At 37.1% G+C, this 255,623-nt stretch overlaps 2 protein-coding genes and 1 pseudogene across 10 annotated transcripts; 1 reads left to right on the top strand and 2 right to left on the bottom strand.

Moving 5' to 3' along the window:
* Positions 1–800: 800 nt before the first annotated feature.
* HEPACAM2 (HEPACAM family member 2) lies at positions 801–56,565 on the bottom strand. 9 transcript variants are annotated; one of them, XM_047753516.1, is made up of 10 exons: positions 49,132–49,277; positions 40,981–41,331; positions 36,662–36,946; positions 24,026–24,322; positions 9,353–9,478; positions 9,240–9,264; positions 9,110–9,147; positions 7,484–7,557; positions 4,180–4,289; positions 801–1,469 (listed from the first exon to the last, which is right to left on the bottom strand). In XM_047753516.1, exons 1-10 carry the CDS (start codon positions 49,208–49,210, stop codon positions 1,466–1,468), a joined length of 1,389 nt encoding a protein of 462 aa, XP_047609472.1. In that variant the 5' UTR covers positions 49,211–49,277; the 3' UTR covers positions 801–1,465. The 9 variants fall into 9 exon arrangements, with proteins under 9 accessions (XP_047609472.1, XP_047609471.1, XP_047609479.1 ...); XM_047753520.1 differs by lacking the exons at positions 801–1,469; positions 49,132–49,277 and adding exons at positions 2,928–3,728; positions 56,521–56,565; XM_047753519.1 differs by lacking the exons at positions 801–1,469; positions 49,132–49,277 and adding exons at positions 2,928–3,728; positions 56,337–56,508.
* A 40-nt stretch (positions 56,566–56,605) lies between these two features.
* Positions 56,606–194,374, top strand: VPS50 (VPS50 subunit of EARP/GARPII complex). Its single transcript, XM_047752045.1, is given in 29 exon segments — positions 56,606–56,759; positions 63,392–63,460; positions 76,258–76,380; positions 77,486–77,557; positions 79,686–79,739; positions 80,809–80,879; positions 81,903–82,020; positions 82,104–82,139; positions 83,598–83,680; positions 102,367–102,409; positions 104,101–104,199; positions 106,318–106,458; positions 125,138–125,270; positions 128,106–128,197; positions 134,923–135,017; positions 135,335–135,433; positions 143,500–143,590; positions 144,542–144,718; positions 147,528–147,646; positions 151,034–151,140; positions 169,206–169,304; positions 169,307–169,326; positions 176,850–176,930; positions 182,528–182,676; positions 183,750–183,846; positions 184,910–185,068; positions 188,546–188,667; positions 190,979–191,168; positions 193,649–194,374. Coding segments are annotated over 29 exon segments (2,952 nt in total). The 5' UTR covers positions 56,606–56,666; the 3' UTR covers positions 193,769–194,374.
* On the bottom strand, positions 135,871–135,947 carry LOC125112243 (uncharacterized; annotated as a pseudogene).
* Positions 194,375–255,623: the final 61,249 nt, after the last annotated feature.

Genomic DNA, 255,623 nt, shown 5'->3' on the forward strand with positions numbered 1-255,623 from the left:
TATTTATGGTAAGACTGACTGACTTTTCTAGCAGAAAAATATGTAAGAGTGGAAGAGAAAAAAGACCAGGAAAGAAGAAAGGGTAGGTTGTAGGACTTATTTAATTATCCTTTCACCATATTTTATGAAAATATGGGAGGTATATATAAATATAGTGGTTCATTTGAAATAATTTAAAAAAGAAATGCTATTCTTTCATTTTCTTTCTTCTGTAATAAGAGGCCATGAGACATAGTTTTAGAGACAGAAAATACAGTCATTTCTTCTTTTTTAATAGTTGCAAGGTTAGCCATTGTATGGACCTAATGTCATTAATGTCATTTTAAAATCTCCCATTGGTGTGTATTTGGGTTGTTTCTACCTTTATTTGGCCAGGATGGAATCCTAAAGAGCAGCATTGCCAGGTCAGTGTCTGTATGCAATGTCAATAGACATAAATAACTTGTCTTTGGTCTTCAAGATCTGTCCCCTCTCCCTGGGCCTCACTGAGTCCTGAAAGGTTGCCTTGTGCCAATGTGTTTACCTGCTTCTCTTAGGCCTCAGACCAACTTCCCCCCACAGAGTTTCTGCAATCTAACTTTTGGTCATCTAGTAGTTTTATGTGGTACCTTTCCCAGAATCCACATTTCAATACAGCAAAAATTTCAACCATGAAAAGTAAATACCCAGATGAGAGCAAGGTTCTTATTTCAGTAGCTCTCTATAAGCTACACGCTATTGTTCACTGGAAAATAAAGATAAAAAATTCTAGTCTTTTACATAAAACTTTTCTCAATAAGACAAAGAATCAAGGCCACATAAAAGCAGAAAGAGAATAATTTATTTGAATCTTTCCTTGAACAAAAATAAAAATAAGTCATTTCCTTCGACATTTAACAAGTCTTTTCAAAAACAGCACTGGTAATTGACAACCTAGGAGAAGGCACAGTCTTGCTTTTGTGACAATCATCTTTATTACTCTGTGGTACAAATAGCAAGAAGGAAACTTGGGAATGAAATAAAAAGTAAATACAGCAATCTTAACAGTTATGAGAATTTAATAAAACAAAGGCTGCTGAAAATTTTAAAACATGTATGGTTTCCACATTGATAGGTTAGATAGTCAGTGCAGATGAAAGGGAAAGTATAGATTAGCACTAATTGAGCTTTGTAGGAAATTTGATACAAAAAAAGTAAATGGAAAGTCCCGTCCTTTTCTTCCTACCATTGGCATGATAAAGACTGTCCACTGAGAACTTTCTCCATGACGCTTACTCAACTCTGTAGCACAATGCATTGTGTGTCTGCTGGAAAATCTGCCATCCGATTTTTATAAATGACTCTATTCTGCATTAAAAGGAGTGATGAGTAAGAGGTATTGGGCTTGATGTCTTCACTGATTCCAGATGAATATACATTTCCACTGTTTTCCCTCAAAATGTGCTTTTGTGATTTTACTCCAACACATTGCTTTGCCCATGAATGCTCACCTGGTGGAGATATGTAAATTGTTCTATAGATTCCCAGTTCCACAAGTCAAAGAACCTTAAATTCTTTTATTCCTTTCCATAGCTGCAAGTAATATGAGTGTTTTGAAGCAGTTCAAGAAAATTACACTTACAAATTACATTTATACTTATACATTTAAGTATAGAGTAAGCCATCGCTAAATTCTGCAGATAATTTCCTTTTGAAACTAAAAGGTTTACTTACTTGAATGTCCTGTGAGCAAGTCTTGGGTTCAAAACAAACCATGCCAAGAGCATATAATGAAGTCAACAGACAGTATTAAATAAATGCAGCTGTAAGTTAATAAACAAATAACTGGGCCAAGTACTAGAATATGACCACAGGCCAACTTATCAATTTGTTAAATAGCAGTTTGTTTAGGTAATAGATACCTGGAGTAACGAAAACAACACAGCTATGATAGTCTAAGAGCCAAAGAAAAACTATTTTGGCTGTCTTTCCTATCTCAGAACCAACTGTCAAACAGAGGTAAAAGAAAGCAGTATAAGTCATAGTTCTTTACCCAGAGCAGGCACATTTACTTTGGGAATGCGGGGTAGAAGAGATTCACTAACCACTTGTAATACTGCATTATTTATTAAATTGATCTTTGAATTTAATTGGACCTAGAGAGTAAAACCATAGGCTATCAGCAAAGAAAAATGGTCTCTGCATGTTTAGGGAAAGTTTATTCTACTGAGGAATATTTATTCTACTAAGGACCACTGACTTTTAGCTAAACTAAGCAGACAGGAGCCCACTAAGCTTTGAAGTCCTTAAAAGACTGAGGCTCATTTAATCTTTTTCCCCAGCACATGGTTAATGACCTGGAAATGTTTGTGAATTGATTATAAATAAAACAAGTGCAAAAGAGTTTCTGATGGAATGAAAAGGAGACAATGACACACTCAAAGGGCAGCTCCCTCAGAAGGTGGAGAAGGAGGTGAGAAGAGAGAGGCCAAAGGAATGGGGGAGGGGAGGCACTGGGGCTGGGAGTGTGAGTGGGTGTTTTTGGGTGGACTGCCCTTAAGGAGCACACCCTCAACAGTAGGTAGATAGTCCTTTATGTGCTTGAAAAAGAGCTTTTCTGCTTTATTTATCACCTTCAAAGTTTACTTCTGAAATCAAGTTTCATATTTCCAAGAAAGTCTATAGACTGACAGCAGCCTAGTTTCAGAGAGTTATTTTTTTCCTTACTTTAGGGAATCACTTTTTTTTTTTCACATGCAAACCCTTCCTAATTACTTTATTTTGTGTTCTGAAATTAGGGCTGCCATATTCCACAGGTTAACAATCAGCATTTATTTCATGATTGGGAGTCTTAAAAGATCAATCAAAAGTTTTCCTTTAGTTTGCTTGCAGTCTAACTGTAAAAATAGATATATAGATAAAGGACATAGAGGAAAAAATAAGGTAATTTTATTTAATTGGACAAATTAGGAAGCAGATGTACTCTCATAATTCTTCCTATTCCTAATTTTTGACAAAGAAAAAGAATCCCTTCATTTTCTAGAAAGTAAAGAAGGTATGTATCATTTTAGAGATTTTTTTTGACTGTTATGGAATAATATCCCACTATTGTGTTCTACTAGATTAATAACAGCTATAAAGCAATTTTCTTTTCTTTTCAAACCAGAAGTTAGCTCTGTAAGGTCTGCACCTGATTCACCTGACTCCCTTTTCTCCAGGCTCCCTGAGACAAGAAGGAATGCACGGATGGGGTCCTCAGAGGTGCTCTGGCCATTATTTAGGCCCTAAATGACTGTACAGTCATCCCTCCACCTGCCCCCTACCTCAGGACTGCGTATCCTCCCCTTCCGACCATTTCCCATGCACTCAGCCACTACTAGCTGTTATTTTTGGTAGTTACCCAGAAGTGTGCATGAATTACTTTGCTAGAACTGTTTCTTTTGCCAAAGGGGAAGTTCCTGTGTGTGGTTATTGATGTTCTTCTCAAAGTCAATAAATGACAAATAAAGAAATGATGGAAGATGATTTGTGGCAGTTACACCTGCAGGCAGCTAGAGACCACAAAAAAGGGAAGTTCATTTTATGATTTCAAAAGACTGGAGGCTTAGTTTTTCCATGACTGGGAAGGGAAGGCGACTCCTTGGTGTCAGCCCCGAGGTTAACTGGATAAGTAGTTCCCTTGCTTTGGCCTCAGCTCAAGATTTACTTCTCTGGGTGAGAGGCCAATCCTTGCTGTGGTTCTGTTCACTTTGGAGTAGACAGCTTTGAATCTAGGAGAGGTGGGCATTTGATGGGGTCAGTGTTGGGCACAATTTGCAGGGTCTGTTTTTTCCTGGTTCTATTTGTATTGATAGGTCATTGGCTCTAAAAACCACCATAGCCACTGGAAAATCATCAAGATAACCAAGACGGTTTGAGAACTGGCCTAAGGAACCCTTTCTTACCCAGATGTGGATTTGCTGAGGGAAATGCTTGATCCTATAGCTCTGCTTCTGGTCCACTGGCCCAAGTACATGGCCTCTGAAGATACTTGTGTTAGCCTACTTTATTTCTGAAACACTTTTTTTTTTTTCCAGGTGGGAAAGTGTGTTCAAATGTACAGGAGCCATAATTTCCTGTTTTAATAGTTTTCTTCTGAGGCTTTCAATAAACTCTGGGGACAGCAGGGGCTGAATGCCGAGCTCTTTCAACATAGCATCATCAATGCAAGTTCATACTTACTCTGGATGGTCTTGCTGTTGGGCAGGGATATGTTGAATAACTTCGTAAATTGTACTGTGCAAATCTTGCCCTGGTACACCATCAGAGGCTTGGGTGGACCTAGTTGGCATCTAGAAAATGTGGCACATTAAAAGAACAGTAGACTAGTAAGCAGTATTTCCACTATGCTGCATAGCTGAAAATGACTGGAAGTGGTAAAGATTAGAGAATTAGAACATTTTAACTTCTCTTCAATGTTCATTTCCTCCTTGCTACAGTTCCCTGCACTTACCCTACTTCTGCAGAGGCATAGCCATGAGGTCAGAAGAGGATTAGTAGGACAAACTAACACTTTTTTTCTCCATTTAAGAAAACTGTTGGCAGTACTGAAAAGGAAATACAAAAAAAAAAAAAGAAAAAATAGCAAAAGAGAAGATATCAGGACAGCTTAGAATCAGACAGCATATATCATTATTTCTTATATTACATTTCAGTCTTACCTTTTTGACAGTATTTGCCAATCATGGGTGCAAGAGTGGTTTAGAAGAAAGAATAATGTACATCCAAAAGCCCTCATCACATCTCAAGTCAGTAGACAGCACCAAGAAATACAGAACACACAAAGGAAGATATTTTGGTTTGAATGCAGTACAGCAAACGAAAGACTTGGATGAATGTAGAAAGTTCAGTAGCATATTTCTGTCTGGTTAAAACCAACATGTATTTTATTGAAACTGGCATTCATGTTTCATTAACTCCTATTCCTTATAGTTGATATTGTTTTTCTTGTAAACACTGCTTTCCAAATACTTAGCTAAAGTCTGGTTCCTTCCTTATCCTAAACTTTTCCCATTTTCATCATACTTCTAACCACTTATAGTCCTTCAGATTTACACACAGCCCTTGATAAATTATGTGAAGAGTTCTTCATCTTATCCCAATTTGACCTGCCAGGTTACACTGGAACATCTTAGCTTTAGGTTTTGTTGGAAATTGCTTGTTTCCATTCCACTTGTTAAAGCTCTTATGGGCAGTCCTAGGCTATGTGATTCATCCTATCATTTTTGTGTCAAGGGGATTTCTGGCTTAGGGTTTTTACTTAAGATCTTTTTATTTTTTTAAAATTTAATTAAATTTTTTTGGCCATACCTGTGCCATGTAGAAGTTTCCAGGTCAGGGACTGAACCCATGCCACAGCAGCAACCCAAGCCACTACAGTGACAACGCTGGATCCTTAACCCACTGTACCACAAAGGAACTCCTGTGATTTTCTTAGGTATAGAAGTGTTCAGGGGCTATGATAAAATAAATCTATTGGTAACGACTAATTTACTCACCTAGCCTAATATTAGAGCTGTTATAAATTAATCTAGCTGTTCATTTCAGTAATGAACACTGCATTTCACAAAGCAATAGTGTTTGCAATGCAGTTTTGCCCTTCATCTGTGAGGATATAGGAGAAAATGTCCCAATAAAAATGTAGAAAGGAGAGACCCCGGCCATGATGACTAAGCAAAGTCCAGCCAACTGCCCCAACCACCCCTCCCCACGCATCTGCTTCTGTAAATTTGTTTCCGCATCTACCACCTTGCCTGACATCACTCCGGTCCAACTAGCCAAGCATGGACCCGGAAGAAGTAGCCTATAAAAGCCTTGTGAAACCCTTCTTCCGGGCTCAGACTCTCAGACTCTGGGGATCCATCTCCTCTGAGCCCGCCGGCGTAATAAACCTGAGTTCTCAACTCTCCGAGTGCTCGCCTGGTTTCTCGCCGGGTAAAAGAGCTGATCCACTGCAGCCACAGAGCTGCTGGAGCTAGTACGCTATAGCCACAGGGCTGTCGCCAGAGCAGATATGCTGCAGCGCAGGGCTGCTGGTAGCTGCCCTAACAAGGATGCAGGCACTGATGCTATGACACACTCATGGGAGGATGAAATCCCCTCTGTTACTCACGTGACATTTGAGAAATAAAGCTTGTGGCCAGGTAACTTACTGGATGAACCTTAGAACATTATTATTATTTTATTTTTTTGTCTTGTAGCTCCTCACCCTAAAAAGTGGCATATGGAGGTTCCCAGGCTAGGGTTCTAATAGGAGCTGCAGTTGCTGGCCTACGCCACAGCCACAGCAACGCCAGATTCAAGTAGTGTCTGTGACCTACACCACAGCTCACGGCAACACTGGATCCTTAACCCACCGAGCAAGGCCAGGGATTGAACCTGCAACCTCATGGTTCCTAGCTGGATTCGTTTCCACTCTGCCACGACGGGAACTCCAAACCTTAGAACTTCAGATAGAATGTTCTGAACGAGGGAGGTAACCAATTCCTAACAACAAATATTTCTTTTTAAAAAAGGAAATGTAAATGCCTGGAGGCAAGAAGTCATTTCTGACCCCTTCCTTAAATGAACTACCATAGGGAATAAGGAAGCAGAGGAAAGATCAGTGGTACACACATCTATAAAAATGTTAATGGTTGGAGTTCCCGTCGTGGCACAGTGGTTAACGAATCCGACTAGGAACCATGAGGTTGCGGGTTCGGTCCCTGCCCTTGCTCAGTGGGTTAATGATCCGACGTTGCCGTGAGCTGTGGTGTAGGTTGCAGACGCGGCTCGGATCCCGAGTTGCTGTGGCTCTGGCGTAGGCCGATAGCTACAGCTCTGATTCGACCCCTAGCCTGAGAACCTCCATATGCCTCGGGAGCGGTCCAAGAAATAGCAGCAACAACAACAACAACAACAAAAATGTTAATGGGCTGATTAGCTTGGAGAAACAGCCTACATGTCCGGTAAATAAAACTGACTGCTTAAAAGACCCTGTCTGTGCAGACTGAAAAAAATGGCTCCAATTGTATAAAAGTTTCCCCTCTCATATCTCATTCACCTTTAGGATTAAAATAAAGATATGCACCTGCATACTTTTATATGGTACCTTTCTTCTGAAGGTATAATCGCTTGTCTTCGCAATGTCCTCAGGAGATATGAGGGAGAAATGAAGGGGAAACTGGGCAAGAGAAAGTCAGTGAAGTGACAGGCTGCAATCATCAAAGTGATAAAGAATGATTTAAATCAGGGTCTCTCAGTACCCTATTTATTCATTTTTCTTGACCTTCAACCTTGTTAGTTCTTGCTTCACTGACCTTACTAGGTGAAGAATGTTTACGAATTAGTGTAACTTCCTTGTTTGTGTTAGTCTTATTGATAGAGGCTGAGAAAGATGCTTTAGATCCCCAGATCCGGCAATGTCATTCATTACAGAGTGAATAAACACTGCTGAGGGTAATGCAGCCATTTGCCACAGTGCTAATCAGCCAATAGGAAAACCAACCCTGGGAACACCAGAAGCATCTGGAAAAGCAACAAATTCATAAATTCCAAAGTCATCCAGAGCATCTTCATGGCCTGAAATGGAAAACAAATACAACTTACAAACCAAATGCCTCAAATTGCTGTGTGTGTTTTTTTTTCTAAAAAACCTTTATAAAACTTATCTTTATTGATTACTTCAAGTTATATGAATATAAAACCAATTTAACATTTCCTAATCCCCTATAGTCATTTCCAAATCCCCTATAGCAGTGTTGGAAATCACTCCTTTTGAGCTAAGAATTGAAACTGAATTGGGACAATTATTCTTTTTTTTTTTTTTTGTCTTTTTGCTATTTCTTGGGCCGCTTCCACGGCATATGGAGGTTCCCAGGCTAGGGGTCCAATCGGAGCTGCAGCCACCGGCCTACGCCAGAGCCACAGCAACGCGGGATCCGAGCCGCGTCTGCAACCTACACCACAGCTCACGGCAATGCCGGATCGTTAACCCACTGAGCAAGGGCAGGGATCGAACCCGCAACCTCATGGTTCCTAGTCGGATTCGTTAACCACTGCGCCACCACGGGAACTCCAGGGACAATTATTCTTAAAGTCTAATGTGGCATCAGTGTATTATATATTCAGATAAACATATGTGAGAAGGCTTGTCTTTTGTAATTCTAAGTTACCAGAGACTTAAGGACACCAAGGCTTCAATCTGGACCCTGTTAGATCTAACAGAGACCACCAGGGCTAACAAGAAGAAATGCGCAACTACAGCTGCCCATACATACAAAATATAGTACAAATCCAAGATCACCTATACTCTCATCTGTAAAATGACAGTGGTGGGGAGCTTGGAAGGAACCATATGTTCTCTGGGGCTTTTCTAATCTCTGATACTCTATCATTTGCGAGAAAGGACTAGATAAAAGGAAGAAGACCCACATTTACTAAGTATCCAGGCATCATATTAGGCACCCCGCCTACATCATTGTATTGAATTCTCAGAGCAACCCTAAGGGGAAGTTATGATCTCTACTGTATAGATGAGTTGAGGTCAGAAAAAATAATTAGTTTTCCCAAGGTGACACCGGGGAAAAGTGGCAGAGATATGAGACAGAAGCCCAGCTCCTGTGACTGAAATGCCTGAGCAAAAGACCCATTGTTAACTTATAATAACTCAGTAGGGAGTCAGAAGAGATGGCAATAAGGGGACCGCTGGGGACAAAGAAACAGGCTTTCTTCTTTCCCTGGGATGGAACTGCCAGTATTGTATCTGCTTTAGGAACTGACACAGTGTGAGAACCCTTGGGTGTTTTCAAAATAATAAGAGGATCAATGGAATAGGATTCAGCTGAACCCAGTGATGGTGGGCAAGTGACAGTCTCTCTGAGTCTTAGTTCTCTTGCCTGTAAAAGGGAGTTGAAAGCGTCTTTCAGGTTTAACTTATAAATCTGTGTTACTTAAATAAAACTAATACAAAGGATAGCATTCTGTGAAGGCAGCAATCCTGGGAAGGGATCGTTAATATTATCTCATGAATTCTCTTATATCTCTTATGTACATTCTATGTAATAATTAATAGCAACAATATTAATTCATATACATTAACACTGATAATAACCCCTTTCAGCTCAGCCATTACCTGAAAATGTTTGAGGTTTCCTGTATTCTGTTTCTGGCCTGAAAAGAAAAATGGGCATTTCTGTTAGTCTTAATCACTGAGAAAAGAGGATTCTATAAAAAAATTATTGTTATAGACACATATACATTACCTGCCTTCTAGTTTCTGTTTTATAACTAAACCGAGAAAGCAAAAACATCGTAAGACACTTTTTAGTATATATATAAAATCATTCAAAGAAATTTTTCCCCCAATTTAACATACCTTTGTAGGGTTGATATTTTTTCCATAGGAGGAGAAGACCCATGGATAGAATCAAAAAAAGTGATATTCCAGTTATACTTGCTAAAGGGGACAATGATTTCCCTTTTTGTGCAAGCTTCTCTATTCCTAAATAAAAAGGCAAATATATATATATTTAATATTTTTATTAAAGATCAATAATATATAGTTTTACTTTATGCTTTATCTGAAATGGTACACTACTGCAAAAATCTATCTATCTATCTATCTATCTACCTATCGAGAAGAGAATCTGAGAGACCAAACAGAAGGGATGTACTTGTTTTAGAATCTATATTAAATTCTCTAAGGATATTAGTGATTAGAAACGTGGTGAGCTGTCCAGAATGATATTGATATGTTGTACCAGATGTAGCAAATAACTCACACCATACTTTTTAATAGTGTTGGTGAGTATTTAACTTAGATTTGTTTGACCTCATTGTGTAAAATGTCCCCAGATGCTAGGTTGTTTTCTCTCTCTCTCCTTTAATCTCACTATTTTAGCATAATTCAAGTATGTATTTTCCAGGGAGGTGGTATGTGATTAAGGTGTGTGAAGGAAGGTATAAATTTCAAATATACCTTACCATTTTTAGACCAATAGAGAAATTTTTTTTTTGTCTTTTTGTCTTTTTGCTATTTCTTGGGCCGCTCCCGCAGCATACGGAGGTGCCCAGGCTAGGGGTTGAATCGGAGCTGCAGCCACCAGCCTACGCCAGAGCCATAGCAACACGGGATCCGAGCCGCGTCTGCAACCTACACCACAGCTCAGGCAATGCTGAATCATTAACCCACTGAGCAAGGGCAGGGCCCGAACCCTCAACCTCATGGTTCCTAGTCGGATTCGTTAACCACTGCGCCACAATGGGAACTCCCCAAAAGAGAAATTTTAATCTTTAAACTAGAATGTGCATGTAATTGCCAATAAAATACTGAAAGCCCCACCTTGTGACTACAATTCACTTTGTTTTGCAAGTCATTCCTTTTGTTAACATTCCTACATAAGATATAGTGTTAACAGCTAACACCTACTGAGCATTTATAATATGGTGGGCTTTGTTTTAAGAGAGCATGATACATACTAACCCACAGAATGTTCACAACAATGTTATTAGGGAGGTATTATTGTTATTATCCCCTCTTATAGATAGGGAATCTGAGGCATGCTCAAGATCACTCAGGCAGTAAGTGGCAGAGTCCAGATAGGACCCCAGGCTCTTGACAAAATTGCCTCACTTTGATGCTGTTTGAACACAACTTTTTTTTTTTTTCTTCTGCTTTTTAGGGCTGCACCTGTGGCACATGGAGGTTCCCAGGCTAGGGGTTGAATCGGAGCTACAGCTGCCGGCCTACACCACAGCCACAACAACACTGGATCCTTAACCCACTGAGCAAAGCCAGGGATCGAACCCTCAACTTCATGGTTCCTAGTTGGATTTGTTTCCGCTGCACCATGATGGGAACTCCTGAACACAACTTATTAAGTATGGCAATGTTAACACCAAACGTCCTTAATCAAAGACGTTCCTATAAAGTGGAAGTTGTTGGGACTTCCAACAAAAAGCGAGTAACAGATGTCTTCCCTATTATTGTGTGAATAAGATACTGATGTGGAGATGAATTGTGGCAGTTGCCCGTCCCTTTCCAGCTTACTGTGCAAGTGAAAGTCATGGGATGTGACTTCTCTTCCAGCTTGGTGGAGAACAGCTTGGAGCATCCAGGTGTCGTGAAAAACGTGGTGGGCATTCAGCTCTGCAATAAATATCCAGCCTGCACCCTGCTGTCTTCCACCATGAAGCCTCTGCTGAGGTCTCCAGGGCCATTACAGTAATGAAACATTAAATCTGTCCTTTCTTTCCTTGTGCACCTGTACATATTCTCTCTTGGCTCTTCTACCTATAGGTACGTTCGCTTTTTAATCTTCCCAGAATCTTTTCATGATGTAGCGTAAATCACGTATGTTAAATTCCAGTTAAAAAGTCATGGAAATCATGATATTGCCTCTAATTTTTCCATGTAATGCTGTCCTTTAAGTACTTAAGAGTTTAAGCAAATTGTTTTTCATCACCCAAAATCTTTATAATCTCAGGTGGGACGTGTATACATTTCTGATATGCATTCAAAGAATTGTGTTCCTAAAATGTTCTTTTTATGGGGTTATAATAGCATGTGATATTTATGCCTTTAAACAGATTTTATTTTATTTTATTTTACTGTCTTTTTTTAAGGCCGCACCTGCGGCATGTGCACATTCCCAGGCTAGGGGTCTAATCGGAGCTACGGCTGCCAGCCTACACCACAGCCACAACAACGCCAGATCCAAGCCATGTCTGCGACCTACCCCACAGCTCACTGGCAATGCTGGATCCTTAATCCACTGAGAGAGGCCAGAGATCAAACCTCAACCTCATGTTTCCTAGCTGGATTCATTTCCACTGTGCCATGACTGAAACTCCTAAACAGATTTTAAATTAAACTCTTTTCAACTTTGGGTTGAACAAATAAATGCAAGGTAGTATAAATGGACTAGAATGGCAATTTATTATTTCTGATCTAGACTATAACATGACAAAACTTATTAAAATATTAATTTTCCTCCTTTTATCTGCTAATAATTTGTAGAATAATTAGTATTTTCCCACTGTTAGAAAGCTGATCTTTTAATTTGGAACTACTTTAGCACTTTGATGATCTCTCTGTGGGCTCTTAGCCTTTCTTTAGATACTGTGCTCTTACTTCGTTCTCTTTAAAGAGCTGGGCAAATCTGGGTGAGCTATGACTCTAATGGTCTGGATTTTCACATTAGTAAAATGATGAGGTTAGAGTTAATTGCCTTTAAGTGCTCTTATTGCTCTGATTTTTTTTTTAGGCAGCCAGAAAGTTTTACATGAAGTTTATTACGTAAATAGGATACTATACCCAACAGGCATGCTAATAACTGAGTATCCCAAAAAATTGTATGCACATATACATATAAAAGCTATAAATTTTACTGATACAAAGGATGTGTAGCATGTAATTTAGAATTAATAATAAACTGGAGTTCCTGTCGTGGCGCAGTGGTTAACGAATCCGACTAGGAACCATGAGGTTGCGGGTTCGGTCCCTGCCCTTGCTCAGTGGGTTAACGATCCGGCATTGCCGTGAGCTGTGGTGTAGGTTGCAGACGCGGCTCGGATCCCGCGTTGCTGTGGCTCTGGCGTAGGCCGGTGGCTACAGCTCCGATTCGACCCCTAGCCTGGGAACCTCCATATGCCGCAGAAGCGGCCCAAAGAAATAGCAAAAAGACAAAAAAAAAAATTAAAAAAAAATAAACTATGCAATACTCTTCACTATTAATTTCTTTTCTTTCTTTTTTTTTTTTTTGCTTTTTATGGCCATACCTGAGGCATATGGAATTTCCCAGGCTAGGGGTCGAATCAGAACTGCAGCTGCCGACTTACACCACAGTCACAGCAAGGCCGATCCAGTTTTTCTTATGAAATGTCCATTTTTAATCTAAAGCAATACTTATCTTAAGAAATTTATCTAATTCTTAATTTCTCTCATACTAGTCTGGCTACATCAGCTTTCTTTTGACTGTATGGTTTACTGTTCATCCTTTCACTTTCAACTTCTCAGTATCCTTAAATGTAAGGTGTATCTCTTACAAGTATTAAATAATTTTAAAATCCAGTTTGATATTTGTCTTTCAGTTGGAATATTTAGTTCATTAATATGTTTTATATTAGATTTCATTTTGTTTTCATTTGCACCTTAACTATAAAATGAGATGGCAGAAACATGTATTGAAAGAGCAAATGTTGGAGCTCCCGTCATGGCTCAGTGGTTAATGAACCCGACTAGTATCCATGAGGACGTGGGTTCTATCCCTGGCCTTGCTCAGTGGGTTAAGGATCCGGTATTGCTGTGAGCTGTGGTGGAGGTCATAGATGTGGCTCAGATCTGGTCTTGCTGTGGCTGTGGTGTAGGCTGGCAGCTGTAGCTCCAATTCACCTCCTAGCCTGGGAACCTCCATATGCCATGGGTACAGCCCTAAAAAAACAAAAAGACACACACACAAAAAAAGAGCAAATGTAATTATTTCAACATAGTAAAAACTATGACAAACCCACAGACAACATAATACTCAACAGTGAAAAGCTGAAAGTCTTTCCACTACAATATGAAACAAGACAAGGATGCTCACTCTCACTATTTCTATTCAACATGGTATTGGGAGTCCTAACTGCAGAAATAAATATATAAAAAAACATAAAAAAGATGAATGGATTAGTAAGATGTGGTACATATATACAATGGACTACTACTCAGCCATAAAAAGAACAAAATAATGCCATTTGCATGCAGCTACAGAGTCTCATACCAAATGAAGTTAGTCAGAAAGACAAATGCCACATATCACTTATATGTGGAATCTAAAATATGGCACAAATGAACCTATCTACAAAACAGAAAGAGACTCACAGACCTAAGAGAGCAAATGAATAAGCAAAGAGGTCTTGCTGTATAGCATAGGGAACTATAGCCAATCACTTGTGACAGAATATGTGGAAGATAGTATGAGAACAAGTATATATATATATATATAAACACACACACACACACACACACACACGACCAAGTCACTTTGCTGTATTGAAGAAATCAACAGAACATTGTAAATCAACCATACTTCAATTAAAAAAAAAAAAAAAGATGTAGAGAACAGACTTGTAGTTGCCAAGGGGGAGGGGGAGGAAGTGGGAAGGACAGAGTGTTTGGGTGGTAGATGCAAACTATTACATGTAAAATGGATAAGCAATGAGGTCCTATTATACAGCATAGGGAACTATATCCAATCTCCTGGGACAGAACATGATGTAAGACTGTATGAGAAAAAGAACATATATATATATATATATATATATATATATATATATATGTATGACTGGGTCACTATGCAGTACAGCAGAAATTGACACACCACTGTAAATCAATTTTACTTTAATAAAAATAAAATAAAATGTAATTATTGAATGTTGGCAAAAAATTTAAAAAGGCAATAAAAAGAAATAAAAGTTATCTAAATTGGAAGGAAAGAGGTCAAACTGCCATTATTTGCTGATGAATGATATTATATCTAGAAAACCCTAAAGACTCCACACCAAAACTACTAGAACTGATAAATAAATCAGAAGGTAGCAGAATACAAGATTAACATACGATATATGTTGCATTTCTTTTTTTTGTCTTTTTGCTATTTCTTGGGCCACTCCCGTGGCATATGGAGGTTCCCAGGCTAGGGGTCGAATCGGAGCTGTAGCTGCCAGCCTACGCCAGAGCCACAGCAATGCGGGATCCGAGCCGTGTCTGCAACCTACACCATAGCTCATGGCAAGGCCGGATCATAAACCCACTGAGCAAGGCCAGGGATCGAACCCACAACCTCATGGTTCCTAGGGATTCGTTAACTGCTGCTGTGCCACGACGGGAACTCCCATATGTTGCACTTCTTTACACTAACAATGAAATATCAGAAAGGGAAAACTAAAAAAAAAATCCCTTTTAAAAATTTAACCAAAAAAATACTCAGGAATAAACCTGAGGAAAGAGGTAAAAGACTTATATGATAACTATAAAATAAAACACTGGTAATGGAAACTGATGATGATTCAAAGAAATGGAAAGATATCCCAGACACTTGGATTGGAAGAATTAATATTGTTTAAATGCTACCCAAGGCAATCTACAGATACAATGCAATCCCTATCAAATCATTTTTCACAGAATTAGAACAAGTAATCCTAAAATTTATATGGAACCGTAAAAGATCCAGAATTGCCAAAGCCATCCTGAGGAAAAATAACAATGGAAGCATAACCTTCCCAGACTTCAGACAATACCACAAAGCTACTGTAACAACTGAAAAAAAAAATGCATTGGCACAAAAACAGACATATGGATCAATGGATCAACTAATCTTTGACGAAGGAGGCAAGAATATAAAATGGGAAAAAGGCAGTCTCTTTAGCAAATGGTGTTGGGAAAGCTGGACATCCTCATGTAAATCCATGAAGTTAGAACACACTCTCACATAATACACAAAACAAACTCAGAATGGCTTAATGACTTAAACATAAGACAAAACACCGTAAAACTCCTAGAAGAGAATGTGGGTAAAATATTCTCTTACATAAATTGTACCAATGTTTTCTTAGGTTAATCTTCCAAAGCAATAGAAATAAAACCAAAAATAACAAATAGGACCTAATAAAATTTATAAGCTTCTGCACAGCAAAGGAAGCCATAAATAAACAAAAAACAACCTATGGACTGGGAGAAAATATTTGCAAATGATGTGTCCAACAAGGACCTAATTTCCAAAGTATATAGACAGTTCATGCAACTCAAAATCAAAATCACAAACAACCCAATCAAAAAAAAAAAAAAAAAAAGCACAGAAGACTTAAACAGACATTTCTGCAGAGAAAACATATAGATGGCCAACAGGCACATGAAATGATAATCAAAACTTAAGCCACTATGGAGAACAGTATGGAGCTCCCTTAAAAAAAAACTGAAAATAGAGCTACCATATGATCTAGCAATCTCACTCTTGGGCATATATTTGGAAAAGAAGAAAACTCTAATTTGAAAAGTTACATGCACCTGAATGTTCATTGTTGCACTACTTACAATAGCCAAGGCAGGGAAGCAATTTAAGTGTCCTTTAACGGATGAACACACACACATATACATATATACACAATGGAATATTACTCAGCCATAAAAAAGAATGAAATAATGCCATTTGCAGCAAAATGGATGGGCCCAGAAATCATCATACTAAGTGAAGTAAGTCAGAGAAATATAAATATATGATATTACTTATATATGAAATCTAAAAAAATAATACAAGTGAACTTATTTATAAAATAGGAACAGACTCACAAAGATAGAAAACAAACATATGGTTACCAGAGGGGAAAGGAGGTGGGGAAGGATAAATTAGGGGTATGAGGTTAACAGATAAATACTACTGTATATAAAATAGATGAACAACAAGGATTCGGTATATAGCACAAGGAACTATATCCAATATCTTGTAATAGTTATGAGATACACATATACATACATAATTTTTCAGATTCTTTGGATAGCAAAGTGGTTTCACACAATATTGTAAATCAACTATACTTCAATTTTTAAAAGTAATAACTTTTACCACCTACTACCTCCACTGTTCCACAATGCAATAATAACTTCCCTATTAAAGATGGGAAAGCTAAGATTCTAGTACAAGACTCAAATATAAATTAGTAGTGATGACTACAGTTCTATGCTTTTTCTACCATTCCTGCCTGACCATTATACAAGAAATAGAAATCCTTCAAATCATTAAGCCCAAATGTATTTGGTTCTACCATCTGGAAGTACAACAAATAAATCGAATCCTTTCTCTGCATGATGTCATCCCAATTGCTTGCTATATATCTCACTGCTCCCCTGAGAATTCTCTTGTTCAGATTTAACATCCCCAGATGGTTTTGTTGTTCTTTATATGACTGATTTTCACATTCTCTACCATCCTAGAGGTACAATTTTGCAAGTGCAAGAAAAGCCAGTCATTTTTACTTCTAAAGTGTAAATTCAAAAGGACCATACTCTGGTGCGGTTATCAATAAGATAAAGGCAAACAGAATGCTCTCTTGGGATTTACCAGTGATACAAAAGCAAAGTAATAAAGAAGAAAAATGGATAAGAAATACTAAGTAATAAAATGGGGCATGATTTAAGATGCAGTTTATGATTTGGGTGCCACTTTTAGCAAGTGAATTCTCTATTTCTTCATTTTAGATCCAATATTAAAATCAAACTGGCCAATTTTCAAATATGCATAATTATATGTATGTGCATTATATGTATGTAAAACCAGATGTACATTTGTCTCCCACTTGTTTGGTATAGATGTGTCCTATCAGTAATAATGAAAATAATAAAGAAATTTAAAGTGTCATTTGCAGGTACAGATAAATAATCTCAGAGATACAAAAATATTTCCCACAGTCAGTAAGTCCTCGAACTGAGACTGGAACATAGGTTTCTTTTCCTGATTGCAAATTTAATTTTTTGCTGTTAACCTTGGGCAAAGAATGGTCTTCATAATTCGCAGATAGACTTCTATGTATTTGGTTTTTCCTCTAACCTTTTCTAACACCAGATTCGATGTGATCTGACTCACTTCTTGATAGCCAGACTGCCTTCACCAAAATTCAATAACTCCCCTAATGTATTTTAGTGTAGTCCTAGCTGTTTTTTCCCCTTAAACTTGAAAATATTCTAATAATTATTTTCAGAGTATTTTTCATTCTAATGCTGAAGTTACACTCTGGCATACATCAGCTCTTTGCCAGGCACTTCCATGATCCTGATGCCTGATGTAGGTTTAACATACAAGGACTGGATGACTTACACTAGATAAGACATATCTCCTCCCCATCCTTCATTTTTAACTTTTTGTCCCTTTTACTTTGCATTTTCTAAAATGACTGAATTTGTACATTCTGTCCTACAGAGGATTCAAATCATTCCCTTTACCATTACTTCCTTATTTCTTCAAACTACTTCCTCATTGCCCTCTTCCCTCTCTCCCCCTTGGCCTCTATTAGCGCTTCACCCGAGAACCACCCTCAAGTGACCAGCCCCTGTCAGCCCCAAACCTTGGCAATGACAAAGGCCAAGTGTCTTTTCCCTGGAAAATAAAGAATAGGGGTAGTCTTTCTTCTCAGAACAAATGATCTTCCCTGTTGGGTCCCCTTCTCCTCAAGAGTATCCTGACTTTCTATCCTCAACACTGCTTTTCTATCCCAGGACATACACTATTTATTATGTCCAGTATTTCATTTTATTTTTTTGGCCAGGCTTGTGGCATGTGGAAGTTCCCAGGCCAGGGATCGAACCAAGGCCACTGCAGTGATGACACCATATTCTTAACCCGCTGTGTCACAAGGGAACTCCCAGGTCCAGTATTTGAAATTGACAAGATAAAAAATGCCAAACATGTCTATGATCAAATCAAGGGGCACAGTAGCTGTGGTCTCAGCTCTAGGCAAGTGGATTTCCAGACCCAACTTGAAAATAAGACAACAGGGAAATTCTGACCCTACTGCCACAAAGAATGTACAGGGATCCCAAGTGCAGTTCTGAACATTGGCGGGAGCCCCATTCTTTCTCCTTTCAGAGAGTTTTCTACTCTTTAGCACATAGCATGCCATTCTCCCCATTATTTAAACATGATTGACTCACTTACCAAAGCCCTAGTGCAAATGCTATTTGACCCCTCCCTAGGCAAACAAATAAAATGAAATAACATATTAACTGCAAATATGGGCAAGAGGTGTGGTATCCATGGTATCATAGCCCTGCTGTTTGAGAGACTGCACCTAAAACAGGACAGCCATATGCTACCAGTCAGTGTGTCTATTTCTAGATCAGAATGGAGTATTGAGAGCTCTCCCGGTTGGTCTGTTAGCTGAGTATGGCCACTGATTCACGTTCCTTGGAAATGAGGGTGCTACACTGTTGGCCATGCTATTTCTACACTTTATCCTGGTTCCACCTGACAGACACAGTTATTCTGTGTTAGATGCTCATGGGATGTCACCTAAGGTTTCAGGGTCTGGATGTCAGGGCTGCAGTTTATCTCAGTTGTTGTCTCCCATGGTCCAAAGTAAAATACATCTCCTGGAGATGTTAACAAGAGTAATTTCTAGGTGGATAGAAGAAATCAATAAATTCATTATCCTTCCTTGGAGTAGCGTCATTTCCCTATTCTCTTCCTTATGAAAAGATGTGCAATAGAAATAAATATTTAAAATTACAGATTTCTGGAGTTCCTGTCATAGAGCAGTGGTTAACGAATCCGACTAGGAACCATGAGGTTGCGGGTTCGATCCCTGCCCTTGCTCAGTGGGTTAAAGGATCTGGCATTGCCGTGAGCTGTGGTGTAGGTTGCAGACGCGGCTCGGATCCCATGTTGCTGTGGCTCTGGTGTAGGCCAGTGGCTACAGCTCCGATTCGACCCCTAGCCTGGGAACCTCCATATGCCGCGGGAGTGGCCCTAGGAAAGGCAAAAAGACAAAAATAAATAAATAAATAAATAAAATAAAATAAAATAAAATAAAATTACAGATTTCTCAGGATCATGTACAAATTCAAAATACTTCACTTATGACTAAATCTTAAACTATTGCCATGTGGCCACTGAGAACACTAATAATTTATACACTGGAATGTTTCATTAAATGTGGACGTTTGGGAGTTCCCGTCGTGGCGCAGTGGTTAACGAATCCGACTAGGAGCCATGAGGTTGCGGGTTTGGTCCCTGCCCTTGCTCAGTGGGTTAACAATCCGGCATTGCCGTGAGCTGTGGTGTAGGTTGCAGACTCGGATCCCGCGTTGCTATGGCTCTGGCATAGGCCAGAGGCTACAGCTCCAATTCCACCCCTAGCCTGGGAACCTCCATATGCGGCAGGAGCGGCCCAAAGAAATAGCAAAAAAAAAAAAAAAAAAGACAAAAAAAATGTGGACATTTGAATTCTGATCATAAACATTTTCATTTTATACATATTGCATATCACAGTAGTAATTAAGGCTCAGTTAAATTTTAAAGTAGGGTCACCTGCATTCAAGGAAGTGTTTAATTAAGGTAATAAAATCATTCTTTTTTTCAAACTATGAATGCTTATTTTTTTGGCTCTGCCCATGGCATGGGATCGAATCCGTGCCACATCAGTGACCCAGGACACTGCAGTGACAGTGCCGGATCCTTACCCTCCTGTGCCACAAGGAACGCCTATGAAAGCTTATTTATTACTTTAATTGCTATTCTCTTCTTGAAACTTATATACTAGATATTCTAAGTTTCTCACTAACATGAAAGTGTACACATGTCTGGACAAACCAAAGTATCTGTTTGTATGTAGCATAAAATTAGTAAAGTTGATAAGAAAATACACACTATCTTGTACCTATATGTGACATATCTTGTATACATTTGTGACATTTCTTTTAGATAGCTCATTGATATTCTTGGTCAAGAACATCAAGAGAGAGTTTATTTTTAAAAAGGGTTTTAAATTCAAATATTATTTTATTACTTATTAGCTGTGTGACTTTGCCTATTTTCCTTGTTTTCTTTAGGCTATCTCCACTAAGATACAGAAAGGTCAACTGATATTGCAAATTAGATGTGAATCACAGCTCACAGAGGTGGAAGGCACCATCTGGTCTAGTCTTACACAGAGCTAATTGTCATATTCTCTAGCCTTCCTCTCCCCAACTGAAAAGCCCTATTAAAACTTTTGATTATTTCTGGACCTTGTTATTTTCTTTCCATAATCATGACCTTGGAGTTATCTTTGACGCCTTTTTCCTTTCCTTCCTACTTCTTATTGCTGAGACTTTTTGGTTGGCCATATTCTTTGCCTCATTAAAAAAAAAAGATGTTTGTCTATTTCTTACAACTAGACTCTGGTTATGCCAAAGATGACTTGGTTTCGAAAATATCTCAAAGGCAGGCATCTTATTCCTCTAAAGTATTTCAGATTCTCCATCAATACTAATATAGGTTGCTCATCAGGGTGGATGGTCAATGAGTGCTCAATTGATAGTTACAAGTGATGTCTTTTTTTTCGCTGAAGGTTTGTGTACCCTTAATCTGCATTGCAGATATTCATTCATTTGAAACTTCTAAAAAAATCAAAATGCTTAAAACACATTGATACCACTCCTTTTCTTTGACATCTGCCTCTGTTTAAGTTCTGCGGACATTTGGGGGTTGGAAAATAGCTCTAAAAACTACAAAGAGGTCACAAATGTTGATAACCCTGAATCCCTCTGAAAAACATGCACCTGCTCCTCTTATTTACAATAATAACAAATGCCTGGGCTTCATACAGGTCAAACAGGTTTTTTTACATTTTGCAAAAGGCAATTATTTGATATTAAGACTGTAGCTGTCTTTGGACCTTGGTAATAAGATCTTAATTAAATATTGGGGGCTTCTGTGTTATAACAATACCTTGGCTAAATATTAATGGAGAAAGCTTAGGTAGTGGGAAAGGCTTCACGGCAGTATACATCTACATAGTATAGCATGTTTTCACTTGCGATGAGCATGACATCCAGATTGCTACAGAATTATTTTATATACTGAATTATGGTGTGTTTCAAAATTATATTTCAGTTAGCCACTGAGGTAGAAAGCTGGCTAAACCTATTAAAAATTTAGAAAAATAGAAAGCAAAAGATGCTGTTTACAAACCATACAGCCTAATATGTGTATGCCTGCCACACATACTAGGTTGTAAGAAGCATCTTGTTAGCAGGAATAATTTTTTCAAATGGCATTCCCAATGCCTATCCTAGTATTTGGCACATAATTGGTGTTAAATAATGAATGAATGAGTGTCTGATTTATATAACTCTAAACACATATGCTTTGGGGACCTATAAAAGAAATGTATTCTTATCTATTGCCCACATGAGGCACAATTCATGTAAAAATTCTAGAGCTGATTATCAATAGAGTAGCCACCAGACATATGTGGCTATTTACATTAATATTAAAATTAAAAGAGATAAAAGTTTCAGTCCTTCAGCTGCATAACCATATTTTAAGTGATCAAAGGCCAAATGAGGCTAGGGGCTACCATACTGGATAGAGCAGATATCAAACTTTTCTTTCATTGCAGAAAGTTCCACTGGATAGCACTCTTCTAGAGAGTGTGGTATTTTCTTCACATGAGAAAAAAAACAAAACCACCATACCAATATGTAAATTCCAGTGTACTTGGATGATTTTGCAATATGAATACCCTCAACTTTAAGGAGTTTAGGGAAGACCTCACTCACCATATATTTATCAATATGTAGATTTATTATAGTCTTATAATTCTCAATGACTCCTGAAGTGTTTTTAAATAAATTCAGGAGATCCCACACGGCTCGGATCTGATGTTGCTGTGGCTGTGGTGCAGGCCAGCAGCTGCAGCTCCAATTTGACCCCTAGCCTGGGAACTTCCACATGTTGCACGTGTAGCCCTAAAAAGCAAAAAAAAAAAAAAAAAACAAACACAAAGAGTTTTTAAATAAATTCAAAAGGCTATGGAGCAAAAGAACACCTTAAACAAGGGGTGTTACACTTGTGTTAGCTTAATACTCAGATCCAAGACCCTAGGTGCCAGGTCCTGATCTGACAGGTCAGAGGTGTCTTAATGAAAATACATTATTAGACCTCTTCAAATGATTTAGATGCATGTGGTGCAAGGGCTACTTTCTGAAAAATTTAACCTAAGAATCACAAGGATTATATTATTGCTTTTTTAAATTGAAAAACAAAAAACACATGCACCGACTCTATGTAATGCACCCTATTCTGGGGACCAGGGCTACAGAGACAGAGGAAGAGAAGACATTAATGGAGAAGATATTAATGAGTGCTACCTTTTGCGAACTTGCTCCTCCACCAATCACTGGCACCCTGACCACCACTTCCTGCCCAAACCTGTCCCCAGGTTTTCCCCCAAGTGGAATCTGGCTTGTCTTTGTATGCAAAGATGAGTCCAAGAAGGACTTGATAGTAGAAGTAGTAGCAGTAGAAGCAAAAGAAAAAGGTGGAAGAGGAGGAGAAAGGAGATGAGAGGGAAGGGAGGGGAAAAGGGAGAAGAAGAAAAGAAAGAAAGAAGGAAGGAGAGAAGAGAATGGGCTTGAGAGATTGGAAGGAAGGAGAATGGACAAACTTGACTAGATATTGAGCAGGGCAACAAGGAAGAATCTGGGATGGGCATTTGGCTTTCTAGCTCAGGTTGGTAGATACCAGAGTCATTCACTTAAACAGGGAATGCAGAAAGAATGGAAAGAAGATGGTTCATTTTTAATATATTGGACCTGTATGCTGCCTCTGGTAGTTCAAAGTAGAAGGTAACTGGGTATACCATTTTAGAGCTTTAAAGATAAAGATTTGGGTTGTAACCAGTGTCACATGAAGCCATGGGAATGAATGAAATCACACTGTAGAGAGAGATGAGAAAGCTAGAAAGCTGGTAATTTGGTGGACATAAATATTTTAGGAAATTATTCTTAACTATTTGTGCACTGATGACTTTTCTGAAAATCAGATGATTTCTAGAAAATGCCAAACTTCACAGATTAACAAAATTTTGTACTTTCCAAGATGTTAGGAACCATGTTGAGAACTTCTACAGAGTTCAAGTTTTCAATAGCAAAAGAAGAGGAAGGTAGGAAAACCAGATTTCTAACTCATGGAGATTTATTCATTGGACCTAATGCAACAGCAGATATAAACCTTTTAAAGGAGTAGCTTGCTTCTCTTACATTCCTGTTTGTAAAATTAGAAAAAAAAGAATGCACATTTGGAAGTAATTTATTGAATTGGCTTTTTCTTTAGAGTTAGCAGTTGAATACTCTCTCCATTATTCTTCCTTTAACTTTAGAAACCATGGCTTAGTTAACTCAGAAAAGTGTTTCTTAGAGTAGATGAATAATCTCACAATGATATTCTCTTCCACATAGCTGTAAGGTAGGGCAGGGGAAGGCCAGCATGCATTTTTGTTTCATTGGGATCTCTGCCTTTTATGTTACACTTACCTACAGATGTGATGATGACTGTGAAATGAGCTTCATCTCGCCTTCCAGTTACATTGTTGTAAGCACAGCACATATAGTCAGTTGTCTTCTGGGCTATTTTCTCTGATGCAACTTCTAAGTGAGGCCCATGCTTAATGACATATGTGGTATTGTCAGTCTTCTGGATCCAGGAGTACGTGTTAGGAGGATAAGAATCAGCAGAGCAATCAAACAAGATGGCTTCTCCAATATCCACAGTAAACACTTCTCCAACTTTTAGTCCTTTATCAGAATTAACTCGAAGTCCATAAGGTCCATCTGCATTAATTGAAAAAAAGAAATCAAGGGGTGACATAATCAAAATACACTGGAGTTCCTGTCGTGGCTCGGTGGAAACAAATCTGACTAGTATCCATGAGGACGCAGGTTCAATCCCTGGCCTTGCTCAATGGGTTGAGAATCCAGGGTTGCCATGAGCTGTGGTGTAAGTCACAGATGAGGCTAGAATCTGGCATTGCTGTGGCTGTGGTGTAGGACAGTGGCTACAGCTCCAATTTGACTGCTAGCCTGGGAACCTCTATATGCCTCGGATGCAGCCCTAAAAAGACACACACACACACACACACACACACACACACACACACAAATTACAATATAGTTTTTGAATTTGAGAGAGCTTAGCAGTATTTTGTTTTTCATGAGAGACTTTGTGTTAAACTTGGGCAAATGGGCCCTCATTTAGATTCCCATTAAATGTTAAGGATCTAAAGATGTTTTATTCTGATACTAATGGAAATGAAAATAACTTGAAATGTGATTGAATTTCTTTGAAATAGTGAAAGCCTTGAAACTTAGGATATAATTTTATAGACACTGTCATTGTAATTGTGGTGCTAAGCTTTTAAGTCGTGTATTGACAAATCTGCAATCTTGTTAGACAAATTCCATCTTTCTGAAACTGTAATTGCACTTGAAAGCATTTTGAAAATAGATTATGGCCACTATGTTCTCTTTCACAACCGTTCCTTGAATATTATTTATTTTTCTTCTAAGTGCTAGGATAGTTTATGCAAATATTTAAGTTGCATAGTTTTACATGGAGCACAAAGTTGTGTAAATAGATATAGGAGTGTTCCATATTTTCATGAAATTTTAAGAAAGAATTTAAAAATTTCTCCCCACAAATTAAGGTTAGATTCAATTTGGAAAAAATACCTCTTCATTACCATCAACAAATATTCACTGATCATCAATAAACTACTTAATCACGGATACCCCATGGTGTTTCTCCTCACAGAGCAATATTCCTGTACCATTTTGCTATTTCTATGGCACGAGACTGCCTGCAGATGAAGACCCATTTCCCATTGATTTCTTCAAAGAATAAATTATAAGAGATTTTTAAAATATTCCCCAGCTATACCAATTCTTCTCATTCAGTTTCTATCCTGATTAAAAACTTTAAGGTATAAGCACTATTGTGGTCCTTTTTCAGCTGATCATAGACAATGTTTGTTGGATATCTGCCATCTGAATGCACTTTCAGTACTTATGCAGACAACCACATTTAATCTTTAAAGCAACCACATGAGTCAAATATTATTATTTCCATTGTAAGATGAAGGAAGAGATATTTAAAACATTAGTTTTCCCAAGGTCACAAAGCTAGTAAACAGCATATCTGGAACTCTAAAATATGTGTATTTAATTATTCATATTACCTCTCTAAAAATATTATTAAGTGGTATAACTTTCTTTTTTTCCTTTTTTTTTGGCTGCACCTTTGGCCTGTGGAAGTTCCCCGGGCCAGGGATCAAACCTGCACCATAGCAGTGACCTAAGCTGCTGCAGTAACAATGCTGGATCCTTAACTCATTGCGCCACAGGAAAACTCTGATATAACTCTCTGTATCAAAATAGTTGTTGGTTTTTCTAACTATATATTATTCATTCTATAAAAAATTATTGTCTAATTATATATTAATTTTGTACTTAATCAAGTAATCAAATATACTTGTTTGAGATTCACTAAGTGTAAGATAATATATTTGATGTGTAGGAGATTAAAAATGTGTGAGACACAGTTCCTATTCTCAAGGAATATATCAACTGGATAAGGCTATGTATAGTTTGCTCAAAATAACCTAATCTCCAAAGATTCTGATTACAAAAAAGTAATGACAGTTCATCTCTCACTGTGTGGAATAATATAATGTAGTATAACTAGGTTAAGTCCTGATTTTGTCAATGATTAGCCAAGTGTTCTTCAAAAGTCATTTACACTTTCAAGGTCTCACTTTCCTCATCTTTACTATAAAAATACTGACTGGATAACTGGTGTGAATCTTGCTACCTTCAAAACCCCATAATTCATGCCATGTTAAAGTTATTTTGCAAACTTGCAAGCCAAGATCAAATTTGCAGATTCCCGGAGTGGTTCTCTCTTATGCAAACATTTTCTGACCAATCTGCAATTGGGGAAACAAATTTCCTAAGATACAAGAGAAACTAAAGGTGCAAAACAATAAATCGTATTTAGCTAGGGAGTGTACACTTTACACATATTAGCTTTCTAAATACACAGAGGCATCCAGAGGAAACCTATAGACTTACATTAATATGAATACATGAGATGATCCTACTTTCAGAAAACAGACATAGAAGTTATTACCTTCAAATTGAAGTAATCAGGAACTGGAGATGGAAGATTAAAGTGAAGAGAAATGAATGCCCCTTTTTTTTGACTGCACTAGAACACTGTCATACTGTTCTCTCATTTCAGGCTGTGATATGGTCTCGGGGGAAACTAGTTTTAGAACTGTGTGTTGTAAAATGGAAACCTCTTACCCTGAATTCAACTGAATAGTAAGTTGTATAATGAGAATGAAAAGTGGTTTTCACTCACTCAAGCAAAATCAATATTGAGATGCTACTGTGTGCATGATATTGTTCCAGGTATTCTAAGGGGATCTGAGATTTCACATATATGGTTCCTGTCATTATTAGTTCAGATTGAGCGCAGGAGCAGGATCCCTGCAAGTTGTCAGCATCGACAGAATATTAGAGAAGCAAAGGCCATAGACTGGTGGGCAATGGTTACAGTTCACATAGTAGGAAACCAACGGGAGGAATCAACAGAGATTTGGAGCAGCAAAACACCTGAGTCTGTCATAAAAGCTAAAATCTGAGAGCATTTTTGAGGGCAGAGCAAGGCAGGCTTGATAGAGAAGTGTGGTCATTCAGAACAAGTTTCTCTCTTCCCACTTGTATTCTTGGTTTACAGAAGGTGAATAGAAACTGTTTAACAACTTAATGCATGAAAATGAGAAATACTGCTTTTAAAGTGTGTTGACATTACCCAAAACTTTTTTGGAAATTCCCCATTTGGAATTGTTTTCAGACCTTGCAACATAATAGAGTATTATCAAAAGCAGTAATCTTCCATTGTGGAGAGTGGGTTTGATTTGCAGAGGAAGCCCGCTGTAATTTAGAGCCAAGGCTGGTGAATAAGATGGATTATCTAATTTAATAATCACTCTAGTTTAAAATAAAACATGTTTCTAAAGAAAGGAATACTATTGTCTTAGTTCATCTTCCCTACATTCATGTTTACTTTGATTCTGCTACTTTCCCATCTGTTGGATTTTATGATTGGCATGATCTTTTCTGTCTTAATTATATGCTGTACCTAGTTCTTTGGAGTCAGCCTTAAATACCTCAAGCTCCCCTGGTCCCCACACAGGCATCTCTTCCAGGTCTTAGAACTTAACACCTTCAAGAATTTAAGTTCCATGCTTCTGATATTATTTCTTAAAATATAGCATATTTTACCTGATTATATAAGATATACATGTTCATTGCAAAAATTCTAAAATTCCAGAGAAGCATGAAGATAACTCATTTTTTTTCTTTTTTTGCTTTTCTAGGACTGCTTCCTGCAGCATATGGAGGTTCCCAGGCTAGGGATCTAATCAGAGCAGTAGCCACCAGCCTACGCCACAGCCACAGCAACCCAGGATCCGAGCCACGTCTATGACCTACACACAGCTCACAGCAACGCAGGATCCTTAACCCACTGAGCAAGGCCAGGGATCAAACCGGCAACCTCATGGTTCCTAGTCGGATTCGTTAACTACTGTGCCACGACGGGAACTCCAAAACTCATTTGTTTTCATCTCAAAGAAAGAATATCCATATTTGAGTGTATGATCTTTGTCATTATTTTCTCTCTCTCTCACACACACACACACATGCACACACACATGCACGTGCAATTTTTATCACTTAGAGCACTTCCCTGCAGCAATGCCATATGTTGCACACAAAATGCAGTGGTTACTGGGTTATTATTTACAACAGAGCCGGAAGGCGTATACATTTCATTAACTGCAAGTAGGTATTTGCCTGAATCTCTGGCTTGACACTGTATTCCACCAAGGTCAGTACAAGATTATGACATCATAACCTCATAAATATAGGTCAGTCTTTGATTTTGCTAGACTTTTTTTGCCAAAATAAAAAATAATTCCTGCTTTCATGAAGGAAATTGTCGTAGAATCAGCACCTGAAGAAAACTGTAGAGATAATTCTTGCTGAAATTCTAAATTTCACACAGATCAATTGATTATCTATCTAGCTATCTATTACACTCTATTTACTATTTACAATCTATTTTCTTCTTACTACACTACGATGTTACTTCCTTTTTCATTAGTACTTCAGGCTAACCATCCTTTACTTTGGAGTGAAGTCTAGTATATTATTCATGGGAATGAGCAATCATATTGAAGACACTTGGAGTGATTCACTAGTGTGGCCTCTGACATTGAAGATAAAAGTAGAAGGATAATTCTATTTTGACTTTGGATTATGGTTCGGTTTTTTGCCCTTGGCAGAGAACTCCCAATAGAAATGAACTCCTTGCCTCAGGAATGGCTGTTTACTAAGTGACTTGTAAATCACATATCATCTGCTCTGTTTAACAATTTATGGCTGGGCGGGAACAGTACCTAAATTTCCATCATGATGCTGCTTGCCACCCTGCTTGGGAGCAGATGGTAGGTATTTACTGTGAATGACCTTTTTTTCTTTAATTTTTATCACTTAGAGCACTTCCCTGCAGCAATGCCATATGTTGCACACAAAATGCAGTGGTTACTGGGTTATTATTTACAACAGAGCCGGAAGGCGTATACATTTCATTAACTGCAAGTAGGTATTTGCCTGAATCTCTGGCTTGACACTGTATTCCACCAAGGTCAGTACAAGATTATGACATCATAACCTCATAAATATAGGTCAGTCTTTGATTTTGCTAGACTTTTTTTGCCAAAATAAAAAATAATTCCTGCTTTCATGAAGGAAATTGTCGTAGAATCAGCACCTGAAGAAAACTGTAGAGATAATTCTTGCTGAAATTCTAAATTATGATGTGGCCCTCTATGAGGGATTATTGGAATATAACATTTACTACGTTACTTTGGAACTTTGCTAAAGATCAGAAAAAACTGCTAAAGATTAGAAAAGATAAAAACAAAAGCAAAACAATGAAGGGCCAAAGCACTATTACTAAGAAGCTTTTATAATGGTAATTGAGCTTTTCTGCAATTTCATTGTTCAATTAACACTGGAATCTGAAAGGGATATGAAGAAAGATAATCTGGTCCATTTTAGCCAAGTTCAAGAAAACTTTTGAACTTATATACAAAATAAAAACACACCCACAGACATAGAAAATAAACTTATTATTACTAAAGGTGAAAGGAGGGGAGGGATAAAATTAGGAGTTTGGGATCAACATATACATACTACTATACAGAACATAGATAATCAACAAGGACCTACTACATTAGCACAAGGAACTCTACTCAATATTTTGTAATAACCTATAAGGGAAAAGAATCTGAAAAAAAAATAATCTGCATCACTCTGTTGTACACTTGAAAGAAACACAACATTGTAAACTAGCTATACTTCAATTAAAAAAAAAGGAAACCTCTATTAAGTTCTGAATCTTTGTCAAGTATTGCCCTAGAGATACATAGATGAATATAACACAGCTCCTGTTTTAGCCTGGGGTAATTATGAGTGGAAGAGACTCAAGGAAACATAATGCAGTGAGTTCCAGAGAACAGATGTGCATGGGAGCTGCAGAGGCACAGCAAACCTCTTAGAGACCTGAGAAGGTGAGAAAAAGAGGGGGGCAGGTGAGCCTTTTTGGGGTAAGACGATATTGTGATGGAAGAGGAGGGTGCAACCACGTGAACAGGGAGAAGCAGGAACAATCAACCAAGGCACATATTCCCAGTTTGCATGGAATGACAAAGACTGCAAGCATGCTGATGCCATGTCAATAGGATAAATGATACATCTTCAGATTATATATTTAATTTAATTCTTGGAACCATGAACCCAAACCAAAACAAAATAAAACAAAAATAAACGACAAAACAGGGCTAAAATAGTGATAGTAAGAAAGACAATAAATTAATGAATTTGGGTTGTGTTTATGTACGTTACACGACAACTAATAATTGCTTAGCACACACAAGACCATGATGATTGATTTTTTTTCATTTTCTTTTTTCTTTTTGGCCATGGCTGCAGCATGCAGAGGTTCCTGGGCCAGGGAATGAACCCATGTCATAGATGCAAACTGAGCCACAGTGGCAACAACATCAGATCCTTAACTTGCAGATCTACCAGGGAACTCCACTGATTTCCGAATCAAATCAAATATTGAGTGAATGAGTAAATGAATGAATGAAGATAAATAAAATAATTATAAAATTATAATAATAATTTATTATTATTAATAAATAATTATTAATCATCAATTATTTTGATGATTAATAATCTATTCACAATTACCACATATAAGAATAAAAAAGTCTTAAATCATCTAGATAATTCATTTTTTTTTTTGGTCTTTTTGCTATTTCTTGGGCCGCTCCCGTGACATATGGAGGTTCCCAGGCTAGGGGTCGAATCGGAGCTGTAGCCACCAGCCTACGCCAGAGCCACAGCAACGCGGGATCCGAGCCGCGTCTGCAACCTACACCACAGCTCACGGCAATGCCGGATCGTTAACCCACTGAGCAAGGGCGGGGACCGAACCGCAACCTCATGGTTCCTAGTTGGATTCGTTAACCACTGCGCCACGACGGGAACTCCTAGATAATTCATTTTTTACTATATGTAAATGGAGCCCGCATTTAAAAATTTTCTAAATGTTCTTCTTTCTCCTATCCACCATTAGTCTTCACTCATGAGGTTTCTCTGTGAGATTTCCATAGGCTATGTCTAAAAGTGTAAAGAAAAAAGTTCAGGCTAAAAATAGAGAAGATATGTTCTGTGAAATCTGAATTTATTCAGATGGGGGTATTTTAATTCTTTCAAATAACACAGAAAAATAAAGAAGATTTAGGATTTTAAAGCATAATATTCAACATTTACAGGTGTGATTATGGTTTTACTCCCGTCTTAATACTTTACACACATTGTGTATCAACATATTGAGAATGGGGCATGAAGCTGCATATGTCGAAAGAAAGACCTTATTTTCATGTTGCCAGATTAAACTATTCAGCCAAACAAAAGTGTATTTTAAGATGCAAATGATATTTTTCTGTACCTATAATTGTTTATGCAATTTCTCCCAGGAATTTTTCACTTAAATCTATGGCTAAAGTTTAAAGACAGGTAAAAGATGGTGAGATAAATAGATAATAAGAAAGAATTGATGTAAGAAAATATTTTAAAGTAGAAAAATAAAGTGTGTTTAATAATGACAATGTCTGGGGAATAATAAAATTCTTTTCAAAGTATTCTTTCTGTTTTCTCTTTACAGGTATCTTCTAAATTACCCAGGCTCTCATTAACTTCTTGTTGTCACATTGCCAATTATGTCAGCATAGTTTTGGCCCCAAGGGAAAAAAAATAAGAAAGAAAAACAAAAAAGGAGGAAAAGCAAAAGAGCGAACATGGTTGAGTTCTCCCTATGTGCCACTCATTGCTTTCTTTATACATAATCTCACTTAATTCCCCCCATCCTTCTTGAGATAGGTACTAGCCTTACACTGGGACAGTCTAGATAAGGAGGTGATGAAACTGATGACAGAGTGATAATGGCAGAACCAGGGCTTTAACCCTGGCAGTTTGGATTGACAGCTTAGGTTCATAACACTGCTATCCACTGAATCTCCACAGGGCATGACGTTTACTAGGGCACACGGTTGAAAACAAATATTATCAGGTTTTTTTCAGTTAACAAAGAATGTTCCAACACAATCTTACTTCTGCTACCTCTTACCACACTAAACAATGGTTTGTCTGGATTAATATTCAGTGGGTGGTATCTGGCTCGTTTAAAATCTTGTTTTGCATTTCGTATCTTTTCTATGTGAATGAATGTGAATCATTTTTACCAAACAATAGAGACTACTGTAAGGATGAGTCTATATAACTCCAGATTTGTTCCATTTTTCTGCTCACATTTTTTTTTTTCTCCACTGTGTTCAAGGAACTTGAATGCTTAGGTCTGCGCTACCTGGAGTTGAATGGAATTTTTAATTCATGTCAGAATACTCTTAATCAAATAGTCAAGAATATGATTACACTTAGATTACCCCAAATCTAAAATTTTCACTCCAGTTCAATGCTAGTCGTGCAGATAGTCACAATTTATACTTTGTAAATCTCTTTCTCAGCCTGTGCTTTAAAGCAAACAGAATATTTTCATAATGTTATCTGAATATAAGGTTACGTAAAACTACTATAAAATATAGCTAAAGTTCAGCTATAAAAACAATTCCGTTGTTTAACACAATATAACTAATGATTGCAGTAAATCATAAAATTTGTAGTGAATGGTATTTTGGTATTTGTTTGGTGAAAAAGTATAATTTCCTTCTTCTCTGGCACTCTAATTTTTTCTGTTTCTTCATGGTGACTGGTTCTTCTTTAAGATATTGAATTCTGACTAGGTTAGACTAGCAGACTAGGTTGGCAGTTAATCCTCTTTGCATTCCCCTACACCAAAGCTGAATTATATGATCAATGAATGAAGTTTTTTCTATTTTTATGCAAACAGTATTTTTCAGAAAAAAATGCTTTCGAATTGCTCTTAGACATGTTTAATCACTGTATGTTGTTCAAAATTTGTGATTTTTTTCTCCATACCCCAGGTTAATAAAATATACCCTACTTCCCTTTTCTCCTTTCCTATATATACTTTCTATAATTCTATGACATTTGTGATCTATTTTGAAAACGTGCTGTCCTGACAAACATTTCTTGATTTAGTCTAGAATATTTGTGTGTGTTTATAAAACATTCTCTAGTCTTTTTATTTGGACACTTGTTTAAAAAATAACTTTTCTCATTGTTTACCAAATAAAGCCTGGCGTTCAAAGCTCCCCATAATCTAATTCAAATGTACAGGTATCTTCTATTTTTCAAAACTTTGCTTCATGTCATTTTGCTTTTACAAAAGATCTACATTAGTATCTGTTTTAGTGGGCTGAAAGGAATCTTTACAGGATTTTTACTTTCGGGAAAAAAGGTGAGAAATAGCATTCAGCATTTGTTTTGCAGGAACCGTCATAGAGGCAGCTTGAACCTCAGCAACGAGAGTGGCCAAGCTCCTTCTCAGGGAACTACAACTCAGCATCAAGCCTCCATGGATTTGAACTGTCTATGAGTATCTGTGATTTATCTTGATTTATTTTGTGCATTGATTGGCAAGACATGTCCTAAGGTTTGCTTTACACAATTTTGGTTTACACAAGGTTTCAAAGGAATGCTCTACTTTCTGATAAGAAGGGAGAAAGGGAGTGGGGAACCTGTAACTATTCCTCACTGTATCCTACACACTAACCAAACTGGACCATTTGCCAAATACTCTGACCTCTGCTTAGTATCTGTGCCTGCTGTCCCTATTGCCTGAAATGGTTTTTCCAGACAATGACACTTGCCCAATCATACCCATTGTTCAAGGTTCATCTCAAATGTAACTTTCTGCAATAAGTCTTCTTTCCAGTTATAAGGAATGTTTTCCTTTTCTGAATTCTCTTAGACTCATAATATTATAATGATAATAATGGTCAACAGCTACATAGTATTTACTATGGGTCAGTCACTGTTCTAAGCAATTTACATATAGTAACAGATTTAATCCTAATAATAACTCTATGAAGTCGATACTATCATTATCACCATTTCTTTATACAGATGAAGAAACTGAGGCACAAGAGAAGTAAGGTAATAGAGGCAGGGTCTGAGGCCAGGCCTTCTGGTTTCGAAGGTCTGGTTACCATGCTCCTTTGTATGCTTCCCTACGGTATCTATGACATTTTACCTCATACATTTTATTGTCACACTTTCTCACTTCTGCTAAAATACAGGATAGCTTCCAGTTTCAAGATTCAGTGGTTCCATTTTTCTTAGCTTAAATTTTGATGGTTTTGCACTGAGGTTCCTGAACTTCTTTACAAAAGCCACTCTACTCTCTTCTACAGTAACACTCTGTATGTCTGCAGATGTACCCCTTGTTGTAGAGTATAAGATTGCTGATATGGGACATTTAAAGTACTATTTGACTCCCAAGATTGAGGAGGAAGAAGGATCTTAGGCACTGTATACCTAAATAGCTGTATACCATATTGTATATCTGTATCACAGTAATGCATTCCACTTCCTAGAAGTTGCTTTTCCTGCCCCATTTCTAGAGCTCAGTTTTATTGCTAAGCTTGATCTAGTTGAAAAATACCCTACATTTTATACACATGCTGGTGCTTTTTACCAAAGAGTTAATAACACACTTTCTCAAGAAGATTCTCTCAATTTTCGATTGAAGAAAATAGAATATAGGAGTTCCTGTCCTGGTGCAGCGGAAACGAATCCTATTAGGAACAATGAGGTTGGGGGTTTGATCTCTGGCCTTTCTCAGCATGTTAAGGATCTGCTGTTGCTGTGGGCTGTGATGCAGGTTGCAGACCTGGCTTGGATCTGGCATTGCTGTGGCTGTGGTGTAGGCTGGCAGCTATAGCTCCGATTAGACCCCTAGCCTGGGAAGCTCCATATGCTGCGGGTGCAGCCCTAAAAAGACAAAAAGACAAAAAAAAAAAGAAAGAAAAAGAAAAAAAGAAAAGAAAATAGAATACAGATGTACCGATAATACCAACTGTCTTGATTAACTCAATGCTTGCTTGATGTCAGTCACTGGCTGTTTTTCAAACAGTACTTAATTTAACCACAGCAATGTGGTGAAGTAGTTTCAACAATCTCCATTTTACAGGTAAAGCTCAGAAAGGTCACGTGAGTAATGACAGAACTGGTTTCTCTTAAGGGGCTTCTTAAGGTCACGTGAGTAATGACAGAACTGGTTTCTCACTTAGGTCTGTCTACTCCTAAGCCCTTAAACCCTAGGCTTTAGGGCCTTTTTGAGCATTATGCAGATATATTTGATGAGTGAATAGATATTTTTACAAAGCTTAATTCTACCCTTGTGGTTTAATCAGCTGAAACCTCCACCCTCACCTCATGGGGTGAGAAGTTTTCCTTTGTCATGCCTTACTTATTTTGTTACATGCGGCTAAGCTTCAATGGTAACTGATCAGATGACTTCCTAGTGTAATAAGCCATTGGCTCAAATAGGGGAGATTTTGCATACTCTTTCCTCTGCATTCAGGGACATATGGCCATGCCCAGAGACATTTTTAGTTGTCACAACTGGAGGGGAAGGTGTTTACTGGCATGTTGACCAGGGATGCTGTTAAAAATCCTATAATGCACAGGACAAGTCCACACAACAAAGAGTTGTCCAGCCAAAATGTCATTAGTGGGGAGGCTGAGAAATCCTGTGAAAAGCTGAAGTTAGAATGAAGCGTTAAACATATTAGAGGTGGTGCTATGACGTAGAAGGGGCTGGGGAAAATAATACAATAAACAAAGAGAGATCTTGCTTGGGTTAGTGATGATAATATGACATGAACTAAAACATCTGGTGAGCTTAACTTTGAGATTAAACAACAACAATAACAATAGCAACTCTAGCAACAGCAAAAAGAACCAAAGAAAATTTAAATCTGAAATAATTACTGATTCTCTGGGAACTTGAAATCCTCATGCATACATTTTCTCTGTGCTCTTCTCTGCACCCTGCCTCTAAAAACGGAGCTGAGAAAATGGGCAGAGAGAACAGCCATGCCCTGCGCTGCACTACCCATACATAACCTGAGAACATTCTTTCTCCCTGTGACATCAGCTACAGAGCACAGCCCTCTCCCAGTTTATGATAAACAACGCTTTCTTCTTGGAGGTGAACAAATCAGTGTCTTCTGCATGGTTCTGGATTCTTGAAATTGAGATTTTACTTTGCACTGGAAATAAAGTCATCCAGTGTTCTAGGTCAGAGAACGTATCCTAAAAGGCCCCTGACCTGTATCTCAACTTAATTTTCAAGAAACAGGGCTGTTCAAGTAACTACATTTCATGACAAGATAGTGCCTAGGAAGTATAATCACTACTAGTACAGCATCATAATAATGGTAAAAACCAAATAACATCTGGTGTTGATATTCTCTGCGACAACTTTCATGAAGCCTTCCCAGAAGAAAACACATGCACATGTATATTTAAAAAACCTCCACAACTTACAATATATGGTAGGCATAATGATGTCACTTTCCATCTCACTGACAGGGTTCTTGACCAGGCAACTGTAATTCCCAATGTCTTCTTTCGTCACTGGAGCAATATGAAGGGTGTTGTTTTGGAGAGAAAAGGAAGCAGTGGAGCTGGTGTGAACAGGCCTCCCATTTTTTAGCCACTGGTAAACCAGCCGGGTGCCCCTTTCCACGAGGCATGTCAGGGTCATGTTTCCCACATGCTCCACAGCCCCAGAGGAAGGCTGAGTCTGCACCACTGGTTTCGTGACAGGATCTGCAACATTACAAGAGATAGAAATGGGGAGTTCCCATTGTGGTGCAGTGGAAATGAATCCGACTAGTGTCCATGAGGATATGGGTTCAATCCTTGGCCTTGCTCAGTGGGTTAAGGATCTGGTGTTGCCATGAGCTGTGGTATAGGTCGAAGACGCAGCTCGGATCCTGTGTGGCTATGCCTGTGGCTGGCAGCTGTAGCTTGGATTCAACCCCTAGCCTGGGAACTTTCATATGCTGCAGGTGCAGCCCTAAAAAGCAAAAAAAAGAGAGAGATAGAAATGATTTTTGTCACCAAGGATAATAATAATAGTATTTAAAAAAAATGTCTATGAGGTCTTTCAAATATTAAATCCTAAGGAAATGATTCCAAAGTTTCGCACTTTGTAAATGTAGACAGTTTAATGGTAATTAATGAAGAGAATAAAGAAGTCATGGCAAGGAGTTCCTGTCATGGCGCAGCGGAAATGAATCTTGAGGTTGCGGGTTTGATCCCTGGCCTTGCTCAGTGGGTTAAGGATCTGGTGTTTCCGTGAGCTGTGGTGTAGGTCGCAGATGTGGCTCGGATCTGGTGTTGCTGTGGCTCTGGCATAGGCTGGCAGCAACAGCTCTGATTAGACCCCTAGGCTGGGAACCTCCATATGCTGAAGGTGTGGCTCTAAAAAGACAAAAACAAAACAAAACAAAACAAAAGTCATGGCAAATACAAAATGATAAAATATAAAAATTGATTGCAGAGATAACTGATTCTAGAACTTCCTCTTCAAGGGTTTTCTAATGAAAACCTTTACTTTATAGATAATGTGATTAGTGGTAGAGAACATCAGCTTCCTTATCTCTTCCTGTTCATCGGGCTTTCTCTCCACCATAAAGGTATACTCTCAAAGGCCAAATTCACATAATTATTTCCCTCTATTGATTCATCCTAATATCCCAAGAGCAGCTGGTTGAGATTGATGTGGTGAGCTCAAATACCCAGCCACCATCTTCAAAATACAAAGCTCATATATATTATACTTTTGGGGGAGTGAGAGAAAGTTTTAGAGAATCACATTTGCACCATTTATTTTCCCTTCTATGTAAGTGAACTAATTATATGTTTTAATTGCTGTGCATTTGTACTGCAACATTACGTTAGTCACTGTACCATGTTAGTCACTTTAACAAACCAAAGCCTGTGATAATCTCCTACGCATGATTACAGGACACACACAGAGTGAGATGAGTAACAGACAGCTGGCTCCAATTTTAGCTTTCAATTTCCTATCAAGTTTTAATTGGGGTTTAAGATGCAAACTTTAATTTGCATCTTCTCAGGTAAATCTGTCTTGATTCATCTCACATTTTTTTTTTTACACCAGAAAACATGCATTAGAGCATCAAATAAAGACCTAATCCTTCATCCCAGAGAAGATAGAGAAAATGAAAGATAAGGAGAAAGGAGGTTGGAAAGCAACTTGTAGGGGAGCTGACTGGTTCTGAAGCCTCCAGCCTTTCTGAAGATGGGTGCAATCAAGCTGTCCACTCAGTTTAACCCTTTATATTCCCTGGTGGGAACAAAGGATTTGAAACAGCTTTTGTTTGCATTATTTTGATTTTAAAAGAAAAATGAATTGGTACATTTATTATGTAGAAAAAGCTTATATTTCAAATATGCCCATGTGTGGAAATATATGGGTATGGGATTAGTTAAATAGGCAATATTGAAGTTCTCTATGAGGAGAACCAATCATTAAAATAGACATCGTTATTGTGATCATACACTTGCATTTTACGGGTAACTCAGATGTGGAAGTTTCCCAAGAAGATTTTTTTTTACCTAGGCCCTAAACTACTATTAAGACCTTTTGGTTATAGGGGGAAGGGGCAAGATAGGAGTAGGTTATTAAGAGGTAAAATTACTGTGTGTAAAATAAATAAGCTATAAGGATATATTGTACAGTACAGGGACTATACCCAATATTATATTTTTAATTTTATGGCCGCACCCACATCATATGGAAGTTCCTGGGCCAGGGATTGAATCTGAGCCACAGCTGTGACAACACTAGATCCTTTAAGCCATTGTGCTGGGCCAGGGGAATTCAACTTGCACTGCCACAGTGACCCAAGCTGCTGTGGTCAGATTCTTAACCCACTACACTATGGCAGGAACTCTTACAGCCAATATTTTATAATAACTATAAATTTTTTTTGTAATTGTTAGATTTATTTCTATCCCTCCCCCTCCCCCTTGGCAACTACAAGTCTGTTCTCTGTGTCTGTGATTCTGCTTCTGTTTTGTAGATAGGTTTAATCTATATAATTTGAATCATTATACTGTTCATCTGAAACTAATATCATATTGTGAATCAACTATACTTCAATAAAAAAATTTTAAAGACCTTTTGGCCACATTTCCCTAAACGGATCCAATTTACTACACATTAATAAGTAATGGATATTCTGCTAAAAGTTTGGGGGAGAGAGAGGATACTACCCAGGAGAATTTCATGAAGATATGAACACATCCTCCTTTTCTCTCCCCTAAGTTGTTCTCCAGGCGTCTGCTGCCACATCCCATGTCTTTGTTCCCCTGCAGTCTCTCCAGTTCCCACTCATTTACTACGCATATATTACTGACTGCCTATGAATAATGGCCACCATCAGGGTTTAGGGAGTGAGGATAAAGCAGCAAATGATACAAAGCCCTGCTCCCACGGACCTTGTATTGTGGGCAGAGAAGAGAAACAATAAACAAATAAAAATATATGATACGTCCAGTGTTATGGAAAGAATAAAGCAGAACTCAAGATAAACAGTAACTCTCTTCCCTCTCCTCGCCCTTCCTGTTTGGAGAGTGAGGTTATACTTTACATAAGGTGGTCAGAAAAGCCTTCACAGATAAAGTGACACTGGCTGAGACCAAAGGAAGTAGGCAAGGGAACCATCCTAGGAGGAGAGCAATCTGGGTAGAGTGAATAGTCAAGTACAAAGGCCCTGTGTGGTGAGTGTGTTTGGCCTGTTCTAAGAAGAGCAAGAAGGCCAGTGTTGTCAGAGCAGAGTAAGTTTAGGGGAAGAGAGGTAGGAAATGGGAGTCAGAGAGTTAGTGGGTATGTTGGGGGAATCTCCTTGGGCCTGTGGGACATCGTCAGCACTGTGGCTTTGATTGTGAGTAAGAGAGGAAGCTATGAAAGGGTTTTGAGCTGTAGGAGGTAGAGTAGAAGCCAGAGACTGGGCAGTAGGCTGTTAGGACAGTCTAGGCTGGAGCTGACGGGGTTGAGTGAGGTGGTAGTGGGGTGGCAAGAAGTGATTCAACTCTATGCACATTTTGAAGTCAAAGCTGATAAGTTTAACTGGTAGACTGGAGGTGGGTTATGAGACAAAGAAGGAGTCAAGGGTGATGACAAAGTTTTGGCCTGAGCAACTGATGGAATTACGTTGGCATCTGTTAAAATGGAGGAATATTGTTAAATAAACAGGTGTAGAGGGGAAAATCAGAAGTTGGGCTTTGGACATAGTACATTTAAGGTATGCTACCAACATACCTCAATAAGGAAAATAAATGTCTGAAAGTTAGCTGAACCCTACTCTCCCTCAGAGGACATTCCCAGCAACATCTGTTGTTCCTTAAGTATGATCACTCAGCAAGTCTCATCCTTCCCCAAATAGTGTACTAAAATTGAAAAAATATATTTATGTAACAAAATAGGGCTCTTCCCAAGGTGCATTCTGCTAACAAGAAATAAACTTTTCTCCATCTCCTTATATAGGCAACTTTATTTGGTGGTTTCCAGGCAAACAAATAAGAGGTTCTACTTACTGCCTGATTACCTTTAGCTCAGTGCTGTGCATATCCTTTACACATGTCTTATTTAATCCACAGAAAGCCTCATGAGGTGGCTTACATCATTCATGCCACGAGATGTTGAGGTTCTGGGGGTTAATTCATTTGCCCAAAGTTGCAGGGCCAGGACCTAAAGCCCAGGTAGTCTAGTCTCCTGAGCAATTGCTATCATGCTACTTGGCTGCCCATGTCACTTACAGTGGACTTACCATCAACGGTGACTTGAATCTTCTGACTAGCCGACAGAGTTCCATTTCCCTGAATGTTGACCTTGACAATGTAATTGCCTTCATCAGTGAACTGCAGTGGGTTGATGAGCAGAGAGGCATTGGGAGGCATCATGGTGAATTTGTGTTGGTACTCCAGGTCGGGAACCACAGACTTGTTCACAGAGCCTAGTAAGTATTTGGGCATCGTGTGGGCTCTCTCAAACAGCCATATGATCTGGATGTCTGATGCCGGAGTGTGGAATCCATAGTGCACAGGGAGGTAGAGAGCATGGCCCCTCATGCCATGGACGGTGTGCGATGGCACCGCCACTTTCAGCCCTGAGCAAGCACCTGCCACAAAGGAAAGGAAGGCTATAAAGACCCTGAGCCACATTTCACAATCTCTAGGGGGCAATACAGAGAGAACCTGATCAGGCGATAATCCTTTACAAAGAAGAGAGGCTTCTAGGTACTGACTATTCTAGTACCGGTTACCTGTACAAGTAAATATTTGCCTCTGAGACCTGCATGTTAAAAACTCCACCCAAAGACTACGTTGATTGCATGATCTCTTTAAAGGCAAGCTGAAAAGGAAAAGCAGAAGTTATTATCTTCGACTGTTAAAGAATAATGGGAAAAGGAGAACTGGGAAAGATTATTAGTTCTAAAGTCCAATGAAACCTTTAAAAAATGTGAAATTGTGGTTGTATCTGAGTCATATCATATCCTAATCCAACTATGTGGTTGAGGGGCAACTTCCTTTCAAGAATCTTCCCCCAGTTTCTGAAATGGCTCAACAGTCTATAACTGGAAGTTTTCACCTTTAGCCAAAGCTTTGCCTAAAGCAAACATCCTATTTAGGGTGGCATTAAACCATTATCATTCATGATTGGTTATTCCTGCTCAGTAGCTGGGATCTGGCTGGTGTGTTTGAGGAAGAGCAGGAGGCAGGAACAGAGAGCAGAATGGAGGAGGAAAAGCGTGGTCAGCAAGGTAGAGGAGCAAGATCAAGCGATGCCTTGGGGTCTTGGCAAACACTTTGGTGATTTTACTCTGAGTGAGATGGGACACAAGTGAAGTTTTGTGAGCAGAGAGGGATAGGGATCTTTTCAAACAACAAAAAAAATTTTTTAGGTGCGTTCTATCTGTTGCGGGGACAGACTGAAATAGAGGAGTAGGGAGACCATTTAGGAGGTGACTGCCATAAAAGAGGCAAGAGATGACTGTGCTGCAGATAAGGGAGGTAGTAAAAGGTATTGTGAAAAAAGGCTGGTGGTGCTAACAGGATCTGAGTACACAGTGTGGGTGGGAGACAAGAAACAAAGATGAGGCATGAGTGATTCTAAGGTTGTTGACCTGATCAACTGGAAGAACGAGTTGTCACATATTAATGGGCATCTAATAAATTAATCACGAGGAAGACCATGAGGACACATTCTGGGGGAAAGATTGGGAGTCAGTTTTGGACATGTTCATTTTAGAGGCCCATTAGACAGCTAAGAAGCAACACTGAAAGGACATACTGGGCATTAAAGCCTGATTAAAGTGCACTTAGGAGAGAATGAGGGGCCTGGAGGGTCTTGGGGAATGAAGCTCTGATATAGCCATTGCTCCAGGCTTCCTGCCTGCCTGGCTTGCTTGGGTCCAGGCACTCACTGGTATGTCTTCAGGTTTCTTCCTAGTTTCTGGCACCTAGAGATTTCTCCACCTTTACTTTGAACTGTATATTGTTTTACTTTATCTAGCATTTTTATATATGTGCAAATGAGAAGAAAGTCCTTAGCTCAGGTTACTACGTAGTGAGAATCCCAATCAAAAGTTCATTTCAAAATCCTCATTTTAAAGGGGAACAATATGGTACCTACATCAATGAACATTTGAAACAGTCGAGGAGAGAATGGGAGGAATTTCAATGTGAGGTCTTTTAAATAGTGAGGGGGTAAAAAGAATGGAAAAGAAATTGGAGACAGTGGTATAGACAACACTTATGGGGAGTTTTGCTGTGAAAGGGAACAGAAAAATGTTGTTTTTTTTAAATTTCTTTTTTTCTTTGGGTAGATGCTGAACAGTATGTTTGTAGCTATTGGAATGATCACTAGAAAAAGAAATCTTTTTTTTTTTTTTTCCTTTTTAAAGGGCTGCACATGCTGCTTATGGAAGTTCCTAGGCTGGCATAGAATCAGAGCTACAGCTGCTGGCCTATGCCACAGCCACAGCCACAGCAATGCCAGATCCGAGCTGCACCCATGACCTGCATCACAGTTCACGGCAATGCCGGATCCTTAACCCACTGGTAAGGCCAGGGATCGAACTGGCGTCCTCATGAATACCAGTCAGGTTTGGTTCCATTGAGCCACAATGGGAATTCCTAGAAAAAGAAAGCTTGATGAAACAGAATAAAGATAGGTGAAGGTGGAATAAAATCCCAGGTGAGGAGAGATGGAAATTTGGGCACAAACAGAGATATCTTAGAATTTCAACTTTGTCATATACAAAATGTAAATATGATTGCTTCCCCTTTTTCATCTCTACTAGGAAGGGGACCTTTTAAAATTTATCTGAATCATGTCATAAAAGGCAGTCAATATTAGGGAGGGAATGGTAGAAAGGTCTGTTTGTACAATGATTTTTTTGAGAAACTGAAAGATGTAGATCTGCTCCTGTGGAGAATCAAGTTCTATCAATAGTAAATTTCTTTTTCCCAGGGTGGAGGTTAGAGCAAAGATTTCCATATGACATCACTTATATGTGGAATCTTAAAGAAGAATACAAATGAACTTTTTGTGGGACAGAAACAGACTCACGGACTTTGAAAACAAACTTACAGTTACCAAAGTTTGGTGGGGGGGATGGATTGCAGGTGTGGGATTGGCATATGCACACGGTGGTCTATGAAATGACTGGCCAATAGTGACTTGCTTGTATAACACAGGGAACTCTACCTAATATTCTGTGATTATCTATATGGTAAAAGAATCTGAAAAAGAATTAATGTGTGTATACATATGTGAATCACTTTGTTGTGCAGCATAAATTATCTCAATATTGTAAATCAGCTTATATCAATTTATATCAATATTTCAATAAAACTTAATAACAAAACAAAACCAATCAGAGCAAAGAACCCAAGAGAGGAAAGGCCAAAGAAAAAGACAAGAGGAGGTTAGAGGGAGAAGAGACGTCTAGATGTTCAACCGAAACTGATCCTACAGGCAGAAAATAAGGTGACCCTATGGGAAAAATAAATGTGTCTTACAGTCTCCTTGGTTTCTGTGTGTATTTGCGATCGATTTGTAATTTTTTTTCCTGATAATGGGATGTACCTGAACATTTATTTTAGTGATATGGTCTGTAGCAAAGGAGATACAAAGGTATGAGAATTTTCTTTTCTGGCAAGTGCAAGAATGTTAAATTTGTAGTTGTTCTAATTTGAATTATTAGAGAAAGAAGGAAAAAGAGGAGATAACGTGGATTGCAGAAAATGAGTAGTGGTTTCTGCAAGGAAATCCTAAGAGAGTTAAAGGAAGATGAGAGAGTAAATCTAGGACTTAAAAACTGATGATGTCTGAGAAATATGAAGCAGAGACTGGTAGAAGGGAGCAAAGCTTTGAAGTCATAGATACAGAAAGACATTGGGCATTTGAATGGGGACTGTGTGTTATCTACATGAAACAACATGCATTTACATGCCTTTCATTTAATTGGTGATAGGAGGCTCCTATAAGTTCCTGGTAAACAATAAATAAAAATTAGTTTTTTAGTACCCACCGTTACTAACTTAAGATATGTAAACTATAATTTTCACTGTATTTATTATGTTGCTTGTTTCCTTTTTTACTTCAGTGAATACAGAAGTATTTCTGAGGCTATCACGGCTCATTCTTGATCTTGGACTCCCTTGTTCATATAGTCTTAAGATAATCACCTGGAAATTCCCTGGAAATAAGAGATTTCAGGAACTTATTCTCTAAACCTGCAGAGAGATTTCTGAATGTGATACTTTGCGAAAGTTAAAAGTCCACTGAAATGCAAGGTCTTAGAACAGAACACATACTTGGGATAAAATGGTGATTAGTCAGTTAAGTAACCTTAGATAAGTCATTTTAATTCTCTAGACCTCAGTTTATTAGATGAGGCCTAAGACCTCCCTCTATTCTTTATGTTCTTCGTTGAGATACCTTTCTCAGGGTAATAGCTACCCACATCTAAATAGGAAAGGCCTGTATTTTGAGAAGGCCCAAAGAATTCTGAAGTATTGAGTCTCAGGTTTTAGTGAACTTACTAAGTTGTCAATCCCTGGATATCCTCGAATAAAGTGGCAGTTTTGTGGGGGGTTTTGGCCAAGGAATCAAGGGAGATGGTGGCAGTCCACACCATTACCTTGAGAAGGCACAGGGAAAAGCTTCAGAGCTACTGACCTAAAACTCAGTAGTTGCCTCAGAAAGTGAGCAATTTGGTCATTGACTTATCAGTCAGTTAAATACATTTCACAGCTCAACCTCGAAACCACCGCTAGACTGAGTTGTGGATATAGATGGCCCAAATGCAATTCTGGTCAATCTGTTCTAAGCATTTGGAAAAGTCATTGCAGAAGTCCTTATTTACTTTTTTCTTTTCTTTTTGGAAAAAGGGGAGGAACTCTTTTTAGTCTACTTTTTTGTGTAGTTGAATTAAAAAAGATTAACTGAGATTGTAATATTCTGAAAATGGTTGGGAGGCACTTTGTTACATGGAGTGTAAGCATGACTGGCACAGAAATGTTGGTAACTTTTGAATCTTGAATCAGAATGTTGCAACTTAAGTATGAAAAGACTACTTGGAGGGTCTATGACTGAAGTGAGGGGAAGAAATTTTATTTAATAAAATATTAAATACAATATAAACATTGTAGCCTGGGAAAAAAATGAAATTTCTGTGGTAGAAAATAACATTTTATGTGGCATTTGCAATAATAATCATTAAGGGGAGTGAGCTAGTTCTTTGGTCTATTTTAGAAACTGCATCATGTAATAAATAATACATTACCCTCAATAATGTCTCTGAGTTTATTCAATGCTTATCTTATAAAATGATATGAAATCATGTCATTTAATTTTTTTTCAGAATGTGTGCTTTTTCAAATGTATGTATGACAGTGAGAGATAGCACAGGTGTTACAACAGCTATTTGCTTAGACTGCCTACACCTTTTTATTGGATAAATTATAGGTAGCAAGGTATGAGTATCAGTGAGGAATGAAATTTTCTTTATATGGTTTTTTTATTTCAGCCACTGAAATCTTTTTAGACATGAACCTATTGAAATGATGCAATCTTTACTTGTTGTGAACTTTGGGGAATAAGCGGATAACTGGATGCTTTTTCTACATTTTAGGAACACATACTCTTTTGCCATTGCTCTATTGACCACTACATATGTGAGGAATCTCCGCTGTCAAAACAATAGTTTATTAATTTAAAAAAAATTAGCCTCAAGTGCTCTTTTCCAGTTGTATGAGAAAACCTAAACAACTAAATTATTGATTTTAGAAAGTCAACCTCGGTAAGAACAAATAAATTTTAAGGAAAAAAAAAGACATAAAATTAATTAAATTTTAATTTCCTTTTGATATTCAAGAAATTTGGACTTAAAAAATCAATTTTATTATTAGATACACTAATACTTATTTTTTGAATATAAAAAAGGTAAACTCTTAGATTTTTTGCACATAAGGCACTATATTAAATTGGAGAGCATTCATAATGCCATTAATAGTCTGACACACAGGTGTTCCCATCATGGCTCAGTGGTTAATGAATCTGACTAGGAACCATGAGTTTTCGGGGTCAATCCCTGACCTTGCTCAGTGGGTTAAGGATCTGGTGTTGCTGTGAGCTGTGGTGTAGGTCAAAGATGCAGCTCGGATCTGGTGTTGCTGTGGCTGTGGTGTAGGCCGACAGCTACAGCTCTGATTAGACTCCTAGCCAGGGAACCTCCATATGCCGCGGGAGCGGCCCAAGAAATGGCAAAAAGACCAAAAAAAAAAAAAGAAAAAAAAGAAAGTTTGACATACAAAATTACAGCAATACTTTCCACTTTAGAGCCTCCCTTAAACTATAAAACAATGACATTATAAAGGAATGTCCAGGGAGTTCCCGTTGTGGCACAGCAGAAATGAGTTTGACGAGGAACCATGAGGTTGAGGGTTCGACCCCTGGCCCCAGTCAGTGGGGTAAGGATCCGGAGCTGCTGTGAACTGCAGTGTAGATTGCAGATGTGGCTCAGATCTGGTGTTGCTGCGGCTGTGGTGTGGGCCAGCTGCTACAGCTCCAATTAGACCCCTAGCCTGGGAACCTCCATATGTCTCAGGTGCAGCCTTAGAAAGACCAAAAAATTAAAAAAAATTAAAAAATTAAAAAATAAAGGAATGTCCAGTGTTTAGGAACACTTGTCATATTGTGAAATTTATCTATATTCCAGCAACAAAAGACTCCCTTAACAAGTTTCACTGTATTGAATGTAAACATCAGACTTCACAAAGTGACCTCTAACTGTAGCTCAAAATAGTTGACATTTACGTTCCCATTACCATGTATGATATTAGTAAGCACAACACAACTATTGTTGACTGAAAACAAACCCTTGTACTTTTAGAGAAAATAGAAATTATGATGATGTACTTCGAGACTTTACAAACTACATTTGGGGCTAAAATATTAAAAGATTTTTTTAAAAAGAAAAAAATAAAATTGATACTCAATATTCCAAAACACAGAAAAATTTCAAATTACTGATGGTCTTTACAACATACTACTGATGGAAAAAATTAAATTTGTGTAAGAAAGAAAGTCTTAAGGGATAATAATTGCTTTAACTACTTATGAGCATGCTATCTATTTTTCTAAAGTATTTTAAATTTTATTTTGGTAGAATTCTTCAAATGAATTGTCTCTAAGTTCTTGTTAAAGCCCACTACAAAAAAGTTACTTAGGAAATGACAGCAGTCCTGTTGTTATAAAATTAAGTGGGGCACTGACACACAGGATGCTTTGAAAGCCCAGAAAAATGCACAAAGATAAAAAGCCAGTTATAGTAATTGTTTAATTTTCCTAAAAATTTCAAGAACTAGAAATCTATATTATATAGACTTGAATTTGACAACATAAACACTGGAACAACAATCAGAGCTAGGGGAAAGTCAAACATTTAAAAAATTACAAATTATACTTTTCAAATGTGTGGAATATGAATATTAGATATTTAACATTTATTATATATAATTACTTATTATATATGCAATATATAATTTAAATAACATTCACATTTACTATGAAAACTATACCATGAGATACCCATGAGTGCAAAGTTCTCTACTGAAGAATGTTAAACTTAAGTTGGTTCTTTAGCTAATTTGTTCTTAAAATTCAAGGAATAAAGTCATATTTGAATTCCTACCTATTGAATATAAACAAAACAAGAAACCAACTTGACTTTTAATGCAGATAAATAAGAAGAATGGAAAGAGAACATCTGGTGAAAATAATGACAAAAACTGTGCGAATTCTGGAAAAAGACTCTTTTAAAGAGAATTTGGCGAAAATATTAAGGTAGAGAAAAAATTTAATTGAACTAGCCATTGGACAAAGAGAAAGGCTAAAGGCACTGGAGACATAATACACTTTTCCCTGTTGTGGATAATATATCTTTTGTCAGTTTGGAATCTCACTTTTCCCCACATTTCATAAGACAGGTAAAACACAGGCAGAGCTAAGTCTGCCACAATATCTTTAACTAAAACAGCCATAAACTATTTTCACAAACTAAGTTTCACTATAAGCAGTTACAAATTCAAGACATTAGACTACCTGCCAAAGTAAAATGCATTAAAGAGTATTAAACCTATATCTAAACACTGCTTTTTACAAGTTTTTAGAATGTTTTAACTTTCTTAATGAGTGCTATTGACAACAACTGTTGTTCTAACACAACAATAACCACCTATTTATTGAATCTCATTTCTCCTAAATGTTCCTGCTTCTCTGCTGGAACAAAATGTTATTGTTTAAAAGGTTTTGAGCTGTTCTTCAATTATCTGAGTGAATCTACAGCCTAAAGCAAATATTTACCTTGTGCCCACAATTTTTTTAAAAAAAGTAGATAAAATGCACTTACCTAAGAGAAGGAGGTATACTTTGCACTGAAAGACCCCAACCATGCTGCTGAGGGGCTCCATGAAAGCATCCTGTCCCATGCATGCAGTGCCCTGTTCCTGGTGGCAACTTGGTTCATGGACCAGCAGCTGCTGGTTTATTTGCCAGGGAAATTAGCGGTGAGGTAACAGACCCTAGCCTGCCTCTTGCTTCTGTGATTTGAATACAGAATGAATGTGTATACAAAGGACACAGGGAGTGGGAACACCTGTTATGTGCTCTGCAAGAATACAGGCTTATGACATTCAGAACAGCTTCTTAGCGATGATCAATAATTGGCAGCATATTTCATGAATTATTCTTAGTTATTAATAATCACATGAACGAAAATGTCCTTTTGAGTTTGGCGTTTGGGTTGACTTTAATGAAAAACAGTATGCTTTTAAAATGAGAGCATGTTGTGAAATTTCCTGAAAAACAAAAGCTGGCTTCCTATCATGCAAAACTATGACATAATTTTGAAATTAAATTCTTTCTATGAAAATTTCATATATCTGCCATATAGTTATAGACCACCATGAAATTACCAAGTAATATGTAAAAGTTATACCAAAGAGAGCAACTGTGTATCTTTAAAAATATATTTTTCTATGAATTATTTCCTGTTACAAATGTATCCCATGGTTTTATTGAATCTGTGGATTCATGTTATTTTTAAAAGCAAACCACAGGTGTGTTTCCCAGTGACACTGAATCATGGACTGTGCGTGATTATAATGAAAAGTCTATGCCAACAGATGCTATCTGAGGCCACATTTTCACAGCTGAAGCACAGAGTAAGTGAACCAATGGCGCAGAGATGATATTGTCTGGGTTACAGATTTCCAGTCCAGCCTTTTCACCACCATGGCAGCATGGAGTTGGTGCACTTTCACTTAATTTACTAAGTTATAAATTAACATTTCTTTCTTTCTTTTTTTTGGGGGGGGGGGTCTTTTTGCCTTTTCTGGGGCCGCTCCTGCGTGGCACATGGAGGTTCCTAGGCTAGGGGTCTAAACAGAGCTGTAGCTGAAGGCCTATACCACAGCCACAGCAATGCAGGATCCTTAACCCACAGAGCAAGGCCAGGGATCGAACCTGCAACCTCGTGGTTCCTAGTCGGATTTGTTAACCACTGAGCCAAGACGGGAACTCCTATATTAACATTTCATTTCATCTACAACAGCAAGGTTCTAGTCCAAGTCTTCTATAAAAAATAAAAATATATAACCAAACCTACATTAAATCCAGAAAAATTCCTTATATAAATCATGTTTTAACTGTAAAGGCTCACTGAGTTCAATGATAATAGGGCAAGGAAGACTATTCCTTTAGTGTAATCGAAGGTCAAAAAAAGAATGATGGTTATTTTGGAATTCAAGTTTTGAAACACTTTTTGCACTATGGCTTCAAATGCTTCCACAAGTGCTCCTATAGGCAAAGAAAATAGGTGACTGTTGGAAAACCTGAGGCCTCTTCAGAGGTCACTTTATGACCTCTCCAAGCTTCAAAAAAATGATAAGAGCTTCCCCCCCCAGGTAATTATTATACCACAACTTTCTCTGTGCTATCTTTAAATCTTGTATATGCCATTTAGAGATAGCAGCACTTATCTCATTAACCTCAATTGATTTTATTGCATGTTTATTTTTCCTCTGGGCTCCTCAAATACAAAGACTGGTCTTATTCATTTATGGACCTAGTATAGTGATTAACTAGTACCTTTGTTAAGTTGTTCCTCCAGAAAAAAACCCAAATGTTCCTTGGCCCATGTCTTTTGACTCTCAGTTGATGCTTAATAAATGTACATAAATTTTAATACTGGATTGTAAAAAATTCTATCTGAAAGGTAATACTGAAATTCTACAGATAGCACAGACTCCCCCTCACATTTTAAAAATCAATATTAAACTCTAATTGATTTTATTAAATAAGCTCTCTTCCAGTGTTTTTCAAACCTAATGCTGGCTCATGATGAAATTTTTGGGGTTCTAGGCAAAATGAGAAAAACAAAGATGGTGGAGTGAGTTTTTCTTAATGTTAAATTCACTCAGTTTAGAAGACTGATTTTTATTCTGATATTTTTTGTTTCTATTGTTTTATATTAAAATATCCTTTATTTTATGACATAAGTTATAATAGATGTTACATAAATAAATGCCTAAATGGGAGTTCCCGTTGTGGCGAAGCGGAAATGAATCTGACTAGAAGCCATGAGGTTTTGGGTTCGATCCCTGCCCTCGTTCAGTGGGTTAAGGATCCGGCATTGCTGTGAGCTGTGGTGTAGGTCGCCGACGCTGCTCAGATCCTGCATTGCTGCGTGCCTATGGCATAGGCTGGCAGCTGTAGCTCTGATTCTTTCCCTAGCCTGGGAACCTCCGTATACCACGTGTGTGGCCCTAAAAAGCAAAAACAAAACAAAACAAAAAACCCCCAAAACCCCCAAAAAACAAAAGACAAAAAAACAAACAAACAAAAAAAACGGACAAAAACCCCAAAATGAATTAGGTGATCTTTTCATGTCTTGGAACACAGTTTAAAAAAAAAAAAAAAAAGACATTTCCCCCTCTAGTGGCAGGCAGTAGATATAAAATTGTACCTGCTGGATAATTTCTGAATTTAGGATGTTTACATAGGAAGCCACATAAGATAATGTTAAAACATAACTTCAACTGTTCTCAATTTTTACATAATTATTAAAGGTGGTTTAAAGTGTTTTTCTTTTTGTTTTGTTCTTGCTTTTTAGGGCTAAACTTGTGGCATATGGAGATTCCCAGGCTAGGGGTTTAATTGGAGCTGCAGCTGCCAGCCTACGCCACAACCCCGAGCAAGGTCTGCGACCCGTACCACATCTCAGGGCAACGCTGGATCCTTAGCCCAGTGAGTGAGGCCAGTGATTTACCCCACAACCTAATGGTTGCTAGTCAGATTCGTTTCCATTGCACCACAACAGGAATGCCTAAGGTGTTTTATCATTCTAAGAAATTTCCCACATCGACATCTCATATCTCACCTGTAACCTCCTTAGGGGTTTTGCTTTACCATACTGCTCAAGACACTGTTTATTGATCTTAATTATATTTGCATTTAAAGTGGAAAAGCTGATTAACTTAACGAATCTATATGCATGGGGATTAAATTTCAAGCAATGAAAGGAGCACGGGGTGGGGGGGGGGCCTGTGTATGTATGTGTGTATGTGAGAGAGAGATGGGTGAGTGCAAGGCTTCTTTGCTATTTCTCAAATCACGCTGTAGTTTGCTGACAAGTTTAAGAAAGGCTGGTCTTGCTTGATAAAGCAAACAGTCCTCCACTGTTTCATACATCCACATTCATTTCATACATCCACATTCATTATTTACTAGTAATCTATGAAAGTCTTGGAATGGTAGGAAGACTTTGGAAGGAGAGGTGGTGAAATGCCAATGCCGAGGTCAAAGTACAACAGTGAGGACCAACAAGAATGGGGAAAGCATGCCGTCTTATGTTCTAATTAGAAAGCTCTTGGGAAAGATTCGAGTTTCCGGGGAAATGCCGGCTGCTAGAGACAGCATCATAATCACCTATGCCTGTGCTGGTGTTCATTTTTTTTTGTCTTTTTTTGCCATTTCTTGGGCCGCTCCTGAGGCATATGGAGGTTCCCAGGCTAGGGGTCTAATTGGAGCTGTAGCTGCCAGCCTACGCCAGAGCCACAGCAATGCAGGATCCGAGCTTCGTCTGAGACCCACACCACAGCTCACGGCAACGCCGGATCCTTGACCCACTGAGCGAGGGCAAGGATGGAACCGCAACCTCATGGTTCCTAGTCGGATTCGTTAACCACTGCGCCACGACGGGAACTCCTGGTGTTCACTTCTATGTAGTTACATCTCCAGTGCTGCCTCCCAGAAAGCCTTGATCTCCTCATGTGGGTGCTAAATGACCATGCAGCAATGCCCTCTTTCCTGGGCCCCCTCCAGGGCACTGCTTTACCTTCAGCACTGTGTCCTGTTTTCCACTACTGCTTGCTCAGGAAGTGCAGTTACATCACTCAGGGGAGGCCACATCTTTCTGTTTTGATATTTATAGGATGACTAAAAATGCATCTTCCTAACCAAACCGGGATCTCAGCTTTTATTTAAGCTTCAGAGGCTTCTATTGTTTAGGCCATCAGATATACACCTTTATCCTACTCAACTGCTAATGCTACTCTCCTGAATCAGATCAATTTACTTAATTCTTAGCCCAAATGTTCCAATCTGCTAAAATGGGGCGGGCACTCCTTTACCAAGGGACTAACATCCAACAAACTTTCCTCAAGACTTGCTGGCACGCTATTTACACCTTCCATTAGTTTGCTAGTTTGCTCTGGCCTACCACTTAATGACCCTCAGGCAAGTGTGAAAGTTCTAAATAAGTCTACCTTTTTTTTTTTTTTTTTTCCCCGCTTGCTTGCTTTTTAGGACCACAACTGCAGCATATGGAAGGTCCCCAGATAGGGGTCGAACTGGAGCTACAGCTGCGAGTCTACACCACAGGCACAGCAACTTGGGATCCGAGCTGCATCCACAACCTACACCACAGCTCACAGCAATGCTGATTCCTTAACCCACTAGCAAGGCCAGGGATTGAACCTGCGTCCTTGTGGATGCTAGTCAGGTTCCTAACCCACTGAGCCACAACAGGAATTCCCCTAAATAAGTCTTAAACATGCATTTTTGAAAAACAGTAGTGAAATAACATGCTTCATCTTTTAAGAAGTGCTTTTTAGGTCTCTAGATTTTTTTGTTTTGTTTTTATTTTTTGGTTTAGTTTAGGGAATTAAAGATTTATCATGTCTGGCTCAATTATTTTCCATAGAGTTAGGATATGCTGAATTCAAAAATATATTTTATTTAGACAATAGCACAATTTACTTTACATGTTTCCAATATTTCAGCCTTTGAACTTTTAGAAGACTAGGTTGTCCATTTCTTTTTCATTAATAAGAAATGAACAAATGCGTAGAGTTTAAAGTTAGCTTTAATGTTTTCTTGCCTTTTCAGGGTCAAATAGATACAGCAAACACTTGTTTCCCCAATTTGGCTGACAGAAAAACCCCCAAATACACAGAGTTGAAAAAAAAAATTTTTTTTGGTCACCTTCAACTTTATGTATTGAGTGTATGAGGGGAAAAAATTCTGGGTTTGGATCTAGGTTCTAACCCTGTGACCTTGAAACATTAGATGGATAGTAAAGAGTAAATTTTAAATGCTAGAGCTGGCGCCTCCATGAATCACTGATGAGGTTGCCAAGGGGGAGGAGTTTAGGAGAGGGATGGAATGGGAGGCTGGGGTTAGAAGACGTAAGCTATTACACACAGGATGGATAAACAAGGTCCTACTGATATTCAGCATCCTATGATAAACCATTATGGAAAAGAATACTAAAAAAAGAACATGTATATATGTATAACTGAATCACTTTGCTGTGCAGCAGAAATTAACACACTGGAAATCAAGTATACGTCAATAAAAATGAATAAATAAAAATTTTAAAAAGAGTCACTGATGATTTTAAAGAACTCTGAAAAAATGATAACAATAATGACAGCATCCTCCTCAGTGAATCTCAACAGTCAAGTCTGAGAATTACTGGACTTGGATCACTCCTAATATACGATTTGCAACTAAACTTAAACTCCTTGAGCACTGTATTGCATTAATCTAAAGTACTTAGGATAGTGTTGACCAGTGCCCAACGATCATCAAATGTTTATGAATTTGGTTTCATTTTTTTTATGCTAAAATGTTTGGCACCTTCTGTTTCTTTGATGCTTGCAGGGACTTCTAAATGCTGAAGATTTTCACACAATAAGAACTGTCTAGCCATTAAAATTAGAGCAGGTAAATAATGAACTAAACTAAGCTTGCTCAAAAGACACTGGAATTTCTTGATAGAGTTAGAAATGGCAGTCAGAAAAGCATATAGGTGAACATATGATTTCAAATGGAATTGCCAAGCACAACGACAGAATTATGCATAGGGTGGTTCTGTTGGAGCAATGGGGGTGGAATTAAGACTATAATACTTCATAGTTGTAAGGTGCTTTAAAATTTATAAATTGCACTTACCTACATCCTCTCACTTATTCTTACAAAACCTAAGTCAAATAATACAACCTCATTTGTAAAAATAAGATTCTGAGCAATCAAATAGAATTTCAGAGTTGTAAAACCTCTATGTTAGTGTCTCCCAAACTACAGTCACTTGCAAACCACTTTTATTATTTTTGCCATATCTGACCACCACCCATACTACTGTTTATCTAATATTTTTCATTAGTTAGGCACACTTTTAGCATTTCTTTAGTTGTCCTAAGACATTTTTCAAACCACAGGTCTGTGTCTTATTTTTTTCCTAATAAACATTAATGAAAACAGATGCAAAATTTAAAAAATCATTAGTATCACACTTTAGGACCCACTCTTCAACACCATACATGAAACCCTTACTTAAAAACATCTGGATAATCAGTCCTGTTTCTGCTTGCACATCTGCAGTAATCTTAGGCAAGTTGCTTAGTTATTCCATACTTTAGTTTCCTCATGTTGAAAATGGGTAAAATAATACCATACCCAGAAGAAGGATGTGTGGATAAATGGGATACCAAAAATAGAGTTTTTGTCATGTAAGCTCTCAACAAATGTTAGCTATTACTGTTAGCTCTCAGTAGCTTTTTTTCTGGTATTCTCATAATTAGAAAGTTGGTTTTTAAATTGAGCTCCAAACGACTCCCCTATTCCTTTCCTCACTTTAACTAAACTGCTGAAAGTTGAAAAGAGGATGCTCAAGTGACATTTATACTGGTTATTATTGTTATATTTTCCATCTTGCCTTTGCTTAGATGACACAGGTGGCAAACTGATAGGTGGGTGTTAAAGCCTGTGGTTTTGGTGTTCTGCAGTGGATGCCAACACTAGGACTGAGGAAGAACAGTCCTAACTCTGGACAGCGGCCTACTGGACAACGTGGACCACACTTTTCCTCAGGCCGGATCCAGCGCTACCTGGGGAGTGCTAAGTTCTCAGGTCACTTCTTGGAGCGTGCTTTCCCTAGCTTCCCCGTCCCTTCGCGTCAGCCTCTCGTCCTCCGACCCCGCCCCTCTAGACCAGGTGGGGTTTCCTCCATTTCACTCCTAGGGGGAATCGCGTCAGTTTGGTTTATAATACCGTCTTCTCAGTGTTCCTGTCGCGCAATACTTGGTCACGCAGTAGGTTTTCGCCTCGCCGAGGAAGAGCTACCTCAGGCCAAGTACCTCTTTAAAGACCGGCGAGCATCGCCGTCACTCAGAGGAACAAGATTTGTTGGTTTAATCTCGGAGTCAGCTGTTTTGCATGCCGGGAAATGTAGTACCTGGGCCTTCCTCTCACCTCCATTGCAGGTACCGGCGGGGGCCGGAAGACTGCAGTTCCCAGCATGCTCGAGGAAAGGAAGGAGACCCGGAGTTGGCAGCTCCACGTGACCACTCACTATGGCTTCCTTGTGTCGGGGCCAGCTGTATGGTGGTGCTGAGTGATTTGTTAATTCTCTGCGGCAGGGTATACCCTCGCGGTTCCGACATGCAAAAAATCAAATCTCTAATGACCCGACAGGTAAGTCGAAGGGGCTGAAGCAAAGGCCTCTTTCTCCGCTGGGAGAGGAACCGGGATGTTCTGTCCCTGGGCCGCGGCAGGCAGAGACCTAAGTTATAGGTGGTGGCAGGTGGCAGAGGCATCAGAAAGCCTGGGCACACTCTGGAAAGCTCAGACGAGCGGCCGTATTTGGAGCCCTGATCAGGCGGGTCCCGGTGACCCAGAAACATTTCTTTAGACAAGGTCAGTGTGGGAGTCAGAGGCTATTTTTGCCTCCCCCCCCCCCCGCCCCCGCTTCTCCCTTTTGCCAACTTTACAGTGACAGCCCTGTCTATCCTGCAGAGTTTCTTTTGTCCAGGCTGCCTGTAGGCTGTGAGCAGGTGGCCTGGGTAGGGAAGTGAGGTCTGTGTAATAGAGATGGCTGAAAAGAGTGAAAAAAGAGGATAATTTGAACATAGAATTGGTAGTTTTATGACTTTGGGCAAGTCCCTAAACCTAGTAGCTTTAATTTCCGGATGTGAAAGTGAGAATGATAATTATTTTTGTTCATCTTGTCTCACAGTTTTGTTAGGGGATTCATCAGTAAGTTAGTGTATGCGAAATAATACTTTAAAAAAAATCAATGTCATGTTAAAATAATGATCTTTTATTTTTCGCCAGAATCCTAATTCATGAATAAAACCTTTGGCTCTTTTCTATCTCATTTCATAAAAGTTAGAGACTTCCTAATAATGTGTCAGCTTCTTTCATGTAAGAAGTGGCAGAAATGTACTTTTATGTGCTTTTTGATTATGGTTTGACTTTAGATACCTTTATTTCAACTCTTTTTACTACAATTGGCTATTCTTTATTATATTTATATGAGAGAAGTGTAATTTAGTTTTAAGTCAATGTGGTTTTGAGAACTTAGGAAAATGTGGAGGATAATCATTTAGTGAAAGGTTCATTTATGAGGTTTTTTTTATTGTTGATTAAAAAAAAAGCCTGCAAGCTCCAAATTAAATTCTTATTTCCTAGTTCAGAATTGAGAGATATCCGAATAGATTACAAATTGTAGATCTCTGGTGAAGAATACAAGAGTCCTATATGATTATTTTACTTCTGTCAAATTCTACTGTTAATATCATGAAAAAAATAAAATTAAGAAGTCTGTGAATAATAAAAGATTTAAGTAAGTAGGTAGTAACATTTAGAAGCCCCTCATATTTGTTGAGTATGGGTTTGTACCTGAAGATGGGTTTGGGTCCTGCTCCATCCTGTAGTAGCTGTGTGACTTTGAGCAAGTTACCTAATTTTTTTCAGTATTTATTTTAAAGAAAATAGGAATGATAACATGTAGCTCATGGAGCTTTTATAGTGGTGATATTTATTTGATATGATCAAAGTAAAGAGATTAAAAAAAGGGGTTAACACAGTTCCTGGGCCTTGTCAAGGAAGTCTGTGATCATAGAGATGATCTCAGTGGCTGCATTGATAGTGGGAAAGTGGGAAAAACTGGAAGCCAGCTGTTGCAGTAACTCAAACAATAGTTGATTTCAGGCTGAGTTTGATATCCCTTTGATTTTTAAAATAGTACACGCTTTTGTATATTGTATCACCAGTACACCTAAACTGCCTTTGGAATGCTGAATTTGGACCTCTGTACATCACCTAAGTTTGGTGTTCTCCTCTTGCTTGTTGAGCAATTCATTGTGGTCAGTATTGCCATCATTGTGCAGCAACTTTGGTTGGTTTTTTTTTTGACTTTATTTTGTAATAGTGAATGGGAGATAAAAAAATTATACAAAGTTCAGATTCAGTGATAATAAATTTATGTCTCCTAAATGTAGTGAAATTGTTCTGAGAATGGTATTTCTTCACCCTCAATCAGGTTGCTTATTGGATTGAGCAGGTAAAGTCTGTGCTTTGTTGGGATGGAAAAAAAAACCCGAAAGAACACTTAAAAAAAAAAAAAAACAACTAAATCTGCAACTATACTGTGAAAAAGGTGAGGTAAAATTAGTATTGTTACACAGCTTGTAAAAGTCATCCTAATTATATTTGTTTATGGCTTGACTTCCACATTTTTAATCATAATATACATTTGATGAATCTATGGAGGTGTGAAAGTAGGGTGCTGCCTAGAATTACAGTGGGGATTTTGTTTGTACTGTTTATTATTATGTTAAATGTGGTAATATTATAAGTAAATATACATGATGATGTTTCTTTTTTTGTGAAGCTAAAAGTATGCTAATAATATAATGTTGTTAATGTGGAGAGATGTGAAATTAAGGTCTATGAAACTTAGGTTTTCTTTCTTTTTTTTTGGCATTTCAATTCTCCAGGGATCTTGGCTTGAAAAGAGTGGAAGGGCAGGCTTTGTTAGCTCTCTTTATTTAGATGAGATCTATTCTGCTTTCTCCAGTATGCTGGCCTTTGTTCTTTCAGTTCTTTCAACAAATGCTTATTGAACAGTATTGAACAGTATGTGCCAGGCACTATTCTAAGTCTGGGGTTCAGCAGTGAACAAAACAGATATTGCTAAGGCAGGCATGGTGATGCACGCTTTGGAGGAATAGAGTCCTGGAGTTGTTGGCAATTTGGGCTTATTTATAATTTTAGATAGGGTGGCCACAGGAGGCCTCACTGAGAAGGTGGCATTTGAGTAAAAACCTGAAGGAGGTGAGGGTGTGGGCTATGAGGATGTCTGGGAAGGAACATTCTCGGTGAAGGGAAAAGCAGTTGCAGAGACCTTGAGGCAGGAGTGTGTTTGAGGAGCAGCAAGAGGACAGTGTGGGTGGAGTGAAGTGAGTGAGGAGGGAAGAAGTAGGAGATGAGAAGATGAAGAGAGAGCCGAGAGCAGGAAGCCAGATCACATAGAACTTCATCGTCAGCTCATCTCTCCTTTCCTCCTCACTCACAGCAAGACCAGAGAGACCAGTAAGGATGCTATTGCAGTAATCCAGGTGAGATAGGATGTGGGCCTTAACCAGGGTGCTAGTGGTGGAGGTGTTGAGAAGAGGCCAGATTGTGGGTATATTGTAAATGTGGAGTTGACCAGATTTTTTGGCAGATTGGATTTGGGCTGTGAGAGAAAGAGAAGCTTCAAGGTTGACTCCATATGGCTTGGCCCCAGCAATTGAGGAATGGAATTGCCATTTAATGAAGTGGATAAGGCTGAAGGAGGAACACATTGAAGGAAGGGAGACAGTTATTGTAGACTTATTCATTTGAAAGCCTCTTGGATGTTTGAGTGGAGAAAGAAAGTAGGCAGTTGGCTAAAAGAGCCTGAACTTCTGCAGAGAATTCCGGGAGATGGATACAAATTTAAGCATCATGAGCATAAAGAAAGTATATGAACTTGCTAAAATCACCACCTGAGTGAGTGTAGAAATAAAACAAGAGTTCATAGTTGGAGCTTTTGAGGACTCAGTGTTCCAAGGTCAGGGGAAGAGGTGGGTCTAGGAAGGCAGATGGAAAAGCAACAGCCAGTGAGGTGAGCAGTTTGCTTCACCCCCAAGAGCACCCATCCTGTAGCAGATGCTCAGTAAATATTTGCTGGATAAAGATAACCACATCAGTGAATCCTGGGAGCCGAGTAAATAATTTTAAAGAGGAGGGAGGGATCAGCTGTGTTAAGAGCTGCAAATGGACTGAGCATTGCTGTGAAGAGGTGGGGAGGGGGAACCCTGATTAGAGTGGGTTCGAAAGAAATAGTGCCAAGTATAAACACTCATTTGCTGAAAAGAAAAGGAATCACAAATCATTTCACATGCTCCTTTTGATCATTGGGACATAAATGACTGGTCTTATGAATGGGAATCGAGGGTTCTTGTAGATATAACTGAAGTAGTCTGAAGTGTAATCTGATTTAGGTGAAGGCAAATATTATTATGATTAATTTTGTATAAATTTAAACTGAGGAAATTATCAAAACAAAAGCCAAATACAGGAGTTCTCTTCGTGGCTCAGTGGTTAAAGAACCCGACTAGGATCCATGAGGATGCTATTTCCTCCCTGGCCTCACTCAGCGGGTTAAGGTTGCTGTGACCTGTGGTGTAGGTCATAGACGTGTGACCCTAAAAACCAAAAAAAAAAAAAAAAAGGCGGAGTATTGTAGTTATAACCTTGACTTCCTGCTCTAAGGAGGTGAAGATAAAATAAAAATGATGACTTCATATTTCTTAGTATCAGTTTATAAAATTGCTAATCAAAGGGCTCAAGATCTATAATCCTAAAATACAGGGGAGTATCACATATTGTGCTTTGAGACGTTTACGTAATTCTTTCTGTTTTGTTAAGATAAAAGAAAAGCATTTCTCTATGATATTCAAAGTAACAGTCAATACTTAAAGAATGCTTACCATGTACCAGATATGGCCTCTCATATATGTTATCTCCTTTATTCCTTATAGTAGCCTCTGAGTTATTGTCACCATCATTAGACTATGATGACAGGCAGGTTTAAGTAAGTTTTCTTAACATATATGTTTTTGGCCTCTCATATATGTTATCTCCTTTATTCCTTATAGTAGCCTCTGAGTTATTGTCACCATCATTAGACTATGATGACAGGCAGGTTTAAGTAAGTTTTCTTAACATATACATAGGGTTTCCAGTTTTTTTTTACTTTCAGTTTGGACATTTGGTGGGAGGCTACCAAGTATTAGTGGCAAATTATGTGGTAACTAATTTGGAGGTAAGGCCTTATTCTAGATATTATATGTATCACTTGTTTACTTGTTTTAGGCATTTGTTTCTTTACTGAGTAATTCTGGGGAAAGAGAAAATTATACCTTCTATATTCCTCTAAGAATTTCTGTTAGATTTGTTAAACTAACCTGTACTTTTCAAAATATTTGTTTAAAAGACATGGCAATTATATTTAAAAAAGATACTTTAGGGATGGTTGTGATTTTCAATCGTATTATGAAGTTTTACTCTCATGTATGTATATATGTTTGAATGTATATAAATGTGTATATATTGTATAGGGAAGTTTAATTCTGTCACTCAACTTTACCTTCTTTACCACTTTTGGTGCTATGCCCTCATGATGACTAGTGACAAACACAAAAGAGTAGTTACATGCTTTTATTTTCTCACCTACTGTAAGACTTTAGACCTCAGTATGCTTTTCTTATTCCTGGAGATGTCATTTTAAAGTCTACTGAACAAAATAAATTAAAAAAAAAGAAAAAAAAAAACCAACAAAAACAGTCAATTGCATGTTCCCAGGGGAACAAGATTCTAATTAGTTGGAGATTGGAGCCTGACTCAGGCTCCGAATAATTTACTTATTTGTTTGGTTTGTTTACTCTGTTCCTGGAACTTTGCTAGCCCCTGGGCTAAAGAGGCAAATAGGACTTGGTCTTTCCCTTCTCTTGGGTCTGAGAGATACATATTTAATATTTAAAATTTCACTATTCCAGCAGAGGTATTACGTTGGGAATTGTCTAGTGGGATTTCTGAAACGTTAGAGATTATAGTAATCACCAGGGTTCCTTGTTAAAATGCAATTCCTGGTCCCAATCCATAAATGCCTATTTATTAGGTCTGTGGTGGGACCTAGGAATTTTTATGTTTAAAAACTTCCCTGGGTGATGCTGATGGAGATGATCCATGGGCAATACTGAGAAATAGTGTATCCTTTGAAACATAGGATTTAGGAGAACTTCATAGAAGAGTTCTGAGAGTAGGGTATTGGTTTGGTTTCTTTAGTGGATTGTGTGGGGTGTTGGAGAGAGAGGGAGAGAGAAGGTTTGAGGGGGTATATTCTGGGAGTCATGGAAGATTGGGGATTAGGCAGAGCACTTGGTCATAAAAAACATAAAAAAATACTAGTGGTATTTTATAATAGGGAAAATAAAATTCATGCCTCTCTAATTTAAAAATGATCAAGTTCTACCCTAAGTTTCAAATAATCAACCTACATGTACCATATATTTTGGTTACTAAGGACACCAAAGGGCCAATACAGGGTATCTATAGGACAAAATCTTGACAATAGCGTCAGTCTCTCCTCAGGTTCATGTACAGCTAATTTTAGTTACAGACTAATATTACAGGGACTTTAGGTGTCTGCTTTGAATAACTTATTTTTTACAAAATATAAAAAGATCACATTTTTAAAGAGAGGCTTTTAAAGAAAATTTAAATTGCTAACTTCTTTCTGTCTTGGTAACTTTGCCTGGTACAAATGAGACTTTCAGCATCCCTCACTCAATGTGAATATAGAAAGTACCAGGTACCAAAGAGCTAAAGAAAAGGTAGAGTGAAAAGCAATGAGACGTGAGATTGAAGTCTCAGTTATATAGTATAAATTGGGTGCATTGGTGAAAAATAATAAGTAAAATCTAGGGATCACTTATATATTAAGGGATTGTCATTATTTAAAAATCTTTTTAAGTCATGGCTAAGTTAGACTTTAACCATTAGGTATGAAGGTGTTATATAATAATTTCATTTTAAATTTCTGAAAGTGCATCTTTACTTGATTTAATAACAGTACCATATGTGTTGTGACAATTGTTTTTAGAACATATGTTCTATATATTTTTAAAGCAAGAAAATTTCTATTTTTAATATGGTGATTTCTGTTTCAATAAGTATGTTCTCTCATGTTACAGTTCTGCAGCACAATTAAAATTCTTATCTTATTGTTTTTTAAGGGTCTGAAAAGTCCTCCCGAGAGCCTCAGTGATCTTGGTGCCATTGAGAGTCTCCGGGTCCCCGGAAAGGTATCGATCTATATGAATGAATGTGACTTTTCACTTCCTTAAGAAAATATTATTGCCTTTGGATACTAATTGATTCACAGAAGCTTTTCCTTCCCACAGGCAGATGGTTGTTATGATGATCTAGGTAAAGTTTTATAATGCAGTAGGCTTGGGGCTTGTTTTCGCTTTCATTACTCATTGGGATGCGGTATGATTCATTATAGTAAAGCAGAAAATGCGAAATTGATAAATTTGGAGTTTATTATTGTATCAAGTTCCTCGCCTGAAAGCAGTTTTATATATATAAATGAAACTTATTGATTCATCTGCTGTAATTCAGATAAATAGAATGAGATGATTTACTTTTTATGCTGTAACACTGAGCCAAAAATCATAGTAAATTATGTTTTTGTTATGGAGCAGAGATTTTTGAATAAGTAGCTACAGCATAGCTTATGCTAAATTGTAGCTATCTTGGATTTTAATCCCCTGATATTCATGTGAACTTCGCAGTCTACAAATTTAATAGGTGTTATTTGAAAGCTAGCTGACTTCCCCTCAGGAGAAATATTAGCCATTGTTAAATAAATAAATCCCTGCTGTGTCTCACTCTGGGGCCTTGCCACTTGGAGCTGCCTCCCTGTATAGCAGCTCTGTTGCAGATCAAAGCCTGTTTTGAATGTCTGCCCTTGTGATTTTTCAACTTGAGGATCATATTTGAAACTACTGTTTGTTTTCCGTGTCTGGCAGCTTAATACATAGGGCTTGTTTCTCTTGATCAGCAACCATGCGGCCTCTCCTCACATCTCAGTGTTATTGCTTCAGAGGATGGTTTCTCACCTCTTGGAGATGCCTTACCCCCTAAAGTGAATTTTGTATTTACTTCTTAGGTTTTATTTTAGGTCAGATCCAAATATAGTAAAATTCTGGCCACCCTTTTGTATGAAATGGCTCAGACAAAAGCCTTAAAAGAGGCATTTTCAGGAGTTTTATGTAATGTCATAAGAGACTACTGGATGTGATAAAATTGGGAACTAAGAGATAACTGTAAATCCTAATTGACATATAGTTCTCTATTTCTTTGACTGAAGAAAAGATTATCAGGCATAAAAATTACCATGCTTTGAAATAGATTGCATTATTATATGTTTCAGCACCAGAGTAAAATTGATAAACGAGCCTCTTTAAAAATCCATGCATGTGGATTGCCTGCTGTGGCACAGTGGGTTAAGAACCTGACTGCAGTGGCTCAGGTTGCTGCAGAGGGATGGGCTCTATTCTCGGTCGGGAGCAGTGGATTAAAGGATTTGGTGTTGCCACAGTTGTGGCATAGGTGGGCAGCTGTGGCTTGGGAACCTCTGAGTGCTGTGAGTGTGGCCATTGGAAAAAAATATATATATATTTTTTGGAAGTTTCTATTGTCTTTAAACCGTGAGTCGGTGGTGGTTTTCAGGTAATGGTAGGTAGTAAATTTATAATCTTATTATATAGTCCTGCTGACTGCCCACTCTCTCCCCATCATTGATCAGTATTGTATAATTTTTGAGATGATGGGCTCTGTGTGGAGAGGCCAGTTTTGAATTAAACATCTGTTTTTCCCACCCACCAGCCCTTGATAACGACCCTTCTGGTCTGTTTTTATGAGTTTGGCATTTTTAGATTCCACATGTTAGTGATATCACACAGTATTTGTTTTTTTTCTGACTGGGCTTACTTCATTTACTATAACATCTTCAAGGTCCATGTCTTCGCTGTTGTGAATATTGCTGCAGTGAACAGCAACGACAATGGTCTTTTCCAAAAGACAAAACTCCTCTGTTGTCAGGGAGCCTACTTGGGTTCAAGTAGAGGGAAGACAGTAAACATGGTGATTGCAAATTATGGCCAATACTATGAAGGAAATAGAGTGATGAAACTACTCTGTGAAGCTGTGGGTTATTTTACATGAAGTAGTCAGTGTAGATTCTTCCCTCCTTTTTTCTTTTACAAAAATGGTATTATACTCATAAATTGTTCTGAAAATTTTATTTTAAACAAAATATGTTGCACAGAAAATTCTCAGAGTATATTACTAGGTTTAAAAAGAAAGCCACCCCATTAGTTTGGCTTAGGTAGATAGTTTTTGAACTTAATGATAATTTATACCTGTTAAATGGCTATTATCAAAAAGACAAGAAGGAACAAGTATCAATGAGAATACACAAAAAAGAAAACCCTGTCATACTCTTGGTGGCAATGTAAATTAATAAAGCCACTAAGGAAAACAGTATGGAGTAAAATCCTCAAAAAATTAAAAATAGAACTACCATAAGATTAAGCAATTCTACTTCTTGGGATTTATCTGAAGAAAATGTAAATACTGACTTGGAGAGATACACTTATGTTCAATGTGGCATTATTTACAATAGTCAAGACATGGAAACAACCTAAGTGTTCATCGAAGGATGAATAGATAAAGAAAATATGAGATACATATAAACATGTACACACACAGGAATATTATTCAGCTATGAAAAAGGAAATTCTGCCATTTGTGACAACATGGATAGACTTTAATGGCATTATGTTAGGTGAAATAAGACAGGGAAAGGCAAATACCGTAAGACCTTTTAATATGTAGAATCTGAAAAAAAAAAAAAAAAGCTCATATATACAGAGAACAGATTGGTGGTTGCCAAAGTGTGAAATGGGTGAAAAGAGTCAAAAAGTACAAACTTCCAGTTATAAATGTCATGGTGACTATAGTTAATAATACTACATTGCATATTCAAAAGTTGCTAAGAGAGTAGATCTCAAGAGTTCTAACCATAAGAAAAAAATTCTTCAACCTTTTATGGTGACATGTTAGTTAGACTTGGAGTGATCATTTTGCAAATATATATACAAATATCAAATTGTTATGTTGTACACCTGAAACTAAATAATATTGTTATACCTCAATAGAAAAATACACAGTATCTTAGCTTGGATTCCCTTGATATTCTAGTGCAATAAGTAAAAAACAAAAAAATTTGTTTGTACTATTTAAGTAGTGTAAATACTTGCATAGAGAAACACAAACATTAATTCATTAATAGCTCTCTCTCACTCAAGTGTAGGTAGAATGCTCAAAAAAAGCCATCTTCATCTTCAGGAATGCCCCCCCCCCCCCCTTTTTTCCTTTTCTTGTTATCATCTCTAAGTTGTAACAAGGAATTGAGATTTCATTGGGGTTTTCAAGAAAGGAAGTTTAGTTTGGGTGCCTTACATTAGAAGTTTCTTGTGTAAACGGTAAATTGGAGAGAAATATTAGGATGAATCATGTGAAATGGCTGTTTAGATTAAAAATGGTCTATATTGGCAGATTTTATATGGTTCAACTCATTAGAAAAAGGAGGATAGTTAAGGAGAACTGAAGATGGGCATTAGGTATGCTTGATAATCCAGAAGGTACTACTGTTAACTTGTTTTGAGAATTAAAGTCTGAGTGAGAAGAAACCTTAGAAATCATCTAATACAATTTCTTCATTTTATAGACAAGATGACCCTGTATCCCATTTTAAGAGGAGATGTGAGTCAAGTAATAATCCATGAACCGCACATTTGGAATTTTGGTGGAGAAAATATATAGAAAGTTAAAAAAAAACCTTTTTTTTTTTTCCAGAATTTTCTGTAAGAAAAGAAACTTTGAGTAGATTAAAAAAAAAAAAAAAAAAAAGGTCTGGGAGTTCCCGTCGTGGCGCAGTGGTTAACGAATCCAACTAGGAACCATGAGGTTGCAGGTTCGGTCCCTGCCCTTGCTCAGTGGGTTAACGATCCGGCGTTGCGTGAGCTGTGGTGTAGGTTGCAGACGAGGCTCGGATCCCGCGTTGCTGTGGCTCTGGCGTAGGCTGGTGGCTACAGCTCCGATTCGACCCCTAGCCTGGGAACCTCCATATGCCTCGGGAGCGGCCCAAGAAATAGCAACAACAACAACAAAAGACCAAAAGACAAAAGACAAAAAAAAAAGTCTTAGCTTAAATAGTTCAGAGCCAAGGTTTGTGGTGCTCAAACTTTGTCACATATTAGAATTACCAACACTCAGGCCATACCCCATTGCAATTAAATCTTGGTTTGTGGTTGGAGCCAGGTGTCTCTAGTGTTTAAAAGATCCCCAGCTGATTCCAGTGTGGAGCCAAGCTTGAAAACCATTGGAAACCAAGCTGAAGAAGCGATAAGAAGTACAGAGAAAAGGGAAATACAGGAACCATTCTAGATAAAATTTTGGAAGTTTTACTAACAGTTTTTGTGGGGAAAAGTAGAATGACGAGTTAGTGATGATCTATAATTTCATTCCTGGGAAATGGATTCGTTTTTCTTTTTCAAATTAATGAGATTTTTATGCAGAGGTAAGAATATAAGAAATTAATCTATGTTGTATTTACTGACTAAATTTGTTATCCATTTAAGGAAATTTATACTGCTTGAATTATGTGAGAGATTTTTATATAACTTAATTGGTTACAAGAATTATAAAGTATTAAGACTGAAATATATTATAATAATAATAATTGTGATAGTCACACAGTTAATAGTTATAGAGCAATTTAGAACTGTGTTTGAGAGGATTTGTTGAATCTCGATTAAAAAATAAAAAAAGTAGAACCTTGCAAATCTACTTCTAGACCTTAAGTAACATTCCATAGTGCTTCTGTATGGTTAATATCATAAACCCATAAAGGAATACTAATAGGAATATTATTTATGGATTTCTTCTGAAATGCTGCCTCCTGATATTCTTTAAAGATAAGGGGTTTTTTTTTGTTATTGTTGTTTTGTTTTATTTTTTAAGGCCTTGATTTTGCCAACTCACAAATACAAATAGGACTCAGATATGTTTAGTCTTAGATGATTGGCTTAGCTATGCTTTTAATTTTTTTCATTAAAGAAAAAATACAGGGATAGGAGACAAAATTCTAGGTTTACTGTATCTGTTGCGGTCAAAACCTGAAAATATATTTGTCTAAATAAAAGGAAGTATTTTTGTTTGTATACTTAATGTGTGCCACAAATATTTACTGAGTACCTACCTACTCTGTAGCATTTCTGTTATGTAACATTCAGGGAGTTTGGGCAGAGTACTTCCTAGAATTTAGAATATTTTTGTGAGGTAAGATAAACAGATTTAACTTCCTAGCATCCACGAGAGGAATCCTAAAACCACACTAACTACAGAGCTTTATTTTCAGAACTTTACTAAGGCATGAGGAAAGTGCTGGAATAGGAGTCAAGAGAGTTAGGTTCAAGTATTGACTTAAACATTCAGCTTATTAAAGGCAAGTCATTTTAATACCTTTGCTCCTTAGTTTCCTCATCAGTGAAAATATGTGATTAAACCAGATGATGTTTAAGAGCCCTTTTAGCTTTGATGTTTTATGCTATCTATACTGTTATATCTGTAGGAGAGATATGACAAAAAACATACAGTCAAAATGTACTGAGCAATTTTTAGAAGATGAGAGTATTGCTCTCTGATTTAGACAGGATTATTATTGATGTTTGTGACTGGAGACTTTAGCTTTAGTGATTGGGATGAAAACTTTCAATTTAGTATTAGGTATCATTTAAGATTGCTGGTGACTCTAACCGTGAATTTGCTCTTTGGCAATCATGGCTAACAATATTTAACTGTGTTCTTTTTAACTATTAATGAAATTATGCTTCTCTTGGCTTCAGATGCTTTGAAATTCTTAACCCTTCTTTCATAGTAAATCATAAAAAAAATTATGCAGTGCATTTGGCAGTCATTAATTGAGCCAGGCAGTTACCAAGCTTTGAAAATGCAAAGAGGTTTAAGACTCTGTTCCTATCTTAACTTGAGTAGGAGAGATAAGCAAACATAGATACTTGCAGAGGAGTAGAGTAGAGGCCTGTACTAAGCTTTCACAGTGGGAACACAGCTGGGAGAGGGTTGGGGTATGTATAAGTGAGTGCTGAGTCTCCTAGAGTTGGTGATTTACTTGTTTTCAGAGGATAACTAGTATACAGTGGAATTTCGAGTGGAAATCCTGGACCAGAATAATGATTAAGATAAGAATATGAGTTGAGAAAAAGGACATTGATTAAAGTTGAGAGACATTTTAAAAGCAGGATTTAGGACTGAGGATTTTATTGGATGTGGAATGTGAAGGAATTGGAAAGACTGAGGTCATTAGACAAGGTGATCGAAGGTGCTGTGAGGTCTTTTCTCAGAATTGATAATTTTTCTTGTTTTAAAGAGAGGGTCTGATGAGGTGTTTTAAGACTAAAAAACAGGAGTTTCTGATGTGGCTCAGTGGTGACAAACCCAACTAGTATCCATGAGGATGCAGGTTCTCTCCCTCGCCTCATTCCGTGGGTTAAGGATCCGGCATTGCCATGAGCTGCGGTGTTGGTCACAGGTGAGGCTCAGATCCCTCATTGCCCTGGCTGTGGTGTAGACTGGCAGCTGTAGCTCTGCTTGGACCCTTAACTTGGGAACTGCCATATGCCCACAGGTGTGGCCCTAAAAAGAAAAGAAAAAAGAAAAAAAAAGACTGAAAAACAAACCAAAACTTCCTAAATTAAGACATACACTGGACTTTTCTCTCTGTAATTCAGTTTATGTGTTTTTTCTTCAGCTTTAGCTAGGCAGGCCTGTGGTCAACAGCTTGATGTTTTTCACTGAAACTGAGAAATTTTTAAAGATGGTTTAAAATACATATATATTTGATATCTCCAAAGCTATTATCTTTCATGTTTTCTTTTTCATAGAGATAAATTTAGGAAAATACTTATTAAAATAGCACAACTACTGAATAAGAGAAGGAAATAAAATATTTGGTAGAGTATAAGATATGAAAGTTTTGCTTTCTAGTTTTGTGGTTTTTTTTAATACATGTTAATAATTCAGTACATTTTTGTGAATAAAATAATTTTTCTTCAAGATCTATTTTCCTGAAAAAAAAATGCGTGTTTTAGGAATGCTGTTATTTTGAAGAAGGAATTAAAATACATTACTTTTTTATCACTTAAGTATGTTACAAAGTTGGATTAAAATAATGCCACTGTAATAACTTAAAAAAAACTTCTTTACATCATTTTGCTGAAACCTCCTTTCAAATTGTAACCTCAGTAATACTCCACTAGATGGCACTGAAAGCCTGAAGAAAGACATGGTTGGCTTGAAAAGCTATGTTTTATTTAAAACACACACACAAACTGATCAACTGGCTGCTTTGATGGATTATTATTGTTGTTCTAGTGGGATTTTAAGAAAATGTGCCATTTCCCCATGTAATCAGACATCTGGCAATTCATTATAAACTTACATGGTATATGTATAGTTTTAGGGTATCTATGATTGCGCGTTCTTTTTCATTTAGAAACAAAACATTTTTGTTCAGTGATTTATGATCTCTATAATACTGATTGCGTATTGAAAACTTCATGTTTTTGTTCTTTTAAGCTCTGTATAGTTTTTGATAGCTAAACACTTTTTGCTCTCAATTAGAGCTCTAATGTGATGTTGACTTTGGTAAGACTATGATTTTCATTTTTAGAATTTCTTACAATAGCTTTCTTCGTTGACTGATGAAAAAATGCAAACAGAAAAATAAATCTTTTGTCTTGGCAAACCCAATTTCGTGCCTTACAAGAGCAAACTTGGTTCCTTTAATCTCTCCCTCCCAACACGGTGCATTCCATGTTTATTCCATTTTGTAATGTAAACTGAGGTCTAATAAGCTAAGAACAGAAATGGAAGTTGATTTGCATTTCTTTTTTTAAAATTCTATTATACATTTTCCGTGGGGTTTTGAAACCTAACCTGTGACATGAAGATTTTTGCATTCATCTTTTTGTTTGAATAAAAACCTACTACTGAAGATTATAAGTTTCCGGGTTGTTCTGTGGGCTTAAAAATTAAATTACTTTTCAGAATTACAGAGATACTGTATTGAATAATGATAAGGAGAACTATTATACTGTCATAATTAACTTTTTACACTTATAAAAGTGAATAGGATTGAAAGTCTTGAGCTTGGGTTGACATTTTTAATTAGTATGGTATTATGGATAATTCGAAAGTCATTAAATATGAAATTTGTAGTTTTCTTTTCCATCCTGAGTGTGAACACATTCCCTTAAGAGATGAACTCTTAAGTGGGAAATCGCTTTGTAAAGTTTAGCCTGGTTTCTTTAGAAATCATAAATATATTGGAAATGTTTTATAACACCTTACACTTGAGGGCTTCAATTGTTTTATAGACTTGAATCCTCAGTTCTCATATAACCTTTTGTTGTTAAGTTGAGAGGAAAAAAATGGCCCAGATAAAATCAAAGATGTTGACTTAAATTTCTCTTATGATTGTTTTTCTTTATTTTTATCAAGTTACATTTATGAAATAACCATTTCTATCCGTATGTTCCTGTAGCTTTATCTCAAAGATGATCAAATAGAAAGATAGGCTAGGTAGTATGTATTATAGGCAACCTTACAGTGTATTGTAACGGCTGGAAAAGACAGCCTCAGAAATAATGAGTAACTTCTTTGTTAGCTACCACTTTCCTTAAATAATCCTGCTTGGTTTATTATGTTAAGAAAATATTGAATGTTTATGCTTTACTTTTTGGATATAGCATCTGGCACAATGATATGTGTTAGGATATTTTATTTTTGGTAAAGGAAAAATAGGGTTCTAGTATATATAAAACTATATTGGATTTTAAAAACCTCACAGTTGTTACATTTTATTGCTTCTTGGTGTACATGCAGTCACTCCCCCATGACATTTTTCTGCCCTGCGGGAAGCCATGCTCTACTGCTTAACCTGTTGTGTGCTTTCCCACTCCAGTGTTTTTGTTTTTGCTTTGCTTTATATTTGTAACCCAATTCTCCCAATTTCTAATACTTGAAATTTTATGTTTTCTCGTATTTTCTAAATGCCACCTCTTCTGTCAGATGTGAACTCAGAATCCTTTGATGCTCTTCATTTTGTTTGTATTTCCTTTATGCTCTGCCTTGCGTCGTCATTGTTTATTCATCTGACCCCCTCCTATTACTTCAGCAAGTATTTGAGGAAAGAGCTGTGTTTCACTTATCTTTGTTTCTGTATGCCCTCATACAAATAATTTTTATATAGTGGGAATTTAAAAGAAACTGTTAAATTGAAATACATGACTTGACTGGGAAAGATAAGGTAATAGAGCTTTGCTAGTAGGCAGGTTACTTCCTAATGATAGTATGGGAGAGAGCTCTGATATGTTCTTTGTAAACATTTGTGCTTTTGTTTTTATCCCCTTTACAATTAAATTCATTACTATAATTGTAGTTTTCCTTCAGCTTTAATTCTTGGTTGACATTTGTGTACTTTACTTTTAATGTAGTTGATTACCGACCATTAGCAGGCAAGTTGTGGCACATTTGATAGTCTGTAGTTGTTGACAAATTATTTTTGGATTTTCAGAGTTTGCAAAGCATTTATACTACTATTGTTAATGATAATATGTATTAGTTATTATGTGTCATAAACTTTACTATAAAATTCTTTAAAAACTTTTATTAATAATAGTCTGTAACAGATATTTTATGGTCAAACATAGTTTAAGTATCTATTATTGGAATTTTTAAAAACATCGCATATTTTAATATGCTATAAGGAGTTTCATTTCTTACTCTGTTTCCCCGATTTTGCCTTTAAAGTTTTTTTTTTTTTTGTAGGAAATCTTTGGTTCATTTTGTTGATATAAAATTTTGCCTCATACATTTATATTGGCTTGCAAAACTGGTTCTGTTTTAGGGGAAGATTTGTGTATTTTTATACATCTCTCATCCTAGAAAACCAGTTTATATAATGGCAAAATTACAGAGTAATTGTTTTAAGAATATGCAGTTTAGCTGTTGCTGTTTATTTTTCTAATATACATGCATAAAATATCCCTAATACCATTTAATGTTTATTGTTATTTCTAGTTATAAGAAAGTATCCTTTCCTTAAGAGTTTGTGGAACATTTTGACTATCAAAACAAGAACATGTTGTCTCTTCTTTTCCTTTTGTTCTTATGTTCCTTTTTTTTTTAATACAGTTCACTGTGTAAATTCATTTCACTTTGATCAGTGATTTTTATCTACAGTGTGCCTTGGCACTTTGGAATGTAATGATGGAGAATAAGGAGAAATCTCAGTTCTAAAGAAGTGTGTAATCTGATCAAACTGCAGCACTAACAGCAATGAAATGTTTAGAGAGTGATTGGGTGGCAGCAGAGTCTTAACAGCCAGCCAGTGCAATGGGATTAAAGGGAGCTCAGTGATTGTAGGCAGAATAGAGTTTGTCTGACTGAGTTCAGACATATGTTTTCATACAGGAGCCACTACATTGTCTGAAAGGAGGGAGTATTTATAGGGATATGGTGTTGGCATTTGTTTTGGATTGAATTCTGCTTTGTATGCTGTTTTGTTTTTTTTCTTTGCTTTTCTTGATTTTATCCCCCTCCTTAGTCCAGGTTACTTAGAGTGTCAATCTTTGGCATTATATGGGTTTGTCTATTCTCTGTGATATAATTACTTAGCTATCTAGGCAGGAGTGGCATTTGACCTTTTATATTCATATACAGATTATAGTGTTTTTTACAGATTCATCACATTTGTGAAATGGGCACTTGTGAAATATTTATAAATGAAATTGTTTTCCCTTTGACATTCTTAATAACTTTGGATATGTGTTTTTTGAGAGAGAGAGAGAGAGTGTGTGTGTGTGTGTGTGTGTGTGTGTGTGTCTTTTACAGGTGAAAAAAAACAAGGCATGAAGTGACTAAGTAAGTTAATAGCTGGGTAATAGCAGAGTTGCAGCTAAAACCCGAGTGTCTTTACCTTTAGGTTCATCTGTTAGGTGCTATAGGAAGAACCTCAGCATAGACTTACATGCCATTGGCATTTACACACATGAGATGAAAGTGTTCATTCACTGCAGTCTCTTTGAATATCTGTTTTTCCCCCATATCTGAAGTTTTTCATTCTTAGCAATTTTTGTTATCTTCAATTTTTTAGTGTGCCAAGTACATTTATTTGCGAGTGGTGCTGTAAAATCTCTAGGGAGAGAACGAATGTTGCCATGTGCTCACTTGGGCCTTATTTCTTCCTCAGCTAGCAGCATCTGAAGCTGATGTTTCCAATGCCCGTGAACTTTTAGGGAGGGAGATTGCCAGGCATTTCAGATCTCTTTTTCAATTTCATGTCTTACAGTCAATTCAGATTTCCACTGGTTGTGGGGAGGTTGCCTATAGATGGGCTGACTAGTTGGGAACCCTTCCACAGATGGTGTGGGTTTAACCCAAGTCTGTTAAACCTTGTCAGTGCCGTTGTCCAAGGTGCTGCATAGGTTAGTGTGTTATGGATAAATTCCCACTGGATTACAGCTCCCACTGTTAGCATGCACTCATAGTATCTTACTGCGTGCTAAATCACTGTTTGCTGGACCTTTGACCTTTTTGTTGTTCTTAGTGTGTTTTATAAGTTGAGTTTTGCTACAGAAGAGACATTTTCTTTTTCATGTACTTTGAGTTATGCAGATGTAAGTTATATGACTTTGCCTTTTCAATTTATTGGAATTTTAAATGTAAACAGTTAACTATTCTCAAGTTTCAGATTTATTGTTCTGATATTTCTTTTAGTTTGAATCTACTAAAAGGAAATAATTTTATGAATTTAAAATATAAATTAAAGTCTAAAGCTATATAAGCTAGGCTTTTTTCTTTTTTTAAATGAAAACTATGCCTGGCAATGAAATTATTTACAGTTTCTTTATTTGGAAAAATATTGTCCTTTAATTAACCATTATGATTTTGGTGTGTTTAATTAGTGATGATTCATTAAGAATTTTTGTTAATACTTATTTTGACCCTCAAAATAAATAAATACTAGTTTATTTTTGTGTACTTAAATTTGAAGTTAATTTATGCTAAATTATATGTCTCTAGTAATGTCTTGATTAATTAGTGTGGCAGAGGCTGGGTATCAGAATTACAGAAACTTCCAGTTAACTGTAGGTTTATCCATTTATGCAGTGTACTTGCATAGGATAAGGATGCTGACATTAGGGGTAGGGTTTTGTCTGTTAAGCTCTTTTTTTGTTGTACAAAGCCATAGAAGCCCCATACTGTATCATTAAAAAGAAAGCATTTTATTAAACTCAGAGCTTTAGGTTTGTAATCAGTTCATTAATGGTAGTATCAGTACACCTTGAAAGAAGCCTTGGGCTTACAGAGCTAAACTTGTGAACCTTTTCTGGATGTAGAATCACAGAACTAGTCTTGTAATGGTTTTCTGGAGCCAGTGTTTCTTAGCCAAGCAGTGAGATTTTCACCACAAGGAAGGATTTCTCCTGCTCAGGGTTCCAATACTAATTGTGACTCGAAAGTCACTGAAATACTGTATGCTGGTTATCTGTGGTGAGACAGATTTTAGGATGTTGTTAAATGATGAAAATGTGGACATATGTAATACGTATGATAAGATTTTAGGTGGTCATTTGCTTTTTCCTTTTGTTAAAGATCTGAATTCTCTCAACTACTAGTTGGCACACAAGGAATTGAAAATAAATCTGAATCTTCAAACTGCTTAGTTTGTGTCTCCAATAGATGAGTAGTTTTTAGTGTTTGGCTGTTTCATAATTTTCCATGAACTTTTCTATTTTCTTTCAGTTTGTCTCCTTGGTTAAAATGTTTCCCAGGAGATTTGTCACTGTCAAGACAGATGATTATTTGTTTCCATGCAGACAGAATTTAAACAGCTACAAGTACTGTAATTGTGTGATTTTTTTTTTCTTTTTCTCTCTCCTTAAAGGAGGAATTTCGAGAGCTTCGAGAACAACCTAGTGACCCTCAAGCTGAACAAGAACTAATTAATAGCATTGAACAAGTGTATTTTTCTACGGACTCATTTGATATTGTTAGATATGAACTGGAGGTAAAAAAAATAATTAAAAATCTATGTAAAGCCTGTTTTGTTCAGTGATTGAATTTATGAGTGAGATAGGATGATTTTTAGGGGTATTGTATTTTTTTGATACCAGTACTGGTCTGTGTTGACCATATTATGATAAAAGGGACTATCAGAATTGTTTAAAGATGAGATTATTTTTTTAAATGTAAAATTAAGTACAGCTATAGCATATTGGTCCAGGAAACATGTTTCTATTTTTGATTTTCATTTGTTGGCATACAATATGTTTGCGTGCTGCCTCTATTTTATTTCATTTTGGCTAAATATATTTAGGAAAGCTCTGAGACTTTTAATCATGAAAGTATATTATCAATTGTTCGGTCGTGGTAAATAGCCCTATGCCATAATGTTTACAACATTGGCGTTTTAAATTTACAGGAACTCAGAAAAAGTTAGAATAATAAAATTTGGGTCTGAGATGAAACCAAATGCAGTTTGCATATATACTTTATATGTAGTACATATAAGTTAGTACCCAGTTTATTCGAAAATTTCATCATCATTTGGCAGAGACTTGAACTCTAACTTGGCAGTTTCCTGTCTACACAGTGGTATGCATTATTGTTAGTTCCTGTACCATCCCCTGAAGCATGTGTAATCTAGAATGTTCTCCAACAGCCATCACTATCACACTATAGTGCTTAGTTAGCATTCATAGTATTTCATGAGTTCTGTCATGGACAAGTAGGGATATACTGGTGATTGGTGGAGGGGGGAGATAGGGTTAGGGACCTTCTTACGTTCTCCTGTTCTAGGTTGTGGAAGTATTGCTTCCCAGCTCAGGGCCGGGGTCCCAGTGGTAGTGGGGTTTCTTGGAGGTTGGAGGCAGCAGCAGTGGAGATAGCAAGGCTTTGTGGAGGATGGAACTCGAGCACTAGATGGTTGGGTAGCAGAGAGATAGGTAGGCTATTGTTTTGGAGTCTAGTGGGGAGATGGCGAGGATAGGAGGAAGGGGATGTGACCACTGTTTTATATGCACAGATTGCAGTTTATAAGTCAGGTGTGCAGGTAAATGAAGCCAAATTAAACGATTTATTTTTTACTCTTCATTTATGGAATTTTTTTTTAGAAGCTCCCTCCTGTTCTCAATTTGCAAGAATTAGAGGAGTACAGAGACAAATTGAAGCAACAGCAGGCTGCAGTAAGTAAAAAACATATTTCTTTCTGACAAAACTGTATGTAATACAACAGAGAGGTGTAATGTGGCAGGTTTTATGGTTTAACTAATATGCTAACATATTAAATAAATCTTATCTAACATGACTTTGGCTCAAATGATACATTATACATATTCAAATTTATTGCCTATTCGGCTTCCCTCACATTACCTTGATAGATTTGCTTCTAGAACTTGTAGTTTTCTTTCTCTGGAACCCTGAACATGATCTGAGAAGTTTGAACTTTTTTTTTCAGATTACTAAGTACCTTTCAGATTATTTCTAGTCCTGCATGTCATCATAGTTTTAGGATAGAGTTTTCTTACCTTAGAATAAAGGCTCCCACTTCTAGTTGAAATAGGTCCAAAGATAATATGGGTTTAAGAATCAGGAAGCCTAAATTGTTGTCACTATTAATTATGTGACATTGGGCAAGTCACATAGCCTTGCTAAATCGCTTTTGTTTGTGAAGGAATGGGTTGAGCCTGTATTTTTCTCTAATGCTGCAAAATTCTATGATTTTGCATTTTCTTTATGTTAGGCTGGGTTTCTTTGATAAAACTCAGTCTGTACTGTGTAAGATTAAATAATGGTAGTTAGTGGTCTTGTTAATTTTTTAATACTGAAAGAGCAATAGTGATAAGTTTAGCTATTTTAAGATATGATCTTTAATAGTTTGTCTGCCAAATAAAGGAAGATAGCCTTCTCTTTCTTTGTGTCACACCCAGAGGTCTCAGTGGGTGCTGGGATCTCCCTGGGGATCGTGGCAGTGATGTGGAGAAGGGAGTTGAGCACCAGAGACTTGTGTAGTAAAAATGTGCTATGCTTTTGCAGAGTTATATTTCATTGGATTGTGGCATCTTTTGTCTTCTCCTGGTTTCAGCATATTTAAATATGTAATCCTCCATCTCGGTACTTTATGTGGTAGTCTTCCTGGAATGAAGTCCACTATGAGGGCTGTGTAGCATTAGTGGCTTTTGGAATTTGATCAACCTGGGCTTGAATCCTGGCCTTGCAACTTACTAACTGTGGGTGAATCACTACTATATTTAAGCTTACTCATCTGGAAAAGGAAGAAGCATGTAACCCATTTCAGTGGATTGTTATAAGTACTAATTGAGATAATATAGGCAAAGCACTCAGTACACTGCCTGGCACAGTGTAGACTAGCATTAACTACATTTTCTATTGAAAAAGAACAAAAACCTTGTAACTCAGTTTTTTTTTTTTAAATAGGCAATGAATCCACACTGAAGATAAATAATGAGATTTAAAAAACCCCTAATTTACTAGAATTAAGTGGGTGTCTGTGTACATCTATACATTCATATCTATACAAATCTATACAAATTCAGAATAGATTAAGAAAACAAAAGATTAAAGCAGTAGTTGAATGTGTCTGTAATGTTTTATTCTCACTTAGCTTGGGAGAGGGGAGACTGTTGTGTTTCGTGAGCAAATATTCACTCAGTACCTTCAGTGTGCCGTGCTTCATGCTAGACCTGGTGCCTCTGAGTGGGGCCCTAAAATTGTGAACAAGAGACTCATGTTCAAAACCATTATAATTCTAACTGGCATACATTAACATTATTCATGGAACTCGCCAAGAAAACCTGAGATATCTTCCTGGCACTCCCCTAAACACGTTTCAATTTTTCAGAAGAGGACCAAACTGCTATTAGTCTCCTTATGCAGGACAAAGGGTCAAAAGGTTACAAGGATATTCTGTTTCCCAGGTAGTGTTTCCATAAATTCAGTAGATTAAACATTTATTTATCTTAACAAGTTTATCTTTTTTAAAGCGAATCTTGTGCCCTTAAAGATGGTTACAGTTTTGCACGTTAGTTAAATCAGATAATGATATGCTGTTAACAGTAATAATGACCATTTATTGAGTTTCTCTTGAGTTCCAAGTACTGTGCTCTGTGCTATAACTTTTTTTTACTAATTTCATGGCCAGAGAAATGTGTGTGGCTGTAGCATGCCAGTATCTGCTGTAGAAGTTATTGGGAAGACCTATGGGATATTCTTGGAAAATTTTTAATGTAAAACATAATAGGAAGCATGAGGCTTTTTCTTTTATTTCCTTTGTTTGATTGCATGTTCTTATAGGTCTCTAAAAAAGTAGCAGATTTAATCCTTGAAAAGCAGCCTGCTTATGTAAAGGTAGGATAATATTTGTTGCTTTTAATAGTAAAATATTAAAAATGTTTGAGTGACTTAGGATTGGAATTTGAAGTATTTTAATTTATTCTCTAGTTTTATGGCAGCTTATTAACTCTTTTCAGGTTGTGTATGTGTATTTTTTTTTTCTTACTTGGGAGATTTACCAAACTGAAGAAATGAAACAGCTTTTATATCTGATTCTAAAGTTATCTATTTGGTTGTCCTAATTTTAGGAGAGCCAATGAAAAGTGCTTCTCTGTCCTTATAACTCATAGATCACCAATAATGACAGCTGATTCTGCCTTTAAAATACGATAAAATCAGAAATGTAGCTAAATCTGCCTTTTCATCAGAAAATCAGAGACTTGAAAATCCATAGAAATATCTAACAGTATTCAGTGGAGACATTTATTGTCAAAGCATCTTAGCAAACAAATCATATTTGTCATATCCTTGCTTATCTCATGAAGTTCTTTTGAGTAGAAACATTTACACAGATATGTTATTAGTATTCGTTTATACCTGTCTAAAAAGGTTGGGTCTAAATTTCCTTATAAGCAATACCACCTAAATATTTTGTCACAAGCCATTGTGAAAATCAATTGAACGTGGTCATTTAAAATAATTTTGTGGAGTTCCCATAGTGGCTCAGTGGTTAACGAATTTAATATCCACAAGGACACAGGTTTGATCGATCCCTGGCCTTGCTCAGTGGGTTAAGGATCTAGCATTGCCGTGAGCTGTGGTGTAGGTCACAGACATGGCCTGGATCTTGTGTGGCTGTGTCTGTGGTGCAGGCCAACAGCTACAGCTCCAATTCTACGCCTAGCCTGGGAATCTCCATATGCTGTGGGTGCAGCCCTAACCCCCCCCCCCCAATAAAAATAAAAATAATTTTGGGAGAAATATAGCAACAGTGTTCCAGTTCAGGTATTTCTGTTGCTACTTTGTTTTTGCAACAGATTTTTCTTTGAACCCATTAAAACTTTTGTTAAGAGTACCATCCCCGAGAGAAAGGAAGAGAAAAAGAAATACTTCACATAGTAACCTACACTTCATCTTTCCATAGGAACTTGAAAGAGTTACCTCATTACAGACAGGTCTTCAGTTAGCTGCCGTTATCTGCACAAATGGGAGGAGGTATTGCATTCGATAATGTTTTGTTCTCTCGAAAGCTGAATAACATTTAAGAGAAACTGTCAAACTGTCATGGATAATTGATTTTTTTTATTATGATTGTGGTTTCTAGAATATCATTCATTAACCAAACGTATATTATGATATAAAAACTGCACTAAAAAGGTATGTGGGGAGTTCCTGTCGTGGCTCAGTGGTAAACAAATCCTACTAGGAACTGTGAGGTTGTGGGTTTGATCCCTGGCCTTGCTCAGTGGGTTAAGGATCTGGCATTGCTATGAGCTGTGCTATAGGTCACAGACACGTCTTGGATCCCGAGTTGCTGTGGCTCTGACATAGGCCGGCGGCTACAGCTCCGATTAGACCCCTAGCCTGGGCACCTCCATATGCCACAGGAGCAGTCCTAGAAAAGGCAAAAAGACAAAAAAAAAAGTATGTGGGAAATGTCTGTAAATCTGGTTATGGCTTAAAAATATTACTGTTTTTTGTGTTGCTTAAATCAGTACAAACCTTCTCAAACTGCAGTGAAGGACCAGTCTTTTTTTTTTCTTTTTAACTTCCAGTTTATTACAGACTACGATTTTTGTAAATGCAGTAAAAACAAATTACTAGGAAAGTGAATTTTTAAAAAAACCATCCAAACACATATAAAATAGTCTCATTTTTCATTATCAGATTCATCAAGTGTAAAATTATTATGTCAACTTTTACTCTACATGTTTAAAAAATCTTTTTATTATTAGGTTTATCAAGCATATTTTGTCACCTTTTACTCTTCATGTTTTAAATGCTTATTTTTAATTTCTGGACTCTCCTTGTGATTTGAGGATTGGCACCAGTCCACTGCCATGATTCAAGTAATGCTGGTTTAATTTGAGTTTTTGAATAAATGTGTCAAATAGTGCTCACAGTCCCCAATTTTCAGAGCACTCTTGGATACTGTTTCATTAATTGCCTAATTGTTTTCTGTGGATAGCATTTTTATTATACTAGAAAAACTTAACTATTTGTTGTTCACTTTTGCAGACACTTGAATATTGCAAAGGAAGGTTTTACCCAAGCTAGTTTAGGCCTTCTTGCAAATCAAAGGAAACGTCAGTTGCTGATTGGACTTCTGAAATCTCTGAGAACTATAAAAACATTGGTATATACAGGTTACTTTTTAAAAATTAAAACTTAATTTTATGATTGAAAACAGATTTTACCTTTTGATTTTTGTTTTTTCAGCAAAGAACAGATGTCCGCCTAAGTGAAATGCTGGAGGTAGGTTAACAAAGTTTGGAAATTTGGTGATTCTAATAATATTAAATAGAGAATTTTTATTGTGAAAATTCAGATGTGCATTTTTCTCAAATTTTGGTGTATGGTATAAAGAGAATTTTCAGACATGTAAAGAAACTTGCTCTAGGGCATTTTTCTTTTTTCATTTTCTTTGTTCTGCCATACACTATTTTATGTATGTATGTATCTATTTATTTATTTTAAATTTTTTGCCTTTTTGTCTCTTTAGTGCCTCACCCTTGGCATATGGAAGTTCCCAGGGTGGGGTTGAATCGGAGCTGTAGCTCCCGGTCTACAACAGCCATAGAAACGCCAGATCTGACCCGCGTATGCAACCTACACTACAGCTCATGGCAACGCCAGATCCTTAACCCACTGAGTGAGGCCGAGGATCGAACCCACAACCTCCTGGTTCCTAGTTGGATTCGTTTCCGCTGCGCCAAGATGGGAACTCCTAGAGCATTTTTCTATTCACATAATATACTTAAAATTTATTGGGGAAGTGTTAGTTTGTGGGGAATGTTAAAACTTTAGTATCATTTGCTTATATCTGTGCCCATAGAGCAATGAAATTCTTTTTTACATTTAATGTTAAAGTAGTGATTTGACAAATATGTCATACATTAGTTACGTCTGGTGTCTCATATATTAATTGATATTCTGAGTGAACTATCTCTTTTCTCTTTGATGCTTTCCTAGCACTCTCTCTATCCTTTCATTGTAAGGTTTACCAAAGCCTAATGTGTTATGTGTGTTTCCCTATTATTCTTGAGCACCTATGGGTACTTTGTCATTCCAATATATTCTGTGTTTTGAATTGCCTTTTTTTTGAATTTAGATATGCATTTAAGAAACGTTTTTAATGGTTTTCTGTGTAATCACTGCATTACTTCTAAACTGTTACCACTAAATGAGGAGTTTGAGAAATCCTTATGAAAAATTCATTTGGTATTAAATTACCTTTTAGGTGATAAAAGTATTGTGAGGCTATTAATGAATATTTTACTTTTTTCCACATTTATTTGTTTAAGAATATTTATGAATTTCTTGATGGTAGAACTATTGAATGTTGGTTATAAGTAGAATGTGTACTATTTTGGAACAACATTACTGAAAGAAGATATGTTAACAGTTAACTCCTTCTCTCTGAGGCAGCTTATACTTCTCTATAGGCTTTATCAACCTGTCATGCTCTCAGAGGGCTATTACCATGTGTTTAAGGGAATAGATTATTTTTTCTGTGCATACATTTTAGACCTGGAGCTAATTGCTTTGTTATATTATTTATCTGTTGTTGGTATAATAATCCTCATTTGAGAGGAATTAAAATTTTCTGGTGCTATAACTTTTGGATAGAGTATGAACAAAGATTTGTCTTTTTCAGGGGCTTTAAGAAAAGTGTTTCCAATCTAATGACTTTTCTGTTGTTATTATCTTTAGGAGGAAGATTATCCAGGGGCTATTCAGCTGTGCCTGGAATGTCAGAAAGCTGCTAGCACTTTTAAACATTACAGTTGTATAAGGTAATGAAAAATTTTTAAAGCTGCTTCTGTTGTCAGTTTTTAAATTGGAGTTGTGTAACATACAATGTTAATAAATGTTAAAATTAATATGGGAGTTCCTGTTGTGGCTCAGTAGGTTAGGGACCCACCCTTATCTCTGTGAGAATGTGGGTTCGATCCCTGGCCTGGCTCAGTGGCTTAAGGATCCAGCATTGCCGCAGTCTGTGGCATAAGCTGCAGATGGAGCTCAAATCTGATGTTGCCTTGGCTGTGGCATAAACCATAGCCACAGTTCTGATTTGACCATGGCACGGGAACTTCCACATGCTGCAGGTGCAGCCATAAAAAAGAAAAAAAAAGAAAGAAAATGAAGTGTTATGTTCTAGTTTAGCCTTCTTATTTGTAAATGGGCAGTGCAATAAAATTATAAATAACAGTTCTTAAGGTGTTAAGTACAGATACTTTCTAATCCTGCATCTTGTCACCTCATTAAAATTTTTTTTTCATATTTTTTTCCAAACTTAGTGATTTTATTTTTAAAATGTAGTAGAGAATAAATTCTTCTGTTCATGTCTCCAGTGCAACTCTTGGGAATTCTTCCTCCTTAACTTGCTTAGCTTATAATATTGAGAGTGCTGTTGCAGTTTGTTTTTCAGATCCAGATGGTTCAAACTCTTTGGCTCATCATGATAATTCTTTTGGAAAATTTAAATGTGATTTCACTTTATGTCATAGACATTTTTGTAATATTTAAGTGATTATGCATTTAATGTATTATATCTTATGTTTATTAAATGTACAATGTGAAGATAGCTGTTGCATTCTTTGCTCTTAGTTCTGACTTTATTAGTGGATTTTGGTCTGCTTAAAATGAGGGTTTTGAATTAGTGGTGACAGTGCCTTGGGGAGGCTCTAATCCTCAAGTGTAATTTTCATCATTTCTCTTAAACCGTCAAAAATAAGCAAGCAACCAAAGTAAAACAGTGAGCTCACCAAGCAAATTTAAATTCATACTTATTCTAGAATGTAGCCCCTTAGTATCTCTTGTATGGAAATCCTGGCTGTCAGTGAGTGGGATACACTGATGTGGTAGATGTTTAGTTGTTTGTAGCTGAAAAACTAAAGGATTATGATAGAGCCACATATTAATACCTTTTTTTTTTTTGTCTTTTTGTCTTTTTGCCATTTCTTGGGCCGCACCCTCAGCATATGGAGTTTCCCAGGCTAGGGGTCGAATCGGAGCTGTAGCCACTGGCCTACGCCAGAGCCACAGCAACGTGGGATCCGAGCCGCATCTGCGACCTACACCACAGCTCACGGCAACGCTGGAAACCCACTGAGCAAGGGCAGGGACCGAACCCGCAACCTCATGGTTCCTAGTTGGATTTGTTAACCACTGCGCCACGACGGAAACTCCCGTTTTTTTTTTTTTAATATACTTTCACATAATGGGTCTCTACTGGGTGTAGAATAAGTAGGTATTTTTCCCCTAAAGATGCTATTTTCATGGTATTTTTTTCTTTACGATTATTCATAGTGAAGCAACACACAAAGATTGGAAACACATAGTTGAGTAGTACCAGTGATATGTTGATTTTATCCATTTTGACAGTGATAAACTGCTTGATTATGTCATTTCTACTTATTAGGTTGGGTGAATAGAGAATTAGCTCTAATATGTTGATATTTGAAAATCTGTAGTAAGGCCTTCTGGGTCCTAAAGAAACCTAGTGCCCATTTAGTTGATTTTGTGGTGATAAATCTGTTAGAGTGAGAAAGCTTATTTATGATTGGCTGAAAATAATTCAGGAAGTTATGTATTTACTGAGTGTTTATTATACGCCAAGCAGTTTGCTTTGAACTTGGCTGTATAGTGATGAACTGTATATAATGTAATCAGTATAATCCATTGTTTTCTGGAGTGCATAGTCTATCAAGATCGACTTGGATTGGGAGTTCCCGCTGTGGCTCAGCAGATTACAAACCCAGCTAGTATCCATGAGAATGCAGGTTCAAGACCTGGCCTAGCTCAGTGGGTTAAGGATCTGGTGTTGCCATGAGCTGTGGTGTAGGTTGCAGACACAACTCAGATCCTGCATTGCTGTGGCTGTGGTGTAGGCCAGCAGCTGCAGTTCTGATTGGACCCTCTAGCCTGGGGTCCATATGCTTCAGGTGTGGCCCTCAAAAGCAAAAAAAAAAAAAAAAAAAAGGAAGAGAGAGAAAAGAAAAAAAAGATGGATTGAATTGGGATCTAACGCTCCTTGGAGGGTCAAGACTGAGGAGGATCTGAAGGAAGTGTAAGAAGGGTTAGCCTAAACCAAGGTATGAGGGTTTGTGGATCTGAGATTATGGTTATTGTGATGAAGTCTTTGTGGCAGAGATGCCAAGCAAAATGAGGACTGAAAATATCTATTGTATTTATAGCAACAAAGAAATCAGAGTTGACCTTGGAGATAGATTTGGTTGAAGTATAAATATAGGGTGGGGATATTTTATAAATAGGAGAGATGTGGAATAGAGAGGGAGAAACCTGAATGCTTGAGAATTGATGGGGAAGAATAAGAGGTTAAAAATAAGATAGAGAGTAGTTCCTGTTGTGGTACAGAGGAAACGAATCCGACTACTCTCCATGAGGATGCGGGTTCAATCCCTGCCCTTGCTCAGTGGGCCATGGATCCGGCGTTGCCATTAGCTGTGGTGTAGGTCAGAGACGCAGCTCAGATCCCATGTTGCTGTGGCTGTGTTGTAGACCAGCGGCCTGGGAACCTCCATATGCCACAAGTGACCCCCAGCCTGGGACTCTCTATATGCTGTAAGTGTGGCCCTAAAAAGCAAAAAAAAAAAAAGAGAGAGAGAGAGAGGGATAATGTAATAATGTGGGTCTGTAGGGATATAGCCAAGATTGACTTTGAAAGGGCAACATTCTGTTATAATAGGAAAGAATGAGTGTGGAAATTTAGTGGCAGGAAATTGAGGGGTGCAGATAACATTTTGATACTTTATTTTTTCCATTAATTAAAATTTTTGGCTTTGCTAAAGTAAATAATTTACTTGACAGGAATTAACTATAAAAAGTGTTTGTGGGAGTTCCCGTCGTGGCGCAGTGGTTAACGAATCCGACTAGGAACCATGAGGTTTGGGGTTTGGTCCCTGCCTTTGCTCAGTGGGTTAACGATCCGGCGTTGCCGTGAGCTGTGGTGTAGGTCGCAGACACGGCTCGGATCCCGCGTTGCTGTGGCTCTGGCGTAGGCCGGTGGCTACAGCTCTGATTCAACCCCTAGCCTGGGAAACTCCATATGCCGCGGGAGCGGCCCAAGAAATAGCAACAACAACAACAACAACAACAAAAAGTGTTTGTTTGTTTTTGCTTTTGAGGGACGCACCTGCAGCATATGGAGGTTCCCAGGCTAGTGATCGAATTGGAGGTGTAGCCGATGGCCTCTGCCACAGCCACAGCAACTCAGGATCTCAGCTGTGTCTGCAACCTACACCACAGCTCATAGCAATGCCAGATCCTTAATCCACTGAGCAAGGCCAGGGATCTAACCCTCAACCTTATGGTTCCTAGTCAGATTTGTTTCCACTGTGCCATGACAGGAACTCCTATAAAAAGTGTTTTTGAAAGAAATTCTTATTTGGGCTTTTTCAGTAACTTGAAATGCATGAAGTGGCTTTTTCATTTTTGTGTATATAGTGATATATGGAGGTGACTAGTTATCTGATCTCGTGAAAAGTTTTGAGATTGAAAAGATCTGTAAAGATGATTTAAATTGATCATTGTTTTATTTTCGATAATACAGTATATGAGGCATGCTGTGTTTACATGCATGAGTCATGCATGCAATAATAAGAAAAATGTGTCTTATTTCTGAAAACAGGTGAAAATACATGCACAGGTACATTAAAATATCCCAAGGGGAGTTCCCATTTTGCCTCAGTGGTGAGTTAAGAACCGGACCTAGTATCCATAAGGATATGGTTTCCATCCTGTCCTCCCTCGGTGGACTGAGGATCCTGTATTGCCACGAGCTATGGCATAGGTCACAGATATGCTCAGATCTGGTATGACTGTGACTGTGGCATAGGCCGGCAGCTGCAGCTCCAATTCCACTAGCCTGGGAACTTCCATAATGCTGTAGGTGTGGCTCTAAAAGGAAAAAATAAAAGAATAAAATAAAATATCCCAAGGAATTGATTGTAATGGGATTTTATCTTAGGTTTCTTGGGGAATTGTGTTTTTTGTGTTTCTGTGTTTTTGCTTTTTGGGTTTTTTTTTTGTTTTTGTTTTTTAGGGCTGTATCCATTGCATGTGGAGGTTCCTAGGCTAGGGGTCCAGCTGAATCGGAGGGGCCAGCCTACTCCACACCTATAGCAACTTGGGATCTGTGCCATGTCTTATGATCTACACCACAGCTCACAGCAGTACCGGATCCTTAACCCACTGAGCGAGACCAGGAATTGAACCTGTGTCCTCCCTCATGGATTCTATTCAGATTATCGTTTGCACTATGCCATGACAGGAGCTTCTAAGGGGGTATTTTTAACTTAAGGATTTGTGGATAACGTCAGGGTGGCTCAGACAGCAGTGCTATTTGTTGGAATTGCTTGGTTAAGGACAGACCTTCCACCAGCAGTTCTTCTCCCTCATGTATAGTGATTTCCTTCATCAGCCACCACTCACCCTGCCTCAGTCCCCTTTTCCCCTCTCCTCTTGCTTCACCCATTGGCTCCGAGTGGAGAGCATGAGAAGTTTGTTCACTTCTTGTAGGTAGTGTGATAGAGTGATAGAGCTAGCTGACATGTCGGGCGGGTTGACTCCACAAAAATGAAAGGACTTTTAATTTTCTTTTAGTTTTGTCTTCAATTAGATGCATCTTTTTAATTCTGTAGATTTACTTTTTGTTTTGTTCTTTTTTCTCTGGTCTTCTAAATACAATCAGTATTGAACCTGTGCTTGAGTTTGTTCAAACATAACAGAACAACATTTTAAAAATTCTTTTAATTTATCTGGAGCCGTGGAATTTAGCCAAAGGCAAGGCTTAATCTTTGCTCGGACCTGAGTGAATCAGAGTGAAAAATCATTCGACACTCTGGTAATCATAAGGAGAGTAATTTGTTTCCAGCTAAATTTATTTTCTCATTTTCATTAACATTTAAAAATATTTTTATTCGTGCTGCTGGCTAGAGAATCATGAAATATATTCTTTTAGAAATGTCCTTTAAGAGAATCACTCCATGATTCAGAGCATTTCTGGATTCTGTGCATTTTTATGTTGCACCCAATTCATATGTATGATGTATCTGCTCATTTACCTTTAAAATTTTTCTTTGGTAGATGATATGTTTCTCTTTTCTTTCCTACTCATATTTCTCCTTTGTTGGAAATAAAGTGTCTGGTAGAGGGCAGACTCTGTGGTCTTAGGAGTAGATTACATGGAATACCTGAAACTGACTTGATTCTGAAAGAAAAAAAGATAATTCACAAATTGGCTTCTGCATAAAGAGACAGTGACTGTATAGCTTAGTGAGTTTCAGGTTATGTGACTATATAGCTGAATACATGAAGTACCAAGTAATTTGGTGTACCCAGTTGATTGAAAAATCAAGGAAGATTGGTACCTCTTCAGTACCTTGTATTTTCTTTGAGATGTGCTGTGTTTCAGGATCTTTAATACCAGTTTTCACTTTTATAACTGACAGGGAACGTTTTTACATTATTTGACATTTCTTGAGTTGATTGACAGAGTCATAGAGTTAGGATTTACTGGAAATAAGAATCAGAGTGTGTTTATGTTAAAGTACTTTATTTTATTTATTTATTTATTTATTTTTATTTTCCCACTGTACAGCAAGGGGATCAAGTTATCCTTACATGTATACATTACAATTACATTTTTTCCCCATCCTTTGTTCTGTTGCAACATGAGTATCTAGACATTTTTTTTTATTTAAGTACTTCGGAATAAAGCATTTAATTTCTTTTTCACTTGAAATTTATTTTTAAAGTCAAAACTTCTTTATTATTATTTTTAAAAAATTTCATTTGAAAGAAACTGCTTGAGTGAACCTAAGAGCATGCTGAGTTATGAGCTGCAAAGTTTGTGTACCATCTCAAATGGTTTGTTGAATACTGTACTCTAACATAGACAGATGTATTTAATTTCTCATAATCTTTAAATATCCTTTTTTTATTCCCAGAAGATGGTCTTGGCAGTTGAATGAAAAATCGTAGGCTGTGGAACTTCTTTAAAATCCTAGAAGAATGAGCACAGCTTTTAGGTACAAATACAGCTGTACTAGGGACTGTTCTTTCCTTGTTGTCCTTGACTCCTTCCTGGCAAGCTGTGCCTGCTTCCTTTTCTCTTGACTCAGGCACTGGGAACCCAGGAACCTTGCTGGGAGCAGTGTTGAGTTATTTCCTGCTTAGCTAGACCCATATGTAGATCCAGAGTCCTTTTTGCCTGGTCTGTTTGGGCTGAGTTATTGATACCTTGATATTCTGACACCACCTGCATTCCTTTTCTTTGTTTTTGTTTTCCTCTGCCTCCTTCCTCCCCCAAGTGTGATTTACAAATGATTTAAAGTTAAATCTATACAAAACTGTATATGAACAAAAGGGTCTTAAACAGAAGGTAAAGATTTTTCTTTCTGTCCCACCCACTATTCTTTATCCTACTCCCTAGAGTAAAGCGTTTTTTTTACAGCTTACTCTTTTGTTTTTCCTGGTAGATTTCATTGTTATTTAAAATACTACATTAAAATCTTTTTTTTTTTTTTTAATTTTTCACTGTACATAGTTGTTGATGCTGTTTTTACTGCCCATAGTAAAAGTCAGTAAGAGGCATTTGGTTTACCTCCTTTTACTTCTCTTCCCTTCTTGACCTTCCAGGTTTTATTTAGTGAAGCTTATTTTTATTTGGCCAAATTTATAATGTTTATGTTCTTTTTACAACTAAGATTAAAACCTTCAGTGCCTTTTCTAATAGGTTATTTCTAAAAAAATAACCTAATAGAAATCATATTTACCGTATTATGATTATTTAAATACTATTGTCTGTAGAACCAAGTAGAGTGACTAGACAAGTCACTCAATTGTCTAGTCAAGGAAAAATAATCTTTTTTCTCTAAATGAAAATGAAAATCCTTTAGTATCTTTTTTTTCTTTTCCTTTTTTTTTTTTTTTTTTTTTTTTAAGGCCGCTGTATGGCATATGGAGTTCCCAGGCCAGGGATCAGATCCAAGCCACAGTTGTAACTTATGCCAGAGCTGTGGCAACATCGGATCCTTAACCCACTGTGCCCAGCCAGGGATGGAACCTGTGTCCTAGAGTTGCAGAGATACCCATCCTGTTGCATCCAGTGGGAACTCGTATCATTTCTTTGTATTTCTTTTTTGTATATTTCTTTGTCCTGTGTTGTTACAGTTACCTCTTTTAGAATTTTTATTTTTTTGATGTGAGATACATGCGGGGTAAAATTTCAGATTTTGAAGTGACCTTAATGTAGTCCAAACATGATTGAAAGAAAAAAAATTTTTTTTCTTAGAAAGTGGAAAGCATTGCTTAGCTGTTTATTCTCACCTCCTGTTTTGTAGGACTGATGCCATTCAGATGCCATTTTAATTCTCATTCCTCCATAGTGGTGTTTTTGCTTTAGAAATTTTTAGAATTTTTCACTTTTTTCACTTGTTTTAAAATTTCAGCAGTCTAGAAGAATCATGTATGTCATTCTCTTTATTGCTAGATGATGAGACAAGGATAAAGTATTATTTTAAGGTTTACCTGCATGAGATGTTACGTTACCTGTTGTACCAAGAGCTTTTGAAATTTATTTTTTCTCTAGGAGTTTGTAATAACAGGCAGTTACCAGGCAGGACTATGGGGTAATAGGCCAGTTAAGAGCATGGAGTACGCAAACAAAAGCCATTTGAGATGTTCAAGCTGTGAATGGCTCACTTACCATACCCCTGCAGGAATGGGAAATGCTGCCATTTATAGCAGTGGGAATAGAAGCTAGGCACCCTTAGGTAAGACAGCACTGACTCTACAGTAATTCTAAATTAGAATTTAATAAGGTTTTCTCACTAAAGCTTTATTGTTCAGCTTTAAAAAATTGAATCATGATGTTGGTAATAGTGATGATGGTAGAATGATATTTGAAAAATTTTGCCTTTTATTATGTGTCAATCATTGTACTTGTTATTTTCCTCACCTTTTCTTTTTTTTGATAGGCAAGAAATATATTAAGATAGGATGCTTGTGAGAGATGCAAGCAGGCAGGCAAGGAGGCTCTCTCCTCTCACCTTTTCTTATTTAGTATTAACAAAATATTCCTTGGAGGTGTTATTATTGTCTCTCTTTTATAGATGAAGACATTGATTCTCTGTAAAATAAGTGGCAAAGCCAGGATTTAAACTTAGGTCTGTTGGAATGGAGAGCTTGATGTTCTTAAGCACGACTACACTAGATTCGTCTTCCGATGTAGTAGCTGGGCAGGGCGGCTCGCGGCGGTGAGCCAGTTTTTATTATCTTGTTCCAGTATCTGAGTTATACTCTTAGTGGAGTGGTATTTTTTCTTCAACCTGTTTCTGCCAGTTATGTTTGTTATTGTGTTTGTTGTTTAGTGAGATGAAACAAGTTTTTGAAAGGATGCATTGGAGAAACAGAATGTATTGTTAAAAATAAATTCCAATAAATTTCTTTTTGAATTTTTTTTGTAGATGAAACAACTCATAAGAATTGTGGGATATAAGGTAGCATTGTGACTTGACATTTAGTTGTTTTTTTTTCTTTCTTTCTTTCTTTCTTTTTTTTTTTTTTTGCTTTTTTAGGGCTGCACTGGAGGGATATGGACGTTCCCAGGTTAGGGGGTTGAATCAGAGCCACAGCCACTAGCCTACACCCTATCCATAGCAACATGGGATCCGAGCCATGTCTGCAACCTACGCCATAGCTCACAGCAATGCCGGATCCTTAACCCACTGAACAAAGCCAGGGACTGAACCTGTGTCCTCATGGATACTAGTTGGATTCATTTCTGCTGCACCATGATGGGAACTCCTGTTTTGCATTTATTTTTAAGTTCTTGCTTCACTTTTGAGAGACTGAAACTTGAAATTATATGCAGTTTATTTGTGATTTGGCTCATATGCAACTAAGAAGTTAAAACTCCAATCAAATGAAAAGACCTTGGCTCTAAATCAGAAATGGGTAAATGAAGTACATTTATACAATTTTAATTAAAATAGTCAGCACACGTGTAAACACACACACACATAAATTTTCCTGTTTTAACTTTGATCCATTGACCAGCCGAAAAGTTTTTTGCTCAACTCTAGCACAGGGTTGGCAGAGGGTCTTTGTCTTTAAAGGGCCAGATAATATTTTAAGTTCTGCAGGCCATGAGGTCTCAGTTGCAGCTATTCAGCTCTACCCTTGAAGATTGAAAGACGCCTTAGACAATATGCAAATAAATGCATATGGCTGTGTTTCAATAAAACTTTATTTAGAAGCATAGCCTATTGCCTTATTTGGCTCCTGAGCCTGATCTCTGCTCTGAGATTATAATTCAGGATGTTTGGAGTTGTTTTGAACATTTTTAGAATCCTCAGTAATGGACTCTGAGCTTTCTCTCTGGTAAACGATTGTGTTCTGTTTTAGGTAAGGGATTTCTTTTTTTTTTTTTTTTTCTTTTTTGGTCTTTTTGCTGTTTTCTTCGGACCGCTCCCGCGGCATATGGAGGTCCCCAGGCTAGGGGTCGAATCAGAGCAGTATCCACTGGCCTACGCCAGAGCCACAGCAACGCGGGATCCGAGCCACGTCTGCAACCTACACCACAGCTTACGGCAATGCTAGATCGTTAACCCACTGAGCAAGGGCAGGGATTGAACCCGCAACCTCATGGTTCCTAGTTGGATTCGTTAACCACTGGGCCACGACGGGAACTCCTAGGTAAGGGATTTCTGAAGAAAGTGTGGACAGAGAGCTGAGTAGATCCAAAGTGATCTTAGAAATTCTTTGATAGTTTACTCATGGTTTGAAAGATCACGACACTTCATGGTACCACAGGGTTGTTTGTTTAGCTTCAAAGTGTTTGAAGTGTTTGCTTCATGTTTTCTCTGAGGTCAGTTGATAAATGCTGCAGTGGTGAGTAGATCCCAGATTGCTGGAATAGACCTCTGATCTAAACAGACTGGAGTTTCCAGGGGCTGTGGATGTACAGTATAAACTTGGAAGAGTAAATTTTACTTCAGTGTATTCCATAAGTTTTAGCACTCTACTACTGAATCATATACAAAGATGTGGAATTGGGTAACGGGTGTTCCGCATATAGTAGAATCTTGAAACTTTAGACCTGGAAGCAACCTGTAGATCCAGCCCACTTTTGTAGAGGAAACTGAAGCCCAGAGTTATTAAGCGAATTGTTTTAAATCACATGGCTTAGTAACAGACCAGGGAAAGATCAATAAAAAGCTAATTTACCTCCATACTATCTTGCAGTACAGTAAAATTTGTACAAAATTTTGATTTATATACAACTTTCTAGGATACATTTTGTGAGTGTTTATGTCCTAGATCAGATATTTAAAAGAAAACTTTTAATTATTTATGGATCTGTTACCTAATATTTTCTGTAGTGATTATAAAAATGCCCCCCAAATTGTTTGATTCATCCCATTCACTTACAAGTAGTCTTTGATAGCTTTTAGCCTTTCATCTTACAAATAGTAATTTTTTTAACCATAATGTAGCTTTTATTTATCCAAATATTTATGAATAGGCCCTTTTTCATTCTTTGATTAATTGACTGAAATAACTGGATTTATGCTTTTTTTTTTTTTTTGTCTTTTTGCTATTTTCTTTCTTGGGCTGCTCCTGTGGCATGTGGAGGTTCCCAGGCTAGGGGTCGAATTGGAGCTGTAGCTGCCAGCCTACGCCAGAGCCACAGCAATGCGGGATCCATGCTGTGTCTGCGACCGATACCACAGCTCACGGCAACGCCGGATCCTTAACCCACTGAGCAAGGCCAGGGATCGAACCCGCAACCTCATGGTTCCTTGTCGGATTCGTTAACCACTGAGCCATGACGGGAACTCCAGGAATTTATGTTTCTAAATGATGGCTAAGAGTTTCTTTGAAGGCTGTACATTCAAAATATCCACTCCTTGAATCACATTTTTATATATGTGTGTGTGTGTGTGTGTGTGTGTGTGTATATTATTATTATTATTATTTTTTTTTTTTTTTTGCTTTTTAGGGCTGCAGCTACTGCATATTGAGGTTCCCAGGCTAGGGGCTGAATCGAAGCTGTAGCTACTGGCCTATGCCCACAGCCATAGCAACGCAGAATCTGAGCCGCATCTGCGACCTACACCATAGCACATGGCAATTCTGGATCCTTAACCCACTGAGCAAGGCCAGGGATTGAACCTGTGTCCTCATGGATGCTAGTCAGATTCATTAACTGCTGAGCCACGACGGGAACTCCTATATATGTATTTTAAATGAGTAGTAAGTATGGTTGTAGGTTTTTTTTTTTTTTGTCTTTTTGCCATCTCTTGGGTCGCTCCCCCGCGGCACATGGATGTTCCCAGGCTAGGGGTTGAATTGGAGCTGTGGCCACCGGCCTATGCCAGAGCCACAGCAACGCTGGATCCGAGCCGCGTCTGCGACCTACACCACAGCTCACGGCAATGCCGGATCGTTAACCCACTGAGCAAAGGCAGGGATCGAACCCACAACCTCATGGTTCATAGTTGGATTCGTTAACCACTGCACCACGACGGGAACTCCATTTTTTTTTTTTTTTTTGGTTGTAGGTTTTGAAAGCAAATTTTCAATAAAACCAAACTTTTATATTTAAAATTTTCTGCGTACTGTTTTTATTACTGTGTTTGTATGTATCTTCACATGTAGGCTGTAAAATCATTTTAACTTTAAATAGAAGCAATAAGACACCTAGATTTATGATAACATTCTAAATAAATTCTAAAGCCCATCTTTTCAGTGGATAAGCTGAAGAAGTCATTACTCTCACCTATGAATTAGTTTAGATATATTCCTTTTTTTTCCTCCAAACTCAAAATATTCCCTGAAAGAGTATGTTTACCAGTCCTGATAATTGTTATTGCAGGTGTTCTTGCTTCTCCATAGCTGTATCTCTGGCTTTAGCCTTACATGAACTTCTGAGCCCCATATGATAGAGGAGTACCAGCTGCAGCTCTGCTTATCTCTTCCTTTTAATAAGGCACCTGTGAACCCACAGTCTAGCCTGGTTCTTTTTTCTTCTAAAACATTCTCCCCTCTTTTTTTTCTCGCTCTATAGTTTTTTTACACTTAAGTAGAAAATGGGGGCTAAAGGAATAATGGTAAAAGTTTGCCAGTTTTGTTTGATTTGCAAATTTGATACAGCAGATTATTTATTACCTGCTCTGAGTGAGGCAGTTAGTTTGGTTGGTCCTGAGGAGTCACTGGGGAATAAGCCACAGTCTGCTTAGACAAATAGTCACAGATATTCTTACTGGAATTAAGGGTGCTGTAAACAGATTGTAAAACTTAAGGGAACAGTCAGCAGAGGAAGACTTCCCAGAAAAGTTATTTGGATTGGACCTGAAAAGATAGACACTTGCGAGTGAGGAGAGGAGAAGGTATTTTCTGTTTATTATGAACATTATATGCAAGAACAGGGGGTGTGAAAGCCTGAGGTTTGTTTGGGGAATTGCACATAGACTGCAATGCAGTTGACCCTTGAACCCTCAAAGCTAACCCTTGGCTCAGTTGAAAATCATGTCTGAACTTATAGTTGGTCCTCTGTATTTGCAGTTCTGCATCCGAGGATTCAACCAACTGAGGAACATGTAGTACTGTAGTATTTACTATTGAAAAAAATCTGCTTATAAATCGACCAGCACAGTTCAAATCCTTATGGTTCAAAGGTCAACTATAGAGGCACAGAAAAATGAATGGGAAACTAATTTTTCATGTCAGTTGTTGAGTCTTATGTCCCTTGCTAATTTGAGGTTTTATCCTTGGCTTAATGGGGGAGCCACCGAAGACTTTAAAGCAGTGGATTAATGTGATTTTTATTTCTGCTTTACTTAGAAGCTTCAAACACAGATGTCTTTAGGGACCAGGCAGGAAACATACATATGAAGCTGCTAGAAATGTTCAGGTTCACAGGACAATAAGGCCTTGCCTAAAACTTTGCACATACAGACTGTTTGAAAACACTGTGTCTGCCAAAGGAAACAGAATATTGACCAAATCCAATCTGAAGTTGGATCCCTGCTTGAAGCTATCTCTGAAAGCTTTCTGGAGAATGTTGTACAATGTTTGGTATGCAGAAAGTCGATGGTGTTTATCTAATAAATGGATGGATAAATTAAAGGGTCGGATTGTGTGTTGCCTGCAGAGATTCATTAGTAGATTATTAAGTGATAATGCTTCAATTAGTACACAAAATTGAGAATGGAGAAACATAGAAATGGTAGAATCATCAGGATCTGATTACCAGTTATAGATGAAGAGAGGGAAGGATTAAAGATGCCTTTGACATTTCCAGCTTGGATTGAATGGGTGGTGATATGAATCAAAAGAGAGAGAACATGAGAGAAGGAACAACTCTGGAAATTAGATAACTGATTTTTTTTTAATTGGATGGGATAAGGAATTATTTAAATTTTGCTAAATGCTAAGGCACTATCATAGCTATCCTTTTGGGGGTATTATTTTGAGGCCTTTAGCGCTCATTCCTATTTTTTTTCATTTATTCTTTTTTGGACAGAGACTGTAACAGAATTTTTTTTTTTTTTTTTTTTTTTAAGGAAAATCTCACTCCTGCTTACAAATATTTCCTTAACCTACATTTATGTCTGTGGCTATTTTTCAGACATAAATCTTGCTTAGAGACTCTCTAATTTTTTTTTTTGTCTTTTTGCTATTTCTTGGGCCGCTCCAGCGGCATATGGAGGTTCCCAGGCTAGGGGTCGAATCGGAGCTGCAGCCACCGGCCTACGCCAGAGCCACAGCAACGCAGGATCTGAGCCGCGTCTGCAACCTACACCACAGCTCACGGCAACGCCAGATCGTTAACCCACTGAGCAAGGGCAGGGACCGAACCCACAACCTCATGGTTCCTAGTCGGATTCGTTAACCACTGCGCCACGATGGGAACTCCTGTAATTTTTTTATTTTTATTTTTTTCTGCTGTACAGCATGGGGACCAAGTTACACATACATGTATACATACTTTTTCCTCCCATTGTTGTGTTGCAGTGTAAGTATCTAGACATAGTTCTCAATGCTACACAGCAGGATCTCATTGTGAATCTATTCCAAGAGAAATAGTTTGCATCCATTAACCCCAAGCTCCCGATCCTACTCCCTCCCTCTCCCCCAGGAGCCACAAGTCTATTTTCCAAGTCTATGATTTTCTTTTCTGTGGAAACGTTCATTTGTGTTGTATATTAGATTCCAGTTATAAGTGATGTGATATATGGTATATGTCTTTCTCTTTCTGACTTCACTCCGTATGAGAGTCTCTATGTAGTTCCATCCATGTTGCTGCAAATGGCATTATTTTGTTCTTTTTATGGCTGAGTACTATTCCATTGTGTATATATAACACATCTTCCTAATCCAATCGTCTGTTGATGGACATTTGGGTTGTTTCCATGTCGTGGCTGTTGTGAATAATGCTGCAATGAACATGCGGGGTGCATGTGTCTTTTTTAAGGAAAGTTTTGTCCAGATATATGCCCAAGAATGGGACTGTTGGGTCATATGGTAGTTCTATGTATAGATTCTAAGGTACCTCCATACTCTTCTCCATAGTGGCTGTACCACCAATAGTGTAGGAGGGTTCCCTTTTCTCCACAACCCCTCCAGCATTTGTTATTTATGGACTTATTAATGATGGCCATTCTAACTGGTATGAGGTGGTATCTCATGGTAGTTTTGATGTGTATTTCTCTAATAATCAGTGATGTTGAGCATTTTTTCATGTGCTTGTTAGCCATCTGTATATCTTCCTTGGAGAACAGTCTATTCAGGTCTTTTGTCCATTTTTCCATTGGGTTGTTGGCTTTTTTGCTGTTGAGTTGTATAAGTTGCTTGTATATTCTAGAGATCAAGCCCTTGTCCGTTGCATTGTTTGAAACTATTTTCTCCCATTCTATAATTTGTCTTTTTGTTTTCTTTTGGATTCCTTTGCTGTGCAAAAGCTTGTCAGTTTGATTAGGTCCCATGGGTTTATTTTTGCTCTTATTTCTGTTGCCCTGGGAGACTGACCTGAGAAAATATTCATGATGTTGATGTGAGAGAATGTTTTGCCTATGTTCTCTTCCAGGAGTTTGATGGTGGCTTGTCTTATATTTAAGTCTTTCAGCCATTTTGAGTTTATTTTTGTGCATGGTGTGAGGGTGTGTTCTAGTTTGATTGATTTGCATGCAGCTGTCCAGTTTTCCCAGCAATTCTTGCTGAATAGTTTTCTTTTCCCATTTTATGTTCTTGCCTCCTTTGTCAAAGATTAATTGGCCATAGGTGTCAGGATTTATTTCTGGGTTCTCTATCTGTTCCATTGGTCCAAGACTATAATTTGTAAAATAAAGTGTTAATCCTACACTGATGGTTGTCAAATGATACAGATTTCTTTTCTTTCAGTTTTTACTAGAGAATATAATCTTCAACTCTCAACCTTAATTGCAAGCATACTTATGATAAATAATATTTGTAGAAAATGGTCTAATTCTTATACATGTTTGGATGTTTAACTTCAAGACCATCAAAAACTGGATACTTCTGTTATTATTGATCTTTTCTGACAAATTGCTTTGGATTTGTATATATTTATATTTTTCTATATATCCCATCACTTTGGTGTTATCTCCTCAGTTTGCATTAAAAAGCTCTCTAAGAAGCAAATACAAAGAATCCATGAATCCATATTGTATATTCTGTAAGGCTGTTGCCAAGGGGTGTTGTGCCTTGGGAGATGAAATATTGTTGTCCTCTTTATCAAGACTGCAAAATTTTCTCTGAACTTAATGCTAGAAAAAGTGATTTTTGTCTTTTTGTTTTTTCTTTTGAATTACTGTTTTTTTTTTTGATATTTTGGACACTGAATTGAATATTATGACCTTCCCTTTGTTTTGGCTGCTATGACTTTGAGAGTCACATTTATAATCAGATGACAGTTGTAAATCCTTTATAATTTTAGTGTATTAAACTGTATCTTTCAGTTCTTATTGTTTTATTTTTACTTTAATCTTTTTTGTTAAAATGTTTTCTTTTCTTCTCTCTCTCTTTTTTTTTTTTTTGTCTTATTAGGGCCCCACCCGCGGCATATGGAGGTTTCCAGGCTAGGGTCCAATTGGAAATGTAGCTGCCAGCCACAGCCACAGCCACAGCCACACCAGATCTGAGCTTCATCTGCGACCTACACCACAGCTCATGGCAACAGCAGATCCGTAACCCACTGAGCAAGGCCAGGGATCGAACCTGCAACCTCATGGTTCCTAGTCAGATTTGTTTCTGTTGTGCCATGACGGGAACTCTAAAAATGTTTTCTTTATAGTTGTGTTTATTCTGTTAGATGTCATAGATCTTTTTTAGTAATGGGATATTATAATTCAAATAATACAATATTTAAAAAACTAACATAGAGAGAAAGGAGCAAAAAATCAGATTCAGTCACATATCCTAAGTATATAACTCATTGTATTTTTACAAAGTGAACATAATTGTGTAATTACCTCTCAGAAATAGAAATAGAGCCAGAACATTTCTAGTACCCCAGAAGCTTCCTTAAAGCCCCATTCAAGTCATTGTTCTCTCAAGGTAACAACTGTTTTGGCTTCTGTCCCATCAGTTTTGCCTTTTTTTGTTTTTGTTTTTGTTTTTTTTTGGTGTTTTTTGTCTTTTTTGCCTTTTATAGGGCCGCTCCTGTGGCATATGGAGGTTCCCAGGCTAGGGGTCTAATTGGAGCTGTAGCCACCAGCCTATGTTAGAGCCACAGAAACGCCAGATCCGAGCCGCGTCTGCAACCTACACCACAGCTCTCGGCAACGCCAGATCTTTAACCCTCTGAGCAAGGCCAGGGATCGAATCCGCAACCTCATGGTTCCTAGTCGGATTCGTTAACCACTGTGCCACGACGGGAACTCCAGTTTTACCTGTTTTGAACTTTATGTAAATGGAATCATACAGTATGTACTTTTAAAACTGAATTCTTTTGTCTAAAATTATGTTTTTGACATTCAGGTGATATGTTTTCGTTGCTATAGTATTTTACCTTATAAATACATCACTTTTGTTTATCCATTTAATTGTTCATAGATAATTGGGTTGCTTCAGGTTTTTTCCTGTTTCAGATAATGCTGTGAGAATTGTGTATGCACCTCTGATAGACACATATCTAGGACTACTGGAACATAGAGTAAGTGTGTATTGAGTTTCAGGAGGTGTCAATAGTTTCCAAAGAGCTAGTGTCAGTTTCCCCTTCCTCTAGAATTGAATTGGGTGGTCCTTTTGTTCTGAGTCCTTGCCAACATTTGTGGATGGGTATTTTTAGCCTTTCTGGTCATTTGTTATAGTATCTTTTGTAGTTTTAGTTTGCATTTCCTGAATGCCCGTGGAGTGAATGTTTATATCTTTACTGGCCAATTGGCTATCTCCTTTTTCAATATCTGTTCAAGGCTTTTACCCCTTTGTGCATGTTTTTTTTTTTTTTTTTTTCTTTTTAAGGCCACACCTGGCATATAGAAGTTCCTGGGCTAGGGGTTGAGTCAGAGCTGCAGCTGCAGGTCCATGCCACAGCCACGCCAGATCTGAGCAACATCTGCAACCTACACCACAGCTTGTGGCAATGCTGGATTGTTACCCCACTGAGCAAGGCCAGGGATTGAACCCACATCCTTGTGGATATTAGTCAGGATCTTAACTCATTGAGCCACAATGGGAACTCCTACCCATTGTTTTTATTTTGTTCTGTTGATCTGTTTATGTATCCTTATGTTGATACCACATTGTTTTATTGCTGTAACTTTATAATAAGCCTTTGCCTATTTTAGTATATGTCCCACATACAACATTGTTCCTCAAGGTATTCTTGACTAGTCGTAGCCGTTGCTAAAATAATTTTAGTGTAAATTTTCGAAGCAGCTTGTCAGTTTTTATGGTAAAAACCCTGCAAGGATTTTGATTAGAATTTCACTTATTCCACGAGGTCATTTTGGTGAGAACTGATAGCAACTGTGTTGAACGTTTTACTCTGTGTAAGTCTTTTTATTTTAGCTCTATTTTGTGTTGAATGTTTTTATTAGATATATTTCTAGGTATTTGGGTTTTTGAAATGATATTTAAAAAAAATTTTGTTGTCTCATTTTTTGTTCTTAATATATATTTAAGTTTTATTTTTGACATTTTACTTTTCATTTATACTATACTTAACTATCTTTAAAACTTGCTGTGAATATTTAATTCTTAGATTTTCTACCCATACAATCCTGTTGCTGCTAGTGATGACATTTATTTCTTCCTTTTATTTATTTTTCTTTCCTTATTGCACTGTCTATAATAGAGTCAATGGCTCAACTCACTGCTCATACTGTTGATTTTTTAATTTTAACTATATATCAAACTAGCATGTATTTATTTAGCACTTAGTTTGTCTGTTTTAGAGATTGACACACCTAATTCTTTTATTTGATAGTGAGCTGAATTCAAAGCTGCAAGATACTTTAGAACAAATTGAGGTAAGAAGGATTATTTCTTAAGAGTTTTTCTTTTCAGAAGATTTTGAATAGCATAGATGCATCTTACGTTTTGACTTTCATGTCATTGCCAGTGTTTCTAGATTACTACATTTTGTGTTTTTCCTTTGGAATATCTGTGCATGGTCAAGTTAATGTTAATTTATTTATACTCTCAATAATACTTTGGGAATTGTGGGATCTTAAAGAAGTATTTGAAAATATTACCATATTTCAGAAAAGATATTACCAGAATGATCCCTAAACTGTTAGTCACAGGTCTGTTCTCATGTACATTATAGCCAAAATACTTACCATATATTATTTTTTGATTACCATCTACTTCTTTTTAGTTTAGTGATTTTATTTATATAAGAGTAATTTTTGGCTGATGATAACCCTCCTGAATTCCTAAACTTTGTAGTAATATCGTATGTAATTCATCAAAAATGTGGAAACTAGAAAGGAAAAGATATGTCATTGTGAGTATAAAGTCTTGATTTCCCACCTACATTTATTCAGAGTTCATCTCTTTCCTCAGCAATCTTTGCAAAAGCAGAGTGTTCATTTAAATAAATTTAAAAAGAATTATTTGATTTTGGAGTTCCTGTTGTGGCTCAGTGGTAATGAACCCAACTAGAATCCATGAGGACATGGGTTTGATCCTTTGCCTCTCTCAGTGGGTTAAGGATCTGGTGTTTCTGTGAGCTGCAGTGTTATAGTCATGGCTTGGATCTGGTGTTGCCATGGCTGTGGCATAGGCTAGTAGCTGCAGCCCTGATTGGACCCCAACCTGAGAACTTCCATATGCTGTGGATATGGCCCTAAAAAGACAAAAGGAATTCTTTTATTTCTTCTGGTGTTTTATTTTATTGTTTTCCTGATGAGAGCACTTATAAAAGTTGAGGCTGGGAATTCTCTTATGGCAGAGTAGGTAAGGATCCAGCATTGTCACTGCAGTGGCTCCAGTCACTGCCATGGCATGGATTCTGTCCCTGGTCTGGGAACTTCTACATGCTGCGGAGGCACGGCCAAAAAGCCAAAAGTTGAGGTTGGGCTTTCAAATGACCTTTTGGGAAAGTAGTTTTTGCTCATAAATGCAATTATTTCCTAATTGTAAGAATGACAGTTTGTTTATTTGATAAATATGAATAGAGCTGCTTTGAAACCTTCAATAAATAATTACCTGAATATTTTAATGAGGACTTTCTTTTGAAAGGTCAGTTTTCTTCATTCTTAATATGCAATATTATTCTGTGCTTGTATAGAAAATTGTTATTTTAAAATGAAATCATTGAAATAGAGAGCCATAAACAAAGTTGGTACATTTATTTACATTTTTATTTGTTTTTTTGAGTATTAAATCCAGTATGGTACTAAGTGTGTTTAGATATTAAAAGTAAGAAATTAGTCTTAATTACATTTAGAATGGATAAGCAATGAAGTCCTACCCTACAACACAGGAAACTATATCCAATTTCTTAGAATAGAACTTGATGGAAGATAGTATGAGAAAAAGAATGTATATATTTTTGTGACTGGGTCACTATGCTGTATAGCAGAAATTGGCACAACATTTTAATTCAGCCATGCTTTAATTAAAAAATTGAGTATAAAAAATTAGTAATAAAAAAAATAAGACCTTGAAAACATAATTCCTTAACCACCTCCTGTATCCTCTTTTAATTACATAGGAACAGTTGGATGTTGCTCTGTCTAAAATCTGCAAGAATTTTGACATTAATCATTACACCAAGGTTCAACAAGCTTATCGACTTCTTGGAAAAACACAGGTTAGTTTTGAAAGGATGTTTTCTTTTTCTTTCTTTTTGTCTTTTTTTAGGGCAGAACCTATGGCATATGGAGGTTCCCAGGCTAGGGGTCAAATCAGAGTTGTAGCTGCAGCCTACACCACGGCCACAGCAACACTGGATCCTTAACCCACTGTGTGAGGCCAGGGATTGAATCTGCGTCCTCATGGATAGTAGTCAGATTCATTTCCGCTGAGCCATGATGGGAACTCCTGAAAGGATGTTTTCTTTCCTCTTCATTGGTAATCTTTTGATCTTCATGATTGCTTAATATTGAATATTGTTAATGGAGTGTGCTGAAAAGTTTCATTTAACAAAGTAAGTTTTTATGTTGTGTTAACAATAGTAATATGATTGTTCACAGGCTCATAGTGTGTCTAGTGTGATTAAAACATTATAGAAGTTTATTTTGAACTATGGAGTGTTTTTCAAGTGTAATATTTTCACCATTTTATTTAGGTTTTTTTTTGTTGTTGTTTTTAAGTGGCTGCACCTGTGGCATATGGGAGTTCCTGGGTTAGGAATTGAATCTGAGTCATAGCTGCAATTTACTGTGCTGGGCTGGGGATTGAATCTGTACCTCCACAGTGACCAGAGCCACTGCAGTCAGATTTTTAACCCATTGTGTCACAGAAGGGAACTCTGTAGATTTTTTAAAAAGTATACTGTAAGATAATCAGTGGGAGAGGATCTAGGTCTCTCTTACTTCAGCTCTTAGTCCTGAATGAGAACTTCTAACTTTGGAGCCTCATGGTTCCCAGCTGGGCCAGCATGACTCCCTCAAAGTGGTATGTGGACTTTTATGAATTGTGCACATTTCTTATAAAACAGATCTGTTCCACTTATCAGATTTTTCAAAGGATTCTGTTATCCCCAGGATATCCTCACTACTCCCATGATGCATGACTTTACATACGCTTACTGTCCAAGGGAATCCTTGAAAAACTTGAAGCAGAGGTCATGGTTTGAAAATTAATTATATTTCTGCATATATGGGATTATACATTTATCTATAGAATAGCCAAACATGATAGGTGTAAATGTTTTTCTTTTCTTAAATGATCTCTTGTCTTAGAAGTAAATTTAAGACTCCACCAAACCATTTAAACTCAATTTACGTTTTATAATAGGAACAAAGAAATTTGCTTGTTTATTATACTTTTAATTTTTATATATATTAATCTATATCTAGGGGAAAGATACAACAGGAAGACCCTTGGTAATTTCGAGGGACATGTTTAAAGACCTTGGAAAATATGGCTGTAACTTCTGATTTCCCCCATTAGATGAATTCTTTCACTCATTAAATATTTATTAGTACCTACTATGTGCATTGCTCTGGGTACCTGGATATAGGGCCTCATGTATCTTACCTTCTAGTGAGGGAGATCAACATTAAAGAAATAAATCAGAAGTTCCCATTGTGGCACAGTGGAAATGAATTCGGCTAGTATCCATGAGGATGCGGGTTTGATCCCTGGCCCCACTTAGTGGGTTAGGGAACCAGCATTGCTATGAGCTGTGGTGTAAGTCACAGATTCGGCTCAGATCCTGTGTTCTCTGGCTGTGGCATAGACTGGCAGTTGCAGCTCCAATTAGAACACTCGCCTGTGAACTTCCATATGCCACAGGTGCAGACCTAAAAAGACAAAAATAAATAAATAAATAAATAAATAAATCAGCGTAAGTGGATAGAGTGATGGAAAGTACTGATTTATACAGTCAGGAAAGGCTTCTATGAGAAGGTGACCATTGAAAATCCTGGATGGTTTGTGAAAGAAAGATGGCAGAGGGGATCCAGAGGTGTGAATATGCATGGCATGTTTGAGAAAGGGCAGGATGGGTACCATCATTAATACCCATCAACAACGCATAGCAACAGAGCAGTGTTCACGATGAAGATTTATCTTTAGTACTGTGATGTTGTGGTTATTTGAAAGGTTATTTGCAAATAATCACTACTTCCATTATAATTCTGTGAACAACAGTGATCTTTGTGCTATAGTTAAATTGGCAAAGCTTTTTCCTATGCCTTTCAAATCTATTGATTTATTTATGTTAATAATATGAGATTATGTTGTATGTTTTTTCTTCCCATAGACAGCAATGGATCAACTTCATATGCACTTCACCCAAGCCATTCATAATACCGTGTTTCAAGTTGTTCTTGGTTATGTGGAACTATGTGCAGGAAACACAGATACAAAATTCCAAAAGCTGCAATACAAGGATCTCTGTACAGTATGTCATAACTTAATTACTGTTCATATGAATCTCTCTGAGTGTTTGAATTCATATTCCATTTTTCTTAGCACCTACTATTTGAAGATGTAACTAAGGTAAAACAAGGATGTCTGTGCAAAGTTTTTTTCTCTCACATTATTCTTTTCCTCAGAGAAACTGAAAGATTCAGTCACACAAGTGGTAAAGTTGAAGAGCTGGTACAGATTTTGTGGAGTGCAGCTGCTTCTGAACGCACTCTTGACCCTCTTACACAGCTTATTTTATCCTTCTCTTTCAGGCTCTTAACTCTCTTCTTGGGGGTGCTTTTAAGCAATTATATTTGCTGATTTTCCATACATACTTTCAGTCAGTCTTTTTGACTATTTCTGTTTCTGTCAGCATCTGTAACCAATTTTTTTTTCATTTTTAAAGAAACATAGATTTATAGGTAATATAATTCACAGGTGGAAAGTGAACTGAATTGGGTTCTGTTTTAGAATTGTTCTTGCTGGCGGATTGATGCAAAATGTGAGGGAAATAGAACAGTGGTGTTATTTGCTTTTATAGGGAAGCCTTTTCAGTAGCAGAAAAAACATGAATTCTGTTTGATATCTATTAACATTTAGGTGAACTTGTTGAGGAGGCAATTGGATAAAAAAAAACCTAAGGAAGCATTCTTGTCATGGCTCAGCAGTAACAAACCTGATTAGTATCCATGAGGATGCGGTTTCAATCCCTGGCCTTGCTTAGTGGGTTAAGGATCCAGTGTTGCCATGAGCTGTGGTGTAGGTTGCAGATGCAGCTCGGATCCAGTGTTGCTGTAGGCTGGTATAGGCTGGTGGCTACAGCTCCAATTTGATGCCTGGCCTGGGAACTTCCATATGCCATGGGTGCGGCCCTGAAAAGATAGATGGATAGATAAATAAAATAAAAATACCTAAGGAGATCAGAAGTGAAGTTATAGATTTAGGAATCATCAGCACTTAGTTGTATTTTAAGTCATGATGTTGGATAAGATGATTGGGGGAAAAAGGGTGTAGTAAAGAAGACAGGAGAGCCTTGGGTGGACCTTCTGATATTCAGGGCTTGGGCACTGGAGGAGGGACTGGTAGAAAAGTCTGAGAAAGAGCAGCTGGCTGGGGAGGAGGAAATCTAGGCAATAGTAGTGTCACAGCATCACTTACAGAAGTGTTTCCAGGAGAATCAACTTTATACTTATATCAGATGCTTCTAGAGAGTCTGAATAAGGTGGTACCATAGAACGGACCACTTAATTTGACAGTATGGAGGTCATAGTTGACCTTGGTCTCTTTAATTCTAGCCCAAGAATGTCCATTGTCTCTCACTGGAAACTTTCTTGAGTGTTCTCTTTTTTCAGTTCAGAAAATAGCAGTTCTAGGAAGTAGATACCTAGTCTCTGCTATAATTATGTCCAGGAATTAACATGAAATTAAACTAATGTTCATTCTTCAGTGAGTTTGTCCATTGGGAACTGGAGATATATTCTTACTTGAACTCCAACAAATATTCCAGAAGGATGTGATTACAATGCTAGAGTAAGGATTAAGTTAACTATGACAAGGGATGGTTGTTAATATTAGCTAAAAAAGTCTCTTTAAAAATCTCTTCAGAGTTCCTGTCAGGGCTCAGTGGAAAAGAATCTGACAAGCATCCATTAGGACGCAGGTTCGATCCTTGGCCCAACTCGGTTAAGGATCTAGCGTTGCCCTGAGCTGTGATGTAGGTCACAGATGTGGCGTTGCTGTGGCTGTGGTATAGCCCAGCGGCTATACTCCGGTTCGACCCCTAGCCTGGGAACCTCTGTATGCTGTAGGTGCGGCCTTAAAAAGACGTACACAAAAAAATCTCTTCATAAATCATGAGGACTGTTGCACAAATTTTATGATTATTTCTGTGATATAGTTGCATAATTACATTTTAAATATCCAGTCCTAAGAACAACTGTCATTTGAGAAGTTTCAGTGATTTTGAAATGTATTGTTTATTTTCTTATTTATATATTTTCTGGTTGATAGTGTACATTTTAAAATTAAATGTTCAAACGATCAGTTTTATTTTTTGATTCTATGAGTGTTGATGTCACTAATAGATGATGCTGTCATAATAGATAATTTAAATGTTAAAGCAATTGATTACAAGTTAGTAATTTTTCCATTAGAGCAGAAAATATTTAAGTATTTTAAACAAATTAGGCTTTTTTTCAGTCTTTTTTACTTTGATTAAATCTGGTGTATGTGTGTATGCCTGTAGCATATTTTGTTACCATTAAACTTTTATATGCTATTAAAAGTCAGACATGTTTTTGCTCATGCTTCTTGAGAAAGCCTTCTGTGCTTTTACATAAAAGAGAACTGAAAGTTGTACTTAGCTTATACATTTTTATGAACAAAAATTTGTTCTTAAGATGTTTGCCATAGCTTTTTAAAGAAAATTTCTTTTAAAAGACTATAAAATAACCTTTTGAAGTTAACTGTGGATATTTAAATTATCAGATAACAAAAGGCTTATCTTTCTTGATTTCATCTTGAACAAATGCTTGTTAAAATTACTCTCAAGAAACATCTGGTACATCTTTATAAATTATATATGTGTGATAGTAGGTGGGATATATATAATTAAATTAAGGAAACAAATGATTTAGTGATACATTAGAGCTTAGTCATAGAAAACACCCCCACATACATACAAAGAACAGCAGGCATGTATATTATTATTCATCCAACATAGTTGTACATTTCTGGTTTATATTCAAGTTGTGCTAAAAACATGAGTTGAAATAATTTTGGTTTGGAGTGGTGAGAATAGTAGCAGATGTTAATGCATTCATGGAAGAATTTCTATTGAGGAATGGATTTAATAGAATTAGGTGTGATAGGTTCTTTAATGTTGAAAGAACAGACTCAGGGGAGTTGAATAATGAGATGAGGAATATGATGCATTTTAAGGTGGCCCACTTTCTTTTGCATGATTCTCAATAAAAAATTAAGGAAGTTTAGAAATTACCTCAGGCCTCTTGGAAGTATTTAAGTCAGTGCTTTAGAAGCAGACAGGGATGTGAACATGTCTTAGATGCCTAGTTTTAATTTGTTTATAATATTGGGTTATATTTGACCTGTTTAAGCCAGGTAAGATTAGGAAGAAATTATCTCTCATCAGAGATAAATTTATTTATTTAGTTTGATGAAAAGATGCATGCTTTTAGTAACTGGGTTCTGTAAATGAAAGTGGTTAGATCAGGAGAGGAAAGTAGGAGGAATCCTTAGAAGTTCAACAAATAGGCTGAAGAAAGGAAATATATTTTCCTGGTGAGAACACATATCAAGGATGTGGAATTGGCACAGCGCAAGTAAGGGAGGTAATTTGTGAAGGAGCCGTATTAGAATGTATGGTTCTTAATTTTTTCAGTATATGGCAATTGGGAATCATTTTTGCACTGATTAAAATTAACTGGTGATAGGGGTTCCCGTCGTGGCTCAGTGGTTAATGAATCCGACTGGGAACCGTGAGGTTGTGGGTTCGATCCCTGGCCTTGCTCAAGGAGTTAAGGATCCGGTGTTGCCGTGAGCTGTGGTGTAGATTGCAGACGTGGCTCGGATCCTGTGTTGCTGTGGCTCTGGTGTAGGCTGACAGCTACAGCTCTGATTCAATCCCCAGCCTGGGAATCTCCATATGCCTGGGACTCTCCGTATATATATAAAGTATTTAAAAAATGAAATAATGAAATGGTACAATGATCAGTTTAGAGAGGGATAGACTTCTTGTAAACAGGGAACTATTTTGTTTCCTTTAAATAGAGAGAGATTGGAAATGAAAAGAGATAGTCATCTGCTTGTTCTTATTCATAGTGTTGTTATTTTTTTTTCATAGTGTTATTTTAAACCACTCCAAGATTATCAGTCTATTACTAAATGGGCTAGAATGAAATTTTATTTACTCTGGTAAACAGAGAACAAAGTTCTTTTTTTTTTTATCTTTTTGCTCTTTCTTGGGCTGCCCCTGCGGCATATGGAGGTTCCCAGGCTAGGGGTCGAATCGGAGCTGTAGCCACCGGCCTACGCCAGAGCCAGAGCCACAGCAACGCGGGATCTGAGCCGCGTCTGCAACCTACGGCACAGCTTAGCTCACGGCAACGCCAACGCTGGATCGTTAACCCACTGAGCAAGGGCAGGGACCGAACCCGCAACCTCATGGTTCCTAGTCGGATTTGTTAACCACTGCGCCACGACGGGAACTCCCGAGAACAAACTTCTTAAGGCCAGCAGCATACTGTCCCATTATGAAGTGCCTGCCATTTGTGTCCTGTTACCATTGCTCTAAGTTTAAAAGTTTAGTTGGCTTTGAACTTTCTGAAATCATTTTGCAATTGAATGTAATTATTTTTCTTTATTAAACTATATTTTCTGAATAATTGTAAGCAGCATTTTTCTTTTTATAGTTTATCTTTCAGTCTGTTTTTCTGGTTTTTCTTGAATGTGCTGACTTACAGTTTTTTAGATTGGTGATTTAGGCTCTTTTAAAAAATGTGTATGTGCATTATCTTGAAGTACAAATAAAGGATTACTACTTAGAAGCAAAAATTTCAAATGAGAATTAAACCTCATTTATTTCTGGCAAGGGCCAATGTAAAGAGGCATAGTGGTAAACCTTTTTGTGATTGCATTTACATTGTAAATGTATCCTGCAGGTTTGGACTAATTTTTGGAGAGATTAATGACACTAAGCGGAAGCTCTTTATTTAGTAACTTTGTAGAGAAACCCTTTGTAGATTTTTGAAAGTTTATGAAGTGTGCATCACTTAAAGAAAATGTTGTTTTTAGGTTTTATTTTCAGCATTTTTTTGGCAGGCTGATGGAGTTTCCTGGGGAGCGTATTTCAAGATGTTAATTAGGATATTATTGATTAATTTTATGATAATAGAGCTGGCTAAGCTGACTGCAGTTTTCCCAGCCAGTTTTCAGTTGTTCATTTCCAAATGATCTTACTGAGCTTTGAGTTCTGTTTTTTAAATAAACTTCATAATGTAATAATACTTGGGGGAAAATGTAGTGTTTCTTTTAGAGAAAGCTTTCTGAAATTTCAGTATGTATCTTCTGAGAGTCTGGTACTTTGGAGGTGTTCAGTAAATGTTTCCTTAGTATATTGGATTGCCCTCTTTGTCTCTTAACCTGTGTAGTGTTGGCTTAATGAAATTTAAAATTCGATTAAATGAGAGGGAAAGCCAGCATTGAGCACTTCCTCTGTGCCATGTACTTTTACAGATTCTTCATATGCATACGTCATAAAAGACCACCTACAGGCTAGGCTAATGTTCCATTCCCCTAGGTTTTAAAACTTTCATTCTTATAAATATCTCTTGATAATAGAATTGTAATTCAATGGCATTTTGAGGGTCAATAAATACATTTAGTGAGATATCTGTTAAAGGTACAGTTTATTTTCTTATTTCCTCTTTTGAGTCAAAGACTTATTTCTGTTCATAAATTATCAGGACACCTTCTATTGTGAAGAAATAATATATTTTCTCTTACCAAATAGTATGAGAGTATATAGGCTATCTGTGCTGATAAAGTGGAATTTCAGAAGTAAATTTATGTTCATGTGTAGTAACCATCTTGTTTTGTGGTTTCTATAGAATTAACTGCCTCTTTATCCCTTTTCTGTTTTTTTGATTTCTTAAACTAGCCTGTTTATGTATTTTTATGTCATTCACAGTCTTTATGAAGTTAGAATGTCGATTATATAATTGCTCAAATTATGCAATCATACATTTTAATATGTTTGATTTTAAAATATATATTTTTAAAATTATACAACTAATACATATTGATTGTAGGAAATTATAGATAAGCAAAAGAAGAAAATAAAAGTATTTCTGCATGCAAAGTTGGTTCTTTTAGTGTGAATATACGCAAATAGCTTTTTAAAGTGTGATTATGCGGTACACACAGATTGTATAACATTTTTCCCACTTGCTATGTTATAAACAATTTTTCACTTCAGCAAATATATTACCCACATACCTTTTAGTGTCTTGGCAGTACTTCAATATAAAAGACCCTGTGGATTAATTAACTATAATTATTATAGTTATAACTAGTTATAGTTATAACTAATAATTTCTTTGATATTTATTTTATTTCCAACTTCATTATGAACAACACTGTAGTAAATATTTTTACTGAATCTTTGCACACACCTTTATTTTTTTAGGATGAAGAAATAGAGCATTGTCAAAGGCTTTGCATTTTTAAGGCTTTGGTTCATATTTCCAAAATTGCCCTTTAGAAAGCCTGTTTCATCTTAAACTGCTCATCAGTAGTGTCTGCTTTTATCCCTTTCCCTGTGCACATGAATGCTGATCATTTTGTATTTAATAGTTTAATTGTCAGCTACCAGAAGGTAGCATATCACAAATAATTTGTTGTCACTGAAGCATATTTAGGATGTGAAGGAAATTAAACTGGGACATCTTATTGATTGTTGACATTAATTTGGATGATTTAGTCAGATAAGTGGGGGAATCTTTCCTTTCTTGCTGGAAACTACAAATTTGAACATTTGGTCAAAGAGAGAAACCTTTTCAGTTAGAGGAACAATATTATTTACTGAGTGCTTTATCAGATAAATTTTAGAATAAGAATTCAGCTGTCAGATTTATTTTTATCAAACATTTTTTATATAAGAGTTGTACATTGGTTTCTAAATATTTAGGGTAAAATAAAAAATAAGTTTTGGTAATTCAAAAAACTCGAAACAATGATCAAAAGATAGGTAAGGAAAGTTTAGCCATTTCTTCCCCTGCATTTACTCTCTGGATTGCCAAGAACTGTGAAGAGTCTGAAATTTTATCCTATTTGCAGACTAACAAGCTAGCCTGTACTATTTCATGGATGCTGGGAGAAGATGCAAGATTTTATTTTCTTAGCACTCTGGCTTACTAAGTATAAAGCAGTGCCTTAACAGCTTTTGTTAATCAAGTAATCATTTCAGCTCAGCAAGAGTAATAGGTTAAAAAGAGTTTGTAACCTTGTTTGTAAAGTCATGTTCATTATGATTCGAGGTGGAATAAATTTTAGCCAGCGTATAGTGTCAGTGGAGTCAACACAGGTCTTTAAGGGTTTATGAAGGCAAAACTGTATCTTATTGTTAGAGGGGGCTGCAACTTTTGAGTGGTTTTGGATGTCAAGATGCACAGTGTACATGACTGGGTCCAAAGATACAGAAGTATCCCGAGCAATGGCAGGAAGGAGCCTCTGGCAGGTGAAAGGAACAGTAAGTTGTCTGACTTGGTTGAACTAAGTGTGATGATTTGGTTGTTTCTACCATACCTTGGGCCTAACGAGTGCCTTTGAAGTGCATGCTAATATTGTCTGGAGAACCAGCTTTCCCTCTCTGGGCTGGACGTGGCAGGGTCTTCTAGTCACTTAAAACCGGCTTGGGTGTGGTGACGCCTCTGCTGTGCAAGTCTTCCCACTCTTAAAACTGTTAATGTGATTTAAACTGCTGGGTGACTTTTTTCTTTTCTGTGTGTAAGGAGGATGGGGGTAAATATTCAAGAACTAACCTCTTTTTAAAGAGTGTCACACAGCTGCCAGCAGAAACAAAAAGTAATTTACTCTTAGAAGTCATTCTTGAAACCTGCCAAGTAACCCTATTCTTAACTTGATAACCTCTTCACTTTAAAATATTGCCCACAGATATTTTTTTGGTGATAATCTCAGCATAGGGGTTCACAACATTTTTATCTCTTGAAATTTTGAAAGATAAATTATATATTCTAATTATAAAAGTTTTCCTTGTTTTAGAGTAGTAAGCTTTCCTTTGATTAAGGCCATTTGTCAGCAATTAGAAAAACCTGAGTATGGTAGTAAGGGAGCCCCTTCTGTGTATTTCACAATTTAGAGGGCGCTAGTTACTTAGTTCCAGGTGGGCATCATTCATGTCATACGTATTACATTTGTTTTCATGTGTATGTTCATATTTAGTATTGATGATAAAATGCCTGGGAGATAAACACCATGATATGTTTATCCTTTTAAATCATGAATGAATCTAGTTTGGTATAAGAAAAGTTTTTCTACAGCATATGCATATTTTTTCTGTAGAGAGTCATAGTTTTTAAAGCTTCAGAAAGGCTCTAGGTTATTTGCTTTTTGCCTTGCAGTTTAGATATGTGAAGCAGAATGCTGGAGTCCCCAGGCCCAAATGTGTGCCATCCAGTCCACTATACAGAGCACCGCTCTGGTTTCCAATGATTAGAAAGTACCTAAGATATTCAGATTTTGTACAGCCTGGTCCCTGCAGAAGAAATTAGAGATTGGAGAGATCTTGTAATTGGTTGGCCCAGCCACTTACTAAGGTCTAGAATTAAGTCTCCCCCAGAGATGGTTAGCTCCCTGGGTCTAGTGCTGTTTTGCCCTGCAACATATTCTAGAAGCCTCCCAGCTAAACAGCAGTCCTCTCCAGCAGCTTCTGGCGATGGGAGCTCATTGTTCTGACAGCATTCATCTAAAGATATTGATAACCTTTTGTTGTGTTTTGTATGTGTGTATGTGTTTAGATGGGGGTGGGGACGGTAGCTCTTGGAGTTGTAACTCTGTGAGGATGCCAAAACAGCTGCTTCCTTTGTGCTTGTCACAGTGTGGTCAGAGTGTTAAATCCAAGTGAAATAACACAGTAATACTTTAAGGATACTCCTGAGAATTTTTATTTTGATGTTTTAATATTAGAAAATCATCTTCTTGATGTTTTTGTAGGTAATTGGTGATAGAGATTGCTGATGGGTATAAAAGTAAATTAAGAATTAAGACTAAATTTACCAGCCTCTTTTCATATTTACCGGTTTGCACTGAAGCAACTTTCAAAAGGTGATTTTTTTTTTTTTTTATTGTGTGCTTCAGATTTGAAAAGGCTGTGTATATATATTCATTCTGGATTTATACTATTCCATGAAAATGGCCTCTACATTCTTAATAAATTTATTGTTGATGATTAAGGCTGAGATAGTGCTGGTTTTAATAAGCTAATTTCATTATTTTAACTTTGACCAGGTAGGTGGATTGGGTTGGTTAATAGTAGAGATGGAAAGTACAAATCTTAGCTGATAGTGATGAGTTTGGCAATCATATCTGTGGATTCTATGAAAGTGTTAATCAAGATTTGATTAAGGAGTGAATTTTGGAATGAATCGATGTTTTTATAGTGAAGCATGATGGAAATATTGTGTTGCGTTTTTTGCGCTATAACATCTGGATTTGTGAATCTTCTCCAAATGCTGCTTCCTAGGTTATTTGTTACATCTGATCACTAGAGTTACTAGACATGTATGTTATCTATATTACAAAAAAAATGAGGGTACTTAAAATATTCCTCCTCTTAGAGTTCCTGCTGTGGCTCAGTGGTAACGAATCCGACTAGTATCCATGAGAAAGCGGGTTCGATCCCTGACCTTGCTCAGTGGGTTAAGGATCTGTTGTTGCTGTGACCTGTGGTGTAGGTCACAGATGGGCTTGGATCCTGAGTTGTTATGGCTGTGGTGTAGGCCAGCAGCTGTAGCTCCGATTTGACCCCTAGCCTGGGAAGCCCCATATGTCACGGGTGCAACCCTAAAATGACCAAAAAAAAAAAAAAGAAAAAGAAAAAGTCCTCCTCTTGTGGCTGATTGTTGAGATAGACTTAAAATACTATAATACTATAGCTTTTTCCTCTTTTCTTACCTCTCAACCTTCCCTGAATAAATTGGTACTCTTAGTTTTCAGACAGTGACCCTGAAAAATAGCTCTGGAACATAAAGAAATGTTTGATAAGCAAATCTCTAATTTCCATATGTTCTTTTTAAAAAAATCATTTTATTGAAGTATAGTTGATTTACAGTGTTTTTAGTTTCTCCTGTACAGCAAAGTAATGCAATTATATACAAATACAGTAGTTTGCATCTACTTCTTCTAAACTCTCAATCCATCCCTTTCCCACTTCCTTTATCTATTCATCTGTGGATGGGCACTTAGGCTGCTTCCATGTCTTGGCTATTGTAAATAATTCTGTGAATATTGAGGGTGCATATTATCTTTTCAAATTACATTTTTCTCCAGATATGTATCCCAAAGTGGGATTATAGGGTCACAGAGTAGCTCTATTTTTATTTTAAGGAACCTCCATACATTTCTGCATAGTGGCTACACCAATTTACATTCTCACCAACAGTGTAGGAGGGTTCCTTTTTCTTCATACCCTCTCCAGCATTTATTATTTGTAGACTATTTTGATAATGGCTATTCTGACTGGTGTGAGGTGATACCTCATTGTAGTTTTCATTTGCATTTCTCTAATAATGAGTGATATTGAGTGTCTTTTCATGTGCCTTTTGGCCATCTATATGTCTTCTTTGGAGAGATATTGCATAGGTCTTCTGCCTATTTTTTGATTGGGTGGTTTGTTTTTTTGATATTGAGCTGTATGAGCTCTTAGTGTGTTTCGGAGATTAATTCCTTATCAGTTACATTGTTTGCAAATATTTTTTCCCATTCTATAAGTCACCTTTTGTTTTGTTTATGGTTTCCTTTGCTGTGCAAAACCTTTTAAATTTAACTATGTCCCATTTGTTTATTTTTATTTTTACTTCCATTACCCTAGGTGATGAATCCAAAAAGATATTGCCGTTATTTATGTTAAAGAGTTTTCTGCCTATGTTTTCCTTTAGGAGTTTTGTAGTGTCTGGTCTTACATTTAGGTTTTTAATCTATTTTTGAGTTTACTTTTGTGTATGGTGTTAGAGATAGTTCTAATTTCACTTTTTTTTTTTTTACGTATAGCTGTCCAGTTTACTCAGTACCACTTACTGAAGAGACTCTCTCTTCTCCATTGTATATTTTTGCTTCCTTTGTTATACATTAGTGGTCTGTGCATGGGTTTATTTCTGGGCTTTCTGTCCTGTTCCATTGATCTATATTTCTGTTTTTGTGCCACTACAATATTGTTTTGATAACTGTAGCTTTGTAGTATAGTCTGAAGCCTGGGGGCTTGATTCCTCCATCTCTGTTGTTCTTTCTCAAGATTGCTTTGGCTATTTAGTAGTTTGATAGGAATTTCATTGAATATGTAGATTGTTTTGGGTAGTATAGTTATTCTGACAGTATTGATTCTTATAATCCAAGAACATGGTATATCTTCCCATTTATTTACATCATTTTTGATTTCTTTCATCAGCATCTTAACAGTTTTTGGAGTACAAGTCTCTTGCCTCCTTAGGTAAATTTATTCCTAGGTATTTTATTCTTTTTGATGCAATAGTAAATGAAATTCTTTTCCTTAATTTCTGCTTCTGACTTTTCATTGTTAGTTTGTTGAAATGCAACAGTAACTGTGTAATAATTTTGTATCCTGCAACTTTACAGAATTCATTGCTGAGCTCTAGTAGTTTTCTGGTAGTGTCTTTAGGATTTTCTTTCTTTTTTTTTTTAATTTTTATTTTATTTTTATTTATTTATTTTTTTTGTCTTTTTTGTTGTTGTTGTTGTTGCTATTTCTTGGGCCGCTCCCATGGCATATGGAGGTTCCCAGGCTAGGGGTTGAATCGGAGCTGTAGCCACCGGCCTACGCCAGAGCCACAGCAACGCAGGATCCGAGCCACGTCTGCAACCTACACCACAGCTCACGGCAACGCCAGATTGTTAACCCACTGAGCAAGGGCAGGGACCAAACCCGCAACCTCATGGTTCCTAGTCGGATTCGTTAACCACTGCGCCATGACGGGAACTCCCAGGATTTTCTATGTATAGTATCATGTCATCTGCACACAATGACAGTTTTACTTTTTCTTTTCCAATTCGAATACCTTTTCTTCTTTTTCTTTTCTGATTGTTCTGGCAGGGACTTCCAAAACTATGTTGAATGAAAGCGGCAAGAGTGAATATCCTTGTCTTGTTCATGATCTTAGAGGAATACTTTCACCTTTTCACTGTTGAGTATGATGTTAATGGTGATGTTAGCTGTGTGTCACCATATTCAATGGTAAAAAGGTAAAAACATTATATTGAGGTAGTTTCCCTCTTTGCCCACTTTTTGGAGAGTCTTTATCATAAATGGATGTTGGATTTATCAAAAGCTTTTTCTGCATTTATTGAGATGGTCATATAGTTTTTAATTCCATTTTTAATGTGTGTCACATTGATTTGTGGATATTGAAAAATCCTTGCATCACTGGAATAAATCCCACGTAATCATGATGTATGATCCTTTTAATGCATTGTTGAATTTGATTTGCTAGTATTTTGTTGAGGATTTTTGCATCTGTATTCATCAGTGATATTGGCCTGTAATTTTTTTTGTGTGTGTGATATCTTTGGTTTTGGTATCAGGTGACCTCATAGAATGAGTTTGGAAGTGTTCCTTTCTCTCCAATTTTTTGAAATAGTTTTTCAGAAGGATATGTGTTAACTCTTCTCTGAATATTTGATAGAAATTGTCTGTGAAGCCATCTATTCTAGGACTTTTGTTTGTTGGGAGTTTTTTAATCACAGATTCGATTTCAGTACTTGTAATTGGTTTGTTCATGTTTTCTATTTCTTCCAGGTTCAGTGTTAGAAGATCGTACCTTTTTAAGAATTCGTCCATTTCTTCTAGGTTGTCCTCTTTATTGGCATATAAGTGCTTATAGTAGTTTCTTTTGGTCCTTTGTATTTCTGTGGTGTTGGTTGTAACATCTCCTTTTTCATTTCTGATTTTATTGATTTGGGCCCTCTCCCTTTTTTTCTTGGTGAGTCTGGTGAAAGGCTTGTCAGTTTTGTTTGATCTTTTCAAAGAACTAGCTTTCAGTTTCATTAATTTTTGGGTTTTTTTTTTTTTTTTTTGTCTTTCTTCTGTTTATTTCTGCTCTGATCTTTATGATTTCTTTCCTTCTACTAACTTTGGGTTTTCTTTGTTCTTGTTTTTCAAGTTGTTTCAGGTGTAACATTAGGTTGTTAGTTTTTCTTGTTTTCTGGGTTAAGATTGTATTGCTATAAACTTCCCTTGTAGAACTACTTTTTGCTGCATCCCATAGACTTTGGATTGTCATGTTTTTGTTGTTGTTAATTCAGAAACTCAGATTCTTTTCTTGGCCAGCCTTTTACTTTTTGATTACTTAAAGACAGTTGTTATTTGGTTGGTTTCTTTGAATCTTTCCTGTTATAGTTATTGTTCACAAATGTCTGTGTGATAAACTTCTCTATTTGAAATTTGGATGCGATTTTTATAAATTTAATAGGAGAACACTAGTTTTTAATGATTTTAGTAGTAAGATGTTAAAAGCATGAGATGCATTTGTTTTTATGAGAGATGACACTGGTTGGTTGCACAGTATAGTAGAAAGTGGTTTCTGGAGTCTGATTTTGAAATGAAATGGCTCTTTGAGACAGAATAGTCTTTAAGTACAAAGATCAACACATTGGGCTTAAATCTATTAAAAACAACATTTATATATCTATCCCACTTTGCCTTTTTTCCTTAAACTACTGACTGTCTTGTGTACTTAGTACAATAAATCTGTACATTTGTTTCTATTTTATTTTAATTTTTTTTAGGGCCACACCCATGGCATATGGAAGGCCCCAGGCTAAGGGTCAAATTGGAGCTGCAGCTGCTGGCCTTTGCCACAGCCACAGCAACAGCAAGGTGGGATCCGAGCTGCATCTGTGACCTATACCACAGCCCACGGCAATGCTGGATTTTCAACTCACTGAGCGGGGCCAGGGATCCAACCTGTGTCCTCATGGATACAAGCTGGGATCATTACTGCTGAGCTGCAATGGGAACTCCTACACATTTGTTTCTATTTTAGATTATAAATTTAGGTGAGTATCATTTTGTTCAGTATGTCATAGTCTTATGTTTGTACATATGAACATATTTGAAGGTAATAAAGTTTCAGGTTTATTTTGGAGACTTTTAGGCATGGGCATTGGTTTAGCTAAATTTGTGAATTATTTACACTTGAGTAAGTTTGGCGGGAAAAAGCTTGATCTAATTTCACCCAATAATTTCAACTTTTCAGAAAAAAATTCACATATGCATTTCTGTGTGTATAAGCTCCTCCAAGCCCATTACATTTTAGCAAATTGTGAAGTGGTGACATAGTAAAGAACCTCCTTTTCCTCGAATAATTAGGCAAATAATGTAGCTAGATGGTGGTTGGGTGGAGAATAGAAGGTTTCAATTTTCTGGTTTGTTAAACTGTGACAGGTACAATAAAAATTGGTGGACTATAACACAGTTATTTTTATAGTTATAAATTTACTTTGGGAAAAATAAGAGTAACACTGCCTTCCTTTTGTCCATCAGAAATGTTGGGATAGAATTAGATTAAATTTATTTACATAATATAAACATAAATTTATGCAAAGTTGAGTTTATGAAAGTTAAAAAAATTGACTTGTAGAAGAGTACCTTTTTTCTTATGAATGATTATAAGTTGCAGAATTTTTTTGAGATTTTTTTTTCCCTTCTGCTTTTAGCATTTTCTTGACCTCATGCATCACTGTGAGTTTTCATTGCATTTGTGTGGTATGGGAGCTATGTACTGATGTGGTAAAAATAAACCAAGGAAAAAAGCAAGATGGTTCATTATCAAGGTAGTAGTTATAAAAGGAAATAACGGAAGTCACTATAAAAAGTTACCCCAAATTATTACGTAAGCATGCAGAAATACTTGTGTTGATCCCTGCAAGCCATGTGTCAGTCTGGATAGCCATTCTAATTTTTCTGCAGATAGGTACCTGCAGGCAATTTGGTATAGTCAGAGAAGTTTCACTCCTCCTGCATTCCTTCCATTGTATCCCCCATGCCACCTCTATCGGTAACTAACTTCAGTGTTTTTATATTCACTGTTTATTTTTGTGATGATAAGCAGATATAGGGATTGATTTTTTCCTATTTCTTCTGACACATACACATACAATAAAGGTGAAAAATTTCCATTTGTCTCTCTCTCTCACTCACACACACACGCACACATTGTATGAAAGAGGACATTTTAAAATTTTTAATTTAAAATTTTTTAAATCCATATGTCTGTTTATCATTTTTCACAGTTGCATAGAGCTTTTTTTGTGTGTGAAGATAGTTTATTCAGCCACTGTCATATGTTTAGATATTTAGATAGCTTCCAATATTTTGTGACTACAGATAATTCTTCAATGAATAACCTCGTGCATATATATCTTTGCATCATTTGAAGTATACCTTTAGGATAAATCCTAAGAGTGAGATTGCTGGGTCAAAGGGAAATACACATATAGTTTTGTTAAACAATGCCAGATTTACCTCCATAGGCTTGTTTCACTTTGCATTCCCACCAGCAGTGTATGAGAGTGCCTGTTTTTTCATAGCTTTGCCAAGAGAGTATATATGGTATCAAAGATAAGCAAAGCTGGACACTTGTTAAAGTGGTGTGGACAGATTTTAATCAACAGTATACTGTTGGAGTAGGGAAAAAAGCGTAAACTGAACTCAGCTTCCCTTTGTACAGAGGTTACTGGGCATATTAAAGGGAGAATGAGGGAATTAGAAGGGGTCAAGCAAGGGCTTAGAAGAAGCAGAGAAGTGAAAAATTACAAAAAAACAGGGGTACTTCGTCAGTGTGAAACCCATCTGGGTTTGCTAAGTGGGACTTATCAAGGTTGGGCTCCACCTTCTCCCTCAGAGACTAGAAGACAGGGGCCCTATCTTCAGGTTTTAGTTGGAACAAACAGTGTATTATTTTGGCAGCCTCGAGTTTTCTCAGACAAGCAATTTAAGGGGTGCTAGGGCCATCTATTTGCTTTCTTTTGAGTGAAGTTGGTTATGTTTTCCTGTGTTTAAGGGCCATCTTTATATCTCAGTTAAGTGTGTTTGTACGTTCTCCCCATTCTTTTTCAGGGTTTTTGGTCTTTTTCTCCCCAAACTTTTAAGAGTTCTTTATAAACGTGGGTTTTTGGTTTTTGGTTTTTTTACTGTGGTAGATATCGTGAAGACCTTTTTGAAGTTTGTCATTTGTCTGTGGATTTGCTAATACATTTTTTGCCATATAAATTAAAAAGAATTTTTTGGCTTTCATTTTTAGGGCCGCACCTGAAGCATTTGGAAGTTCCCAGGCTAGCAGTCTAATCCGAGCTATAGCTGCTGGCCTCCGTCACAGCCACAGCAATGTGGGATCCGAGCCTTGTCTGCAACCTACACCACAGCTCACGACAACGCCAGATCCTTAACCACTGAACGAGGTCAGGGATCAAACCCGCAATCTCATGGTTCCTAGTTGGATTCGTTTCCACTGCACCATGACGGGAACTCCCATAAATTTTTAAAATTTTATGTAGTAAAATTTATCAAATTTTACTTCTGTTGCCTCTGAATTTTGAGTCATTATTAGAAAGCCTTTCTTTATATCAAGGTGAAAGAAGAATTAACTCATGTTTTCTTCTAGGGATAATGTAGCTTTATTTTTAAATTTATCTCTTATCTGTTAGGAGTTTGTTCTTATGTATGGTGTGAGGAGTGGGTCTAATTTTCCAAATGACTATCCAGTCTTACTAACACTTTGAGAAAAAGATTGTTTTCCCCTAAGTGATATGAGATGCTATCTTTATCATGTACTCTATTTTTGTATGAGGCTGGATCTATTTTTGGACTTTTTTTATTGATATCTTAGTAAATTCATAAATGAGGGTGAACTGACATCTTGATGATGTTGAAACATCTTAACCAAGAATAAGGGATGTCTTTGCATTTGTTCAAGTCTACTTTAAGTCTTTCAATTTTCTTCATGGAGTTTTGGATCACTTTTTTGTTAAGTTTATTGCTAAAATTTTTTTTTGTCTTTTTTGTTGTAAATGGAGGTTTCTCATTGTATCTTCTGGATAGTTATTATTTGTGTTTAAGAATTCTGGTTTTTTTGTGTATTAATTTTATAACCTATTACCTTGATGAATTCTTTTATTGTTTGAGTTTATCATTGATTCTCTAGGAATTAGATCCTAGGTGTATCATGTTGTAGATAGAAATAGTTTTATTTCTTCATTTCTTCTTTTTGCTTATTGTTTTTTTCTAGTCTAATTGCATTGCCTAGTACCTCAGGAACATGGTTAAAAAGTAATGGAGAGGAGTTCCCGTTGTGGCTCAGTGGATTAAGAACCCAGCTAGTATCCATGAGGATACAGGTTCAATCTCTGGGCTCACTCAGTGGGTTAAAGGAACTGGTGTTACCATGAGTTGTGGTGTCGGTTGCAGATATGGCTCAGATCTGACATTGCTATGGCTGTGGCATAGGCCTGCAACTAAGCTCCAGTTCAACCCCTAGTCCAGGAATTTCCATATGCCTTAGGTGTGGCTGTATTAAAAAAAAAAAATGGAGATAGTGTACATCCTTGTCTTCTTCCTGATGACAGAGAGTATGCATTGTTTCCTTATCTTAGGGAAATACCTATCCATTTTTATATTCTCATGAGTTATAAGGAATGGCTGTTGAATTTTATCAAAGAGCTTTTAGTATCTTTGGGGACAATCATTTGAATTTTCTCCTTAGGCCTATTAATATGACAAGTTGTATTAGTAGATTTTATAAGATTGAACTATCCTACTGCTCTTGGCATAGACTCTACTTGGGTAGTCTGACTCCAGAGCCTAATAACTCCTTTATTTTACTACTTCCTAGTTGAGTTTCAGAGATTTGATGTGCTTACACAAAAGTTTACTGAGTCATATAAGTTACTATTTTTATTCATTGCTTGATGAATGTTTTAGTCAATGGGGAATTTAGAGGAGGAAGAGATTGTTATGGAGAGAAAAAACTTATTGAAAGACTACTCCCAGCTGTGATATCTTGAGCCATAGCTCTACTTTCTGTGTAGTTTATTTCTACTAGCTATTTATCTTAGAGGGCTTACAGTGTAGTCTTATTAGCCTTTCAGTGTTTTATCAGCATAATCAGTTGTGGTGGATTGATTACAAATAGAAAAAATGCTGGGAAATCTCAAACGATGGAGCAGAAACTGCATTGGGACAAACAGAAAGCCTGCAAAATAGGATCGAGGCATTACTCTACTTGCAAAAAAAAAAAAAAAAAGGGCAGAATGACAAACTGATAGTTTTTACAAAGGCTAGAGGGAGAAAAATGCATACATTTTCATTAGGGAGAAGATTTGGGACCACATTATTCCATAGCCGTGTTATATAAAACATTTTAAAATGTTATTGTCAGATATGAAATATCTATATCCACGTGATTTAAAGAATTTACAGATTGTCAGAGGTACTTACTTAATTTGCACAAATGAAGTGATGGAATTGTAAAATATGACCACTTTATTGCAAGTTGTGACTTGCATCCAGGATGAGTATAAAGCTGTATTTGCATGCTAAAAAGTACAGCTTTGGAAAAAAAATATATTTGGAGACGTTTGCACTACTATTTATGAGAATTCTTGTCAATTCAGTAATATATGGATTCATAGTATATGGACTGATATTCCTAATGAATACTAAAAAGCCATGTTGAAACAGGAAGTACTTGAACAAAATTTTCTTGCCATTGAACTTTCACTTTAGATATGTTAATGGAAATTTACTTACCTAATTCTTGAGTGAGTTTGGGACTGTAACATTTTATTTTGATTAACTTTGGGTTAAACATGATAATTTGAAAGTTGGCTTTTCTCCTTTTCTTTAGCATGTTACACCAGATAGCTACATTCCATGCCTTGCTGACCTTTGCAAAGCACTGTGGGAGGTCATGCTCAGCTATTATAGGACTATGGAATGGCATGAGAAACATGACAATGAGGATACTACTTCTGCTTCTGGTAGGAAGTTATTTTGATTTTACTTTTAAAAACTGAACTATAAATACGCTGTATTTCTGGAGTAAGGAGAAAGAAAAGGGACAGCTGTACTTTGGGAACTTTAGGAACCATAGTGACCATAGGTTCAGTGAACACTAGAAAAAGTTCTTTAGCTTCTGTAAAAGTTTTATTATTACCTTTAGGGATTTGTTGGGTCAAAGGACTTCTTATGTGATAGATATTACCAGTTTCTGGGAATATGTGTAATGGCCTTAGGATTATATTATTAAGAAAGGGTTTTAAAAAAGTAATTGTAAACTAGGTAAGACATTGGTCTGTCCACATTTACTGTAAAATTAGTGCTAATTCGTAGCTAGTTCAGCATTAAGTCATCTTTGCTAATTTTCATGTTGTAATAAAGTTAGATTCTAAGAATAATTATACTTCTCTTCTTGAAAATAGTAGGACTTAAAATTTCATAAAAAGATATTTAAAATATTCATCTTTGAAAGCAAAATACAACTTGAAATGACAATGATATAGTCAGTTAAATAACAAATCTTGGAGAAATTATAGCTAGGCATTATGTTTAAATTACTTCTTATATATAATTATATATCTTAAGTGATTATCGAATAATAGCTGATTAAGTATTCAAAATATTTTTAATAGTAATAAATTATTGTAGCAGTATTTAATGTGGGCAAAATAATTTATACTTTACAGACTTTTTTATATTACATACAGTGTAATGTAGCTAGTCAATCAAGTTATTTTAGCAACTTCTAATTTCCTGAAATGTTTGGTTTCCATGATTAGGTGGGTGGAGGAATGCTCAAATCTTATTGATTAAAGAGGATTTGGGTAGTAGAGAAGATATACATTTAATATTTATCTTGACACATAAGAAGTTCTTAAGTATAGATAACAAAATGGAAGGATTTTCATTCTTTTAGAAATGTTGATGAGGAAGGAGGAAGGTTTGAAGGAAGAGAGAGAAAGAGGAGAAGGCAGAGAAAATGAGTGGGCTCTGAGCCAGGATTCTAGACTAGCCTATTTATACCTAAGTCCTCTACTACCTCTGGGAGTGTGGCCTCTGCTACCTCTGCGAGTGTAGGCTTTTCAATCAGAGATGCCTGGCTTCAAATTTTGACTACTATTTACCAAAGGTGAGAACATGAAGAAGTTACTTTATCTTCTCCAGGCTTCTGTTAGCTCCTGGAAATGGTAGGTTAAAAAAAAAACAAAAAACAAAAAGTTCCATAACGTAGTATCACATTTATTTGTAGGATTTGCTATAAAGTTTGGAGAAAATGAAAAGGTGCTTGTATTGTTTGTTGTTAATAGCATCAAAGGAAATGGCTCAAGAGAGATAATGATAATGAAATGTCTGTAAGGCCTTTTTTTTAAATTTTTTTTTTTAATTTTACTTAGAGAATTCCTGGGCTTAAGGGATTTTTTTTCACAGAGATTATTTGGCAGCCTTTATTTTTTCTGGATGTAGTAACTGTTTAGACATCTCAGCACCTGTTTGTCTTACACTATTTAACGAGGAACTGAAGAAAAAGTTTGGAACAAAATTAACACATACTTCGTATGTGTGGTATATGTAAGGGTTTAAAAGAAAATATATATTCATCATGGTGAAGCTTTCTTTTTGCTTCAGGCTAATAGTTTATTATCTATCTATCTATCTATCTATCTCTGTTTATATGTACACATTTTCACTAGGGTATATACCAGATTCAAACTTAAAGCTTTATTTGAGCCTTCTATACTTAGTCCTCTTTGCTAAAACTTCACACTAATCTATATAATTTAATTTAAGAATATTCAGGACTCTAATTAGTATAGTAGTCAGCTGACAATATCTAGAACTCTAAAATGTCATTTGTTGACCTGAAATTATTTCTTTGATATTCACATTAAGGACTAAAATTGCAGGAATCAGTAATTTAAATATTATTCTTCACAGAACTTCATAAAGCTGAAAGGCCTTCTAAAGTTCATCTGCTGTAGCTCTCTAGTGATACTTCTGGTATCTTAACACTTGACCATTCTAAATAAAATTCTAAAAGCACATGCACTGCTCTCAGCTGCTGGATCCTAATAGCCAGACCATATGGATGATATGGCTCAAGCTGTAAGAGTGGTCAAAGGTACATTAGGCATGTATCTGGGGCCCCACCTATGCAAGGCCTTTTGCTGGTTACCAGTAGACACCCTGCTAGCCTGAGATAATATGCTTAGTTGTTCTGCACAGTTTATTTGCACAAAGGCATAATCTTTTACTATGATGTATGTGTGTATTTTCAGTTGCTTTTGGGGAAAGATTTGTTTTGAGGTCATTGACCTTACCTGTTGAAATGGACATTGTTAAATTATTTACTTGGAATGAATAAAAGTATTCTAGATATCCAAAAATATGAAAAGTATGCATCATTGCTTCACTTCATGAGCAGTTCTGCACTCTGTATTCTTGTTAACAAGCATATTAATTGATAATTCAGTTTCTTGATCCTGTAATGCCCTGGCAATGGGAAGTATATGGGTTATTGAGGACCAGGTTTCTGGGATCACACTGCCCAAGTTGGAATCCCAGCTCTAATCACATGTGAGCTGAGTAGTCTTAGGTGCAAAGTACTTAACATTTCAGAGTCTGAGTTTTTTATCTATTTTATCAAATGATTTTAATCATAATTCCTTTTTTTTTGACATTATTTTGGTTGTATAAATATTGAGAATATTTTCTATATTTTATGTATTCTTACAATATATGAGTCTGATTGTTTTTTTTTTTTTGGAAAACAAAAATGTGAAGCAAATTTTAAAATGTATACCATATTTTATTTTCAGAAGGGAGTAATATGATGGGTACTGAAGAAACAAATTTTGATCGTGGCTACATAAAAAAGAAGTTAGAACATGGACTTACACGAATATGGCAGGTTTGGTTTTTTAAAATTTCTTTTTTTACAAAAGCAATAAATTTTGTTAAAGTTGGTTTAGAGGAGTTCCTGTTGTGGCTCAGTGTATTAAGGACCCAGCATTGTCTCTGAGGATATGGATTTGATTCCTGGCCTCCCTAGGTTAAGGATCTGGTATTGCTTCAAGCTGTGGCATAGGTCACAGGTATGGCTCAGATCCAGTATTGCTGTGGCCACGATGAAGCCCTCAGCTGCAGCTCCAATTCAGCCCCTGTGCTGCAGGTGTGGCCTTATAAAGAAAAAGAAAGTTCTTATAGAAATTCAGTGTTTAAATTTTCTATATTTGTTTGTTTTCCTTGCAGATCTAATCATATGTTTTTCTTTGGAATAAGTCTGTCATTTGAGTTCTGTAATTTAGTTGTCAATTATATTTGAGTGTAAGTGGCAGTAGAAAAAGTGTTTTAATTTGAAAATCTCCTTTGGAAATATTTCTTGATTACTTTTTGCTTTTGTGTCCTAGCAGATCTGTGCTCTTCTAAAGAAGTTGTTTTCTTATGGAGATACCCTGTTTAATTTTTTGTGCGTTTTCTTTCCTTTTCTATTAATTCTAGGAAAAGGAAAACTATATAATAGATGACATACTTGGGTTGGAGTCTAGAATGGGATGAAGAATTTTTTCTAAGCCAATAATTTGTGTGCCTTGAGTGACTCTTGGGTGTTTATTTACCGAATATGTCTTCCTAAGGTTTTCTTTTGCAGTTTAGTAGCTTAATTGTTGTCAGATAATTAAATTTGTTAACTTAACACTTTTTACTTTCTGGATAAAAATGTAATTTCTTTGATGGTAGCTTTTTTGTTCTCTTTGGACTTCTTTGAAGTTTAGAAAATTATGGACACTTTGACCATATTATGGTCTTTAAAATGTATTTTTGAATTTTTCTAATGAGGCCAATGCTTAATTTGACAATTTTTTTGTAGGATTTCTTTTGAAAAAAATTATTGAGAAAATGTATACTGAAAACACAAATTTCCTCAAGAATCACTTAGCAGTTATAATTTAGTGCTCAAATTTTGATAACTTTCTATTGGGTATGCTATTTGAATTTATACTTTAAATATATTTATGTGATGGTTGTAAGACCTTTGCCAGTTGTATTTTCTGATATGATTATATTAAACTAATTTTTATTATTCTATTAATCATGGGTTTGGGCTGCCTTTTTTCTGAATATTATGTATAACAGAAAGGGAAATCTCATCTTCATTGAATATACATCCAGGGTCAGATATGAATTGTTTCTGATTTAGTCTTCTAATAGATTCTAATTGTACTTAGTTGAAATTGTAGAATCCATGGTAGAATTCTGGTAATTCAGTGTGCTTTGAAATATTAACCTGGAATTTTATATAGCTAGTTTCTCTTTAGTCTGGCAACCTGATGTCGTTCCTGATGTAGGAAAATCTGTTAAGTGTTAAGACAATAAAGCTGTTGTCATTTAAGCATTTGGCCCATTTAATGGAAGTCATCATGCTTTTGAGTATAGATAATTGTGTTGTAGGTTTCAAGTTTTAGAGTATCTTCGTCTCCACCACTCCCAAGTTCCTTTTGCCCAACCCCAAGACTCAATCAGTTCTAAACAGGATTTTGTATATGTTAGAAATTCACTGTTTGTTAACTTTAAATTACAAGGCTCAGTGCAATTAAAAAGTAAATGTTTTTTTGATGACACATTTAGCAGACAAAACCTGAGCAGAACTGAGTTCATTTGGCTGTAAAACCTAACCAGTATTGTCATTTGGCTTTTTATAGTACTTATTTATCCTATTAAAATGAACATTCATATATTGTAGGAATATTAATGTGTTTTATTTGGGATTATTGCCCTATACCTCACTGGGGGGTGTTATGAAATATATTCTGTATATACCATATATTTCTAATATCTGAAGTGCTAAATTCCAAAACACAAGTGAGCATATGACAATATATAGATATTTATCATAAACTTATTATAGAGATGATGATAAATTTTGATTGAGAAGCATAAGAAGATCTTTAACATTTCTGACATTTCGGAGTCCCTGTCATGGCTCAGGTGTTAGCAAACCCGACTGGTATCCCTGAGGATGTGGGTTTGATCCCTGACCTCATTCAGTAGGTTAAGGATCTGGCATTGCTGTGGCTCTGGTGTAGGCTGGCAGCTACAGCTCCCATTGGACCCCTAGCCTGGGACCTCCATATGCCCTGGGTGTGGCCCTAAAAAGACAAAAACACCAAAACATTTCTGACATTTCAAAAATCACCTTGATTTTTTTGTTTTTCCTTGTTTTAATTAACGTGTAGTTGATTTACAATGTTGTGCCAATTTCTGCTGTACAGCAAAGTGACTCCATCATATATATATATATATGTATATATAATATAATACACTCACTCTTTTTTCATATATTATTTCCATCATAGTCTATCCCAGGAGATTGGATATAGTTCCCTGTCCTATGTATAGGACCTTGTTATTTATCATTCTAAATACAATAGTTTGCATCTACCAACCCCAAACTCCCTGTCACTCCGCTCCCTCCCTCTTGGCAACCATAAGTCTGTTCTCTATATCTGTGAGTCTGTTTCTGTTTTGTAGATAAGTTCATTTGTGCCATATTTTATATTCCACATGTAAGTGATATCATATTGTATTTGTCCTTCTCTTTCTGACTTACTTCACTTAGTATGATAATCACTTTGATTTTTGATGTAAATAGTTTTTAGACAAAATTTTCATGGCTCAGAAGTTCAGAGATTAAGGTTCTATATGTATATTAAAGCAAGATTATTATTCTCATCTATGTCCTTATTTGGTTTTGCTTTTCTTAATTTCTGAACTTCTGAGGGAGGAGGCTTTTAGACAAATTTTGGACAAAATTTTCATATTGATTCAATCAGAACTTTTAAGGAAAAAGGGCTGTATCAGTCATAAAATGTGTATCATACTGTGGATTTGAGATCGTTGTGGTGAAAACATGGTCCTTGACCTCATTGAGCTTTTGCATATCTAACTAGATGGAAGTCTTAATCTTCCAGGATTTTCTCCTTCCTCCTTTCTTCCTTCCTTCCCTCCCTCCCTTCCTTCCTCCTTTCCTCCAGGCAAATAGAACTGGAGTCTTTCCTTCCTTCCTCCTTTCCTTCCTTCCTTCTTTTTTTCTAAATTTTTTTTCTTGTTTTATTATTTTAATTTTTTTCGGCTGTACAGCATGGGGACCAAGTTACTCTTACATGTATACATTTTTTCCCCCACCCTTTGTTCTGTTGCAATATAGGTATCTAGACATAGTTCTCAATGCTACTCAGCAGGATCTCCCTGTAAATCCATTCCAAGTTGTATCCAATAACCCCAAGCTCCCGATCCCTCCCACTTCTTCCCTCTCCCCCAGTCAGCCACAAGTCTATTCTCCAAGTCCGTGATTTTCTTTTCTGTGGAAAGGTTCATTTGTGCTGTATATTATAATGCCTTTTTAAGAACTATGCTTTGGTCATTTTGGTCTCCCTTCCTTCTTTTTTTATCTGTCTTTTTAGGGCTGCACCCACAGCATATGGAGGTTCCCAGGCTGTCAAATCGGAGCTATAGCTGCTGGCCTACACCACAGCCACAGCAACACCTGACTCAAGCCATGTCTGTGACCTACACCATAGCTCACAGCAACACCAGATCCTTAACCCACTGAGCAAGGTCAGGAATCGAACCTGCATCTTCATGGATACTACTAGTCAGATTCGTTTCCACTGAGCCGTGACGGGAACTCCAGGATTTTCTTTTTTGTCTTGAAATATTAGACCGTGACGGGAACTCCAGGATTTTCTTTTTTGTCTTGAAATATTAGACATGTGAGAAGTGACAGTTTAAAAATGCTTATTATTTATTATTTCTTTTTACTATAGAAAATTAGTACTTTTAAACGAATTTCAGATTTCCTTTACAACCTAATATGCCACCCATTTAAAAAATTCTTCCTTGGGAATTTGAAAAATAGCCATGTATTTCTTCTTTATATTGGAAATTAGATTCTATATGTATATTAAAGCAAGATTATTATTCTCAACTATGTCCTTATTTGGTTTCGCTTTTCTTAATCTCTGAACTTCTGAGGGAGGAGGTTTAATCTTCCAGAACCATTGTAGTTTTGTCACGTTTTTCTCTTATTTCTAACAGCTTTTGCTTTATATCCTTGGATGCTATGTTGATTGATACTGCAGTGCTAATAACCACCTTACTTACCTTCTTTGTATATAATTCTTTATTTAAAAATATTTAATAAAACTATTATTTATTAAAAATTATTCTTTATTTAAAATTATTTATTAAAAAATATTTTTTTTAAATGTTCTTTTTTCCCTCCTGAGGGATTGTGCCATAAATTCTAGTTTGCTTTATTATTACCACTGCTGTGATTATTTTGTTGATATTTTCCTGATAAATCCTGACCATTCCTTTATCTTAAATATATATATATATATTTTTTGTCTTTTTGCCATTTCTTGGGCTGCTCCCGTGGCATATGGAGGTTCCCAGGCTAGGGGTCCAATCAGAGCTGTAGCCGCCGGCCTACACCAGAGCCACAGCAACACGGGATCTGAGCCGCGTCTGCAACCTACACCACAGCTCACGGCAACGCCGGATCGTTAACCCACTGAGCAAGTCCAGGGATCGAACCCACAACCTCATGGTTCCTAGTTGGATTCGTTAACCACTGCGCCACGACGAGAACTCCTATCTTAAATATTTTTGTATCATGTTTTAGTTTTGTCTCCTGTAAATGTAAGACAATTTTTTTTTTTTTCAAGAGCAGCTTTGTCTTTTAGTAGGACAATTGAATCTGTTTTTATTAGGGTTTTAATAATAATATTATATATTATATATAATATGTATAATTTTTATTAGGGTTTTAATTTATACTTCTTTACTAGAAAAGTTGAACATTTAAAAATCTTATTGATTTGTGAATTATTTGCTCATAGGTTTTAAATGATTTATGTGATACTGGATCATCCTTTCTATATCATTTGTTTATTTAAACTTTATATTTTAAGTATGCAGATGGTTAACATTTTTATGTGGTCAAGCTATTGACCTTTGTCCTTTACGGTATGTTACATTTATTCTGAAAATGTTTAATATGTAAAGCTCAGGCCAGTATTCATTTCGTAATTATAAATATTTATCTAAATTTTATATTAATTGCTATATCCCTAATACCTAGAATACCGCCTAGATCACTTAATACTTAAAATATTTTTGCTTTTATTGAATTAATTTTTAATCTTTTGAAAACATATAAAAAGATATTTAATCTGTTTCTTTTGATATATGATATAAAGAGGATTCCCCCCCTTTCCTCAATCTAGTCAGTTTTCCCTGTACTACTTTTTGGATAATTTTTTTTCCCCTCTTTACTTGTGACACCTCCTGGTAGCAAGGTACAGTGAAAAGAGGAACCCTGAAGGCAAATAGACCTGGATTCAAGTCTCAGCTTTCTCATTTACTGGCCGTGTGAATTTAGACAATAAATTGACCTCTTTTCAGATTTCTTCTAGAGGTATAAAAGCCTGCTCAACAGCACTGTTTTAGGATTAAAGACAATATGTAAGATTTTTGGCATAATGCTTGACAAAAGTAAATAATCAGGAAACAGTAGTTTTTACTGCTGTTTATTAAGCTCTTATGTGTATTAGCATTGTTTCTGATGTATGTTTCCTATTCCATTGATTTTCCTATATATTGCCAGCATTTTTGATAGCTTTTAATATATTTAATACAGGTGGTACAAATCCTTCAGTATATCACTAATAACTTTTACACCATCTTTTCAAAGTGCTGTTTTTTTAAAGAGGTTATTGTCTAGTATTTATGGTGAATTTTAGAATAATTCTTCAGAAGAAAAGTTTTTTTGTATGTGATTTTGGTTAGAATTCACTGTATCCCTATATTAATTTGGAAAATTGACATCTTTGCAGTTATCACCTATTCAGTCCCTTAGCTCTCAATTTATGGAAATTTCTTTTGTATCCCATTAGAGGGTTAGTTTTTTCTTTTAGCTGTGATAGTGCTTATTAAATTTACTCCTAAGTGTATTGGTTTTTTTTTTTTTTGATACTTGTTTTAAATGGACTCTGTCCATTCTAAGGTACTTAAGCAGGTTTATATAAACTGTATATTGTAAATAAACACCTCACCTAGTTGTCTTAAGTCTGATTTTTAATAGATTATTTTGAGGTTTCTAGCCTACCAAGTCATGCACAAATAATGATGTTTTATCTGCATATCTAGTATGAGGACATAATTCTTATCTTGCCTGGGTATATATTAATAGTGACGGTTGTGATCTGTTTTACTTGTACAGTTAATGTTCATGAAATTGTCTCTATGATATCACCCTAACGATATTAGCTATAAGTTTAAATAGATTTTTTTTATCAAGTTAAGAATGTATTCCTGTCTTATTTTAATGTGTAACCATAGAAAACAGTTCTGAGAACTTATTTTTTTCTTCTTCTTCTTTTTCCGCCACCCCTGCAGGATATGGAAGTTCCTGGGCCAGAGATCAAATCTGGGCTGGAGCTGTGATCTATGCCACAGCTGCAGCAATGCTGGATCCGTAACCCACTTTGCCAGGCTGAAGATCTAACTTGCGCCTGAAACTTATTTCCTGTATTTTGAGTTTACTTGAAATATTTTTGTAATTTTGTTTTACAGGATGTTCAGCTAAAAGTAAAAACCTACTTGCTTGGAACTGATTTGTCTATATTCAAATATGATGATTTCATCTTTGTTTTGGATATAATCAGCAGGTAGTGTTTGATATCTTATTCTTTAGTTTGATTGGTTGAACGTGATAACCAATGAAATCATGAATCAGTGAGTTTTAATATATAACTTTATGGAAGTGAAGATAATTGACTGTTCGTAGTCTAATTTCTGCTGGGTTATGTGCGAGTGTGTTTATTTCTGTCCTTTGGATGTTTGTAAACTGTAATGAAATTGTGATCTTTAGAATTTCTTCAAACATCCAAATTTTCGTACTTGTTATCTTTGAAGAGAGATAGCCTGGACTTTTTTTCTGTAATAAATGTGTTGCTGAAATTTATATGTCTTTCTGTCCACCTAGGTTGATGCAAGTTGGAGAAGAATTCTGTGGTAGCAAGTCTGAAGTTTTGCAAGATTCTATTAGAAAACAAAGTGTCAATTATTTTAAGAACTACCATAGGTAAGAACTCTAATAAATTATGAATAGATTTATTTAGGTAGTGAGACTTTCTTTGTCTAGTGCTTAACCTTATATCATTAATTGGTTAAAAATAATTGCTTTTGAATTTGAAAATCTGTATTCTACCTCTTTTTAGGATGGTTAAGCAGCTTTTTAGGATGCTTAAGCATTTTTTATCAAAAATACCATAAACTACTCTCATTACTTATTCATTGTAAATTTCAATACATGCTTTGTCTTGAGGGACTTTAAATATTGAACTGACTCCTTTATAGGTGGAAGATAATTATTATAGTGGGGTTCCCTAGAAAAATTTGACTGCTATTCTCTACCTGCCTAATATATTGTGAGCTAGTAAGGACATTAAAACAGTAGAGGGCAGCACTCAGGGAGGGGGTAGTTGAAACTATCTGCCTTTTAGAGAAGAGGGCTTGATAGTCATTCCTGCTCAGGGGCCATTCTAATCATCTCTGTATCCTTCCAGTTTTAGTGTGTGCGCTGCCAAAGTGAGCACATGGTTTTTTTTTCAGAATCTATTACAAAGCAGGATTACGTACAGTTGTATTGCTTTGTAAAACAATCACTAACATTAGAAAGGGTGCCTAAGAAAAGGTTTGGGGAATGGAGGAAGGTGGGAAAGAATGAATGTTGACATAGCAATGTGCCTGTATGCTTAAAGAAACACTAATGAGAGAGTGAAGATTATTAGACCTTTCTTCATGTAAGCTGGACCCTGTGATATATCATTTATATACATTTTATCATTTGAATTGAGTTATATCTCATTTGTTATTTTTTGTTTTTACTTTTTTAAAATTAAGTTTTGATTTAGTTGTTACTTGGTTCCAGGAAGAGTTGGGATTTGAAATTCTCCTTTCTTTCCTTGCTTGGAGTCAGCAGCACATGGTCAGTTTTCTGTGTCATATGTCAGAAGAGAGATTATGGGACGCGAAACCATTGACTAATAATTTATTAAATTTACTGAAGTACGCGTTTATGATCTTTTTTTTAGTTTTTCATTTTTATTATTTCAAACACACTTATTCTTTAGTAAATTAATTAATTAATTTTTTTGGCCACATTTCTGGTATGCAGAAATTCCCAGGCCAAGGATTGAACCCAAGCCATAGCAGTGACAGTCCTGGATTCCCAACTGCTAGGGCACCAGGAAATTCCCACATTTACTGTCATATATATATATATATTTTTTTTTTTGTCTTTTGAGAGCCACATCCACGGCATATGGAAGTTCCCAGTTCTCTTTGCCTGAATAAGAAAGGATTGGTTTATTCCTTAAATGTCTTTAAAATGTATGTTCCCGTGATCAGTTTTTTCTTTTTTTTTTTTTTAATCTTTTTAGAGCCACACTGTCGGCATATGGAGGTTCCCAGGCTAGGGGTCGAATCAAAGCTGTAACCACCAGCCTACACTACGGGCCATAGCAATGCAGGATCAGAGCCACACCTGTGACCTACACCACAGCTCATGGCAATGCCAGATCTTTAATCCACTGAACGAGGCCAGGGATCAAACCCCCAACCTCATGGTTACTAGTCTCATTCACAGTGGGAATTCCCCTTGATCAATTTTATTATCCATATACTTAGCTCTGTTTTCTATCTGGATCAGTTGGGCCTGATGTCTTCTAGAAATGACCTAGCTGCTTGTGTAACACCCTACCTACCCCACCTCCATGCCCCACTCCACCCATATATCCTCTGCCAAATAAGATAATTTGGTTAAGGCTTAGGGAGAGTAGTAAGTAAATTATCGATGGTTTTTGTTGTTTTATGACATCTCAGAAAGAGATTTTCTTTTTTTTAAGTAATAAAGCTTTGATTTACAAGTTTCCAAGTGTATGTTTTCCCTGTTTTGTAACAAGCTGTCCTGAAACTTATAGGCTTAAAACAATTACCATCTTACTATTATTTCATGTATTCTGTGAGTCAGGAATAATTTAGACGGGGGTTACCTTACTCTTCTGCTTCTCATAGCATTGACTGTAGATATTCTACATCAGATTTAAAAATACCTGAAAGACAGTAAACTTTAAGGCAGGAAGTATTACTAAAAGTGAAGGGGATACTTCATAACGATAAATAGATTATTTGTTAGGAAGATAGAACAATCCTAAATTTCTATTTCTAAAATAGAAAATATGTAAAGCAAAAATATTCAAACTAAAAGGAGAAATAGACAAATCCATAATCATAATTGAGAATTTTTATGTGCCACTTTTAGTAATAAGTAGAAAAAATCATTATGTGTTTGACCAATATATTAATAAAATTTGCCTAATTGATATAGATATATTGATACATATGTGTGTATACATATGTGTGTATGTATATATTACAAGACTTGACTGCTGAAAAGTCCATATTTTTTTTAAGAGCAGAAGGAAAGTTTTTTTATAATCAACTGCTGGCCCATAAAGCAAGCCCTTAAAAAAAAAAGTTGAAGGATTGAAACCATAGAGAATGTATTTCTACCTACAGTGGAATTAAACTAGAAATAAATAACAAAGAGGTAACTAGAAAATCCGCCAGTTTTTAGAGGATAAACAACCTATTTTTGCTGATTAAAGAGCTTACATTGAGAATTATAAAATATTTTTAAATGAGTGATACTAAAAGTATGATAAAATTGTGGGCTATAGCTAAAGCGGAAAGGGGAATTTTTAGCTTTAAATGCACTTTTTGGTAGAGAAGAAAGTTTGAAAATCAGTTAATTAAACTTCCATTTCAAGAAGTTACAAAAGCGACTTAAACCCAAAGAAGTAGAGGAAAGAAAAGTATAGGAGCAGAAATCAGTGAGGGAATAAATGTATAATAGAAATTGATAATGCTACTAGAAAGACTGAATAAGTGAAAGAAAAGAAACGCAAATTATCCATATCGGCAGTTAAAAAGAAGGTATCTATAGATCTTAAGATGTTAAAAATAAAATAGGAGTTCCCATTGTTGCTCTCCAGAAACAAACCCAACTAGTATCCATGAGGACCCAGATTCAATCCCTCGGCCCACTCAGTGGGTTAAATGATCTGGTGTTGCTGTGATCTGTGGTGTAGGCTGCAGACGTGGCTCAGATCTGGCATTGCTGTGGCTGTGGTGTAGGCCAGCAGCTTTAGCTTCGAATGACCCCTAGCCCAGGAACGTCCATATGCTGCAAGCGTGGCCCTAAAAAAAAATTAAGCAAGAAAAAATGATGTGAACTTTTTGCTAATAAACAGTTTAGATTGAAATGAATGAGTTCCTTGTAAAATCAAACTTAATAAGCTGATAAAATAAAATATAGAAAAAAAATTTTTTTTTTTGGTCTTTTTGCCTTTTCTAGGGCCGCACCTGCTGCATATGGAGGTTCCCAGGCTGGAGGTTGAATAGGCACTGTAGCTGCCAGCCTACGCCAGAGCCACAGCAACGCCAGATCTGAGCCATGTCTTCGACCTACACCACAGCTCACAGCAACGCCAGATCCTTAACCCACTGAGCAAGGCCAGGGATCGCACCCTCGACTCCATGGTTCCTAGTCGAATTTGTTAACCACTGAGCCACAACGGGAACTTTGAAAATTTAGTTCTGTATCTTTAAAGAAATTGAATCTTGGCTTCAGAGCGTTTCCGCAAAGAAATCTCAAGTCTGCCGCTGTCACTGGTAAATTTTTTTAAACATTCAAGGGGAAGTTAATATCAGCACAAACTCTTTCAGAGAATAGGAAAGGAGAGACTGCTTTACAGCTTATTTAAAGGGGCCATCATAGCACTAATACCAAAACATAACAAGTACATTATTAGAAAAAAGAAAAATTACAGGTTAGTATCTCATAAGAACACAGATGTAAAAATCCTGAACAAAAGATTAGCAAATTATATCCAGTAATATCTAAAAACAACAATACATCATGAATAGGCAGAGTTTATTGCAGGAAAATAAGGTTGGCTAACCATTTTAAAAATCAATAAATTTTAACTTACCAATTAACAGCGACAGGAAAAATACCATGTTGATCACTTTAATAGATAAATTAAAAATTTTTGTTAAAAATTCTACCCTAGTTCATGATTTTAAGAAATGATGTTTGTAATTTTTACTTTCATTCTACTTTTGCTTCCAACCTAATCTTAATTTCAATCTATATTTAAAGTATGCCTCTTAAAAAGAGCATACAGTCTTTTTTTCTTTTTATTTGAAAATCCAACCTGATAATTTTTTGTATTTTGATTGAATTGTTTTTTCATTTTCATTTAATGTTTTTATTAGCCTAGTTGAGTTTAAACCTATCATATTGCTGTTTGATTTCTAAAAGTGTGGATGTTTTTCATTCTTTTTCTGTTTTTGCTTTCTTTTGGATTGATCATCTTATTTTAAGTTTTCAAAGCATTTTTTCTTGTCTTTAAAATGTGTTTTGTTGTAGTGGATACCATTAGCATTCCAATATGCATTCCTATTCTGTTTCAGTTGACCTTAGGTTAATATACTTCTGGAATAATACAAGAACCAATTTTGTGACTCATTTACCTATTCTTGTTTAGTGTTTTTGTCATAATGCTTGCACTTTCTATATTACTTTCTGTGCTTAATAACCAAGCTTCAGTCTGTGAGTTGGTATCTTTTATCACCAAGTTTTATATTGTTGTGTAATAGATTACTATGACTTCAGCAGCTTAAAACAACATCCATTTATTATCTCACAGTTCAGTATGTTAAAAGTCTGGATCAGCTTGTCTAGGTTCTCAGTTTAGGTTTTCACAGGGCCAAAAATCAAGATCTTGGCTGGGTTTTCATCTGAAGTCTTTGAGGAAGAATCTACATCTAAGCACATTTAGGATGTTGACAGAAGTCAGTTCCTTGTGGTTTTAGGACTGAGGTTTCTATTTTTTTTGCACCTGTCAGCCAAGGAGTATTCTCAGCTTCTAGATGCTGCTCTCCAGTCCTTGTGCCTGATCTTTTCCATTTCAGAAGCCAGCAACTCTCTCTGATTTCCGTTTATGCTATCAGGAAGAGAAAAAACTCTGCCTTAGAAAGGGTTATTTGGCAACATGGATGGAACCAAAGGCTGGCCTGGGGACTTCCATATGCCAGTGATCCTGGCCAAAAAAAAAAGTGTTCGGGGAGGGTTATTGAATGAGATTAGTTCCACCTGAATAATTTCCATTTTTATTAACTCAAAGTCAGCAGATTAGTAATCTTAATTATATCTGCAAAATCCCTTTTGTCCTATTTGGTAACATAATCATGGTGAGGGTCTTCATCATATTTAGTTCTGAGGACTAGGGCAGGTGATCTTGAGAGAGAACATTTTAGAGTCCTGCCTACCGTAATAATTGTTTTAATAATAGCTTTGTTGAGATACAAGTCACATTATCCCAAATGCCAAAAACTCCTTTAAAATGTATAATTCAGCAACGCCACCACTATCTAATTTCAGAATATTTTCATCACTCTGAAAAGAAATCCTGTACCAGTTAATTGTCACTCTTCTCTCACAGCCCCTGACAGTCACTCATCTAGTTTTTGTCTCTGTGTCTTTGCCTATTCTGAACATTTCATATAAATGGAATCATACACTATATGACCTTTTGTATTTGGCTTTCACTTAGCATAATGTTTTCAAAGTTTCACCCATGTTGAAGCAAGTAACAGAACATCTTTCTTTTTTATGGCTGAATGATAATTCTGTTGTATAGATGTACCACATTTTGTTTATCCATTCTTCAGTTAATAGACATTTGGGTTGTTTTCACTTTTTACCTAGTATGAACGATGCTGCTGTGAGTGTTTGTGTGTATGTATTTGCATAGACGTATATTATCAGTTCTTTTGAGTATGTACCTAGCAGTGTATGGTAGGCTGACAAATGGTTTCCCCATTCTCCTACCTCCCCCCCCCCCCACCAAAAAAGTCAGGTCCTAATACCTAGAAACTGAAAATGTTAATTTATTTGGAAAAAGTGTCTTGTAGATACAGCAAAATTAATGAGTTTATGATGAGATTATCTTGGATTATCTGGATAGGCCCTAAATGCCATCACATTTAAAGACACAGAGGGGGACTTGACATAGACATAAAGAAAAAGACATACTTACATGCAAGAGAAAGTTGTGTGAAGACAGGCAGAGATTGGAGTGCTGTGGGAACTAGCCAAGGAATAGCAGCAACCACCACAAGCTGGAAGAAGCAAGGAGCAGATTTTCCTGTAGAGCTTCCAGAGAGAGTGTAGCCCTGACAACACCTTGGTTTCAACCCTGTGATTTCAGACTTCCGGCCTCCAAAAACTGTGAGATAATAAAATTTTGTTTTCAGTCACTCAGTTTTTGATAATTTGTTATAGCAGCCACAGGAAACCAATGAAAGGTAAAATTCCTGAGTCATATGGTATCTCTATGTTTAACATTTTGAGGAACTACCAAACAGTTTTCCTAAGTGGCTGCACCATTTTACACTTCCACCAGCACTATATGAGGGTTCTGATTTCTCCAAATCCTTGCTAGCACTTGTCTAGAGACTTGTCTGTCTCTTTGATTATATCTATCTTGGTATTTGTAAAGTGGTACTAGCTGTGGTTTGGATTTGTATTTCCCTAATGTGTGCTGATATTTAGCATCTTTTTACAAACTTTTTGATCATTTATATATCTTCTTTGCAAAAATGTCTGTTCAGAGCCTTTGCCCATTTTTAAAATTGTGCTATTTGCCTTTTATTGTTGAGTCGTAAGAGTTGTAAACTTTTTATAGTTTTAGTTCTTACATTAGATCTATGATCCATTTTAGTTAAATTTCGCATATGGTGATAGGTATGGGCACAATCACTTTTGTCAAATTCTCAGTCATTACCTCTTCAAATATTGCTTTTGCTCATTCTCTTTATCCTCTCCACCCAGTTGCATACACACTAGATGTTTTGACTCTGTCTCACATATCTCTTACGATCTTTTCTGTTCCTTCCATTTTTTTCCATTTGTGCTTCAGTTCAGATATTTTCTATTGAACTGTCTTTGAGTTCATTAATCTTATTTTCTGCTGTTTTGCTTATCCAGTTTTTAATTTGAGGTATTGTTTTCAGTTATAGAATGTTTGATTTTCAGTTATAGAATGTTTGATTCTTTTTTGTTTTTTATATTTCAATTCTTTGAAATTTTCCTTTCTATTCATTTTGTGCATCTTTTTCTGTTTTTCTTAGCTTATTTTATATTACTTATCTTAAAGTCCTTGTCTGTTAACTCTAATACTTAGAGCAGTTTCTCCTTTTCACAGAATTTTTCATTTATTCTCTCTGTATTTTAGAACCTGTGCATTAAAAAAAAAAAAAAATCTGGACCTTGTCTTTAGCAAGATTTTAGTAACAGCAATGAGGTTTGTTGGAAGAAGACGAACAGGGCAGCAACTGGCCTTTTGTTTCCTGGGTTAATGGAAAGGAAGTGTTTGTTTTTCTGGAATTGCACATACAATGTACTCATTACTCAGGAGAGACAGTACCAGAAATAGCATAAAAGAAAGAAGAGATGAGTATGACATATGACTAGTGCAATGTTGGGTACATGAGTGCCATACTTGCTAATTTAATTCATAAATACTGTGTGGAGGGAGGTACTTTGCTAAATATATTTGGAGAGTGATAATCATCTTGATATTGTGGCTTAGTAATAATGATGAGGATCTATGCTTTAGCATAAAACATTATTAGTATTTATGGTTTCATAAACCCTATAAATTATTTCTTGTTTTTTTTTGCACTGATACATGGTTAGCTAAGGATAGCTTATGTACATGAGTTGGTAAGGAGTTTTTAGTTTAGTCCCTTCATTAAAATGTTATTTCCTATGCATTATTTTTGCAGTATAGTAAAAATATTCTGAGTTCAGTAAATACTTAAAGGTTTTTCTCTTGCAGACGATCAGATATTAACAAGTATGTGAAAGTAAATGTGTTTACTGTGTTGTTCTGAATGGGTTTTCAAAGTCAATTATGACTGTGATGATGATTCTGTAATTGTGTTATATTTTCTTAATTCTGGTGTGCAGTGTACTTTTTTTCTTACTTTTTGGAGTATTCATTTTCTTTTTTGAAGAACACGGCTTGATGAACTGAGAATGTTTCTAGAGAATGAGACCTGGGAACTTTGTCCTGTTAAGTCAAATTTCAGCATCTTGCAACTTCATGTAAGTTTCTTAAGAACAAATAAATTAGTCTTTTATTTAGTCACCTTTAAAAACAAACCAGCTATGTGAAAGCATTTATAAAATAAATTAAGTAATAATGCTTTTCTGTCCTTCCTTAAAATTGATTAATAATAAGCCTCTTTTACAAGGTGTATCTTGAACTTGACACTGAATCCCTCTGGACTGCCTCAGTTTTCTCATTTGAGAAATGCATGATTTGCACCGGGTATTACAACTCTTTAGCTTTAGCATTCTCTCCTCTAGATTGGCCCTCTCATTTTACAGATGAGGAAATAGAGGCACAGAGAGAGAATCCAGGTGACATTCCCAGTATTATATAGAAAATTAATGGAGTATAATAGATTAATGTCAAGCTAAGACTAGAAGATGTATCATCTGACCTCAGCATGTGTTTGTGTTGTCTGATTCTTGGTGTGTAAAGAGAAATAAATGAAAGTTTATAGATAAAGTATAACAAAGAAAGGTATATCTTTCATGCTTAGCTTTTGTCATATAGAGTATCTTAAATGGTGCAAGCTGTTTGACCTAACAACACTTAGTTTTTATAAATGAGACCTTACTGATTAGAACTGTACCTTTCTTGGACTTTTGCTGCTTGTAAAAAAATCTTTAAAATTATCATTCAAACTGAAGTTATTTAAAAAAGTTTTCTGGGCAGTTAACATGAAATGAACTAAAAGTAGCTTGATGCAGATAACAATTTTTTAAATGAAATCAGCAACTTAGTTGTCTTCAGGAAAAGTTTTGGACATGTATGTCCAAGTTTATACTTTTCTGAAAACTTGCAAGATTTAAAAGTGGATAACCTGAAGAATCAGGATTGTTTTCTTCACTAACTCTACATTTGCATTGATGGAGTATGTTTATGTACTTGAATTTATTGTTGTTGCTAAGAGATCTGGCTCTTTTTTTTTTTTTTTTAATGTCTAGGAATTTAAATTCATGGAACAGTCACGTTCCCCATCAGTTTCACCTAGTAAGCAGCCATCCTCAACCTCCTCAAAAACAGTGACCTTGTTTGAGCAGTACTGTAGTGGTGGGAATCCATTTGAAATTCAGGCCAACCACAAAGATGAAGAAACAGAAGATGTCCTGGCTTCTAATGGGGTATGTGGTGTTTCTAAACACACTGTCGCACATAAGTAACATTTTCTCATTGGGAGTGCTCTACCCAAGAAGCAAGGTAGTTAGCTAGATTTATTCATGCCTTTGCCACTCACCTTCATAGCTGTGTACTAGGTATCTGTGATACCACTTGTATAGGTAATGGTTTTCCAGTACATTTTGTTGACATTGTCCTTTCGAATGATGTTTTGCTTTTATATTTACTTTATGTTGTTATTAGATTACTTTATGTCCTTACCAGATTACTAATCAAGTAGGACTATAGTTTCTTCACTGCGTAGTTATATGATTTGTTGGCTAGACAAATGTATGAGGGAATAGATCATCTACACCTTCTTCTCAATTCCACTTTGGGCAACTAAGTGAGTTATTTTGTTTTATGTCCCCCTTAGCTGAGAGAGAGTAATGTCTTATTTAGTTATTTGGCGGGGATAGTTTGAGGATTTAGAAGTATAGTGTTTTAACAACACTTTGAGCAGCTCAGAAAATAACATAAACTAGAGTAGCATTAATGCAAAGGGTTTGGAGGCAGATGAATGACTGTGACCTTTATTATTGATTAGTTGTATGGCCTTTGGCAAATTACTGTGACTTTGTGACCCTCGGTTTCCCCATATTTACAATGAGGGAATGTTTACTTCACAGTTAGCTACAGGGTATTTTCACAATATTTAATTTGGATGTATCCTTCTGATCTTCATAATTTCCGGAGAGACTAGGTATGATTTTTATCAAACCTGAACAGCGAAGCTGAAGGGAAAACTGTTTATGTTTGATAAAAATCTGTTGAATTTGTCTCCATATTTTCAGTGTGTTTTGGTTTTAGCGAAGTATAATTTAAAAAATATTGTCACGAAAGTATACCATTGTGTTTTATCATGAAGTAGAAATTATTTCATTGTAAACCATGTTTAAAATTATAATTTAGTGATTCTTTGTGACATTGCATCTGTAGACTAAACAGAAGAATTGAGACATTCCAACATTCTTTAAATAATATATCCCTCTGCACTCGTTATTTGTTAATTTAAATCTCATAGAATTTGATTTTCATTATTTGTGGCAGCAGTGTTCTATAAAGTAAGTACAAACACTGCATTAGCAAATATAGAACCAAAATACAGGATTAGATACTTGTGAGCCTCTGATCATAGCATTTTTACCAACTGGTCAAAACACAACCTGTTTTGTGTATGTTTTTCCTTAAAGTCACCTAATTTAATATATAGCGTTGACTCATTAACCTTGACCTCAGGGGCAACAGCACTATAATCTCTTGCTTGAATGAGGCTTATCTAATGTATGTATTTTTGCTTTAAGTCACTTTACAGTCTTCTTAGGAACACTAGACGGCACTTTAATACTATGCATGGGGGTCATTCTAAACAGTGAAATCACTAGCAAAAAACACAAAATGTTAAGACTGTGGCACTCAATAGACTGTGAAAAGGGCGCTTGTTTATAGCAGGAGAGCTGAAACAAGAAGGTGGAGTACCACCCTATTTGCGTTCAGCTGGGAACATGCATGTAGGGTGACTCAAATATTTTTGCCACTCCACACATAGGACATATCCATGAATGACCACAAAAGTGAAGCCTTGATGTTATCGAGTGGGGAAATTTGCAAATACAGAATCCTGAGAAGATGAGGATCTGTCACACTGTGGAACTGTGAATCTCTGTTATAACCAAGAGACCCTAGCTTGTGTAGAAGACCTTTCTCAATGTCTCCAAGATCACTTTGTATACACATGGAGAAGAATGCCTCTAATGCTCCTTTGTAGTTTTTAACTTGTGACCTAATCTTTCCGAGTGTAGTGTAAGTCCTTGAGAGTCAGGGTCCGTATCTTAAAATGGCCTGTCATAATGCTTTAAACTCTCAAAAAATAGTTGTTGAATTAGGGGGACTAACTTCATCCCCTGTTGTCATCGTACTGGTTTTCTTAACTGATATGTAGAAATAAAACAGTTTATGAAAGCATTTTAGCCCAGTACTTGAGTGAAACTCAGTAGATGTTAGCCATCATTTAATCATATTAAGTTGTAATATTAACCAGCAGTGAGGATGGTGATACTGCCACTGCTTCCTTTGCTGTCTGTGGACTCCACTGTCCTCTCCCCTGTTGGCACTGGGCCACAGTGCCATAAAGATGATGAAAATGTTAGGAAAGCACATGTCCTCTCAAGAGCAAATCTACCATTTTTGTCCTTGCTCTCAGTAGTCCCTAGGTGCTAAGCCTAATTTTCCAAACTGCCCTTGGAATTAAATCTTATCATAATGAATCAAAACATTAGCATGTATGTCATATGTGTTTATTAAGCTAAATTAATACTTCCACAGTGCCAGAATTGTATCCTTAAGCTTTTTACAATGAATTAGCAAAGTGGAGATAAGTATGATGAAACCACTTTGAAGGAAAAGAGGTTTCTTTTTTTTTTTTAATCAAATGTATACTCTTCTCCGAAGTCTAGCAGGGTATGTATTTGTTTTCATTTGTTTGTTTTCTTTGGGTGGACATTTTTTTTCTTTGGGCATTTATAAGCTTTTGAAGGTATAATGTTTGTATTTTTCTTTTTCTTTTTCTTTCTTTTTTTTTTTGAGCTGCTGAAGGTAGGATGATGAAGAAAATGGAAGGTTAATAAAATTCTTAATGGCAAAATTAAAGCTAAATTATTAGGAACTTTGTTCCGTAAGCTACTTCATATAAAATTGAATACTTTCATTGTGTTGAAAGACTCCAAGAAAGATTGTCTCTTTCTACACGTTTTGAATATACTGTGTTCTTTTCAGTATGAGTCTGATGAACAAGAAAAAAGTGCCTATCAGGAGTATGACAGCGACAGTGATGTTCCTGAGGAACTAAAACGAGATTATGTTGATGAGCAGACAGGCGATGCTCCTGTGAAAAGGTAATTGTTCTTAGATTGTATGGTATTTCACATTTATGTTGCATGCATAACGTATAGGATTTCCTTGAAAGATTAAGAAAAAACACACATCAAAAATTAAAGTTTTTTTTTTTGATTATAATGTCATATGACAGAAGTTAATATATTTTAAAAATGATTCCTGAAAGGCTAAAAAGGTAGGGTTTTTTTTGATATAGGGCATAATCAAAGAGCTTTTAGTTTACAGATTAGTGGGTTTTGTAGAAAAACAATCTTTCAATTTATAGAATCAGTGCTGCCTTTGGAGGCAGTTTATGCTTCACAAAGATCAATTTATGTTTCACATTGATTTCCTTTTCCTCAAGGAGGAAAATAGTCATTTGTTTTGTATGTGGAGTTCCTGCCTCTGACTAGGAAATACAGAAAAATCTTCCCAATGTCATTGCTGTTTACTATTTGAGCCACCTTCTTTGTACTTAAGTTTTGTTTTATGATAAACTGTCTTCTTTAAAAACCATGGTAATTATATAAGAATTTTTGTCATCTTCTTTCAGTTAAATTGGGCCTGATTCTGATTTGTGAGTGATGTAACTTCATGACTGAGTATCAGATACTGAGTGACAACAGATATACCTGATTTAAGTGTACTCTTCCCTACCCTTTACTCCAACAGTACCTAGTTAGTACTTGATGATTTGAAACCCTGATTGATAGAGTCTCTCTTCTCAAAAGTGAACAACTCATGTCACTGGGATATTTTAATTGGGAAAATTAGTTTCCATTGGTTTACACAAATACATATTTAATTATCGACATCTATGATCCATTATGAATTGAGTAGAACTGTTTTGTTGGACTTCATTAGATGTTTTTGATGTGTTTTGGCTAAAAGGAAAGCTCTAATTAAATTGAAATGAGTGAGCATCTGCCATTATATGTGTATGTGCTTGCATTCTTGGTAGGATTATGCAAGCTCTTAACCTGTCTTAACCCCTAAGAAATCTACACAATGTAAACTACCAATTGCAGCCATCCAGTTGACAGTTACTATCAATTCCAACTTCTAAGTGTCCCTTGAGTTTATCAAAATTTCTTGTATTTCACAGCTTCCATCCTAAGTTCATGCAAAATCTCTAAGCCACATTATTGAATCAACCCCCCCACCAACTCCCCCCCCCCTTTTTTTTCTTCTTTTTCAGATTCTTTTCCCATGTAGATAATCACAGGATATTGGGTAGAGTTCCCTGTGCTATACAAGCAGGTCCCCATTGGCCCAGTCATTCCATATACCTCAGTGTGCATATGCCAGTCCCAAACCCCCGATCCATCCCCACCCCCCTAACCTGTCCCTTTTGGTAATCATAAATTAGTCTGTGAGTCTGCTTCTGTTCTGCAGATAAGTTCATTTGTATCTTTTTGTTATATTCCACATATAAGTGATATCATTTGCCTTTCATTGTCTAACTTTATTTAGTATGAGAATCTCTAGGACCACCCATGTGGCAAATAATGCAGATGGCATTATTTATTTCTTTTCTCTGACTGAGTAATGTTCCATTGTATGTATGTATCACATCTTCCTTATCCATTCCTCTGTCAGTGGACATTTAGGTTGCTTCCATGTTTGGGCTATTATAAATAGTGCTACTATCAACATTGGGGTGTATGTAACTTTTCAAATTATGGTTTTCTCTGGATAGATGCCAATGAGTGGGATTGCTGGATCATAGGTAGTTCTACTGTTTTCCAATTTACATTCCCACCACCAGTTTAAGAAGGCTCCTTTTTCTCCGCACCCTCTCTAGCATTTATTGTTTAGCCTTTTTGATGATGGCCATTCTGGCTGGTATAAGGCGGTACCTTATAGTAGTTTTGACTTGCATTTCTCTAATATTTGGTGATGTTGAGCATCTTTTCAGGTTGTTTTTTGTTTTGTTGTTTGTTTTTTTTTTGTTTTTTAGTCATCTGTATGTCTTCTTGGGAGAAATATCTGTTTTGATCTTCAGATTCTGTGGTTTGTCTTTTCATTTTTATGGTTTCCTTTGCTGTGTAAAAACTTTCAAGCTTAATTAGGTCTGCTTTATTTTTGTTTTATTTTCATTACTCTAGAAGGTGGATCTGAGAAAATATTACTGCATTTTATGTCAGAGAGTGTTCTGCCTATGTTTTCCTTTAATAGTTTTAGAGTATCTGGTCTTATATTTAGGTCTTTAATCCATTTTGAGTTTATTTTTGTGTATGGTGTTAGAGAATGTTCTAATTTTATTCTTCACATGTAGCTGTCCAGTTTATGCAGCAATGCTCATTGACGAGACTTTCTCTTCCCCATTGTATGTTCTTGCCTTCTTTGTCATGTATTTATTAATTGACCATAGGTACATGGGTTTATTTCCGGGCTTTCTATCCTGTTTCATCAATCTATATTTCTGTTTTTGTGCCCATACCATATGGTTTTGATGACTGTAGCTCTGTAATACAAATTTAAGTCAAGGAGCCCGATTCCCCCAGCTCCATTTTTCTTTCTCAGGATTGCTTTACCTGTTTGGGATCTTTTGTGTTTCCATACAAATTAAAAAATTTTTTGTTCTTGTTTCTGTGAAAAATTCCATTGGTAATTGATAGGAATTTCATTGACTCTGTAGATTGCCTTGGGTAGTAGAGTCATTTTGACAATATTGATTGTTCCAATCCAATAGCATGGTATATCTTTCCATCTGTTTGTGTCATCTTTGGTTTCTTTCAGTAGCATCTTACAGTGTTCAGAGTACTGGTCTTTTGCCTCCTTAGGTAGGTTTATTACTAGTTATTTTATTTTATTCTTTTTGATATGATGGTAAATGGTATTGTTTCCTTAATTTCTTTTTCTGATCTTTCATTGTTTGTATATAGAAGTACAACGGATTTCTGTATATTAATTTTGTATCCTGCAACTTTACCTAATTCATTGATGAGCTCTAATAGTTTTCTAGTAGCACTGTGACTCAGTCATACACGTATATACATTCTTTTTTTTTAATATTATTTTCCATCAGACTCTATCCCAGAAGATTGGATATAGTTCCCTGTGCTCTACAGTAGGACCTTGCTATCTATCAATTCTAAATGTAATAATTTGCATCTAGTAACCCCAAATTCCCAGTCCATTGCTTCTTTTAATGGTTGACAATTAATGTCTAAGAATCAAAGAAATATATTATAGTACTTTATTTCTCTATTTACTAATTTCTCTTCCCCTCTGGACTGCAAATTCTGTAAGAACAGGAAGATAATCTCTCTATCCCCACCTGATACATGGTAAGATTTTCAGTAACTAATTAGTCGGTGAAGTTTAGATCCTAAGATGAATAACTTATTTGTTTACTACTTGACAACTCTAATTGCAAATCTGTTCTCTTTTCTCATGTTAAGTGTTTCTCGAGAGACCCTAAAAAGCAGGAAGAAATCAGATTACAGTCTAAATAAAGTGAATGCACCCATCTTAACAAATACAACATTGAATGTAATAAGACTTGTTGGTAAGTAGCTACACCTTAAAAAACAAACAAACAAAAACAAACAAACAAAAAACTATTATAGTGGTTAGTTTACTTTTGTTATCAAATGATTTTTACTTTGGGTTTTCACTGTGCACTCCAGTACCCACTGCAGTGAAGGATTTAAGATTGTCATGTGTCAATGCTTTCTCTTCTTAATTGTTCCAAATAGTATAATACTAATATTAATGTTAGTTTTTCCTTTTTAGTTAACTACTTAACTAAATTTAGTTTTTGTGACTTCTACTTTTTTCTAAAATATTCCAATTAATAGAAATGTAGTGGGAAAATTCTCTGAGTTAGAGGTACATGTAAGTTGATGATAGTACCAGTTTTATATTTACACAAAATTTTGTACTTAATTGTTTCATTGATCTTCATAATCTTCCTGTCAGATGGGCGGAATGAATAGTGATTCTTTGGCATTTTTAGGCACAGGAGTTCTACAAGGTAAATGTTCATACCATAGGAAGTGTTGTTCTTATTACAGATAAGACCTTTATTGATGATTTTGTAGAAGGCAAGCAACATGAAAAAATGCCATACGCAATATTTAGGTTTGAGGATGATAAGGATTTTTTAATGTCAGTTTTGCAACATTTTATATGCTGTCTCAACCTTTGCGTCTCACACATAGGTTTGTTGATTTGACAAATAAGTTATAGAGATGTCTTCTCACATTAATTAAATCATCAGTACGAGTCAGGAATCTTAGTGGTTTTCAATAAAAATCTCTGTATTCTGCTATGGAGATGATAATTTCCTGTTGCCTAGTTTAATTATTCTTAGCTCTGATAAAGTGGTCTGTGTTCATGAAGATAATTTATAAATTTCATTAATGAATAGGATAAAGAGGACACAATGTTTTTAAGTCCCACTTCCTTTAGGGAAAATACTATTGAAAAGTAATAATGAGCAGATAAGAAAAAAAGTATATATTTCTATGACACACAGAAAAATGAAAATGACAGGTTCTAAAAAGCTTTTGTATGACTGACTATTGCCAAGGAATTAGCTTTTCTTTTTTATCCAAGAAAGCTAAGTGAACCTAGCATCATTAGTTACTCTCTAGAATTTCCCGAATCAGAATGGTTCTGAAGAGGTCATCTGGTATAATTTCCTGTAAAATGAGGATTTCTTTCTATAATACGTCTAATATATGATGGCCATCTGGCCTTTGTTTCATGTCTCACAGTTGCTGGAAGCATATTATTTTGTAAGACTACTCATTCTGCTATTATACTGATTTAATTGGTAGAAATCTCTTCCTCATGGTCAACCAAAATCTGTATATCTCTGTAATGTCACCTTTTGGACTAAGTTATGCCCTTTTAAAAGCAAAAAGTCTGTATTTTTCCATGTGGTCACTTTTCAGATATGTGGTGATAGTTATACTGCCTTGCCTTTCCTTATACCACCCTTCCCAGTCCATTCTTCAGGGACAGTGTGCTCACTTCCCTTAGATGGTTCTCACAGAAGGATATTCCAAAGTCTGTCACCTTTTTCAGCCTTCTGGACTCACTGTAGTTTTTGGTGTCTGGACAGTGCTTGAGATGCAGTTGAATGAAGTCAGCTTTTGCTTGGTTATGTTGAAATAACAAAGGACCCTGAACACAGTGGTTTTCACCCCAAAGGTTTATTGTGATGCTTGTTGATTCCTGATCATCTCAGTTCTGCCTGATGGGTGTCTTCGTTCTGAGATACAGGCTGCAAAAGAGCACCAATCTGGGAGGCAGAGAGAAAAGCAAAAGCCAAACCATGTTATGACTTAGAGCTGCCACTCTGATGTGGCACCCTGCTTCCTCTGCTATGTTACTGGTCATAGCAAGTCGGGCTTGACCATGGGAGAGAGAGGTATACTTCCGTCACAGGAAGGCATCGCCAGTCCAGAGCAAGGGGACAAGCATTTGTAATCTTCTAACAGGGAGTGGAGACAGGGAAGGGCAGATTATTGGGAAAAATAGTGCAATCAACCACATTTAAATGGTTGTATACATATTTTTTACCTCACCTAGTTCCAAAAGGACTAGAGTTCACCATGTTGCTCTTTACTCCAAAAGACACATGTTCACTTAAATCAAATATAAATCCACACCAAAACTGAGAGGAAGAAATATTTTATTCAGTTAAATGGAGACAGATACAAATCTTCACTTCTTGGTAGGCATAAGGAAGTGAGGAAACAATGCAGTCTGCTATTCTGACTACCTGAGAAAGGAATGTGTTGATGGTAGAAATGTGCTGCTGGTGCCAAGTTTAGAAGACAGTAACAAATTCTTAAATAAGGATTGTTTTCTATCAGTGGATTTATAGAAACAGAAAAACTACATTCTTGGGAGCCTTTGGTATATCAGCCCTATAAAGCCAGAGCAGTCCTGAATGAAACCTAACTCAGGGTAGAGACTCTAATCATTGCAATTTCCATCTTCTCCAGTAGATCTTTTACTAGAGTTACAATTAGGAGACAATGCTCATTTCACTTTCATGTCTTTCCATTTAGGGCTAGGTTTAGGTGCTACCATTATTTCCCCTAGTAGACTTTTACGCCTATCACTTTCTTTTTCCCCAGGATGTCTTTATCTTCATTTTGTCCATATTCATAAAATAGAAACTTGAAGGGAACCACTTACTCAGGGGTCCCCGACTAGTACAGGCACTATTCCAACCCCTGTTGTTATTGCAGAGAGATGCTTGAAGATTATAAACTGGCAAAGATAATGTCTCTTCTTGTAAAGCCAGAAGTACAATTAATTTTTGGTGCCTGGGAAGATGAAGGAACTAATTATTCAGTATTTGGGAAACACGTTTCGAACATTAATGGCATATTCAAAATGTCTTTTTAAAGTGGTATTTATTTGGCAGATAATTAGGAGAGATTAAATAAGAGTGTTGATGGGGCTTTCCAGCCCCAGGTGATACCTAAATCTGTGAGAGAGACTCAGGGAGTCTTTTATGAGTGCCGAGGACTAAGCAGAATGCTTGCTTGTGAAAAGAGAAAAGGCTGTCAGCTTGACAATTGCTTGCAGACAGAGGCAGAGAAACTTTTGGGAATGTGTCTCATCATTGAAGTAGCCTAGGTATCCAAGGTTCTCTCTACCAGAGGCAGCTCTCACTGAGTGGGTGTGACAGGTCTGAGGGGCAGAAGATAGGCTGCCAAAATCCATGCTTGTAAAAACCACAGACCTTACAAGAAAATTATTACTTTAGCAACTAGAAAAAATACATACCTGCACACACATCAGGATTTAACATTAAACCAGAATATTTAGTCATAGTGTGGCTGAATTGCAATGTGTGTGATGGAAATACAGAAACAGAGAAGAAATCTCTTTCACTGGTACATTCTTTTAGGTGGGGCATTAATATTTTTATTTTATTATGGAGTATTTCAGGTTGAAAAAGTAATGCATAAAAACGGTTAAGAATTAAAATACCCTGAGGTATAAAGTCCCTGACCTCTGATTTTCTTTCCTCTGAGAAAATGACAGCCCCCCTTTGTATCCTTGAATTTGTAGATTGAACCAACCTCAGATAGAAAGTATTTGGGGGAAAAAAAATCCAGAAACTTCTGTAAAGCAAAAGTGGAATTTGCCATGTATCTGGCAGTCATTTACATGGCATTTACATTGTATTTAGGTATTATAAGTAAATCTAGAGATGATTTAAAGTATACATCTGTGGGTAGGTTATATACGAATACTACATCATTTTGTGTAAAGGACTTAAGCATCCACGAATTTTGGTATTCTTAGGGGGACAGGGGTGGGGGTGGGCGGGCACAGATATTGAGGGATGAGTGTACTACTCACTTTCTCCTGTTTCTTTTGGAAATACTCATATACTTCTACCAGCATATTTAATGTATGAATCTTGACTCCTTTGTTTTTAATTTTTTCTGTGTATTTCAAAACTTGGGTTACACTTAATAGGAATACCTCAGAGGTAACTATGTGAATAGTGAAATAAAGTGAGTCTCACACATGTTTATTGGTTTCCCAGTGCATATAAATGTTATGTTTACACTATATTGTAGTCTATTAAGTGTGGAATAGCAGTTTAAAAAATGTACATATCTTAATTAAAAATGCTTTACTGCTGAGTTCCCATTGTAGCTCAGTGGAATCGCACTAGTATCCATGACGATGTGGGTTCGATCCCCGGCCTCACTCAGTGCTTTAAGGATCTGATGTTGCCATGAGCTCCTATGTAGGTTACAGATGTGGTTCAGATCCCGCGTTGCTGTGGCTGTGGCACAGGCCAGCAGCTGTAGCTTGGGTTCAACCACTAGCCAGGGAACTTTATATACCACGTTTATGGCCTTGGAAAAAAAAATATTGCTAAAAATGCTAACCATGGTCTGAGCTTTCAGTAAGTCATAGTGGTAACATCAAAGATCACTGACCACAGATTACTGTAACAAATATACTAATAATGAAAAAGTTCAAAATATTTGGAGAATTAACCAAAATGTGATAGAGACATGAAGTGAGCAAATGCTGTTGGAAAAAAGGTGATGATAGACTTGACTGACACAAGGTTGCTTCAGACTTTTAATTTGTAAAAATAATAAATAAATAAATAAAATATCTTAAGATTTTATATATATTAGTGTGTATAGATCTCATTATTTTATATAACTTTATTGTGGAGATGTAGCACAATTTATTTTATAAGTCCTTTATTTTTTAACGTTTCAGTTATTTCAAGTCTGTTGTTACAAAGAATGCCAGAGCAGATAGCTTGAAAAAGTACATTTTTTCATATTCAATTACAGCTGTAGAACAAATTCCTACCAGTGTTTTCTCACGCTGGATCAAAGAATATATATGTTTTCATTTTTTTGTTGTTGTTTTTGTTTTGTTCTTTTTAGGGCTGCACTTGTATTATATGGCAGTTCCTAGGCTAGGGGTCAAATCAGAGCTGCAGCTGCCGGTCTACACCACAGCCACAGCAATCTGGGATCTGAGCTGTGTCTGAAACTTAGACCACAGCTCGAGACAATGCCAGATCCTTAACCCACTGATCAAGGCCATGGATCGAACCTGCGTCCTCATGGATACTAGTTGGATCAGAATCCTCATGGATATTAGTCTGGACATTCTCAGTTTATCTAGGAAGTTACTAAAGAACTTACTGAACAGGTTCTGTTAGTTTGCCCAACAGTATATGAGAAGATCTCTTTTCCCAGTCTCTTAACAACACTGTGTATAATCGAAATTCAGATGCTTGCCAGTCAGATGAGTTAAAGATGGCATCTTGGTTCAAAATGTATTTAATTATGAGTGAGTTTAAGCATCTTTTGTTTGTTTGATTTTTTTTCTGGCCACACCCATAGTGTGCAGAGGTTCCCGGGTCAAGGATCAACCCCAAACCACAGCAGTGCCAAGTCTGGATCCTTAACCCACAGGCCACCAGGGAACTTCTTAAGCATCTTTTATGATGTTTAGGAAGATATTTCTTTTTATTTGTGAACTACTTATTCATTATCCATTTGTTTTATTGTTTTTACTTTTTGGGGGGGTCTGCTTTTTATTTTGAAGCCAGTGAAGAAAGTTGAGGGGTATAGCGTGTTGACAATTTTATAGGAAGATGTTAGGAGAGACTTAAAGAGCTTGGGGAGAGAAGGGGAGAGGGGAGTTTTTAAAAGAGGGCAAAGTGACTTAAAAGGGGCATCTCATTGTGCATCTATTGTTTCCACAAGAGTGACATTTTGCAATGGTTTTCCCAAGAAAGTCCATTCACATTTGATCTTTGTGGTCCCTGGCTCATGCTCTGTGGAACAATTCCTTTTTCCTTTGAAATTATATTTTTATTATTTAAAAATACTTAAAAAGATGTTCAAATAAGTGCTCATAGTAAAAATAAAATACTACAGAAATTGTTTAAAAAAACCCAAAAAACTAGGAAGAAGAATTTCTGTCACATCTCCCACCCCCCAGGTCCCTTACCCACATGTAACCACTTTTTGTTTTTAATTCTTCTAGTGCTTATTGTTATATCTCTAAACAGTATGCTTATATCTTTAGTTTTGAGTTGTTAATTTTTTTGATTTTACCATCTTTAAAAGTTGCTTTTTCTTTTTTTAATTTCTAAGTGAATTTTTATTATACATCTTTTTTTTTAACTCAATGAATTTTATTACATTATAGTTGTATAACGATCATCGCAACCCAGTTTCTATAGCATTTACATCCCAAACCCCCAGTGTATCCCCCCACTCCTCAACCTGTCTCCTTTGGAAAGCATAAGTTTTTTGAAGTCTGTGAGTCAGTATCTGTTATGCAAAGAAATTCATTGTGTCTTTTTTTTTTTTTAGATTCCCCGTGTAAAAGATAGCATACGACATTGGTGTCTCACTGTCTAACTTCACTTAGCATAATAATTTCTAGGTCCATCCATGTTGCTGCAAATGCCATTATTTCTTTCCTTTTAATGGCTGAGTAATATTCCATTATGTATATGTACCACATCTCCTTTATCCATTCCTCTGTTGATGGACATTTAGATTGCTTCCATGTCTTGGCTATTGTAAATAGTCACACAATGAACATTGGGGTACATGTATCATTTCAAGTCATCGTTTTCTCTGGATAAATACCCAGGAGTGGGAATGCTGGATCAAATGATAATTCTTTTTTTTTTTTTTTTTTTGCTATTTCTTGGGCCGCTTCCGCGGCATATGGAGGTTCCCAGGCTAGAGGTGGAATCGGAGCTGTAGCCACCGGCCTACACCAGAGCCACAGCAACTCGGGATCCGAGCCGCATCTGCAACCTACACCACAGCTCACGGCAACACCGGATCGTTAACCCACTGAGCAAGGGCAGGGATCGAACCCGCAACCTCATGGTTCCTAGTCGGATTCGTTAACCACTGTGCCACGACGGGAACTCCCAAATGATAATTCTATTTTTAGTTTTCTGAGGAATCTCCATACTGTTTTCCATAGTGGTTGTACCAATTTACATTCCCACCAACAGAGTAATAGCATTCCCTTTCCTCCATACCCTCTCCACCATTTATTGTTTGTAGACTTTTTGATGATAGCCATTCTGGCCAGTGTAAGGTGGTGCTTTATAGTAGTTTTGATTTGCATTTCTCTAGTAATTAGTGATGTTGAACATCTTTTAATGTGTTTTTTTTTTTTTTGGCCATCTGTATGTCTTTGGAGAATTGTCTGTTCAGATCTTCTGCCCATTTTTTGATGGGACTTTTTGTTCTTTTGGTATTGAGCTGCAGGAGGTGTTTGTAAATTTTGGAGATTAAAGCCTTGTCAGTAACTTCATTTGCAAATATTTTCTCCCATTCTGTGGGTTGTCTTTTTGTTTTGTTCAGGGTTTCCTTTGCTGTGCAGAAACTTTTAAGTTTAATTATCTGTTTGTTTTATAATAAGGAAATTGTGTTTTAATTTCTATATTAAGGAAATTAGTCTTTTTCTGCCATATTTATTGTATTCCTTCATTTTTCTTTTTTCTTTAAACTACATTTTATTTTATTTTATTTGTCTTTTTGGTGTAGGGGGCACTGCACTTGCAGCATATGAAAGTTCCCAGGCTAGGGCTCGAATTGGAGCTACAGCTGCTGGCCTGTGCCACAGCTGCAGAATTGTGGGATCCAAGCCGCGTCTGCAACCTACACCACAGCTCACGGCAATGCCAGATCCTTAACCCACTGAGCAAGGCCAGGGATTGAACCCACATCCTCATGGATACTAGTCGAGTTCATTACTGCAGAGCCATGAAGTGAACTCCTATTCCTTCATTTTTCAATTCTGCAGATTTTTTTTTAGCTGTTGCTTTTTTCCCCAGGCATTCTGTTATCTGTTAAAAATATGGTCATTTTGGAGTTGCCATTGTGGCTTAGCGGGTTAAGGACCTGACATAGTCTCTGTGGGGATGAGGCTTCAGTCCCTATCCTTGCCCAATGGGTTAAGGATCCAGCCTTGCTGCAAGCTGCGACATAGTTCACAGATGCATGCGGTTTGGATCCAGTGTTGCCGTGGCTGTGGTATAACTTCAGCTGCAGCTCTGATTGGACCCCTAGCCTGGGAACTTCCATATGCTGCAGGTGTGGCTGTAAAAAGAAGAAAAAAAAATATATATATATGTATATATAGTCATGCAGAGGATATGGTCTATGTAGTTAAGAAGCCCAACATAGGAAATAACATACAGAAGAAAAAAAATTTACATTGTAGGGTTGTAATTAAAGAAGCAGAAAAGAGCCTGAGAGGAAAAAAAAAAAGATGAAATTTCTTTTGGGGGTAACAGATGAAAGGGCTAACTCAGTGGAGGGCTGACACCCTAGCTGATTTTGAAAGATGAATAGATTTTCATAGATGAAGAAGTTGGAAAAAGCATTCTATTCTAGCCAGCGTGCAAACAACAGTATGTACAAGATGTGGAACTTTCAGGGTCCGGGTTTAGTTTGCTGCATACGGAGAAGTTCGATGGGAGTTGGGAAGCAGCAGCAGGGGAGATGTGGCAAGAAAGGTAGGCAGGAACTGGATTTCAAATGGCTTCGTGTAATGTCGTGTGGAGCTTGGACTTGACCTTGCTAAGGATTTTAAACAGTGGAGAGATATAAGCAGATTTTTTTTTTTTTTTTTTTAAACGATTACTCTGGCCACAGTGTGAATATGGACTGACTTGAGGTAAAGGGAAGCTGGGGGAGGTCAAAGGCTAGATAAGAGGCTGCTGAAGTCTCCCAGGCGGGAGATGATGGGGACTTGGTTCTGCTTAAAGCAATGTGGCCATTGTAATAGGTGAAGGAAGATAGATAATCTGAGAAATTTTGGAAATACCGTGGACAGGATTGATGAATTAGTTATGAGAGCTCATTCTCTAATTTTAGATTTGTGTGGTTTTTTTTTTTTTGTCTTTTTGTCTTTTTGTTGTTGTTGTTGTTGTTGCTATTTCTTGGGCTGCTCCCTCGGCATATGGAGGTTCCCAGGCTAGGGGTTGGATCGGAGCTGTAGCCACCGGCCTACGCCAGAGCCACAGCAACGCGGGATCCGAGCCGCGTCTGCAACCTACACCACAGCTCACGGCAACGCCGGACCCTTAACCCACTGAGTAAGGGCAGGGACCGAACCCGCAACCTCATGGTTCCTAGTGGGATTCGTTAACCACTGCGCCACGACGGGAACTCCAGATTTGTGTGTTATAATGCCGTAACTGAAATAGGAATGATGAGAGGAAGACCAAGTATAGGGAGCTGATGATAGGTTTGATTTTGGACATGTGGAGGTACCTGTAGGGCATTTTAAGCAGAAATAGCCGGTAGGCATTTGGATAGGAGGATTTGGAGATCAGAAGAAAAAACATGGTCAGGATACATACTTGGAGTCCTTGGTATAAAATGTAGTTAATCTCTGGTAGTGGATGAATTTATCTCGGCAGAAGCTCTTAACCTTCTGGGTTCATGGAGAATTCAGATGTATCCACATCCATTGGATACTTTGGTGGCACATATGGATCAGTGAGGGACAAACAGCAGGAGAAACTGGCGGGGGAGCTCATGAATGAATGGTAGAAAGGCAGGAGAAAAAATAGGAGGTAAAGAGAACTTGAGAACCAAGGGGCAAAAAAGTCCGTCGAGAAGGAAGAAGGCCGTGCTTTATTGGTCTTTTGTTGTTATCTAAATCTGTGATTTCCTGTATCTCAGCATGCATCGGAATCACCTGGAGGACTTAAGACACAGATTTTGGACTCCACCTCCCCAGGATCTAATTTAGTAGGTCTGAGATGTAACCTGAGAGTGTGTGTCTTTGACAGCTTTTAGGGGATAAAATGCTGATCCAGAATGCAAACTTTGAGAGCCATTGCTTCCTGTCAGTGTTGTCCTAATTGAAATGTAAACACTGTGTGTTTAAATAACAGAAAAAGTTTAGATTGTAAGAGGCAATTCAGAAGATGTTTTGCCTTGTTTTTTTGTGAATGCAAGTAATCATATCATTTGCTTTCAAAATATCCTGTTTTCAGATAGTAGGATCAAGTTATAGGGTCAGTGAAATCTTTATAAGTATAGTCTTATATAGAAGTGTCATAACACAGTTTTTGTTTTAAAACTTTAAAATCTTGTTTTATGATTAAATTAAAAGCTGTCTTGGGAGATCCCTTTGTGGCTCAGCGGTTAACGAACCCCCGACTAGGATCCATGACGGTGTGGACTTGATCCCTGGCCTTGCTCAGTGGGTTGGGGATCCGCCATTGCCATGAGCTGTGGTGTAGGTCGCAGACACAGCTCAAACCTTGCTGTTGCCATGGTGCAGGCTGGCAGCTGTAGCTCCAGTTCGATCTCTAGACTGGGAACTTCCATATGTATGCCACAAGTGTGACCCTAAAAAAAAAATAAATTAAAAGCTGTCTTTTTAGAAACATTTTCATGTGATGTTTAAGGAAAATTTTTTATCATTTGATTTAGATTATATTTCAACATTTCTATTTCTCTAAAAAAACTTTTATTTACATTATTATTTATATTGATTTATATTTTCAAACTGCTTAAAGATACTTTCTGCATCGAGGGCTGTATATACAACATATTATTTTGAGAGGACCATCCAAGAAATGTCATCCCTTAAGTTGTGTTACAAGAGAATGATACTGGAAATTTTCGAGGCTAAAAGAGAATATTAACCTTACAGAATAAAAACGGGTAGTTAGGGACTTAGGTAACCAACCTGTTAGGTTTTTCCTCTGGACTGCACTTCATTGTTCAAAACATTTTTCCAGCTTGAGCTGAACTAACTTCTCCTTCCTTTATCCCTCATTTATAGCACTTCCATTATGTGCTATTATAGCCATTGATGATCTTTCAACTTAGTGTACTGTAATAAGGTTAGCAAACATCCTTCCAGCTGTGATTCTGTTCTTGCCTTTGCCCTCTCAGATTGTCAGCTCCTGCAGATGAGAAGAGTTTGTCATCTTCGCAGCATGTAGAGCACCCAGCCAAGTGTTTTTTCGATTTTAGGTGCTCAGTCAATATGCATTGGACTGACAGACCTTAATTTAAAAAATCTGTTAGAGAAATACTTTCTCGTGTCCTGCAATAATCCACAATCCACAGTCCCTTCGCCCCAGGCCTCCCACTTGTGCACATGTACACAGACATACCCTTCACATTCATTTGCTCCAGCACCTCTTTTTACCCTGTATCTGCTCCTCTAACTAGAGCTTGTGGCTCACTGATTGAATTCCCCTGGGCCACCTTTCCTGTGGTCATCGTGCTCCTCTCTCTGTGTCTCCTACAATGAGGTAGGAAGGGCAGACCCACTCTTCTTCCTCTTGGTTGTAGTCCTTGTTCAGGCTGCTACTTGGTTGGTTTCTTTGCCAATCCCTCTGTGTGGCTCCTTCCCTTGGGTACATTGACTCATGGTCTAGATTTAGGATGAGAGAGGTTTTTTTTCTTTAATTGAATTATACCTGATCTATAGTGATTCAGTTATGTATATATTTTTTTTTCAGATTCTTTTCCATTATAGGTTATTATACCATATTGAATATAGTTCCCTGTTCTATACAGTAGGTCCTTGTTGTTTATTTTATATTTAGTAGTGAGTATCTGTTAATCCTGGATTCCCAATTTATCCTTCCTCCCCTTTCCCCTTTTGGTAACCATAAATTTGTTTTTAATGTGAGTCTATTTCTATTTTGTAAATAAGTTCATTTGTATCATTTGTTTAGATTTCACATATAAGTGATATCATGTGATGTTTGTCTTTCTCTGACTTACTTAGTGTGATCATCTCTAGGTCCATCCATTGTTGCTACAAAGAGTGAGCAAGTTTAAACAGTGCTTCCCCTGTGAAAACTTTTCCTAATCTCCAGATTAGGTTGGCTTCCCTTCACATAACCCACTTCTCCATTTTTCCATTCATCATTTATAGGGCCGCACCCATGGCATATGGAAGATCCGAGGCTAGAGGTCAAATCAGAGCCACATGCCTATGCCACACCCACAGCAACATGGGATCTGAGCCACATCTGCAACCTACACCACAGCTCATGGCCACCCTGGATCCTTAACCCACTGAGCAAGGGCAGGAGTTGAACCCTCATCCTCATGGATACTAGTCAGTCTCTTAACCCACTGAGCTACAACGGGAACTCCCATCATTATTGTATTTATTTTAAAATAAAAATAGTAGTAGCTAAGACTTCTTGCTCCCTTATTATATGCTGTGTAAACACTTCACATACATTTGCTCATAATTTTTGATAGTACTCTTTTTATGCACTAAATAATTGAAGCCCAGAGATAAATGACCTGCCCTGTGTCTGTCACCCAGCTGGGAAGTAGTGGAACCAGGTTGTCTGCTTCTAGAGCCAGTAAGCTCTTAACTTTGGTGCTTCACAACCAGTGGAGGACATCATAAGCATTAATTCTTATTCCTGGACTGAGTCCAGCAAGGTTGGAGGCAGAAATAGGAACTTCTTGCAGTTAGTAATTGGGGAAGGGGCATCTTTCTTGGTCACTGGTCTATAATGATAGCTATTTAACTTCCTGGTGTTCCCAGAGCATGGCGTATCCGCTCCTGTCTCTGTGCCCTCTGTTGGGAACCCTGGAAAGGAAGAGAGAGTGGTGTGCATCTGAACCATATCTTGAACCACTGACTGCATTTTTTCACTAGGCTGGCTAATTTCAGAGCCGTGCTTTTATGTTTTTACTTAGGTACCACCTCTCGCAATAACAGGTTAAATAGTAAGGAGCTGGTGGTGGAAACAGCAGTCTCCCACTCACTATTCCCTACTGATAGCATGGAGGCAATTTCTTGGTCTTTGTCTGTTTTCTGTCTTCTTCTTGTAATTTCCCAGAAAAGGGTGATGAGAAGTAAATGTTTTGAATTCTTGTCAGGCTAAATATGTCTTTATTCTGCTCTTTCACTGAATGACAATTTAGTTGTGTATAGAATTGTCGATTAAAAATTACTTTCCCTCAGAAAGTTGAAGCCTCTAATGTTCCACTCATCTTATTGTAGGTGAATTTCCTCTCCCTGTTTCTCTCTGAAAGCTTTTAGTGTTTTTTTTTCTTTGATGTTTCAGAATTCTCTATTGATGTGTTTAGGTGTGGGTTCTTTTTCATTAAGTGTGTTGGGTAGTTCGTAACCTTTCAGACTGAAGGTTCATGTGATGCTTAGCTGTGATTGATACTCCCGTTTCTTTGATGATTTCCACCCCACTCCACCCCCATTTCCTTTAATCTCTTTTTCTTTGATTTCTTCTTACACAAGTGTTTAGTCTCTTAGATTGGCCCTTTACTTTTCTCATATTTTCTCTAGTATTTTTCTCTGTTACTACCTTTTTGCTGTACCTCTGGGAAGATGTCCTTTTCCCCATTTCTTTAATTTTTTATTTTAAAAATTATATGTTTAGGAGTTCCTGTCGTGGCGCAGTGGTTAACGAATCCGACTAGGAACCATGAGGTTGCGGGTTCGGTCCCTGCCCTTGCTCAGTGGGTTAAGGGTCCGGCGTTGCCGTGAGCTGTGGTGTAGGCTGCAGACGCGGCTCGGATCCCGCGTTGCTGTGGCTCTGGTGTAGGCCGGTGGCTACAGCTCCAATTTGACCCCTAGCCTGGAACCTCCATATGCCGCGGGAGCGGCCCAAGAAATGGCAAAAAAAGACAAAAAAAAAATTATATGTTTAATGATTTTAAATCTTTCAAAATCCTTCTCTATTCTGGGTTTTTTTTTTTTTTTTTCTCAGCATATTCACCTCTTACAGGGTGGATACATAATTACTATATTTTTCTTCTTTAGCTTGAATTATTCTATTTTTCTCTGGGATCAGCTTTTCTCTTTACTTTCACTCGTTTGAGTTTGCCTCATGGGCCTGGTGGATTTTGATTATTCATACCTAAAATCGAAGGCCTATATAGCCATTGTAGGTGTTCCCTGCTGAGTAATTAGAACTGTTTTGGAGCTCTTTCTCCTTAGTAGGATTCCTGAGTGGAAATTTTTTTTTTTCTTTTTCAGGACCTCCCGTGCAGCATATGGAAGTTCCCAGGCTAGAAGTCAAATTGGAGCGACAGCTGCCTGTGTACACCACAGCCACAGGCACGCCAGATCTGAGCTGCATCCGCGACCTACACCACAGCTCGTGGCAACCCCAGATCCTTAAGCCCTGAGCGAGGCCAGGGATCAAACTCAAGTGCTCATGGATACTAGTCCAGCTTGTTACCACTGAGCCACAGAGGGAGCTCCCTGACTAGAAACTTTGTTTAGAGCAAGGCAGGTATGGATGGATGTCCTGGTAGTCTTTACGTTATGGAGACAGATACCCAAATTCCCAGAATAAGGTAGATTTTAATCTGTGGTGCCAATATCCACACTAGAAACCTGAGCTTTTCTTATTAGTGTATTAAGTTTGTTTAATTAAGGGAAGCTGGGAGGTGCTTACTTCTTTTAGAGAGGAATCCTACGGGTTTTTTATTTCATTTTTGTTTTCGTCAGTGGGGAAATTCTGGCAGCCTATACAGTAATTGCCCCTTATCCATGGGAGATGCCCAGTGGATGCCTGAAACCACAGATAGTAGCAAACCCTATTTTGTGTTTTTCTTGCACATAGAAACCTATACCAAAGTTTCATTTATAAAGTAGACACAGTAAGAGATTAACAACAGTAACTAATAGTAAAATAGAAAAGTTATAACAAATTACTGTAATAAGTTATGTGAATATGGTTTCTCTCCCTCCCCCTCCCCCTCGAATATCTTAGTGTACAGATTTAAAGCCTTTGCCCTCTCAGGTGAGCACTTGTCACTCTCCCCTTCACTTTTGCAGTTTGAGGTGTGACAGCAAATCTAACATGGGTTTCTTTTTCCTTTTTCACAATTTCACAATTTCATTTTTACCACAGATCTTAGCAACCTCAGCATGTGATTTTTTTTTTCTTTCCATATTAAGTTGTGAACTTTCACTTCTTCACTTAAAGGAAGCACTTTACACCTTCTCTTTGGCAGATCTGAATGGCCAGCATCACTGCTCTTGCATTTTGGGGCCATTATTAAGTAAAAAGAGTCCCTTGAACAGAAGCACTGAGATACCATCACAGTTGATCTGATGAACGAGATGGCTGCAGAGTGACTAATGGTCAGGATGTGTTGGAAAAAGGAATGGCGCAGGGCAGCACAGAATTCCATCATGCTCAGAACATGCAATTTAAAACTTACGAATTGTTTACTTCTGGAATTTTCTATTTAATATTCCTGGACCAAGGTTGATCGTGTAACTGAAACTACAGATAAGGGATTGGGGGTGGGGGGTGCTCCTCTGACTGCTGGTGAGAAACAGAAACTGGGGGTAAGTGGATGGGTAGTTTATTCCATATGTAGATCTTCAATTAATCTATCCTTCCTCAGCCCCATTTCTGGCTCCTATTCTCTTGTAGCATCTGCTGCTTCTGAGCAGTCACATTCTATGGAACAGCTTCCATCTCCTTTGTGGTCTTCTTTGCATTTTTCCATCAACCTGTTCCCATCTGTTGTCTGAAACCTAGTATAGGGGTTGGGAAACCATAGCCTGCAGGCCAGTTTGGTCTGGTTACCTGTTTTTGTAAATAAAGTTTTGCTGGAATACAACCATGCTCATTTGTTTACATATTTTCCATGGCTGCTTTTATGCTACAAAAGCAGAGCTGAGTGGTTGAAACAGACCAGCAGAGCCTGAAATATCTAGTCTTTTACAGGAGAGGTTTGCCAACTCTGGTCTAGAAATTGTTTGAGATTTCTTATTTTCTGGTGATCATACCTACCTATCTTTATCTCCTACCTGTCTTTATCTCCTTACCCACTTCTTGTCATAGATACTTTACTCCATTGTAAAATTTTCTTTAAATTTGGTAAGTCCAAGGAGATGCCTAAGTTTCCTCAAGCCTCCAGAGGCCTCCTCTGCCTCTTGGAACTGGAAAGAGAGTTCTCTTTTGCATTTTAATAGACTGGCAGCCTGCTTATCAATGGCTGCCTTCCGCGTATGACTATTCAAGGCATGAGAGCAGGGACTCTGGTAGTTCCCTGTCTCTTAATGCAAAGCCAGGAACATAGTAAGCTTTCAAAAAGTTTGTTGAATGTATTAAATGAATGAACAAATGAATGAATGAATGAATATAATTATGTTTTAAATTTTTTGAAGATTAGGGACCCTCTAGGTTTTTTTTTCTTTCTGAATGCACATTTAAAATAACTTAACTCTTAAGAACTCCTCTTTATATTCTTTCTAAAGATGAATAATAGGAACAGTGGTTAATCTTATTAGGAATGGGGAGACTTTGCATTCTGGATATGTATCAACCCAGATATTTGGATTCTTTCTCTTTCTACTTATTTACCTTTTTAAATTTTTCTTTTATTGATTAAAATAATGTAACAGATTTTTCCTCTTTTTTTCTTCATAGTGTCACATTATCTAATGTATACATAGTTACAGTTTAAATACCTATATGTTTGCAGTTGATGAAACATCTGCATAGTGATCCAGAATGTTCCAGGAGCATATTTTTCAAATGTTTTTCAATTGGGATTTTTTTTTTTAAAGTCTGATTATGTGAAATGATTATAAAAAATGATTCTGAAACAAAAGACTTGTAAATAGGAGCAAGAATAGAATCTAAATTGAATAGTTTTTACTTTTTGATATGTGTTTGTCTTCTTCTTCTTCTTTTTTTTTTTTTCTTCTTTTTGCCATTTCTTGGGCCGCTCCCATGGCATATGGAGGTTCCCAGGCTAGGGGTCCATTCGGAGCCGCAGCTGCCAGCCTACACCAGAGCCACAGCAATGTGGGATCCAAGCCGCCTCTGCAACCTACACCACAGCTCACTGCAATGCCAGATCCTTAACCCACTGAGCAAGGGCAGGGATCAAACCTGCAACCTCATAGTTCCTAGTTGGATTTGTTAACCACTACTCCACGATGGGAACTCCAGTGTTTGTCTTCTTAACTATCTATTATTTAGACTCATTTCTTACGTAAAGTAAGACAAATGAACTGAGTTCTTGGATAATAAAGAAATGGTTTTGATAGTACACATTTCCATTAGAGTAAATTTGTCATTGTTTTTCTACTGCAGTTAATGTGTTTTTTCTTGAATCCCAGTCCTCAATAGTACCAATTCAAAATTTATAGCAGTTACATGAAGTAGAGCCAGCACCTGAATTATTTGCTCATTTGGAAGTTAAACAAATGGCCTGTTTTAACATCTTCTGCAGAAGGGCGCTTTTTATAGATATGCTTCTTTCTCTATTATTCCCCATAAAAAGAAACACAATTAGAGACTCATTATTGTTATTTGATTTATTCCATCTCCCATGCACCCTTCAAACACATTAAAAAGTTTATAAATGCAGAAATTTTGGTTTTCGAATTTTTTTTGTAACTGTGTCATAAGTTTAGAGGAAAAAGAATGGAATACTGGCATCTCCCAAAGAAAGGAATGAGGAGGATATGTTCTTGGCACTTTGAGAGTATTGAGCTCTTGAATGACGTAGTGATAAAGAAATGTTCTTGGCCTCTGACACAAGATTTCACAGGGCTACGATTCAGGGGAATGGGAAGTATCGTCCACATGTCCAATGTTTTTTTACTTTTTCTCTGTTTATGAGTTTCTGAGAGAAATCCACTTTTTCTCCAGTACATTGTCATTTGTTTTATTACACCTTAACATTTGTGAAGAAATTGTTCTCAGTGGAATCTCCAAAAATGAGGAACTGTGTTGTTTGTATGGTGCCATTTGTAGAAAAGTATAGGAGTTCCGTAAAGATAAGACCAACAGTAAAATATAATGATATGAAAAATCTTTGTAGGTGTTATATATATGTGAGTGCTATCAGATAGTCCTTTCCAAGATGTAATAACTTTTCTGCCTCAGTGCTGTCCAATACAGTAGCCACTAGCCACAAATGCTAGGAGAACTTGAAGCATGGGTAGTGTGACTGAGGAATGCAATCTTTTGTTAAAAAAAAATATTTCAGTAAGGAATTTTTATGGTTTCCTTGTAATTATAGAGTAACAGATTTTAATTGTGTTCTACTGAATTTTTATTTTTTTTCTTTTCAGGTAAATATATGCAGATGATGAACATTCTTAAACCAATTGCTTTTGATGTTATCCATTTCATGTCTCAGCTATTTGATTATTACTTGTATGCAATATATACCTTTTTGGTCGGAATGATTCAGTAAGTCAACCTTTTCGGGGAAATGTGTTTCTTTTAAATTGTTTTACATGTAAAGTTTATTCTCTCTGTATAAAAATACACAGATAAGTTTATTTTGAAATTATCCATCAAAAATACAACAAAATTATTGATAGCAGCTTTTTGTTTGTCCGATTACCTTATTTAAACGTTAATTTTAAGCTTTGATTTGATAAACATAGTGTATGTTATTCAAATTTTTGGCAGAAAAATACAGCATCTGTTTCCAACCTTGACATATTTTGACAGTGAAAAATGTGCAGGTTGCCTTGTTTAAATCTGGCCCAGTGTGTAATTATTACCCAGTAAATGAAACATTTTAAATATTGGCCAACAACCTTAGCAGACATGACCACATTCAGAAGGTAATGGCAAATTTTACTGAAATAATTGAAAATCTTTGAACTGAACCATCTGCCTGCCACAGAATTAATGTTTCCTGCCCCTCCTTTTTGTGTTTCCAAAGCCCTTGTTGAGTTTATCTTTTTCTACTCCTAAGGAGAGCAGCACAATTTTAAGCAGGTAACTGGTCAGATATTTGGGAATTATTGTGTAGTTCATCTAGATATTTGACAGTAGTTCATAATACTAACCTTTCATATACTATAATTTGTATCTTTTAAAAAACATTAATTTCTGGAGTTCCCACTGTGGTGCAGTGGGTTAAAAATCAGTCTACAGTGGCTCAGGTTGCTGCAGAGGTGCAGGTTTGATCCTTGGTCCAATGCATTGGGTTAAAGGGTCTGATGTTGCTGCAGATGTGGGGTAACTTGTAGTTGAAGTTCAGATTCAATTCCTGGCCAGGAAACTTCCTTATGCTGTGGGTGTAGCCATTAAAAAAAAGAAAAGAATTTTAATGGATAACTATGTTCATCTTATTTATTTATTTATTTAGTCTTTTTGTCTTTTCTAGGGCCATACCTGTGGCATATGGAGGTTCGCAGGCTGGGGGTCTAATCAGAGCTATAGCTGCTGGCCTGTGCCAGAGCCACAGCAACATGGGATCCGAGCTGCATCTGCAACCTACACCACAGCTCATGGCAACGCTGGATCCCTAACCCACTGAGCAAGGCCAGGGATCGAACCTGCAACCTCATGGTTTCTCGTTGGATTCATTAACCACTGAGCCATAACAGGAACTCCGCATTCATCATATAAATGTTCATATTCTTGCTGTGATTACAGTAGATCGTGTAATATAGATCAAAGATGTGATCTATAGGATATATTTGACATGGGATCTGAATTTCCTAGTTATTAATTCCACAAAATTAGAAAGAATACTAATATAATCAGAGACTTAGTTGCTATAGAATTTGCTACTGTAAGATATGTACTAATTTACTGCTCTGAATTTGGAATCTGAATAAATAAATTTTTAAGAAGAAAGAAATTCTGGTGTTTTAGCTAATTGTCAGAATTTGTTAGTCTTCTAGGTTAGTGTTACTCTGTCTTATTGGACTGTGTTCCTAGACTGGTACTGTCCAAGAAAAGTTGTGCAGTAATGGGAGTGTTCTATATTATTATTGCCCAATATGGTAGCCACAAGCCACAAGTGGTTGTTGAGCACTTGACATATGACTGGTATGATTTGGGACTGAACTTTTAGTTGTATTTGGTTTTAGATAAGTTATTTTTAAATATGCAAAGCCACACATGACTTGTGACTATTATGTTGGTTTAAGACAATTCTGGACCACAATTTTGATAGGATATGTTAAGATAGTGTCCTTTGGAAACTTTTGGGAACTAGTGCTTTTGGATGTGACTTTCCAGCTGATTAGATACTGGCACTGATTTGTTCATGGTGGGGTTCACTAGAACTGAGAAAGTTAACAACATGCAGGTAGGTGCTTACTGTCAAATTTGCTGCATATTTTATTTAAAATCTATTATTTTTACAGAACTCATTAATCTGATATTTTTTATATTAAAATCATTTTCAGTCCTGTAAGACTCAGTAAAATCTATTTCACTGCATTCAAACAATTAATTTCAATAATCAGGGTTTCTTTCTATCTTTAATCTGGGTTTCCACCCATATGTTGTAATAGAAACAGTTTGTATTCTATAAACCAAAACAAAATACGCATTTGAATGAGTAAATACAACATTTACTCTGCCTCTACTTACACTTTTTAACATGGCCACTTCTGCTTCCTTCTTAGAAGAGAGGTAATTGTATGAGTGAATTTAGATGGATTCTGCTCATGAAAAAGTAAGCGTCTGTGTCTCAGAGGTTCTAGAAATTCATTGGCTGCGGGGGACACAGTGTTGGTATCAGGTTAAGGGATTCCTTCCGTTCTTACTAATTACTCCAGAATTTCTGCTCTTCACTCAACTGGTTATAGCTTACTATATTAGGCTCTATTATATATCTAATTCATTTGATTCTATTATAGTAATGACATTCATAGTATTGCTTTGTTTTGCCTCGCTCCCACCCTTTCATTGTTCTACTCTTGAATTACATTTTCCTTTATCTTTAAAGTTCACATTCTTTTGGGAAAACCATTCTGTAGCTTACCTTAATTCAGTAGTAAGTACACAGTAGATTCTTAGGATGTGTGTATTGATGTCCTGATTATTTCTTATCCAAGTAAATCTTACGAGCGCTCTTACTTGACAACAGTTTGTGAGCCTCATTTAAAGTTAACTTTTATTAATGTAACTGTTTCTTTGTAGAGAGTCTGATTCTCTATATAAATTTTTTTCATTGTTTAAACTTTTATTGATGTGTATAGTTAACTTACAATGTTGTGGTAATTTCTGCTGTATCAGTTATTTATGTAAAAACTTTTAAGAATGAATTAACTTCTGTTTCTCGATCTGAGAGTCTGCGATGTTATTAGATGATATTTCCTGCAGCAAACAATTATAAAACCTAGATGTCAGAATTCTCTTGTGGTACAATGGGCTAAGGATCTGGTATTGCCACTGCAGTGGCTTGGGTCATTGCTGTGCAATGGGTTCTGTCCCTGGCCTGGGGACTTCCACATGCTGCAAGCACAGTCAAAAGAAAACAAAACAAAACCTAGATGTTATACAAAAGGCAACTTCCTGAAGATCCTGGAGAGTGAACAGAATCATATAGACTCTGGTGGGAGTATACTGGAGAGTGAACAGAAGTATATAGACTCTGGTGGGAGTTCATAGTAGCAGTTAAGGAAAAGGAAGCTATAAAAATAAATTCCATCTCCATGGCATTTAGCACAGGCCTAAGGAAAGTCTTTGAGGCACACAACTAGAGGCAAGCATAGGAAACCCTATAGTCTTTATGGATTGGGAAACCAGAAAAGTGAAGCCAAGAAGCTGAAAACACTGAAAAGAGTAGGGGGAAGTTCAGAATGGAAAGAGTCAAAGAAGGGATCCCCAATTTCTGTCTACCTCTCTCCTACTAACTCATGAACCATGTTTGTGTGGAACAGACTGATTGCAGCCAAATAAAAAGATCTGAACAGAGACTGAAACTGCTGCACAAGAGAGAATTTATAGTTCAAGCCTGGCCAAGAAAATTGCATACCGAAAACAAAGGAAAAACAGTACTTACGAGAGAAAAATAACAGAATCCAAAACCTCTGTAGAATTAGAGGATGATGCAGTCCAACTTTACCTAAATACATAGAGCCAAAAAATGGAATACAGCCTTAAGTAAAGAGAAAATCAATATAGTCTGAACTCAAGGTGTTGGAGTGAAGGGATAAAGATTTTAAATGGACTATTTAAGCTATTTTCAATAAAGTAAGACAAATTTTTTTTTTTAAAAAAGGCATGAGCCTCTCAGTAGAGAAATAGGAGGGTCTAGTAGGAATAGTAGTAAGAAAACTAAAGAGAAATCCTAGAATTGAAAAATACAATTTTAGCAATTAAAAAAAATTACTAAATATACTTAACAGCCAATGGACATTACAGAAGAATTTGTGAACTTGAAGATAGATCAATAGAAATAATTCAAAATGAAGAACGTAAAGCAAAGGTTATCAAAACCTTAGGGACATGCTGAGTTATACTAAATTGTCAAACATACATGTCATTGGAATACCAGGTGGAGATGAGAGAGGTAGAATGAGGTGGAAAAAATATTTGAAGAAACGGCCAAAAATTTGCAGATACCAGATGCTAATGAACAACGAGCAGAATAAACACAAAAATGTAGTGGGGTGTCTTATGGTGAAACTGCCTCCTGAAAACTGTAATAGACTTATGACATTAAAGTGACCAATGATTTGATTAACAGCTGACTTCTCATGAGAAACTGTTGAAAGTAGAAGAGAGTTGTACAGCACTGTTCAGGTACCGAAAGAAAAAGAAATGTCTATCCAGAATTTTATAACCAGCAAAAATACCATTCAAGAATGAAGATGAAATTAAAATAGTTATAGATAAAATTTTTTTAAAAAAACCCTGAAATTGTCACCAACAAATATGTAACATGTGAAAAGTTGAAGGAAGTTTTCAGACTGAAAGAAAATGAGACCAGGTGAAAATACCAATCCTCAGAAAAGAATGAAGAACATTGGTAACAGAAACTACTTGAGGAAATGCAAAAGATTTTTTTTTTCTATTTCCACTTAATTTCTTTTAAATCCATATAGCTGCTTAAAACTGAAAATGCAACATTCTTTTCTAGAGTTCATAATATATGTAAATGTATTACATATAACTAACATGATATGTGGAGGGATATAGACCTATAAGACTGCAAGACTTCTATATACTATGTAAAGCAGTACCTTGTTAGCAGGAAGTGGACTGTGAAATATCAAAAATGTACATTGTAATGCATAGGAAAATAATGAAAAATAATACAAAGAACTTTAACTCTTTTGCCTACAGGAAAATAGAAGTAGAATAAAAAAAAAGTGTAATTAGAAAAAGTGGTAAAGGAGGAACCAAGAAAGCAAAAAGAGATAACATATAGTGGCAGTAAACCAAACCACTTTAAATGTTACTGGAATAAACACTCATTAAAAGTCAGACATTGTCAGAATGGATTAAAAAAAGCCTATACTTAATAAGAAAAAACACACATAGATTGATAACAAATGGATTGAAAAGATAGGCCGTGCAAATAGTAAGCATGAGGAAGCTGGAGTGGATATATTAATCTCAGATAAAATAAATTTGAAAACAAAACACATCAGAGATAGAGGGATTTATAATGGTGTAAGGATCAGTTCAACTGGAAGATACAATGAATATAAATGTATATTGCCTAGTAACAGAGCTTCAAAGTAGATGAAGCAATAATTGACAGAATTCAAGAGAAAATGAGAAAATTCAATCATAGCTGGAGATTTTAACACCACAGAGAAACTAATAGAACAAGTTAGCTAGAAAATCAGCAAATTCATAGAAGATATTAACAACACTCTCAACCATTTAATTGTTACTTATGGGACAACATACCCAACAATGGCAGGATATATTTTCTTTTCAAGTATAGATGCTACATTTATCAAGAAAAACCATATATTCTTGGCCATTAAATATGTCCTAATGGATTTAAAGCCTAAATCATACAGATTCTCTAGTAACAGTGTTATTCTCTAATAACAGTGTAGTTAGAAATCAGTAAGATAATCAGAAAACCTAAGTATTTGGAAATTGTTACACACATCTAAATAAAGATTGAATTAAAGAAGACATCATAAGATAAATTAGAAAATATTTTATTTTATTTATTTTTTATTTTTTCGTCTTTTTGCCTTTTCTAGGGCCGCTCCTGCAGTATATGGAGATTCCCAGGCTAGGGGTCGAATTGGAGCTGTAGCCACCGGCCTACACCAGAGCCACAGCAACACCAGATCCAAGCCGCGTCTGCAACCTACACCACAGCTCATGGCAATGCCGGATCCTTAACCCACTGAGCAAGGCCAGGGATCGAACCCGCAACCTCATGGTTCCTAGTTGGATTCGTTAACCACTGCGCCACGACGGGAACTCCAGAAAATATTTTGAACTGAATGATAATGAGACTATAACATATCAAAAGTTGTGGGGTACAGTTAAGTCAGTGCTTAGAGGGAGGTATATATAGTATTTAGCTTTACTTCTTTTCTAATCTGTGTTCCTTATATTTCTTGTCTTTACTGTAAAGGCTTAGACCTCCTCCAGCACAGTGTAAAATACAAATAGTAAGAGTTGATATTCTTGTCCTGTACTCTCATCCCTCATCCATCCTGGATAAAAAGCACTGAGCCTTTCTCCATGGAGTATGATGTTGGTTATTTTATAGACGCCCATAATCATGTTGAAGAAACTCTCTTCTGTTAGTAGTTTTCTGATATTTATCATGAAAGGATAAATTTAGTCAAATTTTTTTTCCTGAATCTATTTAAACAATCATAACTTTCTTTCCTAAAGAAATGTATTAATATGGTGAATTCTGTTGGTTAATTTCAAAATAGAATTTTAGGCTGTTAAACCAGTCTTACATTCCTAAGACAGATACCACTTGGTCATGAATCAGTTTGCTGATATTTTCCTTAAGATTTCAAAAAATTTATGTCCATGAAGTTTATGAGTCTAGTTATGTTTTCTTGTAGTATCTCTGTTTGGTTTAGGACTCAGAGCAATATTAGTCTCATAAAACAATTGGGAAACATTGTCTTCTACTCTCTGAGGGTCTATATAGGATTAATACTTTTTGAAAATTTTTATTAAGTTTAATTAATAAATAAATTAATTAACTGCTCAGAGTTCCCATTGTGGCTCAGCGACTAGTATCCATGAGGATGCAGGTTCAATCCCTAGCCTCGCTCAGTGGCTTAAGCATCTAGCATTGCTGTGAGCTATAGTGTAGGTTGCAGACGCAGCTCAGATCCCGTGTTGCTCTGGCTGTGGCGTAGGCCAGCAGCTGCAGCTGTGATTTGACTCCTAGTCTAGGAACTTCCATATGCCACAGGTGCAGCCCTAAAAAGAAAGAAACAAAAATTGCTCAAATTTTTTGTTTCTTCTTAGGTCAGTATTTATAAATTTATCAAGGATTTTTCATTTCATCTGGTTTGGTAATTTTCTTGGCATTAAATTCGTAATATTCCCTTATTATCCTTTTAATGTCTGAAGAATTTTTAGTGATAGCCATTCTCTCATTCTTGATATTGAAAAAATGTATCATATCTGTTTGTATTTCCTGTATCTGTGTGGCCCATCATATCCCTGGGTTCTTTAAATATCTAAAAATCTTAAGTTTTGTGATTAAAAATAGTAACTCATGGGAAAGAAGTTTTGGTGAAGTCTCTCTTGATAAGTTAATTAAATTGATAGATGTTAGTGTAACCTGTAAAGGCACACGTGTAAATAGTTCTCTTGTTCTCTTGAGAGGTGGGGTTTGACTTTCCTGCTTGACGTTTTGGAATTTGTAACTTCAGTTTGGAAACCGTCTGAAGGCTAAGTATCTGAGTGAAAAGTCATCACAGAGTTAATTTTGGCTGATGTGAAGTCACAGCATTTGCAGGATTATCTCTAGAATGATTTAACACGCCTTTCTTTTTCTTTTTCAGTTGGAATCAACAGGACTAGGCCTTAGTAGTAGTAGACTAAGAACAACTCTAAACAGAATACAGGAGAGTCTCATTGATATGGTAAGTAATCAGTGGGAATCAATTCTTTTGGGTTATGGAAAATAGAAATTAGCTAATCAATGACATGTGAATAGAAATTAGCTAACAACTGCATGTAAATGTATGTGTGTATTTATGTTGAGTGCCTGTGAGATGGGAGCAAGCCTGACCCAAAGTTTGGCAGATCTTTGTGATGGGGCCCTGAAATATTCCAGAGAGTTAGGCTGCAAAGAGTGTTTAGGACCAGTTTATAAATGTCCTTAACATTCAAGAAGTTGAGTTCAGTCGACTATGCGGTAGGGGGTGTGGATTCTTAGCTGAGTGATGCGATGAAATGCATGTTTTAAAAAGATAGGTTATAGAGTTCCTGTCATGGTCCAGCGGTAATGAACCTGATTAGAATCCATGAGGATATGGGTTTGATCCCTGGCCTCACTCTGTGGGTCAAGGATCCTGCATTGCTGTGAGCTTTGGTGTAGGTCGCAGATGCGGCCCTGATCCTGTGTTCCTGTGGCTGTGGTGTAGGCCGGCAGCTACAGCTTCGATTCAACTCCTAGCCTGGGAACTTCCATATGCGGCCCCTAAAAAGACAAAAATAAAATAAAAAATAAAAGATAAGTTAGGTAGCAGAACAAGGCTGAACCTCTATAGTGTTTAAGCTAAAAAAAAAAAAAAAAGGTTTTCTTATGCTGGGTCACTGTAGCCAGAGTTTTTTTGTTACTCGGTGCATTTCTCTGCATCTATGAATTTTCCTTCACTTCTTCACCTACCCAAACAAGCAATCATTTCCCTCTTTTCTCATAAGCTCTATATTATGAGCATACTTCTGTTGAAGTTTGTAATCATTCTTTTGAGAAGTACTTATTTGGAATAATTACTGTATACTGAGCATTGTTAATAGTGCTGGAAAGTCATCAGTGCTCAAAATAGGTAATTCCCATCTTCTCGGAACTTGTATTTTATTGGGACAGAGAGACAGATAAAATGTATAACAGAGTGTCAGAGGCTAATAAGTGCCAAGCAGAAAGTGAAGCAGAGCAATAGGACAATAATCTGTGAACAGATACAGGGATAGAGTAAGACAGGTACATGCACATATGTGGAGTGAGCACTGTTTATGCAGAGGAAGTAACCTGTGTCCGTGTCATCCATGTCCCTTACCATTTGGAGATCTTTTTGCCCAACACACACACATACTCATAGCACTTAGCTTGGAACATAGCATCTCTTCAATAAATGTTTATAGAGTAAACGGATAAACTCTAATCCTTGCGTTTGGCATCTCCTGGACTTACCTGGCTTATTTCCTTGGTGTTTTTTTTGTTTTGTTTTGTTTTTGTTTTTGTTTTGTTTTGTTTTGTCCACTTAATCCTTTCAGAGTCAAGGCTCCTTGTTTGGCACAGCCATGTATTTCTTTCTTTTTTTCTTTTGGTCTTTGTTGTGTAGTGTAAAATCCATTGACTATCAACCCCATTGGCAGTTATCTGTGTTTCAATTTTCCTTCTCTTTGTTTGATACTTAGTATAACCTTGACCTACAGATCTTGTGTTCTAGATCTTAATCAACAGCTAAAGTTTTTATTGTTTCTGGAAGAATGCCTCAAGATTGGCTGAAATACACCGCTAGAGCCATTCACTCTAGCGTTTCTCTGCCATCTCTGCTAGTTACTAGCTTTTGATTGTCAAACCACAGTTCCAGATCTGACCCTTAAGGCCTTCATTTAAGGCTACAGATTTTGCCAGACAGTGTGTAATGAAATAGCATGACCCAGTAAACAATGGGACTAAACTTGCTGTTCTTTGAGACAGGAGCCACCCATCTACTGATGACAGTGTATCTCTAGCATCTGTCATACCAGTCGATATTCATTGGATAAGTTTTCCTGAAATGGTGTAGTAGTCAGTGTTAGAAATGTGTTTTTTAAAACTAACTACACACTGCTCCCCAATAAATAAATCGATAGATGTGCCTGTTTTTTCCTTGGCATCTTGTCTTTGAAAGAAATCTTTCCTTTATGTCCTTATTCTTACATCTCTTACATCAAAGACTGTGCCTTGGACCAGAAAACTGTGTGAGCCGTTGTTCCCCCTTCAGTTTACAGGGAGTGCTGACTTTTGACAGCGCCTCTTTAGGGTCCTCACTCCTCTGATGGATGAGACTTTATGTCCATACAGTAAAAGTTTTTTTCTGAAATTTCCTATTAGTTTCCAATGTTTTACATGTGAAAGTATTACTCATACTGATAAGCCTTGTTTTATTATTTAAAAAAAGATATTTGTCATTTACTAGACCTTGATCTCAGGTTTTCATAAGGTGGTATGTAAATTTCCATCACTTCATTAATTTGCATTGACATTGTCATTAATTGGTTTCTTGCTATTCAGTACATTTTTTGGCTATTAAAATAATTTATAACCTAATCATTCTGGTGCTTTTGGGTAATTTTATTTTCTCTACACATATCTTCTAAGTTCTGCTTCTCTTTAACTGTAAAAAGCAAAATGAAGTCATTATGTTCTTAAGAATGCCACCTAAAATTGTTTATCATATAAATTAACTGTAAACTAAGGACATTTGTTAGACACATCAAATAAAAGTCTAAAAAAAGTGATCTAATGGTGGATAAAAGGAAAGAAAGCTGTAGGTGATAATTGTACCAGAAATGTTCATTTTTAGTTATCTACTTGGTGCTACTAAATTATTTGCTTTAAGACTTTTGGCCAAATTTAAATCTTTGATAATAAAAATGAATTTTAAATTGATCCAGAAGAGTCCATAAATATGAGTTCTCTGTGTACTAGTACATTAGTGCCAGGAAAGGCTAAGTCTTTAGAGGATTTTATACGTTTTCCTTCCATACTAGTATAAGCTGAGACACTGGATCCCATTTTGGAGCTTTTCATTTAAGTGCTCAGTAAGCACATTCCATTTATTTGTGTCACCTTGACCTCTTGGTGACTCTTGCTCTCTTCAAGCATATTTCTCTAAATGGATCTGTTTTGAAGGCAGCACCATCATCATTTCTTGATGGATTTTAAGAGGGGTGTGACACTGGGCAGAGTGGAGGATGGTACCTCACTTCTGGACAGTGGAGGTGCCATTACTGGGGATGGATGAGATTTCTGGGAGGGACACATTTCAGGAGGAAATCATAATGCTCAGTTTCATGTATGTTAAATGCACTGAAGGTGAGAGAGATCAGAGCTAGCATATAAATTTTGAGCTTTTGGAATGTGGATGGGCATTTAAAACTGTGGGAGCAGGTGAAATCATCTAGCAAGTAGAAGTTAAGTAGGAGACAGCCCAGGACTGAACTCTGAGGCACTCCAGTGTTTAAAGGTCGGTGAGGAGGCATTCAGAGATGGATATTCAGAGTTGACTACTGGATTTGGCCATAAGGAGCCCACTGAGAACCTTAATAACTCTTTGGAATGGGGCAGACAAAAGCCTGATTGGAATGGGCTTGAAAGAGAATAATAAGAAGAGAAGATACTTAGGATCATCTTCATCATTTAAACTAACTGAGGGCCTTCTAATGCCAAGAGGCCTGCCTGCCAAAGACGTGAGATACGAAGAGGGTAAAATTGGTCCATACCCTCCAAGAACTCATGGTGAGGTAGAGGAGTCAGAAAACAACAACTGATAATGTAAGCTTTATGCTACATATAGGTAAATGTGTGCATAATGTTAACACGAGGAAGGGCGTTATTCTTCTTGGAAGACAGAAAATTACAGAAAGGAAGTGAATATGAGCTCAAACTTAAAAAAATGAGGTAAGACCTAGGCAGGCAAGAGGAGAGCTGCTAAGACAGGCATGTCAGTAGGACAAGGACAGCAAGTGGTGTGACTAGACCTTTGGGGTGTAGAGGACATCTTGAAATGGGGCTGGTAAGGTAGCTGTTTGTAAAAGAGCAATATCATGGCAGCAAGTTTAGGCTTTTTTCCTCTATAAGGAAGGGATTGTCAATTGAGACTTTTAAGTTGGGGAGTGGTATGACCACACACCTCCATTTTAGAAGGATCACCTAGGTATTATTGAAAAACAAATGAGTTAATGGTATGGAAAGAGGAGTAGAAACAGGAAAAGCTAGAGGACTATTAGGGGACTTTTAGAATAGTCTAGTCAGGAACGCTATGGGGCCTTACTCCTGGTGAGGGAGTGACATGAGGAAGAAACAAACGAGTGATGTCTGTTTAGGCATGATGGAGGTTGAGGAGGAAGGGGAGTTAAGAATGATTCTAAGGTTCTTCACTTGGACAGTCTGGTAGATAGTGATTAAATAGCCACCAGGATTAATTAAATAGCATAGGCAACCACTTGGTATCAAAGAGTGTGTAATTTTATGATGTTTGTTTGTTTTTGTTTTTTCTTGTGTGGAAGAGGGGTGATTATTTTCCTTTTTAGTAGAAGGAAATGAATAACGGAGCTGTGACATTGATTAACTTGTATAGTTCCCTTATCCTGATTCTCCTTAGAGAAAACACAGTTGTTCCCTAAATAACTTTTAAATGTTAATTAATTAGAGATTGAAGAGAGACAATACCTTTAGTAGAAAATAGGATATAAAAAAGAACTAAAGAAGAATAAAACCATTTTCTAACTTGAAAGATTTTTAGAAAGATTTTTATAATGTTTTATTAAAGACCTGTTAGGCTCCCAGAGTCCTGTGCATATGATGTCTCTTTGACTTGTAAGGAAAATGTTAGAGATCTGTGACTGTGTAATTGATTTAAAAAGTAATCTAGGAGTTCCCTTTGTGGCTCAGCAGTCAATGAACTGGACTAGGATTCATGAGGATGCAGGTTCAATCCCTGGCCTTGCTCAGTGGTTAAGGAACCAGTGTTGCCGTGAGCTGTGGTGTAGGTCACAGACAAGACTCAAATCTGGCATTGCTGTGGCTGTGGCTCCGATTTGACCCCTAGCCTGGAAACCTCCATATGCCTCAGGTGCAGCCCTAAGAAGCAAAACAAACAAGCAGAAAAGTAATCTAGATATACATTTTGTATACTTTTAGATTTGTTTGTATTCAATTTTTGTGCTGTAATTTTCTTTGAGGATCTCTTAAGACTTAACCTACTCTGCTCTTTGAATAGCCCTCCTTTATTTCCATTGACTGTCCTCCTTCAGGTCAATAATCTGTCCCCAGACATATATAATAAATTTGATTCTGTTTCAATTTAGAACTGCATTTTAGTCCTGCTTTCTTGGAATTATACCAAAGTTGCCTTGATTAAGTCTTAGGTGGGAAATTGTTAATCACACATAATTCTGGATTTTTCCAGCTTGGTCCTGGAGAGGCAATCACTTTTTCCTCATTTGCAAGTTCTTGAAGGACATCTCTCTCTTATCTCTATGAAATGTCTATCAGTTCATAAAGATTCCTTGTGTTGGCCAATTTTAGGTCCTACACAGATAGTAGAATACAGAGTTGGATCATTTTCACTTAGTATAAAAAGGCAAGTTCTCATAGTCAGGAGGAAAAAAGGAACTGAAACTAAGTGGAAGTAATATATGCCTGAGAGGATTTTAATTATAGTTCCATTCCTGTAAAATCACGTGGTTGATTGCTATTGGATTTGCAGTTTCAGACCGTGTGTGTATGAATGTTTATTTTCAGGAAGTTTCAGCTGATCCTTCTGCCACACTTACAGCAGCAGAAGAGAGAAAGGAGAAGGTACCGAGCCCTCACCTCAGTCACCTGGTGGTTTTGACATCTGGGGATACATTGTATGGCTTGGCAGAAAGAGTGGTAGCCACAGAATCCTTGTAAGTTGTTAAGAACAGTTGCTTTGCCATTAAATAAGAAAGGTTGTAAAAATAAGAATTGTGCAATTAGCCTTATAGCTATATGCATCTCCTGCTTCTAAATAATACTTGAATTACTCTGTATTTCTGAAATGTATATCCTAAAATAGATTATCAATTGCTTTTTTAAAACTGCATGGTTAATTTTCTGGTCTACGAATGGAAGGGGGGGAACTCTTAAATTTCAATCTTAAGCAACGTGGTCCTTTCTTTAAGTAAGACTTTAGAAAAGCATGTTATAGTATAGTACTTTATATTTTCCTCCTGAATTATGATTTCTAGAGAAATTATTATTCTAGTTAACATAACATTGTCAGTTTATGTTAAATATGGTAGACCCTTGACTTCAGCAGGAGTACTTCTTGACCCTTGTAAATCTCCAAGTCCTTTAATAAAATCAAAACGTGGCTTTTTCCATAAAATGTAGTCCACTGTAATTTAATAGTTTTTGTGTACATAACAAAAAGTAGGGAAAAGTGGTATGTATGGCTGCCAGCAGTCTTCCAGCCGAATGACTCCCACTCATGCACCCGAGCCTCCTGCCCTGAAGTTCACGTGTGTGTCTCAGCTAAGTTCTAGTTTGTTAGATGTGATGAATGTTTGGGTTATTTCTGAAAAGTGTCAGAAATAACCCAAACATGTTAAATCTGTGAATTCATGGGTCTGGTGTGTGTAATTACATGGGATCTTGGAAAGAAATCCTTTCCAAAAATACTGCTGTATTCTTTCTTCAATCTTTGGTGTTATCTGTCCTCATATCTTATATGCAAAGCAACATAACTCTCCACCTTGTGGTGATCAGATTAACTCCTTTGAAGTCACCCTTCTTTCATCAGCTCACTTTCAGTGATAAACTCGGCTCTAATTTTTATGTGAATTGTAAATGAGTGTGTCAAATGGCAATGCAAGATAGTTCTTTTGGATGGAAACTGTTAAACTTTTGCTCAGCGATCTTAAAGATTAGTTATGCAAAAATATTGACAGGCTCTAAATCCTGTGCTTTGTTTACATGGTGGGTTATGTATTCCCTTTAGGGTTTTCCTGGCAGAACAGTTTGAGTTCCTTCAGCCTCATCTGGATGCTGTGATGCCTGCAGTGAAAAAACCCTTTCTTCAGCAGTTCTATTCTCAGGTCAGACATGTCTTACGTATCATTTCAACTGTGAGCAAGATAGGACTGTCACACATTATTTAGTTTAATTTTTTACTGGTAGTCAGTCTTCCAGACCCAGGAGAGCTGGATTAGAATATTAGTTTAATTCACTCATGAATTGCTATAATTAAATAAGTACTTTGAGCACCTCATATAACTTTTAGTGTAGTGAGAGAAAGAGCCAATTAAAACTGTATTACATTAAAGTATAATTAGGGAGAGGAAACAGTGGCAGCGTATTTAACCTTGACTAGAGGAGGAAAAGGGAGTATGGTTAGGAGAAGGTTGTCTAGGGAGATTGTTTTGAGGAAGTGATGTTTAAACTGGACTGGCGGGAAAGAGGATGAGTCAGAAATGTATTTTGGACTAAGGTAGTGGCTTTTAGGAAGACCTGCAGATAAGATAGAGCATGCTGCCTATGAGCAGCTGAGGAAAACTCAAGCTCCCAGAGCAGAGAGGAGGACTGCTGAGGAGAAAGACGGCTGGAGTAAGGAAGCAGAAGCCAGGTGGTAAACAGCGCCCCCAGCTGGGAGATGGGCTTTGTTCCAAAGGTACTGGGAGCTACTGGGGGATTTGAAACAACAGGTGGTGAGAAGCATGGTCAGGTGTGTGTTTTAGAAAGAATGCTTTGGGGGCAGTGTGATGAGCAGACTTTAGATGGCAAACCAAGAGGCCTAGAGGTGGGAGACCAACTCAAAGCCCGTTAGAATAGTGCAGGTGAGAGATGATGGAATCTTGAGGTATGGTGTGGAAGTGGAATTGGAGAGAAGGGCAAGAATTTGAGAAATAATCTGCTAGTCTCCATGGAAATCTGTAGGTTTTTTACAGTTGTATGGTCCGTGAACTCAAGTTTGTTGAATGTCTCAAAATTATATTTTGAGTAAGACCTTTGCTCATAAGTTAAGTATTTTCATAATTTAAATCTCCATATGTATATAGTGTTTTATTTTCAGGTGTGATGTGTACTAGAAGTAGGAATATTCTTTATAAATTTGATACTTTTAGAAAATAATTGTTTTCATTTCTGTAACATTTATTTCAGACAGTCTCCACGGCCAGTGAACTACGCAAACCAATTTACTGGATTGTGGCCGGTAAAGCCATTGATTATGAACAGATGCTGCTCCTAATGGCTAATGTGAAATGGGATGTAAAAGAAATTATGTCACAGCACAACGTTTATGTAGATGCACTGTTAAAGGCAAGTATTCTGGGAAACATCTCTGTTCAAGATGATTCTTCTACTAAGAGAGTTCTTCCTATAATTGCAGTGACTCTAAAATCATGAGATTGTAGTTATTACCACATTTTAGCATTCTTGAGGTATTAAAGTCCCTGAGTTGGATTAGGCCTTCTTTCTGAATTTTGTTTTCTTTTGTACCCAAGAATACTTCTGTTTTTACTCATTAAATTCCCATTTTTGAGTTTGTTAAGTTTGTCTTGGCTGTCTTTCATATTATGTAAACTCAGTAGCCATGACTGTAGTGACAAGAAACTGCTTGTTTAATTAGAAGAGATTTTATAGTTGTGTATATTCATTAGCGAGAAACTATACCCCTGATTATTCTAAATTGTTCCTTCCAGAAATCATATTACTTTTTGCGGTATGTCATGTCATGCAGACCCCTTTGTGTTTAATGATTTATATTTATGAGGTTTCTGGAAAGAATTGTCATTTTTTTTCATTTATGCATCACGAGATATTTATAAATTACCTGACATGTGCTATGCACAGATCCAGGTGCTGGCAATATAGTTGCGAATTAAGGAACTTACATGCTATCAAGGAATGTATATGCCAGTGTGGGACAGCTGTAAGGAGATACATTAGTATGTAGTATGTCAGATGATGAATAGTCCTGTGAAAAAATAACCAGCAGAAGAGGCAGCGAGAGTAGCAGGTGTGGGGTGGGGAGGAATACCATTTATTTTACCTGTGGTCAGAGGGGGACTCTGATAAAGTGAGAATTAAAGTGAACTTGAAGGAAGTGAGGAAATGAACCGAGGAAATGAACTGTATGAATGTCTGAGGTGAGGAAAGAGCATCGAAGAAAATGAAAACAGCTTTAAGAAAAATTTTGCTTTTCATATTTGTCAGTGAAAAGAAAACTGGCCCATCTTAGCTCCTGACTTATCTCATTTATATAAACATTCTTATCTGCTTAGTCCAAGGCAGTAAATAAGAGCTGCCTCTTACTTGAGAACCAGTAAACAAAGCCTAAGATCAAAACAGAGATAGCAGCGGAATTCAGCTGGTATTCCAATTCCCAGTGATATCTGGGCCCTTTCTGGAGGGCTGAGTGCAGAACTGTGGGGCTGTCTCCAGACTCGGGGAACTAAGGGTGCCAAGATCAGTTGACAGTGTGTGGGTGTTAGCATGAGATCTAAGAGTGCTCTATAATTGCCACCTTGGAGGAACTTTAATTTCTGGAGCACCCAGGAGACTTCAGCTGGGAATTTTAATTTGGAATGTAAAAGGTACATGTAATTTATAAATAACCATACTCCTTCTTTTTTGAACAATTGGGTTTTTAAAAACTTGATTCTGTTTTTTACAACATGCTAGTTATTGTGCTCACGGAGATGCAAGAAGAGACTTCTGCCCTCAGTGAATAGACATACCAGTAGGAAGCCAGTTGCTTCAGTTATTCTTTATTCCAAGAAGCATTAATATTATAAGAACCAGTGTTATTCAGATTATTAACTTGAACCCAGGTTTCAGCAATTAAAGACTTTCATAAGGAAACTTTTGTGATAACTTTTGTTCTTTCTGATGCATTTCTAAATCCAACATTTAGGTAAAAGCAGCCTGCATTTATTGCCTGAAAAGAATCATAAGTAAAATGAAAGGGTGTTATTTATTTAACAGTAGGCATTCCTGAACATTGAATTTAGCAATGAGTAGAATGACATTTTATATAGTAAACATATGAATTTATCTTTAAAATATTAATGAAAAGTATTGAATTATGATTCTTGGAAATCCAAAGCAGAGTTTACTATAGGGAAACATATGCAGAGTAGCAATTACTCCTGTTCTGCTAGATTCATGAAATGAAAAATAGGAAGAACAATTACTTACTTTGATTTTCAAAATTAAGCTTAGTAGTTTGAAGACTCACTTCTTTTTCATAAACAATTAAAGGCAGTAACTGTAAAAATTACTCATCAAAAAAAATTGTGATTTAGGAGGTAGCAAAGGGTAATATAATAATCATGTGGTAGTTTTGGTGATGATCAGATTATTTTTCCACTTGTGTATTAATGGAAAATTTTGAGCATATGTCAGTCTTGACTTTGTAAGCATTGTTTAGCTTTTCTATTGAGGAAACTAAAAAAAAAAAAAGTCATTTTTTAAGACTTGTTAAGTATGTTTGAACTGTATGGTCAAGGAAGGATCAATCATATTTACTCTTATAAAGATGATAATAGTTCAGAGAAATCAGAAATAAATTTTTTGGAGGGAAAATCATCTGCTGCTTTCATATAGTTGTTGAAATTGTCTAGTTTGGAGTTCCCATCGTGGCTCAGTGGTTAATGAATCTGACTAGTATCCATGAGGACGCAGGTTCAATCCCTGGCTTTGCTCAGTGGGTTAAGGATCCGGCATTGCCAGGAGCTGTGGTGTAGGTCCTAGACGCAGCTCAAATCTGGCAGTGCTGTGGCTGTGGCGTAGGCTGGCGGCTGCAGCTCCAATTTGACCCCTAGCCTGGGAACCCCCATATGCTGCAGGAGTAGCCCTAAAAAGACAAAAAAAAAAAAAGAAAAGAAAAAAAGAAATTGTCTAGTTATATGTATTTTTATTTTTAGTAGAGTGGTACCATGTATTTTTAGTATGGTGGTATTACTAGTAAGTAATAAAAATGTTCAGTTTTTCTGTAGGTAGCGAGATAAAAATATTACAGAGTTTTTTTGCTAAAAATTTATAGCTATTACATGACTTTTGAATCATTCAGTATGTAATGATTTATTTACTTTAAAAGAACGTTTAGAAAAGAGAATAATTTATCCGAGTGCTCTCTAAGGAATACAGCTACAATTACAAGTAGTTCACTCTGAGTTGAAAGCTCAGTAAAACATTTTTTGAAAAATCTGTGTTTCTTGGGAATTCCTGCTGTGGCACGGTGGAAACAAATCTGACTAGTATCTGTGAGGATGTGGGTTCAGTCTCCAGCCTCGCTCAGTGGGTTGGGGATCTGGCCTTGCTGTGAGCTATGGTGTAGGTCACAGACACGGCTTGGATCCCACATTGCTATGGCTGTGGTGTAGGCCTGCGGCTACAGCTCCGATTTCAACCCCTAGCCTGGGAACTTCCATATGCTGCAAGTGAAGACCTAAAAAGAAAAAAAGAGAAAAATCTGTGTTTCTTGAAGATATTTTTAAAGACATATTAGGTTATTAAGCCTTTGTAATTCATACTGACATAGAAAAATTTGAGATATAGAAACATTTGAACACCGTTATCGTTGTTTAATTAGTTAATGACACATTTCTTTGAGATGAAATGTGGTGTGCTCTGTGTTACAACATATTCAATTTGATGTCCTTAAAAAAACACTTCACCCTAAATCCACTTTATCTTTGGCATTATTTATTTATTTATTTATTGCCTCTAAGATGGGAAAGCAGTGTAGCATTTTAATTATATTCACATATGGCCATGATTTTGTCTCCTTAGGAATTTGAGCAGTTTAATATGAGGCTAAATGAAGTTTCTAAGAAAGTTCGGATACCCCTGCCTGTGTCTAATATCCTTTGGGAACATTGCATACGCCTGGCTAATAGAACTATTGTAGAAGGGTAAGTTTTTCATGAAAGCATTATCTGATTCTTCAATGATAAATCATAATATATGAATAATAATATATGTTATCACTAATGGGTGGAGAGAATAGGTAGAGATAATGATAAATAGCAGACAGTCCCATAATAATTCAGATTTGATTTTGGAATATAATCAGAGAAGAAACCTTAAAGCCCACTGTGTCACTTTTTTTCTTGCTGGTGATTAGCATCAGCTAGTCTAATAGTTATCTGAAAGTTAAACTAATAACGTTATTACCCAGTATAATTACTGTGATGATGATGGTTATACGTAATGTTTATTGAACACTATGTGTCATTTACTGAACCAAACACTTCAGAGAATTCTATCAAGTCCTAATATAAACTCTCTCTGATGGTGTTATACTCTGTTTTATCAGCAGAGAGATGACCTAGCTTCAGAAAACCAAGGCTTAAAGAGATTCAGCAATGTGTTCAAGTTCACACAGTTTTTAATGTAGAGGGGGGCTTATGAACTTCTCATTTCTTTTTTCTTCTTTTTTTGGTCTTTTTGCCTTTTCTAGGGCTGCTCCCATGGCACATGGAGGTTCCCAGGCTAGGGTCCAATTGGAGCTGTAGCTGCCAGCCTACACCACAGCCACAGCAACGCGGATCCCAGCCGCATCTGCGACCTACACCACAGCTCACAGCAATGCTGGATCCTTAACCCACTGAGCGAGGCCAGGGCTCGAACCTGCAACCTCATGGTCCCTAGTTGGATTCGTTAACCACTGAGCCACGATGGGAACTCCCGAACTCCTGATTTCTAATGGCAAAGTCAGTCCTCATCACCACTGTTATCCCTGTTAATGACATCATTATTACTTCAGTGTGAACTGTATAGATCTTTCACATGCCGAGTTTACAGATCTAAAGTAATTGCTCTGCCCATAACATCTAGAACACAATTACGAGTCAATAATGCCTTTAAAATATCCCAGGAAATCAGACTATTTCAAAGACCATTCACAGTGATATAGAACTACACATCAGTTGAATTTTTGCCCTATCACTTCTCTGATTTCTCATCATTCTTATTTCCTATAAAAATGTATTAGAAACATGGTATGTATAAAAATGTATTAAAATGTATTAACAAACTGACACCAATCTTGGCATTTTCTATTGAAATCAACAGTGCCATAAATCCCAAAATGGCTGTGTCAATAATCATGCCTAGAAAATACTGTTAGTAAATGTGTTTAATAGTAGAAAAGTGAATAACAAATGTTATATTTTTGTATAAACCACTTTAAAAAATGAAAGGCTTGGTCACTTGAAATACTATGATTTCTTGAAGATTTCCTTAGGAGAAGTACCTTGTTCCTTAGGCTTGGATTCTCCATATTTTCTATGATTGAAGGAATGAGACACTGATTTAGGAATAAAAAATGTTGTACTGTTGGGACTAACATATTTATTCTTATTACTAGTCCACCTTAAAGCACAGTTTTTTCAGTAGCATAGGGTATCAGAATAGTCTATGAAGTGTTTTGTTTTTTGGTTTTTTTGTTTTTTGTTTTTTTTTTTGCTTTTCAGAGCCATACCTGCAGCACATGGAAGTTCCCATGCTAGGGGTTGAATCCCAGCTACAGCTGCTGGTCTCCACCACAGCCACAGCAACATGGGCTCTGAGCCAAGTCTGAAACCTACACCACAGCTCACAACAACGCCGGATCTCGGACCCATTGACCCAAGGCCAAGGATGAAACCCGCATCCTCGTGGATACTAGTTGGATTCGTTTCCACTGCACCACAATGGGAACTCCCTTTGAAGTGTTTTATTATGAAATATATACTTTCTCTACTTAGATGCTCACATGTTTCTTAGGTTTGCGGCATGGTTATGGGAAAAGTATTTTATTTGTTCCCTTTGCATTGAGTCGGTAAAATAGCAGTTTTATGAAGCTAGGACTGCTTGGGAATATTCATGACTTATTTTTAGAAATAATACTTGGCAGTCAGACTAACTAGAATACCAGATTAATTTACAGATGATTGTGGTAATTGAGGGTATAGAACTGTGGTCTATAGAGCAGCAAAGAACTTTAGAAGTTATTTGAACTCTTTGCTTTGCAAATGAGGAACAGAGGCCCAGACAGGTAAAATGACTGCTGAATGACAGCCAAATACAGTCCAGTCCTTCTGACTCAGGCTCATGTGCTCTTTTTCTATAACCCTCTCATAGAATCTCACCAAATGTGGGTTAAAGAAAAGTTCAAGTACCTTAAGGTTTCTTTTTTAACCATAGCATTTGTTTGTGTTTTTCTCTTATTGTACACGTTAGATATGCCAACGTCAAGAAGTGTAGTAATGAGGGTCGTGCCTTGATGCAATTGGATTTTCAACAGTTTTTAATGAAACTTGAAAAACTCACAGATATCCGGCCCATTCCTGATAAAGAATTTGTGGAAACCTATATTAAAGCCTACTACCTAACTGAGAATGACATGGAACGCTGGATCAAAGAGCATAGGGTGAGAGCTGAGAAGCAGTTAATTAAGTTTGTTTTCCTTTTCCTATGTGCTCTTCCTGTCTGGTATGTCATATAATTCAGAATCATAAGGGTAAAGTAGAAAGAAGCATTTGCTTTTTTAGCGTGAACTACTTAGGCCTGTTCTTTATTATATTCACGCTGTGTCTATGCAGTGCCCTTTGTCTAATCAAATCCTTTTGATACTTTGTGAGCTATAACAGTAATTATCTGGAAGATACCCAGAGTCTGAACTTGAGCTGTGTTTATTCTGCAGCTGTGTGGTCAGAAAAGGCTGAAGCTGGTTTAACATCAAGACAGATTGAACGTAGCAACATTGAAATGATTCACAAGCCGAAGTCTGTTATATAACTTCAGCTCTCTTGTAGCCTCCACAGTGAATGCGTGACAGTCTGAACACGCTGATATGTAGTAGTGATGATGGTATATATTCATATTTAAATAGCTAAATTTAACTTCATCTACATTAGATTTTATCTTAGGTGTAAATTAGATTATTTTTCTTTTGTGTGAATGTATAGATAAGTAGAGAAAATGCTATTTATAAGAAAAGCTATTTAGGATGCTGTATTTTTGATACAGTTCAACATTTATCAGCAGAGCAGGCTCAATATGGGGAGTTTTTCCTTGTGATTGTTACATTTGTCTAGATAGGCAGTATGTTAAGACAGATTTAATGAAAATATGGGAAGTAATAAAATTACCACCCAAATCTTATTCTGTCAGTAACTCTAGTGTTCACATTTATTAATACTATAAACATCATGTGTAAAAGCTGAGCAAATTCTTATTTCCTTTGACTAGCTAAGGAAGTAAGGAATTATTGCTGTTTACTTTATCAGGCTGATACATTCAACACTGTAGAAAAATGAACTGAATTTTAGCCTGGACCATTAGCCTGAGTTCTGTGTAAATGTAGGACGTTTCAGATCTTTGAGAGCAAAGTAGAAACATTCATGTAATTTTCAATAGTTTTGATCAATGCACAAAATTGAGAAAATAGTCACCACTTTTTGTCCCACAGACCTCTGTCATTTAAGAACCAAAATTCTAATGGATTGCTAAATATTGCTAGAATCCATTTAATAAAGTAAGGTGGAAACACTTAGAGGTTGTGCTGAGGAAGGGGTTTGAGGTATAAAGACAAGTAGCTGAGGAGAAAACGCACAGCTCTTAGAGATCCCTTATTTAATGTAAGAAGAATGCCCATTTTAGAGTTTCTTCTTTTAATATAGGAGACTAAAATGTGTAGCTTCGTTATTTTGGAAGAGTTGCAACTAACTGATACTCATAACAGTGAAATTTTTCCAGCAGCAGGAATCGTCTTCTGTGCTGGGGAACTCCCTGCAGTGTCCAGGGCAGTGCTGGGTAGTAGTTTCTAAATGTTGAGTGATTAATTGGGAGAATTTACCAGGTGCTTTCCCGTGCTCTCAGATCAGATACACAAACTGAGTGGTTTGCTGAATTTTCTGAATGAATTCTTTCTCATATTTTGAAATTGTATGGTTTTTATTGGTTACCTCCAGTGAAGGTATGTTCTTTTCTTATCAGATGAGAGTACACAGCCTTCTTTCCCTAGCTGAACTCTTGCTCTTCTTCCAGAGCCAAATCAAGGTGTGGCACTTTCTATTGAGTTCGTATTCATGGTCCTCCTAACAACTTACCTGAAATTCAGGAACCAAGTGGACCTGTATAGCAACAAATACTTAAATAGCTAACTCTTGAACAACATGGATTTGAACTGTACATTTCAAATTTATATGCATATTCTTTTCAACAGTAAATACTGTAGTACTACATGATCCTCAGTTGACTCTTTGGACACAGTGGAACCTCAGATAGGAGGGCCTTCTCTATATTATGTGCAGGGTTTCAACTGCGTGGAGGGTCAGCACCCCAATCCCTGTATCATTCAAGGCCAACTATAGTCTTTACTTTCTAGCTACCAGTACAAGGGTCTAAAAACCAGTAACTTTCTGATCTTTGTTACCTTATTCATTTATTACATCTCAGAAGAGTTGTTCTGGGGTTGGAGATTTTTTTTTTTCCTTTTACCCAAAATATTTGCAAAATGAACAGTGCCAGAAACTACTGACATAGTAGAATTTTAAAAATGTGAATTATCAGTGTATTTTGAGAACTTAATAACAAAGATTATCAAGAAACACGTGGACTGTGTGCAAAAGTAATAAGAAGCATAGGCATGTCACCTGCCACATTAAAAAGATTCTAGTGCTTCTTATTTCAAACGTCTTCTAAAATTTCCCTATCGCCTACAGTACAGCTCTGTAAGCAGTTGTCTTCCATGCTTCAGCTACAGTTTCCACTGCTTCTCACTGCTTTGTAGTGCTCAGTAACTACCCACCGAGACCTTAATCTCTATCTGCCTGTTCTTTTTTCCCCCATTGACCACATGCATGTGTTTTAGTGTACTAAATTCAAAATCTCCTTTTTTTCGAGCAGGAGTATTCAACGAAGCAGCTGATCAATCTGGTAAATGTTTGCCTGGGATCACACATCAATAAGAAAGCAAGACAGAAACTTCTCTCAGCTGTAGATGACATAGACAGACCCAAAAGATAAAGAACACAGTCCTTTCTCCTTAATGGCATCGATCGTCTCCCAACATATATGATGTGGAAGCCAGTGTTTCATGCACTCCTGACAACTGTGTTAAGAAAACTTTGTGCATGTTCTTTGCAGCTGGAAAGGGGGAAACATGGAAGTTTTGTGGTGTTCTCATGTGACTTTTATATGCTCTTACCTCTGCTCTTCAATTTTTGGTCTCATTTGATGCATTCCTTTCTTGAAATGGTATTGCCTCATCGGAACTATTGTTATGTGACAACAATTACACATTTTACTGAAGACTGTACCTTAAGTATATGATTAGAAGGAACAGTGACAATACATCCATGGGCAGTTTGGAGAATGAATTTATGTTGGCATTTTTCTACCCTCTGAATTTGTTCTTAATAAGCATAATATGAGAGGGTTAATGTATAGTATCTCCTAATTATGAGCACTGCATGACAATTGAAAAGTACATGTAAGCAAAATAGTTGAAAAATCAATATGCTTCTTGTGTTTTTAAATGTCAAAGTTTGTGTTAGGGTTTATTTGGTTATGACACAGTGATCATAAATGATGAAATTTAATAAATGTTATACTCTAACATGGTACAGCCTATGTGAGACTGCATTTTGATGTTTTCCACAGCAGACAGATTTCATGAAACTATAATGGAATTTTTTTTTAAGCATGTTCTAATTTTAATGATCTTATATCCTGAAGCCAGTGGTGAAAGTAATTTCATTGGGTAAATCTATTAGGCCCTGAGTAGCATACAGAATGGTGATTGTGGGATTTCCTCCCTTACCTTTTTTTTTTTTTTTTCCCGTGTGGAACACTTTTTCATGTAAACTTTGCTGTCTTTAGATTCACCTTTTGTCTTAGAACAGCAAAACCTGGCTCTCTGACTCAGGAAAGAAATACAGGGTCATATGTGTGCCATTCGTAACTGATTGCTTTGTCCCACGATGCAGTCAGTTTAGCCAGTGATAAACTTTGGAACTCAGTTCGTCTTCAGTAACTATGTACTGTTACTTTAAACTTTGTTTTGAAGCCAGGGATCTTCCACCAACATGTATGACATGAAAATCAATTTCCTGTGCACTCTAGCCAACCTTTAAATGTTTTGCATGTTATTTCTAACTGCGGAGTAGAAGCTTGTATAGTGTTGGGATTGCTGGGCATGACCTGTAATATCAACAGCTCACAGAATCCTGAAGCACCTCATGAGAAACAGGCCTTGTGTCCTGTGTGCCTTCTGAGAGCTGTGGTGCTGCAGCGAAGGGCATAGTGTAGCATGTGATTAAGCACAGAGGTGACAAGCAGATGACTGCCACTCAGGGTCCATTGGTCCCTGCAGGTACCCATAACTGGCATAGGATAACAGGAGGCATTTGAAGAATATGTCTGTGTGAGGGGTGTTAGTATATGTCTGTGTGATGAGTTTTTTTGTTTTCACCCTCTCATTTCCCTGTTCATTTGCTGTCAATTTATAATGACGAGAAATCCTCCCTCTGACAAAAAGGTATGAATTTGGTGCCATTATGATCTACATGTGGAACTAGACTGTGTACTTGTAAGGTAGATTCTGCTGGTAGCCCGTATCTGTCTGCAACTACTTGAAGAAAACAAACTGTGAGATAATCTCAGTCCTTGTTTTAAATGCCATATTCAGCTGAGCACATACAGAGCTAATCAGTCTTATTCTCAAATGAGTAGGAGCTGCTTATTTCTTTGTTTTCACATAGATTTTTAGTTGGTTTTCTTTAATTTCTACTTTAGTTCACTCTGGATAATAAGAATAGCAGTTATCTCCCTGGTAGGGTGTTTTCCTGGGTGACATGAATTGTTAGAGAATTTCTTAGCTTGTTAGAGATTTACCCATGCAATTGGAGGGAACTTTTAGCTTACCTGTGCTTTGCTTTCCCCATCTTCCAAATAAAAGTGGCACATTTTTTGATGCTTTTTGATAAAGCTTTTTGCTGTTTTTTTTTTTTCATTAAAAGGTAGCTTAATAAGTGCAAATAACATCAAAACAGTAATAGGATATTTGAATCATGAAATTACCTAATAGCAAGAAAGCTATCAGACATTTCTCAAATACATTATGCAGTGATATTGAATTATAACTACATAACTAATTTAAAGAGAAATAGAATTGAAAAGCTTGAGAATATAAATGGAACTATACATGTTCTAAAAACTTTACTATTATAAAAAATATGTTTTAGTGTCTAAGTGTTTTTTAACTTTGATGTTTGTGTGATGTGTTCTGTAGAATGCAAGATTTTAGGTTGATATGAGAGGCTGGTAAATTATCCCCTGTGAAAGAATGGTGATTTCTACAAATACATTGTCTTGCATTAAAAAACCAGGGAGAGGGTATTGCCATTGTGGATTAGTGATAATGAACCTGACTAGTACCCATGAGGATGTGGGTTCGACCCCTGGCCTTAAGGATCTGGCGTTGCCCTGAGCTGTGGTGAGGGTTGCAGGCATGGCTTGGATCTCGCAGTAATGTGGCTGTGAATTAGGCCGACAGCTGCAGCTCCAATTTGACCCCTAGCCTGGGAACCTCTGTGTGCCACGGGTGCAGCCCTAAAAAGACAAAACCAACCAAATAAAAAACAAAAAAAAGCTAGGGAGACACACAGCATAGCAATTCAAGTGAAATAGTTTGCTTCAGTTTATAAAACCTATAGAAGCCTTACAAACTCACTTTGACCAATAAGCTCATTTGCTCAACTTTCAAAATTGAAATAAAATTTTTCTTGAAGCCAGGACCATATGATGTTTTAAATTCCGTTTAAGTGGAATTTCCTTTGAAATTTTCTATTTAGATGAATGCTAAAGTGAAATTTTTAATTAGGTTAAATAGCTTTTTCTTTTTCTTTAAAAGAAAATGTAGTCATAAGAAAGGCTTGTGATTCAGTTCACTTTGAAAAGTATAGTTATCTTTTCAGATGATAAATTGTGCCTGAAGAAGAAATACATGTTGTGCTCAAAGCAAAAGTGGTCCAGGGGGAAAATATTTCTATTTTATATTTATTCTTTGGAATAATTTTAATACAGACTTAGTGGTTAACAAAATGATATTTAACTTTGGAAAATGATTCATGACAAGAGAATTATTAATACTCTGGTGCATTCTTTGTAAATGTTAAGACTAGTGCAGCTTTTTACAGATTTATTTTTATTATTATGAAAAATATTTGCTGAATTCTTATCATCTACAGATTTTTAAAGGGCATCAAAATGTTTAAGCTGCACAGCTCTCCCAAGGACAAAGCTGTGTCAGGCTTTACACATGAAAATTCGTAACTTGTCCAAATGATGGAGGAATGTAGTTCATTAGTTCTGATGATACTTTTCTTTTACTTTTTTGTCCATTCAGAAGTTCCTGGGCCAAGGGTTGAACCCGTGCCACAGCAGCGACCTGAGCCACTGCAGTGATGATATATGGTTATCCCTTAACCTGCTTTGATGATATGATGATTCTTTTCTTTTCTTTTCTTTTCTTTTCTTTTCTTTTCTTTTCTTTTCTTTTCTTTTCTTTTCTTTTCTTTTCTATTTCGTTTTCTTTTCTTTTCTTTCTTTCTTTCTTTCTTTTCTTTCTTTCTTTCTTTCTTTCTTTCTTTCTTTCTTTCTTTCTTTCTTTCTTTCTTTTTCTTTCTTTCCTTCTTCCTTTCTCTCCTTTCTTTCCTTCCCTTGCTTTTTAGGGCTGCACCCACAGCACATGGAAGTTTCCAGGCTTAGGGTCCAACTGGCGCTACAGCTGCCAGCCTACGCCACAGCCTCAGCAACACAGGATCCAAGCCACATCTGCGACCTACACCACAGCTCACTGCAATGCCAGATCCCTAACCTACTGAGTGAGGCCAGGGGTGGAACCCACATCCTCATGGATACTAATCAGGTTCGTTAACTCTGTGCCATAATGGGAACTCCTGGTGATACTTTTCTTGGTTGGCATATCCTTTTGTGAATATTGCTAAGTATGGCTGCATCACTTTTTTCAATTTGAAAATAAGACCATAGCTAAATATGTTCCTTTACTTGGTAGATATGTTGGGGGAGAGAGGGCAGGACTTTGGGGAAGAAGGATAGTTAGTCTCCCTCTGGATTTTGGTACTTTAAATATATGCTTTATTTAGAACATTTTTGTTTTGTTTTTTGATGATGAACTGTTTTTATAGGTTACTTTAGTGATCGCTTCTTGATCTCAAGATTAAGAAGACTCTTTGCCTTTGACTCTTTGTATTTTTTCACACAGTCTTTCAGTCTAGGAAATCAACAATCTATATTTTTCTCTAGTCTTTCGATTTTTTTATCAGTAACCAAAAGGATTTATGCTTTAAAGAAAAGACATTTCTATGCTGCGGGCATTTCTGTCCAGCTACTGCAAGCAGCATGTGGCCAGGCTTTGCCAAAGGCAGGGGGACACTTTATTCCAGATTTCCATTTCAACAGAGGTCACTTCTGGAGCCTACACTAAAGTGTAAGTACACCCTCAGGTAACCATTGAAAGATAGTTTTTCTGTCTACCTTAGCTTATTTCTGTTATCCTATGTACTTTCTAATCACAGTTTCACCATTAAGAACCCAGCCAAAATGCTGTCCTTGCCATGAAACTTATTCTCAGGAGGGGTGCTGTAGAGAAAAAGTGATGGGGAATGGATGCAGAGGTAATAGTGTTCTAACAAGGATGACTGCAGAAAGCCTCACTTGAAAGTGAGGAAGCTAGCCATGCAGGATCTGGGGTAGAATGTTGCTGGCTGAGGGAATAATAGTAAGTGCAAAGACTCCAGAGTGAAGGCTGCTATTCTGAGAATAGTAAGGAGGCCGGCATGGCTAGCCAGAAAGTGAGAGAAAGAGCAGAAAAGACATGGCAGACAGATCCCACAGAGTGAAGGCTTTGACCCATGGGAAGGACTTCAGATTTTACTTTCAGATGGGAAGCATTTGGAGGGTTGTGAAGAGAGAACATGATCCTGACTTAGCTTTTGCAAAATCACTATGTCTCTGTAATTGAGGAAAAGCCGTAGGGGGATAGGAACTAGAGCAAAGGGACAGAATAAGCCAATGCAGTAAACCAGGAGACATGATGGCTCAGATTGCAGCAGTACCAGTGGATGGTGAGAGGTGGCCAGATTCTGGATGTATTTCAAAGGTAGAGATGATATGATCTGTTGACTGGTTGATGTGATGTTTGAGAAAAGAGGAATTAAAGATGATTCTAAGGCTTTTGAGGAAGTGGAGGTCTTTGGGAGAACTGGGTTTGTGAAAGTGACCAAGAGAACAGTTTGGGGTAGGTGAGTTTGAGATGCCTTGAGAATAAACCATTGGAGGTATAAGAGGCAGCCACACATGTGAGTCTGGAGAAGAGGTCACAGCTTTAGATGTAAATGTGGGAGTCATCGGACCATGGCATGGAGCCAAAGCTGTTTTTAGGGGGCAGAAAAAAGTCATACTTGGCCCCCTAATATTAATGAGTATCGGTCATGCAGAATTGGTCCCTTCAGAGTTGCCATCTGCCTTGCAACTGGGCTCAGGACAGTTTGCACATCATATAGGATGGGTTAAGGAATAGGATTTTTGGGGAAACTTACAAGCCTGAGACAGCAAAAAAGAGGAGGTGTTATTGCTTACTGCCTTGCTACTGGCATCATGAGAAGTGAGACAGGGTTAGGGGAGTACAGAGACTGTACTGGGGGAGGGTTTTTAAAAGCATATAGAGCAACCTGCCACCTAGTGACCTGGGGCCTTTGGATGTTGTAGTTTGTTTGACTGGGAGGAAAAGCCATTTTCTTCAGGAAGATGAGTTCCTGTGCACCCCTTAGCCTAGCCAGCTCATCACCTGGGCAACCTGATTGAGCTCCCAGGGTCATGCCAGTGTCTATCTGGTGTCAGGTACTCAGAGCGGTGCTTTGGTGGATTGGACAGGTAACATCCGCTCTCAGGGAGCTTAAATCTAGCAGGATAAATAGATGTAAGCCAAACACATTTCATTCTGGGCAGTATTCCAGAGGAAAATTCTAGAGTAGGCACCAGGAGAGACTCCACTGAGGATAAGACATTCACATGGAGACCGAGGATGAATAGGAGTCGGGTGAGGAAGCTGAGGGAAGAGCTATTGTGGTTGATGCACAGAAGGGAGGGGGAAATGGGCACAGAACAAACTGAAAAGATGCCACAAACATAAATGTCTGAGTAACCAAGCAGGAGTCACAAATGAATAAGCAGCAGGTGGTATTCAATAAGGAGTGACAAGCATTTGAGACATGGACAGTGCAGGCCAGGCTGTACCTGCAGGCACTCGAATTATACTTTTAATCTCTGCATTTGAACGAATGAATCACCTCCCCTGGCCCATCAGCTGGGGGAGAAGGGAGTCTATATGTAGGAGAGAACAACCCAGAACATCCCTCTGTGTGTTTCCCTGTGCATTTTGACAGCACTTAGCACAGAATCTTACTTTGCTCAAAACTTCGCAATGGATGGAGTGGTCTCGTAGATGAAATGCAGGCACTTGGCCTCTCAAACTAGAATTCCCTGCCTAAACTGTCTTGAATAGCTGGTCAGTTTCTTTGAGGCAGGACTGTCATGGGTTTGCTTTTTCACACTCCAGAGCTCCTAGTCCTGGGGCAGGCATGTAATTGATGTTTGTTTATTGACTTCTCAATATTGAGAAAAGAGGATTAATTACTCATTGATTGTTGAAGGGAGATGCCCACTGGCATTGGAAGCTGAAACAAAACAAATTTCAAAAGAAGCAATAACTTACTTCCATTCCTTAATTTTTTTTTCCACACCTGCAGGCTCCCTGAGGTGAAGGTTGACATGTTTTTAATAGACTGCCCTATACTAGTAGTTCTCAAAGAACGGTTCCCAGAGCAGCAGCCTCAGTATCATATGGGAACCTACTAGAAAAGCAAATTCTCAGGCTCCACCAGAGCACTTCAGAATCAGAAACTGGGGACCTTGTTTGAGAACCACTGCCTACAGACACACCTGGAGCTTTCTCCTCACACAAAAAGGACCATTACTTTGTGTTTATATATGTAATATAATATGTAATTATATATATTATATATATGGTAAAGCTATTCCAGACAGACTGCAGTGAGGGCCTGTTTCCTTTTTGGAAAAGGATTTTTGTTTATATGTTTTTTGGGTTTTGGTTGTTGGGTTGTTTTTTTTTTTTTTTACCCATCTTCTGATAAGAATTAGTGCTCTTCTATGAAATAAATCTTAGAGCATTGCCTTCCCTGTATGAGCCTCTATGAGTAACTAGTGTATGAATAGTCCACCAAGCCTGTGTGTGTCCTTCACACTGACTTGAGTGGAATCAGAAAGGTTCTCCCAGGAGAGTTTAATTCATGCATAAGTCATAAGCAATGAGACAAGTGGAACTGCAGGAATAATACAATGGATCATATTTTACAGAGAGTTTGTCTTTGATTCTCTCAGCAATTAATTGAATCAGACAGAGAGAGAGGTCATTTGACCGTTTGGTAATAGAAGCATAGCATGAGCTGGCGTTCTGTTGAGTTCATATTCTTTCATGCTTGCCTAGTCTCTGGTTCCCCTTCTGTGTCAATAATTTTAAAGACCATTTCTGTTTTTCTAAGATGGGATAATAGTAGTACCTATTTCATAGAGTTATTGTTAAAAGAAAATGTGAAAAAAAATTTTTCTTAAAATGATGCCTAGCATTTAGTGAGAGTTCAATAAATGCTGGTTATATTGACTTTGTTTTGTGGAGATAGTGATCAGGGCCCAGGAGGCTGAAGCTGTTTTCCCGAAGTCACATTGCAAAGAATGGAACCAGTACTTGGACACAGCGCTTTCCCTGTCGCAGCTTCTAGGCAGTATGATCTACGTGCTGCCCACTGATGGACTTCGCCATGTTTCTTTAGGTCGCTGGTCTGCCTGAGTTGTACCCCTTGGTCAGTTCCTTGACTGTACTTTGCCTCCTTCCTGGAGGGCTGGCTGGTGCACTGTGGAGTGCATACTGGCTCTCAGTGGGGCTCCCTCTGTTTTTAGGGCCTCCAGATTTAACAGCAGAACCTGTTGCAGGTGAGAGATGGGTCTGGACTTGGGGAGGTGAGAATCAGTGTTTATGCCATTATGCCAGGAAAATGCTCCGTCTTTTCCTTCATGTGTTCTCCTGGTGAACTACCCAAGGGACTCTCCTCTGACTCATAAGGCAAGAAATTCAGATACAACTCATCTGACTGTGCTAGTGTTTCTGCTGCCATGTCAGCTTCTAAGGAAATCCCAAGTGTTGTGTTGGGTTCCACCTCAGATATACAGAAGCTTTTCTCTTTCCTTTTCTCCATAAGATAACCCAGTCCTTCCAGTCTCTCATTCAGGGGCTGGCATACAGCTGGGATTGTGGAGTGGTAAGTGGCCCACAGGTAATAGCAGTGTCCACACTCAGGCAGCTCGGCACCATGTCCCTTCTCTGCTCTCTTGTCCATGTGGCAGAATTGCCTTCCTTTTCAGTCACTTTGCTCTTTCTGTACCTTCCTTTTTCATCATAGTCACAACACTGATAAAATCAGCCTCTTTCTCTAGCCTCAGTCTTACCATGATTTGGGGAACAGAAGTAGTTCTGTAACCAGTCATGTTTTTGTTCACACTTATGTCAGAAGTTTCTTAGGCTTTTAGTTCAGTTTCTTTGAAGGTTGAAGGAGAAAAAATTGGTGCTTGGGTGAGAAGCAAAGAAGAGGAAAATACCTAGAAAACCAACAGAGGCATTAATGGAGGTAAAACCCTGCCATTTATCAATAGCTTAACATTGTCAAGGGAATACTCTCAATTCTTTTAGTAGATTTCTTGGTAATTTGTAAATTTATATGTAAGTGGAATTAATATTTTCCTCTCTGCTTTATATGTTCACACACATCTCCTGGAGCCCCCAACTTCCTTGACTAAATAAACAAATGTACTGCCTGGTATCTGTTTCTTCAGAAAATGGAATAGTTATTTTAAAATCTATTGGGGTGAGGTCTATTGGTTCCCTCTTTTGAGTCATTAATCTTGGAGACAAGGCTTGTTGCAAGCAAACTAACTGCAGTTTTTTCCCTGAGATTTAAGTGTATATCAGTAAAAAAAATTCTAAATGAAAAAATTCTAAATGAGATTATAATTAGCACACACAGAGGGGTGACCTTTTGCTCAGTGAGTACATTGTCTTCATCTTTAAAAGCTAACCTGTAGGAAGCTGGTTTAAGTGCTTTTCCAAACACAAAGAAAAGCCAAGATGATCTTCATAAGTGAAGTTCAATTGACTACTTCGAGTGTATTAGAGTTTTCAAAATATTGGCAATTTGCAATCTTACTTGGCTGGTATTTAACCATAGTAAAAAGCACTTGGCTCTCATAATTTAAGGCATCTTGGTTTTTTTTTTTTTTTTTAAAGCCAAAACAGACTTTTGAGTTTTTTTGTTTTTTGATTTTTTTAAATATCATTTTAAATTATTTTATTAATGTATAGTTGATTTACAGTATCATGACAATTTCTGCTGTACAGCATAGTGACTAGTCACACATTCTTTTTCTCATGTTATCTCCCATCATGTTCTGCTCCAAGAGACTGGATATAGTTCTCTGTGCTGTACAGTAGGACCTCATTGCTTATCCATTCTAAATGTAGTAGTTTGTGTCCACCAACCCCAATCTCCTCATCCATTCCAGAACACAAGTCTGTTCTCTATGCTCGTAAGTCTATTTCTGTTTTGTAGATAGGTTCATTTGTGCCATATTTTAGATTCCACATATAAGTGATATCATAATTATTAGAGAAGTGCAAATCAAAACCATAATGAGGTACCACCTCACACTGGTCAGTATGGCCATCAGTAAGTCTACAAATAAAAATGCTAGAGAGGATGTGGAGAAAAGGGAACACTCCTTCACTGTTGGTGAGAATGTAAATTGGTACAACCACTAAGGAAAACAGTATGGAGGTTCCTCAGAAAACTAAATATAGAATTACCATATGATCTAGCAATCCTACTCCTAGGCTAGTATCTGGATAAAACTTTCATTCAAAAAGATACACGCACCTATATGTTCATTGCAGCACTATTCACAATAGCCAACACATGGAAACAATCTAAATGTCCATTGACAGAATAATGGATTAAGATGTGGTATATATACACAATGGAATACTACTCAGCCATAAAAGAATGAAACAATTCCACTTGCAGTAATAGTCATGGATGGAGATTATCATACTAAGTGAAGTAAGTTATACCTCTTGGATTTCATCTTCAGGAGAATATGAAGAGGAACTCTGAGAAGAGATCATGATTTAATAGAAATGATTGTGGCATAGAAGACATTGTGCAGGGCTTGGGATGAACAGGTATTGCCCAGTTGGTGCTATAAGCTGCTCTTCCCTCCAGGGGTATTAAAATTGTCCATCTGACAAGGTCGAGTTGGGGAGTAAAAAATATTTTAGTGAACACAGATGACAACTGAGCACAAAGAAAAAAAAAAAAAGATAAGCAACTATCTCTTTGCCATGGTTTGGGGAGTCCGCAGTTGGGGAGTGAGGTAGGCAGGTAATGTCAGGAATCTTTGGTGAACCCAAAGTCTGGGGACATCCTGTTTTCCCAGGATGCAGTAAATCTGTATGGAAGGCAGCAAATGAGGCTGGCAGCAGGGATGGAATAATACATAGCCCTGGAGGATAACAAGATAAGGTTGTTATCTTACAACAAGAAGCTTCCAGATTAAAATCTAACTTTTCTTTTTCTTTTTGTGTTTTTAGGCCGCACTCAAGGTATATGGAAGTTCCCAGACCAGGGGTCAAATGGGAGCTGCAGCTGTCGGCTTACACCACAGTCACAGCAAAGTCAGATCCGAGCCACATCTGCAACTTGCACCACAGCTCACATCAAACCCCGATCCTTAATCCACTGAGCAAGGCCAGGTATTGAACCTGCATCCTCCTGGATACTAGTCAGATTCGTTTCTGCTGAGCCACAACAGGAACTTTTGAAGCTAGTAGCAAGCTTCAAGTTCACCTAGTACAATCTTCCTCTGGAAAAGTGATGGGTATCTATAACCTCTGGGTATCCACAAGGCAAGTTATCCTTTACCAGGTCAATCCTAGTTACTTAGAATTTCCAGCAATGGGAAACTTGCTTTCTCCAGAGCTCTGATCATCAAAGAGCTTCCTGGATCTAAAGTCAGCTCCAAAGGACCTTCATTCATTGTCCTATGTTCTGCCCTCTAATCAGGGACAATCTCTCTTCCACTAATGCCACCTGCAGCTACAATGACTGATGATAACCAGATCCTATATGCAGGATGTCAACTCATTTTGAGCGTGTATTCAACTAAAGCTCTTAGTTGATTTAGTGCTGTTAAAATCTATCTTCTTTAACATTCATACTGAGGATTATTAGAAATGTCAATTTAAGTCTTCATGCAATTTTTGGTATTTCTGCTGTGGTGTAGTGGGTTAAGGATCTGGCATTTTCTCTGTAGTGAGTAGGGTCGAATCTGTGGTTAGGATTTGAACCTGGCCCAGAAACTTCCATATACTAAGGGTATGGGGGAAAAAAAAAGATTTTATGCAGGTTTCATCTGTATGCTATTTTTTACTTTTGGCCTGTCTCTAATTTTTTGGATTCCAGATTCTGCTATTCAGAATATGAAGGATGTCCTACATTGCTGCTCACATGGTAAGTTAGTGTTTCTTGTAGGTCTTCAGTCAACTGGATAGAAATGTGAGTGGGACAGAACCAAGGAGAGAGTACTCAGGTCCAGCACAAGGCAACTCCCATAATCAGAATTCTTAAAACAGGTATATTAGAACTGCGAGTGTACTATCTTATGTCTATTTGCCCATATTTTTCCAGGTTGACCACAAAGGTTATAGGAAATTATGTGAAATTCTTTGCTGGGAGGAAAATACCATCAAAATGGAAAGTAGAAATATCTTGGTTTTCTTGTCCTTGCTTGAATCCATGCTGGCTGTTAACAGTGACCTTTATTAGTGCCCACAAACTGACTGTTAATATTTTATTCTTGAAATCTGCCAAGTATTCCATGGTAAGCTTGACAGATGGTTGTGTGGGAAGCTTAATCCTTTTCAGTATTACAATGTCATTAACCTAATTCCAGACTTCAGACACCTCGTGTCCATTTATAAAACTGTGCAGAAATTTCTTCTGGATCTCACTTCGAGTTCCTTAGCCACAGGAAGAACTTGAACTCATGTAACGTTTGCAGGTGTTTGCTTGCTTACGGGAGTACTATCTATGTATCTCTCACTTCCGTTTATCTGAATAGTGTTTGTTTTTCTCTATCTAGTTGTAATGAACATTCTTCTTTTTTAATCTTAAACCTAATTGATGTTACCTCATATGCTTCAAGCACTGATGTCTTTTCTTCCTTTTTTGGGCTTGGAGCACATGTGTAAACATGCTGAGAGTTGTCCTGAGGCTTCTTACATCTCAGGTCATGCTGTGCTTATAACTTCTGAAAGGTCACTCCTCACTTTTGTATTTGATTCTGGTTATGTACCTACCTCTGTCTTCATCTTTTGTACTCTTTACTGTGAAATGAGCAGAATATTCCTTGGGCAGGTAGATGGGCATCTTCAGAGGATTCTTTCTCCTCTTCAGAATGATTGCTTGGAACTCTGTAGTCAACATTTCTTTTTTCTCTCTGGTTTTATGTTCTTTTAGAGCTAAATTCTCTTTCAGTCTGGACACAGGACTGTGATATTTTTTTTCCCGACCATTTTCAGAATTCTGTTTTCTCCTGAGGGAGACAGTGTAGCAGTTAAGTGACTCAGCTCCAGGGTCTAACATGCTAGGTGAATGTGGGCAAGTTACCTAATCTCCTTTTGCCCGATTTTCTCATCTGTAAAATTGAAACAACAGAATAATGGTCATATGAAAGATGAAAGATAAAATCCGTAAACTTCTTAGTAAAATACTTGAACCAAGACAATGCATACCAAGTATTTTTATGGTATAGGGACCTTTTTTGACCATGCTACTGAATCCTAGGAGTTTGGTTCTATTCTTCCAACATTTGCATCATCGTCGTCACTTTATTAACCTTTTTTGAAGAGTGAAGTTTAAAAAGCTGCCTCCAGGACTGTGTGTTGTGCACTGCACAACTGCAGGGGCAACAGTCACACTACTGCAGTGGGAATAGTGCCTCCTACCATTATGCAGTGCACACACACTGGCCCCGTGCCTTCCCCTACTTCCTGGATGATGAAAACATCAGTGAGTCAAAGCAAGAATTCCACAGGTGCACCTGGCGTTAAGCTTATGGAAGGTTTACAGAAGATGTTTTCAAATTTGAGGTTTACTTTGGGAGTGTAGTTTCATTGGGGAAAGGGAAAGCCAAATTGGAAGGAGTCCCTGAGGGAGGGATGATGCATGAATGGGCTGTAATGAACAATATATGATAAATAGCACTAGAGGAGTTCCAGTTGTGGCTCAGCAGGTTAAGAACCCAGCATAGCGTCTGTGAGGATGTGGGTTCAACCTCTGGCCTTGCTCAGTGGGTTAAGTATCTGGCGTTGCCTCAAGCTGCAATGTAGGTTGCAGATGCAGCTTGGATCTGGTGTTGGTGTGGCTGAAGTGTAGGCCTGTAGCTGCAGCTCTGATTCAACCCCTAGCCCTGGAACTTCCATATGCTGTGAGTGTGGCCATAAAAAGAAAGACTGAGAAAAAAATAGCACCTAGAGTTGTATACTTCGCCTTCCTTGAGCAAGTTGCCTACTCCCTAAGTGTGCTTAGTTACCCCTGGTCACCTCAACCCCTCACACTCAGGCTATACAACTGATGACTAATGGGATGGTGTGTGTTCCACAATTCTGCAGTTAGGTAGTGATGAGTTTAGTTGCGTTTGCTCCAGTTTCTTAGGATCTTTAAAAATAATGCATCTTTATAGAAAGTGAGTAAACCACTATGATGTCTCTAAGATGTGTTATATTTTTTTGAGTCACGTAATAAATACTTTTAACATTAAGCCTGTGTAGGCTTTCTGTTTGTTTTCGGTGGTCTCTGTATTTTCCACTGGCAGAGGAATGTAGGCAGCTCCACCTAGGGCAAACTCTTCTTGATACTCTGCATTGCCCCAGTTCAAAGAAATTACAGATTAAACGGACTCACCATATTTGCTCAACAACTGTCTTTGCGTGATTTGATTAAAAGAATGCTTTGGGATTTGTTTTGAAAGCACATTTTATCTATTGGTAGCATTTTTATTTTATTTTATTTTATTTTTTGCCTTTTGTCTTTTTAGGGCTGCACCTGTGGCATATGGAGGTTCCCAGGCTAGGGGTCTAATCGGAGCTACAGCTGCCAGCCTAAGCCACAGCCACAGCAACATCAGATCTGAGGCGTGTCTGTGACCTACACCACAGCTCACAGCAAAGCCAGATCCTTAACCCACTGATTGAGGCCAGGGGTGGAACAGGCAACCTCATGGTTCCTCGTCGGATTCGTTTCTGCTGTGCCACAACAGGAACTCCTCAATTGGTAGTATTTTTATTAACTCTTAACAGAGTGTTGGTTTTTGTTTTCCATTTGCCCTGGTTCTATGTCTTAAATTGGAAAATGAACTTAGTCATTGTATGAGTTGGTAATTTTAACCTACAATAGAGTAAACAGCACAGGCCTCAATACATTGACCGTTTGTGATGTTTTACAAATGTTACCAATTAGACCAAAACCCAGCCCTAAAGTGCCTTTGTGTTGACATGTTCCAAGAGCCTGTCTGATTTTGTAATGTAGTTGTACCTCCAGTCAGTGAGGTAAATATAGTCCATATATGATTTCTTCTTTGGCTTGTTGATGTGTGGATTACACTGATTGCTTTTGGAAATATCCAACCAGTCTTGCATCCCAGGTATAAAACCTTCTTGGTCATGGTATATAATTCTTTTTATATATCATTGAATTCAATTTGTTAATATATTCTAAGGATTTTTGTGTCTATATTTATGAGGAATATTAGTCTATAGTTTGCTTTTTTGAACTGCCCTTGTAAAGTTTTGCTATCAGGGTAATAATAATAACTTCACAGAATGAATTGAAGAGTGTTCCCTCCTCTTCTGTTTTCTGGAAAAGATGGTTTTGAATTGGTGTTAATTCTTCAAACAGTCTGGGCCAGGGGATTTCTTTTCTGGGGGGAGATTTTAAATTAGAAGTATAATTTTCATAGTGGATAAAGGCCATTAAAATGATTTCTGTTTCATGGAGTAAATTATACATGTTTGTGCTTTGGGGGCACTTGCTTCATTTCATGTAAGCTGTCAAATTTATTTGTATAGAATTCTTCATGATATTTTCTTATTTCCCTCTGGTGTATGCAGAGTTTATAGTGATACCTACTATTTCATTCCTGATATTGATCATTTGTATCTTTTATCTTTTTTGACTTTTAGGTCATGCTATAGGCTTGTCCATCTTAGAGAAATTTGCAAAGAACCAGCTCTTTATTTTATTTGACTTTCTCTATTTTTCTGTTTTCAACTTCAGCAATTTCTGCTCATATTTTATTCTTTCTTCTTTTGGTTTTCTTTCAGTCCCTTGATTTTCTTTTTGGTATGTACTTAGATTATTTCTTTGACATTTTTCCTCTTTTCTAATGTAAGCATTTACTATTACAAGTTTACTCTGAGCATTGATTTCTCTTTTTTCCACAAGTTTTAATATGTTTTCTTTTGGTTCAATTTATTTTTTTATTTTCCTTGAGGCTTACTCTTTGACCTTTAGATTATTTAGAAGTGTGATGCTTACTTTCCAAGTGTTTGCAGATTTTTCCATTATATTTCTTCCATTGATTCCAGTTTGATGCCATCGGAGTCAACTCAGTGGAGAAAGAACAATGAACAAAAAGCATTTGAAAAAACTCATTATCCATTTGTGATAAAAACTCTCAGAGAGAGGAATAAAAGAGAACTTATTCAGTTTGATAAAGAGTATCTATAAATGCTGTAAGTAACATTATAGTTAATAATGCAGACCGAATTCTTTCTCCCTAAGACTGGGAATAAAGCAAGGATGTCTGCTCTCAACAGTCTTATTTGTTTTGAATTCAAGACTTAATATAAAGCCACAATAGTCAAGATGGTTTTTCAAGTATGTATAAGTGTTGTCAAGATAGACATATATATATGCCAATGTGACATAATGGAAACTCCAGGAATTGACCCACATCTATGTGGTTATATATTGATTTTCAAAAGCACAAGGGCAATTTATTGGAGAAATATAGCCTTTCCACAAAAGTACTAGAGCCATTGGATATCAATCTGCAAAATCAAAGTGATGATTCCTAGCTTTCATCATATACAAAAATTAGCTCAAAATGAATTCTAGATCTAAACATAAAACCTAAAATCATAAAATTTCTAGAAAGAAACAGGAAAAATCGTGACCTTGGCACTAACAAAAGCTTTTTAAAATTCAATATCAAAAAATCCATAAAAATTTTTGTAAATTGGACTGCATAAAAATTAAGAACTTCTACTCTTTGAAAGACATTGTTAAGAGGAAAAAAGAAAAGACAAGCCACAGATAGAAAATATTAGCAAATCATATATTTAATTAAGGAATTGAATCTAGAATATATAAAAAACTTGAAGACTGAATAATTAGGGATAAAAGACAAAAATAAACAAAATATGTGATGTATACTTCTCCAAAAAAAGAAAAGATCTATTTTTTTGCCACTAAGCACATGGAAAGATGTTCAACCTCATTAGCTAACAAGAAATTGCAAGTGCAGTTTCTTGTATGTCAATTTTGCCTCAATAAAGCTGTTAAAAAAATTGAATACACTTGCTATAACAAAATACCACAGACAGGATAGTTTGTAAGCCACAAAAATTTATTTCTCACAGCTCTGGAAACTGGAAGTCAGAGATCAGGGTGCCAGCATGTTTGGTTCATGGCCCTCTTCTGCATTGCAGTTTTCTCATTATGTCTTCACATGTTAGAGGAAGGCTGAATGTTGTAGTAGAAGGAGCTGTGGGATTTGACAGCCCATGGGTTCAAAAACCAGGTTTGAGGCCTGGGATGAATCACTGGGCCTCTCTACGTTTGAGCTTGGCAAGTGAAAACCAGAGATACTAATGATAATAGCTTTGACATTGACCACCTCACCAGATACCTTTGTAAATTGTGGAGAGCAATATAAATTTAAAGTTCTTATTAGGTTAAAAGAACTGTCTCTTTTGTTTAACAGAGTCTGGTCATAGAGTTTTTTCTATCAAAATTTGACCTATAAGGAACTCCCATCATGACTCAGCAGGTTAAGAACCCAAAAGAGTGTCTCGGTGAGGATACAGGTTTGATCCCTGGCCTCATTCAGTGGATTAAGGATCTGGCCTTGCTGCAAGCTGTGGTGTAGGTCACACATGTGGCTCTGATCTGCCGTTGCTGTGGCTGTGGTGTAGGCCAGCAGCTGCAGCTTCGGTTTGACCCCTGGCCTGGGAACTTACATATGCTGTAGGTGCGGCTGTAAAAAGAAAAAAACAATTGAAATATGTATACTCTAGAGATAAAATAGCTTCTACTGAACCATAGACCTATTTTTAATTTTCCGTGATAGAGGCAAACTCCTGAAAAGGTCTTGTAATTTGTGCTGTAATGGTAATGACTGTAAGTAATAAGATGTATGGTCCTGAGAAAGGAGACTTTCTGGACTGACTTTATAAGTATCTAAAATATGCAGAGTTCCAGTTGTGGCTCAGTGGAAGCAATTCTTACTAGCATCCATGAGGACGCAGTTTCCATCCCTGGCCTCGCTCAGTGGATTGAGGATCCGGTGTTGCCGTGAGCTGTGGTGTAGGTTGCAGATGTGCCTTGGATGTGGCATGGCTGAGGCTGTGGCGTAAGCCAGTGGCTACAGCTCCGATTTGACCCCTAGCCTGGGAACCTCCGTATGCCATATGTGCAGCCCTAAGAAGACAAATAAATAAATAAATAAATAAATAAATATATAAATATATAAAAACGTCATTTATTTTGTTCTAAAATGGGCTCTATTGTACTTCTGAAAGTAATTTGAAGAAGTCTACACATATAAAACATACATCCATATAAAAAATAAATCAGATATCATATGAGGATGGAAAAGAGCTATACAATTTGACTTACTAGAGAATTACTGAGATAATATAGAAGAATTTGTGTCATCCTCTTGACAAAAAAGGAAAATAGGATGTTTTATAGATACCAAATCTACTTTAAGTCTATTCCTTGTGTGTTTATAGGAACTAGAATTGAACTGATGCTTATATCCATCTTGAAATTTTCTTTTTATGAGACAGGTTTTTGTTTTGTTTTGTTTTGTCTTTTTAGGTCTGTACCTATTGCATATGGAAGTCCGCAGACTAGGGGTTGAATCAGAGCTGTACCTGCCAGCCTATGCCAGAGCCCCAGCAATGCCAGATCCAAGCCATGTCTGCAACCTATACCACAGATCATGGCAACACCTGATCCTTAACCCACTGAGTGAGGCCAGGAGTTGAACCTGAGTCCTCATGGATACTAGTCAGGTTTGTTAACCATTGTGACACAATGGGAACTCCATGAGACAGTTTTATATTGGAAGATAACTCTCCTTGCAGAGAGTACATTGAGTACAGAACCTGGAGAACCCATACGAGGTCCTTCATTAGAATATAGTTACCAGAGTGATGTTTGCTTATCTATTTATTTATTTGCTGTATCTGCTTTCTGCAGAGATATAGAAGGTATCTTTATAGAGGCCATAGCATCATAGAACTTTACATAGACAAACCTCATTTTATTGTACTTCATTTTATTATGCTTTGCAGATATTGGACTTTTTACAAACTGAAGATCTGTGGCAAGCCTGAGTTGTCAGATGATAGTGCTTTTTTAAAATTACTCGATGAATTTTATTACATTTATAGTTGTATAATGATCGTCACAACCCAATTTTATAGCATTTCCATCCTAAAACCCCAGGGCATCCCCCTACTCCCTGAACTGTCTTCTTTGGGAACCATACGTTTTTCAAAGTCTGTGAGTCATTATCTGTTCTGCAAAGAAGTTCATTGTGTCCTTTTTCAAGATTCCACACGTAAGTGATGGCATTTGATGTTGGTGTCTCACTGTCTGACTAACTTCACTTAGCATGATAATTTCTAGGTCCATCCATGTTGCTGCAAATGCCACTATTTCTTTCCTTTTAATGGCTGAGTAATATTCCATTGTGTATATGTACCACATCTTCTTTATCCACTCCTCTGTCGATGGATATTTCTGTTGTTTCCATGTCTTGGCTGTTGTATAGAGTGCTGCAATGAGCATTGGAGTACATGTGTCTTTGCGAGTCACGGTTTTCTCTGGATAGATGCCCAGGAGTGGGATAGCTGGATCAAATGTTAATTCTATTTTTAGTTTCCTGAGGAATCTCCATACTGTTTTCCACAGTGGTTGCACCAATCTCCATTCCCACTAACAGTGTAATAGGGTCCTCTTTTCTCCACACCCTCTCTAGCATTTATTGTTTGTAGACTTTTTGATGATGGTCATTCTGGTGTAAGGTGGTACCTCATCGTGGTTTTGATTTGCACTTCTCTAATGATTAGTGATGTTGAACATCTTTTCGTGTGTTTTTTGGCCATCTGTATGTCTTCTTTGGAGAATTGTCTTTTTAGATCTTCTGCCCATTTTTTGATGGGGTTGTTTGTTTTTTTTGGCATTTAGCTGCAGAAGGTATTTATAAATTTTGGAGATTAAAGCTTTTGTCAGTGCTTCACTTGCAAATATTTTCTCCTATTCTGTGAGTTGTCTTTTCATTTTATTTAGGGTTTCCTTTTCTGTGCAGAAACTTTTAAGTTTGATTAGGTCTCATTTGTTTGTTTTTGTTTTTATTGTCATTACTCAAGGAGGTGGATCTGAGAAGATGTTGCTGTGGTTTTTGTTGGAGAGTGTTTGGCCTATGTTTTCCTCTAAGAGTTTTATGGTATCTGATTTTATATTTAGGTCTTTAATCCATTTTGATCTTATTTTTGTGTATGGTGTTAGGGAGTGTTCTAATTTCATCCTTTTCCATGTGGCTGTCCTGTTTTCCCAGCACCACTTATTTTCTCCATTGTATGTTCTTGCCTCCTTTGTCATAGATCAGTTGACTGTAGGTGCTTGGGTTTAATTCTGGGCTTTCTATCCTGTTCCACTGATCTATATGTCTGTCTTTGTGCCAGTACCATACAGTTTTGATGACTGTAGCTTTGTGGTATAGTCTTAAGTCAGGAAGCCTGATTCCTCCAGCTCCAGTTTTTCTTTTTCAGGATGTCTTCAGCTATTCTGGGTCTTTTGTGCTTCCAAACAAACTTTAAAATATTTTGTTCGAGTTCTGTGAAAAATGTCCTTGTTACTCTGATAGAGATTGCATTGAATCTGTCAATTACCTTGGGTAGTATAGTCATTTTGATAATATTGACTCTTCCAATCCATGAGCATGGTATGTCTTTCCATCTTTTTGTGTCATCTTTGATTTCTTTCATCAGTGTCTTACAGTTTTCAGAGTACAGGTCTTTTGTCTCTTTAGTTAGGTTTACTCCTAAGTATTCTTTTTGATGTGATGGTAAATGGGATCATTTCCCTAATTTTTCCTTCTGATCTTTTGTTGTTAGTATATAGAAATACTGTCGATTTCTGTGTATTAATTTTGTATCCTGCACCTTTGCCAAATTCATGGATGAGCTCTAACAGTTTTCTGGTAGAGTCTTTAGGATTCTCTAGGTATAGTATCATGTCATCTGCAAATTAGTGATAGTTTTACTTCTTCCTTTCCAATATGGATTCCTTTTATTTCTTTCACTTCTCTGATTGCTGTGGCTAGGACTTCCAAAACTGTGTTGAATAGTAGTGGTGAGAGCATCCTTGTCTTGTTCCTGATCTCAGTGGGAATTCTTTCAGCTTTTCACCATTGAGAATGATGTTAGCTGTGGATTTGTCCTATACAGCCTTTATTATGTTTAGGTAGGTTCCGTCTATGCCTACTTTCTGAAGAATTTTTGTCAGAAATGGGTGTTGGCTTTTGTCAAAGATTTTTCTGTATCGAGAGGATTATGTGGTTTTTACTCTTTTATTCTTCACACTGATTGATTTTCAGATAGTGAAGAATCCTTGCATCCCTGGGATAAATCCCACTTGATCATGATGTACAATCCTTTTAATGTATCGTTGGATTCAGTTTGCTAGTATTTTGTTGAGAATTTTTGCATCTGTAATTATCAGTGAAATTGGCCTGTAATTTTCTTTTTTTGTGGTATCTTTGTCTGGTTTTGATATCAGGGTGATGGTGGCCTCACAGAATGACCTTGGAAGTGTCCCTTCCTCTGTGATCTTTTGGAATAGTTTCAGAAGGATAGGTATTAGCTCTTCTCTAAATGTTTGAGATAGCTCTTTTTAGCAATAAAATTTTTTTTTCAATCTTTTTAGGGCATACCTGTGGTGTATTGAGGTTCCCAGGTTAGAGGTGGAATTGGAGCTGTAGCTGCTGACCTACACCATAGCTCACAGCAACATAGGATCCAAGTCATGTCTGTGACCTATACCACAGCTAATGGCAATGCCGGATCCTTAACCCACCGAGCAAGGTCAGGAGTTGAACCTGTGTCCTCATAGATACTAATAAGATTTTTTTCTGCTGAGCCACAATGGGATCTCCCAGGAATAAAGAATTTTTAAAAATTAAGTTATGTAGATTGCTTTTTGTTGATTTATTTATTTTAATTTTTTATTATTATTTTTTATATTTTAGGCTTTTTAGGGCTGCACCCATGACATATGGAATTTCCCAGGCTAGGGGTTGAATTAGAGCTGTAGCCACTGGCCTATACCACAGCCACAGCAATGCCTTATCTGAGCCATGTCTGTGACCTACACCATAGCTCCTGGCAACACTGGATCCTTAACCCACTGAATGAGGCCAGGGATCAAATCTGCATCCTCATGGATACTAGTCAGTTTTGTTACCCCTGAGGCACAATGGGAACTCCTAGATTGCTTTATAAACACAATGCTATTGTGCACTTAATAGAACACAGTACAGTGTAAATGTAACTTTTGTATGCCCTGGGAAACAAAAACATTCATGTGGCTTGATGCTTGCTTGATTGTGATGGTCTGGCACCAAAGCTGCAGTATCTTCAAGTTGTGCCTGCAGTGGGCCATGTTGCAAATCTGGACATCTTCTGTTCAGTTTGCCCGGTCTTTTTCCTTTCTTCTTTTGGGAATTGGGTTTTTATATGTATCTGGTGCATCCTGACTCCTTCTGATGGGCACCTATAAGGTTGGCTTCCCCAGCATCCTTCCCCCATTTTTCCTAAGAGCACTTTGATTTTTCTTGTAGGAATCACCCCTTTTCATTCTTGGCCTTTGTAGATGGGGTCACACAGACTCTTATTCATATCCTTTTCTGACTGCAAGCATGGAAACATGACTCAGGCACAGCCTATGAGACTTATTCTGGGATTTTATTGGAACTTGGGGGTAAGAGAAGCTGAAAATGCTAGGGGTTATTAAATGGAGAGGGGCTGCCAATGAACAACACTAACACAGAGGAAAGTGAAACTCAGAGGAGAAAGAGAGACTGAGTCCACATACCTTGAACTTCTAGACCTCAATATGCCTAAACCCAGTTCAACCTTGGCTTTTTCAGCTATATGAACCAGTGCATCCCTTTTTCCATCCTTATACTGGTTTGTGGCGGCTTCCTGTCACTTATAGCTAAGACCCTTGTTTAATAACAGTGTCTGAAGTTGGCCTTACATTGAGTATTAGGTTACTGGGAAAGGGAGCATCTTCATGCCATACACAAATTTAGGAATTTTCTTATGATGATTAGGTCTCAGTTCAAGAGTTGACACCAAGGAGTTCCCATTGTGGCTCAGTGGTAACGAACCCAACTATCATCCATGAGGATGAGCGTTCAATCCCTGGCCTAGCTCAGTGGGTTAGGAATCTGGCATTGCCATGAGCTGTGGTGTAGGTTGCAGACACGGCTTGGATCCCACATTGCTGTGGCTGTGATGTAGGCTGGTGGCTACAGCTCCAAGTGGACCCCTAGCCTGGGAACCTCTATTTGTTGCGGGTGCAGCCGTAAAAAGACAAAAAGACAAAAAAAAAAAAAAAAAGACTAGACACCAAAAGGTGGAAAACCAGATTGTAACCTGTTAACATGGAATGTAATTGATTGACATTTTTCAATGCTTATCTAGAAATACTTTCAAACTTCCTTAGAAAGAGTGCCAACAACAAGCCACTTAAAATCAGATGGCACTGGTTTCACTACCAATGGAAAGAGTATGCTAATTGCCCATGTATGTCTTCTGTCAAAGGCACAAGAGGTTCATCACTTTCTACTCAAGTCTTTTCTAGAAGGATTGTTGATATTAATCTGCTTTTATCATATGTGAGCTACTATTTGTAATGAACATAGTATATATAGTATATTCTAAAATCTTTCAGGTAAAAAAAAGTCAAAGCTTCAGTTAAGTAAAAAGCATCTATGTTACTCTTTGGTTGGGACTGATCTGTGCTTTATTTGTTAAAAGAAAAAATAGAAACTGCCAGATATATTTACGTAAATGTTTATCTGATACAATCTCTCTTTTATGAATAATTTCTTTGTCCTCATTCACTGTTGATAAATTGCATGTTCAGTATCCAAAAGGCACAATTTACAAGTGTTTTAAGGTCCAGCAATTTCAGTTTTCCTTGTCATATCACAGCATCTTGTTTTTGGTAGTTATTTTTGTGGTTATAATGCCTTAATGACTACATGTATTCTTACTTTAGGTGTAGTGGACTTTTGATTTGGGCAAGACTGACCTTGCCTCCTCTGCTGCCTGGATGGATAAGAAGGTGTTTGTTTCTTTATTCTGGGTTTTGTTTTTTTGATAGAACCAGTGGGTTTTTTTTTTTTCATATTTACTACTATATATATAGAGTGCTTTCTTATTCTTAAAGAATCACTAAAAATATATCCTTTTTTAATTAATAATATTCTTTGAAAAATTATTTTTATTTTATTAAGTTTATTTATTCTAAAATTATATGAACTTCCATAGTTCAAATTGTTGGAAATAGGATAATTATTCTTAAATCTGATGCACTGGAAAACATCTTTCCACTAACCAAGATTGAAGACTATGTAAACTGCAAAGCACTTTGTTAATTTTGATGCTGTTTCAAAGAAAAATGTTAATTATAGTGCCTTTTAATCCTATTTTATTTTATTATTTTTGTCTTTTCAGGGCCATACATATGGCATACAGAAATTCCCAGGCTAGGGGTCAAATCAGAGCTGCAGCTGCCGGCCTACACCACAGGCACAGAAACGCCAGATCCAAGCCATGTCTGCAACCTACACCACAGCTCAAGGCAACGCCAGATCCTTAACTCAATGATCTTTGAGGCCAGGGATGGAACCCACGTCCTCATGGATACTAGTTCGGTTCATTATTGCTGAGCCACGAAAGGAACTCCCTTTTATTTTTATTGATTGATTGATTGTTAATCCTATTTTTAAAAAGCAATCTATAAGAATTTGTTGTGTAAATAGATTTAGTTTGGCACTCTCTAAACAAGATGACTTGGAATAGGCTATTCTTAAAAGATGTTATGTTTTAAAAGTTACTTTTTAATTTTTACTTATGTAAAATTTTGGTTATGTTCTGATTGGAAAATAATTTTTTTAAATTGAAAATTGGAAAATTAAGAAGGCCGAAATGATATGATTAATATGATAGTCTCTAAAACCTGAAGCTAATCCATCCAGAGAAATACTTTCACAAATAACTTTTGAATTAGAAGGATAAGCCAAGGGAATAGAAATGCAACTGAAATTATCAGTAGATAGAAAATTATATTCAAATCTTAAATGGGAGATGTATTTTTAAAAATATATTTAAAAGCATGGCTCAAGAAATTTCACTGTAATTGTGGGAGGCAGAATATTCCTTCTGTCCTACTTTGATGAGTAATATATTCAGTCTTGACCATCTCATTACCTTAGAAATGTAGGCCAAGTGGAAGGAGTTCCAGAGATAAATAACAGTCATGACCAGAGGCCTTGAGAATCTAATCCATGAGGGGGAGGTTGCTGGGGGGAGGTGCAATGAAACACAGAGATCCTGGTTGGGAAGGCTAGACAAACTGAGCCAATACTGGGGGAATATTCAAGGTCACAGGAAGAAGCAGCCTGATGGAGGAAACAGTGCAGCACACACAGCCAGCTTCATTAACAATCTCAGAATGGGGAGTCAATGGAATCGTGAAAGGACAAGACAGCAATTAAAACTAGATAAACTCGGAGTTCCTGCTGTGGTGCAGCAGGTTAAGAACCTGACCGCAGCATCTCCTGTCGCTGTGGAGGGTCCTGGGCTGGAGCCGTGGATTGAAGGATCCGGAGTTGCTGCTGCTGTGGCTTGGATTCATTTGCATATGCCTTGGATGTAGCCATTAAGAAAACAAAAACAGAAACTAGATAAACTCATAAGAACATGTTAAGACTTGTTTAAAACAGACCGAGGCATCTTAAAAATGTTAGGAGTTTATTTGAGCAAAAATTAATTGTAATTGGGCAGCAGCCCAAGCCGGAAGTGGTTGGAAGTGCTCCTCGGAAAGAAGTCAGCAGGAAGATTTAAATAGGGAAAGTGGGGGGCAAAGGAAAAAATTATTTGATTGACTATAACAATTATAATTGGCTATGACTGCTTGTCCTTAGTGTTTTAATTTTGTAAAGTTGAGACATTTACAGGCTCAAATTTTGGTGGGCTTACCATGGCACTAGAGCCACCATGCGAAATTTGTATTCACTCCCTTTTCCTGGAGTGACATGTTTTAAAAAAAAACAAAATGCCAGATTCTCTGCAATGTCTTTGTTATAGGCAAGACTACCTGCTCCTTGATTTCCAACAAATGCCAGCCAAGTGTCATTGTCCTGTGTCCTCAGCCAGTTTGGAGGCAATCAGCGTTTGATTGGTGTTTATGAACATGATTAAACATGATTCGGACTTCAAAACTCTTCTTGATAATTTAGTGACTGTTTTTGAGTGACTTCTCAGCTGGAAACACAAATCGAAGCCTACCCTTTGTCCCTTGGCTCTTCTCACTGGGTTGGTTTCTTTCCAGTTTGGGGAGATTTAAAATATCAACAGGGTTTCCCTCTCCTTCCCTGGGAAGGGGAAGATGAGTTAAATGTGATGAAATTAGGAGTTAAGCCTCTTTTCCTTCTTTGGAGGACTCCTCTCTTCCTCTCCTACATGTAGCCACAACCTTGCCCTGAAACCAGGGTGACCCCCCGCCCCCTCTGGGGTGATATGCCACTGGGGCAACACTTTGCAGAACTTTTATAGGATGTTGGCTCCTCTTGCTCTTTCCTGTCAAAATTTTCTGTTTAGAATACTGTTTCTTTTTTCCTTTCTTTTCTTTTTGTTTTTTAGGGCCACACCCAAGGCACGTGGAAGTTCTCTAGGGGTTGAATCAGAGCTGCAGCTACCAGCCTATACTACAACCCCAGCAATGCAGGATCTAAACGGCATCTGTGACCTACACCACAGCTCACAGCAATGCCGGATGCTTGACCCATAGAGTAAGGCCAGGGATGGAACACATATCCTCATGGATACTAGTAGGGTTTGCTACCATTAAGCCATGATGAGGGCTCCCCATTTTTTTTTCTTTTTCTTTTTTTAATTGAAGTGGAGTTGATTACAATGGTGTGTTAGTTTCTGGTGTACGGTAAAGTGATGCAAATATATGTGTATATCTGAATACATACATACCTACATACATATATCTGAATGTATATGTATATTATTTTTCATATTCTTTTACATTATGGTTTATTATGTGATATTGATTATAGCTCCATGCTCTATACAGTAGGACCTTGTTGTTTATCTATTTTATATAAGGTAGTTTTTATCTGCTAATGCCAAACTGCTAATTTGTCCCTCCCCCATCCTTTTCCCCTCTGATAACCATACATTTGTTTTTTAAGTCTATGAGCCAGTTTCTCTTTTGTAAATAGATTCATTTGTATCATAGTTTAGATTTCACATATAAGTGATATCATAGGGTATTTGTCTGTTTTTGACTTATTTCACTTAGTATAATCATTTCTAGGTCTATCCATGCTGTTGCAAATGGCATTATTTCATTCTTTTTTATGGCTAATGTTCCATTGTATATATGTACCACATCTGCAGCATGTGGATGTTCCCAAGCTAAGGATCAAATTGGAGCTATAGCTGCCGGCCACAGCCACAGAAACACAGGATCCGAGCCGCTTCTGTGAACTACACCACAGCTCAGGGCAACACCAGATCCTTAACCCACTGAGTGAGGCCAGGGCTTGAACCCACAACCTCATGGTTCTTAGTTGGACTCATTTCTGCTGCGCCACAATGGGAGCTCCCCGTACCACATCTCTTCTATCCAATCCCCTGTCAATGGACATTTTAGTTGCTTCCATGTCTTGGCTATTGTAAATAATGCTGCAGTGAACATTGGGGGTACATGTCTCTTTTCAAATTATGGTTTTCTTCAGATATATGCCCAGGAGGGGGATTGCTGGATTATATATGGCAACTTTATATTTAGTTTTTAAAGGAACCTCCATATTATTCTCCACAGGGGCTGCACCAATTTACATTCCCATCAACAGTGTAGGGGTAGAATCCCATTTCTTGATCTAGCCCAATGTCAAGAAATTGATGAACCATACAAGGTGGGAATTTCAAAAGTTCGGCTTATTGGCACAAATTAGAGGCTTGGAAAAGACAAGAGTCCCCATTTACCTTTCAAGACTAACCTGAGGCTTAGCTTTCTCAGAACTGTTCTCTGACTCCTGTCATTCCATTATCACTGTTCTCTATCCTCTGTACTTACATAGCACCTAACGAATCATTGGTCATAGCTCTTATCAAGCAGTACTATAATTATTGGTTTACTTGTCTATCTCCTTACTAAATTTTAAGAAAAGACTTTTTTTTTTTTTCTTTTTAGGGCCGCACCTCCAGCACATGGAAGTTCCCAGGCTAGGGGTTGAATTGGAGCTGCAGCACAACCACAGCAACTTGGGATCTGAGCCACCTCTGCAACCTACAGCACCATTCACAGCAATGCCAGATCCTTAATCTACTGAGCGAGGCCAAGGATGGAACCCACATCATCATGATACTAGTCAGGTTTGTAACACACTGAGCCACACAGGAACTCCAAGAAAAGACTTTCCATTTCAGTTTTTTAATCCCTAGTGTCTCTCACAGTAATTGTACATGGAAGTACTCAATAAATATTTGTTGTGTGACTGAATGAGTGATAGACCTAGATTAATAAGGAAAAAGCTCTTTTAAAAGTCTTTTACCTTTCTCTCTTTTGGTTTTAGATGAAGTGTCATTCTCATTTAAATTTAGAAAAATTGTTGTCACTTGGAAGGAACAGAAAAACTGTAAGCAGAAATCTTTCGTGAAAGTTTAAATGAATATAATTTATTATACAATTGAATTTAAATATAATACAACTGATTGTAGAGGGAAGAATTATCCATAGACCTATCATAGGAATTTGAATATAGAGTTTAAAACAAGGAGCAATTTATTGACAAAATACTCGCCTACTTGATCACAAAGCAGAGTAATTTTTATTGCTGCAAGGTATGAATTGAACTATAGTTCCAAGTCAGTGTTACATGCTGGATTATACTTTTAAAATTGTACTGAATTATACTATATGTTGATATATCAGGTACATTTGTAAAGGAATTATTTTTCAAAATTTTATTGAAGTATGGTTGATTGACAGTTTGTTAATTTCAAGTGTACAGCACAGTGATTTCAGTGACATATATGCATTTTTCGGATCCTTTCCCTTATAGATTATTACAAAACATTGAGTATAGTTCCCTGTGTGTATAGTATATAGATCCTTGTTTGTTATCAGTTTTATATGTAGTAGTGTATAGATATTAATCCTCACCTCCTAATTTGCCTCCCCTCTCCTTCCCCTTTGGTAACTAAGTTTGTTTTTTATGTCTGTGGGTGTATCTCTGTTTTGTAAATAAGTTTATTGGTATCTTTTTGTTTTTTTAGATTCTACATATAAGCAATAGTGTATGGTATTTGTCTTTCTCTGTGGCTTACTTCACTTAGTATAATAATCTCTAGGTCCATCCATGTTCCTTTTTTATGAAGGAATTCTAAGCATAAACATATAGTAAGTAATATCTTTCCTTTCTCATCTGTGTCTACTAATATTAAGAAACAAAAAGGTAAAATTTGGGAGGTGGTTGTGAAAATGGCGAACACACTTATTCTAATGGTTTATCTTCATTTAAGAACATAGGAAACTTCATATGCTCACTTATTTACTTATAATTAGAGGCTATAGAGAAGAGTGAACAAGTAATCTGCCTTGATTCCAGGCATCTTGATTCATAGTCGTGATTGGTTTTTTTGTTATCTTCTTCAAAGGGGAACTGAGTCTTGGGGAGAGCAGGTTTAATACATATTTAGTCAACAATCTTTCAATAAGAACTGGGTTTTGGTAAGACTATATATATATTACAGTGAGATAAAGATTTAAATGTCAGTCTTTACAATTCTTGACAGCTTGCATCATATTATTCATGCTGTCATTCATATTTGAAACATATTACTTCTTCTTTTTTTTTTGTCTTTTTGTCTTTTTCTCTTTTTGGGGCTGCACTCATGGCATGTGGAGGTTCCCAGGCTAGGGGTCGAATGGGAGCTACAGCTGCTGGCCTACAACACAGCCACAGCAACGCCAGATCCAAGCCGCGTCTGCGACCTATACCAGAGCAATGCCAGATCTGTAACCCACTGAGCAAGGTCAGGGATCAAACCCGCAACCTCATGGTTCCTAGTCAAATTCGTTTCCACTGCGCCATGACGGGAACTCCTATATTTGAAACCCAACCCAAGATTTTTCTCCACCTATATCCTTTCTCCAAACGTAGTCCTTTCCCCAAGTCCCCTCTTAATTAAAGCCATAAACATCTGGTCACCTGGCTGGAAATGTTGAGTCAATTTCAGCTCCTCACTTTCCTTCATCTTCCACATTCTGTGAGTCCAATTCTAGCTGGTTCAGTCTACAGAATTCCTTTCATAGCTGCCTTTTTTTCATTAGCACAAACATTGGCTGACTAGTATTTCTTGCATGAATAAGAATAATACTCAAATTAACTTGAAAAATTTCTAATATTTGCCACTTTCTATCCAATATGTTACTGCCCCTCTTAAATGCTATGAAAATCTTTGCATTGTATTTGAGTCTCTTTTATTGACCCTCTTGTTCAACCAAAGTGACCCACTGTTTCCCCAAAGGAGCCATTTACAGAGTTCTGCTTGGTTTATGCTAGAAATGTAAAAAAAAAATCTCAACCCTTGGGCCCAAATCAGAAGCAACCATTGACAATTTCAATGTAATCTGTTTCCTTCTGAGTCAGGCATCAGGGAATATTTATGTGACAAAGAGAGAAGGAAGTTGTAATAGGATAAGAAACATTTCATACTCTTCCTTTTCCCTTCTTCAGCCTCCATGCAGCCAGTGTCCTCCTTCTTTCCTTCCAGTACCCTCTGAATGACCTGCATGCCTTGTTTCCTGACCCAGGGTATGGCTTTTGGGGAGGGTCTAGTTGAGAGCTGAAGAAAAGGAGGAAAGTTAATTTCTAAAACCATGCCACTTGGAGCTCCCTGGTAGCTCAGTGGGTTAAGAATCTGGCAGTCACTGCTGTGGCACGGGTTCGATCCCTAGCCCTGGAATTTCCACATGCAGCAGGCATGGCCAAAAAAAAAAAAAGGAAAGAAAAAAGAAAATGCCATTTTGCATGGACTTGGTGTTAACTCAGCCCAGTTGTTCATTTACTTAATCGAACTTCACTGATGACCAGTTTTCCAAACTTCCATTTGCACCGCAGTTCTCTCTGGTATAAAAAAGTGATGATGGATTTAAAGCAATCAGCCATGGTCTCTGCTTGATGGTAGGTACACTCCTTATCGCAGCAAAAGCGGTTGATTGAGATGGTTATAATAGAGCAGAAGAAGCACAGTAATTAAGGTAAGAGGAGCTATGTGAACGTGATGTGGGTGGATGGATTTGAAATATGCCTCTGGTGCTCTCTTCTGCCAAATCCTTCTCTCTGGATGTGTGCAGCAGGAATAGGAGAGGAAGGGAGAGCACATCTCCACAGCGTGTGATGCAGCTACTTCTCCCATAGGTGGAGGAGACAGACAGCCCTCACTTGGCTCCCAGGCTGCTGTCTGATGTATTCTAGCCCTGTGAGCTGAGAGCAGGCAGGGTCCTTGTTAAGAAGTTGTGGCCTGAACTCTAGGCTGAAATGGAGGCATGTGGATCACTGAGTTAGAGGGTTGAATAAGGTTCTTGGTTATTAGAAATTAGCACCAGAGTTTTACACATATTTAGGCCACAGAAAAAAGGCAACTGGGCTTAATAAAGCCTGGGTCATGGAGAGACCACACCCTGCAAGGGCGGGTGACCACTTGTATGTTTGCTAGAGGATATATGTTTTTCCAAAATGACAAGTCAGAGCCTGTAAATATTTTTGTTTGTTTGTTTTTGTTTTTACTATTTCTTGGGCCGCTCCCGTGGCATATGGAGGGTCCCAGGCCAGGGGTCCAATCGGAGCTGTAGCCACTGTCCTACGCCAGAGCCACGGCAACGCGGGATCCAAGCCGTGTCTACAAGCTACACCACATCTCACGGCAACGCTGGATCGTTAACTCACTGAGCAAGGGCTGGGACTGAACCCGCAACCTCATGGTTCCTAGTCGGATTTATCAACCACTGCGCCACGACAGGAACTCCAGAGCCTGTAAATATTAAATGGCCAGCTGTGAACCACTGCAAAGCCGACATGGACACGTTCTAGTTTGAGTAAGAGCCAGAGAAGTAGCCAAATGGACATCTGGCAAAGGAATAGGAGATCTTGGTAGAACTTGATTGATCGATCACCAGGGATGAAAGGGCAGCAAATCAAGTGGTGGAAGTCAGAATCTCATGTGAATGGAAAAGAGGCTAGAAAGCATGGCAGTGAAAGTTTCCTTTCCACAGATCAGCAATAGTACAAAGGTGGATAAATTAGGAGTGCATTCATCTTTTACATCTTAGCATTTTCTTTAGAAAGATAGTGTAATGTACCTAAACTTTCTTACTTAGTTCTGATAACTCTGATTTAACTTTAATTTATCTGTGTATATTTCTTCATTTCCATCATTGCCAGATCTTCAAAATAATCACCCCCTTTAGATTTAATACAAAGTTGGCTTAAATTATGAGAAAGTTATTTAGAAATTACTCTAGGCTCTTGCTAGAGTGTGAAAGTGTACATCTTAATAGAGTGTCAGATGGAAGTAGCTTCAAGCTATGGTCTAGGTCCACACCATCAAGGACTAGGGGGTTAACAGCTCGTTATGAATTGAGTTCTTTTTTTAATCTTCAGTTATTTTGAACTTTTTCTCAGAGGCAGGGGGTGGGATCCTAGGAAAAGATATCTGAGCTCTGGGACAGGCACACACACATTCAGAGAAGACCGTCATTAAAATTGTGCCCTAGGTGTTCCCGCCATGGCTCAGTGGTTAATGAACCTAACATCTATGAGGATGCCGGTTCAACCCCTGGCCTCGCTCAGGGGATTGAGGATCCAGCATGTGTGCTGTGTGCTGTGGTGTGAGTTGCAGACATGGTTCGGATCCAGCTTTGCCGTGGCCGTGGTGTAGGCCGGCAGCTACAGCTCCGATTCAACCCCTAGCCTGGGAACCTCCATATGCCACAGGTGCAGCCCTAAAAGACAAAAATAAAATAAAATAAAATGCTGTAATAAAGAGCAAGTAGAGAGCATAGAGCCTATCATCCCCCTGCTGAGTTTCTAGAGCAAGTCTCATCCAGGAGGGCTTTTTGGTTGATTGAATCGAGATACTCAACTAATTTGGAATGAAAACTTGTTAACATTGAATTTTGAAAAATGATTACAGATGAGATAATCTGTAATCCTATGACCACTTTCCCCTCTCTGGCTTCAGGTAATAGGATGTGATTGTTAACTGTGCTGAGCATGAGAAACAGTGCTGTGGAAATAATTCCCAGGAGAATAACATCTCCAACTGATCTCCCTAACGTGAGTGTATAGTTATAAAAAGAAGACACAGTTCCAATGGCAACTGGTAATAGGGAGAATTTCAGAATTTAGGTAATATTTCCATTAGAAAATTGAAAGTTATAAGTAAGCCCCATCAATTTATGAAAATGCATTATATTTTCTAATATTTGAGAAAAAGAAAGTGTAGCCCGTTACCAGTCCAAACAAAGAGATAGAGCTCATAGATTTTTGGAGAGAGCTGATTGCATGTATGAGCGGTCCACAATTTGCTTGCTCCTGGAGAGTAAAATTCAGTAACTTGAGATGCCCTGGAAATGTCAACAGTGGTAAAGTAAGAATGAGATTTGGTGACCTGAAGAGTGGTTTTGGCTAGAAAATCTGAAGAAATAGGTTTTCCATCTTATTTCCATCCTTAGGGGCTCTATCCTACCTGACAGGGAGTAGTGTGTTTCCTGAGTACTGGAGCAGGTGGTCTTTGGGGTGGACATGTGCCTGCCTTCTCTGGTGGTCTTCTAATGAGGGATTTGGTTCTTCTCTGACCGGGGTGGCTTAGTCATCCACTTTGGGACAGAGATGTCCTTCTGTCTCTGAGGTCTGACGTATTTTCTTACAGACTATTAAGGACATGTTCTTTGACCTGGAGTAGTTTAGATATGGGATTGTGCTTAAGTCGCCTGTTCTTAGGCTTGAGTTTCTTATGCTACCACTGCATTATCCTCATGTCCTCCCAGAGCCACATTCCCACCATTCTTATGCCTGTTCTTTGAACCCTGGAGGAAGGTCTGCCCACTCATCAGGGAGATTGAGGTTAGTAGAACACTGAACCCAGCAAGGCAGAAATAAAGTAGATGCAGCAGTCATTCTGGTGCCTGTGATGGTGGTGGGATTATGTCCTAAGAAGAGGGAAATGGGAGCACTTCATGAACATGGGAGTTTGTCAGAATGCTTTCTTTGCTAGCTCCTGGGAGAGGTCTGCCCTCAGTCCACTGTCAAGAACAATTTCTTGTTCTCTTGTTTCATTCTGCGTGTCTGTTCTTGGAGAAAGAGTTGGCTTCCATTGATGGGGCTGTCAAACTTGGCTGAGTTCTGTACCTTTGCCAAAACATTTAACTGTTTTCTCTGGACAGTTGAAATCCAAATAGAACCTACCTGATAACATTATTTGCTTTCATTAGTTATTAAAACTACTAAAATTTAATCTGTCAGCTTCTCCTTTGAAAGTAGTGGGAAAACTGAGGATAACTTTTTGCTGAAAAATAAGACATGATCTTAAAGGTTAACTTTAAAAAGTGATTGTGTTACACAAGCTCAAAGAGTTTCCATTATAGTAGTCCAGCTTCTGGTCACATACCATTAATATGATAGTGACACAGTTTTAGATCTTACCATCAAAATGCACACAGCTAAACTGAGTAGGCAGTTCATCAAAACAAAAAGTGCAGAAGGATAGCTAAAATGTTTCCTGAAAGATCTTCCTTCCTGTCATTTGCTTATTTCTTTTAAGAAGTATAGAAATAGAGACTAATTTGTGCTTAACTTTATGTAAGCTCCTATTCAGATGTGATTTTCTTGTGATGTAGGAAACATTTTAATTTTTAATTTCAGAAGCATCCAGACTTGAAATGTGACAGTAAAGGAGTCAGATAATGGTTTGAACAGAAAATCTCAAGATGTTTGGTTTCAGTCATTGCGAAGGAGAATGAATGGTTTCTGCCTAGAATCTTAGTTTGATGACATTGGAAAACCACAGAGATAAGAAGACTGAATTAAAGACATTTTAATCAGACACCTCAAGAACAGTAGTCTTAATTGAAAAATGTTTTGCAAACCAAACGTTTGGTAACTTCAATTCAGATGTACTTAATGTGAAGTCAAATGCATGGTAAGTATGTGTAATCAGAAAGTACCCACCTTCTATCAGTTTTTGGTTATATGAAGACAATTGGCATGAATTTCCCAGGCTCACTATTTTGTAGCTTTCTCTGTAACTGTGTAACTGTAAAGCACCAGCCCCCAGCACAATCGTCCCCAAGGAGTGACCCGCACCCTCTGCAGGGTGCTGCTGGTCTCTCATCACTGAGTCACACCTCCTTGTCTTCTGGTCATCAGCCTGGCTGTGGGGACAACCCCTGTGTTGGGTCATGTCCTCATGGGGAATCCTCTTGGCTGTTGTCCTCTGAAATACCCAAAGCATCACCACCTTCAATTGCTAAAATGACAAAACCCTAAGGTGCAAAACAGTCCTCTGTCCCCTTCAGTCCTCACTGTAGCTGGGGGCCACATTGTGGAGTTGGTTGTCTTTTTCCTATTTTGAGCTTCCCTTTGGACCTGGACCCAAGCATTTCTGCTGTGTTCTGAGTCCTACCAAGTACTTGTGAAAACAGTCCTTTGATTTTCTGCTTGAAAAACTGGCTGGTAGTGGACCAGAGGCCATCACACTTCTCTTTCAGCCCTCCACTGGTTTCCAGGAGATAAATCAACTTCTATAATTAGACCTTGGTGCGTTGCTCCAATGATGGCATCCTCCACACCCCGGAAGGACTGCATTTCCTTTAGGGTCATCTAGAACCACTCCCGATGCATGGAGAAAACCACCTCTATTGTAAAGATAGGAGCACCAGTAACTGCAGAATCCGCACATCCAAAATTGTTTCTACACAGACCTGCAGTCTTTAATATCATCTCCTTCTCTTCTCACTCGAAATACTTCTTTCCAGGAACTTCAGAGAGTGAAATGATATGGTAATTCCAAAACCTCTTTGTGACAAAGAGCTCAACAGTTGTGAAATTGCTGCAGCACACGTTGTCAACATGGGAGCTGGGAAAGTTTATTTCCACTTGCCTCAGGTACTTTATCTGTTTTAAAGTGATTGCAGTGGAGAAAGACACTTGTACTCTTAATTCCCTGTAAATTGGTCCAGAGAAATATGGGACACAGTTGACAATAAAGACCCAGTTATCCTCCTTTTATACTCCTTGGAATTTAGGAGATTTCAGAAAATAACTTTATTCGGTGGCAGAAGTATGTATCAACTAATGAGACTCAGGGCCTGATACAATTTATTTTCCTTATTGATTACCGGATCTGTTAGGAAATGCTCAAAATATATTGCATTCTTCTCCTTACTTAGAGGGAGAAATTGTATCTGTCTGGTATATATTACTTTAGTGACAATATCATGTCAAAACTGAAAGTTGACTACGTGGAAAAAAAGCTTAGTATTTTGATCATTATCTTAGAGCGATTTCCTATTGATTGAGCAATCTTTAAGGAACTCTCTAAGGAATGTTAAATTAGAGGTCTTTTTAAACAACATAATTTGTCTATGGTTTCTTTGCTCCCTTTCTCTAGGATAAAAATGGAATGAAAGTGTGAGGAGTCAAAAGTCAGTGGTTTGGGGGAAGGAGTGACACTCTATTTGGAAATTTGTTTGCTGATTAGCTGAGAATATCCCCTAGGAAGTGGAACCTGCTGGGGGTAAAATTCTACTTATAGAAGATGCAAGAAATTGCAGGTTTTGAAACATTCTTGGAGATATGCTGATATACAGATACAGCTGTATTGTCTCATCTCTAAAGAATAATTTTTTTTTGTTTTTGTTTTTTGCTCTTTAGGGCTGCATCCGTGGCACATGAAATTTCCCCATTTAGGGGTTGAAGGGTTGAATTGGAGCTACAGCTGCTGGCCGCTGCGCAGTCACAGCAACGTGGGATCCAAGATGTGTCTGCAACCTACACCACAGCTCACAGCAACACCATATCCTGAGCAGGGCCGGGTAAGCCCACATCCTCATGGATACTATTTGGGTTGTTACTACTGAGCCACAATGGGAACTCTTTAAGAATAATTTTTAGAAATAAACTCTTGACATGTTAGACTTTTTTAAAATTTTATTTTAATTTTTTTATTACTCAGTGAATTTATTACATTTGTAGTTGTACAATGATCATCACAATCCAGTTTTATAGGATTTCCATCCCATAACCCCAGCACATCCCCCCACCCCCCAAACTCTCTCCTTTGGAGACCGTAAGTTTTTCAAAGATGTGGGTCAGTATCTGTTCTGTGAAGAAGTTCATAGTGTCCTTTCTTCAGATTCCACGTCAGTGAAAGCATTTGATGTTGGTGTCTCATTGTATGGCTGACCTCACTTAACATGATAGTTTCTAGGTCCTTCCATGTTGCTAAAAATGCTGGTATTTCATTCCTTTTAATGGATGAGTAATATTCCATTGTGTATATGTACCACATCTTCTGGATCCACTCCTCTGTTGTTGGACATTTAGGTTGTTTACATGTCTTGGCTATTGCAAATAGTGCTGAAATGAACATTGGAGTACATGTGTCTTTGTGAGTCATAGTTTTCTCTGGATAGATGCCCAGGAATGGGACTGCTGGATCAAATGGTAGTTCTATTTTCAGTTTTCTGAGGAATTTCCATACTGTTTTCCACAGTGGTTGTACCAATTTACAATCCCACCAACAGTGTACTAGGGTTCCTTTTTCTCCACACTTATAGTTTGTAGACTTTTGGATGCTGGCCATTCTGGCTGGTGTAAGGTGGTACCTCATAGTGGTTTTGATGTGCATTTCTCTAATAATGACTGATGTTGAACATCTTTTCATGTGTTTTTTTGGCCATCTGTATGTCTTCATTGGAGAACTGTTTTTTTAGATCTTCTGCCCATTTTTTGATGGCTTTTTTTTTTTTTTTTTGGTATGGAGCTTCAGAAGGTGTTTATAAATTTTGGAGATTAATCCCTTCTCAGTTGACTCATTGCAAAGATTTTCTCCCATTCTGTGGGTTGTCTTTTCATTTTGTTTAGGGTTTCCTTTGCTGTGCAGAAACTTTTAAGTTTGATTAGGTCCCATTTGTTTATTTTTGTTTTTGTTGTCATTTTTGAGGAGGTGGATCTGAGAAGATGTTGCTGTCATTTATGTCAGAGAGGTGTTTGGCCTATGTTTTCCTCTAAGAGTTTTATAGTGTCTGGTCTTATATCTAGGTCTTTAATCCATTTTGAGTTTATTTTTGTGTATGGTGTTAGGAAGTGTTCTAATTTCATTCTTTTCCATGTGGCTGTCCAGTTTCCCCAGCACCACTTATTGAACAGGCTGTCTTTTCTCCATTGTATATTCTCACCTCCTTTATCATAGATTAGCTGGCTGTAGGTGCATGGGTTTAATTCTGGGCTTTCTATCCTGTTCCGCTGATCTATGTTTGTATGTTTGTCTTTGTGCCAGTACCATACAGTTTTGATGATTGTTGCTTTGTAGTATAGTCTGAAGACCAGGAGCCTGATTCCTCCAGCTCCATTTTTCTTTCTCAGGATGTCTTTGGCTATTCAGGGTCTTTTGTGCTTCCAAACAAACTTTAAAGTATTTTGTTCAAGTTCTGTGAAAAATGCCCTTGGTAATTTGATAGGGATTTCATTGAATCTGTAGATTACCTTAGGTAGTATAGTCATTTTGATTATAGTAACTCTTCCAATCCAAGAGCACCGTATGTCTTTCCATATGTTTGTGTCTACTTTGATTTCTTTCATCAGTGTCTTTTAGTTTTCAGAGTACAGGTCTTTTGTCTCTTTAGGTAGGTTTACTCCTAGGTATTTTATTCTTTTGGATGCAACAAAATACTAGCAAACTGCATCCAACAATACCTTAAAAGGATTGTGCATCACAATCAAGTGGGATTTATCCCAGGGATGCAAGGATTCTTCACTATCTGAAAATCAATCAGTGTGATACACCACATTAACAAACTGAAGAATAAAAACCGTATGATCCTCTCAATAGACGCAGAAAAAGCCTTTGACAAAACCCAACACCCATTTCTGATAAAACCCTTCAGAAAGTGGGCATAGAGGGAACCTACCTCAACATAATAAAGCCCATATATGACAAACCTACAGCTAACATCATTCTCAATGTTGAAAAGCTGAAAGAATTCCCACTGAGATCAGGAACAAGACAAGGATGTCTGCTCTCGCCACTACTATTCAACACAGTTTTGGAAGTCCTAGCCACAGCAATCAGAGAAGTGAAAGAAATAAAAGGAATCCAAATTGGAATGGAAGAAGTAAAACTATCACTAATTTGCAGATGACATGATACTATACCTAGAGAATCCTAAAGACTCTACCAGAAAACTGTTAGAGCTCATCCATGAATTTGGCAAAGGTGCAGGATACAAAATTAATACACAGAAATCAACGGCATTTCTATACACTGACAATGAAAGATCAGAAAGAGAAATTAGGGAACCAATTCCATCTACCATCGCATTGACATGTTAGACTTTAAAACATCCCATTTAGGAGTTCCCGTCGTGGTGCAGTGGTTAATGAATCCAACTAGGAACCATGAGGTTGCGGGTTCGGTCCCTGCCCTTGCTCATTGGGTTAACAATCCGGCGTTGCCGTGAGCTGTGGTGTAGGTTGCAGACGCGGCTCGGATCCTGCGTTGCTGTGGCTCTGGTGTAGGCCAGTGGCTACAGCTCCGATTAGACCCCTAGCCTGGGAACCTCCATATGCAGCAGGAGTGGCCCAAGAAATAGCAATAAATAAATAAATAAATAAAACATCCCATTTAGATCACTCAGAAGCAACCCAAAGATCAAAAATATGTAGTTTGCTGAAGTACAAATCTGAGTGATTTTCCAAACAAAATAACACTTAGTGAGAAGAGTGGCATTCGTTTACATTTTTGCATATATCACATTAGTGTCTGGCTTAGTGAAGAAAATTGAATTCTTTTATCTGCTCTGCCTTCAGTTTGTTGAATTACATTGCTTTTGGCTGAAGTGTATGAAGAAAATCTAGACTCAAACAGATATGTGCTAGAAAGTGGTAGTGTATTTTAGTGGCCCTTTTCAATATATAATGTGGATAATTTTCTTTGATTCATAACCTCTGAAAAGTTAGGTGTAACGCAATCGTTGTATTTATATTTTTTGAGCTTTCATCATTCCTAAGGAAATTGTTCACATGTTCTTAGTATTATAAAGCGAGAAAGAGCTTCATTTCAGATGCAGAAACCAAGACATAGCATGTGCCAGAGTTGAGATGAGAATACTGGTATTCAGACTCTTAATTCATGATCCTTAAAGCAGGCTCCACCTGACCTCAGGTTTTTCTGCCACTGTTTTTTGCTGAAAGAAACCTTTGTTCTTCAAGAAAAGAATAACCTTTGGAAGTGTTATTTGTAAATTATAATTTTAAAAATAATAGACACAAAATTTTATTTTTCTTCTGTTTTCCTCAAGTGACTTCATTTTTTGAAGAAAGAGAGTGAGAGATTTGGTGGGCTGTAGCAGATCCAGAATCAAGCATGCAGGACTCTCCGTTGCTCCCACAGATGTGAGGTCTCTTGGTACAGCATCATTATTCTTTAACCCCTGGTCAGCACTCAGATATTTGTCAAGCTTAGTAAGACTTGCCACGAATACCTAACAGATTGAAATTACCACATGCAAAATGTTTTCCTCTGAGAGTGCGTTATGAAGTTACATTTATTCTTTAAAATTCTGTCAATTAGCAATTAATGTGTCTAAAGCAGAAAATTTTAGTGGAATCAAAAATTGTTTGGAGTTGTACTCTTGTAGAGGAAGAATGATGTAAAAACCTCTGGGTTCTATTTTCTTGGCTCATAGTCCTAGTTTATTGTGTGGTAAAATAGTGATTCAAAGAATAGGATAAAATATAAACATGACCCTCCTTTTTAAGAAGGGAATCTCTTCCAGATATTTAAAGGGCTGGATCGTCAGCAACTTTGTAAATATTTAGGATTCAGTAAAGCTCAATTTGGGTTTGGTTGCATACTTATATTTGTAATTTTGACATTGCATCCATTTTAGGGCTAATGTGATGTATATGCTTGATTTATGAACCCTCAAAAATCCACAGACCTTATAAATTAATAAGTAAGATAGCATATCAAGCATGAAAAGCATTTCTATTAATAAGGATAAGAACTGTGCTTTTGGCAAATGAAGTATGCCATGGGTTTCTTCCCCCAGAGTCTGTTCAGAAGTCAGAATTTGAACACTTTGTGCATTTTCTCTCTTTTGCTTCATAATCCTTTTGGGAAAATTCCTTGAACTGTGATCTAAAGAAGGTGTGAGGTGGGTGGGTCTTCTCTGTGGACTGGTACTTTCCCTTGCATTTGATCGACTTTTAAAATCTTAACTGGAAATAAGAATAGCTGCTCTCTCCTGGTCAGAATGTCTCTTGCTACCTACTAGTTGTGTGATATTGAGCAAGTTAGCTGGTCAAGTCTTACATTTGTGACCCATAAAATGGAAATAATATCTTCTTTAGTATGGTGTTTAAGGGGATTAGAAGAAGTAATGCATATAAAGCACTTGGCATAGCATGTGACCAAAGTACAACCTCATTTAGCATTATTGGGGAAACTCTACTAATTTTCCAGATGAAGCCATGTCCTCCTTCCCTCCATGAGGCATGCACGCAGATGCCCATCACATGCTGAGTGCTCATGGCTGGAAGCTACTATGGTTGAGGACCAAGAGCACTGGTATCAACTGGGTAGTTACCTTGTTAGAAATGCAGATTTTTGTGTTTCATCCTCAGACCTGCTGAATAGGAGTCTGTATTTTAATGAGCCCCCAGGTTATTTGTAAACACGTTAAAGTTTAAGCAGCACTATGACAAGTACACCTGCCTAATAAGTGTTTGTTCCCAAATCATTTGATACCAATTGCTTTTTTTCCCCCCATTTATTTTTGTTCTAGGTAGAACTTTTTTTAAAAAAAATCAATGTTTATTTATTTATTTGTCTTTTTAGGGCCACACCCATAGCACATGGATGTTTGCAGGATAGGGATCCAATCAGAGTTGTGGCCACCGGCCTATGCCACAGCCATAGCAATGCCAGATCCCAGCTGCATCTATGACCTACACCACAGCTTGTGGCAACGCAGGATCCTTAACCCGATGAGTGAGGCCAGGGATCAAACCTGCATCGTCATGGATACTAGTTGGGTTCGTTAACTGCTAAACCATGACAGGAACTCCAAAAAAATTAATTTTTAAATTAAAGTATGGTTGATTTACATGGATAAGCAATGAGATCCTTCTTTATATCACTGGGAACTCTATCTGGTTATTTATGATGGAGTACGATAATGTGAGAAAAAGAATGTATATATGTGTGTGTGACTGGGTCACCTTGCTGTGCAGTAGAAAATTTACAGAACATTGTAAATCAGCTATAATGGAAAAAATAAAAATAATTAAAAAAAGGATACTTGATTTACAATATTGAGATCCTATTGTATAGCACAGGGAACTATATCCAACTTCTTGGGATAGAACATGGTGGAAGATAATATGAGAAAAATGATGGATATATATGTATGACTGGGTCACTTGGCTCTTGCTTTTGTAATTATGTAATATAAATATCACATAAAGCTAAGTAAGAGTGTGAAAAGAGACAACTGCTGTTTTTAAGAAAACTAAGTTAAATGCTTTAGAACAACAATAGTGATGAATGAGCTCTAAAAATTGCTGTCAAACTAATTGTGGGTGAGACAACTGCAAAGACTGGAAAAATGCAAAAGATCTATAGGATTGTGAGCTTGAGTTCTTTTCTTGCATGTTTCACTGTAAAGAAGTTTAATGGCTGGGGCCACCCTAAAAAGCATGTGTGCCCAGACCCAAAGTTGAGGTGGACATGGAGTTAATAGCTGCCAGCTGCCAGCCGCCAGCCAAGTGCACATCTGGACAGCTAGTCCTTTCTTAGAGGGAGAATCAAAGGGCACTTGCAACATGTGCCACCATCTCAATCTGTTTTTTAAAATCTGTAAACCTATAGATACATGCATGGTATAAATAAGTAAGCCTCTGAGACCAATTTCTTTTTTACTTTGTTGGATGCAGACACCTACAAATGTGGCAATTTTGAACGTTCTGAGTGCAAAACTAATTTATACACTTTAATGGTGGTGTTTGGAACTTGACAAATACTCGATCATTCTCCCTGTACACTAGTCTCCATAAATATAGTCATCAGCAGTCGTTCCCCAGAGCTGTGAAGTGAGTCTTGACTGATTTTCAAATTATTGGGAATTTGCTAACTAAGTAAAATTCTGAACACAAATTGGCTCAGTCGGGATGCGTGATGCATTTCTAAGCCACCAAGGAAATATCTGAGCTGGTGGAGAAGCGTGTCTTCCATCATCTCTACTATGTTTTACAGACTACAAATATCCACTGGGGAAAGATGTTTGTCTGAAGCATTTATCGCAATCTCAGGCATTCTTATATAAAGGCAAGCGGATGTGTACAGAAGGGTGACACTTGAAGTGAGAAGGTCTATGTTTGAGAAAGGCCTGTCCTTTGATTCCTGATTAATGTCATTGGAGACTGGTAGCCACAATGTCTACCTCACAGACACTTGAGAGGGATTATAGAAGTGGATTTGAGGACCCCCTACAAAGAGTCAGAGATGTTATTACATTCATGTATTATCTAGTTTTGCTTTCAAAATGCTGCGAAGTTAGATATCTATGTTTAATAGGTGAGGAATAATGCTTCAGAGTTACTAAGTGGCAGAGTTCAAATTTGAACCAAATTCTGTCCAAAATACTTCTTTTTATACCAACCTGCTTCCAAATAAGAAGTTTGTGAAATTCATGTACATATATGTTAGTTAGTATTATAAATAGAGTGTCCAAATAACAATTTTGACTGAGCAATGGCCATAAAAACAATATGATAGGTGTCCGAAAATGTTACAGAATATCCTAAAGCAAGAGATTAGCTCATACTGGAGGCCCCAAGAGATTATAAATTTATTTTTCAACATTTTCCTATCATGTACTTTGAGCATATAAAAGAGCTGTGGTAGAGAGGTCTTGAGAGAAAGGATTTATTTGGAGAGTTGTAAATATTCAAGACCCACATTCCTGCCCACGGCAGAAGGAAGAGTGTGGTTTCTTCCCCATCAAAACCAAATTAGAAATGCTGAAAGGAGAACCATTCAGAGAAGAAAACTTGGTATGTTAAAGGAAGCTTAAGAAAAGTAAAAGGAGAGTTTCCACTGTAGCGCAGTGGAAACAAATCCGACTAGGAACCATGAGGTTGTGGGTTTGATCCCTGGCCTCGCTCAGTGGGTTAAAGATCTGGCATTGCCCTGAGCTGTGGTGTAGTTCGTAGATGTGGCTCAGATCTGGCATTGCTGTGGCTATGGTGTAGGCCAGCAGCTATAGCTCCAGTTAGACCCCTAGCCTGGGAACCTCCATATGCCATGGTGTGGCCCTAAAAACCAAAAAAAAAAAAAAGAAAAGAAAAGAAAAGAAAAAGGACTGCTCAGTCTGACCGTCACCAAAAAGCCCATCATTGCGAGACTGCTTGAAGCTCCCCTGCAAAGAGGTTTCCGTGCTTTTACTTCTAATGGTCCGTGTTCTCCAGGGACCAGATGTGAACTTGAATGGAAGAGATCCAGCCTGAAGTGAAGAAGTGAGCCTACCAGAGGGAGTGGATGGTGAGAGAATGTCCTCAAGCTGAGAGAACTTCAGTCAGTAAGAGTGAACCCTCTAGACCTCCACACCCCTGGTCAAATACAGGGAGCCTCCATGAGGGGGGAGGACCTCTGAGGGATACCAGACATTTAATAAAAAGAGCCAGAAACCTGTGGGCCCTACACATCCAGAGGCAATAAAGATAGATCATAGATGTGCCTCCCAGGAAAACTTTTCCCCACCAAATCCTGCCCTCTCTGGGCTCAGGAACATCAGCTAGTATGATGGTGTTTTCAATTGAAGGAAATTTGGAGTTAGTGTGTCTATTACAATGTCCTGGACATTTTAATTCCTTAAATGTAATCACATTCCTTAAATGTGAATGTAAAGGAATTCATACTCTCCCAAAACATCATCCAGAAGTAGAGAAGGACCAGTTTACAGAGTGAGTTCAAAGGAAATGAGAAGAAGGAATGAAAGTGTCCGTGCCTTTTTCCTAGAAGGCAGTGCATTCACATACAGGCTTTATTATTGTCTAAATAATTTAGGCTATATAATATAGACCTCTATATGATAATAGTGGTCTAAGTAAAAGTGGACTTGTTGCTGCTCCTCATTGTGGGTGATGGTAAAGCCCAGATAATTGAGATTTTTTTGGTGTGAAGTTAGAGACCTGGGAAGAATGTTTATGATAACACAATGTCTAGTACCTAGCATATTGCCTGACATCATACAAATATCAAACATTTAATAAGCATTCATTGAACTGACTATAATCCAAGATCCTTGTTTTACAGATTCAGAAAGTGCTCTTCAGAGAGGTGGAGCGGTAAGGTCAGATAACTAGTTAAGGACAGAACTGAGACCTTCTATCAGACAATGGGCCTCTTGTCACTTCTCCACTCTGTGGTAAGCTGTCTATAAAAACTGGAGTAAGTCTAGACAGGTAATTAGCCTCCAAAATTTGGATTTAACACAACAAAGTTTTATTTCTTTTACATCTTTTTCTTTTTCCAGCTGCATCTGTGGCATATGGAAGTTCCTGGGCTAGGAGCTGAATCAGAGCTGCAGCTGCTGGCACAGCCACAGCAACACCAGATCTGAACTGCATCTTTGACCTACACTGCAGCTTGTGGCAATGCTGGATCCTTAACCCACTCAGCAAGGACAGGAATTGAATCTGCATCCTCACAGAGTCAACATCAGGTCCTTAAACCGCTGAGCCACAACAGAAACTCCCAAAGTTTTATTTCTTGAATGTGCTGCAGGAATGATGTGGGCTAGATGGGGGTTCTGCTATGGGAACATGAGGTTTTCGGAGGTTCCACCATCTTAGGCTTTGCTGCCACCTCAACCTGCAACTTCTAGAGTTGCTGCAGCAGAGAAAGAGAGCAGTGGGGGAGGTATGCTGTCATTTAACTCTCTTGAACTAAAAATGACACATGTCCTTTCCCACTGTTAGTGCATTGGCCAGAATTAAAATATGATCCCACCTTCCTGCAAGGGAACTGGGAAATCTTCCAGTGTACCCATGGCAGAGAGAAGCAATTGATATGATGACATAGTAATTGCCACTGTATTCAGAAGAGGCTCACTTTGGCTTTTGTTCTCCATCTTAAGTTTGTTCTTTCAGGGAGTTCCCACTGTGGCTCAGCAGGTTAAGGGTCCAATAGTATCCATGAGGACATGGGTTTGATTCCTGGCCTTGCTCGGTGGGTTAAGGATCTGGTGTTGCCACAAGCTTCTGCACAGGTCATAGATGTGGCTTGGATCTGGCATTGCTGTGGCTTAGGTGTAGGCCAGCAGCTGCAGCTCCTATTAGACCCTAGCCTGGGAACTTCCACATGCCATAGGGGCTGCCCTAAAAAAAAAAAAAAAAAAAAAAAAGGAAGAAAGAAAGAAAAAAAAAGTTTGTTCTTTCAAAACTGAGAAATAAACTCTGTCAATTGCAAGGACACAAGGGAGAATGGGTATTGAATGATCAAGTCAAAATATCTCTAGACTCTTTCTGTGTAGCATATATAAGTTCATTCCAGCTTAAGATATTGATGCATAGTATTCCTGTCGTGGCACAGCAGAAACAAATCCGACTAGGAACCATGAGGTTGTGGGTTCGATCCCTGGCCTTGCTTAGTGGGTTAAGGATCCATTGTTGCTGTAAGCTGTGGTGTAAGTCGCAGACGTGGCTTGGATTTTGCGTGGCTGTGGTTGTGGCTGACAGCTGTAGCTCCAATTCAACCCCTAGCCTGGGAAACTCCATATGCCGCAGATGCAGCCCTAAAAAGCAAAAAAAAAAAAAAAAAATTGCTACAAAAAGACACATTTCAGCTACACACTAGAGCATTCTGTTAGAACGAACTATAGTGTTGATCTGGCAAAAGAAAGTCCTGTGATGAGATATTTTTGTTAACAGGTGTTATAGCTTATTTGGAATGGAGATTTTCAGGCAAAAATAGGCCCAGGATTCTGGTAACTAAATTGCCTCCCAGGAGTTCCCGACATGGTACAGCAAAAATGAATCCGACTAGGAACCATGAGGTTGTGGGTTCAATCCCTGGCCTCGCTCATTGGGTTAAGGATCTGGTGTTGCCATGAGCTGTGGTGTAGGTCACAGGTGCTGCTTGGATCTGGCATTGCTGTGGCTCTGGCATAGGGCAGCAGCTATAGGTCCAATTAGACCTCTAGACTGGGAACCTCCCTATGCTGCAGGTGCAGCCCTAAAAAGATGAAAAAAAATTGACTACCAGAAGGAAAAATACAATTATTTTAGCAAATAATACATTCTTGCAATGAATGGCTTCATTTCAAAACTTTAAAAATGTAGATTTTATTCATTTTTCTAAGGAAAAACTTTCCGTGTAAAATAAACTCCTATTATTTCAGTTACAATGACTAAACACTATTGTTGTTTGAAAGTGTCATAAATGTGAGATAAGAAATTAGGAGCTAAGTGGAAATATGATGCGGATAAAATGGGAAAGGGGTTTGGGTTTTTCTCTTGCAGTCTATTTGATAACAAACACATTTCAATATTTTTATTACCAATATCTTTTGGTGCTTATAAATGTTTAAGATAAAGTAGAGTGATAGAAATTTATCAATAAGACAACCTAAATATTTAAAGCAAATATTAACACACCTAAAGGGAGAAAGAGACAGCAATAAAATAGTAGTGTGGGACTTCAATACTTCACTTACATGATGGATAAATCATCCAGGCAGAAAACCTACAAGGAAACAATGAACTTAAATGACATGTTAAACCAGATAAACTTAACAGACATATATAGAACACTGCATTCAAAAACAATAGAATATAATCTTCTCAAATGCACACAGAATGTTCCTCAAGATATATCATATGTTAGGCCACAAAATAAGTCTTAATAAATTTAAGAAGATTGAAATCATATCAAATATCTGTTCTGAACATACTAATATTAAGCTAGAAATCCATTAGAGGAAGAAAACTAGAAAATCCACAAATATGTGGAGATTAAACAACATATTACTTAATGACCAATGAATGGGTCAAGGAAGATATAAAAAGAGAACCTTAAAAAATATCTTGAGACAAATGAAAGTGGAAATATAGCACACCAAAACTTATGGGAAACAGCAAAAGTAGTTCTTAGAGGGGAGTTCATAGTGATAAATTCCTACCTCAAGAAAAAAGATCTCAAACAACCTAACTTTACACCTTGTGGAACTAGAAGAATAAGAACAAATGAAGCCCAAAATTAGAAAAAGGAAGGAAATAACAAAGATCAGAGAAGAAACAAATGAAATAGAGACTAAAAAGACAATAGGAAATATCAATGAAACTAAGAATAATTTTTTGAAAAGATAAAGGAAATTGACAAACTTTTGCTAGACTCATTATGAAAAAAGGAGAGATGATTCAAATAAAATCATAAATGAAAGAGGAGGAGTTCCTGTTATGGCACAGCAGAAATGAATCTGACTAGAAACCCTAAGCTTGCAGGTTCAATCCTTGGCCTCACTCAGTGGGTTAAGGATCTGGCGTTGCTGTGAGCTGTGGTGTAGTTGCAGACGTGGCTCGAAGGCTGGGATCCTGTGTTGCTGTGGCCGTAGCGTGGCTGTAACTATGCTGTAGCTCCAATTGGACACCTAGGCTGAGAATTTCCATATAACGCAGGTTTGGCTCTAAAAAGCAAAAACAAAAACAAAACCAAAACGAAATGAAAGAGGAGATATTGTGATTGATACTACAGAAATACAAAGTATCATAAGAGACTAGTATGAACAGTTATATTCCAATAAATGGGACAATGTAGAAAAAAGTGATAAATTGCTATAAACATAAAATTCACTGACTGAATCATAAAGAAATAGAAAATCTGAACAGACCAATTACTAATAAGGAGATTGACTAGCTACCAAAAACCTTCAAAAAAAAAACCAAAAACCTCCAGAACCAGATGGCTCCACTGGTGAGTTCTATCAAACATTTAAAGAAGAAAAATATAACAATCTTTCTCAAACACTTCCAAAAAACAGAGGAGAAGGGAACACTTTCAAACTCATTTTACGAGACCAGTAGTACCCTAATACCAAAATCAGAAGAGGAACCACAAGAAAAGCAAATTACAGGCTGTTATCTTTGATGAATATAGATGTAAAAATCCTAAAAAAAAATTAGCAAACTGAATCCAACACTACATTAAAAGAATCATACACCATGATCAAGAGGGATTTATTCCAGGGATATAAGGATAGGTCAACATCCACAAATCGATCAGTGTGATACACCATATTAATAAAAGGAAGAATAAAAATCTCATGATCATGTGAATAGATATAAAAAAGCATTTGAATAAAGTCATCATTCATTTATGACAAAAATGCTCAAAAAAGTGGGAATGTAACTCAATGTAATATAGGCCATATATGACAAGCCCACAGCTAACATCATACTCAATAGTAAAAAGTTGAAAGGTTTTCTTTTAAGATCAGGGAACAATACAAGGATGCCCACTTTTGCCACTTTTACTTGACATAGTATTAAAGTCTCAGCCAGAGCAATAGGAAAGAAAAAAAAGAAGTAAATGACATCCAAACTGGAAAAAAAAAAAAAAACTGTCACTGTTTGCTGATGATGTAATATTATATACAGAAAACCCTTAAAGACTCCACCAAAAATTTGTTAGGACAAATAAAAAAATTCAGTAAAGTTTCAAGATAAAATATCAACATGCAAAAATTTGTTTTATTTTTATACACTAATAACAAACAAAAAATCTATGAAAATCATTCTACTTACAGTTGTCTCAAATTAAGATACCTATGAATAAGTTTAATCACTGAGGTGGGAAAGACCTGTATACTGAAAATTATTAGACATTGGTGAAAATGCCCATAGAATGGAAGAATTAATATTGTCAAATTATCCTTGCTACCCAAAGCAATCTACAGATTCAATGCAATCACAATCAAAATTCCAATGGCATTTTAGGCAAACACCATAGTGTTTTGACTACTGTAGTTCTGTAATATGTTTTAAAGTCAGGAAGTATCATACTTCCAGCTTTGTTCTTTATCCAGATTGTTTTGGCTCTTTGGGGTCCTTTATGTTTCCATATGAATTTTAGGACTTTTTTCTATTCCTATAAAAAAGGCCAATGGGATTTTGATAGGGATTACATTGAATCTGTAGATCACTTTGGGTAATACAGAAATTTAAACAATATTCTTTTCTGATCTATGAACACAGGATGTCTTCCATTTATTTGTGTCTTCTTTAACTTCTTTGAGCAGTCTTTTGTAGTTTTTAGAGTACAAATCTTTGATCTCCTTGGTTAAGGTTATCCCCAAGTATTTTATATTTTGATGATATTATAAATGAAATTTTCCTTACTGGATAATTCATTGTTAGTGCATAGAATGCAACTGATGTTTATATATTTCTATTGTATATTGCAACTTTGCTGAATTTGCTTCTTAGTGTTAAAAGTGTTTCTGTGGAATATTTAGGGTTTTCTATATATAAGATCATGTCATGTGACTAGAGATAATTTTACTTCTTTCTGATAACAAAAGGCAATAAAATAAATGCCTTTTATTTCCATTTCTTACATAATTGCTCTAGCTAGAACCTCCAATATTATGAACACAATTGGCAAGAGTGGTGATCCTTGCCTATTCCTCATCTTAGAGAAAAAAATTGCAGTCTTCTATCACTGAGTATAATGTTAGTTGTGAGCTTATTATATATGGCCTTTATTATGTTGAGGTACTTTCTTTCTACTCCTAGTTTTTTGAGTGTTTTTATCATAAGAGTGTGTTGAATTTTTTCATATGCCTTTTCTGCTTCTATTGAGATGATCATGTGATGTTTATCCTTCTTTTTTGTTGATACGGTGTTTCATATTGATTGATTTCAGTATGTTAAACCATCCTTTCATTCTAGAGATAAATTCCACTTGGTCATGTTGTACAATACTTTTGACATGTTGTTAAATTCAGTTTGCTAGTATTTATTGTAGATTTTTGAGCCTATGTTCATAGGTATATTGGCCTGTAGTTTTCTTTCCTAATAGTGTCTTTTTCTGGCTTTGATATTGTGATAATTCTGGCCTCATGAAATGAATTTGAAATTATCCCTCATCTTCAACTTTTTGGAATAATTTGAGAAGATTGATGTTAATTCTTTAAATGTTTGATCTTGGTAGGTTATGTGTTTCTAGGAATTTATCCATTCCTTCTAAATTATCCAATTTTTTTGGCCTCTAATTATTCATGGTAGTCTCTTACAATCCTTTTTACTTCTGTAGCATTAGTTATAGCTCCTCTTTCATTTCTGATTTTATTTGAGACATTTCTTTTTTTCTTAGTTTATTCATGTTTGTTAATTTTGTTGATCTCTTCAAAAAACCATCTGAGTTTTGTTGATTCTTTTGTATTGTTTTTCTATTCTCTATTTTATTTGTTTCTGCTCTAATCTTTATTATTTCCTTCTTTTTGCAAACTTTGGACTTTGTTCTTCTTTTTCTAGTTTCTTGAGGTACAAAGTTGTTTGAGATCTTTCTCTTTCTTTCTTCTTCTTTCCTTCCTTTTCTTTTTAGGGTCACACCCATGGCATATGGAAGTTCCCAAGGTAGGGGTTGAATCAGAGCTACAGCTGCTGGCCTATACCACAGCCACAGCAGTGTGGGATCTGAGCCATGTCTGCAACCTACCCCACAGCTCACAGCAATGCCAGATACTTAACCCACTGAGTAAGGCCAGGGGTCGAACCAGAGTCCTCATGAATACTAGTTGGGTTTGTAACCACTGAGCCATGACAGAAACTCCTGAGATATTTTTTCTTCTTTAAAGTATACCACTATCAACTTCCCTCTTAGTATTGGTTTTGCTGCATCCTGATAGTTTTGGTGTGTATTTCACTTTAATTTGCCTCAGGATATTTTTAAAATTCCCTTTTGATTTATCCTTTGATACTTTGATTATATAAGAATGTGTTGTTTCATTTCTGTATGTCAATGAATTTTCCAGTTTTTCTTCTGTTGTTGATTTCTAGTTTCATTCCATTGTACTTGGAAGAGATATTTGGTATGATTTTAATCTTCTTAAGTTTGTTAAACTAGTTTTGTGATCTAACATATGATCTATTTTTGAAAATGTTCTGTGTATACATTAGAAGAAAGTAGATTCTGTCACTGTTGAAATGTTCATCTGTGTCTAAGTCTATTTTGTCTATGGTGTTCAAGTCCTCTATTTCTTTATTGATCTTCTGTGTGAATATTTTATCCATTATTTGAAAGTGGAGTATTGAAACAAAATAGATTGACTTTATTCCTTTGACTGGTCTGTGTTTTACTGCTTTGTTCTATGCCTTGTAACTTCGTGTTGGTATCCATGCATTTGCCAAAAAATAAAAACCAAAAACCCCAGCTACCTCTCTATCTTTACAATTATGGCTTTGTACAAGAAAATACCTTCACCAATCACTGTACCTAGACATTCTGGGGGCCTCTTGCCCCTTTTCTGTTGATTGTCTTTTCTGGATTTGTGTATATAAATTCTTAGATGGTTTTGTGTTTCTTTTTTTCAGGTGCTTGTAATCTCCTATTCCCTCTGGTGTCTGTCTGCAGTACTGCAGGTACTCTGGAGCTGCTGCAAGCTTTCTGGCTTTCTTTTGTTTTCAAAAGCCCCCAGGCTTCTAGAGTATTCTGGTCCTATCAGTGTTCCAGTAGGTAAGACAGAAGCAAGTCTCTCAGCCAATCTCTTACCTCAAATGCTGAAACATTGGATTTATGCTCCAACTTTCTCCTTTCCCAGGGAGAAGCCACTAGCTGAGAGTTTTTTAATGACTTTCCCTGATTAATTGTCTTTGGTTAATGTCCAGGGTTGATTTTGGCAAGTTTTGCCAATGTTCTCCTTGCTTATATGAAAGACAAGATTTTTGGAAATTCTTACTCTGCCATTCTGGATGTGCATTTCCTTTATTTTGCCTTTATTCTTAAATTATACTTGCAGTGAGTGCATAGTCTGGATTGATCTTCATTTTATTCTGTCTTACTGATTCTGTCATTCTATTGTCTTCTGGCTTCCATTATTAGCGTTGAGAGTCAATTTTCTAATTCATTCAGAAGTTGATCTGTTTTCACCACTTGTTGCTTTTTAAGAGTCTTTTATTTTATTTTATTTTTCCTGGTGTGTGGGTTTAGGCTATGTGACTCTACGTGAATTTCTTTTTATTTACTCTTCTTGGGTTTTTGGGGATCCTTATGCCTGTGGATTGGTATGTTTCAAGTTTGTGGGAAATTCTAAGCTATTATCTCTTCAGATATTATTTGCAACCCATTTTTTTCTCCATTTTTTTTTTGGAGCTCTCATTAAATATAGGTTAGACTGTCTCACATCTCTTAGTTTCTCTTCTTGTGTTTCTTCTATCTATGTGTGATCTGTGGTGTAGACCAGCAGCTATAGCTCCAGTTCAGCCCTAGTATGGGAACCTCCATAAGCTGTGGGTGTGGCCCTAAAAAAAGACAAAAAAAAATTAAAAAAAACAAACAAACTAGGTTCGGGGGTTGAAATCCCTTAGTTTATCCCGAAGAATGGTATGGGATATAATTCTTTAAGAGTTACTTTAATTCACCCTCATTCAGAATCATGATAGTGTAGCTTTTGGGAAGGCCAGTTCATTGCGGCAGGGATTTTATTTTCTCCGTTAGTTATCTATCCCCTATGTCTATCAAAATTAAGATTCACATTGACCAATTTCTTCACCATGCAAGTGCCTTCTGAGAGCACTTATCTTTCTGGGTTATTACTTTCCCTTCACTCTTGATTTTGTGTTTTGTTTCTTTCTTGTTTTCACTTTGATGTTTTTAATCAAGATAGCTTTAATATTTTGTTAAATTTTAGCTATTTTCTGAGAGAATTAATCTGAATTATCTAATCAGCTACTAAGAGAAATAGGAATTCCAGCTGTCCATATTTCTTCAAAATGTGTAGCATCTTGCTCAGAGAGCTTCATGGGATACCATGTTGATTTCTTTAGATGCTCTTTTTTCCCCTTCCTTATCAGGTCCACTTTTGGCTTTATAAGTGTATCTGTGATTTTTCCATACATTCTGAGTATATTATTATGATCTTTAACTTCTTCAATAGTTGAACTTTCAAAATATATATATATATAAGGCATCACAACTTTCTAATGCTATTTTCTCTCCAACTTTCTATAACATTCATGTGATAGTCCTCTATTTGTGTTAATATTTCTGATTCTGAGTAATGATTCTGATTCAAAATAGTTGTTACTCTTACTCTTCACATCTTTGTGGGATATAAGAATTACTTCTGGAATTCCCATTGTGGCTCATCAGTAATGAACCTGACTAGTATCTGTGAGGTTGCAAGTTCGATCCCTGGCCTCACTCAGTGGGTTATGGATCCATTGTTGCCATGAGCTGCATTGTAGGTCGCAGACGTGGCTTGGATCTGGCATTGAGTAGGTCAGCAGCTACAGCTCTGATTTGACCCTAGCCTCGGAACTTCCATAAGCTGCAGGTACAGCCGCCCCCCCCCCCCAAAAAAAAGAATTACTTCTGACTTTCTTCCCAGATGATTTTCCATGAAACATACCCTGTTCTTCTCTTCAGGTTCTACTTTATCTCTCAGGCTGGGATCCTCCAGAGAAGGTTTTGGAATTGTATCCAAGCACTGTTATTCCTCTCTTCCTCATTTTTCTGTTCAAAGATTTCTTGGTTTAACCAGTAGAATTTCTGTCCAGTAGAATCCCTCTTTAGAATGGGCAGGCAGGCCCTCAGCAGAGACTGAGCTACTGATACAATAAAATTTTAAAAACCAAATTCTATTTTTCACTAATATTCTCAGATTGAACTCTTCCATCCTACCTTCGTTCTCAGACAAAGCTACTACCATCATTTGGAAGAAGAAATGAAAACCACTGTGCCTCCATGACCCTCAATTCCTTCCCTAAAACTTCCTGACAGGGAATGGTTTTTGTGTGTGTGTGTGTGTGACATTACTATTCATTCCTATGGGAATAAGAGCATGTCTGATGCATTTAATGAGCCTTGGCAAGCTTTTCTTCAGGGCTTAGACATATGCTCTAGGAAGCCAATTATCTTAGGGCATATTGTAATATCAGGGCAGAAATCTAGTGCAACTATTTCAAGGAAAAAAGGAATTAACTGTAAGAATACAAGACAGTATTATAGAATCCAATTTTTGGAAATACAGCCAGGTCTTTTGAGAGATAGAAAGTAACCTGGCATCTATTTTTTCCATTTCTCTCTTCTCTTTCACCATGGTCGCATGTCTCTATTCTTTCAGTGTGTCTACTTTGTTCTCCTGATTCACTTTCTTATTTATCAGCGTATGAATTGCTAAAAATGACTGCCAACTCAGAATCTTTATGGACTTACAGCTCCAAAGTCCATCACCATAAAATTAATAGTTTCTATATCTATTAAAATTCCTGAGAGATTTTGATTAGCTCAGTTTAGTTTAGGTATCTGCCTATGTTTATTTTATATTTAAAAATTTGTATTGAAGTATAGTTGCTGTATAATATGTTGTAAGTGTACATTATAGCAATTCACAATTTTTGAAAGTTATACTTATTTATAGTTATAAAATATTAATCCCCTATAATGTCCCTTCCCTCTTTCCTCTCCCCAGTGGTAACCACTAGTTTGTTCTCTATATCTGTGTCTCCTCTTTCACTGTATTCACTAGTTTGTTGTATTTTTTAGAACCATATAGTGATATCATATAGTATTTTTCTGTCTCTGTCTGACTTAGTTCACTTAGCATAATGCCCTCCAAGTCATCCATGTCGCTGCAAATGGAAAAATTTCATTCATTTTTATAGCTGAGTAGTATTCCATGGCATATATATGTGTGTATACATCATCTATACACCACTTCTTCTTTATATGTTCATCTCTTGCCAGACACTTAGGTTGCTTCCTTATCTTGGCAACTATAAGTAATGCTGCTGTAAACATTGCAGTGCATGTATCTTTTGGAATTAGTGTTTTTGTTTTTTTCAGATATATACCCAGGAGTGGAATTGCTGGGTCATGTGGTAATTTCTATTTTCAGGTTTTTGAAAAATCTCCATACCATTTTCCACAGTAGCTGTACCAATTTACATTCCCACCAATAGTGTAGGAGGATTCCCTTTTCTTCAAATCCTCACCAACATTTGTTATTTGTATTCTTTTTGATGATAGCCAGTCTGAGAGAAAGTGCTGTGGTAAGTAAAGACAGTGAGCTCATCTGGTCTAAACACAGAAGGTTGATCCCCTTAGGTGGTAGTGCAGACAGAGAGGTGGTGATTGATTGATCATTACATCAAAATATTGCTGTTCTAGAATGGAGAGAGACATTGCCACTTTTTAAATGCATGGAGTAGTCTTTGATTCAATTATTTCAACACATAACTAAGTGCAGGGATAGCAGATAATTTCATATTCTTAATTGACTTGTAGATTGGTGGGTTTTTTGGGTGGTTGTCGTTGATTAAATGCTTCAGTTTCACCTTTCCTGACCGCATAGCTGTTAACAAAAAAGATTAACCAAGAGTTATCTTTCCTATGTGTGTTTGTCTAATCACTAACTTCAAAACTTTGGCTTTGCTTGCCTTCTGAACTCTCAGAATTATTTTGATCTATTCTTGCTTGTCTTCTAATGAACTGGAGGAGGGTTGTTTTCTCCCAAGTAGTGATATCTGCTTGCTCCTAAAATATATGTCATCTGTGAAACTTTTGAATCAGACAAACCTAATGCCTACTTTATCTGTTCTCCTCTCTCACAAGATGAGGAGACTCTGGTGAGTCTCCCTGGAATGTATTGTTTTAGTGTCTAATAGTAGCATTTTTCTAGTAAGTACTTCTCTGCTAACTGAAGTGTCTGTTCATGCTTTTTAACTTTTTGGATGACTTCTTCTATAACCTGCCTATGCATTTCCCATGCCAGTATTTTTCTTATTGATTTACCAGAGTTCTTTCTATGTTCTCAATATTTATTCACTGTTAGTTTTATCTTTCATTCTATGATCTGTTTAATGGGGGACACTATTCCTTGTTGAACAGGTATCTTTATTTTAATGTAAACAAATTCTTTTTCTTTTTGGCCTTTTGGTTTGTGTTATTTGTTAAATGTTTTCTTCCCCCAAGCTCTTTGCTTATACATTCTTTTTAGAAATGCATATATTTTTCTTGAATAATTATATCTTAATATCCCTGGAATCTGCCTTTTATGTGGGATTAATGAGAGATCCAGTTTTATTTTTCTCCATGTTCTGAGCCACTTTTTCCAGCACCATCAAGGTAATTTCTCACATAACTTTTTCCTTAGTGTGCGTGCGTGTGTGTGTGTGCGCGTGTGTGTGTTTGCTTTTACCCTGTTCTCACCTTATTCTTTCTTCTTGAATAAATATATCTAAAGTTTAGGTGTTCATCAAGCTTTAGGTATGTCCTGTAAATTTAGTGATGTAGTGATAGTATTAATAGTTAAAAACTAATATGGCACTAACATAAGACATTCCTTCTAAAGGGTTTTTGTTTGTTTGTTTGTTTTATGGCCACACACACAGCATATGGAAGCTCCTGGGCCAGGGATCGAATCTGAGCCACAGCGGCAACTTATGCCATGGCTGTGGCAATGCTGGATCCTTTACCCACTGTACCACAGCGGAAATGCCTCTATAATTTTAAATGTCCTTTTGAAGTTAAAGGTCAATAGAAGTGTTTATTGTTTCCAACATCAGATTGCTTAAATACTATTTTGTCATTAATTTCTAATTTTATTGCACTATGGTCAGAGATCCTCTGAATGATGTTAATCCTTTGGAATTAATGGAGATTTCTTTTGTAGTCTTCAAAATAGTTATTTTTGTAAACATTCTGTGTATACTAAAAAAGAATGCATATTTTCTGCTTGTTGAGCATATAGTTTAATATGTCTTTAATAGCTTGAGTTTAGTGGTTGTATTTTACAGATATTTTAAAACACTTATTTCATTTGCATGATCTATTAGATTCTGATACAAGTTTGTTAAAATATTCAACTACAATTGATAAGTCAGTTGTTTCTCCTGAAGTTCTCTCCGAGTTGATTGGTGTATTTTACAGCTGTATTTTGAGGTACATATGAGTTTATAATGGTTATAATCTTCTTGTTCAATTGTTTCTTTTACTAATACATAATTTTGTGTTTTTTATGCTTTTTTTCTTAAATTCTTAGTCAGATTTTTTTTTTATGGCCACACCCATGGCATATGGAAGTTCCCAGGCCAGGGATTGAATCTGGATACTTTAATGCACTGTGCTGGGCTAGGGATTGAACCTATGCCTCCTCAGTGACTTGAGTTGCTCCAGTCAAGTTCTTAACTCACTGTGCCATAGCAGGAACATCTTGGTCAGATATTAAGAGAGGCTCTCGTATTTCCACTGGTTCATATTTCCCTAGTATAACTTTCCCACCCATTTTTAAAATTTCTTTTACTTTTATTTATTTTTTTTAATGTCTTAGGAGTGTCTATACACTGTAGGGCTTTAGTTTTTCATTCTAGTAGGAGACTTTTTTTAATTGGAGACGATGGCCACTTTATTATAATTAATCTTATATTGACATTTCACACATTTTAAGGCTCATACTCATGTTTGTTTACTCATATTGTTTTCTTAACTATCCAAATCTCTATTCCCCACACCCCCAACTCTACCAAAAAAAAAAAAAAAGAAAAAGAAAGCTTTAGTCTTCTCTCTTGTCATGTTGATCTTGCCTAATCTTGTCAATATTAAGAAGATTTTAGTTTGGGGTAGTTATTTGGCAATCTTTGAATTTTTCTTACTTGAGGTCTTTTATCTTTTTTTAATAATGGAGGATTTAAGCAATATTTCTTCAAGTATTTCTCCCCTATTTTTTCATTTTTTGGTCTCCTTCTAAGACTCCTATTATCCATGTTTTAGATAGAGACACTTTTGTTGCCACTACACAGAATTACAAGCCTACAGATCCACCTCACTAGCTTTGATTTCCCCATTGGGTCATTTTAAATAATGCCCATTCTTTTTTGAGAACTATCACTAGGTTTTACAAGTCATGTAGCAACATGTCAAGGGAGGTCTTTGCCTGACAAATAGGGTCATGGTAGCTACAGCCTGTTGAAGTGATTTACAAAAAGCTGTTGAATATTCTAAAAGAGGCTTTTGGGAAAACAAAAGCAAAAGCAAAGCAAAACAAAAAACAAAGCAGAAAACTAGCTTAAGTGGCTCTGGATGGGGAGAAGGAACTGACAGTCATCCTACTCTAGGTATAGAATGTCCACTATTAAGGACAGGTCTTATTTAACATTTTGTAGTAGAAAATTATCCCTGGCTTTCAGATTTATTAAAAAGAAAAAATGAAGGCATCACCTCTATCCCTTTAAGTGGAACCAACCTCCACCCCTGCATACCCCCTTTCAGGTCCCTGAATGAAAGCTCAGCTGCGGAGTCTCTCATTTCTGCTCCCAGTTAGATGACCTTTGTTGGGCCAATCCCCCCAACTCTGGCTCATTAGCTTGAGCCAGGAGCCAGAATCAAATATGAACTTAGGCTCTGATAGGCTTAACTTGGGCTCTGATGCTCATTTTGACCCTCCTTATTCTCCAGCCCTTTTGATACCAGTTTCTATGGTTTAGAGTGCTATATACTCTTTTTTTTTTTTTTTTTTTTAGCTTTTTGGAGCTGCACTTGTGGCATATGGACGTTCCCAGGCTAGGGGTCAAATCAGAGCTGTAGCTGCCAGCTTCACCACAGCCCCAGCAATGCCAGATCCTTCATCAACTGAAAGAGGCCAGGGATCGAACCTCATGGATACTTGTCAGATTCATTACCGCTGAGTCACAATGGGAACTCCTTTTTTTTTTTTTTTTGACTGTATCATGGCATGTGGAAGTTCCTGGGCCAGGGATACAACCCTCGCAACAGCAGTGGCCAGAGCTGTTGCAGTGACAACCCTGGATCCTTAACCTGCTGCACCACAGGGAACTCCTAGAGTGCTATACTGTTGACTCTGCAGCTCACCCAATCCTCACCGTACCTACTATTCCAAGTACAAATGCTTCTTGGGGCCACCCTGGTGCACCGGGGATAGGGTCCAAACCTATGTGGCTGTCTCTGTTTGCATCTCAACCAGGGAAGGGGATCCTACAAAATGTGGAAACACTCTGAGTAGGGAACCAAAAAAGTACCGAATGAGAGCTTTTGCCAGTTATTCCCTGATGGCAAGTTCAGAAGCTGAGGCTCGGGGAGTCAGGGTTGCGGGGGGACACTCTTGATTCAAATCCTAGCTCAGCTACTTACTAACTGTGTGACTGTGGTGAGCACATTATTCCACTTGGCTTCCGCTTAGTTTTCTCATCCCCCAAATGGTGATAGAAACAGGTTTGGTTGTTATAAGAGGAGGTAAGCTAATGTCTATAGGTTTGTGTCAGCTATCGTGTTTCAATGATTGGTAGTCTTTTCCTTTTTTCTTCATAAATCATCTCTTTTCAAGGTATGTCTTCATAAGTTCTCTATAACTTAACTCTGCATTAAGCCTCATAACATCCCTTTCATGACAAGAGCGTACAGAAGCCGTGATGCAAAGTGCCGTGGAGAAGGGCTGGATCCAGAGATGTACTTGCTGATCTGAGGCCAACCACCTACCCAGCTGTGCTGAGATTTCAAGGGCTTGCAGCTGAGCGTCTGTTTTGCTGCTCAAGACCAGTGTGCTAGCTTTGATTAGCGAGTCTGGCAGGGTTGGATGGAAACAGATGTCCTTATCTACTCTGAATGTTTTCGTTTTTTTCCTTAAGGACAGCTCAGTTGGTTTTTATTGAAGAGCTACTTAGCACTTCGTTAGTAATATGCTGAGATTTTATTTGGAAGCAATTTCTCCAAATGAATATGAGATAGCAGGTCTCTTAGTAAAGGAGACTGCAGTGATGTGCAGTGGCATTGCAGGTCAGTTGGTGAGGAGTGAGACAGTTTGTCAGTGGATGTGCCTCTGGGAAAGTTAGGTAAAAGGCACTGGATTTCTGTAAATGGAAAATGGAGACTGATCAGTGACCCGAGTGACTGGCTGGTCAATGCTTAAGAGAGTGGAAAATCTCTGAAATCTTTCAGAAAGCTTTCATATCATCCCCATGGAGGAAGATACAAAATGAGAGACTCTTCCTGACCTAAGTTAGTTTACAGTTTCGATGGCCAGGGTTTCTTCTGCTTCACATTTTTCACAGATAAGAAACAGATTTTTTTTTTTTGTACAGAAGAACAACAACAACAAAAAAATTGGAAATATTGCTAGTTTTAAATTTTCAAAGGAGGCTTCTCTACCTTTCTTTATCCTCATATGCACATATTATCATCCTTTTTTTTTTTTTCTTTTAAAGGCTTCTAGCTAATTCCCCAACCCCCTCCATACCCCATACAAGTTCTCTATGGATGGGTTCCATAAAAACAATTTTCCTAAATTCAAGTTAGGAGTGAGGTATATTGTTTCCTCTCAAATGACAAATGATCTTTCTTTCTGAGCTCATTTGATTGCTTTTCTACATCTGTCTTCTGATCCATCTCCTTCATGAATAATCTTATTTTAAACTCTAAAGTGTTAACTCCAATGATAGGAAGTTGAACTATAACCTGGCCAATGAAAGAATGACTATTTTAGAACTT

The sequence above is a fragment of the Phacochoerus africanus genome, chromosome 11 (genome assembly GCF_016906955.1).
Source record: "Phacochoerus africanus isolate WHEZ1 chromosome 11, ROS_Pafr_v1, whole genome shotgun sequence".
Taxonomy (NCBI): Eukaryota; Metazoa; Chordata; class Mammalia; order Artiodactyla; family Suidae; genus Phacochoerus; species Phacochoerus africanus.

Bases quoted from the DNA above. Each gene is read 5' to 3' on its own strand.
- HEPACAM2 (XM_047753523.1), bottom strand. From the start codon at position 41,374: ATGTGGCTCAGGGTCTTTATAGCCTTCCTTTCCTTTGTGGCAGGTGCT. The intron at 24,323-36,661 runs GTAAGTTGTGGA...CAATTAATGCAG, and splicing joins CATTATGCCTACCATATATT to ATGGACCTTATGGACTTCGA. The intron at 1,470-4,179 runs GTAAGTATGAAC...TATCTCCACCAG, and splicing joins CAACAGCAAGACCATCCAGA to GTGAGCATTCATGGGCAAAG.